The sequence below is a fragment of the Eleutherodactylus coqui genome, chromosome 7, assembly GCF_035609145.1.
Source record: "Eleutherodactylus coqui strain aEleCoq1 chromosome 7, aEleCoq1.hap1, whole genome shotgun sequence".
NCBI classification, from domain to species: domain Eukaryota; kingdom Metazoa; phylum Chordata; class Amphibia; order Anura; family Eleutherodactylidae; genus Eleutherodactylus; species Eleutherodactylus coqui.
Genome location: NC_089843.1, coordinates 88,771,991 through 89,060,348, shown reverse-complemented (window position 1 = coordinate 89,060,348; position 288,358 = coordinate 88,771,991).

Below are 288,358 nucleotides of genomic sequence, written 5' to 3'. Positions count from 1 at the left end.
CCGGCTTTTATTGTAGTCAATGTCTCTTGGGTTTCCTGGTGATGGACCCCAACAATATGGCCATAAGTGTCCAGCATCAATGTTGGAGTTTCAGTAAACCCCTTTAAGTCAAGATTATTTTCAAAAAACGTGTTGGTGTACAGTATATATTTATACCTTTTAGTGATTTAATATTGTTGTTACAATAGCACTCCAGTTACTGTAATACTGCCCCCTATGCAGAAAAAAGAGTGGGATACTTTGTTTTAGATGTGTTATTAAATTAGAGTTTTTTCAAGATAAAGGAGCCAGACAGGGACAAGCTTATGAATGTGTTAAAAACATTCAGGTAGGAAATGTCCTCAATTATTTTTATTATTACAAGACGCCTACACCACCAGCTTGGAGCGATTCTCGTTTTATTTTTTGTTCAGTTCACTGCTGAATACACGGTAGAACATTTCTAAAACAAATTAATTACTTCATTAAAGTTTTTTGCTAAAAACAAAGCAACCTAGACTTTTCTACATCTGTCCAGACACCAGAGGTCCAGATGGCAGACATCTGTGTGTAGAGTTACACTGGTTTGGATTGCTTGAATATGATGATGGATGAAGAGAGCGTTGGAGTAATTTTGGGCATGGATTCCTTTCTTGTAATTTGCCAGTATGAAGCATGGCCAATGTTGTCCGTCATGAGCTTACCTTGCTCATTTTTTAAAATTGCTCCATTATTTCATGTTACTAAAGGGATTGCCGTGTGAGAGCAACTTCAGTCCATACACCCTATTATGGCATACAAGGAATTTCACATAGCATTTTTTGAGGGTAACCGAAAATGCAGCAATTTGTTTATAACCAAAACCAGAAAAGGCTTCAAGAAAAATGGGAAATATGAAGGAAGGACTTCTACGGTACTTCTGCTGGATCCACTTCTGGATTTGGTATAAAAAAAACCTCAGTGGTAGCTCTCTAAAAATGCTGTTTGTAAAATCACCCTCATGGTTAAGTCAGACAAGTGTTTTTTTCACACATCCATAGGTGAAAATATATATGAGACTTGGAGGAGGGAGAGTGAACAGACCCCCCTGAGGATCTAGGGACAGGGTGGGAGGATCTGTCAGAGTCACTGTTCTGCTTGCCCCCTGTCCAGCTGGTTCTGGATTACTGCAGATCCGGTCTCTGGTTGGTGACGTAGCTGTCCACAGTGTTGGGGTCACAGTCCAGAACGCGCTGGAAGATGTTGGCCATACCAATCTCCAGTAACTGCTACTTCAACATCATATCTCCCAGGTCCGAAGACTGGGTAATGGATTGTCCCTTGGTCCACTTCCAGATCAGAGCTGCTTCGATGGCCTCGTAGTCACCATCCTGTTCTCGGGGCACTTTTGTAAGCACCTCCAGGGCTTTGCCAGAAGCCCCGGGTGAAGTACCTGGCCCATTGCTCGATGGGCAGCTGATACTGGTGGCAGACCCTTTCAGACTCTCTCAGGAAAATTTCCAGGTCTTCGTCTTCCTCTAGAACAGGGAAGTATTCTCGTTGGGGTTGCACGTTCTTCGTGCCGTTAGACTCACGTATCCGTGCTCTTGAAATCTGCATGTCGAGCTCTGCCATCCGCAGCTGGTGCTCATGCTCTGCGGCCTCAAGCTGCTGAAGAATGACCTGCACGTACCGCTCAGGGTCCGTTTCGCACAACTGGTATAAGGCATCATACTTCACCAACAACTGGATCATTTGTTCTTTCGTCTTTCCATTCAATTTTAGACATCTCTTGGAACAGTGGGCAATCAGCACTTCCTTGCTCTGCTTCTGATAAGCAGCGTCCATCTCCACAGTTGCTTTGCCAAATAAAAGTTAGAATAGAAAAGAAGAAGGAGAAGGGGACTGTCTGGAGATATCATAAGTCTCTTAAACAAAAAGTGAGTGATATCTCATAGGAAGGGCACAAATCTTCGCAAAGACTGCACGCTTCTTTTCATATGAGGATTTATGGGTTCTGGCAAGAACGTGTTAACGATATCCCACCGCTTGCCACCAATTTTTGAAGTGGCAGGGTGAGGGATAGGAGGAAAGGCCTTAGATTGTGGAGTGACTGGTACCCAATCAGAGACACCGGACAAGCGAACATCACCTACAGCCACAACTACACAGCAATCTGCCTGGCCCTGCACTGTAAACCAACTTGTTCAGCACTCAACAAGAGGAGAGAGGGTAAGGGTGATACCTATTGATCCCACCTCTATCCTCAATCACTCTGCAGTATTGCAGGCTGGACGTTTCCTCTCATGATTTTACGTAGGTTTTGAGCACACACCTGAGCAGCTTTGGGTGTATCCTGTCCGAGATACGCGATTCTTGATTTCTGAGCATCCCCCAAAGATGGGAATCCCAGCAACTTATTCATGGTGATGCGAAATTTCACAAAATACTCTTGTCAGCGGGCTGCGACGTACAGATTTTTCATAATTTCTAAATCCCTTTTTTTCTTTGTATCGAGTGAACATCCTTTGTTAACTTTGGCTCCAAAAAGTTATCTGGTCTGGCTATGGTCTTCAGGAAATGGGTGAAGAAGCTCATTGAGACAAAAATCCTGCTCCTGCCCTTATCTGCTAATATAAACATTTGCTAGCTCTGGCTTCAGAGGGGCTGTAGGACATCAGAGACCCCCTTGGGTAGAGTGTAACAGCCTTTGCTGAATGTGATTGTTCCCAGCAAGAGAAACCACGTAATCTTGTAGATATGATACCTTTTAATGGCTAACAAAAATACATGATGTTATAGGGAGCTTGCGAACCCCTCGGGCTCTTCGTCAGGCTGAAAATGGACTAGATATGAAGAGGCATGAATATTTATACACATTTATAACATACATACTTATGACAAGGCACAGATATGGATGTGATTGTTTCGCAACTTAAAAGGAATTCTGCAACAGAAAACAAACTTTTTGTCTAGGCACTGATAGCGAAGTGAAAGTTTTATGGTCCCTGAATTACTGTCGGGGGAGGGGGGGTCATCAAGCCAGGAATGCTACAAGAGGTACACAAACATTTTTAACTAGACACTGATAAGGAATTATAAGTTTATGGTCCCTGAATTACTGTTGATGGGGGTCTTATCTGTGCAATAAATGTCTCACACTTCCCATTCACCCATTAATCCTCGTGAATAATTTAACCCAGTATTCAGCGTGTCAAAAGTTGTTATCAATTTATATTCCCAAATTCTTCTGTGGTTTTGTGACTTGAAACCACCCTTCAATATCAAAACTGTCGTATCTCCTATGTCATGTACATGGTTAAAAAAATTGCTCAGCCACAGGTAATTCTTTCTGTGTTTAATTGTGTGGTGATGAGATCTTATCCTCGCTTTCAGGGCAAAGAATGTTTGTGTACCTCTTGTAGCATTGCTGGCCTGACGACCCCCCCCCCCCCCTCCTCAGTAATTCAGGCACCATAAGGCTGGGTTCTCACAGGGCGGATTCTCGGCGGAAATCTTGCGGTTTGGCCACAGCGAAAAACAGCGAGATTTCCGCCGGGAGAACCGCCGCTGCAAAACTCGCGACAGCTTTGAAGCGGCCCGGCCGCTCGCTCTTTTGCTGCGGCCGGCGGTCCCATAGAGGAGAGTGCGGCTGCAGCGGGAAAAAAAAATGGACATGCTGCGGTCGGCAAATCCGTGCCGCAGCAGCGGCTTCTGCTGGCTTAGCCGCAGCGGATTTGCCGTCCCGTGAGGACGAGATTTCTGAGAAATCTCGTCCACATGGCTGGCTAATCCCGGGATTAGTGGCCACATGCGGATTCACCACGGCAAAATTCCGCACGGAATTTCCATGGCAAATCCGCCCCGTGTGAACCCAGCCTAAAACTTTCACTCCGTTATCGGTGCCTAGACAAAAAAGTTTGTTTGCTGTTGCAGAATTCCTTTTAAGTGCAAACCAATCACATCCATATCTGTGCCTTGTTATAAGTATGTGTGTTATAAGTGTGTATAAATATCCATGCCTCTTCAGATCCAATCCATTTAAGCCTGAAGAAGAACCCTGAGTTAGTTCGAAAGCTCGCTGTAACATCATGTATTTTTGTTAGCCATTAAAAGGTATCATATCTACAAGATTATGTGGTTTCTCTTGCTGAGAACAATCACATTTTGCTCTTCTGGCTAACACGATACCAAACCTTTGTTTTCATTAAGCCTTTGCTGAAGCCTACTTCAAAGGTATTTCAGCACTCAGCTTTCCTGGATGCTGAAAAGCATTTAACTACCACCTACAAAACCTAACCATGTGGGACTAAGGTAGCGGCATCATCCTGCATGGGCTAACATAACAATGGACACTGAGACACACAGAATGTCTGACAGGCTATAGCCTCTACATCACAATATCTATCAATCTCATATATGTATATATCTATGGACCCTCTGGTATCTATCTACCTGTCTAATATCTACCGGTATCTATCATCTTATCTAGCACGGGCAAATTCAAGGAAGAAGGATGTCAGCTTTCCTAAGGTCCTGAACGTCAGCTGATTGATACTGGACAGCTGAATGACTAACATGTAGCTCTACATTTCCCCTACAATGGCTAGTGCAAAGCGAATTTCTGGCTGACTGCGTTTTACCGCTAGAAAATGACTACTAGCGATTAAATAGAGCCAGCTCTCTTCTTTGGATGCAGGATTAATCCCCTCCCTTTTTTTCAGCTGGCATAAAAGTCTATGGGAACTTACAGCGTATCTCGGCAAAAGATAGGCAAGACCTATTTTTTGACGTAGCATATAGAGCTCCCCTTCTACCCTCACCACCCAATTCTTCCCACTATCGGTACAGCCTTTCATCCAGTACCTGGCAGCTTCTAGTGAGCGCAGTGCGGCTGCTCAGGTGATGCGGAAGTGGTATCACCTAACCAACGGAGCGCTCTCACTACAGGTCCCCAGGTACTGGGAGAAAGGCTGCGATGACAGGGCGAAGAATTGAGAGGTGTGCTGTATGTGCTGAACTCAGCGGCAGATGTGCAGTAGATTTCAAGTCAAAATCTGCAGTGATGGTGTAGATTTTGACTTTGTTTTCGATGCAGAAATTTGCAGCGGAATTTGACGTTCTGCAAAGAATTTGCGCCCCATGTACACATTCCCTAAAGGGGTTGTCACACAGATATCTCTAGCAGAAGGACCTCCTATCAGCAGCTACCGGTATTTATGCTCTATCCAAGCAAACTGAAGGGTACTTTATATTTGAAGCAGGTGATAGGTATGGATTATGGCCCAGTAAATAAAAAGGCATTTCATAGGCTTATCAAGTAAAAAATTCTTTACTGAAAAATGGATAATGAAATTACTTTATGGATAACTGGTATTTAAGCAGCTGTAAACCAGTTAAATGATGTTCTATTACAGACAACCGGTATTGGAACTAGTAGGTTTACATTCTATAGTAATCACAAGCAGTTGCATGGTCCACCCACAGCCTTCAGGTCGTGAGCCAGAGCTTAGGACTGCATACTGCTGCCTTAACACTCTGCGCCACATGAGCCCTATTCCTAGGCATTATACAGAATGACAGGTACTAGTTTTAGGCAAAGTATGAAAAAAAGAGTAATGGAAAGGCCCTTATTTAAAAAAAAATGTGAAAATACAACAGGCGCAGTGCCTATATCTCCGAGTCCTTCGGTGCCACGCAGCAGTGAGTGAGCCATCCTCCACCACTTTCTCTTTTTCTGACTAAGGGTGCCTTTCCACTAGCCGTTTTTTTTCACACGATTGTCAATGGGACTTTCTAATGTTAAAAACGCAACGCAATGCAATTGCGTTTTTGGTGCATTGCGTTGTGTTTTTAACATTAGAAATTCCCATTGACAATCGCGTACAAAAAAACGCAGCGATAAAAAACGGCTAGTGGAAAAGAGCCCTTAGTCAGATTTTTGAAGCAGCTGTGGTGAGGTGAGTAGCTGGATGGGTCCTGATTAGAGATGAGCGAACCTACTCGGCCACCCCCATTTTTCGCCCGAGCACCGCGATTTTCGAGAACTTCCGTAGTCGGGCGAAAAGATTCGGGGGGCGCCGTGGGTGAGTGGGGGGTTGCAGCGGGGAGTGGGGGGGAGAGGGAGAGAGAGAGGGCTCCCCCCTGTTCCCCCCCCCCGCTCCGCCACACCTCCCCCCGCCGCCCCCCGAATCTTTTCACCCGAGTACTGAAGTACTCGAAAATCGCGGTGCTCGATCGAGTAATTACTCGAAACGAGTAGATTCGCTCATCTCTAGTCCTGATTCTTGTGCTAAAGAGCCCTGGAAGAGCCACAGGTAGGCCACTGAGGGGAGCCAAAGAGCACCTACTTCCCAACACTATATGGCAGCAGCGTCACACTGACAGATGGAGAGCCAGACCCGTCTAGCCTTCTATGCAGCCTGCAGGCGTGTGTCTTCTGGAGGCAGGACTGTATGTCCGCATAAGTGCGGTAGAGGAGCAGGACAGCAGGGGTGCTGGGCTGGCTCTGTTAATAGTGACTGACTTTGGGATTTTAGTAGTGCACCTTGGAGGATGATGAAGGTTAGATTGTGGGGTTTTGGAAGAAGATTGATGGGGGTTCGATTGTGGGAAGGTGTAAAGGGTAAAATAATATCCAGTCCACTGCTGGTGGGAGCATTTATACTATGTTCGCATTTTCATATTGCATAGAATGCCTAGGAAATGTGTGAAATATTAATCATTTCATACTTTGATGTCCTGTTTTGGGGCATTCTATACAATGACTCATTTCCTACATTGTCTGTACTATATATATATATATATATATATATATATATATATATATATATATATATAATATATATATCCCACTTCTCCATTCACCCACCATTTATCTCATCAGGCGGTATGGGATTAGGGGACTCCCATTCTGAAGATAGGTCAGGGTTCCAGTGGATATGCCATAAATATCCATGATAGTAATAACCCTGTGATAACAAAAAAGACATAAATTGATTCAAGGAAGTAATCAGACTACTTATGGGATCAAAAAGTAACACAATTGGCTGCAGTATAGTTATATATTTCCAAAAATTCCATAGAACACAGAACATGCAGACAGTTAAAAAATGGGTCATTTAGGCTCTTGAAGATACAAGACTGGAGCCAACCTGGCAAGAGTCTGTATGTAAATAGTCGGTTTTATATAGTACAGTAGTAGTCTCCCATATAATGCACTCGTAATGTTTTATCATACATTTGAATATATTGTGCAGGTATTATGGAAGTCCATGGTGACAATTCTGATGCTTGTAGAGAGCGGCACCGTCTAGTAAAGCAAGTTCTGATCAGCATAAAGTCTAATCATGCTATATAGATATTGGGATATTGGATGCTAAGGCACATCTGGATGCCTCAGCTCCTCCACACAAGCCAGGTGCAATCAGTCAAAAGTGTATGTAAATGTTTCTGTGGTTATTATTGGAATAGATAGATCATTATCATCTGAACACACGGCGCTTATTCCGCAGAATAAAAAAATACAACCTTTATATGTGAAGGACGAAATTGTGAAATGTGCTGATTGCTTATTATGCTGTATGCTACTGATATCACCTAAGAGGGAATTGCTGTAGAAAATGGAATGGAAATTGTGGAAAGTTAACAGTGTTGTACAAGATTAGAAAAAGAAGGCTGCTTTTTTACAGAAACAGCGCCATTTCTATTCATGAAGAGTTGATGCCCAAATAGTGCTACAAAAATATGAGAGACAGGAATATGGCACCCTAAGAGACCTTAAAGTAACATCTCCAAAACTAGTTGGACTTGGTAGAACGTTTTATGGATCGTGATACAGAATATGTATATGGCTTCAATGGGATCAGATTCTATGTGGTCATATACTCCAGGCAATCCATACAGTATAAGTTATGTTATGCTTAGTGTACACCTGAGGGGGCAAAGCAAGTCCGGAGGAAGGTGGAGGTTAATATTTCTCCTTGTGGAGAGCATCACAGAAGACAAGGATGCAGGGAGTCTTATATAGGCCATGCATTGCTCCTTGGGAAAATGTTATGCAAATCAGTGCTGGAATAACTTCTCAACTGCATCACCAAGAACCTTGAAATGGCTGTATTCACATAAGTATTCTGGTTTGGTCATATTACAAGGCCTGTTAAAGGGGTTGTACCAAAATCTAACATGCTCATACTTGGAAATTTCTGCCACTGCCACTGAAATAAATATAATGCACATGAGTGTCCTCTGCTCCATTCATACAGGAACTGTTGGGATAGGGAATTACTTTAGATTTTGGTACAACCAGAGGCGTAACTTGAAGCTCCCGGGCCCCAATGCAAAACTTGTAACAGGGCCCCTAACTATAATGCTTTACTCATAGTACTGGGTTCCCTATATGGAGAAGAGAGGTCTTATGGGCCCCCTAAGGCTCCTGGGCCCGGGTGCAATCGCATCCCCTGCATCCTCTATAGTTACACCCCTGGATACAACCCCTTTAACACCTTCCCAACATGCTCTGTATACGTATGGTGCAGCATCACACAGTACATGTACAGTGAGACCCTCATAACCAGAGCAGCATCGTGGCTGTGACTGACAGCTGGAGTTCTGCTGCAGCCACTTGGATCAAATCTCGCTTCAAATCAAGTGGTTTAGCCCTGTAGATACCGCTGTCAATGTAGACAGCAGCATCTAGGAGGTTGGGAGAGGGAGTGGCTCCCTCCTTCGCCCTTTCGAAACTCTCACAATTGGATCGCAAGGTGCCAATGATTGCCATGGTAGCCAAAAGCAGAATCATGGCCTCCATATCTCTCATTTGAGTGTCAATTCTTCACTGACAGTAATAGGCATTATCATCAATTTGTTATAATGTACAGAACTACATAAGTAATGCAGTGTATTATCTGAGCAAAAAAATGATGGAATCTATAAGTTCCCATGTGGAATGAACAAATGTACTAAAAAAGTCAATAAAAATGTTTTTACGTAAAAATAAAAATCACATATTAAAAATTGCCATTTTAGCAAAAAAATACAATTTAGGGTGGACACCCACTGGCGATATATTCTCTCTTGCGCTGCGAGAGACCGAGAAAACTCTCGCCTCGCAGTGCAAGAAAGACGCCGGTATAGGACCGGCATATCGCTAGTGTTTTCAATGGGGCCAGCGGCAGCAGCGCTAGCCCCATTGAAAACATAGGGAGAATGCCGTGGACTTCTGCCACAGCTGTGACAGCTGTGGCAGGAGTTTCCTTCATCCCTGCGGGGACCGCGGGGATGAAGAAATCCTCTGCCACAACTGTCACAGCTGTCACAGCTGTGGCAGAAGTCTGCGGCTTTCTAGCCCATTGCTTTCAATGGGATCGGCATGAATGAATAGCTAAGGGCAGTGTGTGATTGGCTGAGTGATCAGCCAATAGCTAAGCAGTAGCTGCTATTGGCTGAGCTCTCAGCCAATTTGCACAGCCCTTTCAGGAGGCGGGGATTTTTAAATCCCCGACTGCTGAAAGAGCTTAATAGCAGTGTCGGGGAGCCACCAGGAGGACGCGGCTGAGCGCCGGAGAGGTGAGTATAATTTAAAAAAAAAAATTTTTACACACTTTTAGCATATTATCGGGGTGGGGCTTATATTTCAAGCCCTTCCCCGATAATCATTCTGCGGGGCTTGGCAGAAAGCAGTGCTTTCAATGGGATTGGCAGCAGTGCCGATCCCGTTGAAAACAATGGGATAGAATTCCGGGGACGTCTGCCACAGCTGTCACAGCTTTGACAGCTGTGGCAGAGGATTCCTTCATCCCCGCGGTCCCCGCAGGGATGAAGGAAACTCCTGCCACAGCTGTCACAGCTGTGGCAGAATTCCCCGGCATTCTGCTTCTCTTTTCAATGGGGCTAGCGCTGCTGCCGCTGGCCCCATTGAAAAGACTGGAGATATGCCGGCATCATGCCGATATCCCAGCGTGATGCTGGCTTTTTTCTCGCACTGCGATGCGAGTCTTTAACTTTAGTCTCGCATCGCCGTGAAGAAAAAAAACGCCAGTGGGTGTCCACCCTTACTATGAGAAAAATTGGAAAAAAAACCTACAAAATTGTTATTTGCACATACATAACAGCATGTACTATAAACTGATTGTTACCTATCACAAAATCATGCGATAGTCCATGTTTCCCTATGGACCCTTCCTTTCTGTTGCATCGCACGAAAACGCGGTTTTCCTGCGGTGCGATTCAACTTTTACAGTAGGAAATCCTATTGTAAAAAACTTCAAATAAGCCATAGCTGCTAAAAAACCCCACATACATCACCTAAGAGGCACTGTCCGGCTCCGATGCACGTCTCCCGAAGCTCCCCAGCACTTGCTTGAAGTAGCCGGCAGAGCTTCCTGGTGAAGATTTTAAAAAATCCCACTTCCAGGAAGCTCTGCCTCTGATTGGCTGAGTAATGCTTCTTCTTCAATATTGCTGGGGACACGCTGTACATATATATGTAACATAGTGGAGTGGGGTGGGGGGGGTTAGGGGTTAAGGAACACATAGTGGGAGGGAGATACAGAGGGAACAGAAAAGGAAACCGGATAAAAGCAAAAAGGGAAAAAACATTACAGCAATAAAATACATTTAGGGTGAATGTGGCAATAACAGCCATGGACGAGTAACAAATGTTAAAAATGGTCATGGCGATCCAGGTAGTAATAATAAATAGCAACAACATAAATAAGGTATATAATACTAATAAAAGCACAATAAAAAGGCATAGTTAGAAGAGGCACAAAAAAAGAGGCATAGTAAAAACAATACAGATAATGAGCAATAACAATAATGACCGTAATAGTACATTGATGGTATAGGCGTCAACATACAGTAAACATGATGCATAAGACTTGGAAATATATGTTGAGATGCAAGTGGTGAATCATAACAATTACACTGATTGGGAGGGGTGAATAAAGTCTATGAATAAAAATGGATTCCATTGGTCATAATAACTTATGCGCATGAGCAGAACAATATGTAGTGAGTATAGATGAAATGTAACGTGCTATGAATAGATACTAGTAAGGGAAAAAAACATATAGATAAAAATAGAGAAATAAGAATAAATAAAATATTAATAAAAAGATAAATAAATTAAAATAGGAAAAAATGTATGCATACATATCTTACCCACACACAAGTAAATATATACATGCAAACAAATACACATACACTCCTTGAAACATATACACATTGATGTTAGGATAAAATGATACCATGATATAATGTATTGTATAATCAATGTTGTTAATTTTGAAAATATGGCAAAAATACTGCGAGGGTCCAATAGCTGTCCGCTACTGCACATGTGGGAGCAGGGACTGCAAATATCGGGAATTGCGAACAGTGGGGGAAGGGGTATCAGAGGGGTTAATAAGGATGAACTGTAGTAGGGAGTTAATGGTTTGAGGGAATTTAAACATAACGTAAATGAGGATAGTAAATGGCTGAAGAATGTTAATGATGGGGGAAGGGGAATGGGGTGAGGAATGTCGAGAGGGTGTGACAATGTGGCAATTTTAGGAGTATAAACTGGATAGGTTAAGGATTAAACAGAGTAAGAGGGGTAAAATTGATTGGCTGTGATGCGAAGTTAATAATTTGCATGAATGTGAAGTAAGGGGAGCTATAAAATTTCTAGGGAATATCTCCGAGGGTGAAGGGGTGGGGAGGGGATAGTTTGAGGAGTGTGATTTTGTGGCTGAGAGAAATGAATGTATAAACATAACTGTAATGTTATGGGATTGAGCCAGGGTGAGGAGGAGTATTATGTGGGGCAAAAGGGGAGAAAATGTAAAGAGGGGCGTATGTAAGCTGAGCAGAGTACATCAAAGCTTAATACATTTTGGGGGTGAGCAATGGAATGGGAAAAATGTTAATTTTGTCATTGTTGTATTGGTTCAGTGTTTATTGTATTCACTGCATGGTGTAAATGACATGTTAGCTTTATTCTGCGTGTCAATATGATTTCGTTGATGCAGAATTTATATAGGTTTATTTTTTGCTTGCTCTTTTTGCTCAACAATTCATAACCATATTCAGAGAACTAGAAGTAACTTTGATATTTTTTCCTCTATGGAACTATGTCAGGGCTTGCTGTTTGCAGGATGTGTTGACGTTTTTATTTCTATCATTCTGGTTTCCATACGACTTTTTGATCTCTGTTTATTCTATTTTGTATGAGGTGGGATGATCAAAATCTGCAATTTTCATATAGTTTTGCTTATATATTCTTTTTTCAATGTGATCTGTATGGGATAGCTAACATAATCTTTTTATAGTACTTGCCATTATGTATGTGGAAACATCAATTTTGTATGTTTTTTACCCTGTTTTTTCCCATGGTAAATTGTATTTTATTGCAAAAATGGTAATTTTTATTACATGATTTTTGTTTATAGGTAAAAACATTTTTATTGACTTTTTTACCACATTTATTTCATCCCACTGGGAAACCTGAATATTCCATCATTTGTTCTCTCAGATAATACACTGCATTACTTACATAGTTCTGTACATTATCACATTTTCTTTACTAGTGGTAAGGCCTATCACTGTCAGTGAAGAATTGACCCTTACACGACAGACCTGGAAGCCATGATTTGGCTTTTGGTTGCCATGACAACCATCGGCGTAAAGCAATCCAAATGTGGTGGTGTTGTTGGGGTGAAGGAGGGAGCCCGCTTCCTCTCCCAACCCCCTAAATGCTGCTGTCTGCAATGGCAGCGGCATCTACAGGGCTAAATTGCTTGGATCAAAGTGAGGCTTGATCCCAGTGGCTGCAGCAGAACTCCAGCTGTCACTCAGAACTGTGATCCTGCTTTGGTTATGAGGGGCTCAGCTCCTAAGCCCCTTGGTAACCAGCACCATACATCTACTGCGTGATGCATGAACTACTGGCCTGTTGGACTATACATGTACAGTGTGCATGGAGAAAAGGTTCTTGGTGATGCAGTTGAAGAATTATTATGGCGTTGGCATGGCCATTTTGTTTTTCTGCTACACCCCACACCATGTCTTGCCAGGGTGTTGCCACACAATGTCTGCCTCTTCCTCCACCCCCTGCGAGCTGCTTTGATAACTCTTCTTGCCTGTCCATGTTGGGTCAAGTACCTCTTTATCTTCTACCTCCTCTTCCTCTTCATCATCCGTCTCCTCCTGAGTGGACTTTATGTTACAGTGAGCACTGGAAGCTGGTACCTCCATTTCTGCATCCCCACATCCTGTGGAGGGCTAACCCCATGCACAGACCCAACCTCATCTTCCTTTTTGGAGGAAAAAAATGGTTGAGCATCAATGCATTCAAAGTCTTGGTCTTCTCCCTCTGGTTGTTTGGACTGCTCCATTGACATTCATGATACTAAATGATCAAACAGCTCCTCAAATTGATCCATGTGGACTGCTTTGATGTGTGTGGGAGATTTGGTATGGGGTAAAGTAGAGGCTGGCTGCTCATAGTCAAGTGGTACAGGCTGAGTGCTGTGTGCCTGCAACTGGAAGGAAGAGGAGGTGGCGGTAGTTGAAGCATGCTGTGTCATTCACACTACGACCTGTTCTCCGTGCTGTGGATATAATGCATGTGCCAAATCCTTTCTAAGCAATGACAGTGGGCTTGCCTCACCTCTTGCAGAATGTGGATTTGTTGCTTCAATGGGAACAGCTTGAAGTGCCATCCGGGCCTGTCCTCTACAATCTCAACCACCGCCACAAGCTACCCCTTGCTTTCTTCATATATTTTTTTTACTTTTTTAGTTTTAAGTTTAGTTTTACTTAACTTTTCAGCAAACTTTGTAGTTTGCAGAAAACCACTGGCAGCTGCGTCACATATGATAATAATTTGTATTGGCTATTCTCGCAACTGTGAAAAACGTCAGAGACCACAAACATAAACAATGATTTTTGATGTTTCCCTGTTTTTTTTGTTTTTTTTTACAACAAAACACTGGTACCTACTGGGTCACAATCCCAGTGCAGCGTCTGAGGAGCGGGCCCACAGCCGAGGAGATGGTCAGGGTAGATAAGGGCCTTGTCACGGTGACACTACCATCTCCTCCCCTGGGGGTAGCTTGGGACCCGTCCAAGTTACTGCTTGAGGAGATCACAAGAAAAATGTAACTGGAGGTTACCTGCAATAACTTAGTCCACAAACCGTGAACGGTCAGTAATGTCCATTTATTGTAACCTCTGCAAGTTTCAACGTATAACAGTAGTTTGACACAAATTACACTTCTAGAAGGTGTTCTGACAGGGAAGACTTCTTGGCATAATCCGGACAATCCACGGTCCCAGTTATCTATGGGATCCCTCTCCTAGTGACTCTCTCTCTCCAACATTCTACCGGTCAACACTCACGCTTCTGCTGTCCTTCTGAGTTCTTAGTAGTAGCACCAGCATATCCTGGGTAGAGTAGGCCCAGGCCAAGCAGAAAGAAATCGCTCAGCTTCTTCCATTCTCCACACACAGAATGATCAATGTCTGTGAAGTTCTCTCGCTTGCAGACCCTGACATGTTAACTGACTCCCACTCTTTGCAAGAGGACCACAACGACCACTCTTGCACTGCACCTTGCACACACATATATATGACACAGTCACATGACACACAACAAGATACATTTTCCAGACATAACCCAGACAATAACCCATTCAGTGCTGCAGAGGTGCAATACACATACCAAATGCACACTACAATTAAGACACTGACAAAACAATTGCACGAGACAGACACATAACGTTATAGAGGGGCCCCACTGGTTCTAAGCCATTACGCCAGGGTGACAGGATACATGAGAACACAGGGCCAAAAGTACATATTGTATATTCAGAACTTTCCCTTTTTTATGCAGCTTCAGGTACTTCCCCTCACCCCACAGGTAGTTGTGCAACATCTGCAAATAATTTATATTGGCCAGACTCGCGACTTTGAACAATGTCTGAGGCTACAAACAGAGAACTACATTATTCACCACAGAATTGCATAGTTTGTCTGTCTACTGCTATATACAGCGCCAGCAGCAGAAATATACGCTCTGCAGACTATCTCTCCCTAACTACAGGGCACGTTTTGTATAGGCATTTAACATTCATGCAGCCTCTCTGTTCTTTTCAATATAACCCAGTTTATCTTCACTGCTGATACGCAATTGTTCACGCCAGCAGCAATATATGCTTCACAGAATATCTCTACCTACCGTGTTTCCCCGATAGTAAGACACCCCCGATTGTAAGACGTATCAGGGGTTTCAGGGGGGTCGGCCAATGTAAGCCGTACCCCGAAAGTAAGACATATGTCTTACTTTCGGGGAAACACGGGGGGTATTGCCGCCTCCCTCTCATCTAGCTGCGCGCCGCCTCCTGCCCACGTCCGCACCGTCCCCCTCTCCATACGTCGCCGCGTCTGCCACCTCCCTCTGATCTTAACCCCTTCCTGCTCCAGGACGTACCGTTACGTCCTGGGAGCCTGGTACTTCCCGCAACAGGACGTACCGGTACGTCCTGGAGATAGCGCGGGATCACATAAGATCCCGTGCTATCCCGCAGCGGGAGCCGGCTGTCACTCACAGCCGGCGTCCCGCTGCAACAGCGAGGGGGTATCAGAGATGCGCCGCCCCGCTGTTAACCCCTTCCCTGCCGCGATCTAAGTAGATCGCGGCAGGGAAAGAGTTCACAGAGGAATCGCGATCCTTCTGTGTCTCCGGCCGGCTTTCGCGATGTCATCGCGAGAGCCCGGCCTGTCACCATGGCAACAGGACGCCAGACACTGGCGTCCTGTATTGCCTGTGCCTATAATCGCTGTATAGGCGATAAGGCATGGGAGAGCAGTAGCTCTGCCATGCCTTATCACAGCAATCATAGGCATACTGCTGCAAGTCCCTCAGAGGGACTCAAATAGTGTAAAAAAAAAAAAAGAAAAATGTAAAAAAAAGAAAAATGTAAAAAAAAAATGTAAAAAACCCCCTTTTTTTATGCTTTTTCTAATATTAGCATAAAAAAAGGGGAAAAAAATGAAAACCCCACATATTTGGTATTGACGCGTCCGTAATGACGTGTACAAAAAGTTGAACACACTTTTCATTTTGTACGACAAAAAGCGTAAAAAAAAAAGCTAAAAAACAGAGGCAAAATGCTAATTTTTAACATTTTGCATCCCAAAAAGTGCAATAAAAGTGATCAAAAAAGCCGTACATTCACCAAAATGGTACCAATAAAAACTACAGCTCGCCTCGCAAAAAATAAGCCCTCATAGAGCTCCGTACATAAAAAAAAAAAAAAGTTACAGGACTTTGAATGCAGCTATAGAGAAAAAAAAAAGATTTCCAAAAAAAAGGGGGTTTTATAGGAACCTAAGAGTGTGGATGTTTATGATGATATTCCTGAGGATGATGACATGGTTGTCATGGAATAAATCTGTTTTATCTTCCAGTATTCCACTGTTCGTTCTTACCATTTTTCATTGTTTTACATGTTATGCAATGTTGTAACAAGACATTCTTGGCACTTCCTTTTATAAAAATGTTTTGTGGTGAATACAATACTGTTCAGGTTGTTAATAAATGTTAATTTTATGGTTAAAACAAAAAATTCGACATTTTTTTTCCAATATAAGACATACCCCGAAAGTAAGACATAGTGGGGCTTTTGGGGATAAAAAGAAAGTAAGACACTGTCTTACTTTCGGGGAAACACGGTATGTACAGAATATGTTTGCTATAGGTACATAACGTTCATGCAGCTTCTAGGTTCCCCCTAATATGTTGCAGTTCTCTGTCCTGTCCTTAGTAGTAAAATAGCCATTGGCAATACAGTGCCTATGTGATATATGACTGGCTTATGTTATGCAGGTGTCCAATGAAAGTACGGCTAATATGCAAGAAGGAAGACGCATTTGGTGACATCATAAAGGTGCTATGGCTGCTGACCTCTGTACTAAGCAGTTGGAGAAGTTCAATTTTCTCTTAATTTTTGCCAAAAATCGAGTCATATTTACCGCATCTGATTTAGCAAAAATCGGGTTGGTTTGATTTCTGACGATCACAAGCAACCCTAGTCCTAATGCCTCATAGTTCGATTGCTGTAGCTTCACATTGGAATATTTTAGTATGCCTAGCCATAGCATTCTGTAAGGAGGCTACTGTTGTGTCTGTTTGAGTTGCACTCGGCTGGTGGTTTGGTTTTTCTGTGCATTGGTGTCTGTCTGAGGTGATCAAGACCTGAGAAGGTTGAAACGCGTCCTCAGGACGGTTGTCTTTTTCTTGTTATTATGGGCACATACTGAATAAATAGAAGAAAGCTTTTATTTCTATGTATTCAAGCTCCTATCATTTAAATGCACAGGTGTCTGTCTGAGGCTACATTCCCACGAAGTATATCGGCTCGGTTTTCATGCCGAGACGATATACGTCATCCTCATTTCCTCCTCAGCTGTGGTTCTGTGCTAGTCAATTGTTATTGCAGTCTTTGAGAGTGTAGGAGACAATAGCTGGGTTCAGTGGCTCATCCAGAGTTTGGATTCTGTGTCCTTTCCAGCAGCCTTAAGGGCTTCTACCCACCAGCGTTTTTTAACACTGCGATATCACTGCGTTTTTTTTTAATGCAAATGTCAATAGGACTTTCTAATGTTAAAATTGCATCACACAAAAATCGCAAGTTTTTGCTTCTGTGATATTTGTGCGATGCGATTTTAACATTAGAAAGTCCCATTGACATCTGCATTAAAAAAACGCAAGAAAAAAAACGCTAGTTGGGAGAAGCCCTTGAAGATAAGTTTAGTGTTTAATTTATAGTAGAGTGTGTACACTGGTTTTTGTGATTTATTTATCTCCAGGTCAGGGATAGTGAGAGCCCCAGGTTTCAGTGTGAAGGCGTCCTTATCAGGGCGATCCATCCACTGTTTAGGTAGGCAGTATCACTTGCTAGAGTTCCATAGGGATAGTTCTCTCTTTCTTTGTTTTCTTTTTACCACTTACTGTTTGCTTTAGGGATTCTATGATGTGAACAGTTCCCGAGCGTTTATTTTAGGAATACGGTTACGGCACATTCGTAGCGGACGTGACAGATACTCTGATGATTGAACTCTCTATACAGTGTAAATTAAGAAAATTGTTTTTGGGACATCTATTCAGATTTCTAAGCTTTTCAAGTAGCAAGCTGAGATGAAGGAGATGAGAGCATTGCTAGACTTGCCAAATTTTGATAGTGATAAAAACAGTTTTGATTAAAGGCAGAGAATATCAATAGGTCTGATTAGCTACGGAAATGTGAATCATATGGTACACAAAAATATCTCTCTGCATTGGAGCCTATGGGTCTCTGTATATTTTGTGTCTGGATATTATATGTATATTGTATATATTTGTATTTGTGCATGTATATGTGTTTGTATGTTCATGTTTAAATGTATTTACTCATTGTGTATGTACAGATGTGTCCTTGCTTACCTCTTTGTCTATTTCAAAATATGTTGTGATAACAGGGTGAGTTAAACAGCAATTTCTCTTGGGATTTCTGGCAATGGGCAAAAAATTGAGGAAGGACATATCTACTGTATATATTTGTGCACTTATATGTCTCTGTATGTGTGTGTTTATGCGTGTGTGGCAATGGCAAAATATAATATTAGCAGTTTAGGCAGCGTTTGGGGCCCAAGGCTCCCAGGAACTCCATGACCACCCAAAATGTCTCATTTAACAAGGACTGTATCATTAACCATTGCACCATTGTTTCTTGCTTATTTTAAGACTGGGATTGGTGAGGCATTTCTAGTTTTTTTTATGTACAGTATGTGTATGTTTTTGTCTGCTGACACATTCTTTTAAAGATACTAGATTGACCTTATATTTGCTACACGAACATAGAATGTTTGGAAAAGTGGCTGTTGTGAACTACTAAATCTGCTTGGTTAGGTGATTATTCAGAGTGTCACATTGTATTTGGAGCAGATATCTAAAAAAACGCCTACAGGGCTGTCTCTCTCTCTGTCTGCCTCTCTGTGTCTCTCTCTCTCTCTCTGTCTCTGTCTGCCCCTCTCTATGTCTGTCTCTTTCTGTTTCCCTCTGTCTGTCTCTGTTAGTTTCTTTCTCTGTGTCTGTCTCTCTCTGCCTCTATCTCTCTTTATATCCCTGTCTGTCTCTGTGTCCGTCCCTCCCTCTCTGTGTTTGTCTCTGTTGGTTTTTCTCACTACCTCTCTTTTTATCTCCCTGTCTATCTCTGTCTGTGTCTGACTCTCTATGTCTGTTTATTTCCATGTCTGTCTGTTTCTTTTTGTGTCTGTCTCTCACTCTCTGTGTTTGTCTCTCGCTCTCTCTGTCTCTTTTAGTTTTCCTCTCTCTGTCTGTCTGTCTCTTCCTTTGTGTGTGTCTGTCTCTGTCTCTGTCTCTCTCTGTGTTTCTCGCTGTCTATCTCTCTCTTCTTTCTCCATTTGTCTCTGTCTGTTTGTGTGTCTCTCTCTGCAGCGATTTTAGGTACTGAGTTGAAGCCTCCAGCCATAGGTCTGGAGAGAGTAGTCAGGGATGAGCCAGGAGTCAGCAACGGGTGGTCTTGTTTGTAGTACAAATGGAGGAGGCAGGTCGTGTTGTCACTCGAGAGATTCCTAAAATGCAACCTTTATTTCAATCTTAAAAACCTGGCTCCAAAAAAAACATACAAACATGAAACGGATGTATATGAATATCCCCACCACCTTATGTCTAGTGTTTGTGGCTGGGTAGTACCACAGAACCAGGCACATGCACCTAAATGTATGTGTATTCTAAACTAAAGTGTATCCCATATTAACCCCTTCCCGCTCCAGGGTGTAAGTTTACGTCCTGACAGCAGGGTACTTCTCGCAACAGGGCGTAAACTTATGTGCGCTCCCTCTGTAACATTATCGAGCTCTCGCGATATAATCACAGAGAGCCCGGCTGGTTGCCATGGATAGAAGTCCTGCAATGCCTTATCATAGCGATCATCATGGGTATGGTGTAAGTCCACCACAGGGACACAAATGGTGTTAAAAAAGATAATAAAATGTACAAAAAAGAACAATGGTAAAAAAATGGTAAAAAAACCCCTTTTTTGTGCTTTTTCTCATATTAACATAAATTAGAAACAAATTAAAATCCCACATATTTGGTATTGTCGTGTCCGTAATGACACGTACAATAGGTTGCACAGCGTTTTATCCTACATGGCAAAAAACGTAAAAAAAACACTAAAAAACTGAGGCAAAATGCAAATATCTACCCTTTTGCCTCCCAAAAAACGCTATAAAAGTTATCAAAAAAGACATATGTACCCCAAAATGGTACCAATAAAAACTACAGCTTGTCTCTCAAAAAATAAGCCCTCACAGAGCTCAGTCCATGAAAAAATAAAAACGTTATAGGTAGAGATGAGCGAACGTGTTCGTCCGAGCTTGATATTCGTGCGAATATTAGGGTGTTCGGGATGTTCGTTATTCGTAACGAACACCATGCGGTGTTCGGGTTACTTTCACTTCCTTCCCTGAGACGTTAGCGCGCTTTTCTGGCCAATTGAAAGACAGGGAAGGCATTACAACTTCCCCCTGCGTCGTTCAAGCCCTATACCACCCCCTGCTGTGAGTGGCTGGCGAGATCAGGTGTCCGCCGAATATAAAAGTCGGCCCCTCCCGCGGCTCGCCTCAGATGCCGTGTGAGTTAGATGAGGGACAGTGCTGTTTGTACCGGAGCTGCTGTAGGGAAAGAATTGGTAGTTAGTGTAGGCTTCAAGACCCCCAAAGGTCCTTATTAGGGCCACTGATAGCTGTGTGTTGGCTGCTGTTAGCAGTGGCAATTTTTTTTCTTCTCAAAATCGCCTCTGCAGAGCGTTGCACCCGGCATTAGGGACAGAAGTGCTGCATAGGCAGGGAGAGTGTTAGGAGTGAGTGTAGCCTTCAAGAACCTCAACGGTCCTTTCTAAGGCCATATTTAACCGTGTGCAGTACTGTGCTGGCTGCTGTTAGCTGTGCTGCATTTTTTTTTTCTTCTCAAAATCGCCTCTGCAGAGCATTGCACCCTCCATTTATACTGCAGGGAAAGAATTGTGTAGGCAGGGCCACAACACAGTTATTATTCATTGAATATACGCAGTGCTGCCTTTTGGTGGAAAAAAACTGAAAATAATTGTATTTGTCCTGCTTCTGTCCGTCCTAAGGGCGGTGGACACGTGTCGGCTGCGTGTGCAACGTTTAAAAATCAGACGCACCCAGCTACGTTTTACTCCTGGCTTCGCCATTTGCTTTCCTTAATTGGGAAAAAAATACCTGCTCTGCCAGAGTTAATAACTCTGCTACCCTCACGTTCTGTGCCACATTAGCAGGGACACAGCACAGTTATTAAACTTCTCATGTTCATTGAATATACGCAGTGCTGCCTTTTGGTGGAAAAAAACTGAAAATAATTCTATTTGTCCAGCCTCTGTCCGTCCTAAGGGCGGTGGACACGTGTCGGCTGCGTGTGCAACGTTTAAAAATCAGACGCACCCAGCTACGTTTTACTCCTGGCTTCGCCATTTGCTTTCCTTAATTGGGAAAAAAAATACCTGCTCTGCCAGAGTTAATAACTCTGCTACCCTCACGTTCTGTGCCACATTCATCGCCCAATTAATGGGTCCATGCGGGAGACGGTTATTAGAAAATGAGCAGTGTGAGCAGGTCCTGTCCTGGATGGCAGAAAGTGCTTCGAGCAACCTATCGTCAACACGCAGTTCTGCGCCGTCCACTGCTGCAAATCCGAATCCTCTGCCTGCTGCTCCTCCTTCCTCCCAGCCTCCTCACTCCACTACAATGACACCGGCTCAGGAGCGGGAACACTCCCAGGAACTGTTCTCGGGCCCCTGCTTAGATTGGGCAGCAGCGGTTCCTCTCCCACCAGAGGAGTTTATCGTCACTGATGCCCAACCATTCGAAAGTTCCCGGGGTCCGGGGGAAGAGGCTGGGGACTTCCGCCAACTGTCTCAACAACTTTCTGTGGGTGAGGAGGACGATGACGATCAGACACAGTTGTCTTGCAGTGAGGTAGTAGTAAGGGCAGTAAGTCCGAGGGAGCAGCGCACAGAGGATTCGGAGGAAGAGCAGCAGGACGATGAGGTGACTGACCCCACCTGGTGTGCAACGCTTACTCAGGAGGACAGGTCTTCAGAGGGGGAGTCAAGGGCATCAGCAGGGCAGGTTGCAAGAGGCAGTGCGGTGGCCAGGGGTAGAGGCAGGGCCAGACCGAATAATCCACCAACTGTTTCCCAAAGCGCCCCCTCGCGCCATGCCACCCTGCAGAGGCCGAGGTGCTCAAAGGTCTGGCAGTTTTTCACAGAGACGCCTGACGACCGACAAACAGTGGTGTGCAACCTTTGTCGCGCAAAGCTCAGCCGGGGAGCCAACACCAACAGCCTCACCACCACCACCATGCGCAGACATATGATGGCCAAGCACCCCACAAGGTGGGACGAAGGCCGTTCAGCGCCTCCGGTTTGCACCCCTGCCTCTCCCCCTGTGCCCCAACCTGCCACTGAGATGCAACCCCCCTCTCAGGACACAGGCACTACCGCCTCATGGCCTGCACCCACACCCTCATCTCCGCTGTCCTCGGCCCCATCCAGCAGTGTAGTTCAGCGCACCGTCCAGCCGTCGCTTGCGCAACTGTTCGAGCGCAAGCGCAAGTACGCCGCCACGCACCCGCACGCTCAAACGTTAACCGTCCGCATAGCAAAATTCATCAGCCTTGAGATGCTGCCGTATAGGGTTGTGGAAACGGAGTCCTTCAAAAGTATCATGGAGGCGGCGGCCCCGCGCTACTCAGTTCCCAGTCGCCACTACTTTTCCCGATGTGCCGTCCCAGCCCTGCACGACCACGTCTCCCGCAACATTGTACGCGCCCTCACCAACGCGGTTACTGCCACGGTCCACTTAACTACGGACACGTGGACAAGCACAGGCGGGCAGGGCCACTACATCTCCCTGACGGCACATTGGGTGAATTTAGTGGAGGCTGGGACAGAGTCAGAGCCTGGGACCGCTCATGTCCTACCCACCCCCAGAATTGCGGGCCCCAGCTCGGTGGTGGTATCTGCGGAGGTGTATGCTTCCTCCACTAAAGCACCCTCCTCCTCCTCCTCCTCCTCTGTCTCGCAATCAAGATGTGTTAGCAGCAGCATGTCGCCAGCAGTCGGTGTCGCGCGGTGTGGCAGCACAGCGGTGGGCAAGCGTCAGCAGGCCGTGCTGAAACTACTCAACTTAGGCGATAAGAGGCACACGGCCCACGAACTGCTGCAGGGTCTGACACAGCAGACCGACCGCTGGCTTGCGCCGCTGAGCCTCCAACCGGGCATGGTCGTGTGTGACAACGGCCGTAACCTGGTGGCGGCTCTGCAGCTCGGCAGCCTCACGCACGTGCCATGCCTGGCCCACCTCTTTAATTTGGTGGTTCAGCGCTTTCTGAAAAGCTACCCACGCTTGTCAGACCTGCTCGTAAATGCGCGCCGGCTCTGCGCACATTTCCGCAAGTCCCACACGGACGCTGCCACCCTGCGCACCCTGCAACATCACTTTAAGCTGCCAGTGCACCGACTGCTGTGCGACGTGCCCACACGGTGGAACTCTACGCTCCACATGTTGGCCAGGCTCTATGAACAACGTAGAGCTATAGTCGAATACCAACTCCAACATGGGCGGCGCAGTGGGAGTCAGCCTCCTCAATTCCTTTCAGAAGAGTGGGCCTGGTTGGCAGACATCTGCCATGTCCTTGGTAATTTTGAGGAGTCTACCCAGGTGGTGAGCGGCGATGCTACAATCATTAGCGTCACCATTCCTCTGCTATGCATCTTGAGAAATTCCCTGCAAACCATAAAGGCAGCTGCTTTGCGCTCGGAAACGGGGGCGGGGGAAGACAGTATGCCGCTGGATAGTCAGGGCACCCTCCTGTCTATTTCTCAGCGCGTACAGGAGGAGGAGGAGCATGAGGAGGATGAGGAGGAGGGGGAAGAGACAGCTTGGCCCGCTGCTGACGGTACACCGGCTGATTGCCTGTCATCCTTTCAGCGTGTATGGCCTGAGGAGGAGGAGGAGGAGGAGGAGGAGGAGGAGGATCCTGAAAGTGATCTTCCTAGTGAAGACAGCCATGTGTTGCGTACTGGTACCCTGGCACACATGGCTGACTTCATGTTAGGATGCCTTTCTCGTGACCCTCGCGTTGCACGCATTCTGGCCAACGGATTACTGGGTGTACACACTGCTCGACCCACGCTATAAGGAGAACCTGCCCACTCTCATTCCCGAAGAGGAAAGGGGTTCGAGAGTGTTGCTATACCACAGGACCCTTGCGGACAAGCTGATGGTAAAATTCCCAGCCTACAGCGCTAGTGGCAGAAGGCGCAGTACCGAGGGCAAGGTAGCAGGGGAGGTGCGGAGATCGAGCAGCATGTACATCCCAGGCAGTACAACAGTCTTTAAGGGCCTGGCCAGCTTTATGGCTCCCCACCAAGACTGTGTCACCGCTCCCCAGTCAAGGCTGAGTCGGCGGGAGCACTGTAAAAGGATGGTGAGGGAGTACGTAGCCGATCGCACGACCATCCTCGGTGACGCCTCTGCCCCCTACAACTACTGGGTGTCGAAGCTGGACACGTGGCCTGAACTAGCGCTGTATGCCCTGGAGGTGCTTGCTTGTCCTGCGGCTAGCGTCTTGTCGGAGAGGGTGTTTAGTGCGGCTGGGGGAATCATCACAGATAAGCGTACCCGCTTGTCAACCGACAGTGCCGACAGGCTAACACTCATCAAGATGAACAAAGGCTGGATTTCCCCAGACTTCTGTTCTCCACCAGCGGACAGCAGCGATACGTAAGCAATACGTAGGCTGCACCCGCGGATGGAAGCTACGTTCTCTCTCACCATCCAAAACGGGGACATTTCTGCTTCATCAATCTGTGTCTAATATTCCTCCTCCTCCTCCTGCTCCTCCTCCTGAAACCTCACGTAATCACGCTGAACGGGCAATTTTTCTTAGGGCCGCAAGGCTCACTCAAATAATTTTTCTGAACAATTTTTATAAGTTTCAATGCGCTTAAAAGCGTTGGAACTGTAACTTGAACCAATTTTTTGTTACACTGGGCTGCCTCCAGGCCTAGTTACCACTTAAGCCACATTAACCAAAGCGATTAATGGGTTTCACCTGCCCTCTTGGCTGGCCATGGCCAATTTTTGGGATGTACATTAGTACTGTTGATACAGCAATTTTTGTGGGCCCTCGCCTACAGTGTAATCAAATTAATTTTTAGCCCACCTGCATTCCAGCTGACGTTACCTCAGCTGTGTTGGGCAATGCAATGGGATATTTCTATGTACCGCCGGTGGCTTCCTGGCACCCACCCAGGCTGTAGGTGCACACGGAGTTTTTACTACATCTGTACACTTGAAAAGAACCCCAGTCTGACTGGGGCATGCAGTGTGGGCCGAAGCCCACCTGCATTAAGCACGACATTACTACCTCAGCTGTGTTGGGCAATGCAATGGGATATTTTTGTGTACCGCCGGTGGGTTCCAGGGAGCCACCCATGCTGTAGGTGCACACGGAGTGTAACCTACATGTGTCCACTTCTAAAGAACCCCAGTCAGACTGGGGCATGCAGTGTGGGCCGAAGCCCACCTGTATTACGCACGACATTACTACCTCAGCTGTGTTGGGCAATGCAATGGGATATTTTTGTGTACCGCCGGTGGGTTCCAGGGAGCCACCCATGCTGTCGGTCGACAGGGACTTCACAATAGGGAGTTGTACCTGCCTGTGTCTATGAATTAAAAAGCCCGGTCTAACTGGGGCATGCAGACACCTTGACAGAATGAATAGTGTGTGGCACATAGGTTCCCCATTGCTATGCCCACGTGTGCAGCTCCTGATGGCGGTGGCACAGGATTCTATTTCTCATTGCTTCTGTACAGCATTGTGGGCTATCGCCCCTTTTAAAGAGGGTCGCTGCCTAGCCGTGCCAACCCTGTGCAGTGTGTGCCTGCGGTCCCTCGTCATGGCAGACGCACTTCTAAATAGACATGAGGGTGGTGTGGCATGAGGGCAGCTGAAGGCTGCGCAGGGACAATTTGGTGTGCGCTGTGGGGGGGAGGGTGGGCGGTTGGGCAGCATGTAACCCAGTAGAAGTGGCAGTGGAGTGTCAAGCAGGCGGTGATTGTGCTTTGTTGGAGGTAGTGTGGTGCTTAGCAAAGGTATGCCATGCTAATGATGGCTTTTCAGAAGTAAAAGTTGTTGGGAGGGGGGCCCACTCTTGCCGGTATTGTGGCTTAATAGTGGGACCTGTGAACTTGAGATGCAGCCCAACATGTAGCCCCTCGCCTGCCCTATCCGTTGCTGTGTCGTTCCCATCACTTTCTTGAATTGCCCAGATTTTCACACATGAAAACCTTAGCGAGCATCGGCGAAATACAAAAATGTTCTGGTCGCCCATTGACTTCAATGGGGTTCGTTATTCGAAACGAACCCTCGAACATCGCGGGAAGTTCGTTTCGAATAACGAACACCCGAACATTTTGGTCTTCGCTCATCTCTAGTTATAGGCCTTTGAATGCAGCGATTTAGAAAAAAAAATTCCAAAAAAAGGGTTTTTATTGCAGAAAAGTGGAAAAACCTAAAAACATACATAAGAATTTTGGTATCATTGTAATCATACCGAACCACAGAAAGAATGTATTGTGTCATTTATGCTACATGATTAACGCTGTAAAAAACGCAAAAAAATATGTGGCATAATTTATGTGTTTTCTCTCCCTGTTATAATAAAAATTCTAATAAAAGTTTTACAATACAGTCTATGTACCCAAAGATGGCACCAATAAAAACTACAGTTTGCCACGCAAAAAACAAGCCCTTATATGGCCGTGTCGACAGAAAAATAAAAAAGTTAGAGCTTTTGAAAAATTGAGATGAAAATCCACAAAAAATCGTTGCGTCCTTAACCCCAAAATAGGACATGTCCTTAAGGGGTTATTATTAAAAAAATTGTTAATTAAATGTTCTCTCTGATCTATAGAAGGTATAGATATAAGGTTCCTACTAGATACAGTTAGAGGGTATCTGGGTATTTAATGCAAATTCATACCCCAACCATATAATAGAGCTCTCTAATAATTGTAACTCTTCTGGGAACCCAGTAGAGCCATTAGTGATGTGCAGGTGGTACTGGTCCATTAAATCCCCCTCTGGGGTAATCGCTCAGTCTGTGTTAGGTGCACTGTTCATACACAATCTGCTTCTGTGTCTGGCAGTTGAGGGCGTCGTCCTGCTCTCCCTGTTCACTGAACTTACATTTTTTCTTTTCCAACACTCCTAGGGTTAATTGCTTCCGGGCCTTCTGCTCAGCATATGCACCTTTTCTAATCATCGCCCTATATAGCTGCTCTGGGCCTTTCAGTCACTGCTATATTGTTGTTGTGTAATTCGTCTCCATAACTCCATGCTTAGCTGCTGCTCCGGCAGTTTCCTTGCTGCCTTGCTTTCTGCTCGTGTTTTGTGTCCTCTGTTCGTGTATCCTGCTGTCTGTTATCCTCGTGAGTCTGCTTCTCTGTTTATCCTTGTCAGCCTGTTCCTCCTTTGTTCCTGTATGCCTTGGTATTGTTTTGTTGTTTGTTTTATAGGTGTTCTGTCCTGTCAGGGTCAGTCAGCACCTAGAAGAAGACCGTGGGGTCGTCCTTATTGGGACGAGCACTCTGCTTATAGGCAGGGCTTTAGAGTCTGGTTTGTTCTTTCAGTCACACCTTTAGACTGAGGATAAAAGGCAGAGAAGAAATTCACGGTAATTTCCAGGGCTGTGCAGAAGTGTTTCCAGAACTTTGACGTGAACTGTACCCCTCTGTCAGAGACCACATCATCAGGAAAACCATGTTTCCAGAACTTTGACGTGAACTGTACCCCTCTGTAAGAGACCATATCATCAGGAAAACCATGTAGGCAGAAAACTTCTCAGATCATCAACTCTGCGGTGTACTTGGCAGTGGGAATTACTTTGATGGGGATGAATGCAACAGCAAAATGAAACAAAAGTTACCAGCGCTCCAGTGCTGAAATGGTGAGAAAGGGATGATAAAAAGGATATTTGCAAGATGAAATAAAGATGACCTCTTACTTCACAGGGGTGCCTTGTAATCGGCACCCCTGGATCCCAGAGGGCAGGAAAAGTCGTTAGATGCAATCGTTAGGTAACCTCTTGGCAGTACAGAGAAATTCTATGTTTTTATTGTCAGTAAGAACTTTTACTGGATGGATTATGAATAGAAAACCAGGGAATCCCGAGAATCACTGGAAATTTAGGGGACGAGTTGACCTGGAAGCTGCTTGTTTCATGGTGACCAGGTTTTATGTGGCGCTCCAGTTAGATTGTATCCTGTGTGACTTGTCCCGAGGTCAAGGGTAACCTATCCACAGTTTACATATCAATAGTTATGGGCTTAGGTCTGGTTGCAATGTTTTAGTCAAGAGTGAATGTTAAGTCCATAAAATTCCCCCCCTCACTCCTGAATCCAACATCGCTGAGTACTGCGTACTCTAATTGCCCATTAAGATCTCTATTGGTAGGACAAAATGGTGGAATGTACGAAGGGTTTTCACACTGTCTTGAACTACGGATGTAAAGGTGTGTTTGGTGGCATCCCCTTGTTTCGTGACGGCTGGATTGGACGTGGTCTTGAAGTTGGCTATGGTAATAGTCCTTTGGAACTTATTTGAACAGTTTAAGGCATAATGTTCCGTGCATCCACAGTAAAAGCACAGATTTTCAGTAAGGCACCTTTCTTTTTCAGTGGTGGAGAGGGGTTTGCAGATGACGTCAACCTGCAGCGGTTCTGGTGCAGCTTCAGTCCTCGGCTGGGTACCCAATGTGGATTGACTGAAGGAGTAAAGGGTGTTGGAGCCCAAACCCCAGCAATCTCTCTTTTTGCCACTCGGGAAGTCTCTGGTCAATTTGGATGCACAGCAAGAGGAAATCTTCTAGGTTATCATGGGTCTCTACTCTTGCAAGTTCATTCTTTACCCACTCAATAATTGCTATATGATACGCTTTTTGGGGTCCATAGTCTTATTTAGAGGTAAGCTGAGCTCAGGAGATTAAAGGGGTTGTCCCGCGCCGAAACGTTTTTTTTTTTTTTCAACAGCCCCCCCGTTTGGCGCGAGACAAACCCGATGCAGGGACCTAAAAAAAAATCCGCACAGCGCTTACCTGAATCCCCGCGCTCCGGTGACTTCTTACTTACCGGCTGAAGATGGCCGCCGGGATCTTCTCCCTCGGTGGACCGCAGGGCTTCTGTGCGGTCCATTGCCGATTCCAGCCTCCTGATTGTCTGGAATCGGCACGTGACGGGGCGGAGCTACACGGAGCCGCTCTCCGGCACGAGCGGCCCCATTGAGAAAAGAAGAAGACCGGACTGCGCAAGCGCGTCTAATCCGGCGATTAGATGCTGAAAATTAGACGGCACCATGGAGACGAGGACGCTAGCAACGGAACAGGTAAGTGAATAATTTCTGATAACTTCTGTATGGCTCATAATTAATGCACAATGTACATTACAAAGTGCATTAATATGGCCATACAGAAGTGTATAGACCCACTTGCTTTCGCGGGACAACCCCTTTAACTCTCACCACAACAAGACTTAGTGTGATCAAAGTAAACTGTTTATTGATCAACAGATGGCACTTTTTATAGAGGCACATGATCAAATTACAATAATTAAAATCTTTTATAATTCATCCATTTATTACCATTGGTCAAAGAAATATAAACATGCAAGATAAGGAATTTAACATTAAATTATAAACACTAATTGTTTAGAGAGACAGGACAACAGGGCACAATGACTCGAGACATTCAATCTAGGGCCTTGGAATGTTCTAATCATCGAGGTCCCTTCTTATTCTTCAATACATTTTAGCAAGTCTTTTTAAAGGAAAAGTAGAAAATAATTGACACAGAAGATGGCTACTTGCTCACAAATGGCTACGCATACGATAGAGCATGGAGTCATATTCATTTCACGAACAGTGTGGTTACAATATCTCCAATCAGCCCTTGATAAAATGTCAGTGAAAGTACAATGGCCTTAGGCTGATGAACAAGTGTCTTCATCCTGTGTTATAGCTGAACTGAAACACTGTAAAAATAGCTTGCTGTGCATGTTTAAGGGTGAATTATGTCAATTTCTTTTCTTATGGATTTTATTTATTATGATACTGACTTCTATTAAAAACAGCAGTATGGTGCCACTGGTCTTAGCAGTATGTCTGACTAAGTTATTGTTGACATTGTAACATTGTAATTACTCCTGTAGTAATGCCGCAGTTATGTGAGAGATATATTCATTTTTATATCTGAAAAGAGAAAAGCTGCAGAGATACTCATCCCTGTGTCCATTATGGTCCATGTCTTGGTCCACTGCTGAGCTCCTACCTCGCAGACTCAAGACATCTTACAGGGAAGGATGCCCCCTAGACTAACACCCTTGTGCATATGAGTTATTGACATTGCTATCTTGTGTTAAAGGGACTATATCACCAGGATGCTTTAGTATTACTTAAAACCAGATAGTGAAATATTTTCTTAATCTTTTTTTATTTTCTGACTGTAGAATTTTTTTTCCTGTTTTTTTTGTGCTATGGGGGCTGAGCTACATTTAACAGCATTTAGAAGATATGCTTTGCGGAAACCTCATGGGCCATACGTACAATGGGCAGGAGGGGGCCCATTGACTTGTATGGGAGACTGTTCTAGGCATGATCTGTAACCTGTACAGGGGTCATTTTGCAGGAAAGGGGAGTAGATAGTCGCAGCTGATCACCTATCATGAATGGTAAATCTGGTTTACCTATATAGAGGTGTATACCTTTCATTGCAATTATACCCGTGATGTTCATGAAATGACTGCCTGAAAGCTTTCTCTACAGAATGGGAAGCATTAGTCAATTATTAGGCTCTGTAGTCAGTGTGAAAAATGCAAAATTTTAGGATTTACAAAAAAAAAAAAAGATACATATAGACTGACCAAAAATAAAAAAACACCAAAATTTAAAAAATATATCTTTAAAGCAAAAAATGTGATTTATACAATAGGTCATTTTCTGATGACACCTGCTCTTTAACCCCTTCACGACCAAGGACATACCGGTACGACCTGTGGCCGCGGGGTATGTATGAAAAAAGGTTGCGATGCAACCTCTCTTCATACAGTGCGGGCGTCAGCTGTTTATAGCAGCTGACACCCGTGGGCAATAGCCGCGAGCGGCCGCGCGACTGATCGCGGCTATTAGCCATTTAAATGCCGCTGTCAATTCTGACAGCGGCATTTAAATCCCCCGAACGATGTTCGGGGGTCCCGCACGCCACCCCCCCCCCCGCGGTGAGATCGGGGGAGATGTGCATGTGTCATGGCAGCCGGGGGCTTAATGAAAGGCCCCAGGGCTGCCTTAACAGACTGCCTATCAAGCCATCCACACAGGGTGGTTTGATAGACTGCCTGTCAAAAAGCAGTATGACGTAATGCTATAGCATTACGTCATACTGCAAGAGCGATCAAAGCATCGCATCTTAAAGTCCCCCAGGGGGACATCAAAGTAATGTAAAAAAAAAATCAATAAAGTTTTTTTTAATTGAAAAAAAAAAAAAGTTGTAAAAGTTTAAATCACCCCCCTTTTGCCATATCTATTATTAAAAAATCTAAATAATAAAATAAAAATATGTATTTGCTATCGCCACGTCCGTAAAAGTCCGAAATAACAAAGTAGCGCATTATTTTTCCCGCACGGTGAACGTCGTCCGAAAAAAAAAAAAAGAACGCCAGAAATGCACTTTTTTAGTTACCCTGTCTCCCAGAAAAAACGCAATAAAAAGCGATCAAAAAGTCATATGTATTCCAAAATGGTACTATCAGAAACTACAGAATATCCCGCAAAAAATGAGCCCTTGCTGAACTATGTCGACGGAAAAATAAAAAAGTTATCGCGCGCACAAAATGACGACAGAAAATTGAAAAGAATTTAATGTCTTTGAAAAAAAAAAAAGAGAAGTATAGTAAAAAAAAACTATACAAGTTTGGTATCGTAGTAATCGTACCGACCCATAGAATAAAGTTGTCATGTCGTTTTTGTTGCTGTTTGTGCGCTGTAGAAGCAAGACGCACTAAAAGATGGCGAAATGTCGTTTTTTTTTCTTCATTTTACTCCACTTAGAATTTTTAAAAAGTTTTTCAGTACATTATATGGTACATTAAATAGCACCATGAAAAAATACAACTCGTCCCGCAAAAAACAAGCCTTCATACAGCGACGTCGATGGATAAATAAAGGAGTTACAATTTTTTTTAAAGGGGGGAGGAAAAAACGAAAATGGAAAAAGAAAAATGGCCGCGTCATTAAGGGGTTAAGGCACTAGGCCTTGTTAGTTAGGATTCAAGATCCTGTATTAGTTAGAGGCTAGCCGCCCAGGTATTGTTTCGTTGGCGTGTACAGTGTGATGACTGAAACAATAGTGTGAATATTACCACTGAACTACCAAAAGCAAAGGCTGGTATATTCATCTCTTACTAACGCTATGGCCCTGATGTGCCACTCATTTCATGGAGGAAAAATGGTAGTCCTGTAAGCTAATAACACCCACGTGTGTGCAGGTATATATGTATGTGTGTGTATATATATATATATATATATATATATATGTACTGTATTGGGATACCTAGATAGATATAATATAATATACAGGGTGTTCCAATATACACATCAACTGTGGTTACTTATGCCCTTTTTTAAATCAATTATGACAGCCATATATAGTATTATCTCTAAGCTTGTCAGTAGCTGTAGATGTACGAGATCCTTTGTCTATATAAATCTAGTAATAAAGATTTTCTGCAGATGCCATTCATGTTCAGATCCTGTACAGATTAGGCAAGTATGGAAAAAATGCTGCAAAGTAAGAATGCTTTCAAAAATAGAAATGCTAATAGCTTTTTTGTTGTCAGTTAATAAAATGCAAAATGAATGAACAAAATAGAAACATAAATCACAGCAATATTTGGTGTGAGCACCCTTAGTTTTCAAAACAGCATCAATTCTTCTAGGTACACTTGCACACAGTTTTCAAAGGAGCTTGGGAGGGAGATTTTTCCAGACATCTTGAAGAACTAAACACAGATTTTCTCTGGATGGAAGCTAGCTCAAATCCTTCTGTCTCTTCATGTAATCCCAACAGACTTGATTAAGACATCAGGGATCTGTGGGGGCCATATCATCACTTCCAGGACTCCTTGTTCTTTCTTATGCTGAATATAGTGCTAAATGACATTGACTTAGTGTTTAGGGTTGTCCTGTTGCGGGGAAAAAAATTGGAGCCAACCAGATGCCTTGTATGTTTGAAATAAAATCTTACTTTGCAGCACTTTACCTGCCTAAAAAACGTTGCACAGCACTGTATATTACACTATTTCTGGCCATTACACACTGCATTTATCACCAGTTTCCCCTCTGCAGGCTGTGTGTTTTTAGTTCTCTCTGAGCTGGTGGGAGATGATTGCTGTGTTCTATACACTTCACATAAAGGGAAAAAAACTTTCAATAGCACACATACAAACACACAGAAGAATAACATCAGCATAGAGGATACTAGAGAAGTACTGAGCAGTGTAGAAGTTATGCCAGTAGCTGTAAATTACTTGGCAGTTAGCTGCTGCAGAATTTGTTTGCTTCTTCTCCATGGACTTCTATGGGCAGCCTGATTTATTGCTTTCCTCTTCTTCCTGTTCTCTATCTTGTTACCTTTTAAATTAGAAGGAAGGCAGGCCCCTTGTCGTCAGCACTATATATTTATTTTTGAGCACAAAAAAATAATTTCAGGTAACTTAAATGATTGAAAAACATGATTTGTACTTTTTCTAGTTCTCACTCTAGCTACTATATATGCACAAGTTGTCTGAAAGTGCAGCAGCCACTTAAGACTCAGTATGCTTGACAGTTTGGGACATTTTTCTTCTTTTGCTTCTTTTTCCTTATACATAATAACTGAACATCATTTCAATATTCTGGACAGGTTTCTTGGATTTTCTTTTAGTATTTCAGTGTTCACATTCTGCAAGACCTGTTGCCTCAGTTATTTCCTGTCAAGTTACATCTTCTTTTTACTAGACAACCATTTGATCTGCAAACTTGCAAACAACCTACTCAGCTAGAATCTCTTTATTTTGCGAAGTCTTAAAGTGGCAAGCTGAAAATGGAATGTCTGTACTTGTATTTGTAGCCTTTCCTAACTTTAGTCTTAAAGGGGTTGTCTCGCGAAAGCAAGTGGGGTTATGCACTTCTGTATGGCCATATTAATGCACTTTGTAATATACATCGTGCATTAAATATGAGCCATACAGAAGTTATTCACATACCTTCCATGCGCTGGCGTCCCCGTCTCCATGGCTCCGTCTAATTTCAGCGTCTAATCTCCCGATTAGACGCGCTTGCGCAGAAGGGTCTTTTCCCTTCGGCTCGGTCCAGCAACAGCAGCGTTCTGGCTCCACCCCCTTCTACGCATCATCGCGTAGCTCCGCCCCATCACGTGTGCCGATTCCAGCCAATCAGGAGGCTGGAATCGGCACACGTGACGGGGCGGAGCTACGCGATGCCGCGTAGAAGGGGGCGGAGCCAGAATGCCGCTGCTGCTGGACTGAGCCGAAGGGAAAAGACCCTTCTGCGCAAGCGCGTCTAATCGGGAGATTAGACGCTGAAATTAGATGGAGCCATGGAGACGGGGACGCCAGCACAGGGAAGGTAAGTGAATAACTTCTGTATGGCTCATATTTAATGCACGATGTATATTACAAAGTGCATTAATATGGCCATACAGAAGTGCATAACCCCACTTGCTTTCGCGAGACAACCCCTTTAAGACCGACCTTAGACATGACTTATGACAATATACTTATGTTTCCATTATCACTTTTGACCAATGGATAGGCCTGTATACAGACACATAGGCCTGTATAGAACCTGTAGACATAACATTATCTATAAGAGTATTGGTTGCTTTATTTCGGATTGCAGCGGCTGCAACACCAGCTGCTTCTGCTTGTGGAAATAGTGGCCAGCATGACATCTGTAGTATTACATGGTGGTCTTATACAGTGACTCTCAGTTCAAGAACATGAAAGGAGTTCCAAGATCATATGTCTTTATGAGACAACACTTTCAATGCACTTTATTAAGAAAAACTATTTAAGGTACTTTCACTTTTCCTAATGGGCCGACTTGGACACAAATTTCCCCAGCATGTTTACCAGTATGCTCATTGCGGTGACATGCCTTTACATTGCCTTATATAGACCTCACCAAAGTCCTATAGGATCATGAGACCTTAGCATGTCAGGCCTCACATGGAATACTGCGTACAATTCTGGACACCGGTGCTCAGGAAAGATGTCACAGTGCTTGAAGGGGTTCAAAGAAGGGCAACTAAACTAATACATGGAATGACGGGACTGGAATATCCCGAGAGGCTATCCAAATTGGGACTATTTACTCTAGAAAAAAGAAGGTTAAGAGGCGACCAAATAACCATGTATAAGTACATGAGGGGACAACACATGGATCTCTCCCGTGATCTGTTTACACCCAGGACCACAAAGGTAACAAGAGGACATCCGCTACGATTAGAGGAAAGTAGGTTTCATCACCAACATAGAAAGGGGTTCTTTACTGTAAGAGCAGTTAGACTGTGGAACTCTCTACCGGAGGAAGTGGTGATGGCAAAATCGATAGAGGAGTTTAAAAGGGGACTTGATGTCTTTCTGGAGAAGAAGTATATTACAGGATATAAATATTAGGTTAAGTGTCAATCCTGGTATACAGGCAGGTAGGAACTATTAGGGGTTGATCCAGGGAACAGTCTGATTGCCATTAGGGAGTCGGGAAGGAATTTTTCCCCCAAAAGGGCTAATTGGCTTCTGGCCTTGGGGTTTTTTGCCTTCCTCTGGATCAACACAGTAGGATAGACAGGCTGGACTAGATGGACAATGTCTTCATTCGGCCTTACATACTATGTTACTATAACTGTTTTATGCTGGGTTTTATGGCAAGAATAAATGGATTCATATACATACACACAGGCTAAGTATTAATCAAGTTTACTTAAAATGATAAAAGTAGATATACATGCAAGTTATCCAAAGACATTCACGATATCAAGAAAGATAATCAAAAGATACTAATAAGATATAGAGATAGTGTATCAGCAAAATATGAAAAAGCAACATAATATTATGCTTAGCATCCATCAGTGGGTTTGTGGCACAATCAATCTGGAGGAGGGTCAGTCATCAAGACCGAGAGACTTCAAGTACCCTTCCATTCTAAACTACCATCTACCCTTGTCTGCAGTTACTTATAAGCATGGATGACTCTACATTATATTTCTACTTAATTATCCAATGAGACATTTGATAGGCCTACTGTCAAGTGTTCTGAAGCAAAGTTTGACTTAGTATAAACAGATGTGTGTATGTAATAAGCAAGTCTATTACTTGATAAATTAGGTAGGTTTGTGTAAGCCTGTGCCTTTCTAAGCTATGGGTATATGTTGTATAACTAGCTTCTATTCTGAATTTAAAGGGGTTGTCCCGCGAAAGCAAGTGGGGGTATACACTTCTGTATGGCCATATTAATGCACTTTGTAATGTACATTGTGCATTAATTATGAGCCATACAGAAGTTATCAGAAGTTATTCACTTACCTGTTCCGTTGCTAGCGTCCTCGTCTCCATGGTGCCGTCTAATTTTCAGTGTCTAATCGCCGGATTAGACGCGCTTGCGCAGTCCGGTCTTCTTCTTTTCTGAATGGGGCCGCTCGTGCCGGAGAGCGGCTCCTTGTAGCTCCGCCCCGTCACATGCCGATTCCAGCCAATCAGGAGGCTGGAATCGGCAATGGACCGCACAGAAGACCTGCGGTCCACCGAGGGTGAAGATCCCGGCGGCCATCTTCGCAAGGTAAGTAAGAAGTCACCGGAGCGCGGGGATTCAGGTAAGCACTCTCCGGTTTTCTTTTTTAACCCCTGCATCGGGATTGTCTCGCGCCGAACGGGGGGCTATTGGAAAAAAAAAAAAACCGTTTCGGCGCGGGACAACCCCTTTAAAGGCATAAGAATCAAAAATTCTCCTTCCATAAACATGTAACAACATCTTATGAAATTTTGGTAATGTTTCTATGAGGCAATGTGAAAGCACATCAAGAGCGCGAAGGATACTGGAAACATAATGGAGTAATATGACATTGTTATTTAATTCTTAATAAAGCATATTTCAGATAATCCCCCCTCCCCTTTTTAATAATAGTGCTTTCGTTGTTTTGGGTAAGGTCCTCCCAGTTCTGTTCTCCTCCCAGTAATCCTTTTCAGCTGGATGCCAGGCACAGTATGCAACTTTCCAACTGCTAGTTCTGGTAACTATTTTTAAATCTTTTTTGTTGTTTCTGTATGAGTTCAGGGCGTCCGATAATTGACTTTTTTTGTATATTTTGAGATTAAAGTTGGACAAACGCAAGACATTAATCTTGTCTGAACCCACTGATTTTCACGGGATCAGTCCACCATGTAATGTATACTACAGTGTCCTGACTCTTCCTGATGGTAGATGTTGGAGGAGATTAGAATGGGCAGTTAGATTTCCACTTGCCTGATCCTTATCCATTAGTTCAAGGGGAGCCCGGAGAGGAGTCTGAACAGGTTTGCCAACCATCCAGAAATTCCTGGACCGACTTTTTTCCACTGTCTGTTAAAAAATAGACATGTCCGTAATTTTTTTTAAGCTAAGGCTACTTGAGCAGGTCCTTGTGATTGTAATGATCATTATTTTGCAACTCACAGTAAATGCTGATAATGAATTTACATCAATACTTCACCCATAAAGATGTATCACTTATATTCCTTATTACTTATTTTGGTTTTCCAAGTTGCACATAAACAATTATGGTTTTCTGTGATTTTTGGATAAGTTGTCCAGTAAAAAAAAAACTTCAGGTTGGCAACCCTGAGACTGGTAGTGGCTTACTTCTGTTTTAACAGTCAGAATACATGCACTATTGGCCAAACTGAGCATGAATGTTTATGGAGTGTTCAGGAGAGATACATGTAGCTATAGAATAAAGAAGTGTTCTGCTACCAGCTAAAATGTATGGCCAGCTTAGAGAAATAGAGGTTGCCCAAGCTTTGTCCCACTCTCTGACATTGCATAAACACTAGAGATGAGCGAGCACCAAAATGCTCGGGTGCTCGTTACTCGGGTCGAAATTTTCGCGATGCTCGAGGGTTCGTTTCGAGTAATGGGCGACCCGAGCATTTTTGTATATCGCCGATGCTCGCTAAGGTTTCCACTTGTGAAAATCTGGGCAATTCAAGAAAGTGATGGGAACGACACAGCAACGGATAGGGCAGGCGAGGGGCTACATGTTGGGCTGCATCTCACGTTCCCAGGTCCCACTATTAAGCCACAATAGCAGCAAGAGTGGGCCCCCCCCAACAACTTTTACTTCTGAAAAGCCCTCATTAGCAATGCATACCTTAGCTAAGCACCACACTACCTCCAACAAAGCACAATCACTGCCTGCATGACACTCCGCTGCCACTTCTCCCGGGTTACATGCTGCCCAACCCCCCCCCCCTGCACGACCCAGTGTCCACAGCGCACACCAAATTGTCCCTGCGCAGCCTTCAGCTGCCCTCATGCCACACCACCCTCATGTCTATTTATAAGTGCGTCTGCCATGAGGAGGAACCGCAGGCACACACTGCAGAGGGTTCGCACGGCTAGGCAGCAACCCTCTTTAAAAGGGGCGGGGCGATAGCTCACAATGCTGTACAGAAGCAATGAGAAATATAATCCTGTGCCACGGCCATCAGGAGCTGCACACATGGGCATAGCAATGGGGAACCTATGTGCCACACACTATTCATTCTGTCAAGGTGTCTGCATGCCCCAGTCAGACCGCGGTTTTTTAAAAATAGTCACAGGCAGGTACAACTCCGCAATGGGAATTCCGTGTGCACCCACAGCATGGGTGGCTCCCTGGAACCCACCGGCTGTACATAAATGTATCCCACTGCAGTGCCCATCACAGCTGAGGTAACGTCCGATTAAATGCAGGTGGGCTTCGGCCCACACTGCATGCCCCAGTCAGACTGGGGTTCTTTAGAAGTGGACACATGCAGTTACAACTCCCTGTGGACCCACAGCATGGGTGGGTGCCAGGAAGCCACCGGCGGTACATAAATATAACCCATTGCATTGCCCATCATAGCTGAGGTAATACCATGTTTAATGCAGGTGGGCTTCGGCCCACACTGCATGCCCCAGTCAGACTGGGGTTCTTTAGAAGTGGACACATGCAGTTACAACTCCGTGTGGACCGACAGCATGGGTGGCTCCCTGGAACCCACCGGCTGTACATAAATGTATCCCATTGCAGTGCCCATCACAGCTGATGTAACGTCAGCTTTAATGCAGGTGGGCAAAAAATTAAATGGATTACACTGTAGGCGAGGGCCCCAAAAAATTGGTGTACCAACAGTACTAATGTACCTCAGAAAAATTGCCCATGCCCAACCAAGAGGGCAGGTGAAGCCCATTAATCGCTTTGGTTAATGTGGCTTAATTTGTAACTAGGCCTGGAGGCAGCCCAGTTAAAATAAAAATTGGTTCAGGTGCAAGTTTCAACGCTTTAATGAGCATTGAAACGTATAAAAATTGTTTACAAAAATTATATGACTGAGCCTTGTGGGCCTAAGAAAAATTGCCCGTTCGGCGTGATTACGTCAGGTTTCAGGAGGAGGAGCAGGAGGAGGAGGATGAATATTATACACAGATTGATGAAGCTAAAAGGTCCCCGATTTTAATGGTGATAGAGAACAATGCTTCTATCCGCAGGTGCAGCCTCCTCATCCTCCTCATGCTCCTCCTCCTCCTCCTGAACGCGCTGAGATATAGACAGGAGGGTGCTCTGACTGTCCAGCGACATACTGTCTTCCCCCGCCTCTGTTTCCGAGCGCAAAGCATCTGCCTTTATGCTTTGCAGGGAACTTCTCAAGAGGCATAGCAGAGGAATGGTGACGCTAATGATTGCAGCATCGCCGCTCACCATCTGGCTAGACTCCTCAAAGTTTCCAAGGACCTGGCAGATGTCTGCCAACCAGGCCCACTCTTCTGTAAAGAATTGAGGAGGCTGACTCCCACTGCGCCGCCCATGTTGGAGTTGGTAATCCACTATAGCTCTACGCTGCTCATAGAGCCTGGCCAACATGTGGAGCGTAGAGTTCCACCGTGTGGGCACGTCGCACAGCAGTCGGTGCACTGGCAGATGAAACCGATGTTGCAGGGTGCGCAGGGTGGCAGCGTCCGTGTGGGACTTGCGGAAATGTGCGCAGAGCCGGCGCACCTTTCCGAGCAGGTCTGACAAGCGTGGGTAGCTTTTCAGAAAGGGCTGAACCATCAAATTAAAGATGTGGGCCAGGCATGGCACGTGCGTGAGGCTGCCGAGCTGCAGAGCCGCCACCAGGTTACGGCCGTTGTCACACACGACCATGCCCGGTTGGAGGCTCAGCGGCGCAAGCCAGCGGTCGGTCTGCTCTGTCAGACCCTGCAGCAGTTCGTGGGCCATGTGCCTCTTCTCTCCTAAGCTGAGTAGTTTCAGCACGGCCTGCTGACGCTTGCCCACCGCTGTGCTGCCACGACGCGCGACACCGACTGCTGGCGATGTGCTGCTGCTGACACATCTTGATTGCGAGACAGAGGTTGCGTAGGAGGAGGAGGAGGAGGGTGGTTTAGTGGAGGAAGCATACACCGCCACAGATACCACCACCGAGCTGGGGCCCGCAATTCTGGGGGTGGGTAGGACGTGAGCGGTCCCAGGCTCTGACTCTGTCCCAGCCTCCACTAAATTCACCCAATGTGCTGTCAGGGAGATATAGTGGCCCTGCCCGCCTGTGCTTGTCCACGTGTCCGTTGTTAAGTGGACCTTGCCAGTAACTGCGTTGGTGAGGGCGCGTACAATGTTGCGGGAGACGTGGTCGTGCAGGGCTGGGACGGCACATCGGGAAAAGTAGTGGCGACTGGGAACTGAGTAGCGCGGGGCCGCCGCCGCCATCATACCTTTGAAAACCTTCGTTTCCACAACCCTATACGGCAGCATCTCCAGGCTGAAAAATTTGGCTATGTGCACGTTTAACGCTTGAGCGTGCGGGTGCGTGGCGGCGTACTTGCGCTTGCGCTCCAACACTTGCGCTAGTGACGGCTGGACGGTGCGCTGAGAGACATTGGTGGATGGGGCCGAGCACAACGGAGGTGAGGGTGTGGGTGCATGCCAGGAGACGGTAGTGCCTGTGTCCTGAGAGGGTGGTTGGATCTCAGTGGCAGGTTGGGGCACAGGGGGAGAGGCAGCGGTGCAAACCGGAGGCGGTGAACGGCCTTTGTCCCACCATGTGGGGTGCTTGGCCATCATATGTCTGCGCATGCTGGTGGTGGTGAGGCTGGTGGTGGTGGCTCCCCGGCTGATTTTGGCGCGACAAAAGTTGCACACCACTGTTCGTCAGTCGTCTGCACTCTCAGTGAAAAACTGCCAGACCTTTGAGCACCTCGGACTCTGCAGGGTGGCATGGCGCGAGGGAGCGCTTTGGGAAACAGTTGGTGGATTGTTCGGTCTGGCCTTGCCTCTACCCCTGGCCACCGCACTGCCTCTTCCAACCTGCCCTGCTGCTGCACTTGCCTCCCCCTCTGAAGACCTGTCCTCAGTAGGCGTAGCAAACCAGGTGGGGTCAGTCACCTCATCGTCCTGCTGCTCTTCCTCCGAATCCTCTGTGCGCTCCACGGCCGATATACAAAAAAAAAAAAAAAAGTGCAACACTGCAAAAAGCAGCCTCAACAGTACTGCACACGGTCAGATGTGGCCCTAAGAAGGACTGTTGGGGTTCTTGAAGCCTAAAATCACTCCTAACGCTCTCCCTATAGCAGCTCCGGCATCAGCAGCACTTTCCCTGATCTCTGTCAGAATGCATCTGTGGCGAGCCGCGGGAGGGGTCGATTTATATACTCGGGTGACACCTGATCTCGCCAGCCACTCACTGCAGGGGGGTGGTATAGGGTTTGAACGTCGCAGGGGGAAGTTGTAATGCCTTCCCTGTCTTTCTATTGGACAGAAAAGCGCGCTAACGTCTCAGAGATGAAAGTGAAAGTAACTCGAACATCATGTGGTACTCGTCTCGAGTAACGAGCATCTCGAACACGCTAATACTCGAACGAGTATCAAGCTCGGACGAGTACGTTCGCTCATCTCTAATAAACACTTATCTCTTATAATTAAAACACTGAAGATCTTGCCCAAACGCATTTGTTGTAATTCCCAGAGGTAAGTGCCTGCATCCCAGAGAACAGCATAGAACGATTTGCTCTTGATAGTCATGTATTGTGGTTACATATCGGTGATTATGGTAAATACCTAATGCTTTGTTACTTGCATCTCTTGTAATATGAGTTTCCATAGAGACCACCCAGGCTTTTGCTCCTCGCATTGTTCATTCTGGGTAGCAGATCCATGAATTAATTCGCATTGTTTTAATGTAATATTGTTGAGCGCATTGCCGCATAAAAAGATTAATTAAAATTGTATTTGAAAATAATATTACAGATCGTTGCCGTCCAAGCATATCCAATAATCTAAAGACTAATGAATAGTGGCGCTCACGTGCACGACTCTATCGAGCAAGGCCCATAAAACAAGGTAATGCTCAATAGAAATGTTTAATTGGAATATTTAGCTGGCAGTTGTACGGAAATAGCATTTTCTTTGTCTAAAGAGCAGCATAAAATTAATGTATTACTTGTTTTCCTCAGCTTTAAGATTGGGTTTGCATACTGAACTAGTGGTTATGTTGTGTCATGAACCCATGCATTAATATATTTAATATTTAAAGTAAAAAATAATGCTTTATTGTGCATTGTACTGTACATAGCCCATACCTTATCAGCGCTCCACTATATACTACTAGGCAAGAACTGAGAATAGCTGCAGACTGCACTCAATAGGTGCTTTTTAGAGATGAGCGAACGTGTTCTTCCGAGCTTGATATTCGTGCGAATATTAGGGTGTTCGGTATGTTCGTTATCCGTAACGAACACCATGCGGTGTCCGGGTTACTTAAACTTTCTTCCCTGAGACGTTAGCGCTTTTTTTTGGCCAATATAAAGACAGGGAAGGCATTACAACTTCCCCCTGCAACGTTTAAGCCCTATACCACCCCCCTGCAGTGAGTGGCTGGGGAGATAAGGTGTCCGCCTGATATGAAAGTCTGCCCCTCCCGCGGTTCGCTATGGATGCATTCTATATGCGCTCAATGGGGCCAGCGGCAGCAGCGCTGACCCCATTGAGAACATATAGAAGACAAATCCTTCTTCTCTGGCACAGCTGTAACAGCTGTAGCAGAGAAGAACGATGTTTGCCCATTGAATTCAATGGAGCCGGCAATACAGCATGTTCCACTGAATGCAATGGGCTGCCGGCGATCGCAGGATGAATGGTCGGAAAGGGGTTAAATATATAACCCCTTTCCTGCAATTCATCCAGAAATGTGTTACACTAAAAATATATACCGGCGTATAAGACGACCCCCCAACTGTCACCTTATACGCCGGTAATACAGTGGAGCAAAGAATAAAAATCATTACTTACATTTTTAGATGATCTGCGGCGCTCCTGCAGGCTGTCACTCCCTCCTAATCCACGGCAGAGTATTGTTTTCTCCACGAAAGACTTTAAATCCCTGCCTCCAGAAGCACACGTGCCTTCAGCCAATCACAGCCAATGACAATGATGTCATTGAATGGCTGTGATTGGCTGTGTTTCTGGAGGCGGGGATTTCAAGGCTTGAAATCCCCGCCTCCAGAAACACAGCCAATCACAGCCATTCAATGACATCATTGTCATTGGCTGTGATTGGCTGAAGGCACGTGTCTTTCTGGAGGCAGGGATTTAAAGCCTTTCATAGAGAAAGCTTGTCTGCCGTGGATTAGGAGGGAGTGACAGCCTGCAGGAGCGCCGCAGATCATCTAAAAACGTAAGTGATGCTTTTTATTCTTTGCTCCACTGTATTGCCGGCGTATAAGGTGACAGTTGGGGGGTCGTCTTATACGCCCGGTCGCCTTATACGCCGGTATATATTTTTAGTGTAACACATTTCTGGATGAATTGCAGGAAAGGGGTTATATATTTAACCCCTTTCCGACCATTCATCCTGCGATCGCGGGCAGCCCATTGCATTCAGTGGAACATGCTGTATTGCCGCTCCATTGAATTCAATGGGCAAACATCGTTCTTCTCTGCTACAGCTGTTACAGCTATGCCAGAGGAGAACGATCTTTATGCTGACAGTGGGGGGGGGGGGGGGCACTCTTGCCGCTATTGTGGCTTAATAGTGGGACCTGTGAACTTGAGATGCAGCCCACCATGTAGCCCCTCGCCTGCCCTATCCGTCACTGTGTCATTCCCATCACTTTCTTGAATTGCCCAGATTTTCACACATGAAAACCATAGCGAGCATCGGCGAAATACAAAAATGCTCTGGTCGCCCATTGACTTCAATGGGGTTCGTTGTTCGAAACGAACCCTCGAGCATCGCGGGAAGTTCGTTCCGAATAACGAACACCCGAACATTTTGGTGTTCGCTCATCTCTAGTGCTTTTATAGATAGTGTTATTATAGATAGTGTTGCTAGTTGTGATTGAAAGAACATTGTTTTACTAACAAAAATGCGTGTATGTGTGTGTCAGCACTGTTGCCTTTCACTGCTGCGGTCCTAGGTTCAAATCTCATTAAGGGTAACATCTGCATGGACTTTGAAAAACTTCTTCTCGGATTTGACCCACAACTCAAGTAGCACAACGTAGCAGTGCTACAACACTTGTCTATCCCAGTGTTCACCAACTCTAGTCCAAAGGGACCACCAACAGATCATGTTTTCAGGATTTCCTCAGTATTGCACAGGTGATGTAATTATTGTCGGCGCTTCAGATATTGCCACAGGGGTTCTTACTATAGGATATCCTGAAAACAGGATCTGTTGGTGGTCCCTGAGGACTGGAGTTGGGGACCTCTGGTCTATCCTATGCCAGAGGAGGAGGAGGTCAGAAAGGATAAACACAGAGAACAAAAAATCCCATAAATGTTGCCTTTCGCGAGATTGAAACCTTCAGCAGAGCAAAGCAAGAGTGGTAACAACTTAGCCACCACACAGGAAGAATAAATACAAAGAGAACATAAAAAAAGCATCCAAATGTTGCCCTCTTACAGATGTGAACATAGAACTCCAGTACTGCAAGGCAGCAATGCTAACAACTGAGCCATTGCACCTTCTTCTCTTGAGGAGAAAAGAGAGAAAAGGAAGAATAAGCATAAAGAGTGCTGGACTTGTAGGTTCAAATCTGGCCAAGGACCCCAGCATTAAAAGGCAAGAGTACTAACAACTGAATGGAAGAAACACAAACATACGTATGTTACTCAAGACAGTTTTTATTCCCATTGAAATTAATGGGAGCTGGAATTGTTTGTTCCAGTTCACAAGTATTTTTTCAAAATTAGGTCAGGTACACCCTATCCGAATATTTCAATAATCCCTTTACACTAATTGTAGACTTATCATTGCCTGGGGTAGTCTACATGCTAGCATTATTGATTTACTGGTCCTCGGTTTTTTTTACATATTCTTGAGCAAGTTTTTTTAATCTCATTTGTTAACAACTCTGCCCTTCTGGTCTAACTTCCCTGTCCCTCACGTACTCAGCTCTTGTTTAAAATTGAGTACCCACCTGCTTTTAATTGGGGCTGTGGCTCATATCTCTCCCAATCTCCTATTTTCTTTTTTTTCTTTTATTACTCTCCTCTGTGTTCTCATGAGGCACCCAGCAGATTTGTTGGGTTTTTGGAATCATTCACTCTTCTCAGCTGTAATAAAGATGTTTCCCACTACCATTCCTTAATTTTGTAATTTTCTGGGGTGGAAGGTTGTTGTCATATGTATTGCTCTTGGTTGCCCCTAGCCCACATGGGCCCACTTCATGGATTTCCATGTTCCCACTCTCCAGTTTAGAAGTCTCTTACAGACTTGTTTGTATCCAGCTTTCGCCTCTCCTTTCTCCTTCTGTTGATCTCCTTCACTTTTTCTTCTTCTTCTTCTTCTTCTTACTTTCTTCTTCTCTCCCACACCCTTCCTCCTCCTCCCTTTTCTTTCTTTTTTCTTCTCTTTTTAATCCTACAGAGAATGCAATTTACTCCTGGACCACACTCAAACCAATCTTTTTTGGGGATCTCTTAGGCTGGGTTCACACAGGGCGTATTCCCGCCAGAAATCCCGCGGTTTGGCTGCAGCAAAAACCTCAATATTTCTGCTGGGAGAAGCGCCGCAGAAAAACCCACGGCGGCTTTGAAGCGGCCCGGCCGCTCGCTTTTCCGTTGCGGCCGGTGCTCCCATAGAGGAGAGCGCGGCCGCGACGGAAGTAAACAATAAATAGACATGCTGCATCTTTTGAAACCACGGCTGTGGCGGCCGCAGCCGCGGCTTCAGCCGGACTTACCGCAGCGGATTGGCCGTCCCGTGTGGACGAGATTTCGGAGAAATCTCGTCCACATGGCTGACTAATCCCGAGATTAGCGGCCACGGCGAAATTCCGCGCGGCAAAACCGCGGCTAATCCGCCCTGTGTGAACCCAGGTTTAATGTCAAAGGCTTCTATAGCTTCAAAAAGCACTCAATTTTACTAACTCTCTTGAAGAGGTGTATTCAGGTTATGTTCCTACAGGAGGCTCATTACTGTTCCTCTAAGATGTATAAATTGTCCAATGCTTGGTTTCCCTTCTCACTGTTCAGTCCCTCTCCTAACTCTACGTCACGTGGGGTAAGCATTCTAATCTCCGTGCAATCCCTTCGGACCTGTGGAGTCTCATGTTGATGATGCCGTCTGCAACTGGTCAAGTGACTTTCACCTGTGCTAATCTTTACCTGCCCAATATTGGCCAATGACATTCACTTTCTAAGTACCTTAACTCTCTTGCTGATTTTGCAGAAGGTATAACTCTTTTGAACAGGGATTTTTGTGTTCCAAGAACCTTTCCTAAATAACTCCAGAGGTTGATCACCACATTTAACATACCCCCCATGACCATCAGTTCATTGACTCCTGGTGCTTAATGCACCCTTTCAATAGACTACACCTATTATTCTCCTGTTCACAACACTTATTCCAGGGTTCACTACATATTTGTCAAACAACGTGACCTGGTGAATGGTGTCCTATCCGAGGACATATTAATGGCTCATGGTTCATGCTGACTTTCAAGGGAGACATCACTGGATCGGGGAGCTAGATAAGTATAAGAAATAGCTTCCCAGACTCCAAGGAGCTTAGTTTATGGTTCTCGCACTCGGTGACAGTGATGTAATATTGTCTGTAATGGTATGGATAAAGTCCTTTATGTTGCTTACATCTTAAAGACTTTTCATTGCCAATGTATTCTGTACTTTGTCCATCTTCTATGGGAAAGTGTATAAGTTTAGGTATTGCAGAATATTGTACCCTGGCAACATGATTCTATCTATCTATCTATCTATCTATCTATCTATCTATCTATCTATCTATCTATCTATCTATCTATCTATCTATCTATCTATCTAATATTTATCTATTTCAGATCTATTTATGTAATATTTATCTATGTATTTCAGATATATCTATCTATCTATGGCATATCTATAATCTAGCATTGTGTTTTTGTAGGAAATTGTTTATTTTAGGTACCATTTTCTTTAACAACTCATTCCTCCTGTAGGCAGGACTGTTATCTTTTCCACAAGACTTTTGTATAACATGTAATTTGCTTTTTAGATAAAAATCAGACGCATCCTGAACCGAAATAGACCACATTACAGCTGCTATATTTACCATGTAATGCTAGCATACAGTTTAAGTAAATTGGTTTAGGAAATAGCACTTCATTAAGTGATCACGCTTTGTTTAATGGCTGCAAATAACATGAGTTAGAGTCAATGGATAAGAGGAGTTCGATTCATCCTGGCACAGTATGGGTATTTTCATTTTATCTTAAGTGTATATTGTGATCTATGACAGCATTAAAATTGGGAGCCATTTATGAAGTACTACAACAGAACTAAAAAAAAGACAGGACCTTCTAGAGAAACCTTTTTCACATACACTCATTGCTAAAAAAATGTCAAGAACTTAGAAGTTGTTGAAATCAAATGAAACTTTGTGTGATTGTAACGTTGTTATAAGTAAGTGATTACATTATCAAAGCAAAGGGATAATTTATTCCGCATGGTATCCTGCAGCATGTAGGTCTGCATTTGCTGTAACAGTCTCTAGATTGTGCAAACTCATAGGCTGTCAAAGTTGTTCTTCCAGATGGTCCCATACATGTTCTATTGGTGATAAATTTGGCAACCGGGCAGTCCACGGAAGTGTACCAATGGTGTGTAGACATTCCTATGACACCCTTGCTATATGCAGCCAAGGATTATCCTGCTGAAAAATGCCTTTTTAAAGCCCTCCCATGAGAGGCCACACATGTGGCTGCAGGATGTCCTGAACATATTGCTGACAGGCCATTGTCCCTCAAACCCCTACTAGGGGTGACCAACTGTCGTATGTGATTGCCCCCCCCCCCCAGACAATCACACCAACAGTGGGCAGGATTGAGGCGCTCACCCCTAGGACTCCAGACATGAACATGGCCAATGCCAGTGCTAATGTAGTGGCCCAGTGGGTCCTCCAGGGTAGCCACACAATCATCAGTCCTGTAACACCTACAGTAGCTATGTGCTCATAGGAGTCATAGAGGGTGCCTTACATCAGAAAGACCCCATCTTTCTACTTTCTTCGCAAACTTAAGCTAAGTACTTGGCAACTGCTGGCTGCTGATTGGCTGCTTTTATTCTGTCCCTGATTGGTAGCGGGGGAAGGGTTAGATCCAAGAGTGGGAAAGTGAGCAGGGCAAGGCAGGAGTTTGGGAGGAGTATGGAGAGAGTGTGGGAGAGAAGACAGGAAGTGAAGGAGGAGTTAGAAGGAGTAGTGAGAAGGTTGCTGTCGGAGTAGGATGTGAGAGTGAGAAGGTACAGGTCCATAAAATGGAAGAATCTGTCTCAAAATGGCCGCTAGATACAAAATGGAGCATTATAAGATGTAAATAAGCTTGTGTGTAGTGAAACAATAATTAAAGCAGAAATAACTTGCAGAGCATGGCATTCGGTGCAATGTCTAATGATTTGTTTTTTTTCTATTCATCCGAGAACATTTGCCTGGTACAGCCGCTATCAGAAAAGACTCCCCCACGTCCTGAGCTTTGGGAAAAGAGCAAATCGTGCTGATAAGACGCTGCGATCATCCAAACTCACAAGGAAGAATGATCATTTGAAGGACATTTCACATATTTATTCTCACTGCGCTGATTGTTCAACAAAGCACAATTCTTGATGTTTTTCTAACCCAATGAGATTAAAGCCGTGACTAATGACGTATTCCTTTCCTCTATTGAGAAACGCTATGAAAAGTTAATAAAGATTCAGAGTACGTACGCCTTAAGCAGAGTGAGCTATATACTTGCCGTGGCTCTCTCTCCGTATCTGAGGAGAACTAAAAACCGACTCTTTGTGTGGTTCTTGGCCTCCGTGGTGCACCGGATACAAATTGATTTGGAACCCAAGGCTTGAAAGGTTAATGTGACCTAGCGGTCCTTAACAAGAGGAGGTGCACAGCAGTGTGGAAAGGATAACATTGCCCTTTGGAAGCAGGAATTTACAAGCTTCTGGACCAATCACAGTGTGGAGGAGAGAGATTGGAACCCATCTAAACAACTGTGAGTGTTACAAGCCCCTGTTAAAAGTAAAACCAGGGAAGTGAAAGAGGCCAAATTCTAAAAATAACTTCATTAGCTGTACAGTAATTGTCAAAGAATCAACCCTTAGATAACTAGGACTGTGGGAATTCTTACTGAGTAAGCCTTAAATGCAATGAGAGAGAGAAAGCATTGAAGTTTAAGTTGTAATGTACTAAGCTGGAACTTGGACCAATGTTATTGTCTAATACAAAGTAATACCTCTGACATTACTGAAGAACTGTGCCTGTTTTCTCAAATGTTACAAAAGTTGAAGTAAACTGAGTACTGCCAGTTTGCAAATCAAAGCTACAAGGACTCGTGTCAATTATTTATCTGTTAACTCTTTGAGTCTCTTATGGAAGAGGTACTGATATCACATGACAAACCACCGTTGATAATTGCTAACTGTAGTAACCCTTTTGCCACTATGCGTGACCAAGCCAAGCGTCCGCTGCCATTGCAGGGAGAGATCGCAGAGCCACCCGTGACATCCATCTTGTTTACCTGTGGTCTCACCCACATTGGCGCACCCTGCTCAGATGCTGCACTAAACTAAACCTTGATTCATTGCAGAAGACAACCCTGTATCACTCTGCAGCAGTCCAGTTTCGTCATTCACAACACCACTGCAAACGGAGGCGATGGTGGATGGATGTCAAAGGTAGAACACATAATGGGTGCTGTGAGACCAAATGTCATTCAGCCAAGCTCCTGGAAATAGTTCTGACAGACACAGGGGCCTGTAACGATGGTGACACTTGCCTTTGGATGGTGGAAAACAAAGCAGTTGAAGTTGCTTGTGCTTTTCAGACAATCAGATGATCCTCTCTACTGGGGATCTGTCAAGGGCACCCTGAGCCCAGTCGCCTTGTTTGCATGCTCTCATTCACCCACTTGTCCCAACATCTCCTAACACTCTGGTCAAAACAGCCCAGGTGGTGGGCAGTTTATCGATACTTCCAGCTTCTTGCATTCCACTAATGCCCCTCCTCTCAAACTCTGTTAACTGGATGAAATCTCTTCTCTGCGTTGTAGAGACGTCTAGAGTTTAACAAGCTCTACACAAGCGGATGAAGAGGTCACTACACACAAGGAGCCTCTAAGAGCTTTCTTATAGGCCAAGGGTGGAACAAGTTTTAAGGGCTCAAGTTACCAGACCGTTCATCTAATCACCCCACAACTCTAATCATTTGCATATCTGCCTGAGATGTAACTGTATGCCGATTTTGCAGCAAAACAGCTATTTCTTCCAGGGGCTTGATTTCTTTTTTTACAAAGAGTGTAGTAACATACCGTAGTTTGTAAGGCAGAAAAAATACATATGTGCATCTAGTTCAGCCCTATTATTCTGCAATGTTTATCGAGAGGAAGGTAAAAACCTTCATGAGGTAGAAGCCAATTTTCCTAATTTTAGGGGAAAAAATCTGCCGTCCCTGTTTTGGGCAGCAACATACTTGAACCCCCCCTTTAAACCAACTAGTAACTAATGCACGCTACAGTTATTATTCTGTTAGATGCATTAACACCAAGAAAGATGTTAATATTAATTTCCTCTGTGATTTCAAGCTATGAGATTTTCAAAGATTCGCACGTCTTTTGTATTATACAACAATGCACAACATCAAATCTAATCTACAACAGACCTAAACAGGAAAACAATGAACGCTTGCTTATTTATTGCTGTGTATTAAGAAAATGAATGAAGTTCTCTATTCTGGATAAATTATGCTCATATATTAAACCAGATAAAAATGAATGAACAACTTCTACTCTGGAATAGGTTATATTATTTCTCAGCATTTTGAATTAGCAGCTCTCTGTGGAGCAATCATTTGCGACATGAACAATAAAAGCAGAATGTCAAGTTGTAAAATCCCACTGTGAAAATCTGTACTTCATGTTGCGGAACAAGATGCCACAAATCAGTTTGATACAATGTTCTCTGTGCCATCAATGGTGGTTAACGTATTTCTAAGGCCCAATGCACACGGTTGTATTTGCACTGAGGGATCTGGAGATTCCGATCCCGCAGCAAATACAGCCCATAGGACATGCATTGAAAAATGCATTTCCAGCCCACGTCATCGCCGACCTAACGGCTCTGCACTGTGCATATGTGGCTGTGCGCCAGCAGAGCAGAGAGAAGGCACTGTACAGGTAAGCCGAGGGTCACCGCTGGGGCACAGGGTTGCATCCCGCTGCGAGGATCTTGCATTCGGAATTTGACCCGGCTGTCTGCATTCGGCCAAAGGTTGTATAGGATTAGAAAATCGTGTCCTCTTTCTTCCAAGAATAGTAGCACACGTGTCGACAGGATGTGTAACATTACAGCTTAGTCCTATTCGCTGAGCTGGGATACCAGATACAACCCATGGGAATATGTGCCTATAAGAAAGCAGCCATGATTTCTAATCCCGTTCAAGCCCTTTCAAGGGATATCCAAGCCTACTAGATTGGTGGAGTCTGAACCTGGTCCCCTATTCCCCATAGCCGCAAGGCTGCACCAAGATGGAATTTGAATGGAGTGGTAGTTGAATATCCGCCCTGTCACTTTACTGAGCCATTTGGTCAGTGCAATAAACTTTGAATGGCTGAATGGAGCTGCATGGTGCATGCTTGGCTGCTGCTTCAATCCAGTTCTGGTTATCTGTGGTCTTGTGGTTGGGGGAATATAAGAGGCTCCTGTTCTGGAGATTCATGTTGATCTCTCTGTGGTTGAACTCCCACTGATCTACCATTTATCACCTATCCATGCTCTTTAGCAATGCAGTACATATGTGAATGGGATATCGAACAAGGGCACTTTTACAACATGTTTCCAGGTGCTGGAAAGTCCTCAGGACTAGGATATGCAGTTGAAGATATACAAGTGAGCCGCAGTACGAATACTACGATACCAAACTTATGTAGTTTTTTTTTGTTGCACTACTTTATTTTTTTTCAAAGATATTATATTTCTTTTTAATTATTTTCTGGCGCCATCTTCTGACCGCAATAACTTTTTATTTTTACGTCGACATAGTTGTGCGAGGGCTCATTTTGTGTGGGACGTCCTGTAGTTTCCGTTGGTATTTTTAAATACATATGACTTTTTGATCGCTTTTCATTACATTTTTTCTTGGAGACGAGGTGATCAAAAAAGCCTAATTCTGGCACTCTTTATTTTGTTACTTTATTTAATAATGCGTTACTTTGATAGATCGGACTTTTATAGACACAGCGATACCAAATATGTATTTGTTTTATTACTTAGATTATTTTATTATTAATATGGAAAGTTTTTTTTTTTACTTTTATTTTTATATTTTTAAATATTTATTAAAACTTTTTAAACTTATTTTTACTAGCTTTTTTTTAGTCCCCAGAAGGAGACAACCACTAGCGATGCCTTGATCGCATCTGCTATATTCCCACGCGATCTCCCTCTATACATATCCTGCAGCTGCAGGACGTAACTGTACATTCTGCAGTGTTAAGGGGCTAACAAGTTTAGGAAAATTCAATATTAGGAAGGAGGTCTACTGAAAACTAAAAAATTGGAAAGTGGTCTCTGGAGCAAAAAAGTTTGGGAACCTCTGGTATAGCAGGAGGTAAGAGTACATGGATCCTACTATACAGAATGTTAATTTTGCATGATGATACAAGGTTTTGAGATTCCAAGAAGAGGTGTGGTTATCATCATCAAAAATCTTTTCAACAGATTGCTACTATTAACATAGGCCATACTTCCAAACAATGCTAACCACTGTGCTTCAATCACAAATACTGCATATATCCTACAGCACACCCTGCAATTAATAAAGACCCCAAGCCGATTCCCCAGAATAGAGACCCCCAAATAAGTACAGTCTCCTGAATAAATACAGACCACAGAACAACCGCAGCATGCACCCCAAAATACAGACTCGGGCCAGATCCTGAAATAAATGCAGCACTCAGACCCCACCACAGATTAAATACAGACTTCAAAGCCCATAAGTAAATATAGACGTAGTGCAAAAACCAAAATAAATACAGGCGCTAAATCATACCCCAGAATAAATACAGTCATCACACTAGATTGCAGAGTAAATACTGAACTCAGAAAAATTACAGACCAAAACGTCCTTAACTGCAGACTCAGACCAGACCCCCTGAAATAATACAGAACGCAGAATAAATACATACCTCAGGCTTCAGAATACAAACGCCTCAATAACAACCGACCCTATAATAAAAAATGACCCCAGAATAAATGAAGACTCCAAAAATAACTACAAACCCCAGACTAGATCTCCTGAATAAATACATACCTTTGACTACATGTCAGAATATAGCTCCATTAATAAATGTATATTCTGGCTAGAATAACTACATTCCCCATATCAAACCCCAAAATAATCAGACCCTTAAAATAATTAAAAACTCCTTACTTCCTTAATAAAAATAGACCCCAGACCAGATCCCCTAAATAAATACAGATCCCAGATACTTACACAGAACAGCTCACACTTACTCTTCTGTTTAGAGCTTTGCTCACTTTTTTTGGGACCTGCACAGATATGTTCATGTGACCATAAGGGCTTATTTAGATGACCGTATATCGGCTCGGTTTTCATGCCCGCCCGATATACGGTGTCCTTGTCTGCTTGGGGGGGAGGATGGAAGAGCCAGGAGCAGGAACTGAGCTCCCGCCCCTTCCCCGCCCCTTGCCACTATTTGCAATGGGAGGGTGGGGCGAGGGCGGAGCTAAGCGCTGGTACTTAGCTCCACCCCTGTCTTGCCCCCTCCTATTGCAAATAGTGGCAAGGGGAGGAGAGGGGGCGGGAGCTCAGTTCCTGCTCCTGGCTCTTCCATCCTCCTCCCCCTGCAGACAAGGACACTGTATATCGGCTCGGCATGAAAACCCAGCCGATATACGGTCATCTAAATAAGCCCTAACCATGCAGGCCCTTACACAGTAACAGGTCCTATACACATTTGGGATTATTGCACATCAGAGTTTCAGGGTGGTGTTTGCTGTCAATAGTAGCAAAAAAGCATTGAAAGTGCCATTTTCATTAAATCTCTATCTGCATCTCTTATTCTATGTTACCAAGTGGTGCCATAGGAGGTGGTTGCCTTCCTTTCCCTACCCCTGATCCTGGTTTTGATAAATAAGGTCTATACTTTGACTAAAGGCATTGGAGAAATATACACTATTTTAGTGTGTTCTGAAATAAAGAATTTCAGAAACTCATCCTTTAAAAATCCTCTATTTATCCTTACAGACTGTCCAAAAAAATTTACTTCTGCTCACAAGATTGCCAGGAAGCTCAGGGTAATATTTATTGCTATTGCTCATCTACTATATTATCACATCTGACATATTGGCTCAGGTTATCCAGATGATATTAGTGAATAGCAATTTAAGTAATCTTACAATAAAATTTTATAGGTTCCTCAAATGTGCCCTAAATTTCATAGTGCCATTAATGGGGCTGTCTGGCAGCTCAGCTTTAGTAGCTTATATCTAATTCCTCAGCTTTATTTAACTGAATAAAGTACTGAAATGGGAAAAATTTCAGAATGGTTCTGACTGAAAGTTACTATATTTATATCACTACTGAAATTGTGTGCAAGAATGAAGCTGCTTTCACATCTGCACCCAGGGGTTCTGTTTTCATGCTCCATTTGCACCAAATGGACCCCATTGACTATAATGGGGTCTGTTTGACTTCCACTCAGATGTCTGGCAACTTAATGGACAGTAAAGAACTGCATGCAGCACTTTTAGGCCTCATGTCCACGGGGAAAATCAGGCCCGCTACGGATTCTCCATGGAGAATCCGTAGCGGGTCTCTCCTGCCCCGTGGACATGAGGCATTAAAATAAGAATAAATTCACCTGCTGCGGACGGTGCGGGTCTTCCCTTCTTCGTGGCCGGATCTTCTTTCTTCGGCCGCGAAGAAGGAAGATCAGGCGGCAAAGAAGTTAAGACCCATACCGTCCGAAGCAGGTGAGTTTAATTCAGCCGCGGGTCTCCCGCGGATCCGGACGGCTTCCATAGGCTTCAATAGAAGCCTGCGGGAGCCGTCCCCGTGGGAGACCCGCACTAAAATGGAGCATGTCTGGATTTTTTCCTGCCCGCGGGACCCGCGCCTGCAGGGAAAAATGACATCCGCAGGTATTTAACTACCTGCGGGTGTCTAATGCATCCCTATGGGGGCGCGGATCCGCGTGCGGGAAAAACGCTCCGGATTTGAATTCTTAATTTCCCCATGGACATGAGGCCTTACTTCTGGTATTATGTGCCGGATCTGCAACAGAACCTCCAAAAGGTGGTTCCAGTGCAGATATGAAAGCAGCCTAATACATAACGCAGGTTATTTTTGTTGCTGTTATGTTAAGCTTCCATAAACCAGCATTTTTTGCTCTTTTTTTTATCATTATTATTTATAATATTTTATGTACATGAGCATCCATCTATCTGGGTGTGGGTAGTTAATGGTTGTCAAAGGGATGAGTGTGCACTAGAGATGAGCGAACGTGTTCTTAACGAACACTTACGCACCCAGACACCGGCTTATCCGAGGACTTCAGTGTCCGCGCGTAAGTATTCGGCCGGCGCCGGGCGGCGGGGGGAGGTGCGGCGGCGCGGGCGGCAGCAGCGGGGAACAGGGGGGAGCCCTCTCTCTCTCCCTCTCCCCCCCACTCCCCGCCGCACCCCCCCGCGCTGCCACGGCGACCCCCGAACTTTTTTCGCCCGAGCACGGAATTGCTCGCAAAGTTCGGTGCTCGGGTGAAAAGGGGCGGAGCCGAACACGTTCGCTCATCTCTAGTGTGCACATAATGTTTCATATTGAGCTTTACAGATCTAACATCAAAATTATGATTATTATTACAACCATTCTTCCCATAATATTTGTTTCATTAAGTAAATTGAAGTAGGAACAAAAATGTCTAATCAGTTCTATTATATTATGGAGATATAATGGCTGTCACCAATACAAATGAACTCTATATTTTATAACTTCCTTCTCCTGAGTGAGAATAACACAATTACTGTTCCACTTGTAAATACTCCTAATTGATATGTGATTATAATTCCCTACTGCTAAAGATTAACCAGAATTCCTTAAATTAGTCATAATGGAAAATTATGTTTTTTTTCTGGAAACATTCAAATGAAAATGAAGATTTAACCATATCTACTTAACTAGATCATTGTACCTAATAATTAATATTTCGATACTATTTAACTAGTACATTTTTGTGGGTTGTTACATTTCGAGATAAAGGCTATGTCTACCTTCACAATTTTTTTCTTTACTTCCAATGCATTTAAACTAAAAAATCAAATACCTTGGCAAACAGTCTTTATTAGAATATTCTATTGTTTTAAATCTACGTTTCCTACACAGACCTATGAATCTTTTTGAAAACAGAATACAATGTGTAATCTAATCCTGCAGCCATATGCCCTTCTATATATTGCTCACCTCTTTCTATTATGCATTTGGAGGATTAGCAAAATGTAGAGGACAGATGCAAGAGGGTATATCTGCAGAATCAGACTACACAGGATTTGTTTGTAGTCTGTTACCATGGAGATGCATAGGTCTGCATACAAGCTGTGCAACAAAAAACAAAAGTTCCAACAAATACATGCGCAGGTGCATGTAAGGCATGGTTGCAAGAAATACAGTAACAGAAACACGTCATGTATATGGGTGCTGAAGCATGTATCATGCCATTTTTTTTGAGATATTAAATGTGTATGAGTGCTGAGGTGCTTGTTTCTGTTACCATAGTTGTTGTAGCTGTGGCTTACTTGCACCTTCACATTTAATCTCTTTATTAGAAGTGTTAACTTTGCTATTTAGTGTTTTTAGTTGCATTTGTATTTCTGGAGTAATAGCTAATTCCACTCTTTCCATGCACTCCAACCAACCATCAGTCCGAAGCTTTTTAATTGGACTATATAGCCAGGTATCCTACTTTCCTTGAATCGATTTGGAGGCTCAGGGCTTAAACAGATGACCGTGGTTAAGTCACGTAATGCTGCCGTTAAACTCACGCCCATAAAACGTGACAAAGCGAACCCATTGAAATCAATGGGTTTATTCTCATGAGTGTATATATTGCTCGGAAATCCTGCATGCAAGCAAAGATAGGCCCTGTGAACATAAAACAGGAGGAAATTCTAATAATTATAGTAAATGATAAAATAGCAGGATCTAATACATAAAAATAAAGACGCAGTGGTGTTATTTATTGAGGAAGTTCTTCCTTTGGTTGTCATCCATGGTGTTTTTTTTAGATTTTAAAGGGGTTTTCCATCTTGTGTTTTGGGGCCCCTTGACCTACACAGCACTGACATTACACTGTGGTGAAATAGCTCAAATATCAGAACGCAAAATGAAAACACACTTGTGTGGGCCCAAACCTTCTTAAAACTCTATTCTTTTGTTTCTTATTAAGCTACTAAACCTTTTCTCTCTTTCATATCAGTAGCAGATGCTGTGTAAGTATTACGAAGGGACAGGTTCCAGCAATATGTAAAGAGATTTCATCTCTATTTTAACAATATTTTTTTCAAAGCATACACTTCTACTAGCAGTCTGAAAATGTAGCATATTCGTAAATTCCTTGCCTTGGCTCCTGAGATTGCTTGTATTTTGGGAATTGGAATTATTCGTTTTGGCCAGGGGCGTAGCTATAGGGAGTGCAGAGGTAGCAGTTGCACCCAGGCTCAACTGCCTAAGGGACCCAAAGACACTGCTTTCTCTTAGCTTTGCACTCTGGAAGTTATACAGTTAAAACCTCTGAACTCTGCGGTCAGGCTAGGCTGTTGCTGGGTTTGCCGATCTTTAGAATGTTTTTTAACACTTTTATGTTTCAGAGGCAACAGTGCTTAATGTTCCTTGGTCCCCATAAGAAGACCCTGGTATTATAAATTGCATATACTAGATGGAGGCCCTGTTACAGATTTTGCATTGTGGTCTAGAAGCTTCAAGTTACACTATTGGTTCCCTTAATGACATAGGACATACACTTATATCCCATGCATTTGGTGTTTGTATGGAGGGAGATCAGGAGATGATCCTGCTCTATACTGGCTGTTTATCACAGCTGATACCCGCTGGCAACAGGCGTGAACCCATCCAGCCCCCTAAGATCGAACCCCGATACTAGAATACTCCTATTTGTGCTTGGTTTTATATCCTATTTAATAGTCATTTCATTTTTCTCCATACCCCTTATTAGTATTTGATTGTAATTACAAGTGTCTGTTTGAAGAGAGTCTGTCACCATCTTTTTGCACCCCACTCCGAGGACAGCACAAGGTAGTGACAGTCACACTGATTACAGTGCTATGTCTGCTGTATGTATCTGCTTTGGAGAAACTTACCTTTTATCAGTAGCAGCAAAGGCATAAATGACTACTTAAAGTAGTCCTGGATATTCATGAGCTACAGGCTAGCCACACCCACCCTGCCTTCAGCCAATGATTGGCAGCTCTCTGGCAGTTTTCTTTATATGCAGAGTAATAAGCAATCATTGGATGTAGGGCAGGATGGGTGTAGTTAGCCTGCAGCTCATGAATATGCAGGACTAGTTCTGTGTCTGGCTGCTATTAATAAAATGCAAGTTTCTCCAAAACTACAGCCCATATCTACACAACTGACATATTGCTTGTGATATAAGTATTGATGCAGTATCAACCAGTTGCCGTTCAGGACACTAGGAAAGTTGAACTGATATCCTCCCTCCTTGTCTCCCCCTACCTCACAATGCCAGGTCTTTAATAACTATGTGGGCTTAGGAAGTGCTTGGTTTGGATGGCCATAAAGTTAAGGCAGTGCCAGGGGGACGTTAATTAGCCCCCTGTCAGGGAGGTGTGACACCTCAGATGGTACCCACAGACTCCCTGGCTCGAAAGATTTTTATTAAGGGACAATCTTTTAATAAGATTCATTAGTTGTGTAAAGGTCTTAGCCCAATATATATTATATTTTCAGAATCAGGCAAGCCAGCCAATTAAAACACATTTATGCAGATTGAGGTATGGGCCACGTATCACCCCCAACGGCGTATCCGCATACATGGTTATAATTTACGTGTCATGCTTGATATTGCTGAATAGATAAAATCATGAGCAGAAATATGCCAGGCAGATATTCCCAATTGGAGTACCTTCTGCTGAGATATTGCCAAATTAGGCGAATTATGATTTTTTCAGGTAATTATGTCTCAGAGAATGACCTCAGAGAGGACAGGGGGAGATGTGTTTTGCGGAAACCTTTAAGAACCAGGAGTTCACACAGACCCAGTTGTCAGACTTCAGAGATATGCTACTGCGTAAGACTTTCCCATTTGCTTCAGTGACTCTGCACAAACAGAACTTTGGGCGAATATCCCAAAAGTAGCTCTCCTTATTTTCTCCTTACTTTGTTTTAAAATACTGTCAGTTGTGTATGCATGTAAACCTTATCTCTATTGTAACATCCTTTTCTTTATATTTTGTATTCATATAGATATTTAGCATAGCTAGTCTTTTTTAGAATAAATCTGCAATTTATTAGTTAAGCCTTGTCTGTTTTAAAACAAACCATAATTTCGAAAATTTTGTTTACAATTCATAGTCTGGGTCCCAGCTGCCTCTAATATAAAAGCTGTTGGTCGTAGCATGTGTGTGTCGGTATTGTAGAGTATTTGAGAGGTTGGACCAACCAGGGCGTGATTTGAGCTTTCGTTCTGCATGTGTGCAGCAGCCTGGATACAAATCCACCTTTATTCTAATGACTCTGCACTTGAAACCCGCTAGAGTGATCAATCGAGGCTCTGCCATGACAAGCGCTCAGAGTGGCAACAACAACACTTGGAGTAGTCGATCCATGACAAATTGGTGACAGAGGCGGGATTGGTCAAGGTCCCCCCTCTCTCTCCATGATATTGCTGTAACAGTGTGACTGGCACTATCTTATGGTGCTTTCAGTGAAGGCTATAAAAAGAATCCCAACCAATAAAATCATATTAATGAAAGATGCAGTCTAGTGCTCCACTGTACAAAGCTTGCCAGCAAATATGATTTATCTCTGGCTATAACAGGTTACTTGCCTTGTTTTCTATTTTAGTGTATTTGATATGTAGTAAGTACTAGAGGAAATAATAAGATAGATCAATCAGGGATGTCAGTGGGAAAAGATTTCTGATATTTTAGGCTTGAAGGAAGAAAGAATAAAACAATTCCTGGATATTCAACGCAGTATTGTTAATCTACTTGGATGTCTCACTTTTTAGAATTTTCAATAATTTATGAAACCTTTTCCAAGCAACTATTCAGATTTTCAGGAGCTGTTTGATAAATGAACACTTCTCACAATGTTCAGAGAATTTTTTTTTTGTTGAAGTGCTGATTAGAGATGAGCGAACCTACTCGGCCATGCCCCTTATTCGCCCGAGCGCCGCGATTTTCGAGTACTTCCATACTCGGGGGCGCCATGGGTGAGTGGGGGGTTGCAGCGGGGAGTGGGAGGGAGAGGGAGAGAGAGAGGGCTCCCCCCTGTTCCCCGCTGCTACCCCGCGCTCCGCCACGCCTCCCGGCGCCCCCCGAATCTTTTCACCCAAGTATGGAAGTACTCGTAAATTGCGGTGCTCGATCGAGTAATTACTCGAAAAGAGTACGTTCGCTCATCTCTAGTGCTGATGTTCAACGGATAAATTGTTTAATACTTATGAGCCTCAATGGAAAATCTGTATCAAGAGCCACATACCTAACATTTAAGACATTTTCTGTTAGATCAAATGTAGGTCCCAGGAACTTTTGCATTGGCCCAGCCTGTTCTTTATTATATGGATGCCCATTCACCTAATTGTCAGATTGGCTTTAAACAGAAAATACGGTAGGTTGTCATGGTGGGAAACCATTTAATTTTGATCATATTATTAGTTCTGGCTGTAACTTTCCTGGCAAAACACAATTACATTGCACATTTCAAGAAACTTGTCAGTAGAAAAGCCATTGTAAATCCGCTGCCATAGGTCTATGCAGCATGACATATACAAATAACACATACTTTTGCACTAGAGTTTTTTAGTTTCAACCAAAATTCTTACTGTTAACGTTGCCCTGTATGCGATTGTACGGCCGCGAGTCAAAGATCCCATCGAATCGTCCCATCATCATAGAAATCCAGCCTTCTCCTGCTCACCACCTCCATGTCTTGACATCAGCGTTGGTATTGCTCTAATCTTTTACACATTACGTAGGCGCTCTCCTGCAATGCTTTGTGGTGCATGCGCAGTGCACTGGGAAAGTCAACCTGTACATGCATCTTGCTTAACCGTGCATGCACCAGAAGGCATGTATTTGAGGGATTTCAGCACTACTAATGCTGATGTCGAGGTAGGTGGCGAGCAGGAGAAGAAGGCTGAGTTTCTGTGATTATGCGCTGACTTTTCAGGATGGTGGCACCACCTCTTTGTTCTAAGATGTTGCATTTGCACAAAGGGCATACAACATTAACCCCTTAGGGCCGCGACCCTTTTTTTCCATTTTTGGTTTTTCCTCCCCCCTTTTAAAAAATCATAACTCTTATATTTAACCATTGACATGGTTGTTTGAGGGCTTGTTTTTTGTGGGATGAGTTGTATTTTTCAATGGTACTATATAATGTACTGAAAAAACTTTTAAAGAATTCTAAGTAGAGTGAAATGGAAAAAAAATAATTTTGCCATCTTTGGATGCGTCTTGCTTCTACGGCGTACACACTGCAACAAAAATGACATAAAAACTTTATTCCGTGGGTCAGTACGATTACTATGATACCAAATTTATATCGTTTTTTTTGCTGTACTACTTTGATTTGTGTCCCAAAGATATTTAATTTTTTAAGATTATTTTTTATTTTTCAGTCAACATAGTTGTGCAAGGGCTAGTTCTTGTGGAACATCCTGTAGTTTCTATGGGTACATAGGACTTTTTGATTGCTTTTTATTACATTTTTCTTGGGGACAGAGTGGCCACAAAAGTGCAATTCTGGCATTGTTCACCAAACATGGTAAATAATGCATTACTTTGATAGATCAGACTTCTACACACGCAGCGATACCAAATATGTTTTTTTGTTTTATTATTTAGATTCTTTTAATTATAAATAATAATTTTTAAAAAGTGTTTTTAAACTCTTTTTTACTTTTTCTTTTAGTTCCCCTAGGGAACAAGAACTTGCGATGCTTTGATCTCTCCTGCAGTATGATGTAATCCCATAGCATTGCATTATACCCTGATCTAACAGGCAATCTGTAATGGCAGCCCTGAGGCCTTTCAGAAGGTCACCGGCTGCCATAGCAACCTACAATCTCATCACAGGGGGCAGTGTGGGACCCCCGAACATTGATCGGGTATTTAAAGGTTTAACAGCTCCAATCAGGGGCTTTGCTTATCGGAGCTGTTGGGGGAGGATGTTGGCTGTAAGAAGCCGCGATCCCCGTCCATACATACTCCGAATCTGCAGGATGTAATTGTATGTCCCATAAAAATTTCGGGTGAAGATAAAGGGCTCCTTTTGTAGAAAACCATGTGTTACTACAATATAACATGCTGCATAGCACTATGGCAGTGGATTTGTAATAAATTTTCTGCTGACAGGTTCCTTTTAAAGAAGATTTACTAGCCCTGGCTTACAACTCATTCATACTAGCATTTAGCTTCCATTCAAGCTTTCCATCTCAATTTCATTTTTGAAGAATTGATTTCAATAGTTTTTTTTTTTTTTTAAAACTTGGAAAGCAAGCAGAAAGCTTCCTATTTGCTTGCATTCCATTAAGTTTCCAATTTTTTAAATGGAACAAATTGCACATCAGACTGGGGTCTCGCTTGGAACCCCCTTCCATGAGCCGGATCTAAGAGTTGTCTACATGAGCAGTTCTCGTTCTCCTGCACTCGAGCTGCCCTTGTATTACAAGGGCGGCTATTGATCAGGACGAATGCCATGTAATACTGCTGCAAGAGAAATGCCTATCCGGCCATGGAAAATAGAAAGCTGGAATATAAAGGATTAATACAAGATGAGAAAGCTGAAGCTTTTTTATCTTATCACGTACAATCTCATTAAAAAGAAGGCATTTCTCCATATAGCAGAATAAGGATGTATTTAATTGGCAATCATTAGATATATTATACTGTCCTATTTGCTCAGTTATTGTACTATTATTCTCCAGTTTTCCTACAAGCAGTGTGCCATAAAACCTATACAATGTATATAACTTACTGTGCCCTTTAAAGAGCACTAACAATTTAACTGGCAAATTAACAGCTCTGAAAAAACATTTTTATATTCAATGTATTCAGTGGTTAGTACTTCCAAGTGAATGACATTATTAATCAAACATGGGAACAAATCAGAGGGCTTGATATAAACTTCTGGTTTAAGATCTGAGAGCCTTAAAATATTTTTTTTCCCCTAAAAGCCAGTTATGCGGTTAGTACAAGTATTCTCAATAGAGTGATGCCGTCCTCTTAAATTCTCCAAAATGTTATTCCATTTTATATATTTTTTTCTCTTTAACTTTTTTTGCACTTTTACTTTGTTTATTATATATTTTGTAATCTAGAAGTGTTCTCAGTGTATCTAAGTTGTAGACTCGCTACCGGAATCCTTTTTACCAGCCCATCTGTAAAATGAACAGGTACCTACTGCAGCGTTCGAGGAGCAGGTCCACAGCTGAGGAGACAGTGAGGTAAAGAAAAGGCCTTGTCACGGGGCTCTACCATCTGCTCCGCTGGGGTTAGCTCAGGATCCGACCCCGATACCACTGGAGGGAGATCACAGGATAGTAACTGGGGGTTACCATAAGTCCAGTTGTCACTCGTGATGCTACCGTTCCCTCTCCAGGGCTGGATCTTGTAAATGAATAAAGTAGTCCAACACCCGAAGAGTATATTTTGGAACAAAACCGGGAATGGTCAATCTTGTCCATTTACTTAAACGTTTGCATAAAGTCACTAGCAATTGCAGAACAGTTGCTGAACAGTTGTAAAAATCACAGTTTACAAATCTGACATCTTGGCCGAGCTCATGGGGTATTTGTACAATCCACAGTCCAAATTATCTGTGGGTTCCATTACTCCCGGTACTCACTTTTTTATCCCTCCACCAGGAACTACTCACACTTTCTTTGCTTTTTGCTATAAAGTGTCCTCTTTCTCTCAGCACTCAGCAGAAGTACCAAGGATTACTGGTTTGAACAGGCCAAGGCTGAGCACAAGAAAGTCGCTCGGCCTCCTCCATGCTCCATACACAGACCGATCTGTCCGGTGTCCATGTGACTCGCTCACTATCTGCCAGACTTCTTCACTCCCTTTGCATTCTTGCAAACACATATACATAACACTATCACGTGACCAGAAATGATACATAACGTTACATTTTCCAGACATGACCCAGACATTAACTCTTTCATACCTGCAAACATCCAATACACATCTTGATGCACTCTACAAACAAGACATTGACACAACACAGATATGGAACATTATGGAGGGGCCCCACTAACTCTGGGCCACTACACATAACTTGATTTTTTTCATAAGCTACAGACATCCATAAGAGGCAGACATGAGCCCCTGTAAGTGTAAACTACTGTGTTCAGCTTGCAGGGCCTTGCCTTCTACAGTGCCTTGCACCCCTGATCAGGGTGGACTTAAAGGGGTTGTCTCGCGAAATCAAGTGGGGTTATACACTTCTGTATGGCCATATAAATGCACTTTGTAATACACATCGTGCATTAAATATGAGCCATACAGAAGTTATTCACTTACCTGCTCCGTTGCTGGCGTCCCCGTCGCCATGGTGCCGTCTAACTTCGGTGTCTTCTTGCTTTTTTAGACGCGCTTGTGCAGATGGATCTTCTCCCTTCGGCTGGTCTCGGAAGCATTGGTGTTTTGGCTCCGCCCCCTTGTACGCGTCATCGCGTAGCTCCGCCCCCGTCACGTGCCGATTCCAGCCAATCAGGAGGCTGGAACCGGCCACGTCATGGGGCAGAGCTACGCGATGACGCGTACAAGGGGGCGGAGCCAAAACACCAATGCTTCCGAGACCAGCCGAAGGGAGAAGATCCATCTGCGCAAGCGCGTCTAAAAAAGCAAGAAGACACCGAAGTTAGACGGCACCATGGCGACGGGGACGCCAGCAACGGAGCAGGTAAGTGAATAACTTCTGTATGGCTCATATTTAATGCACGATGTATATTACAAAGTGCATTAATATGGCCATACAGAAGTGTATAACCCCACTTGATTTCGCGAGACAACCCCTTTAATACTGACTGTTATCAGTCAGTATTAAAGGGGTTTCGCGAGACAACCCCTTTAATACTGATTTCGCGAGACAACCCCTTTAATACTGACTGTTATCACTTGAGGTTGTGCACCTATTCTTGCAAGTTCTTGTTCTTAAAGGAACTGTAGTGGCTCAGAATGTATATTCCTGGCCTCTCCATAAAAGTCATACATGTTATGTCTTTTGTGTAGATGCGCTGTGCAAAATGTCTAGTCTCCTGTTATGTGTATTGCATAGCTGCAGCAAGTGAGATCTTAAAGAGGTTGTCCCGCGGCAGCAAGTGGGTCTATACACTTCTGTATGGCCATAATAATGCACTTTGTAATGTACATTGTGCATTAATTATGAGCCATACAGAAGTTATAAAAAGTTTTTCACTTACCTGCTCCGCTGCTGGCGTCCTCGTCTCCATGGTTGCCGTCTAATTTTCGCCGTCTAAAATGGCCTAATGGCCAAATTAGACGCGCTTGCGCAGTCCAGGTCTTCTCCTGTTCTCTATGGGGCTCCGTGTAGCTCCGTGTAGCTCCGCCCCGTCACGTGCCGATTCCAGCCAATCAGAAGGCTGGAATCGGCAATGGACCGCACAGAAGAGCTGCGGTCCACGGAGGTAGAGGATCCCGGCGGCCATCTTCACCGGTAAGTATAGAAGTCACCGGAGCGCGGGGATTCAGGTAAGCGCTGTGCTGTTCTTTTTTTCAGTCCCTGCATCGGGGTTGTCTCGCGCCGAACGGGGGGGGGGGGGGGGGTTGAAAAAAAAAAAACCAGTTTCGGCGCGGGACAACCCCTTTAATGTCTGCATGAGACTGCAAATGTATCAATTTATGTCCTGTCACGTGGCATGCTAGAGATTATAAATATGACTGATTTGAGTCTGGAGTCAGTCTTGAGTCCACCACAGAGTCTTCAGCAGAGAGTCACATGGAGGTACCTTCAACCCTCATGTGGTGAAGTTATGGAAGAAGAGGAGAGGTATCCTGAGCTATCCTCAATGCCAGGAGCCAATAGAGAGTGAGGAGAAATAGAGTCTGAGAGAGAGCGTCAGAAAAGAAGGCCAAGACCAATGTGCAGAGGTACTGTGTTGCAAGAGTGTCTGTGGAGTGACCCTACCCCTATCCTCTTCTGGAGAGTTCCCCTTCCAGGAGTGGTACCTGACAGATAACGCAGGCTTGCAGGATCGGCGTAATACTGAGTTTCCTCCCTGACCTCCAACTGTTTGTCCTTACCTGCACTATTGTATTTCTGCTTTGTGTGACATTGAAGTTTCCAAGTAACGTTTTGCCAGGCCCTGACCATTCCCAGGGACTGAGGTAATTCATCCTTACATTATGTGTGAATTCTCTTTATTACTGCTGAGGGTCATACTGTGGGTAATAGGAATGGTGGCATCATGCGTGACAAAGATGTATTCCTGTTCCATCTATATTGGCCATCCCTCTCCTAGGGGTGTCCAGAAGAGGCGGAGGCTCCGTGTGTCCCTCCGGGAGGGAATCTGGTAAGTGCCAACGTGACAAGTGACCACTCTACGCTCTCAGCTCCTCAGCTTATGCCCTCTGTCCTGAGTTACCCTACAGAATGCTGCAGGACTGTTCTAAAAGGGACTGTTTGATATATCTTTATTGTAGAAGTGCAATAAACAGAGATAGCTTGCAGGGGGCTTGAGAACAGGCATCTGGAGGTGCTAATGAGCAGGTACAGCTGTATGGGAGTGTCTGGAGGAGGTAAAACCTCCAGACACATTGAGTTTGGTGGATGAAAGCCAGAGCAAGCCTGTTGCTGAAGCTACTCCCTGTGAAAGAAGCTGGGGGGAGGCTAAAAGCCTGAGGTCTCATGGTAGATGAGGCTGTGGTTCAGCCACAAGTCTGACAGGGAAGGATGCCCCTAGATCACATGTGTCAAACACAAGGCCCAGGGGCCGAATGCAGCCTGCTGCCCCATTTTATGTGGCCCGCGGCATGCCGACTGCCGCTCACCACTGAAGCGATTACCAGCTGGAGTGCCGCAGCTACCCGCTGGTAATCACTCTTAGCACTGATCCCGGCGCACACTCTGACGTCAGTGTGCAGCCGGGATCCTCCTCCCCTGAGTCCCCTGCTCCTCAGTTCCACAGGAGAGGACTCAGGGAGGAAGCATGCCGGGCGCATATTAACTTTTTTCACAACACTTCTGCCCTATTCAGCAATACGAGCAACCTGTTTGGTTTTTTAGGTTGGCTGATTCACCAAACAACCAATCAGGTTGCTGGAATTGCTGAATAGGGCAGAAGTGTTGTGGAAAAAGGTAATATGCATGATGTCAGTGTGCACCCAGGAATCAGAGCAAGCAGAGGGGGAGCGGCACTGACAGCAAGGAGGAGGTAAGTATATGGATTGGGGGGAACTATTATTACTGAAGGGGGTTACTATTACTGGGGGGGGTTAATATGACTGTGGGGGGTTAATATTACTGAGGGGATTAATATTGCTGAGGGCGATACTATTATTGCGGAGGGGGGTAATTTTACTGTGGGGTTATTATTACTGAGATGGTTAATATTATTACTGTGGGGGTTGCTATTACTACTGGGGCCACTGTGGGGGTTGTTATTGCTACTGGGGCCACTGTGGGGGTCGTTACTACTACTGGGGCTACTGTGGGGCTCATTATTACTTCTAAGGCCACTGTGGGGGTCGGTATTACTACTGGGGCCACTATGGGGCTCGATATTACTAGTAAGGCCATTGTGGGGGTCGGTATTACTACTGGGGCCACTGTGGGGGTCGCTATTACTACTGGAGCCACTGTGGGGGTCACTATTACTACTGGAGCCACTGTGGGGGTCGCTATTACTACTGGGGCCACTGTGAGGGTCGGTATTACTACTGGGGCTACTGTGGGGTTCGCTATTACTACTGGGGATACTGTGGGTGGCGCTATTACTAATTTGGCCACTGTCGGGGTTGCTATTACTAATTTGGCCACTGTGGGGGTCAATATTATTACTCGGGCCACTATAGGAGTCACTATTACTACTTCGACCACTATAGGGGTCACTATTAGGGCTCGTTCAGACGGGTGTAATCGTATTTCGGTTGCACAAATACGCTGCGTATTTGCGCAATTGAAAATCGCTTATGTCTGCATATGTGGGCACGCGAAAAAGAACGCAGATGGACCCACTGAAATGGTGTGCAAATATGCAGTGAATACACGGGTTTCCTGCTCATTCACCAGGTATTTGCACGGCCCATTCACTTCAATGGCCTATTGGGGTGCATAGTACGCATCAAAATACGGTAGGTCATGCTGTGGGAAAATATACATCATGTGAATGAACTCATTGAAATCAATGGCTTCTATTCCCTGCTGTCAGGAGGGGACTTGCGGTAACTGATGGTGGTGTGCGGAGCGGGCGTGGCGGTGTGCCTGGCATCATTGGTGGCTGTGGTGGTGTCACCCGGGGGTTGCCTGAAGTGCTGAAGTGGTTGGCGTTTGGGCCGGTGTCGGTTGTGGGGTCCGCGGCGCTGCTGGGCGGGGCCTCGGAGTTCCACTGTTTGGGGAAAAGGGCCAGATTTCATGCATTAACGGCCAGCGCGTCACCAGGCTCCGCCCTGACCTAGGCAGGGTTTTGGGTATTTAGCGCTGCAGACACTGTCAGTCCCTGCCGGTGGCTGCTAATTGTTCTCCAGCTAACACCCACTCAGGTTGCTCGCTCCAGTCATCTGACCCGGTTTGCTCTGACCTCTTTGTCTTCCTCTGGATTCCTTGATAGTTCTTTGGTGATTATTTGACTCTCTTAGTGCTGACTTGGATTTTTGTTATTTTCTGTCTTCTGGTTACTTGGTCCCTTCTCTCCCTGTCCCCGGTGTTCCTTCAGTGCAGGGTAGGGACTGCCGCCCAGTTGTCCCCCTGGGGTTTAGCCCAGGGGGCAAGTAGATAGGGACAGGGGAGAGGGTTGGTTGTAGGGACTTCGTCATTCGTTCCTAACCAGCCCTGACAACTGCATATTATGTACGCAAATACGCTTCTGTGAACAAGCCCTTACTGTACTGACTTACAATCGGCCCTTTGAAGGTCACCATAAGCCTGATGCGGCCATCGGTAAAAATGAGTTTGACGCCCTTGCCCTAGATGGACACCCTGGTTGGGTACACTATTGGACATTGCTGTGATGCGTAGTGGAGCTAAGCTACTGTGGAAGATAGGAGAGAACCCTACGTGAGTTGGTATTGTGTTTGGCATCACTTAAATGGGCCTGAGTTGCAGTACCACAAACAGCCAACAGGCAAGTGTGGCACCGTTTTTCTTTAAACATTTTACCTCTGATATTATATGTGTATAACTAAACTAAATAACCATAATCTGATTTTATTACCACCATTTTTAATATGGATCAAAATATTATCTTTGAACATAAAAGATTTTGCTATCTGGAAGTCTAATTATTGGGGTTAATTGAGGTTAAATATCTATGAATGAAGAGGCAATGTGCTTATAAAATCACCATTAGAGATGAAACTGCTAGATTATCTTTGATCTAGTTTTCCCGATACTGTTTGCACACATGACCATGCACGCAAGGGCATTCATCACCACGTCTTAGAAGAATAATCCTGACAACTTGTTAATGGATATGCTTCTTGTATTACAATTAGCACTTCAAAAATAATCACTTGTCTCATAATATGCCACATTTACATGTAATACACATCATTTGTCAATGAACAGTTATATCTTAGCACTCACTGTTGAGTCTCCCCATAATACTAGATATTATGCGATTGCATGCTTCTCGGGTGCCTTTAATTATGCAAGACCGTCTCACTGCCTGATCACATGATGCTTCTCTCCAGGCCGAGGCTGTTTGTAGACTATGGGCACAATGAATTATTAGGGGGCACTGTGAATGGTATTGAGAAATTGGAGCACCGTGGTTGAAATGGGGCACCATGCTTAACACTGTGGTTGAAAAGCTTATGGGAGCTATGTGAGACCTAAAATTTTCGGCAGAAAGTCATCCACGTCACATCTAGATGCCTCATTTTGGCCAGGGTAATCAACCACTGGTGAAGCCAAGATGTCTCTATGGCTTGGCTTATGAGGGTCTGGAAGAAAGTTTGAGAAGCTATGATACACTATATTCAATTCTCTTACAGAAAATCAATGTATTTGAAATGAACATATGGATTTAGGATGTCTAGCTTGATGATATTGGACTACAGCTGACAGCAACATGTGTTGCCAAAAATCCCACTACGGTACTAGTGGAATAGGACAGACGCCTTCTTCATTTATAGATTAAAAAGGTGTTATTAATTATGTAACTAAAGCTTAAAGGGGTATCCCAGGCTCTCATATCTGATGTTGTATCCTCTGGGTCCTGCCACTCGAGATCCCCACTGATCAGCTGATGGTCCGACCCGCTTTCAGTGCAGTGGGGCCCAACTTTTTCATAAGGGGTCAGGGGAGGAAGTGTACTAGCCGGCTTCACTCCCTTTGAAATTAATGGGAGCACCGTGCTTCTATTAAACTTCCTGCTTCTCATTATGGACAGGACCAGATGTCCATTTCTGACCCAAATGAGTAGCAGAAAGTGTAATAGGAGCACAGTGATCCCATTGATTTAAATGGAAGTGAAGCTGCCATGACACATCTGGCCCTGAGCAGCGATGGCCTCTCTGTCCCTGTTGCACTAACAGTGGGCCAGGCAATCAGCTGATCTGTTGGGATCCAGAGTGGCAGAACCCGGTTGATCAACTATTGATGACCTATTCAGAGGATAGGTCACCAGTTATAAAATCTCGGAATACCATTTAAATCCCTGAATACATGAAAATTTCTACAACTTTCTAGCTAGGCAGATTTACTATTGAAAATGTTATTTTTTATTGTAAATTGCACCAGAACACTTTCTTACATGCTTTGGACCACATTTATGATTAGTTTTAGACGCTTTTTTTGCCAAGTTCATAAAATAAGCATGGCTTCACAGAAAAGGGCTTGGTTTTGTGGAGAGGGGGGCATGACCTAAATCTGACTTCTTCTGCCAAAATGCGCCAAATGCTTTAAGCAAAATCTGTTGGTAACAAAGCCAACTAGTAGGTGGTATAAAGTTAGAATAGACACTCTAAAGATGCAATAACTTTATCATCCAATAGGTTCACTGTGATAAATCTGGCACAATTTAAGACTGTCTGTCTAAAGCCGGCTTCACACGGGTGTAAGCGTATTTACGCATGTATTTGCACTATGGGCGTCTCTGTCTGCACGTTTGCGTATTTTACTGTTATGTTTGCTCCGTAAAATATACAAAAGATGATGAAATACTGATGACATACGGTTGTAATGTCATCTGTAACATGTCTGTAATAAGCATCCGTATTATGGATGTCTTACAATACGCTCATCTGAAACTGGCATAAGTAAATTTGCCCCATTGTGTTTAAATTCCCCACTAATTAAAAAAAAAAAATCTTGGTATTTGTATAGCGCCAACGTATTCCGCAGCGCTTTCAGGTAACTAATATTACTTATTACCCCCCACCAAGTTGGGTTCTCATTTTAATGACCTCGGAAGGATGGAAGGCTAAGTCAACCTTGAGCCGGCTACCTAAATCAATTGGGGATTGAACTTACAACCTTCAGGTAGTAGGCGAGAGCTTACACTCTGTGCCACATGAGATTTTTTTTGCTGTTAGTGAGCATTGTTGTCTACATGCACATGCTGCAAACCTGTATATAGTTAAGAAATGGATACAACAGTATTCCGTCTAGACCAGTATTTCCCAACTATGGTCGTCTTTTCAAAATATCCTAAAAAAAAGAATACCTGAAAATTTCTGATACACTGATAACCATAACATCACCTGTGCAATACTATGAAATCCTGAAAACATGACTTATTAGAGCGGTTGGAAAACCAAAGTTGGGAAACACTGCTTCAGACAATACTCTGTGAGCTAAATATCATGGAGTCGAGGCTGATACATTGTAGCAAACTAGTTTTATATAGCTGCTGCCTCTGCATTTAGCTCCTAGAGCGTTATCCTTTGGGTAGATCCATAGATGATAGGAGTGTGGAAAGAGAAACAAACACCAGGTCCCTATTGGGGTCCCATACTATGGAGTCCACTCTATTCTATGTACTCCAATGACCAAGACACGACTATATATTCGCTGTAGCTAACTGAATACACTGAGACACTGCATGGAGTGTGATATTAGTTTATTTTTGTCTTTTTGGCAGTACCTGTTTCTGAATAACATCCAGTACAAATATTGGACAGAGAAACAGAAGAACAATTAAAATCTAAAGACTCTGTTGAAAGCTGGACGCAGTCACTCTCAAGAGCTTTGCCTAAACTAAAGTTTCTGGCAAGATGCGAAAGATCTCTCCAAGCCATAAAAATGCTGAGAAATATTTATTTCAGTAAACTTTTTGGAGGATTTGACGGTGTAACTTATAAAGTATGATGTATGAGCTTGTATATTATTAGATACAGAAAAATCCTAGTAGTACCTGAAAAACGCGCACATTTTATAGGAGTATATCAAATTTCGCAACTGATTAAATTGGGCCTTTTGCTGATCTGCAGTTTTGCTGGAACGTGAACAGTGCCGATTAACCATCTACAAGCTGTTCCGATACATAGTATCCCGAGAGAGAGCAGATGCAGAGCTATTAATGGGGCTTTCCAGGTATAAAATTATCCAAGAGAATTCTAACAGTGCCAGTGAGGAAATGGCAAGAAATTCTAAATGCAAGTATATTGAGGAGATTAATAAAACATCTTGAGCAATTTTATTTACCTTTCATTTTAAATGGGCTGAATGGAGTATAATAATAATAATAAGGGCAAATATATAGCAAAGTTAAAAAATGAAAAAATAAAAACCTTTTTAAATAAACTTTTACGTTAATAATCCTACTTTAATGTTATATCACCCCTCTCTATCGATCCCCGGTCAGCTCTGTTTATGGTAGATGTAATCACGGGAAATCCCGATATTTAGTGAGCCTTTGAAAAATTGTTTTCTAGCAATGTTTAAGCTACCAGTGAATTTCTTATCACAAAGACTTATTTCTCGCACATAAGACAATGCAAAATATTAATATAGATTCCTCTTTTAGCCTATATAGAAAAAATGCCTCCATAATAGGAAATTCGCTGGTAGGCAAAATGCTTGCAAAGCAGGTTTTCGCTGACTTGCTTATCTCTACTTTTAGATTTTATAGCTGCAGTATACTTTCATATTGAAGTACTATTTGCTAAAACATAGTGGAGTAGATTTACTTAAACTGCTGTTTCATATGCCAGAATACATTGGAGGAAGGATGCATCAAATTTATCAAGAGGTGCACGCCTATTAATAAATGTGGTACCTCTTTGGCTGTCTCTGCAGCAGAAGCTGAAATCTATGCCTGATATGTAAAGGTTTAGATTTGTGCTATAATCTATGACCATTTCTGTAAAGTATAGTAGATCTGTTGCTATGCAATAGGCCCTTCCCCCTTTCACTAAGCCTCACCCATAGAGATGAGCGAGCGTACTCGCTAAGGGAAACTGGGAGTAGTGCCTTATGCGAGTACCTGCCTGCTCGTCTCAAAAGATTCAGGTGCCGGCGGGGGACAGCGGTGATTTGCGGGAGTGAGCGGGGGGGAGAGAGTGAGAGAGAGATCTCCCCCCGTTCCTCCCCGCTCTCCCCCCACCGCTCCCCGCCGGCACCCGAATCATTTGAGATGAGCGGGCAGGTACTCGCATAAGGCACTACTCGCTTCAGTAGTTTGCCTTAGCGAGTTCCCTTGCTCATCTCTACTCACCCACTTTTCTAAAAGAGAAAAAAAACGTGTCATAATTTGAGACTTTTCAATAATGCACAAAAATCTTTAAAAAAAGGTTAATTTAAATGTACTTGTAATTTAAATAAGACTTTGCTCACACTATTGTTAATGTTTTCCATTTTTTGACTTTGTCATAAGAGCTGAGCAACAAAAAACTGAACTGCCAGATTCATAGTAACATAGTTTGTAAGGCTGAATGAAGACAATGTCCATCTAGTCCAGCCTGTCTAGCCTCCTGTTTTGTTGATCCAGAGGAAGGCAAAACACCCCAAGAGCAGAAGCCAATTAGCCCTTTTGGGGAAAAAAATTCCTTTCCGACTCCCTAATGGCAATCAGACTGTTCCCTGGATCAACCCCTAAGGCTGGGTTCACACAGGGCGTATTCCCGTCGGAAATCTCGCAGTTTGGCGGCAGCAAAAACCGCAAGATTTCCGCCGGGAGAACCGCGGCGGAAAAAGCTCGCTTTTACATTGCGGTCGGCGCTCCCATAGAGGAGAGTGCAGCCGCGACGAAAGTAAACAATAAACAGACATGCTGCATCTTTTGAAACCGCGGCTGCGGCCGCCGCAGCCGCGGTTTCAGCCGGACTTACCGCAGCGGATTGGCCGTCCCGTGTGGACGAGATTTCTGAGAAATCTCGTCCACATGGCTGGCTAATCCTGAGATTAGCGGCCGCGGGCAGATTTGCCGTGGCAAATCCGCCCTGTGTGAACCCAGCCTAATAGTTCCTACCTGCCTGTATACCCAGATTAACAAATAACCTTAGATTTATCGCCTATAATATCCTTCCTCTCCAGAAAGACATCAAGTCCCCTTTTAAACTCCTTTAAGGATTTTACCATCACTACGTCCTCAGGCAGAGAGTTCCACAGTCTAACTGCTCTAACAGTAAAGAACCCTTTCCTATGTTGGTGATGAAACCTGCATTCTTCTAAGCGTAGCGGATGCCCTCTTGTTACCGTCGTAGTCCTGGGTAGTCCTGGGAGAGATCCTTGTATTGTCCCCTCATGTACTTATACATGGTAATTTGGTTGCCTCTTAACCTTCTTTTTTCTAGAGTAAATAGTCCCAATTTGGATAGCCTCTCTGGGTATTCCAGTCCCTTCATTCCATGTACTAGCTTAGTCGCTCTTCTTTGAACCCCCTCCAATACCGTAACATCTTTCCTCAGCATCGGTGACCAGAACTGTACACAGTATTCCATGTGGGGCCTGACAAGTGCCTTATATAATGGAAGGATAATGTTCTCGTCCTTCGCCCCTATACCTCTTTTAATGCATCCCAAAACTTTATTTGCCTTTGCAGCAGCTGATTGGCATTGGTTACTCCCGTTTAGTCTGCAATCCACTAGTACCCCCAGGTCTTTTTCCATATCACTTTTCCCTAGCGGTACCCCATTAAGTGTATATTGGTAACATCCATTTTTGCTGCCCATGTGCATAACCTTACATTTATCAACATTGAACTTCATTTGTCATTTTTCTGCCCAAGCCCCCAGCTTATCTAGGTCAGTTTGTAGCCGCACATTGTCCTCCATTGCATTAATTATATTGTATAATTTTGTGTCATCTGCAAATATTGATATTTTACTGTGCAGCCCCTCTATCAGGTCGTTGATAAATATATTGAACAGAATGGGGCCTAATACTGAACCCTGTGGCCCCCACTAGTGACTGTGGCCCAATCAGAGTATGAGCCATTTATTGCCACCCTCTGCTTTCTATCATTGAGCCAATTTTTTTACCCAATTACACACATTTTCACCCAATCCGAGCTGTCTCATTTTGTATATTAGCCTATTATGTGGCACGGTGTCAAGCGCTTTAGAGAAGTCCAGATATACGAGATCAATAGACTCTCTCAGGTCCAGCTTAGAGCTTACTTCATCGTAGAAACTGATGAGATTTGTCTGACATGAGCGACCCTTCATGAATCCATGCTGGTGAGGAGTTATTCCCTTGTTCTCCTTGAGGTGCTCATCGATGGCGTCTCTCAGAATCCCCTCGAAAATTTTTCCCGTTACTGAAGTGAGACTTACCGGCCTGTAGTTGCCAGGCTCACTTTTGGTCCCCTTTTTGTAAATTGGAACCACGTTGGCAATGCGCCAATCCAATGGTACAACACTGGTCTTGATAGTGTCTAGAAATATTAGGTATAGCGGCCTAGCTAACTCATCACTTAGTTCCCTTAATATCCTTGGGTGTATTCCATCTGGGCCTGGCGATTTATCGATTTTAATCTTCTTTAACCTGTTCCGCACTTCCTCCTGCGTTAGGTATGACATATTTTGCGAGGGGTTTATTTTATTCCCATGTATCTTGTGTGGCATTTCCTTTTCTTTTGTGAATACGTTTGAAAAGAAACTATTTAATAGATTTGCCTTCCCTCCATCATCTTCAATGATTTCCCCTGCATTATTTGTTAAAGGGCCAGTGCTCTCCCTGCAAATCCTTTTGCTGTTAATATAGTTGAAAAATAGTTTTGGATTGTTTTTGCTCTCTTTGGCGATCAGTCTTTCAGCCTCCTCCTTGGCAATTTTGATCCTATCTTTGCATATTTTGTTTTTTTCCCTGTATGATTTTAGCGCTTCTTCGTTGCCTTGTTGCTTTAGTAGTTTAAACGCTTTCTTTTTTTCGTTTATTGCCCCTCTTACTGTCTTGTTTAGCCACATTGGTTTCCTTTTAGTTGAGATTCTTTTATTTTTAAAGGGAATGAACTGCTCACATGAGGTGATTAGGATCCTTTTGAACTTTTCCCATTTGTCCTCCGTACTGGCATTTTTGAGGATGTTGTCCCATTTAATGTTACCGATAGTAGTTCTAAGCTCATCAAATTTTGCTTAACTAAAGTTTAGTTTATTTGTCGCTCCCTGATAAGGCTTCCTATTGAATGACAGCTGGAAGTTGATTATATTGTGGTCACTGTTCCCCAAGTGCCCCTCAACCTGTACCCCCTTTATTCGGTCTGGTTTGTTAGTTAGTACTAAGTCCAGAGTGGCCCTCCCTCTTGTTGGAACCTGCACCAGTTGGTTCAGATAATTATCTTTAATTGCTCTCAAGAACTTATCACCCCTGTGAGATTTGCAGGTCTCATTTTCCCATATTATATCTGGATAATTAAAGTCCCCCATTATAATTACTTCGTTGCGCTTTGACACCTCTTCTATCTGCCTTAATAGTAAATTTTCAGTTTTTTCTATTGCTTTCGGTGGTCTATAGAAGACCCCTATCAGGATTTTGTTATTTTTTTTTCCCTGTATTTCTACCCACAGAGATTCCACCTGTTCGTCTCCTACACCTATATCCTCCCGTAGTCTCGGATTTAAGTTCGATTTGACGTACAGGCATACCCCTCCCCCTTTCTGGTTCCTTCGGTCTCTTCTGAAGAGATTGTACCCCTGTAAATTCGCCGCCCAATCGCACTTATCATCAAGCCATGTTTCCGTTATTCCAACTATATCATAACTCTCATCAGTCATTCTTGCCTCAAGCTCACCCACTTTACCAATTAGACTTCGTGCATTTGTGGTCATACAATTGATATCGTTATTTTTGTTTTTTAAATTAGTTTTGTTGCTATATGTGCTAATGGCTGACCTCACATTTCTAACTGTACTAACCTCTCCCCCCCCCCCCCCCCGCTCGACCCCCATTCCCATTTCTTTGACCCAGGTCGCTAGCTACACTGGCTATCCCACTATTTCTCATTTTGCCCTCCCCCCAGTCCCTAGTTTAAACACTCCTCCAGCCTTCTAGCCATCTTCTCCCGCAGCACAGCTGCACCCTCCCCATTAAGATGCAGCCCGTCCCTACGATAGAGCCTGTAGCCGACAGCAAAGTCAGCCCAGTTCTCCAGGAACCCAAATCCCTCCTTCTTACACCAACTCTGGAGCCACTTGTTTACCTCCCTAAGATCCACACGATGGTATGAATGACGCCAGACAGACCTAATTAACTCTAATGTGTCTGTTGGATTTCTGTTATGTTCTCTGGAAACTTACTGGACAAAATAGTGCAGCATGCTGTGTTATTTCATCTGGTGCTTTGTGTCAGATTTGCACCAGAGGCTCCAAATGGAGTTCCTGATGCAGATATGAGCATAGCCTAATTTAACTCAGAGGGAAGTTTACAAGTACACACTTTGTCAAAAAAACAAGTCAGGCTTCTAGAAGAAGTTGTCATTTTGCTGAAAAACAGATATACAATTGATTAGAGTTGTGGTGTGGTTAGATGAACGGTCTTGTCACCTGAAGCCCTAAAAGTGGTTCCACCCTTGGCCTATAAAAAGACTCTCAGAGGTTCCTTGTGTGTAGTGACCTCTTCTTCCACTTCTGTAGAGCTTGTTGACCACTAGATGCCTCTATGGCACAACTGAAAAGATTTTGCCCAGTTAGAGTTTGAGAGGGGCAATTATTTGAATGCGAAAATCTGGATGGTTGCATCAACAAACTGCCTTCCACCTCGGCCATTTTGACCAGACTGTTAGGAGGTGTTGGGCAGTGGGTCCCTGCATTTTACGCACTGTAGATATTCAGACATTCTCCTCGGTTTTAGTTATTGACCATACTGATAATGAGAATCCTGTCTAGTATATATAACTTTATATTTGAGTGTCTGTATTGCTTTCAGTATGTGCATTTATGTGATTACAGGTACAGAACAGCACATAGCTCTCCTCCTTCACTCGTCAATCATGTATTCAAGAATGCCAAGTTTCTTTGAAAAGAAAAGCACCATGTTCCTAAACCCTGCAGCGAAACATGGTATTGAATAAGTGAATAGGATTTTCATATGAGATAAGCAAATGCCTCAGCTGTCAAAATGATGCACACTGTGTATTAACAAAAAAGACCCTCTGGTGCATGGTGAAGAAATATTTATATCTATACTAGACTAGTATCACTACTTGAATTGAGACAATGTTTGAACAACTGGTCTGCATTTCTAATTTCTTACAATATATTATGGGAAATGTGTATTCCAGCTATTGGCTACTTCCACATATACAGTGTGGTGCAGAGTGTTAAGGCAGCAGAAATACAGTCCTAAGCTCTCGCTCACAACCTGAAGGTTGCGAGTGAAATCCACATATGGTTCAAGTAGCTGGCTCAAGGTTGACTCAGCCTTCCATCCTTCTGAGGTCAGTAAAATGAGTACCCAGCTTGGTGGGGGGTAATAAATAAATTACCTGAAAGCACTGCAGAATAAGTTGTCGCTATACAATTAACAAGATTTATGTAATTTTTATATATATTGTATTTACAATCCATGAAAAACATTACACCAAACATATGTGTACAGTTTTACTGCCTTGAAATTCCTCCTCACCCAGGCAGATATAGCGTTTTCACAGTATAATGTATAATTCTGGTAAGGGAGGGGTGATGGTGATGCAAGTGTTTTGGAACTTGTGCCCTACTTTTTTAAAACCCTAGCATTAATGGGCCACTTAAGAGACCAGGGATGGAGTGGAACGTTTTTGGGCAAACCACAAATGGCAGTCATGAAGACCAGTAGAGAAAGTGCTCAAACTGATGCTCTTGCACCCAGGTCCATGGATCTTCAGCTATGCCCTAGTAAATAAATATGGCTTTTTCTGTGATTTTAAGTTCTGTAAATTTGATTTCATTTTCTGTGTTTAGTTTATAAGGTTAAGGCCCCTTTACACACAACAATTATCGCTCAAAATTTGTTCAAACAGCCGAAAGTGAGCGATAATTGTTACGTGTAAATGCGGGCAGTCATGCACTATTCATTCAGTTGTCGTTAGCTGCAGGTTTTTAGCCAGCATAAAAGCCATCGTTTGGCCGCTCACAAGACGTTCCATTTAAATGGAATTCGTCCAGTCTTTTGAAAAGGCTGCAGGATGGTTTTTGTTTGCCTTGCATACACAATAAGTAGATTTCTAACTCATGCCAGGAGAAGACAACGAAGTCTGCTGGCCTGATAATCCCTCGCATAAACACACGCCCCATCTGAGCAAATAGCAGCTACTGAGTTTATTTCAGCTAATGAGGGAAATGGAGAGGATTAAAAGCCATTATCTGTACATGTAATTTTGTGCAAAAATGTCATCAGTTTGTTCAGTTGTGCAGCCGTTTTAGCGATAATCGTTGCGTGTAAAAGGTTCCTTCAATTTAGAGACTGACAAGATAATGTGGATCCTGACAAAAGTTGCAAGCTTGTAAATCCTCGCTAAGCACTGACCCTTTCTGAGATATGAGCTGAAAGCTCAAGGACATAGCAGTTCTGTTGGTGTCTCTTCATTCTAGCTCACAAACTATTGAGGACTACTAATTATGTCAAAAGGTTTTCAGAAATCTGCCCTAATATCTCACATTATGTAAAAAGATTTTGAGATTGTGAATTATACTACTAATTGTAACAATAACATCCCAACGGTCCACACTTTCCTCCACTGTTTTTGACTGATGTGGTCTACAGCGTTCTTCTTGCAGGATTCCCGAATGTAACCTGTTTAATCCAATTACAAATCAATTGTATTTGTTGGTTTCCATTTCTAAATGATCTGTCATACTAGTCACGAACCCATTAACAATGGAAGACATGACAGTGGAGTGAAGAGTCTTATCTGACAGCTCTATTAATGCTTGGTAAAATATAGAATGTTAACACAAAATCCAGTATCTGTTTCAATGTGACTTTGTTCTGTGCACAATGACAGTGTCAATTATTTCCTTCTCCATTGTCTTGTATGTTTTATTCAATTGAAAACCTGTAGATATTCAAGTAAACCTGTCATTAACGTCTTTGACTTCACAGCACAAGTTTCACGCTCAAAACCCTTAGCAATTTTTCTCTCTTCAGAATGTTGTTGTACAGCAGTCACACTACCTAGACCCTATGCTGTGTCCTACCGTGAGCGTTTGACTTTTGAAGAATTTGAACATTTCCCAGTCTCTTTTCAAGGAAACAAAGAGGAAAAGAAATCAAGGACATTATTTCAATTTAGAGAATTTGTTTTATGTTTGAGCAGAATTTTTTGTAAATCTTTAGACAATGGATATATGTCCTATTCTGCAGCTTATGTGTACTGATAACACAACATTAAATTGTGGTAAAACGCTGTTAATCTCTTCTTTTTAATGGTTCATAACAGTTATGTAAAAAAGCAAATAAGAGAATAAGAGAAAATTTCCTTATGCATGTACCACCATGTTTCCCAGAAAATAAGACACTGTCTTATATTCTTTCCCTCCAAAGAGTCAGTGTCTTATTTTAGGGGGGGGGGTCTTAATACTTAAATAGCAGGTGCCCTTGGGTCCCTCCCGCTGAGCTGCGGTGCTCCAGCAGTCTACCATGTAGTCCTCAGCACTGAGCAAGCATTCTCTTTCGGGTAACAGGGCTTGAATACCCTGCTTCCAGCAAGAGATTGGTTCAAGAACACCACCTCAGCCAATCAGAGCCGGCACTTGATGAACCAATCACAGTCATTCATTGACATCATTGAATGGCTGTGATTGGTTCATCCAGCTCTGGCTATGATTGGCTCAGGCGTTGTTCCTGAAACCAATCTCTTGCTGGCAGTGGGGTATTGAAGCCCCGTTACCAGGAAGAGAATGCTCGCTCATTGCTGAAGACTACATGGAAGACTGCCAGAGTGACACAGCCCAGCGAGAGGGACCTAAACAGCAACTGCTAGGTCTGTATTTTTTTTTTCATGTAGTGTAGCTAGGGCTTATTTTAAGGGTGAGGGCTTATCTTTCAAGCCCCCCCCCCCAAAAATTTTTTTTTTTTTAGGTAGGGCTTATTGGGGAAGGGCTTATTTTTTGGGTAAGTACGGTATGTGCATAGAATGTTTTTTGGCATCTACCATATATTACAGCCACTGGTATAACTATAGGGGTTGCAATTGCACCCAGGCCCAGGAACCTTAAGAGGGCCCGTAAGGCCTCTTTTCTCCACATAGGGAGCCCAGTACTATGAATAAAGCATTATAGTTGGGGGCCCTGTTACAGGTTTTGCTTTGAGGTCCAGGATCTTCAAGTTACACCTCTGATTACAGCTAGAGATGCACATTGCTGCTTTCCCTAATTCTATCTTTCTGGCTGTCATCTACAATATATATCCATCTATCTACTCATTTTGCAGTTTATCCAGACTCGGATAAGTTATTAAAAATGTAAAGTGTAAATTGCTGGGAGGTATGAGAAGGTAAAGGTGGAATTAGTCATCAACTACGAGGGTGTTTAGTATTCACAGGTGGGTGACTGACTGGGATTTTAAGATAGAATCATAGAGAGACATGACAGCATCCAAGGTACAAATATAAAAAGTCTTTATTCCTCCAAAACATAATAGCAACTTTTCCACCACAAGGTCTTTGACCAAGAACATCCCCAAGTGCACATTAGTAATGAAATGGTCAGCTGCTGCTGGTTAGGGGCTGCCATCAGCAAACACTGGCATGCAAGTGTGACTGTGGAAAGTTTTTTTTTTTTTTTTTGGCCATGTGCATTTCAAGAGAAGGTCGTCTTATTTTGGATTATGAGCTTTATAGCACAGGGGTTTTATAATTCCGCCAGTAATTAAATTGTTGCATTATGGTGCATTCCATTGGAGGTGTCATAACTGAATACAAGTCAGTTTGTAGTTAATGGTGCCATTTCTCCATAGATTTTGGCAGCTTTCACATCTGCAACAGGGATTTTGTTTTCCTGCTTCATTCGGGGAGCAGGAAAGAGGAATTCCTTGACCAAATGGGTCCATCATATGTTGGAACCGTATAGCATGGAACTGTATATTGTGCTGGATCTGCGACAGAACCTTTGAATGGAGGTTCTAATGTAGATGTGAGAACAGCCTTCCCTAGGCTATGTTCACATGAGATGGATTTGCCATAGGTTTTTCATCTGAACTCTTCACATGGAAAACGAGCTGTATTTACATTAGCAGCAATGTGGATGAAATTTTCAAAGTCTTGTCCACATGTTGCAAAAACAATCCACCGTAGAAATGCACCAGCGGTGTAAAATTTCAACTCACATTTCAATTTTAGCAGCAGAATTGTGGTGTAGATTCTACCTCTTCAAATAAGGGGTTAACTTTGAACTAAATTTTATTTCAAAACCTGTGTCAAAATCTGCACCAAATTATACAGATTTGGACACAGATTTTGCTCTGCGGTTCTGCTGCTGAGCAATTTTACGAGGGCAGTATCAGTCCAGTATTTAACATTCAAGGAGCTTGACTGCGTGGACCTTCAAATTAGTAGTATTAAAATATAACTTTTATTAACTATAAATAAAAGGAGGAGTGGAAGACAAAACACACATGTATAGAATCAAATGTAGGGGGATAAGTTTAAAAAAGAAAGAAGTGCCACTAGTATAGGTATTAATAGACCAAGGTTAACTGAGTCAGCGGTTCAGACTCGGTAGATGTATGTTATAGGTCTATTTAGGCGTAACCAAAGATCTGTTGGACGTGTGTCATACAGATATGAAAAGTGATGCACGTTATGCACCAACAAATAAAGCGTAACCCTTGGGTAAGGGAGTTAGGCTTACTTGATACGTATCATTGGTCTATTTTAGCGTGGCCAGTAGTTCAAATCCGTTAAACGTGTGTCATTCGAATACGGAGAAAGGCGCACGCTCAACAAATAATGATGAAATGTGACCCGTCTAGTTGTGTTGGACGTGTGTCGCCCAGATATGAGAAACGACGCTCGCTAGACAGTAACGCATAAATCGTGACTCTTGAGTAGAGTGGTGAGACTTAATTGATACGTATCGTTGGTCTTGTTTAAATGTGACCACTCGTCCAGATCTGTTAGACGTGTGTCATTCGAATATAAAAGAACGACACACGCTCAACAAATAAGCAACAAACGTAACCCAACATGCTGTCAGTCCACCACTAGGACTGACATGCCGCCGTTTTTTTCATTTACTTTGATTTCAGTTTTGTTCCTATGGCTCTAATGCAGGGTCCAACCTATTTAGCATTGAGAATAGGTAGCTTTTATTGAAAAGATACCCGCATAACCATTTAGGATGCCAGGAAATCTTAGTTTACGGCAATAATTATCCTTGACCAGGGTACACTATTCTGGTCATTTCTCTATTCAGAGGATAGATTTTGCTCTTATTTCATATCCGTGCCTAATTTCTTTCACGGAACCAGATTCATCGGGGAATATCTCCTTTTCCATATAATCTACCCGTTTTGGATCTGGTTGCTATTTCCCTCACTAAGAGATCTAGCAGTGACCCTTAAGTGTCCAGTGGCTAGCTATTGCGGCCAATTGTGGACAACGCTGTGGTCAAACCGTGAATTAGTTTTTCAGCCATTATCCAGTACATCACTGGTACTAACGGCGAAAAATATTTTCTCAGCCACTACCCAGTACAACTACTGGAAATAACGTATTGGAACCCCTGAAGAACCCACTACGTGGGGGAAATGCGTTGGGTTACGTTTGTTGCTTATTTGTTGAGCGTGTGTCGTTCTTTTATATTCGAATGACACACGTCTAACAGATCTGGACGAGTGGTCACATTTAAACAAGACCAACGATACGTATCAATTAAAGGGGTTGTCCCGCGCCGAAACGGTTTTTTTTTTTTTCAAACCCCCCCCCCCCCCCCCCGTTCGGCGCGAGACAACCCCGATGCAGGGGTTAAAAAAGAACACCGGACAGCGCTTACCTGAATCCCCGCGCTCCGGTGACTTCTTACTTACCCGGTGAAGATGGCCGCCGGCATCTTCTCCCCCGGTGGACCGCAGGGCTTCTGTGCGGTCCATTGCCGATTCCAGCCTCCTGATTGGCTGGAATCGGCACGTGACGGGGCGGAGCTACACAGAGCCCCATTGAGAAAAGCAGAAGACCCGGACTGCGCAAGCGCGTCTAATTTGGCCATTAGACGGCGAAAATTAGACGGCAACCATGGAGACGAGGACGCCAGCAACGGAACAGGTAAGTGAATAACTTTTGATAACTTCTGTATGGCTCATAATTAATGCACAATGTACATTACAAAGTGCATTAATATGGCCATACAGAAGTGTATAGACCCACTTGCTGCCACGGGACAACCCCTTTAAGTCTCACCACTCTACTCAAGAGTCACGATTTATGCGTTACTGTCTAGCGAGCGTCGTTTCTCATATCTGGGCGACACACCTCCAACATATCTAGACGGGTCACATTTCATCATTATTTGTTGAGCGTGCGCCTTTCTCCGTTTTCGAATGACACACATTTAACGGATTTGAACTACTGGCCACGCTAAAATAGACCAATGATACGTATCAAGTAAGCCTAACTCCCTTACCCAAGGGTTACGCTTTATTTGTTGGTGCATAACGTGCATCACTTTTCATATCTGTATGACACACGTCCAACAGATCTTTGGTTACGCCTAAATAGACCTATAACATACATCTACCGAGTCTGAACCTCTGACTCAGTTAACCTTGGTCTATTAATACCTATACTAGTGGCACTTCTTTCTTTTTTAAACTTATCCCCCTACATTTGATTCTATACATGTGTGTTTTGTCTTCCACTCCTCCTTTTATTTATAGTTAATAAAAGTTATATTTTAATACTACTAATTTGGCGGTTCTGCTGCTGACACTCTGCAACAAATTCCACCCCATATGAACATAGTCTTATAGTGAACTTGGGTTGTGGTCATTTCAATGCTACGTGAGAGACATCACATTGAGATAAATGTAGTTATGGACCTTACAGGTGATGACTTCTATATATTTTTCCATTGATTTAAATCAGTCGTATATATGTTGGACAGAGGGATTCTCTCACTAGCAAACGGAAACGTTCCTCAATAGCCATGAGCGATTATTAACCCTTTGCAATCCAAATTTGGATTCATGGTTTCCTAGGGGTTTTTCTCTTTCTGCCATTATACAATGGCACCATCTGCTGGCTAGAGCTAGTACTGTGGTATGGGGCATGCTGGAGAGGCCCCTGACAACAGAGCAACCAGTAATATACAGTAAGAATACCCTGCCGGACGTCTTCCGACATCAGAGCCGTACAGCCTTCAATCAGAATGTCTTTAGCTGTCAGACAGTGGATTGGAAAGGGTTAAAATATTCGGAGTACTCGACCTAATATTCAAAAAATAATTGTGAATTGGAGCTGCTGATTTCGACACCCATTGATTTCGATGAGAATAAAAATCAGCTTGGCTAACGGACGTATGTGTGTGTTTTATTAATCTGCCTCCGTTATCAGCACTGTTGCCTTTCACTACTGTGGTCCTAGGTTCAAATCCCATCAAGGGTAACATCTGCATCAAGGTAATTTCCGGTCTGGTGATATTGGCAGCCACAGATTTTTTTTTCTCTAAACTAATCAGTTACCAAAATAACTTTAAATTTCCTCCATGTTTGCATTAGACATGCGGCCGATTGATCCATCTTGTTGACATTAACCTTGCATTAATTTGTCCCAATTTGTGAATACAGGATTTTGTTGGTACATTTCCTTTACTATATTTATTCTAAAATAATGTTTGACATTGTTTAAATGAACCCATTTACCAATATTCACAAACAGTAAAAACATACTATTCAACTGAGTACTTGTTTGTGGCCTTTTTGAAGGTCAAACCCACATTACCGGTATGGTTCACTTCGTTGAGAGGTGTGCTGCCACGGTAGCCATAGGGGGAGATCTATGAAACTAACTAATTCAAAAATTTTCTTTCTCGCCTATAGCAACCTATTACAGCTCAACTTTAATTCCTCACAGAGCTCTTGAAAAATGAAAACTGCTCTGTAATTGGTTGCTACAGACAACAAATTTATTCTTATAGACCGTTTTCATCAATCTGTTCCAGAATCTTTGCCCATGTAAATTTTCATAGGGAACCATACAAAATTGGATAGTTATTGAGGAACATTTGTTTCCTAGTGTGAACATCACCCTGTATAATCTCGTAGCCTCTATACTGCGGTTACATATTGTACACGCACCCAAGCTGTGTGTTTTTCTACGTAAGAGAATGATAGGGTAGGACCTATCTTTCTTAGTGGCATAACTATAAAGGATGCAGGGGATGTGGTTGCACCCGGGCCCAGGAGCCTTAGGGGGCCCATAATGCCTCTCTTCTCCATATAGGGAGCCCAGTACTATGAGTAAAGCATTATAGTTGGGGGCCCTGTTACAAGTTTTGCATCGGAGCCTGGAAGCTTCAAGTTACGCCTCTGATCTTCCTGCTTTTTTTTGCAAACATGCACAGAGTTTGAATAATCAAAAAGAAAACCTCGGTTCATACGCTAGTACGCTCTATAGCGGTGAGCGTATTAGTGCATGCGCCCATCTGTTGAAGCCCCAAAGAGCAAATCTTGGCTTGCCCAAATCATGAATGATTACCTGAGTCCTTTTAGCTACCATGACTTTAGTCAGGTGACACAGGTATGCCTTTCCTATGAATGGACATTGGGGCATAAACACATGAGTGTGTTTTTCTAGCATTATACAGCCATGATAATCATGGCCGTATAAGGGGACAAACAAAACCACTGATCTCAATGGCAGTTCAGTGGTTTCATTTTCACTGCGGGGATTTCTCAGCCGTGAATACCATAACTGAGAAAATATAGGACCTGCCCTATCTTCCCCGCACGTAGTGAACACATGGTGCGGGGACGATCAGGCAGCCGCCTCTTTTTTTCAGCTGAAAACTGCCGTTGGGGGAGAGAAAATCCCCCTTGTTCAGACGCAACTACACCCAGTACTGCCAAGTGTAGTTGCGCCTACGCCTTAGGGTTTTCAGCCTTAGGGTGGAGGCACTGGCAGTGCAGGAAGGCACAACCACATGCACATTTTGTAATCGATCGTCTGTCTCAATGGAGATGATGATGTCTGCATAATATGCATGTATTATCCTGATATGCAGGTTTACTCTTAAATACAGGTGGATTCACTTGTGGAATGTTCTTTGATTAGATAATCTATCTATTGCTTCGATTATATATATATATATATATATATATATATATATATATATATATATATATATATATATATATATATACCCTGCACTTATTGCACTTATTTAAGGGATTGTGTTATCAGGTTCATGCGAAATGCCGCTTCCCAGCTTGGATGTACAATTATGTCCCAGGGCGGGAAGGGGTTAAAGGGCAACTAAACCAAACACAAAGTGCCCTTAGCTGAACTAAAAACTATCACAGGTGATTACATATAATATCCCACATCTGGACAAAACATAAAGACACTCCAACATATATTAGTGCACAAAGTAAGCCAAGATTATCAAAAATTTGGATTTGCCATGACAAAGTTTTTTAGAGGAAGTTGATGCATCTGTCATATTTCTGCAGTAATTTAGTTCTGATGGTGAGAACGTGTTTTTCCTGCATAATTATTTCGTTCAGCTGGGCAGCTTTCCAGAACGTCCACATGCTAAGTTGTGATAATTATATTTTATGGAAGTATTAAATAATTTGCTAGGCTTATCTATTATGGTAATACATTGGCAGAAATGAAGTTACATTGTGATGAAGTGTAAATGTGGATGGACAGTAAAGTTGGCCATGGACTTTACAAGAAAATCTGCTGACATACAGATAGCCTATTGATCTTCAGTCTGTTCCTTCCTCTAATGTTAGCCTATGGTGTTTGGCATAATTGAGTTCAACCAGAAAAAGAGTGCCTGTGTCATCCTTAGGCTGCATTCCCACGAACGTATATCGGCTCGGTTTTCACGCCGAGCCGATATACGTTGTCCTCATGTGCAGGGGGGAGGAGGATGGAAGAGCCAGGAGCAGGAACTGAGCTCCCGCCCTCTCTCTGCCTCCTCTCCACCCCTCTGCACTATTTGCAATGGAAGGGGGCGGGGCTAAGTTGTGCAAATTATCCCCGCCCCTGTCCCACCTCTCCCCATTGCAAATAGTGCAGAGGGGCGGAGAGGAGGCAGATAGGGGGCGGGAGCTCAGTTCCTGCTCCTGGCTCTTCCATCCTCTCCCTCCCTGCAGATGAGGACGACGTATATCGGCTCGGCGTGAAAACCGAGCCGATATATGTTCGTGGGAATGCAGCCTTACACAGGGTCAAATATACCAAATTTACCATGTTAGTCCACATTAGGACTAACATGTTAATTAGCTGCCTGGGAGAATGAGATGAGGACATCAAGGGGTCCAAGGAGAAAACTGCAAAGGGCACTTTAATGCCAGACATGACTTAAAGTGTTGCCCTTTTTTTTCAAATGTCAGTCAAGTCTAGAAGAAACTAAGGACACCGCCATAGTTCAGGACCAAAAATCCCTATGTCACATAAGAAGACACCGGTATTATAAATGGTATGTGGAAAGTGTATAGATTTTGTAATTTGGGTGCAGGAGCTTCAAGTTACACTTCTGCTAATAGGAGAACACAGTAATACATGGGTTTCATACTAAATAACATACACAGTGCCCATCTAATAAAACCATAGTGATAGTTTTGGTGATCTGGAAGAATATTATCATGAAGGATGAAGATCAACCATTCCCTTTTCACCCATGTAGATTTTGTTGGTCCCTGCGAGTAGATGGAAAGAGCATAATATGATCTCTATGCACCTTCCAAGAACTGTGCAATACGTTTGTTGGATCCGGGTGACGTAGATAAGACTATGGCACAAAAATTATACTGCATGGATTCCACATAATAACTAGCACTTAGCGGGAGACAGATGACAAAAAAGTGTGGGTCTTTTGTCAAACTTTTTGCCTAAGCCTCCAATGACAAAAACAACACCTGTAACTGCTTTGATGATTGGCTATGACTGGATGAAGTAGGGATGAATCACTACGGGAAATTCTTTTTCTTTTTTTGAATAATGCAGAAAAGATGGTTGTAAAACTATGGGGAATACGTAATAACTGATGTATGCCAGTATTCTGGTGTGAAACAGTCACAAAGTTTTGTACTAGTCCTAATTGTGAAAAAAATTTGAGACTTTAACCCTTTCCAATCCATTGTCTGACCTGTGAAGACATTATGATTTAAGGCTGTACAGCTCTGATGTTGGAAGACATCCGTCGGGGTTCTTTTACTGTATATTGCCAGCCTCTCTGCTGTCGGAGCCTATCTAACGTGTCACCTCATGCAGTACTGGCTTTAGCCAGCATTTAGCGCCGTTGTATAACAGCAGAAAAAGAGTAAGCCCCCTAGGAAAACCAGGATACAAATTGGATTGGAGAGGGTTAAGCTTTTTTTCACCCTGCCTGCCATTTTTCTAAAAGTGGCTGGGGTTTAGGAAAAGCACTAGGCCTTGCAAACCTATTGGTTTTACTATAATTAATGCCAGAAACTGGCATAGATCATAGCTGGAATATATGCCAGTTCATAACTGATGCAGATTTCAGCCTGGTGCTAGGACTAGTGAGGCATGCACCACATTTGTTAAAAGTCATATGCCCCTTAATAACTTGGTGCAGTTCACTGCAGAGCAGTCATAACTCAGACCAACATGTAAAACGATGGTCTAAGTAAATTCTTCCCTCAATATCTAAAGCTGGACTGCGAAAAAATTACTTTCACATAGAGAAATAAGTTCTATTTGAACAAACAAGATGGCAGACTAGTAGAATTTATAAACTTTTCGCCAGGGGAAATACTCCAGGCGAAATCTTCTGCGAAGAATAGGGTCTTGCATGACACAGAGGTTGAAAGAAAACAAAGAAAATCCCTGTGTCATACACCGAACCCTCCGGCCTCGCGCTAGACATAGCATGGTGTATTGGTTTTGCCTGGAGTCTTACTTTAATATTCAATGGTCTTGGTTTTGTTTAGCTGATGTGATGCTTCAAATGAAAAATCCAATCAAGTAGTATTATTGAGGGGATGTAACAATACAGACAACTTGTATAATGCACCAATAAAGCATTCACATTAAAAGGAAACATAATCTCACATGAAAAAGCATGGATCCACTTTAAAAGCTTAGTTAATGAAAATGTTCTATCGCGACCATAAGAGTTGTTTAGTGCTGGCGTCTTATGACTGTGGAAATGATTGCGCTTTCTGTGTAATACACCCCTGACTGAATGCTTAGATTACAGGGTTATTTTTATTTTTCGGATTTTAATTTTGTTTTATTATGAAGCATGTCCGCAGGGCTCTGAAACCGAATTGCTTTTTTATTTTGTTTTGCAGGTAATCTTGGTTGTTGGATTTCTACTTTTGTTGTCAACAGTAAAGAATTTTCCACGCATACTATATCTTGTCCGTATTGAGATATGGCTCAATCCTGTCCACATCCTGCAGGGTATCCAAAAAATGTGTACACACTTCAACATGAAAAATATCAAAGTCTGACATCTACAACTACTGCCATCTTTATAGAGCAGAAAATACTACATATTGAGGCCATAATTCAATTCAGATTTTTAACAGGGCATAGAGAACTACTAGAGATGAGCGAGCATTGCCCTTAGTGAGTACCTGCCCGCTCGAGACAAAAGGTTTGGGTGCCGGCATGGGGGAGCGGTGAGTAGCGGCAGTCAGCAGGAGGGAGCGGGGGGGGGAGAGAGGGAGAGAGAGATATCACCTACGTTCCTCCCCGCTTTCCTCCGCAGCTCCCTGCCAGCCGCCGGCACCCAAATCTTTTGTTTAGAGCGAGCAGGTACTCGTTAAGGGCAATGCTCGCTTGAGCAATTGCCCTTAGCGAGTATACTCGCTCATCACTAATAACTACTATTAAATGTGTACACCTTTTTGGGGGGACACCCTGTATACTGCAAATAGTTAGAGTTGAGCGAACATACTCTGCCGAGCTTGATGCTCGTTCGAGTATTAGCATACTCGATGGTGCTCGTTACTTGAACAAGCATCAAGGCGTGTTTGACCCTGCCCCAGTTTTTGGCTCCTCCCTGCTGTGATGTGCCTGTTTTGGCCCCTCCCCACCGCGACGCAGCGCATGCCACTGGAAATTTTTTTGGGGAGAGAGAGAGATAGAGAGAGAGAGAGAAAGAGAGAACACACACACGAACCACGAAAAAAAAAAAAAGCTCGGGACCCGGCATCCCACATACAAAAATGCTTGAGTCTCCCATTGTAGTCAATGGGGTTCATTACTCGAGTAGAGCTCTCGAATTTTACGCAAAGCTCGACTCAAATAACACAGACTCGAGCATTTGGGTGCTCGCTCATCTCTAGTTATTAACCTGTTAAAGATGCAGCCAGTTTTGACCTTCAAAAATTATCCTGCGAAAGCCAGTTATCTGCTGTACACAGAGTGGGGGATAACTTGTTGATAAATTAGGGTCAGACCTGTGGGATCCCCATAAACTGGACTCCATTGTGTCCTTAAAGGAGATGTCCCGCGCCGAAACGGGTTTTTTTTTTTTTAAACCCCCCCCCCGTTCGGCGCGAGACAACCCCGATGCAGGGGTTAAAAAAACCACCCGCACAGCGCTTACCTGAATCCCGGCGGTCCGGCGTCTTCATACTCACCTGCTGAAGATGGCCGCCGGGATCCTCTATCTTCATGGACCGCAGGGCTTCTGTGCGGTCCATTGCCGATTCCAGCCTCCTGATTGGCTGGAATCGGCACGTGACGGGGCGGAGCTACACGGAGCTACACGGAGCCCCATAGAGAAGAGGAGAAGACCCGGACTGCGCAAGCGCGGCTAATTTGGCCATCGGAGGGCGAAAATTAGTCGGCACCATGGAGACGAGGACGCCAGCAACGGAGCAGGTAAGTATAAAACTTTTTATAACTTCTGTATGGCTCATAATTAATGCACAATGTACATTACAAAGTGCATTATTATGGCCATACAGAAGTGTATAGACCCACTTGCTGCCTCGGGACATCTCCTTTAAGTGGGGGCAGTGACGGTCACACATACCACCGCTGCTCCAATAATTTCAATAGTCCCACCAGAGTTAGCACAGTGCTTGAACTCTGCTATCTCTGGTGGTTCCATTAAGGGGAATAGGATATGGGATAACTTGTTTTCATGGAATAAGTCCTTTTAGGACAAAGTGTTGTTTTTCATCTTTGCATTCCAAAAGCCACAACTTTTTTATTTTCTTGTCAATGGTGCCATAGAGAGGGATGGAGTTTTGCAGAATGAGTTCTATTTTTAATAGTACCATTTTGGGCTACATACAGCTAATTGATTAACTTTTATTAACCTGATAAGAACCAAGCACTCACTTGTTCAAATAATGAATCGGCTAAATTAAAGGGCCCTTCGCAATCAATTATAATCTCTAGGTAAACCAGGCAACAAGTGTTGAATTTTCCAGCAGCTCCACCACAGGGTAAATGAAGCATTACATGGTATTCATTGAAATTAACTGTCCATCCTCGTAAGGCCAGAAAATCCAGAGGAGGAAATTCTTCTAAATGAAGGCTAAAAACATATTTGAAAATGGTTTTAACTTACTTAATGGGCTTGTGCTATTAGCTTCAGGTACTAAAATGATGTTGATGTAATTAATGCAGATGGATGTTGCAATGGCTTTCAGACTATTACTTCTTTTTAGTGACAAATGGTAAGTGGTAGTGGCTTTCAGCACCGTCTAGAGGATGGAACAGGTGGGCACAGCCAGGGATTTCAATCATCAGCATCCATCTGCCTATTCCATTTTGAAGCAGCAAATTGAAAAAAGAGGCATAGGAGAAGGGAGAGTGTTCCATTTTTATGTTCAACCCACCCAAATGGGGACCCAAAATGACTACCCAGTCACGGAACTATGAATGTGGTGAAGACCGTTAACATGCTACAAAGATACAGGCCCCAGATGCTCCTTTATAGTATCCTGCTTGGTAATAGAGTGGGATGTGAACAAGATGTTCTACTGCATAATTTAGTTATAATGTGAATGTTCTCAGCAAGAAAAAACAAGTAATCTTGTAGATATGAAACCTTAAAACAGAAGAAATTGGGAGTACAAGTTTATAACCATCTTTGATACTCTCAAGAATGGAATGAATCTCAGAGAGGGTTTTTGCATCGTGGGGGAATATGAGAAATCTGGAGCAGAGATAAAACGCTGGCCTGGTGACCTCCTACCACCAATTTAGAAGCCATAAAACGTTCACATCCCTTATCAGTGGACTAATTAAGTATTCACTCCTCTGCTTATCCTGTTTTATTGGTATCCTTGGTATTGTTTTAAGTACAAATTAATCACCCAATGTCTGTGCCTTTTCATATGTATGTGTATATGTATACGCGTATGCCTCTTTGGATCTATTCTATAAGCCTGGGGAAAAACCCTAAATAGGTTCAAAAGCTCATTATAACATGTGTGTTTGTTAGCCAAAAGTATCAAGATTACTTGGCTTCTCTTGCTGAGAACAATTACATTTTGCTCTACTGGCTAACATGGTAACAAACTTTTTAAAAGTTAGTTCTAGAATAGCTGAAGTTTACTGCTCAGTATTTTATGTGCATGGTTCTCCTTTAAGAAGGGTTACAAGCCACCAGCTAGCTGTATTCTGTATGCTAGATTTGTTTCACTTGGTCTTAGATCATGATCATACTGTCACCATCAATTCAAAAGATATTTCAGGCCACACAAAGTAGAGCCTGATGCCTATAAAAAAGTATTAAATCATCACATTTCACTGCGTTGAGTGGGAACAAAAGACAAGGCTGAATAATGATCCAATGTTCTCCAGAAAAATCTGTTTATTGAATCAAGTTTATAAATCTTCAAACATTTAAAGAGAAAGAATTCTGTTTCTTGTTGGGGAAAAATGGGCAGATGAACTAATTCTGTCTAATCCAGCATAAACATAGACCAGGCGGCGGCTCGTGCTGCATTATTAATCTTGCTAGACATATAAACACTTTTGCCTAATTTTGCACCTCCTCATTGTTCACTTGCTTTATGCCAATATTTGTACAATTTGTCACAATTTATGGCTGGTTTCACATCTCCACTGGAACCTCCAGGTTTTGTCACAAATGCGGCACCAAAAGCTGGAAGAAAAAGTGCTGCATTCATGGCTTTTTCTTCTGGCAAAAAGCTGGGCAGCTGAGCAGAATGCAAATGGACACCATTATAGTCAATAGGGTCCGTTCCGTGCTGTTCAATTCACAAACAGAGCAGGAGTCCGGAACCTTCGACGCAGATGTGAAACCACCCTAAGTCGCACCCCACTAGTAAACCCCTCGGCCCACGGAATTTTGGACTGCGGCGTATATACATTGCAGCCCGGCCATGTGAATAGGGGAGAAATCGGAAGATTTAGCCCTGACTTGGTTGCTGCCTTTTCCTATTTATGCGATTTTTCAGCTGCAACGCCCTTGTGAAAGAGGCCTTAAACATATCATAAATGTGGTGCAAAGCATGTACACCTGCCTTTGGGTGTGAATTGACCTATTGATCTAATCTAATCTGTCTGTTAAAATAATGAATGGCTCTGAATTGGATAATTTCTGGATATTAAACGAGTGCCAAATTTCTTATGCCACACAAATCTAGAATTGTATAGATGACTGGGACTAATTCAGTTGCATGTAATGAGATCCCCTTCTTAGATTCTGTTTCATAGTCGCAATTAAAGGCCCAATCACAGGTCTAATGACTAGAATTTACAGCATGATGGGCATACATACAAATTTAGCTGATAGGACCTGTGATTGGGCTAATAATGGTGCCTGTAATACAACCTCTAAAATGTGGTTGTCTGGCTTAGCACTGAGGGCTCCTTCACAAGGGTGCTGTGATTTTCAGCCACACACATTGCAGCTGCATCAGGACGAAAATCGCATGAAAGAGAGGCATCCGCAACCAAGTCGTGGCTGAATCTCTGATTTTCTTGCCCAGTCAGACGTCCGGGTGCAGTGTGTATATGCCACAACCCAGAATACCATTGGGCGGCAGGAGAGTTTAGCTCTGCTAAACTCCCTCCCCCTCTCCGCCCCTTGCCGGGAGCTGGCAAGGGAAGAGGGTGGGATGGGGCGGGGGCTTAGCAGAGCTAGTGCGCTAATCTCCTGCCAAGTGCATCCCCCTCTCTTTGCCAGCAAGGGGCAGAGAGGGGGAGGGAGTTTAGAAGAGCTGCTGCTAAACTCCCTCCCACCTCCCTTTTACAGCAGCTCTCATAGGCTGCCATAGGATAGGTCCAAACCAGGTGAGCATAAAAATGGCCAGCCGGAATGTGTACCATGTGCGCTATCTTTTCCGGACCACCAATTTTTACACATCAAAAAAATTGCCCATCTTAACAAGTGCATTGGAATCCAATGCTTCAGATCGTTGAGATTTTCAGCCAGCATTTTATCACAGCAAAATAACCTCAGGCTGCCTTCACGCGGCCATCAAAATTGCGCACAAATCTCACACAAATTTGAATCAGTTTCTTTTGAATGGGGTCATGCACATGAGCGATGTTGGGAAACAAATAGCAGCATGTTCTATCTTTCTGTGTGCTTTTGCATCGCAGACGCATTGTTTTCAATGGGACCAGCGGCATCATCGCGAGGTCTCCCATTGAAAACAATGTTTGAAACTCCACGATCCTTCACCATGGCTGACACAGCATTGCTTCTTCCAGAGGTGATATGAAAATGCCTCGCATCCTCGGGGAATTCACATTGTGGGGAGCACAATCCTAGGGCGGGATTCACGGCCCCATATCGCCCTCACTAGTGTGAAGTAAACCTACGTTTAACTTTTTCCATAAGAAACTAACCTCCTCATTAGGGCAGACTCACACAAGCATGTCCGCTCATGTATTTTTGTGAGCAATTCACAGAGAATACATAGTATGTAAGGCCGAATGAAGACAATGTCCATCTAGTTCAGCCTGTTTATTCTCCTATGTTGTTGATCCAGAGGAAGGCAAAAAACCCAGAGAGGCAGGAGCCAATTTGCCATTAGGGAGTCGGGAAGGAATATTCCCCCAAAAGGGCTATCAGACTAATCCCTGGATCAACCTCTAATAGTTCCTACCTGCCTGTATAGCCAGATTAACAATTATTCGTTCTGACACGAATAATGTTTTTATGCTTTAACAGCCATTGTTCCCTGGTCTGCCTAATGGACACAGGGAACCCACGATTTTTGGCTGTTAAAGCATAAAAACATAATACTTACCTTGTCTTCTGTTGTTGTCATCGGGGGGGGGGGGGGGGTCATCTCCCAGCAGGCTCTCTTCTTCCTCCGACGAGCCGCCCCGCTCCGGGATTGCGCGCATGCGCAGTGGAGTGGTACCCTCTGACAGGAATAAGGACGGGCCACGTCTCCACTGCGCACGAGCAGAATCTTGGAGTTTAGCCAGGACAGACGGGACGCAAATAGTAAGCACTGCTTGTGACGTGCTTGCTGTGGGCAGCCCGTCTGTTTACCTCGGGAGTGGCTGACGGACGGAGCAGAGCAGGAAGAGGTTATTTTAACCGCTCCTCCTCTGCTTCTACAAGCCACAGATGAAGAAGCCGGATGAAGAGGACATGCCTGGCGTTCGGTCCTGGCCAGGCAAGGTGAGTAATTTTTTTTTTTCATTTCAGAACCCCTTTAACCTAAGATTTATATTCTGTAATATCCTTCCCCTCTAGAAAGACACCAAGTCCCCTTTTAAAATCCTCTATGGATTTTGCCATCACCACATCCTCTGGCAGAGAGTTCCACAGTCTCACTGCTCTTACAGTAAAAAACCCTTTTCTGTGTTGGCAATGAAACCTGCTTTCTTCTAGACGTAGCGGATGCCCTCTCATTACCGTCACAGTCCTGGGTATAAACCGATCATGGGAGAGGTCCTTGTATTGTCCCCTCATGTATTTATACAGTTATTTGATCACCCCTTAGCCTTCTTTTTTCTAGAGTAAATAATCCCAGTTTGGATAGTCTCTCTGGGTATTCCAGTCCCGTCATTCCATGTATTAGTTTAGTTGCTCTACTTTGCACCCCCTCCAGTACTGTAACATCTTTCCTGAGCACCGGTGTCCAGAACTGTACACAGTATTCCATGTGAGGCCTGACAAGTGCCTTATATAGTGGGAGAATAATGTTCTCATCCCTCACCCCTTGTTCAGACAGCATGCTGTGTTCTCCACGGGAGCTAGAGATAACATTGTATTCATCCAGCAGCCCATGCGAGAAAACTGGGAAGCCAGAGCAAGTAAAAACTCTGCAGTGTATATAAAGCAGATAGCTACAGTTTATCTTCTAAGATATCATTTACATATGGATGTAGGATGGCTGTATAAGGAGCCTTCCTTTGTGCTGTGGGAGATTATGGAAATGTTCTTCATTTTGTTGCTCAACTGTGTAATTATAAGATGAAGGAGTGAGAAAGAAACTGTATTTCTCATGTAGTTGGCTTATGATTTAGTCCTTTGAACCTACTTGGGGCAGCACCCATCCTTCATATACAAAGAGAATGTTAATTTCTCTTCTTCTCTAGTGACCTGTTAAGCCCCATTTACCTACGGCTTCCACTATTTTCAGTACTAGCTGTTTAATTCCATTTACTGTAAAGTCAGCTCCCCAAGTGGTGGCAGTAAGCAGCCATTCTTCTATCATGGAACTCTATGGCTGTATAAATAAAATGAGTTGCTGTAAACTCACATCCAAGAATAGCTAAATTAGTAGTCATTAGTATTTATAGGAGGTAGCACACTATGCTCCAAGGAGACGTAGATGGAGGTGATGTACAGCATTCAGTCCGGCTGTTTTGATGGGCTCTGGTGCCTATGGTACACTGGGGTCATAAAATTATAGAATGGTAGAGTTGGAAGGGATCTCCAGCATCATTGGATCCAACCACCTGCTCAATGCAGGATTCACCAAATAATCCCATACAGATATTTGTTCAGCCTTTGTTTGAAGGAGAACTCACCACCTTCCATGGTAACCTGTTCCACTCATTGATCTCTCTCACTACAGTCGCGATGGTGGTGTGGACATAGTGTGCAGTACTGTAGTGGATATGGACTGTTATGAGAGAGATTCAAGTGCCTTGCTCTTCTGAAAACGATAAACATTGTAGGTGTGACTTCCAGTTAAAGCTATTATGTTACTTTGAAGTACCGTGACCTCCTATGGTGCGAAAATATTCTTCATACGGTTGGTGTTTAGTAAAATTTATTTTTATTTAAAAAATCTGGCCTCCATCTCCAACTGTCAGCTGTGGTGCTATCCCTCCATTATAGACCCAACATAGTTTCTCAGCACTGACCCTTGATGCAGGATTCACACTTAGCACCTCCTTGTAAACACTAGGTGCCCCTGACACCTCTTAAAAGTAACTTAGATTTCCCTCCCTAGTCTATCTAGCTCTCCATTTCTTACAGAGCCACCCAGCAAACCTTGATACCTTAACAGCATGTGGTCAGAAAACTGACCACATGCTGTTATCTCCAGGAAAACTAGATATTACATTGTAATCTTTCAACAGCCCATGGAAAAGCAATGGAGCTGATTGCAGAGCTCAGACCACCTGCTGTGCTCCGCAAACAGCACCTGGGGACTCATTTACTAGCAAATGAAGCTAGTAAAGTTTTAATGGACAGCATTAACATTAACACTTTATGCAAAGCGATCATTAAAACTCAGTCATTTGAAGGATAGTCTTTGCAGGTAAACGGGGCTTAAGACATCACTAGAGAAGAAAAGAAATTAACATTCTCTTTGTATATGAAGGATGGGTGCTGCCCCAAGTAGGTTCAAAGGACTAAATCGCAAGCCAACTACATGAGAAATACAGTTTCTTTCTCACTCCTTCATCTTATAATTACACAGTTGAGCAACAAAATGGAGAACATTTCCATCATCTCCCACAGCACAAAGAAAGGCTCCTTATACAGCCATCCTACATCCATATGTAAATGATATCTTAGCAGATAAACTGTAGCTATCTGCTTTATATACACTGCAGAGTTTTTACTTGCTCTGGCTTCCCAGTAAAAAATACCAGCCAGGACGGTAATTTACCCAACAGATAACAACCATTCTTGCACAAAAGCTTGCAGCATTTTGTCCTTCTTCCCCTTGCCTCACCACTTTTTTAAAAAATGGGTCAGGCTTAGAGAAAGGGGGCAGCCCAATAAATAAGAAGAGCATTTTTTTTTGGCAGTTTGAGCACCTATCGGAGTGACTGCTGCCAATCATGTCGCCATTGAGGAAGCCACGAGCATCTTTGCTCTCTTAAACCTGCAAGATTCTTGTTTTGCAATGCCCAGAATAGTCCACTCTAGGCAGACAGGGAGCTGCGGGGGTGGGTATTCATAGTTAAAAGCTCTGGGTAGGCAATAGGCAGGCAGAGTCACGTACAATATCCAGGATCAGTGACATTATGTTCAATTTATTTTATATTTTCCTTAAACTCTCTTTTATCTCAATTTAAAGAATTTATTTTAAAAAATGTTACATAGAAGAAAATACAGTCACTATAGCAACTGATCATTGACTTTACACCTTTTCCAATTTATGCTAAAAATATAATCCAGTTCTTTGGACTGCACAGCCATCACCTCTAAAATAAAATTAAATGCCCTTTAGTCTTCTGTTATATTGTTGAAAACTAGTTGTTTCTTATTTAATTCTATTTCTGGAAACGTTGGGTAACATTATATGATTAAGATTATTCATGTTGTTCTTCAGTAGCATATCTACCCTAAAGACACACTGTGCGAGTGCTATGGACCTGTGGAGAGAGGGGGCTGGCACTGGACTATTTCCCATTGTAAAACTTAGCTTTTTGCCTAAGCCTAACAATAGGAGGAGCTCGATGCTTACAGATTGATATGGCTATGGCTTCCACTATGTTCAGTACTAGCTGCTTAAATCCATTTACTGTAAAGTCAGCTCCCCAAGTGGTGGCAGTAAGCAGCCATTCTCCTATCATGGAACTCTATGGCTGTATAAATAAAATGAGTTGCTGTAGACTCACATCCAAGAATAGCTAAATTAGTAGTCATTAGTATTTATAGGAGGTAGCGCACTATGCTCCAAGGAGAAGTAGATGGAGGTGATGTACAGCATTCAGTCCGGCTGTTTTGATGGACTCATGTGCCTGTGGTACACTGGGGTCATAGAATTATAGAATGGTAGAGTTGGAAGGGACCTCCAGCGTCATTGGATCCAACCACCTGCTCAATGCAGGATTCACCAAATAATCCCATACAGATATTTGTTCAGCCTTTGTTTGAAGGAGAACTCATCACCTTCCATGGTAACCTGTTCCACTCATTAATCTCTCTCACTACAGTCGCAATGGTGGTGTGGACATAGTGTGCAGTACTGTAGTGGATATGGACTGTTATGAGAGAGATTTAAGTGCCTTGCTCTTCTGAAAACGATAAACATTGTAGGTGTGACTTCCGGTTAAAGCTATTATGTAACTTTGAAGTATCGTGCCCTCCTATGGTGCGAAAATATTCTTCATCCAGTTGCTGTTGTGCTATCCCTCCATTATAGACCCAACATAATTTCTCAGCACTGACTCTTGATGCTGGATTCACACTTAGCACCTCCCTGTAAACACTAGATGCCCCTGACACCTCTTAAAAGTAACTTAGATTTCCCTCCCTAGTCTATGCAGCTCTCCATTCCTTACATCTCCACCGAGCAAACCTTGATACCTTATAGTATACCGAGTCTCTAAAAATTGCCTCTACCCATGTGATTTCCTTGATACATTCTCAAATCTTGCAATCCATTGGTGACATCAAACCAATTATTCCAGCCAGTTGGGAACAGGAGTTCAACTGCTCTTGCCAATCCTCTGATTGGATGCAAGCATTTGTCCAATGCAATAAAACCTTAATTTCATATAAAGCCCAAGAGACAAACTACAAAGTACTAACCAGATGGTATAAAGTTCCAATATTGCTCCATCTACTATACCCAGCAGTATGGAGTCTGTGCTGGCGGTATGACCAGGCTCAGGGATCTATGACTTTCATATGTTGGGAATGTTCACCTATTCATGCATGCAAGTGTTGAACTCCCCAATGAACCCTCAGCACGCTTAGGCCGCTCTCACACAGTATGCTTTTTACCACGATTAGCGCAGCGCTCCGAACGGCACTCTAACCACTGTACAACGCTGCCATTGATTTCAATGGGGCCTCACAGACCAGAGCACACTTTTCGATTGCTGTCAGCTCTATTTTCGCACATTTTAGTGCTTTTTAATGCACCTCATCACCCATCACGGTGATGGGGTGCGTTAAAAAACCCTGTTAAATGCTATAACATGCATTAACCCCTTAGTGACCAAGCCTGTTTGCGCCTTAATGACCAGGCCAAATTTTGCAAATCTGACATGTGTCACTTTAACATGGAAAAACACCAGAAAGGTTTTGCATATCCAAGCGATTCTGACATTGTTTTTCGCCACATGTTGTGCTTCATTTAGGCGGAAAAAATAGACCGATAGAAATTGTGTTTATTTATTAAAAGCGCCAAAATTGGGAAAATTTTGAAAAAATCGTCATTTTTTCACATTTCCAACTGCAATATCTTAAATATGTGCAAACATAATATAGAAATTTTTGCTAAGATTTATATTTCCACCCGTTTACTTTATTTTGGGCGCACATTGGAAAAACCTTCGTTTTTTTTTAACTATTTAGGAGACGTACAAATTTAACATTACTTTTTAGCATTTTGAGGAACACTTTGTTTTCCTATACCAAGCCGAGATTGGAAAGGCTCATGAGTGTCAGAATAATAGATACCCCCCCCCAAATGACCTCATTTTAAAAACTACACCCCTTAATGTATTCACTGAGGGGTGTCATGAGTATTTTGACCCCACAGTTTTTTTCAGGAATTAATTCAATTTAGAGGAGAAAAAGTAAAATTTCATATTTTTGCAAATCTGTCATTTTAAAGACATATTTTTTTCCTATAGTTTACATGAAAATCAGGATTTACACCCCAAAATGGATACCCCTATTTCTCCCGTGTTCAGAAATATACCCATTGTGGCCCTATTGTTATATCTGAGTCCACAACGGGGCCCAAAATGAAAGGAGTAGTCAGTGTCTTTCAAAACAGAAATTTTGCTTGAAGTCCTTTTAGGCCCCATAGCACACATGTAGAGTTCTTGAGCGCCCAAAACCATAGAAAACCCCCACAAATGACCCCATTTTGAAAACTAGACCCCTTAAGGAATTTATCTAGGGGTGTACTGCATATTTTGACCCCACAGTTTTTGAATGAATTCAAACCAAGCAAAAGGAAAAAATTGTGATTTTCGTTTTTTCGGCAATTCTGTCATTTTAAAAACAGCTTTTTTTGTACAGCACACATATGAAGGAAGACTTGCACCCAAAAATGGATACCCCTGTTTGTCCCGTGTTCAGAGACATACCCATTGTGGCCCTAATCTTATGTCTGGATACACAACGGAGCCCAAAATGAAAGGAGCGACCGGTGGCTTTCGGAACACAAATTTTGCTTGAAGTCCTTTTAGGCCCCATTGCCCACTTGTAGAGTTCTTGAGCGCCCAAAACCATAGAGAACCCCCACAAATGACCCCATTTTGAAAACTAGACTCCTTAACGAATTTATCTAGGGGTGTACTGCGCATTTTGACCCCACAGTTTTTGAATAAATTCAAGCAAAGCAAAAGGAAAAAATTTGGATTTTTGTTTTTTTGGCAATTCTGTCATTTTAAAAACAGCTTTTTTTGTACAGCACACATATGAAGGAAGACTTACACCCCAAAATGGATACCCCTGTTTGTGCTGTTTTCAGAAATATACCCATTGTGGCCCTAATCTTATGTCCGCATGCACAACGGGGCCCAAAATAAAAGGAGTAATCGGTGGCTTTCAGAACATAGATTTTGCTTGAAGTCCTTTTAGGCCCCATTGCCCACTTGTAGAGTTCTTCAGCGCCCAAAACCATATAGAACCCCCACAAATGACCCCATTTTGAAAACTAGACCCCTTAACGAATTTATCTAGGGATGTACTGCATATTTTGACCCCACAGTTTTTGAATAAATTCAAGCAAAGCAAAAGGAAAAAAATAGGATTTTCATTTTTTGGGCTATTGTGTCAATTTAAAAACAGTTTTTTTTGTACAGCACACATATAAATGAAGGCTTTCACCCCAAAATGGATACCCCTGTTTGTCCCGTGTTCAGAAACATACCCATTGTGGCCCTAATAGACTTACAGGACCCATGGCTAGGCCTACAATGAAAGGAATACCCGTTGGATTTCAGGGTACCACTGAATAAATTTCAGGCCCCATTGCCCACTTATAGAGCCATTGAGCGGCCAAAACTATAAAGAACCCCCTCAAATGACCCCATTTTGAAAACTAGACCCCTTAACGAATTCATCTAGGGGTGTACTGCGTATTTTGACCCCACAGTATTTGAATGAATCTAAGCAAAGCAGAAGGAAAAAGTTACGATTTTCAATTTTTTTGGCAATTTTTTCAATTTAAAAACAGTTTTTTTGTACAGTGCACATAGGAATGAAGACGTTCACCCCAAAATGGATACCCCCGTTTGTCCCGAGTTCAGAAACATACCCATTGTGGCCCTAATCTACTTACAAGACGCATGGCAAGGCCTATAAAGGACGGAACACCTGTTGGATTTTAGGGCACAACTGAATAAATTCCAGGCCCCATTGCTTATTTGTACAGAATAAAGATTGACTCCCTAAAAATTCCCCCCCTCCCCCTCCACGCCCTTTTTGGCGTTCGCAAATCTTAGATAAAAGTAAAAATGTGAACTGTGTAGTATTTCCGAAGACAGGGGTAATTACGGAGGCTGGTTGGAATGGGCCCATGGGGCAATAAAACCGGGTATCCCCCCCCTCCTCTCATGCTTTTTGGGGGTATTTCATGACCTCAGTGGCGGGTATGGGGTGTAAAAAGTGGCGTTCCGTGAGTCTCCGTAAGCTTGATGAGGTGCGGCGGTCTCACACAGAAGGCGCTCAACAAGGTGCTCCTGGAACTGCAGGAAAGCGAGCGTTCCCGGGGCTTCTTGTAAAATACGTATCACAGGTAGCGGTCTGAATAACGCCGGGCTCACGCGGGTGCAGGCGGAATCCGCTTGCGGAGGCCCACAGCGGATCCCATCTGTGAGCCCGGCTGTGACCCTGCGTACGGCTGCGTAATGTACTGCGCATAACTGCCTACTCACACAGGCGGTCATGCACAGTACACCTTTGTTTGTATTTCCCGCACCGTCGCTTAGCGATGACGCGGGTACCCGCAGCCCGTATACAATGTAGTTGCGTATGGACTGCGGGTATATCCGCGACCATGGAGCACAATGGGCTCTATGTTGCTGATATCCGCAGTAAAATAGAACCTGCTGCGTTCTCTTTTCTACGAGTGGATTACGCAATTCTGACCCGCTAATGTGAGCGGAATTGTGTAATCCAATGCGATTGATCTGCGTATTACCACGGATCAGACGCATGCGGAATCCGTCATTCCTATCCGGTCATGTGAGACCGGCCTAAGGTAGATCGCTACCTTTTTATCACGTGACCGGGGACCGCTCAACGAGGCCCCTGGTCACTGCTCCAGGCTCTCTTTGACCGTTGGTCGCTGGGAGCAAGGAGATTTTAAGTTTCCTGGGCTCCCTGACTCCTGCGCATGTGTCCGGCTTTTTGCCGGCAATCGCATGTGCAGAATCCTGGAAGGTCCACGGAGGAAGATCGCGTCGGGATTCAAATACGCAGGCCTCCGGTAAAAAGATTCATCTCCTCTCACCGATCGCATCAGTGAGGGGAGATGAAACTTCAAATTTTTTTTTTAACTTTTACGTGATCGCCATTATTGGATAATGGCGAACACGTGACCAGGAACCGCTCACCGCGGACCCCCATTAAATCTCCATGCTCTTGGCTACGTTTTGTAGCCAGGAGCAGGGAGAATTTAAATTATCCTGGCAATCCACAGCTTTTGCGCATGCGCCCGCCATTTTGGCGACGGGCGCGTGTGTAGAAGCTGTGGTAAGGTCCGCGGATAAATCTGGGGGCCTTAGGTACGTACTTTCATCCTCCCTCACGGATATGATCCATGAGGGGAGATGAAACGTACGCTTTTTAAACTTTTAAAAACTTTTTTTTACTTTTTTTTTTTTAACTTTTTTACACTTTTTTTTCACTTTACATGATCACTGTCATCCATTGGATGACAGTGATCATGTCCCCGGTATAATCTCTCTGCTCCTAGCTACACATTCCCCGGGGCTCGAGCCCGTCTGTGCACGCGCCCGATGTCAATCATCGGGCGCGCATGCGCAGACGGGGATTCGGGTCCCGGGACATCGGGACACCGCTGAGGACTGGGGGTGAGTATTTTCACCTCCCCTCATGGATCCGATCCATGAGGGGAGGTGAAACTGACTTTTTTAAAACTTTTTTTTAACTTTTTCGCGATCGCCGCTAACCATTGGATAACGGCGATCGCGGTACCGGGGACCGCTCACCGCAGTCCCCGCTGACATCTCCTGCCTCCCGGCTACCTACAGGAGCCGGGAGCCAGGAGATTTTAAATCTCCCGCGCCGCCGGGCCTTCTGCGCATGCGGCTGACGTAATGCCGCCTGGCGCGCATGCGCAGAAGACCGGCTTCGGGCCCCGGAGCGGCAGGAGAGCGGGGAGCAGCGTGCCAGACCTCGGTGAGTAATTTCAGCTGCTCCGATGGATCCGATCCATCAGAGCAGCTGAATCTTTAACTTTTATGTACTTAAATTTACTTTTTTTGCGATCGGCGCTATCCATTGCATAGCGCCGATCGCAATGCCGGGGGGGGCTCCGAACAGCCCGGGATGACAGCTCCATGCTGTCAGCTACCTGCGGACACCGACAGCATGGAGCTGTCACGTCCACAGCCCGAGGGGCACTATTCTCTGCAGGAAGCATGTTTTTACGTCCTCAGAGAATAGAGCCCACTTCGGGAGGACGTAAAAACACTATGGGCTGGTCGTTAAGGGGTTAAAAAACGCTGTATGAAATCACGGTAAAATGCAGCGGTTTTGCACAGTGTTTTCTGGACTTATTTGTGAGAGCATCCTTAGTTTCTATGAAACCAGGTTCTTTCTATACTTACAAAAAAGCGTGATGCCGGATATTCCATCGCCTGCAGCTTCTCGGCTTTCTCTAGACATTTTATTATGACACATGCACATTGATTTCTTTTTCCGTTATGGGATTAAAGAAGTTATATAGGAGAGACAGAGTGGGCGACCGCGCAAAAAAAGTACAGAATCATGAAGCACAATGGATGTTCACATTAGATAGTAGACAACCTAGGGGGCTTAAAGAGAATCCTGTCAGCTTGGACAGGCTGTCCAAACCAGAAGCAGCATGCTATAGAGCAGGAGGAGCTGAGCAGGTTGATATATAGTTTTATGGGGAAGGATTCAGTATAACTTGAATTTTATTCATTTACATCTCAGTACAATCTGAGCTGAACAGTCCACTGATTGACAGCTGTGTATGACTGTACATATAAAAAATAGCTGTCACTGATAGGACTGCCAACTGGACCATTAAGATCAGAATGAGGAGAGATGTAAATGAATAAAATACAAGTAATGCTGAAGTTTCGATTGGGGCATTTAAATGCCACCATCAGAATCAACGGCGGCATTTAAAGGGTTAACAGCTCCAATCAGCGGCACTGCTTATTGGAGTCCCGCGATCCACCTACATACATATCCTTAACCTGCAGGACGTAACTGTATATCCTGTAGCATTAAGGGGTTAAAGGGATTGTCTTTGCAAAAAAGGTAGTGTCATTCCCACCAAAGCCATAAAAATTATGCCTATGGATGGGGAGAATTTTGATTCCATACTTGCCACAGTATATTGAAGAAAATACCTAAAATAAATTGTGGGAGAGTAGATAGCAAACTGATTTTATTAAAAAAAGTAATTCAAATCACAAGTATAGTTGCTACAAACCTCCAAAAACAACTCCAGTTTAACCAAATAACAGGAAATCGGCTGTTATCCACATATAACATTGAGAGAAGCAATGTCTGCAACTATTGGACGACAGGGAAGAGGGAACACAGGTTTGCGGATTTTAGGTAGTGAATGGAAAATTGACACAATAGCATGTTGTAGTTTGATGCCATCTACCTATTTGGGGGTGAGAACATCCAGACTACAACCGTCATCTGCCAAAGAAAGAAGGACTTTTTGAAATTGGAAAGTTGGGTCAGACTGCGGTTCATGATAACGGAACGTGTCAGATAACATATCCAGATTTTGATGTTTGTAGAGACCATAATCAAGAATAATGACAGAACCCACTGGCCTAACTATAGGGGATTAGGGGAAGCTGTTGCATCTGGCCCCAGGAGCCTTAGGTGGCCCATAAGGTCTATCTTCTCCACATAGGAAGCTCAGTTCTATGAAGAAAACATTGTAGTTGGGGCCCTGTTACAGGTTTTGCATTGGGCCCAGATGCTTCAAGGTACACTTCTGACAGAACCCCCTTTGTCAGTCTCATGGATCACAATATCAGGGAGAGTTTAAAACTGTTTGATTGCCATACATTACTTTTGGGTCAAATTATTGCCAGAATTCCTGGAGAATAGACATAATTTAAATCATGTTCAACTAACTCTGGAAATTGATCAGGTGGAGCTGAACGTGATTGGATGGGGTAAAAAGTACAGCACTACCACAGGAGAAATAAAGCATTACATGGTGGTTGTTCAGATCAATAGTCTGTCTCTGTAATACCAGACAGGTCAGACATAGTGAGAAACATTCTTTATAAACACTCTTCCCTAAGAGATGAGGATTCTGAACAAAGGACTCCACTCTATTAACTAAAAATGCTCTAACAGCTTATACAATGCTCTAATTAGGTATATGAAAATAGATTTTCAAAACTCAACAAGTCTTTTAACGCTGATAAAAAGTAACATATATGCGGAATATATAGTGTAGTGTCTTTAGAACATTACTGTGATGGTGGTAAGTCTATTACGGCCATGAAGTAGTTAAAAGTTCTGTTGGATTGTAAATGAATGTATCACCAAAAGGAAGACAGTTACATGTCTTTTTAATTTGATGCGTTTAATAAAGTTGTTAGTGAGTCATTAGTGGTTAAACGTGATTTCATCACGAATAGTAATGCTAGAAAGGATCTTTCCTTTTACAAACGACATTAGGATATAAAGTGCTTGCACACTATAATTACTACTGCACTTTGATGACCTATTTTTATTTGGAGAACTAAATTGCTGTCCCTTCAGTTAGTAAGCATATTTTCCAGTTCAGAAAAAGGGAGCCTTTAGTAATTTAAACACTCTGAAATCCATTAACAGCCAAATCTTTAAAGAGAAATTCTACCTTTTTGTTACTACACTCATTCTAAAAGAAAAAAAATCAAGCTGTCGGACTTGGAAAGACTATACAAGTAAATGATTACAGTATCAGAGCAAAAGGGTAATTTATTGTGGAAAACTGAACACTTGAAGGGAGGCTCTACTACCCTGTTGTACCGCCTCTAGCTTGGATAGAAGATGTGATACGGGTGGGCATGGAGGCTCTAGTACCCTGTTGTACCGCCTCTAGCTTGGATACAAGATGTGATACGGGTGGGCATGGAGGCTCTAGTACCCTGTTGTACTGCCTCTAGCTTGGATAGAAGATGTGATACAAGTGAACATGGAGGCTCTACTAACCTGTTGTACTGCCTCTAGCTTGGATACAATTGTGATACGAGCAGGCATGGAGGCTCTACTAACCTATTGTACTGCCTCTAGCTTGAATACAAGATGTGATACGGGCAGGCATGGAGGCTGTAGTACCCTGTTATACTGCCTCTAGCTTGGATAGAAGATGTGATATGGGTCAGCATAGAGGCTATACTACCCTGTTGTACTGCCTCTAGCTTGGATACAAGGTGTGATACTGGCAGGCATGGAGGCTCTAGTACCCTGTTGTACCACTTCCAGCTTGGATACAAGATGTGATATGGGCAGAGATGGAGGCTCTAGTACCCTGTTGTACTGCCTCTAGCTTGGATACAAGATGTGATACAGACAGGCATGGAGGCTCTGGTACCCAGTTGTACCATCTTGTACTGTTGGATATAAGATGTGACACAGGTGAGCATGGAGACTCTAGTACCCTCCTGTACCACCTTTAGCTTGGATGTAAGATATGATACAGGTGGGCATGGGAGCTCTAGTACTTTGTTGTACTGCCTCTAGCTTGGATGTAAGATATGATACGGACAGGCATGGAGGCTCTAGTACCATGTTGGGCTGCCTCTAACTTGGATACAAGATGTGATATGGACAGGCATGGAGGCTCTAGTGCCTTGTTGTATCACCTCTAGTTTGGATGTAACATGTGATACAGACAGGCAAGGAGGCTCTAATACCCTGTTGGGCTGCCTCTAGCTTGGATGCAAGATGTAATACAGGCGGGCATGAAGGCATACAGGTTCGGTATGAGATACTGCAGCATATAGGTCTACATTTGCTGTAACTGAGCCTCTAAATAATGCAAACTTGTAAGGCTGTCAAAATCGGTGTCTCAGATGGCTCTATACATGTTCTATTGGCGGTAAATCTAGCACCTGGGCAGGCCACGGAAGTGTGACAATGTTCTGGAAGCATTCCTGTGACACCCTTGTTGTGTGCGACTGAGCATTACCCTGCTGCAAAATGTATCTTAGAAGCCCTACCATGAGAGGCAACATGTGGCTGCAGGATGTCCTAAACATATCGCTGAACTTTCATTGTCCCTTGTACCACTGTGGTACGGGGACTTAAAAGCAATTGTTTCTCTGTTACCAGGCCGAAGGCTGAAGCATATTAAATATATATTGTTCTGTTACACATAAGTATAAACGTAATTGTAAGTATCTAACAAATTAAATATAGCTACTGTATACTAATTTCACCTTTTCTTTAAGTTTCCTAACTATAAACATCTGTATGCAATCTCCTTTCTCAAGAATGTAAACGTTTGCTGTGTGATGTAAGTGGTCATCAAGGAAACGGGCAGCTGTTGTACCAGGACCTTATTGTACCAGGAGGTTATTGCATCTGCTCTTGTCTGCAGGTAAGGACGGAGGGGCTATGGAGACCAGACCATGGGGCCCCGCCCAGCAACTTTCTCTGGGTAAAATGGAACACTCTCCTAGCCTGCTGTGTCTATACTTTCAGACCATATACCAAAGAGAAAGAAGGTATCAGCAGCACTGTGTAAGTCCAATAAGGTTGAACAAATATCCTGCACGCCCACTAAGGTTGGGATCCAGACCAAACCATTCCAAGCATAAGTTTTTTGAAGAAACGATGTGGACAGCAGTTTGCGGTGCAAAGCAATGAAGATTTCTTTATTCTTCCCAAGACAAATAAACACGACGTTTCGACTCCATGAGTCTTTGTCAAGTATGGACAACAAGTGAATGACATACAAATATATAGTGTGTCTGATATCACATTAACCAATCAGAACTAAACACATAATAAAATTCACCTGCATTAGCTGATGTCATCATGGTACACACCTATGTGTTATTAGAAGGCGAAGCCAACCGTTATATGAATAACCTCTTACTTCCTCTAACGCTGGCTGCGTTGCCGTGGTAACAAAATTTAAATGGCTTTTATTGGTCCTTATAGGTCATCTGATGCCCACACCTCTATTAGTCATCGTGACGTCATGGCGTCACGTCGGCAGAGCGTGGTCACGTGTAATAAACGTGCCACGTCATCTGGAGCATCATAGCTAGGCATAGTTAGCATCGTCACGGCAACAGACAAACATCTACAATGGACGTACCGCACATTTTTCTGATGTAAATGTATTGTCAAATGTTGATGTACCTGCTGTATCATCTGTAGATAAAGCAGCATTCACATTACAGGATACGGGCCTACGAAATAAAAGCACCTTCCAGCCACCTAGTAATATACATGCTATTGAGACGTATATCGACCTCGTAAATCGTGATATACAAAAACTGAGGTCATCATGCATAAGGATGCAATATAACAACAATTTAAATCATGCTGAACGTCAGGCTTTATCTGGACTCTCTTGTGACAGATCCATCACTATAAAACCGGCCGACAAGGGTGGTGCGGTTGTAGTGATGGATTCTGTCAAATATGAGTATGAGATACGTAGACAGTTAAATGACACCACTGTATATGAACTGTTGACACATAATCCAACGGATAGCTATCAGGCTGACTTAAGAGGCATCTTGAATGAGGCACTCTGTGAAGGCAATATTGACCCAGCTCTATCTAAATACTTATATGTACAACATCCTAGTATACCCACCATATATGTATTACCTAAAATTCATAAACATCTCACTGAGCCCCCTGGACCTCCAATTGTGTCGGGGCGGAACTCTATGTTCAATCACATCTCCATTTTTCTGGACCGCATCTTACGGGAGTACTCCACAAATAATAGGTCTTATGTCAAGGATACTAGTGACTTCTTAATCAAATTGAAGTCCATTCCTTGTCATGAAAATACAATATTGGCATCATTTGATGTAATAGCCCTATACACATCAATTTCCCATGAACTAGGTTTGGAGGCAGTTAGACAAAAAATATCATCAGCATTAGTACCCGTTGAATGTGAACATATAATTCTGACTCTTTTGGAATTTGTACTTACCAGAAGCTATTTTTCCTTTTGTGGGAGATTCTATAGACAGCGCCAGGGGACCGCCATGGGGGCCAATATGGCCCCAAGTTACGCTAATATATATATGGGCGTCTTTGAAGACCTGTTTGTATATACATCGGCATATTGGCCCCTGGAGGTCTCCTGGTTGCGTTACATCGATGACATATTTGTCATCTGGTCTGGTACTGTAGAGGAATTATCCTTGTTTCATCATGAACTCAATAGTATTAGACCAGAACTGCAATTTACTTTAAAATATTCTAGCAGTAGCTTAGAATTTTTGGATGTAGCGATTACTAAAATTAGCACCAGTTTTTCAACCGATCTATATATCAAACCAACTGATCGGAATAACCTCCTTGAGTACACGAGTTTCCATGCTCAAACTACAATTTATTCACTCCCATGGAGTCAGTTTTTAAGGGTAAGGCGGATTACCAACGATGAACAAGTGGGGGCACGGTTAACTCAGATGTGTAGAAAATTTCTCAGTCGGGGTTACCCTACAAGATTAATATCAGAAAAAATGGAACAAGCAAAAAAATTGACACAAGATGCACTACTAACACATCCAAATAGTGTTGAAAAGAAGGAACGTATTCCCTTCGTATCTACATACACTACTGTGAGTAGACAGGTATCATCTATCTTACGTAGACATTGGTCATTATTGCAGTTAGCTCCACAAGCCATTGAATTTGATGAACAACCAATTATGTCGTACAGATGTTGCGTGAGTTTGCGCGACAAATTGGTACGATCTACAGTACCTATGAAAAAATTCCTCCTATGATGACTAAAAATTTTTTACCCACTAGAATGGGCAGTTACCCATGTTTGGGCTGTTCCAGCTGTTCAAACATGGTTAAAGGTAACCAATTTTTCCATTCACAAACGGAAATGTTTTCAAATCAAGGGCCATTACACGTGTTCTTCGTCATATGTTATCTACTTACTCACCTGCCCGTGTAGCCTACAATATGTAGGTCAAACTACACAGGAGGTGAGAAGTAGAATTTCTAGTCACAAGAGTGCGATTCGCACTAAAAAATTGGACCTTCCAGTACCGCGTCACTTTTATGATAACGGACATTCAGTTAGCCAATTAAAATTCCGGATTATTGACTCCGTACCAGAAACATCTAGGGGAGGGGATAGAATGCGAGCACTACTAAAAAAAGAGTTACGCTGGATTTTTACGTTGGATACAATGACCCCAAAAGGTTTAAACCATGAATATGATGCCCATATGTCCTTGTAATTATTCTGACTATTTCTGCATTGGTTACGCCATTTTAACTATGGATTTTAATTCACTATATGTTTTATGTTTTCACAGTGCATTATGATGTCATCATGGTACCAAAGATATATGCGATACAATTGGACTTATATACATATAATTGTTTATTTGATGTGAATTGATATAGTAATTGGTATAAAGATAACATAATAGTCTTGGGATATCTTGTTCCATATATGATGCAATATGAGATATGGATTGGAGTTGTGATCACTATATGATGAATGGAAATGTTGGCACATGTATAGTATGAATAGATCTATGTACATAATGTATGCTAGTATAATATTAAATACATAAGATGCCACAGATGAATCTCTCATTGGATAGCACATATCACTATGTTATGCCCGCATATATGTTATCTTCATGTCCAGCATCCGTACTCAAGATGCAGTATAGTAACACTCTTAGGGGAGGATTTAAACGGAGTAGACATACTCCGCCAGCCAATCAGCCCTTCTTGAGTAGGACGACGTGGCACATGTCCGTGCGCAGTATCACTCTGCATGATGCGGTACGTCCATTGTTGACGTTTGTCTGTTGCCGTGACGATGCTAATTACGGCCGGGATGCCTAGCTATGATGCTCCAGATGATGCAGCACGTTTATTACACGTGACCACGCTCTGCCGACGTGACGCCATGACGTCACGATGACTAATAGAGGTGTGGGCATCAGATGACCTATTAAGGACCAATAAAAGCCATTTAAATTTTGTTACCACGGCAACGCAGCCAGCGTTAGAGGAAGTAAGAGGTTATTCATATAACGGTTGGCTTCGCGTTCTAATAACACATAGGTGTGTACCATGATGACATCAGCTAATGCAGGTGAATTTTATTATGTGTTTAGTTCTGATTGGTTAATGTGATATCAGACACACTATATATTTGTATGTCATTCACTTGTTGTCCATACTTGACAAAGACTCATGGAGTCGAAACGTCGTGTTTATTTGTCTTGGGAAGAATAAAGAAATCTTCATTGCTTTGCACCGCAAACTGCTGTCCACATCGTTTCTTCAAAAACCTATAGTTTCAGACCAAGCAGTTGGAACCCTGAAGGGATTATGGAACTGAATGGTATACGGGGAAGTTTTGAAATCAGGTAAAAAGGTAAGACCCGGGTTCTGAGATATATTCTGAAGTTGTGAAGTAATATGTTTTGTGATTGTGAGATGATATGCCCTGTTGAGTAGTAAATCGCCTATCCCGTAGGGATGGATGAGGACACTGATGACATTCTGGACAAGCCTTATTATCCTTCATCAGATTTTGGGAGGGAAGACGCTTTGTCGTTAAAAGTTCCGTGGTTATAAACAGTCCAGCGTTTAAAAAAAACTGTAAAACTAGGCAATTGTTTTCAGTGTATAGGAAAAACAGTACAAACCAAGTATGGGCAGAGCAATCCCACAATCACCGCATGAATGCATGCTAAAAAAACTTCAGTAAACTGTCTTGTAAAGTTAGTAATGTGAAATTAGACAACAAAAGGTTCAAATATTTGTGTGAAATAGAATGGCCAAAGCTATTATCAACTTGGCCACAAGAAGGCAGCCTTGATTTAGAATTGCTTGGAAAAGTCAGTATATGCTTCAGTACATTGAATTGATGGATTCAGACTGTAAAATGAAAGCATTATGTATTAATATATGCAAAGGCATGTTGCATAAAGATGATTAAGAAAAGTGAAAAAGCTACACCCAAAATATGGTGTCCCCTTCTTTTGGTAGTCTCTATGGCCAGAGGTAGAACAAAGAAGGGGGGAGTGGTTAGATTGTGGGCTGTGACTATGATTGTGGGTATATACATGCCTCTAACAAAAGGCAGCTTGTAACCTGACACCCTGGTATGTGGTACCAAGCCATGCTCTGAGGAGTGAGTATCCAGTCTCTGGGTCAGCTGTCAGTTTCATGAGTGGTTTCCCTGCCCAGAAGGACAGCACAGTGGTTCTACACTCGAATATGTAAGAAGAATATACCTCCAGTAACAGTACAGCTGGAGCTAGGGGCAGAACCGGTGTCCATCAAGCAACACCGCCTATCATCTGCCGCCTGCCAGCGTATCATACTGCATCTGGAAAAGTTTCTGAAGTACGGTATCCTGAGGCGATGCCAATATCCTGGAACACCCCTCTCCAGCATGTAAAGAAACCTGGAATAACAGAGTATCGCCCAGTCCTGGATCTCAGAACAGTGAATCAAGCTGTGGTTATTTTGCATCAGACAGTGCCCAACCTGTACACTTTGCTTGGACTAATACCTGGGGAAGCAACTCGCTTTACTGTGCTGAATTTGAAAGATGCTTTCTGCACCATCAGACTGATAGAGGACAGTCAGCTTATCTTTGCCTTCCAATGGAAAGACCCAATAACTGGAGAAATACGCTTCTTGCCCCGAGGGCTCAAGAACTCACTCGCACTCCTCAGAGAAGCTCTTGCTACTGACCTAAGGAAACTCTCTCTCCCTTCCCAGCCAGGCACTGTATTGCTATAGTATATGGATGACCTCATCAAAACCGGATCTACCTCTGAACAAAGTCTGTAGAACACTAAGACAGTGCTTCGTCATCTCTATGAAGCTGGATACAAAGTCTCAAGAAAAGAAGCCACAGATCTGCCAAGCAACTGTCAAATACCTGGGATTTCATATCTCACAAGAAAAAGGTACAACTGGAAGTTGAAAGAAAGTAGGTCATTTGCAATATCCTTGTACCAACAACCAGGAGAAAAAGTCAGAGAATTCCTTGGAGCTGCCGCATTCTGCAGAATATGGATACCTGGTTTTGCTAAAATGGCCAAATTCCTCTATGAAGTCACAAAGGGAGGTGAAGATGCCCCCTACTGCTGGAAGCAGGAACATACAAGGGCCTATGACAACATCAGGCAAGCTCTTCTAAAAGCACCCGCACTGGCCTTGCTTAATCTGGAGAAACCACTTATTCTGTATGCTCACGAGAAGAAGGCACTGGCAATTGGCCTTCTCACCCAGGTGATGGGATCATGGCAACAACCCATTGCCTATCTCTCCAAGCAACTTGATAATGCAGCCATGGGATGGCCTCTCTGCCTGAGAAGACTGGTAGCAACAGTGGCCTTGGTTACGGAGGCTGACAAGCTAACCCTGGGTCAAGATCTTACAGTACAAGTGCTGCCTTCTGTCCTAACTCTGATGAACGCCAAGGTCACCAGACAAAGGCTAGCTGACAAAGGCTCGCATGATCAATTATCAAGGCCTCCTATGTGAAAACCCAAGACTGACGTTGGAAGTGTGTACTATTCTAAATCCAGCAACTTTGTTGCCGACCAGAACTGAAACCCCTGACTATAACTGCTGTGAGGTGATAGATAAAGTCTTTAGCAGCTATACTGATCTACGAGAAACACCTCTTGAAGCTCCTGATGTTGAATAGTACACAGATGGTAGCAGCCTCATGGATGAAGGCACACGCTGTGCTGAATATGCAGTGGTCACCCTACAGACTACTACAAAACAGAACTACTGCCCAAAGAAACTTCAGCTGAAAAGGCAGAACGTATTGCACTTATCAGAGCTCTACAGCTGGCAGCTGGGGTGAAAGTCAATATCGTCACTGACTCAATGTATGCCTTCCTCACACTCTATGTTCATGGGGCCCTGAGAAAAGAGTCTGATCCCTTCAGCGGGTCAAGAAGTGATGCACACTCCTCTCATTCTGGAACTGTCAGAATAGGCGTGGGTCATTCACTGTAAAGGAAGACAGAAGGAATACTCACTCATTGCATAGGGAAACAGAAAGGCATATGCTGATGCCAAGCGAGCTGTCAATCTCCTGAAACGCCGAAAGTTCTGTCAAACTACAAGCTTTTTTCCTGTTTCCCCCTCAGCAACTGGAACCCCTGCTACGATCAAAGTGAACAGGAATGGCTGAAGACAGAAGATGGGAAATACACACCTGAAGGCTGGTTCATCCTCTCAGATGGAAGAAGTGTGGTCTCAACAGCACTAGCAACAGAGATCTGCAAGAAAGTGCATGAGGACACGCTATGGATCCACCACTATGGAAGAGCTAATCCAAGATGTGCTGTACACCCTAAGACTTACCAGGCGAGCACCAGAAAATGTGTAATTTACACTAAAAATAATCCCAGATAAGGACCTCTGAAGACTCCACGGATACAATCTTATGGAGCTGCTCTCTTTCAAGATGTGCTAGTGGACTTTACTTGAATGCCTGCAGCTGATGGATTGAAGTTTATCCTGGTCGTTGTCTGCACTTGCACGGAGTGGGGTAGAGGCCTACCCTACTAGGACTGAGAAAATCAACTTAAGTGGCCAGAACACTACTAAGAGACATAATTCAAAGACACTGCCTACCAGTATGGATTGGGTCAGACAATGGAGCAGCGTTTGCTGCGGAGAACAAACAAGAGTTAGCCAACTGCTTCAAGATCTGATGGAAACTGCACATTGCCTACAGACCTCAGAGCTCAGGGAAGGCTGAGTGCATGAACTGGACTTTAAAACTTGCCTAAGAGACTCACCTAAAATGGCCATGAGTCCTACCCATTGCTCTGCTCAGAAACAGATCTGCCCCCACCAAAATAACTGGTTGTTCCCCTCTTAAGATGATGTAGGGGAGGCCTGGCCAAGTAGTGTTGGGGATTAGAGCAGACAACAAACTAGTGGGAGAGATGATAAATTGCCAGCAGATGCTTGCCATGGGTAAGACCATGGCAACCATCGCCATAAGAGCAGGAGAAAGGTTACCTACTTGTTCGAATATTGCTGAGCAAAGTTACCTATATGTCTGGGTACTGCTGTGTACTTCTTTTCTCTCTTCCAGGGGAAAAAGTCTGGGTGAAATATTGGCACCAGTGGCCTCGCAAACGAAGGTAGAAGGGTCCATACACCGTTATCCAGTCTACCCCAACTGTTGTTAAAGTTGCTAAGATGGGACCTTGAATCCACCAGACCAGAGTCAAAGTGGCCTACACTGATCGTGTCTGCATACCACACCCGACAGATCCCCTAAAGCTCACCTTAAAAACCTCCAGAAGTGCCTTAGACCAGACAAGGACCTTGCCCCCTCCTGGAAGCCCAGAAGGCACCAGAGACAGTGTTTTCATTATAGAGACAGTGTTTTCTTTACAGGGACACTGCTTTCTTTACAGAGACAGTGCTTTCTTCATGGAGACAGTTTTTCCTTCATAGAGACAGTGTTTCCTTCACAGAGACATTGTTTTTCCCTCAAACACCTAGGAGAGGGGATAACTACATCTGCAAGACAACAAGAAGACTTGATCTGCATATCTGCCTGAGATGTAACTGCAGGCATTTTGCAGCAAAATGAAACCTCCTTCCAGGTGCTTGTTTTTTTTTCTACAGAGAGTGTAGATTATCCATTACTGCGGGTAATGGCTCGATTTGGTGATACAACAGTAAAGGTGTTTTGACATCCAAAGTCGTTATCACTTTCCTTCACACACAGAAGAAGCCCAGAGGTGTAACTTGAAGGTCCTGCGTTCTCTTTGTAATGTCTAATAGGTCACCATATACAAACATTTATATAGACGCCTATATATACGAAATGTAATAACTGCAAATTATTTGTTATTCTGAAGTCCTCAGTGATCCAGTAAGACTGTGCATAGTCTCTGATGGTCTAGGTGTGCTGTGTATCCTCTTTGGAAAACAAGAATAAATTTGCCCTTTGTAAATTTGTGATCACCTAGTGGTGCTACACAGTATACACTATCCTACCAAAAGTAATTGTACACCTCAGCAAAAATCAGAAATATTTATTCACATATGTTACTATTTCGTGGGGCCTCCCTTGGATACTTTCTGTGGCATACTTTCTACTAATGATTGGAACGGCCTGTACAGGGTCCTCACCTGAACACTACTGTAAGAAAGTGGAACATTAGATCAGGAAATATGAACAGTATCTATCTTGTTTGAGAGAACTTGTCAGATGTTTGCAGGATGAATGGAGGGAAATACCAGCTGAAGTGTATCAGACATTAGTATAAAGTATGCCATGGGGAGTATTTGATGTCATTAGGGCGAAATAAGGCCCAAGTGCATATTAACATATATAAATAAATACTACTTTTGATTCTTGCTCAGGTGTCCAATTACTTTTGATAAGACAGTGTTTAACCCTGTGTAACCCAGCTGTAGTGTGCAAAGTCCCTGTTAACAGAGTGGCATTTTCATTTCTGATGATCCAGCACTGCTATTCGTACATATTGCCTATTGACCAGTGATACATCATGTCTTTGGGCAATAGAGAACTCTTCCTTGGGCTTGTTTGTCAGCTGATCAGTTCATTTATGCAAATGAACAATAGTTGTCCGCAGAGTCACACCCTTCCTTTTGCTTTTTTAACCTACTATAGACTTCTATGGCAGCTTTCTGCGTAACACGCAGAAAGATAAGGCAAGTCCTATCTGGTTCGCAGAATTTGCACATGAGAAACACGCTCATGAGAATGAACCCATTGAATTCAATGGATTTGCTTTGTCACATTTTGCGGGCTTGAGTTTCAGACGCGCGTGCGCAAACACATTCGTCTGTTTAAGCTCTTCAGCAGATCATGTGACAATGTAAAAAAAATAAATGAACTCTAAACAGCATGCCCATTGTATGCACTCATTGTATGAGCAGAAGATGTGTAAAAGGACAAAAAGGGCTCCTTTAGACGAGCGTCAGCTCAGAAACGTTGAGCTATTGCACACTTATCAGGGTTTTTTTTACTGTACTTTCTGCGCTGCGAAGGACCCTTCACATCGGCACGGCACACACCCGCACCGTGATCTAAAAGGTTGTGCAGTCTACAGTATTTTTCCATCTATAAGACGCCCCCCTACTGTCCCACCCAAAATTAAGAAAAAAAGATTTCAAACATAAAACAGTACTTCGTACTGTTCTATGTTTAAATCCCACTATAGGTCCCTGTTATACTCACCGGACCATCTTCTCCGTGCTGCCTAACAGGTCTCTGTAGCTCTTCACAGCATCCTTGCGGTCTCGCGAGAGGTTGCTGTTTACAGGTTGCTATCGGGATCAAGTGCAGGAGACAGAAGACCGGCCAGGCAGCGCTGAGAGGAGACAGATGGTGAGTAGACTGTGTTGTATGTATGTACTGTATATGTGCTGTGTGTGTAATGTATATATGTGTGTGTGTGTTTGTAATATGTACTGTATGTGTGAAGGTGCAGGCATACTCACCTAGCTGCACTGCTGCCCTGCTTCTCCGCATTGCTGCCCTGCTTCTCCACGCCGCTGCTCTGCCTCCCCGCTCCAGTAGTGTGACGGAGCCCTAAGGGCTCCCGCACACCCCTGAGCGGTTTCTTGCAGCCAACATTCATGTAAGTTTTCGTTAGATCGTTTCCAACGAAAATTTACATCCCGTGTATAAGATGCGGTGCGATTTTCGAGCAAAATATTTGTCAAAAAACGTGTCTTATACACAGAAAAATACGATAATTTGTTCCCGGTGTTATCAATTTCCCTGCAAAATTGTGCAGTTCATTACACCATTTTGTGGGGATCGGGTGCGCATTTGACAAATGTTTTTATACATTTGTCAAACTAAAATAGACAGATGCAGTTATTTTGTTCCGAGCATACTGAGTCCACCGATAATCCCCCTTGACATAGCTAATGGTATTGAACATGTTCACAAAAGCTGAAAAGACAATTTTGCCTTTGAATTTGTATTTTACTATGAAGGCATCTGTCTGCATGTACTCTTAAGATTCTTGACTGACTGCCAAAGTGACTTACATTCATATATGTATCCCGCGAGCATTTGTACCGTCCATATGGTGCGTTGTTTAGAGTTTGATGAATCTTTTTGATTCAGTATTTTATAGGACTTTATGGAAAAATACAACAATTAACTGCTATAGCTGTAATACATAAAACAGAACTTCCACGACTAATTCAGATCTGATTGCTATTACTGCTAACGATATAATGAATACCTTTAGAACTGCATATTATATTAATAATTATATAGATTAATAAAGAGTAAAAACTGTAATGTTTTTTATATCTCACTTTCAATAAGTGAGATTTTTAATTTTTTAGGAAGTTCTTTCAGCTGCAGACACTAAAATAGCATACATATATAGTACACGAATAGTATACATATATAGTACACGAATAGTATACATATATAGTACACGAATAGTATACATATATAGTACACGAATAGTATACATACAGTATATAGTACACGAATAGTATACATATATAGTAAACGAATAGTATACATATATAGTACACAAATAGTATACATATATAGTACACGAATAGTATACATACAGTATATAGTACACGAATAGTATACATATATAGTACACGAATAGTATACATACAGTACACAAATAGTATACATACAGTACACGAATGGTATACATATATAGTACACGAATAGTATACATATATAGTACACGAATGGTATACATATATAGTACACGAATAGTATACATATATAGTAAACGAATAGTATACATATATAGTACACGAATAGTATACATATATAGTACACGAATAGTATACATACAGTACACAAATAGTATACATACAGTACACGAATGGTATACATATATAGTACACGAATAGTATACATATATAGTACACGAATAGTATACATACAGTACACAAATAGTATACATACAGTACACGAATGGTATACATATATAGTACACGAATAGTATACATATATAGTACACGAATGGTATACATATATAGTACACGAATAGTATACATATATAGTACACGAATAGTATACATATATAGTACACGAATAGTATACATATATAGTACACGAATGGTATACATATATAGTACACAAATAGTATACATATATAGTACACGAATAAGATACATATATAGTACACTAATATAGTTACTGGACCTGCTAAACCAAAGACTTTATTGTTGGTAATTTGGTATGGCAGATGTTTATACAAAAATCTGAGTTGGTCTATGAAAGGGTTATTTTTTATCATTGAGCATGCATATTCTAATTAGTGGTGGTGAAGTATAATCACTGAGTGAGTGGAACATACTGGCTATTTATTCTTACAGTAATTCATAATCCCTTTGATAATGGATGAAGACACTCAAGACAGCTCATTTATATGACAGAACTAATTGAATGGTTAGTCACGTACAGAGAGACTGTTTAAGACTTTGTATCACTTGTATCAGGAATAGTTCTTCAAGTAAAGAGTATGTCCATCTTTTCAAGCAATTTGAATTGTTCCAATTACTAGAAGTATTTTAGTAACATTGATTAAAAATCTCCTAATGGCTCTTTTACATGGGACAATTATCGTTGAAGCTCCCGCAGGAATCTGAACGGTAATCATCCTATGTAAATGCATGCACGACTGAATGAGAATTGTTTGCCCGACATCCCCTCCCGTCTAAAAGGCCATTATACAGATACAGCCAATTTTAACTTGATTGTGATAACTTTTTGCAAAAAGTTATCTTAAGCCATTAAAAATTATTGTTTTCTTATCATAATACAACAAAACCCCTTGTAAAGCGATTAAAAGTGTAAATAAACAGTGACACAGCAAGATATCATAAGGTGCTAAGAGTCAAGTTAAACTCTCATATATCTGTATTTTGAGTCCTCCTATGCAGATCCATGTGTCTCCATGGTTACAGACTACAAACAACCCATTGTAGTCTGTAACCATGCAGTCATACTCCCTTCTATATGTATCTAAATACTTGCTAATCTATTAATTCTACTGTATATTAGCAACAATTACAGATGATGAAACATGGAAAAGAGCATAATTGCAGGATCAGAATGCAGGGCATTGTAATCTGTAACCATAGAGATGCATAAGTCTGCAGAAGAGCTGCAGTGCAATGCAGCAGGAGAATTTTAATCATGACTGTTTGCAAAGTTTGTACTTTTATTTTAGACACATTAAATCCATTAATAACTATTGCATAAAATGTGCAGATCCTATAGGATTTACTATTCATTCAAAGTGCCTCTGATTAGCTGAGTGCTGTGACTGGTCACAGGTAGCACTCAGCTGTCATTCAATGAATGGCTGAGCGCTGCCTGTGATTGGCTGAATGCTAAGCCAATCAGACCCAGCACTTTCTGGAGGCGGGGATTTTTAAATTGCCGACCAGCAGAAAGTGCTTCAGAGCAGTGCTTGGGACCAATCCAGAAGATGCGCCGGAGCCCCGACAGCAGCGGAAGGTGATGTGTGTGTGTGTATATATATATATATATATATATATATATATATATATATATATATATATATATATATATATATATATATATATATATACATATACACACACACACACATATATATATATATATATATATATATATATATATAAAATATACACATACATACACATATATATATATATATATATATATATATATATATATATATATATTTATTTATTTATTATAAGTTTTTTACAGCAGCTAGGGATTATTTTTAGGGAAGGGCTTATATTTCAAGCTTTCCACCAAAAATCGCTGCAGTAGCACCGGCCCCATTAAAACCAAGCTCCAGTGACGCGCATTTTTAACATGTGTGGAGCAAGTTTTTTTGTGCACATAGGTGCGCAAAAAAAAAGTGCTCATCTGACTGAGCCATAAAGATGCGTCAAATATATCAAATGGCATGCAGCACTGTGAAAGATTTGGTGCATCTTTGGACAGCCTCATTGTCTCTGCGCTATGTATTAAGTTTCTTTTGTATGCACCGTTTATCGCTCAAAATTCGTTCAAACAGTCAAAAGTGAGCGATAATCATTATGTGTGAAAGTGAAACTATTGCTCAATTGTCGTTAGCGGTCATTTAAGCTGACGTTTCTGTCAGCTTAAACAACCTGGTTAGCACTCGTTGGCTTCTCGTGTTGTTGTCTATAAGCTCCCTGCACTGAGCTTTCCCATAGGAGGCACTGAGCGAGAAGTCACTGAGCGGGGAGCATACAACAAGCATACAACAAGCCAGCAATTTGAAAGCCCTGCATAAGCACTAACGACCTAAGCGGTGAAGTCGGCGCTCGTGCCTATTACTTTTGTGGAGTACAAAAAAAAAAATACTAGTGTCTCGGTGTAATGCTCCAAGAATAATTGAATGATCAGAACAATTAGGTGTAAATTTCTCCTTTTAATTGGTTAAGTAGTAAACCAGCATTGGAAAATGCGTTTTGGGGCAAAACAGGTTAATTTGTGAACCCTAGGAGCTCACCATCATACACAACCATATGTAAGTTTCATATCAGAGGATTTCAACTGTGGCTCTTTGATTATATTACTATCAACCATTAAAGTATTGACTACACTGTTAGCTGTCCTAACCTGTGATCTACATGCATCCTAATTAGTATCCCACTATCCTTCTATTAAACATAGACTTTTGGGATTTGCTTTTCATCATACCCACACTTGTCACATATTTCTAAAATTGTTAAAATCAAATCTAACATAATCTCTTCATAGTTTTTTTTGTTGCTGGATACGAAATCCTAAATTCTAAGGGAGCACAACCCTTTATTTGATCAATTATATGACATTGGGCACACTTGTGCCATTAATTAAAGATCTTATATAGTCAAACTTGTGATTCAAGGCAATGTTACAGACTGTATAAATAGAAATGAGAGAGAAATATTTAACCCAGATAATCCACTTTGTAGTACATTCCTTTAAAACTATAGGATTTTTGTAGATAATTTCTTTCAGAACGCTCCCACTCCCGGCACCCTTAATTTGGCCAGAGAAAGCCATATTCAGCCAGGCATTTCCACTAAATAGGCCACTGCAGAGCAAATGTAATATTACACGGTGGACCATCTAACGACCACCCATGTAATACAAGGAAAGCTTGAGTCCTCCAGTACAGTATTTTCTCAGCATATCATTCTGACTGCTAGAGGAAGGCCGAGAGTGAAGGACCACCTCTATGACAGTCATGTGTCCAAGGATTCATGATACAACCATTTTAAGGAGGTTGGTTTTCTTACATTACATTTCCTTGGCTTGCATGGTGTTCCAAGTAAAACTCTTCCTGGGTGTCCTACTATGCCCAAAAACATGGGATGAGGAGTTCCTGGACGAGATGTGATCTTCTCTAGGGTGAGGCCATGCAGGGATGACAAACACAGCAGGGTATTCTGTAGAAGAAAACTTTATTCCAAACAAGATACTTGACAATGGAGACTTAAATTGAGACAACAACAACATGGGATTGGGACTTGGAACAGGCAAGGTGGCCTGGGTCAGGAACAGGACACAGCAGAGATAAGGACATAGGCGCATAGATCTTGACATTAACATCTGTGATCAGCAGAGCTGTTGATCGGAGCTGTTGCAGGTGAGTGTCGGCTGTGAGAAACAGCTAGCATCTGCATTGTATGAAGTGGGATCGAACCCCTGATCCCTCTTCATACAACCTTCAAAACTCCAGGATGTAAATGTACATCCTGGAGTGTTAAGGGGCTAAAGAGGTTTTCTGAAGCCAAAATATTTATCAATGGTTCTCAAGCTAGGCCATCAGTATCAGATTGGTGTTAGTCTACCTCCTGACTTCCCGCTAGTCACCTGTTTGAGGAGTCTTTGGCATTTAGGTAAGCCACTTCACTGTATACCAGGTACAGTGGCAGTGCCTGGTATTGCAGCTCAATCCTATTCACTTGAATGAGACTGTTCTGCCCATAGACCATGAGTCTGATGATGTGACATCACAGACCTGATCTAAGGCCCCAGCACTCATCTTAGTGCCATGGCATCTTCAAACAGCTTTGCAAATTAAATAGTTTATTATTAGGATCCTAGTGATCTGCGCATCCGGACCATGTGTCGGCAGTCATGTGGCTGGACCATTGCAGCCCTTTTATTGTAGACCAATGTGGATCCTTGATGGCGCTCACGCCTTAGGCAGGCCTGCGCATCATCTGGTGGGAAATTTGAATTAGTTTTGGTGTATTTTTTTTGTTACAACCCCTCCCTTTCATGTTTTCTCTATTTATCAAAACACTATTTATAATGCCCCTATTTGTTTAGTACTCTATGCTTGATAAAGAAGCATAGGGAAGAGGCCCAGAACTGCCCTGGCAGAGACTACGTGCCTCCCTCTGGGAAGGAGCGTGGTAAGTGCAGCTGTGAAAGGGAACCATCTTACCCTCCCAGCTCCGCAACTCACGCCTTGTGTCCGGGGTCACCCTATGGGACGCTGCAATTGGTCATCAATATTTGACTCCCAGAAAACTCCTTTTGAGGTTCACTGTTTTTGCCAAGAGTGCAAAGTACTTTAGAAAACTACTAACTGAACCAAAGACTGGGACAGTTAAACATTGAATGCACTGATTGGTGCACTAATTCACCAGGCACCAAGAACTCAGATACTACACCAATTAATACAAGTGATTGGGTAACTAAACCTGTAGTTAGTAGGGTTACAGGTGAACTTTAGGGAAGCTATACATCTGGATAGAAAAGACTGGGTCACTAAACCACATAGAATACAGTACGTTGGCCTACTGAATAACTAGACCAGGGATTGTGGCTCTAAACCACTGGTCGCCAAAGCCTAGCAGCAGGGCACTAAACCTTTGAACAGCTATAAGTGAGGCACCAATCGAACAGACATATGCAATAAATCATTGCCGTTTTAGTGGCTCCTTTCCCTGTGTACAAACACCAATGACTGAGACAGTAAACTGACAAAAACCAAAAGGTAAGGCTACAATCCATTAGACATTAGTGGTTTGGAGTCAAAACCCCTTAACACCAGGGCATGGTTCAATGAACCATAAGGGAATTAGGACTTGGCCAGTGGACTTATGGTGAAGATTAGTGATTGTAGGTAAAAATGGTAGCAGTGCAGAGGTGAACAAGAAGGAATCAATATGTATGTTTAGTTTTCATACAATGATTTAGTTGTAGCTATCATGAGGCTTTTAACAATAATCACCTTTATTTATATAGCGCATATGCAGTACTTTACATCAATTGATATTATGGATTCTCTTCCCATTGAAGCTCACATTTTTTAAATTCACTTATTAGAATGCTTTTGGAGTGTAGGAGCAAACCACACAAACACAGGAGGAACCCAGACAGATGTTGTCCTTAGTCAGATTTGAACCTTGGATCCCAGTGCGGCATGGCAACACTGCCATGGGTCAACTTTTCATATCTATCAAGTCATACTGAATTGTTGAAAATCACATTCATTATATACTTACTTTATACTACTTGAAAACTTGTATTATATACATTTCTTATTATATTATATATTTCTGTTTGTCCGCATTACCTTTGAAATACCATAGTTGAATAAACTGCCCTTCACTGTATGCCCCTGTGTCCATCTTTTACGCAGTGTTCCTATTTTACCATCTGTCCATGAAACAGTGTACATGAATATTTATAGATAACAATGTAGACCATTTTTCCATGACTCTGTCTTCAATGCATGACAGACCTGTAGAATGAAAAGTTAACACAAAAATATGCAAAAAATGGGCTGAATAAAATGACAGTAAGAAATAAAAGTCTAATAATACTTCAATAAAATATGTACATAACAGGACCATAGAGTATGTAAATAATAAAGCCATGCAGAACCTAAATAACAACCAGTAACCATTAACCCTCCTCCACCAAATTTTACAGTAGAAAAAAGGATAAAATAGGTCAGCACTTCCCAACAAAAATCCATAGATGCACTTTAAACCATGGCTGCAACATACAATAGAAGCAGGAACCAAAAAGTGGCAACAGCACTCAAAATACTGTTACTATCAGAAGTATACATACCTATAATCAATACTCTAACCACATCAAATAATGCAAGGTTCTTGGTATATTATTTGATCAAATCATATTGGTCCATCTACCAACATCCATCTAACTTCTGTCTATCCTATTATATAAATGGCATCCTTACGACTTTGGTTTCTGCTTCTACATTTTACAGTAGACACTGTACTTTTTGGTAGGTAGCCATTCTCTGGGCATCTCCCAAACCAACATTCATCCATACAGGGAACATGTTTCCACTACTTCAGAGTCCAGTGAGGGTGTGCTTTACACATCTGTAAAGGGGTTCAAAGATGTAAATTATAGTGAGTACCATCAGATTAAAAATAAATCCTTTGTAAACACACTGAGGTCTTGCATTTAGAGAAAAAAAATCACTATTGTCAAGAACACGCCTGAGTCCATCCTCCTGAAACGAAATCGGAAAACTTTAAATAAAAAAAAATTGATCTTTTTCTATTAAAATTATTGCTACAAGGAGTAGAAAAAAAACTGGAATATCAGTAAAGAGGCTGGCTCTAGATTTGCCTTCTGCAATGGCTGTTGCTCTATTCAACATTCACGGCTTATAGTCACATGAACTAAGTATCATTCACATTCTCTACAGTGGAAAAAAAACACTAAATAGTATGGTCTGAACAAGAACGTTTAGTTCTAGTGTATTCCCCATTGGAATGGATTTAATGATGTGCAGAAGATGATTAGATGATGCATGTAGAATGGAATTGATAGAGGTTTTCTAAAAATTGAAAAAATGTGATTAGAATACAAATCTCAATAAAGTGATAGGTAAGAAAAAAAAAATCACCGGCTAATGGTGTAACTGGCCTACAAATGTAAGATTATATATATATCAAGCACCAGATTTCATTCCCTGGAGACGGTTTGTTATATAGTGGTGTTTAAGTCGGTGTTTTAGTCTCAGATTTATTTTAATGTCTGTTTAGTAATATACTGTACTAGCTGATATACCCAGCTTCACCCGAGTTAATTTAGTACAGTCGTTACTTCAGAGGAACTGAGGAATATGTATACACATAGAGGAGCGTTAGATTCTTCTCAGACTGCCTGTACTGATGTCCCTCTGCAGAATGTGCCACTCCTTTCAAGGTGAAGTAGATTCTCCTCAGTATATACACATAGAGCAGCATTACATTCTCCTCAGTATATACACATAGAGGTCAGTTATATTGTCCTCAGTATATACAGACAGAGGTGAGGTAGATTCTCCTAAGTATATACACATGGAGGTGAGGTAGATTCTCCACAGAAGGTCGAAACATCGCTGTTTTGTTGTTTGGGAAATCAAAGATGCATCATTTTTTATATGAAGTTTTGCACTACTTATGCTGCCCATTATCTTTTTTGTATTGAACTTGTTATGATGTTACCGCCATGTTATCAGTCACCAGCTCTTAACTCTGCCCCCTGATCACATGACTGAGACGTCATTACATATCCTAAGTCAACAGAGGCTGATGAACAATGTATGTTGCAGAGCCGTGTTCGGTGTCACACGAATGTAGCAGAGCTGTATGTGCTGTGTGTCATGCTCATGTAGCAGAGGTATGTGTCAAATGCATGTAGGAGAGCTGTGTGTGCTGTGTGTCATGCTCATGTAGCAAAGCTGTGTGTACCCGTCCGCTGTACAGCGCATGTGCCGGACGGTGCTCCGGCACATTCACAGCAGAGGAAAAGATGGCAAAACATCCTGTATGGGCGCCCGAACACATCTGCACAGGAGCAATGTAAACATATTGATACATAGACCAATATTACTGTCATGGCAACAGATGTGGATCTCCTGAGCCTGAAAACCAATTACACTTGGGGCTAGATCTATGGGAAGCAACTGGGATTCCTTCATTTTTACCCTTTAGCTCCACCGACTAGAATCTGCTCATCTCTGTGGGGAACCCCAGACTGTTAGCTTAGAAATAGTCTTGGTTGGGAGGCAGCTGTTGCAACCAAGTCAGAACTAACCGGAGGGTGTATTCAGAGCTGTGGTAGAGGAACAGAGCCAAAGTCAGGACAGATGGCATTCTTGCACAGAGATGTCTGTAATGCAGTACAGGAGGTAGTAGACAAAGATGTGGTCACTAGTCGGGCACGAGGTCGAACTCCGCTGTGGGAATCCCACTTGCAGGGTTCGACCTGCCCGTGTACAGGTGGCCTAAAGGCCCATTTACACCAGCAGATGATCGCTCAAAAATCGCTCAAAGGACAGTTTGAGTGACCGCTTTGAGCGACTATTTTGCATAAAGTATTAAGTAGCTACTCAGCTACTTAAATACCAATTAAGTGTGCAAATGAAGCTTTCACTGAATGCAGTTAATAGCCCAAGGGCTATTATCTGTTTTTCAGATCCTTTGTTCTCCACAGGGAAACAATGCTATCAGCACTCCCAGTGGAGAACTTCTGATAAGAGTGAAGGACGATTTTTGGGTTAGCTTGAATTTAAAGGGGTTGTCCCGCGCCGAAACGGGTTTTTTTTTTTCAACCCCCCGTTCGGCGCGAGACAACCCCGATGCAGGGACCTAAAGAAAAATCCGCACAGCACTTACCTGAATCCCCGCGCTCCGGTGACTTCTTACTTACCGGCTGAAGATGGCCGCCGGCATCTTCTCCCTCCGTGGACCGCAGGGCTTCTGTGCGGTCCATTGCCGATTCCAGCCTCCTGATTGGCTGGAATCGGCACGTGACGGGGCGGAGCTACACGGAGCTACACGGAGCCCCATTGAGAACAGAAGAAGACCCGGACTGCGCAAGCGCGGCTAATTTGGCCATTAGACGGCGAAAATTAGTCCGCTCCAGGGGAACGAGGACGCTAGCAACGGAGCAGGTAAGTAAAAAACTTTTTATAACTTCTGTATGGCTCATAATTAATGCACAATGTACATTACAAAGTGCATTAATATGGCCATACAGAAGTGTATAGACCCACTTGCTGCCGCGGGACAACCCCTTTAACGATCAGCTAATAGTACCCCGAAAAGCGGACGATGGGTGCACATTAACACGCACCGATTATCGCTAAAACGATCACCGATTTTTTTTTTTAGAGATCATTGGCTAGTGTAAATGGGCCTTAAAGGGGTTTGTCTCGCGAAAGCAAGTGGGGTTATACACTTCTGTATGGCCATATTAATGTACTTTGTAATATACATCGTGCATTAAATATGAGCCATACAGAAGTTATTCACTTACCTGCTCCGTTGCTAGCGTCCCCGTCTCCATGGCTCCGTCTAATTTCGCTGGCTTCTTGCTTTTTTAGACGCGCTTGCGCTGTGCGGTCTTCTGCCTGGTGAATGGGGCCGCTCGTGCCGGAGAGCTGCTCACCGCGTCGTCATCGTAGCTCCGCCCCGTCACGTGTGGCGATTCCAGTCAATCAGGAGGCTGGAATCGGCAATGGAACGCAAGGAAGGAGAAGAAAATCCACGGTGCACCATGGGAGAAGACCCGCGGTCCACCGTGGGAGAAGACCAGTGGCGCCATCTTTAAAAGAAGAATAGAAGAAGCTGCAGAACGCTGATGCAGGTAAGTGCAATGTGCTTTTTAAAAACTAACCTATGCTTTCTTTTTAACAGGGCAGAATGCGGGGGTAAGTGAAAAAAATTTTTTTCCGCTTTCACCGCGAGACAACCCCTTTAAGGGTGTATTTTCATGTAGTCCAGGAAATGAGTCATGTTTGGAAAGCTTTTACCAAACGTCTGGATCCTGTATGTAAATGCTTTTTGCAGCTGTATGCAGCATGGTTTAGGTATGGGTACAGGTACAGGTGTGGGAATGGAGTGTATAGGGCCTGCGAACTGAACTTTTGCACCAAGGTCTCTGAGCTTTCAGCTACACCCCTGATCACCAGTCTTTCCCATATAGTTGGTTACTAGGTAACCACCATTTACTCCACCCTGGGGACTTAAAAAGAACCTCATGGTGACAAGTTCAGGATATAAGGCGGGCACCGGACATGTAATAAAAATCTATTTGTTCATAACTAATAATGGCAAGGCAATATGTCTAAGAAAGGATAGTAAATGGTTAATAAATGTTGCGTGACTAACGTTTCATCCTACAGTCTTGATGAAAGCTAACTAACTATCACAGGACTTCAGATACACTTTTAACAATTTGCGGTTAATGAACACAATTACAATAACGTTCTCCGTACAATGAGCTCTATTATGTTTCTATGAAAAGGACTAAATCAAAGGTGAATCACCCGAGGACTTTGTCCGCAGAAGGCTAACCAATATGCATTTGGAACAAAGTTCCAGCATTGTTCTGTCTTATCTTCGGCAACATACAATTGGTAACAAATGTGCTCATGTCGGACTGTATAGAGGGATATGTCCCTGTCTCTTTCTAACAGGCCTGCTAAGTGTCTGTCGCCATTTACTTATGTGTGCACACTTGGCTCCATCCTCACTTAGTATCCTGGCATCCCCGGTACTTTATTGGTAGTGGCTGGTCTCCTATGATGATCTATTGCCCAGGTGTGTTGCTCTGTCATCTTGCTCTGTGCTACGGTCCCTGAAGCAGTGACCTTTATTGTAAGCTCTGTGCTTCTCCAGCATGTTTTCCTGCAGCTTTGCACTTCTAGGAGTCCTCACTGAGCACAGTGAAAAGCAGCACACTAAAGGCCCCTTTACACGCAGGGATTATCACTCAAAATTCGAAAATGAGCAATAATTGTTACATGTAAAACGCGGGCATTGTGCAGTTTTCGTTTGAACGATGGATTTCAGTTCACTTAAAAATCATCATTCACACCTCTGAAAGACTGAGCAAATACACTCCATTTGAATGTATTTTACTCCTCTTTCAATAGACTGCAGGATGTTCTCCTCACAGCATGTTTACACTAGCCAGGAGAAGAGCAATGCAATCCATTGGCAGCTTCACGGAGAACAATGGAAAGTTCTGGCAGCTGTTTTCACAGCTGGGTGTATAAAAACATAAGCTTGGCTCTGCAAACAACTCATAGAAGTCCTTTTACATGCAAATGATAATAATAAAGTGTTAATGGCCATTAACACTTTATGCACATGATTGCTAAATCTTTCAATCTTTCAGTGATTTGAAAGATTATCTTTGTGTGCAAAAGGGCCTTTAGTCTCTCAGCGCCCTCTTCTCTCAAACAGTTGCACCCAAATCTATGCTGCTTTCTTCACAGCGGACCTCACACAGAACTCAGAATAACTCTGCACTTCCTGTTTCCTCTCCAGCCACACATAACCTGCCTTGCCAAGAATGATATTATAGCTATAGTTTTTGCCTCCCTCAAAACAATGCCACACAAATAACTCACTTGAAAACAATATTTCTAGATAGACAGTGCCCCCAAAATAGTGCCAATTAGATAGCGCCCATGCAATAATAGTGGCACTTAGAAAGTTCCCAAGAACAAAATAAAACTTATACTCAGCTAATTCTGATGCCATAATACATGGAGTGTCTGGAGCATCCTCTGGCCAAGTATACAGTTACATCATTCCACATTGGTGCCAAGATGCTGTTGTCCTGTGGTTAATCCTGTCATCTTGTAGGCCATAGACCTAAGGCAACTTGTGGTCTACAAGACGGAGAATGACATAGCGATGCCCTCCTCTACCATAGGTTTCATCCATAAACGTTTTTTCTCCTAGACTAGATATTAGAAAAAACTTTCTGACAGTGAGGGTGATCAATGAGTGGAACAGGTTGCCACGGGAGCTGGTGAGATCTCCTTCAATGGAAGTGTTCAAACAAAGGCTGGACAAATATCTGTCTGGGATGATTTAGTGAATCCTGCACTGAGCAGAAGGCTGGACCTGATGAACCTGGAGGTCCCTTCCAACTCTACCATTCTATATATGTGTCTTAAGCAGGGGCGTAACTATAGGGGATGCAGGGGATGTGGTTGCACCCAGGCCCAGGAGCCTTAGGGGGCCCATAAGGCCTCTCTTCTCCATATAGGTAGCCCAGTACTATGAATACAGCATTATAGTTGCGGGCCCTGTTACAGGTTTTGCATTGGGGCCCAGAAGCTTCAAGTTACATCTCTGGTCTTGAGGACCAGTGTACAACTAAAAGTGACACTCACTGGCGATCTGGGACATCTGGTCAGAAGTTCAGGACATGAGTATTATAAATGGCATATGATAGGTGGGGGTTCTGTTACAGATTTTGCATAGAGCCCCAGTAGCTTACAGTTCCATCTCTGCCTATATGCACTTCCAAATGTGCAAAGGGGCTAAAAGCTGTGTCTGATTATGAAGCCCAAATTTTTATCATTACGCCTGTATATAAGTTACCGAAACAGCTGCAATTTTTTTTTTTTAGAGTGTTAGGGCATTACAAGAGGAGAGATTACTGAATGTGTATACATATAAATCTTTGAATATCTCTCCTTATTTACAACCTGTAATTACTTTTCATCACAGTGTGTAAAACTCATTGGGTAAATTTAATATGAGTCAAATATATATGCAGTGCGCTATTGATTCACCATCTGTCTGGCTCCTTATGGTGAATTTATGTGTCTCATGAAACATTCTCACATGTTAAACTGTATTAGTCAATCGTTCTTATTTTCTCTCTTCCCATCTGTACTGACAAGTATAAACATAGCGGCGACTCTATTGTCTCATAAGCGAAGAACGGTAATGCTGTCTAGCATCTTCAATTTTCACTTAAAAGAAACCTCAAGAATAATTTTATCTTTGATGCAATCTGCTGAATTTACAGGATGCAGTATTATGTGACATGTAATGGATGTTTATCAGATTTTAGATATAGTATTTTATGTGGTTTTTTTTAGAAGGATGTCTTAAATACTGGTGCAATATAGCACCAAATTATGTGATACCAACCAGGGTCACTGCACTGTGATCAGCACGATCTGCTTCCTGTACTGGAAGATCAACTGATCATCAGGAATCCAGAGCGGCCACCCCATCAATCATCTGTTGATGACCAGTCCAAAAAGCCTCTAACAACCCTTATAAAGAGACTCTTTACAAGGATTACCAGCAGCACTCTGTTTCACCCAGCAAGGGTGGGACTTTGAAATGATGCAAAACGCCACAGGGAAAGGAACCCAAACCTTTTTTTTTTACCTCAACAGAACCATATATATATGAAAAAAGGTCTGTGGCAGTAGAAAAGTGGTGCAAAACAAATATCCGAAGATTTTATTCCTACATATGCTACGTTTCGACCAGAAATCGGTCTTTATCAAGCTCAATGATAAAGACTGTACCATTGATTCAGCTGCTAAAGACTATTATTTATCACAATGAGTGCTTCATCTCTTATCTAACCCTGCAGGTGGCGCACTCTCATATGCCTAGGGAAGGAGGTCATGTTTCTCACTTGACTAGTGGAGCTGGTTAGGTACTAGTTAGAGATGAGCGAGCATACTCGTCCGAGCTTGATGCTCGTTCGAGTATTAGGGTGCTCGAGATGCTCGTTACTCGAGACGAGCACCACGCTGTACTCGTCTCGATTAAACGAGCACTGACCATTGAATTCAATGGAGCCGGCAATACAGCCGGCTCTATTGAAAGCAATGGGCTGCCGGCGTACTCGGGATGAATTGTCGGGAAGAGCTTAAATATATAAGCCCTTCCCTGCAATTCATCCAGAAATGTGTAAAAATAAAAAATATATATATACTTAACTCCGTCTGCCGGGACCAGGTAAGTATATATATATTTTTTATTTTTACACATTTCTGGATGAATTGCAGGGAAGGGCTTATATATTTAACCCCTTCCCGACAATTCATCCCGTGATCGCCGGCAGCCCATTGCTTTCAATGGAGTCGGCTGTATTGCCGGCTCCATTGAATTCAATGGGCTAACATCGTTCTGCCGGGACCAGGTAAGTATATATATATTTTTTATTTTTACACATTTCTGGATGAATTGTAGGGAAGAGCTTATATATTTAAGCCCTTCCCGACAATTCATCCCGCGTACGCCGGCAACCCCTTTGCTTTCAATAGAGCCGGCTGTATTGCCGGCTCCATTGAATTCAATGGGCTAACATCGTTCTTCTCTGCCACAGCTGTTACAGCTGTGGCAGAGGAGAACGATCTTTACGCTGACAGTGGGGGGGGGGGGGAGTCTCACTCTTGCCGCTATTGTGGCTTAATAGTGGGACCTGGGAACTTGAGATGCAGCCCAAAATGTAGCTCCTCGCCTGCCCTATTCGTTTCTGTGTCGTTTCCATCACTTTCTTGTGTTTTGCAGATTTTCACAAATGAAAACCTTAGCGAGCATCGGCGATATACAAAAATGCTCGAGTCACCCATTAACTGCAATGGGGTTCGCTACTCGAAACGAACTCTCGAGCATCACTGAAAGTTCGACTCGAGTAACGAGCACCCGAGCATTTTGGTGCTCGCTCATCTCTAGTGCTAGTTAATCCTGATGTGCTGAGCCTAAAGCCAAATTTACACGCAAAGATGATCGCTCAAAATTCGTTCAAAAGATAGGATGATTGACCGTTTGAGCGATCATTTTGCATAAGCTGCTAATGGTCACTAATGCCCCTTAGTAGCTTATTAGCTTCATTTGCATGTAAATGAGCTGCTGTGTGCTGTATGCAGAGAACAGCAGGTGGTCTGTTCTCTGCATATAGGTCTTTTGTTCTGCAGCGGGATTTCAGCTGAATACAATGTTATCAGCGCTCTCATGGAGAAACACAGTGTGCGGTCCCTACTATCAGCTCTCTGGACGAACAATGGATTTTAATCTCAATTAAAAATCAAAAGTAAATGATGGTAGCATCTACACACAACGATTATCACTCAAAAGACATCGTTTGAGCGAATTTTGAGCGATAATCGTTGCATGTAAATGGGGCTTTAAAAATCTGCCTCTTCTTAACAGAATCATGTATTTTCTTTCCAGTTTAGACTCCAAGACCACAGACTCCAAAGTAGTCAATGACTGGTGGCCAGGGGCATAACTATAGAGGGTGCAGGGCATGCAGTTGCACCTGGGCCCAGGAGCCTTAGGGGGTCCATAAGGCCTCTCTTCTCCATATAGGGAGCCCAGTACTATGAATAAAGCATTATAGTTGGGGGCCCTTTTACAGGTTTTTGCATTGGGGCCAAAAGCTTCAAGTTATGTCTCTGTGCAGCATGGTTTAGGTCTGGGTACGGGTACAGATACAGATAGAGGAAAGGGCCCAGCTCACCTTTTGCATCAGGGGCCCTGAGCCTTTACTTACGCCCCTGCTGGTGGCAGGTATGCTGCTAGGAACATCTAGTGCAAGAGCAGATGTAAAGTCAAGAATAAAGTCAGGGATCAATGGGAGAGAGGACACGAGGCAACAAACTAAGGATTCAACCAGAAAATGAACCAGGTGTCAAAACCAAGAGATTGAACTGCAGGTGCCTTGTAAAAAAAACCTGAAGAAGCAAGACAAAGGCACTGTATGGAAGCAAAATCACTATAAAATAGTAGCAAACTGGCTCAGAAGAATAATTCCTTATTCATAGAAAAGTGCATCCATGCACATCTTCACGTTGAACGCTTTTGACAAGAGAGCAGACCGGTCATCACAGAAACATGGCATCAGCACTCAGAACTGGTGGCCGTAGCCAAGTGAGTAATAAAGAACTGTGCCAAAAAAGTATTGCGGACTAGAATACACTGTACTATAATAAGTGAAATATACATTCTGGAAACATACTGAAATCCTAGATTTGGCCATATGTCATTGGTTGCACATCTTCAGTATTTCTACGTATTCAACATCCTGACTATTTTTAACGCCATGATCCACATTTCTATTTCAATTATGCAAATATGTGAGTCAAATGCTAGAAAGAAGGTAAACGGCATAATATGGCATTGCAGCAGATTGTTCCTTTATTTACAGACAAAACAAAGGATGAAGAAAAGCTCTAGAGGCCTCCCCTGTTTGACTGAGAAAAGTTTTAAGTGATGTTTTTGTGACAGGATAATGTAACTTCAGATAAATGTGTGTTTCAGTTTAGCTTGCTAACAACTTTAATAGAGCAATCAACATTTCAGCTTGTTGAGAGAGACGTCTTCATTCCTGGTCACAGGAAGATAATGTGTCTTTTAGTGCTTAGAAGCTTCTTTATGCCTCCTCCTACACCTTCCATCGAGGCATCCCACTCTTGTTTCTCTAATGGCAAAGTCAAAGTTACTTTTATTCATGATCCTGTTTGTTTAGAGTTCCATAGAATTCCTTTGGCTATTCTTAGTTTCACCTGTAAAGGTGCTGCCTGAAAGGATGATTATTAACTTGAAGGCTTATTATTAGCTAAAATTGCCCAATTGGAACGGACGAAGGTAGAGAATAACACAATGAAAGAATAATAATCTACTTTTAAAGAGCCATTCTGGTGAAAAAAATGTTTTCATAATGTAACTAGTCCCCAAATATATGTGTGTATATTAGAGATGAGCCAGTATACTCCCTAAGGCACTACTCGCTCGAGTAATGTGCCTTAGCCGAGTATCTCCCCGCTCGTCCCTAAAGATTCAGGGGCCGGCAGGGGGTGGGGAGCTGCGGGGGAGAGCGGGCAGGAACGGAGGGGAGATACTCTCTCACCCCCCCCGCCCCCCCCGCTCTCCCCTGCTCCCCGACGCAACTCACCTGTCAGCCGCGGCGGCCCCTGAATCTTTAGGGACGAGCGGGGAGATACTCGGCTAAGGCACATTACTCGAGAGAGTAGTGCCTTAGCGAGTATACTCGCTCATCTCTAATATATATATATATATATATATATATATATATATATATATATATGTATATATATGTGTGTGTGTGTTGGCTAGTAATACCTTATCTAGTTATTCCTTTCTCTCTGAAACTGCCTTTTTCTCAGGTGGGTCATGTGATTCTGATCACCTGATATTTCAACTTGGTTTATGTGTTTTTAAAAAGCCAGTTTTTCAATCCGCATTATCTCCTGTGTGATGGATCCTACCACACAAGCTGTTTAAAAACAATACAAAGAAAATACTGGTAGATAGTAACAATTGGACAGCAGTAAAAAAATTAGAATATAGAAAAAAAAAGGATGACTTAACTGGCATGGACATCTGAAACCCCAACAAGTGGGGCCGGACCTCCATACCTGTAGTCCTGACTCGACAAATGACCAGTCTTCCTATGCCCTCAAAGGCATCCACATCAAGAGAGACGCAGCCTGGTAGATAGGCACAAATCTCCAGAAAAGATAGTGGGATGGCAGGAGAAGTGGTAGTGATCTTCCACTTCTCTTGCTATACCAGCTCCATCATTGGTACCACCAGCACTTTTGGATTCCATATCCCTTAGTCCCAGAAGTGATGTCCCACCCAACGTGACTGAAGAAGGGGTTCTCCCAGAAAAGTGTATCTTATGCTGGCTTTTAACATACTTAATAAAAGAGAAGCAGGATAATACATCCTTCTGTCCCACCATCTTTTCTGGAGAGTTGCGCTTATCCACAAGTCTTTTCTTTCTATAGCTCTTCACACATCTACTGTGCCCACCTTTGGTGAGTTCTACTGGTTAGCAGCACCTCTACAGTTCATTCATTTTCACAGCCCTTTCTAAGGTTTTTTTGGTCTCTAGACATTAATCTGTGACCAAAACCTCCGATACCATCAGGTTTGCTCCACCCCCCCCCCCTTTTTCCCTACACAAGTTGTTTAGAGAGGGACATAGAAACTCTTATCACAACTACTTAAGATGATTAAAGGCTCCTACCACACAGTCCTAATGAAGGAGACAGTTCAACCTTCTGACTGTATACTCATAGTCTGTAGCTTATTTTGGTGAATAGAGAGGATAATAATAATTACAGTGTCCTCTCAGCAGGCAGATAGGGTACAGGCTCTAGCTGTCCATGTGATGTTGTCCTGATGCATCATGACAGCGAAGAATAATGAAAGAGAAAGTAGAGAGAAATCTCAACATCAAGATGATGTCCGATAAGCATCAGACAGGAGGCAGCACTGTGTGGAAATGACTGCAGCATACATAAGTTATATCCAGAGTGTGGCCCTTTAAGCATCAAATCAATCAGCATTTTCCTTTCATTACATTAAGCGGTTAATATTTTTATAAAGATCGAGTGACACAACAAATGAAGTAACCAGCACCAGGCCATTTACAAGTTGCAGTAGATCAACCACAAAACCGCCCTTAAACTCGAAGAAGAAATCAATAATGACATCGTAGCAACTACCAATTGCACATTATTCTTCATTTCCATGGCGGTGAAGAGAGGAAAATGACAGAAGAATAGAAGTCTGTGTCAAGGAGTGCAAACCAAAATTCTAAATTACAACATTATTTATTTTGGACGACTGGTCATAAAAATGATTAGAAATGGATTTACCAATAAAGGACATATTCCTCAGCTTACACACAAACGTCTGTGTTAGAGGGAGCAGGGTGTAAATCATGTCCACTATTGATTTCTAAGACCGGAGTATAATTCAGCAAAAGTTATTAGTTATCTTCCCTATCAGTTAAAATAAATTATTGACGACTTGACGTAGAAGGTGTAAATGTTCTCCACAACTCATTACATATTTGTCACAGCCAAGATAATTTATTACGCCACCTTGGAAAATACTAGATTACAGCAAGTGACGGATCTTCACTGTGGCTCATTGCATATTTATATGCATTTCAAATGGGGGAAGAAATCACTCAATTGGTTGCAGCCCTCTAACCCTTTTAATCTTGTAGATTTGAGCTGATTTACATTCTAAAATATGCCAAAATTACATTTCTAAATTGAGGATTTTTTTTTTCATCTGAAGCATTTTTTAAGTACTTCGCTTCAAAATCTTGACTACAGATGTAGTAAAGTTTATCTTCACTGGGATAACTTTCTGTGACAAGTCATCTTAAGCCATTAAAAAACTATTGTTATCTCATCTTAAGGCCTCATTTACATGGGCGATGAGTTTTTACGTTGGCCGCATTGCATCCGAAAATTGCATCAGTGAATGTAGCCACAATTGAGTCCCGAGATTAATTAGCGTTTTATCATCCATTCATGCTGGCTGAGGCCTTAGTCACACGGGCGTTTTTTCACGCGATTTGCGGATCGCATGACGGATGCGCATCCGCAAATCGCGTGACCGCTGCGCGCAAATCGCCCGAAAATCTGCTCCTAGCCGCGTTTCATTAGAAACGGGCCGGAGCTGTCCAGCGCATTGCATTCAATGGAGATGGCAATAGAGCCGGCTCCATTTAAAGCAATGCGCTGCGGGCGAGCCCGGGATGAATTGTCGGGAAGGGCTTAAATATATAAGCCCTTCCCTGCAATTCATCCTAAAATGTGTAAAAATAAAAAATATATATATACTCACCTTCTCCCGGCAGCCGGAGCTCCGCGCGGCCGTCCTGCAGTGGGTGTGAAGGGGGTGTGAGTCAGACCTGCCCCCTGATTGGCTCAGCGCTGAGCCAATCAGAGGCATGTCTCACTCACACCCATTCATGAATTCATGAATGGATGTGAGTCAGACCTGCCCCTGATTGGCTCAGCGCTGAGAGGCAGCAGTCACTCACCCATTCATGAATTCATGAATGGGTGTGTGAGTGAAACCTGCCTCTGATTGGTCAGGGCTGTGACCAATCAGAGGCAGATCATTCAGCAGGCGGGGATTTTAAAGCCCCGCCAGCTGAATAGTGCCGTGAAGCAGTTCAGGAGAACTGACAGCGGCCGCGGCTGGACTCCGGCTGCAGCGGAAAGGTGAGTATCCAATTTTTTTTTTATTTTAACACATTTTAGGAGGAATTGCAGGGAAGGGCTTATATATTTAAGCTCTTCCCGACAATTCACCCCGCGCACGCCGGCAGCCCATTGCTTTCAATGGAGCGGCTGTATTGCCGGCTCCATTGAATTCAATGGGCAAACATCGTTCTTCTCTGTCACAGCTGTTACAGCTGTGGCAGAGAAGAAGGATTTGTCTTCTATATGTTCTCAATGGGGTCGGCGCTGCTGCCGCCGGCCCCATTGAGCGCATATACAGAAGAGAACAGGAATCTCAGATCGCAGATAGGTGCGATCTGCGATTTCTGTTCTATAATTTATCGGACGAGCACATAAAAAGCGCTCATGTGTCCGATACCATTGCAAAGCAATGGTTTTATAAAATCGCCGGACGCATGCGCAAATCGCGGCTAAAAACGCCCGTCTGACTAAGGCCTCATAGCGTGAAAAATACGCTGCAGCATGGAATTCTGTTGGTTGGCAGAAATCCTCGTAATGACTTCTAATGCTTAAATAGAGCCAACTGTTTTATTTTCCGAGCACTGGACGCAGGTAGTCTCCCCCCCCCCCCCTCCCTTTTTTTCAGCTCCCATAGAAGTCTGTGGGAGCCTCCAGCAATGTAGGTATTGCTGAACACAGAAGAACTAATGCCATGAAATTTGGGATGCGTCCACCAAGTTTTCCCTGCTTGAAACAAAGAAAACTGTCATGAATGTGACATATTTGTGAAAAAAATGTAATTTTACTTATTTTTCACCTGCTTTATTTTTGCAAAAAAACTGTGGGGTCACAATACTCGGTACACACCTAAATGAATGGGCTATGGGGTCTAGATTCCAAAATGGGTTACTTGTGGTGGTGTTTTATTGTACTAGCAGCTTGATGGCTCTACCAGTGTGCAACGGGGCCTGGAATTTATTCAGTTGTGCCCTGAAAGCCAAAGGGTGTTCCCTCCATTGCCTAGCCATGTGCCCAGTAGGCAGATTGGGGCTACAATGGGCATGTTCTGAACATGGGACAAACAGGGGTATCCATTTTGGGGTGTACGTCTTCATTTATGTGTGAGCTGTACAAAAAAATGGTTTAAAAAAAAAAAATCACACAATTGCCAAAAAAATGAAAATCACAATTTTTTCCTCCTGCTTTGCTTAGATTCACTCAAAAACTGTGGGGTCAAAATACGCAGTACACCCCTAGAGGAATTTGTTTAGGGGTCTAGTTTTCAAAATAGGGTCATTTGTGGGGGTTCTCTATCATTTTGGCCGCTCAAGGGCTCTAAAAGGGACAATGAAGCCTGGAACACCTTCAAGCAAAATTTCTGTTCTTAAAGCCACCGGCTGCTCCTTTCGGTTTGGGCCCTGTTGTGCGGAGACATAAGATTAGGGCCACAATGGGTATGTTTCTGAACATAGGACAAACAGGGGTATCTATTCTGGGTTGCAAATCCTCATTTTCATGTGCACTATAGAATAAAAAACTGTCTTTAAAATGACATATTTGCAAAATATGTGGGACAAAAATTCTCATGACCCCCCTCAGTAAATACATTGAGATGTGAGTTTTTTAAAATGTGGTCATTTGTGTGGGTATCTATCATTCTGACACATAGGAGTCGTTGTAATCTTGGCTTGGTGTAGGAAAACAAAATGTTCCTCATAATTTTAATAATCAATGCTAAATTTGTACGTGTCCTAAATGGTTAAAAAAAACACAAGTTTTTCAAATGTGCTTTGAGAATAAAGTAAATAGATGGAAATATATATCTCATCAAAAATGTGTACGGTATGTTTGCACATATTTGACATATTGCAGTTGAAATAGTGGAAAATGCTAATTTTTCTCAACATTTTCCCAATTTTGGCGCTTTTAATAAATATACACAAACTATGTGGTGAAAAAAAACAATGTTAGAATCACTTGGATATGCAAAAGCTTTACGGGATTATTTTATGTTAAAGTGACACATGTCAGATTTCCAAAATTTGGCTTTGTCATTAAGGTGCAAACAGGCTTGGTCACTAAGGGAATAAACAGAAGTGGATACAGTGAATTTTTGTCTGTTTTCTTTGAGTATTCAGCTATTTCAGGTAAGGACTTCTATGGAGCCTGGTAATTAGAGATGAGCGAGCGTACTCGCTAGGGCAAACTACTCGAGCGAGTAGTGCCTTATGCGAGTACCAGGGGCGTAACTAAAGGCTCAGGGGCCCTGATGCAAAAGGAGAGCTGCCCCCCCCCCCCCTCTATCTGTATCTGTACCCGTACCCATACCTAAACCATGCTGCACAGAGGCATAACTTGAAGCTTCTGGGCCCCAATGCAAAACCTGTAACAGGGCCCCCAACTATAATGCTTTGTTCATAGTACTGGGCTCCCTATATGGAGAAGAGAGGCCTTATGGGCCCCCTAAGGCTCCTGGGCCCGGGTGCAACCGCATCCCCTGCACCCTCTATAGTTACGCCCCTGGCGAGTACCTGCCCGCTCGTCTCAAAAGATTCGGGTGCCGGCAGGGGAGAGCAGTGAGTTGCGGGAGTGAGCGGGGGGAGGGGGGGGGGGAGTGAGAGAGAGAACCCCCGTTCCTCCCCTCTCTCCCCCGCCGCTCCCCGCCCCCTGCCTGAATCTTTTGAAACGAGCGGGCAGTTACTCGCATAAGGCACTACTCGCTCAAGTAGTTTGGCTTAGCGAGTACACTCGCTCATCTCTACTGGTAATACATGGCGCCCCACTTCAAGTTTTTTTTTTCTCTTATTTTCCCTATGAAAAAGCCCAGAGCTCTCTGTCTCAACACTAGCAAATACCGGAATGGTCAACTGACCCAAGTGCTATAGTACTCTTCTTCAGCAGAAAGTGATGGAAAGGGGGCAAACAATTGCTGGACCATTTTTTCCATCACTAAGGTGTCTGATGGTATGAACCAATACCATAATGGGGCACCATTTAGATTTTTGCAGTGAAAGATGATATAGAGATCAGTAATATATGGCAGCCCAGGTTTTCTCCCCCTTGCGTATGATAATGAACAGGCCTCCCTCACAGCAGGCTTGCTAGCAGTAAAGTGGTGAACTGACCCATATGGTACATCACTCCTCTTTCTAATGGGGCAATCAAGTGCCGTGCCTTTCTGTACATCAGTGAGTGTTCTGGTGAAATTCCTACCATCATAAAGGGGCATCAATTTTATTTTTGCAACAACGCCTCATCTTTTCTATTTATACCCTTAAATTGCACTCTAGTTCTCTACCCATCACATTGTTCTAGTCTAGATCTGAGCTGCAGGTACACTAAACACTGCATGGGTTGATTACCGAATTACAGGAGAATTACATATAAATGGTAATTTGACACAGCTAGAGATGCTTTCCAACTTCCATACATCACAGTGGATGACTACAGCCTCCTAGTAACTTTAGGAAATATCATTTCTCTCTCACATAGCGCAAGATAATTCATTTTAGTGCAATTTTACCGAGAAATGACAAACTTAAATGTAAGGAGTCAATCATGAGGTTAACATTCCATAGTAAACCAACAGATACCTTCAGGGGAATATTACAGTAACCCAGTATGATACATTAGCGTGACCACCAAGGGCTCTACAATGATTTCTGATGGAGGCCCGCAGCAGTGGTGCATTGTAGCTGTTTAAATGTACTCTGTTCATCGGCAGCTAATGCCACATAGCAAAGGCTTGTATCGTGTGGGGACTACTGCGGTGCCCAAAAGTTGCTGATCTTGATGACACTGTTAAATGGCTTTTACAGATTCCCCATGGTAAATCGTAGCGGATGACTCAACCCCACTATATAAGATCAGTGCAGCACTCTTCCTACTTGCGAGTTGTGCTTTGCTACTTTTTTTTTGGTCTGGCATGTAGATTTTCATCTAGCCAATGTGCAGAAGGCACAAGAATCAACTATCCCAGATTCCCACAAGCCATAAACCATCGCCTGCTCCCCTAAAATATACAGCAGTCTAGTTTTTTTTCCATTTGAAACACAACTACAGTGCTGCGAGTCAATTAAAAAGTCAATTTAATATTAGTGCTCTGTACGGAAACCATTCCATTATTTGCATCCGTGACATGATAACGTGTGCACCAGTAGCCTCTGATTTCCATTTTGAATGGATTCTTTTTTTTTTAATGAAAAGATAGCAAAATGGAATTCAAACAGAGACAAATAGAAACTAGAGTTTCAGTTTTATAATGGATCCACTAGACAGGCCTATTAAAAGAAACTGCTTCTATTAGTTTGCTTCCAAATACATCTGTTTTTATGGATCCATTTAGTATTGTTTCCTCTTTCTAATCTTCTGCACATGTTTAAAGACATTGGCTTAAATACATGGGCGTGTTTTAGTCCCGTTAACGGGATGTAACAAAATTAATGAGTTAAATTCTTCCATTTCTGAATCAGAATTTCAATGGTTCTGTTTCCAATCTGAATTCTCGCATGTTAACCCTTTCCAATCCAATTATTATTTCTCATCCATTCTCCCCAGCTCCAAATAAATTGGAGCTGGTGAGAATGGATGAGAAAAAATACATATTCCTGCACCCTCCTGAACTGACAGAGTTCAGGAGGGTGCAGGTGCTCACTGCACTGTGGGGGGGGCTGCTTACCTGTCCAGCGTCTTCCGCATTCTCCCTTCTGCCTCCCGGCTCGGCGATCATGTGACCGCTGGGGTCAGGTGGCACCCAGCGGTCACATGATCGCTGAGCTGGGAGACAGAAGAGAGAATGCGGAAGACGCCGGACAGTTAAGCAGGCCCCCCCATGATGCAGGCTCCTGGCTCGGAGTTCATGTGACCGCTGGGGGTCAGGTGACACCGGCGGTCACATGATCGCCGTCCGGAATCTCCGTGCATTACATAGCGCTAATTGAGCGCTATCTAATGTGTAAAGGAGAAGGCAGAAAGGGTTGAAAACCCTTTCTGCCTTCTCCTCGGGGGTCCTCGATGAGGACCAGTGCAGGAGTGTATCTGCACCCGATGTGTCTGATGATCGGGTGCAGAAGCACTCCTGCACTGCAGTGTCGGACCTGTCCCGACATCAGAGCTGTGGAGGGAAATTATGATGTCGGGGCAGGCCCGACATTGGATGGGAAAGGGTTAATAGTACGTGCAAGAAAACATAGGACTTACCCTATCTTTCTCATACGTAGTTTTCGTGCAAAAAAGATAGGGCAGGACTCATATTCCCACTTTGATGTAAATGGTTTCATTTTCACTAGCAGGATTCTCACGCGATATTACTACAAGCGAGAAAAGATAGGCCTTGCTGTATCTCCCTGCTTTTTTTGTTTACCGGTAAAGATTTAGACAGGAAAAAAAATTGACTTGTTCATGCGCAAATATGTTCACATGTTTTTCAGCCGTGAAGCAACTAGCAGGAAAACGCAATGTTCGTGTGAAAGAGGCCATGAGGCCTAAAAATAAGATTTACTTACCTGTCCGGACGCTGCTGATCTTCCCTCCGTCGCGGCCGAATCTTCTTTCTTCTGCCCAGCGGATGTGCTCGGCACGCCAGCAGCATGCCGCACGCATGCGCCAGGCACTCCATTTTTTTAAACTCCTGCTCTCCCGCACTCTCGCGCCGGAGAGCAGAAATTCAGGTGCGGGTGTGCCGCGGATCCGGACGGCTTCCATAGGCTTCAATAGAAGCCTGAAGGAACTGTCCCCACGGGAGACCCGCACTAAAATGGAGCATGCTGTGGGTGTTTTCCCGCACGCGGATCCGCGCCTCAAGGGAAAATGACATCCGCAGGTATTTAATTACCTGCGGGTGTCCAATGCATTCCTATGGGGCGCAGATCACGCGTGCGGAACACCCGCTGCGGATCTGTCCCCGTGGACATGAGGCCTTAATCTGATCTATCACACAGACATCAAAAACAGAACCAAACGGAAACCTTTCTGTTCAGTTCTGTCACCCATTCAGTATACCGTAATAAAAAAAAAAGAAGTGTCCTTTCCGTTAAATACTTTTTTTTCTTGGAAACAAAAGTGCAGCATTATGTGCTATTAGTTCTATTTAAAAACGGAAAGCAAATGGAGTCGAGGCAAACCGAGCTGAACTGAAGGACTTCGGTTCCCATTGAAATGAATGGGAACTTGAATGGAATCATTGTTTCCCATTTGTTCCTCAGATAGAGTGGCTAAATGGAGGACAGAAGTGTAGATGTGAACGAGCCCTTTTGGACAAGTATAACTTACTGGCTTGTCAGGAATTGGGAGGACCACATAGCACCACATCCTTGTTTGCAGGAGGCTGCTGGACTCTAATACAATTAAGCCTTTATTCACACAGGCGCTGCGATTTTTGTCCGCCCGCATCACGCCCCGGAAATTGCACAAACAAGAGAAAGCCGTGACCGAATCACAGCTTTCTTGCCCATTCACATAGCAGGGTGCGACATATATACGCCACAGCCCGGAATTCCGTCATTCAGGGGAAGAGAGTTTAGCAATGCTAAACTCCCTCCCCCTCCCTTTGCCAGCTGATTGTGGCAATAGAAGTTCCCATAGGAGTCTATAGAATATGCCGCCAAAGGGAGGGGAAGGGAATTTAGCAGTTCTTGTCATGCTAAACTCCCTCCCTCTGCTGGAAGCTCCCATAGGCTTCTATGGGAGTTTCCGGCTGATCGCTACCAAAAGATAGGGCAAGACCTATCTTTTCCAGTCTTGTGTAAAAGCGGCCAGCCAGAATCTGCAGCGTATGTGCTATTTTTTCAGGACGGATGATTTTATGCGCCGGAAAATTGCCCATCTGAACGAATGCGTTGGAATCCAATGCTTCATTTGGCCGCGATTTCCTGCAAAATAGCGGCTTTAAAATGTTTGTGTGAATAAAAGGTATCCAGTTCTTAAAGGGAATGTGTCATCAGAAAATGATCTATTATATAAATAGAATGATCTATTATATTGTCTTAATTTTTTTTTTCTGTATAAAAAAAAAATCCTAAAATTCTGCATCTTTCCCACTGACCACAGACCCCAATATTAGGCTGATACTTCCTATTCTGTAGAGAAAACTTATCAGGAGTCATCTCACTAACATCACAGGCAGGATTACACTGAGAGGTAACACCTATATGTAGATAACACAGGACCCACCATTCACACTAGTTGATTAGCTGTGACCATCTACTCCCCTAGACCAGCACAATGACCACAGAACATTTCTAAAACAGTCTCTCATACAAGTCAATGGGTCCCCTCCTGTCCATTATGTGAATGCCCATGAAGCTGCTGCAAAACATCTCTAAATGCTGCTAAATTCAACTACAGACAATAGAATAAAAATCCTACAATCAGAAAATAAAATCTGGAAAAGGGTTTTATTTAATAAGAAAGGATTGGTGACACAGTCACTTTAAAATTGGAGCTTGAGGGCTTAGTCACACGGGTGCATCGGTGCCCGTGTTACTGCAGGAAGGAGACAGACACACTTCAGGATGGACGTCTCTCTGCAGCGGCGGAGGAAAGAACATGTGACCGGCTTCATTGCCGGTCATGTGTTTTTTTTTTGCGCTGCGGGGAGTCGTCTGTCCTGAAGTACAGCCATCTTCTTCCTGCAGTAAGAGCACAGTCACACGGGAGCATCGGTGCCCGTGTACGGGTGCCGATGCGCCCATGTGACTAAGCCCTGACAACGACCCTCACTGGGTCGAAACGTTGCGCATTTTGTTGCAGAGGAAGAAAAATTTGGGATATTATATTGTACCTACTGACTGCTGTCCTCATCTGCTGGGATTGTCGGCTCACCGTCCCTTGGGCTTTCCATGACTGTATCACTAATTACAGTTGAAAAGGTTTCTGCTGCTGATTACTTGCTTTTGGATATTTTAAAATTGGATTGGTTGGAGGTTAAAGAAAATTTGTCATGTCTTATAAATTCTATAAATTAAGGTGATGGGCTCTTAGGACAGGGGGATGTAAGTCTGGGGATGTGATGTTTTTACTCACCTGTCCACCTGCATAGTCTATTGAAGGGACTGCTTATCTTCATTGCATGTGTGCTCACACGCTGTCCATTATAAGAGGATGGCCATATAGAGAAAAGTGGTACTACATGCCAACTATACACATGAAGGGATTAACTACTAAGACAGGGTTGGGATAGATCAACCACAGAAAGACATGCATTTTACTAGTAGCTCTCCTCATTGGCAAAAAGAGGGCCGTTCTAGGTGGAGACTTCCCCCTCTATAACTGAAATTTTTTTTTGTCAATTCACAACTCCTTTAACCCTTTCCAATCCACTGTCTGACGTCTGAAGACATTCTGATTGAAGGTAGAAGACGTCCGGCAGGGTATTCTTACTGTATATTACTGGCCGCTCTGTTATCGGGGGCCCTTCCAGCATGTCACATACCGCAGTACTGTCTCTAGCCAGCAGATGGCGCCATTGTATAATGTCAGAAAGAGAGAGCCCCCTAGGAAACCCTAAATCAAAAATTGGATTTCAAAGGGTTAAGGTTCTAGATTAATAAAAAGGAAACAAACAACCTCGAAAATCTATATGCTTTATTTTATTTGTTAATTTTTTTCACTGCCAATTGCAAGATCGGATTTGCATAAAAGTGTATAGAGCAGAATGAAAGGTTTGTTCCTCTGTAGTTATAAATACCTAGCAGTGAAGAATTAGCATATAATGCACCCGTAAATTATACACCCAAAAGCAAATGGGGAATCACATTATTAAAAATATTGTATTTTCCATTTTAAAAACTCCAATGTTTATACAGTTGTGTCACAGCTATCAAAGTCACAAGTCAGCAAATATTATTCATCGTGCCCACCAGACATCACGTTTGTAAACAGCTTCAACAAATTAGCGGTTGTCATGGCAACTTGACAGCTTTGACTAAAAATACAAATCGTAAAGTCTGCAGCGACATTAAGCAGATGTGCCAAGTTTATAACACAAGTCCAGCAGCAGCTTTAGCAGAAAACTGCAAACTCAACAACTAAGGAAAAAAAGTAATTTTCAAACTCCAGAGTAAAAGTCTGCAGAGGGGAAACGTATAATTACCTGAAATATTCTAACACGGATTGGTTATGGCTGCTGATAAGAGCACCGAATTTTTCAATTTAACTAATCCCTTACTCTATAATTACTGTATAGAATTTGCAAATGATTTCAATTTGTTGCCCTCTGATATCATAAAGCATAGAGGCAAAGCAAAGTTTAGTTTGTCCTTGAAGTCTTTGGGATTGCATTGTTGATTCATTGTGTTAAGCCCTTAAAGGGGTCGTGTCATGAAAACAACTTTTTCAAATGTCTTATTAACGTATATGGACGTCATCGTCACGGGGGTATTTTGGAGGCCTTCTTATTTGACTGAGTGACGGACAGCTAACGGCTCTGATTCTGGCTGACACAACTGGCCTTCTGTCCACAGGCGATATTTCACTGCATTACCCGTGGCGAAAATCTGCACGTGGGTTACGCAGTGAATGCTTTCATAGGATAACTATGTATTTGTAGCGGTTCTCTGCCATGAACCTATCACTAAAGATAGGTTCACTATCCGCAGTGGTATATCGCACTGTCCGTGGACAGGCGGCCTAACCCAGTTGTTGTTGCTTGGGGTATCCGCCTCTGCAGCATCAAATGTAGCATTACTGTAGTATTAATTTCTATATTGAAAAAGTCCTTGTTTGCATCTATAGGCAGGTTAGTTAAAGAATTCCCCCTCCCCTCACTTATCTCAGTTCACGGCACCCCACACAAGTTAAAGGTTTAACAATGGACTGTTAAATAATATCAAGACCAAAAAAAACAAAAAACGACTGATGGATGAACAAAGAAGTCACTAAGCAGGTAAGTTAAAATAATTAGTTTTTGATTTATTCAATACAGTTATATGTTACAAGTAGAGATGAGCGAGCATACTCGCTAAGGGCAATTACTCGATCGAGCATTGCCCTTAGTGAGTATCTGCCCGCTCGGGAGCAAAGACTCGGCTGCCGGCGGCGGGCCGGGAGCTGCGGGCGAGAGCGGGGAGGAACGGAGGGGAGATCTCTCTCTCTCCCTCTCCCCCCGCCCCCCCCCCCCGCTGACTGCCACAATTCACCTGTCACCCGCGCCAGCAGCCGAACCTTTTCTCCCAAGCAGGGAGATACTCGCTAAGGACAATGCTCGATCGAGCAATTGTCCTTAGCGAGTATGCTCGCTCATCTCTAGTTACAAGTATACATTTTTGTTAGTTAAACAATAAATATCACAAATTTGGTTTGTTTTTCTCGAAGTGACACACCACCCGAGTTATGCTCGGTTTTTCGGCGAATTTTGACACACCAAGCCAAAAAGGTTGCCCATCACTGATCTAAAGCAATACTAGATGAGTTTAGAAGAAAATAGTTGCAATAAATAAATAAGTTATTCGCCTATCCAGGGATGTAGCTAGACTTTCATTCTGCCAGCCCAAAGATTTGCTTTATTGCTAGCTATGTATCAAAATACCCTGGCAAAGGCAGAGTGGCTTGTTGGTGTTCCTCATCGACCAGCATCCTGGTCACATGTCTTACCAGCTCCCTCCTGGCAACACTCCTGATCTATCCAATCTCCTGCTATACTAGTTAAACTAACGCTCTGGTTTCGGTACAAAAGCTCTGGGACAGCAGGGAGTATATTATCTGCAGTTGTTCTTCTCTGCCGCCACTCTGACCCGCTGCTTTTGAGCCCTGATTTCAGCTGTCCAACATGGCAGCATTTTCTAATGACCTCTTTCTGATCAGATGAGCAGCTGGACAATCAGTGAGCAGGTACAGTGTAGTAGTAGTCTAACACTACCAATGCATTGTGGGGATTAGGTAGTCTGAAAACTGTGTTGGCCATTTAGGATGGCTGGAACAGGAGCCAGAAGTGGCAGACTGGATGGCAGAGAAGAACAACTGTAGGTAACATACTCCCTGCCTGTTCTGGTTTCTGGACAGAATTGTGTCCCAAAACACTTTAACATACAGTTATTCAGTTGGCCCCAGGATGTAGATGTTATTTGTAAATACATTGGTCACCAGGTCAGGAAAGTCAAACAGGCAGGGTAACAGCATCAAGAGGCGAGTCTATGACAGCAATGTCACTAGGCTTTTCTAGTAACTCCAATAGACTATAGTGTTTTCCTGAAAATAAGCCCTAGTTACATTACATAAAAAATAGAAATACATTACCTAGCATGCTTGGTCCAGGTCCCTCCCTTCGCTCTCCAGAGCTCTGGCGCGGTTTCCGCGGTCTTTGGACGCCCACACAAGATCCCTTCCTGGTTACGGTACTTATAAATCCCGCCTCCACGAAGCGATGGCTGTGATTGGTTATTTGAACCCTGCCTTGATTGGTTGAGCTGGGGCGCTCAAAGAGTCAATCACAGCCATCACCTCGTGGAGGCGGAATTTATGAATTGTCTGAGCCGCGGCTTAGCCAATTCATAAATCCCGCCTTCACGAAGCGATAGCTGTGATTGGTTCATCAAGCGCTGCATTGGTTGGCTAAGTAGCGCTCGAAGAACCAATTACAGCCATCGCATTAGTTAATCAAGCGTTGCATTGATAAGATACGTAGCACTAGAAGAATCAATCACAGCCATCACTTTGTGGAGGTGGGATTTATGAATCCCGTAACCAGGAAGTAATCCTGTATGGATGGTTGAGGACTGCAGGAACCTTCCGGGTGCTCTAGAGAGCAGCGGGAGGGAGATGGACCGAGCCTACTAGGTAAGTAAAATAACATATTCCCTGAAAATAAGACCTATCACCTCTTTTGGGGAAAAAATTATATTAGACAGTCTTATTTTGGGGGAAACGTGGTAGTATTAAACAGTAGCATGTATGCTCGAGCTCTACTCTATACAAATTCCTTCTCTTCATGGTTTTCATGGTGATAAATGCTATCTGCTGGAATGCCTCTTTAAAATGATGGATTCAAATTACATTCCTGTATAACTATGACTACATTAAAAATGGCACATGCGATGCAAATATTTTTCAATGCATTAGACAAGCCGCAGCCTCACATCACCACACACAACTGCTGTAGCATTATAACTTTGAAGTAAAGTACAGCTTTATTCACGGCTTCTTGGAAGTCCCATTGCAGCAAGCTTATAAATTAATCAGGTCCCAATTTTACATTTCTTTTGAAAAGACAGCCTCATCTTGTTGCCTTATCTAACTGTAAAACTTGATTCATACCCATCATTCGCTGTCTTCTTACATTCCCTTCTTCAGTTTTGCAATGCAATGAACATATAAATCACTGCCGCCTGTGACTAGTAGGTCCCAGGATTCATGAACTTATCTAAATGCATTGGTTTTATAGATATGTTATGACTGATCAGGGGCAGCTTAATAATGTTGGGAACAAGTAGTTAAAATATGCATGTTCTAGTTATGTGCTTGTTTTTCTAAATGTCACTCAGACATTTCAATCCCCTACTATTAATGCTACATGGTAGACTGACTGTATTGCATAATACCATCTCCTACCCCCTAGGTTGCAGTTGCAAAGTAGTCCCCAAAACCTCAAATTCTTTATACTCTGTTCAATAGCTCATTTCTATGTATGAACAACAGTAGTAGTGAAAATGAAAACATATGCTATTAAATGCATTCTGTGAAGATTTATGCTCATTCATGACAATGTTAGGGTGACTTCTAGAGATGAGCGAACGTACTCGTCCGAGCTTGATACTCGTTCGAGTATTAGCATGTTCGAGATGCTCGTTACTCGTAACGAGTACCACGCGATGTTCGGGTTACTTTCACTTTCATCTCTGAGACGTTAGCGCGCTTTTCTGGCCAATTGAAAGACAGGGAAGGCATTACAACTTCCCCCTGCGACGTTCAAGCCCCATACCACCCCCCTGCAGTGAGTGGCTGGCGAGATCAGGTGTCACCCGAGTATAAAAATCGGCCCCTCCCGCGGCTCGCCACAGATGCGTTCTGACATAGCTGAGGGAAAGTGCTATCGTGTTGGAGCTGCTGTAGGGAGAGTGTTAGGAGTTAGTGTAGGCTTCAAGAACCCCAACGGTCCTTCTTAGGGCCACATCTAACCGTGTGCAGTAGTGTGGAGGCTGCTTTTTGCAGTGTTGCACATTTTTTTTTTTTGGTATATCGGCCGTGCAGAGCATTGCGCCCTGCAGTAATACTCCAGGGACAGAAGTGTGGAGGCAGGGAGAGCGTTAGGAGTTATTGTAGGCTTCAAGAACCCCAACGGTCCTTCTTAGGGCCACATCTAACCGTGTGCAGTAGTGTGGAGGCTGCTTTTTGCAGTGTTGCACATTTTTTTTTTTGTATATCGGCCGTGCAGAGCATTGCGCCCTGCAGTAATACTCCAGGGACAGAAGTGTGGAGGCAGGGACAGAAGACATATATTATTGATTGAATATACGCAGTGGGCCTTTTCTAAAAAATATTGGGCAAAAAATCTATTTGGCCTGCCTGTGACTGTGCTCAGTGTTCTGGGTCCGTGTGTGCTGGGTGTAGTAGTTCTACAAAATCATACGCAGCCAGCTAAGTGTTACAGCAGGCTTGCGCCAAATTATTTCCTGGCTCTGAAATCACCGCTCTGTTGCAGTTAATAACAGTGCAACACTCTGCAGTTCTGTGACACACTCCAGGGACAGAAGACATATATTATTGATTGAATATAGGCAGTGGGCCTTTTCTAAAAAATATTGGAAAAAAATTTATTTGGCCTGCCTGTCACTGTGCTCAGTGTTCTGTGTCCGTGTGTGCTGGGTGTAGTAGTTCTACAAAATCATACGCAGCCAGCTAAGTGTTACAGCAGGCTTGCGCCAAATTATTTCCTGGCGTTCCGTAAACGAAGTCAGCCTCCAACCACAGGCCAATAAGCGGCACATTTAATTACAGCGTTCTGTTTCTGCACTACTGGTAATACACCATGCTGAGGAGTAGGGGTAGGCCTATAGGACGTGGACGCGGGCGAGGACGCGGAGGCCCAAGTCAGGGTGTGGGCACAGGCCGAGCCAGTGCGGTGGCCAGGGGTAGAGGCAGGGCCAGACCGAATAATCCACCAACTGGTTCCCAAAGCGCCCCCTCGCGCCATGCCACCCTGCAGAGGTCAAGGTGCTCAACGGTGTGGCAGTTTTTCACAGAGACGCCTGACGACCGACGAACAGTGGTGTGCAACCTTTGTCGCGCCAAGATCAGCTGGGGAGGCACCACCACCAGCATGCGCAGGCATATGATGGCCAAGCACCCCACAAGGTGGGACGATGCCCATTCACCGCCTCCGGTTTGCACCACTGCCTCTCCCCCTGTGCCCCAACCTGCCACTGAGATCCAACCCCCCTCTGAGGACACAGGCAGTACCGTCTCCTGGCCTGCACCCACACCCTCACCTCCGCTGTCCTCGGCCCCATCCAGCAATGTCTCTCAGCGTAGCGTCCAGACGTCGCTAGCGCCACTGTTTGAGCGCAAGCGCAAGTACGACGCCATGCACCCGCACGCTCAAGCGTTAAACGTGCACATTGCAAAATTGATCAGCCTAGAGATGCTGCCGTATAGGCTTGTGGAAACGGAGGCTTTCAAAAGCATGATGGCGGCAGCGGCCCCGCGCTACTCGGTTCCCAGTCGCCACTACTTTTCCCGATGTGCCGTCCCAGGCCTGCATGACCACGTCTCCCACAACATTGTACGCGCCCTCACCAACGCGGTTACTGCCAAGGTCCACTTAACAACAGACACGTGGACAAGCACAGGCGGGCAGGGCCACTATATCTCCCTGACGGCACATTGGGTGAATTTAGTGGAGGCTGGGACAGAGTCAGAGCCTGGTACCGCTCACGTCCTACCCACCCCCAGAATTGCGTGCCCCAGCTCGGTGGTGGTATCTGCGGGGGTGTATGCTTCCTCCACTAAACCACCCTCCTCCTCCTCCTACGCAACCTCTGTCTCGCAATCAAGATGTGTCAGCAACAGCAGCACGTCACCAGCAGTCGGTGTCACGCGGCGTGGCAGCACAGCGGTGGGCAAGCGTCAGCAGGCCGTGCTGAAACTACTCAGCTTAGGAGAGAGGAGGCACACAGCCCACGAACTGCTGCAGGGTCTGACAGAGCAGACCGACCGCTGGCTTGCGCCGCTGAGCCTCCAACCGGGCATGGTCGTGTGTGACAACGGCCGTAACCTGGTGGCGGCTCTGCAGCTCGGCAGCCTCACGCACGTGCCATGCCTGGCCCATGTCTTTAATTTGGTGGTTCAGCGCTTTCTGAAAAGCTACCCCCACTTGTCATACCTGCTCGGAAAGGTGCGCCAGCTCTGCGCACATTTCCGCAAATCCCACACGCACGCTGCCACACACGCACCCTGCGGACACTGCAACATCGGTTTAATCTGCCAGTGCACCGACTGCTGTGCGACGTGCCCACACAGTGGAACTCTACGCTCCACATGTTGGCCAGACTCTATGAGCAGTGTAGAGCTATAGTGGAATACCAACTCCAACATGGGCGGCGCAGTGGGAATCAGCCTCCTCAATTATTTACAGAAGAGTGGGCCTGGTTGGCAGCCATCTGCCAGGTCCTTGGAAACTTTGAGGAGTCTACCCAGATGGTGAGCGGGGATGCTGCAATCATTAGCGTCACCATTCCTCTGCTATGCCTCTTGAGAAGTTCCCTGCAAAGCATAAAAGCAGACGCTTTGGAATCAGAACCGGAGGCGGGGGAAGACAGTATGTCGCTGGATAGTCAGAGCAACCTCATGACTATATCTCAGCGCGTTGAGGAGGAGGGGGAGGAGCATGAGGAGGAGGGGGAAGAGACAGCTTGGCCCACTGCTGAGGGGACAGATGCTGCTTGCCTGTCATCCTTTCAGCGTGTATGGCCAGAGGAGGAGGAGGAGGAGGGGGAGGAGCATGGGGAGGAGGGGGAAGAGACAGCTTGGCCCTCTTCTGAGGGTACAGATGCAGCTTGCCTGTCATCCTTTCAGCGTGTATGGCCAGAGGAGGAGGAGGATCCTGAAAGTGATCTTCCTAGTGAGGACAGCCATGTGTTGCATACAGGTACCCCGGCACACATGGCTGACTTCATGTTAGGATGCCTTTCTCGTGACCCTCGCGTTACACGCATTCTGGCCACTACGGATTACTGGGTGCACACACTGCTCGACCCACGGTATAAGGAGAGCCTTTCCACTCTCATTCCCGAAGAGGAAAGGGGTTCAAGAATGATGCTATACCACAGGGCGCTGGTGGACAAACTGATGGTAAACTTCCCATCCGACAGCGCTAGTGGCCGAAGGCGCATTTCAGCGGCCCAGGTAGCAGGGGAGGCGCAGAGATCAGGCAGCATGTACAGCGCAGTCAGGGGAACACTCTCTAAGGCCTTTGACAGCTTTATGGCTCCCCAGCAAGACTGTGTCACCGGTCCCCCGTCAAGGCTGAGTTGGTGGGAGCACTGTAAAAGGATGGTGAGGGAGTACGTAGCCGATCGCACGACCGTCCTCGGTGACGCCTCTGCCCCCTACAACTACTGGGTGTTGAAGCTGGACACGTGGCCTGAACTCGCGCTGTATGCCCTGGAGGTGCTTGCTTGTCCTGCGGCTAGCGTCTTGTCAGAGAGTGTGTTTAGTGTGGCTGGGGGAATCATCACGGATAAGCATACCCACCTGTCAACCGACAGTGCCGACAGGCTTACACTCATCAAGATGAACAAAGCCTGGATTTCCCCAGACTTCTCTTCTCCACCAGCGGACAGCAGTGATACATAAACAATACGTAGGCTGCACCCGCGGATGGAAGCATCGTTCTCTATCACCATCCAAAACGGGGACCTTTTTGCTTCATCAATCTGTGTATAATATTCATCCTCCTCCTCCTGCTCCTCCTCCTGAAACCTGACGTAATCACGCTGAACGTGCAATTTTTCTTAGGCCCACAAGGCTCAGTCATATAATTTTTCTAAACAATTTTTATACGTTTCAATGCTCATTAAAGCGTTGAAACTTTCACCTGAACCAATTTTTATTTTAACTGGGCTGCCTCCAGGCCTAGTTACCAATTAAGCCACATTAACCAAAGCGATTAATGGGTTTCACCTGCCCTCTCGGTTGGGCATGGGCAATTTTTCTCAGGTACATTAGTACTGTTGGTACACCAATTTTTGTGGGCCCTCGCCTACAGTGTAATCCAATTAATTTTTTGCCCACCTGCATTACAGCTGACGTAACATCAGCTGTGATGGGCAATGCAATGGGATATTTTTATGTACCGCCGGTGGGTTCCAGGGGGCCACCCATGCTGTGGGTCTACAGGGAGTTGTAAATGCATCTGTGTCCACTTCTAAAGAACCCCAGTCTGACTGGGGCATGCAGTGTGGGCCGAAGCCCACCTGCATTAAACATGACATTATTACCTCAGCTGTGATGGGCAATGCAATGGGATATATTTATGTACCGCCGGTGGCTTCCTGGCACCCACCCATGCTGTGGGTCCACAGGGAGTTGTAAATGCATCTGTGTCCACTTCTAAAGAACCCCAGTCTGACTGGGGCATGCAGTGTGGGCCGAAGCCCACCTGCATTAAACATGACATTATTACCTCAGCTATGATGGGCAATGCAATGGGATATATATATATATATATACCGCCGGTGGCTTCCTGGCACCCACCCGTGCTGTGGGTCCACAGGGAGTTGTAAATGCATCTGTGTCCACTTCTAAAGAACCCCAGTCTGACTAGGGCATGCAGTGTGGACCGAAGCCCACCTGCATTAAACATGACATTATTACCTCAGCTGTGATGGGCAATGCAATGGGATATTTTTATGTACCGCCGGTGGGTTCCAGGGAGCCACCCATGCTGTGGGTCCACAGGGAGTTGTAAATGCATCTGTGTCCACTTCTAAAGAACCCCAGTCTGACTGGGGCATGCAGTGTGGGCCGAAGCCCACCTGCATTTCATCTGACGTTAGCTCTGCTGTCCAGGGCACTGCAATGTGATACATTTATGTACAGCCAGTGGGTTCCAGGGAGCCACCCATGCTGTGGGTGCACACGGAATTCCCATTGCGGAGTTGTACCTGCCTGTGACTATTTATAAAAAAACGCGGTCTGACTGGGGCATGCAGACACCTTGACAGAATGAATAGTTTGTGGCACATAGGTTACCCATTGCTATGCCCACGTGTCCAGCTCCAGATGGAGGTGGCACAGGATTGGATTTCTCATTGCTTCTGTACAGCATTGTGGACTATCGCCCCGCCCCTTTTAAAGAGGGTCGCTGCCTAGCCATGCCAACCCTTTGCAGTGTGTGCCTGCTTTTCCTCTGGCAGACGCACTTATAAATAGACATGAGGGTGGCTTGGCATGAGGGCAGCTGAAGGCTGCGCAGGGACAGTTTGGTGTGTGCTGTAGACACTGGGTCGTGCGGGGGGGGGGGGGGTGTTGGGTAGCATGTAACCCAGGAGAAGTGGCAGCGGAGTGTCATGCAGGCAGTGATTGTGCTTTGTTGGAGGTAGTGTGGTGCTTAGCTAAGGTATCCATTGCTAATGAGGGCTTTTCAGAAGTAAAAGTTGTTGGGGGGGCACTCTTGCCGCTATTGTGGCTTAATAGTGGGACCTGGGAACTTGAGATGCAGCCCAACATGTAGCCCCTCGCCTGCCCTATCTGTTGCTGTGTCGTTGCCATCACTTTCTTGAATTGCCCAGATTTTCACAAATGAAACCTTAGCGAGCATCGGCGATATACAAAAATACTTGGGTAGCCCATTGACTTCAATGGGGTTCGTTATTCGAAACGAACCCTCGAGCATCGCGAAAAGTTTGTCTCGAGTAACGAGCACCCGAGCATTTTGGTGTTCGCTCATCTCTAGTGACTTCACATCTGCCACTGGGGTTCCTGCTCTGTTCGGGGAGCAGGAAAGGGGAATCTTCGTGGCCGAATGGCTCAGTCACTGAACAGAATGGGATGAACCCCATTGACTATAATGGGGCCCGCCCGCTTTCCAACCCAGTTGCCTGGTTTTTGGACAGAAGAAAAAGTGCTGTATGCAGTGCTTTTTCTTCTGGAGTTTTGAGCCTGTTTCCTGACAGAACCAGATGTGAAACCTGCTTTATAATATTGCCAATTTCATGATAGTCAGATATTGTGAATATAGAAACACATGTGCTGTGTAGGTAAGGATTGTTAGCCTGGAGTCCATAACATGGTTTCTCAAGCTTTCTCTGCAGCCAAAACAAGCTAACACTCAGCCTCATGGATTTATTGCAATCCAGAGCTGCATTCACAATTCTGTTGATTGCCAATAAAAGCGTAAAAGGGGGTTTGTCATTAAAAAAATAAATTCTATATTCACCTATTTCTTCCCCGTCAGTCTCCTTAACCCACTTCTCCTGGCTGAGCTTATGCAGTGCCCTGGGGTCAGCTCACTGCACGCTGGCCAGCTTGTCATTAATCTGGCATTCCTCACATTCCTTCCAGCCGGGTCAGTGAAGGTCAGGTCCCTGTGCTGTAGTGTTCACTGGCTAGGAAGGAATTCTAATCTATTTCAGAGACAGCTCGCATGAGCAGTCTTTGAAGTAGATCGGCATTCCCCCTGCTGGCCTGTAAGCTATGACTTAACGTACATTGGCTGCCAGGAATAAGACTGTCAGCCAATATACATAACCTCACAGGAAGGAGAGGAATCAGCCAGCTGGAGGTGAGGTGAACCCCCCCCCCCCCCACCACCACCACCACCACCACCACCCTCCCCTCCCAGACTGCAGGAGACAGCAGAAGATAGGTGAGGTGAAGATCTGGTAAGTAGACTGATCTTAATGTTATGTATTTCCCCAAAAGTATGTTTTGCAAATTTTCCCTATAGGCATTTGGGCCTTCTGAGGCAACAGGGCCCAGGTGTGGCTGCTAGATCTGCGCATGCTATACTTATGTAATGTTTGCAACTTGCACTACAAATAGCACATCCAAAAGTGACTTTTTAAGGAACACTCATAGCAAGTAAAGATCTTGGTATTTTAAATGTACCCAATGGGACAGTTTAATCAATTGTTAATTTTTTGCCAGTATTTGAAAAGCTTGAATGCAGACAGAGTTTGGAATGTTATGAATCTTAAACGCCATCTAAGGCCTCTATCACACGAGTGTTTTCGTGCAGCTAAGTTACAAGTGCAGAAAAAAAATTGTGACTTTTAGAACCAATGGATTCCTATGGAAATGTCCAGAGGAAAGAATTTTAAGGGCTCTTCCACACTGGTGATAGGTTTTCCTGCGATGCGAGAGTGAGTGACAAGGCATGATTTTGAAACCAATGATTTTCATTGGCTTCATTCTCATTTGCAATGTTTTCACTCACTTCAACTTGCTATAAAAAAAATCTGTGATATCGCTCATTGTCTTCAATAGGGACCCAATGTTGTGGGTAATAAAGAGTCCACACACAGGGATTTAATTTTCTGAGCAAAACCGGGAACGGTCAGTGAAGCTCATTTACTTGAAAATAACTTGGTTACAATCCATCAATACACACCAGTAGTAGAACAGTGCAAAAACTCAAGACGGTGTGACAAGGAGGATTCACGGGAGGTCAGGAGAAACCACAGTCCTGTTATCTGTAGGTCCTGATCCCGGCGATACTCATCTCTTCTCTAACACTCTACCAGTCAACACTCACATTTAGGAAAAGGTACGCTGCCTGGCGACTTGTTACTGGCTCTCTCTCTCACTCTTAGTATTGAAAGAACACACTGGCATCTCTTGGGTACAGCAGGCCCAGGGTAGGCTGTAGATTCCTTTCATCCTCCTCCATTATGGGCCACACAGGACTAAAGGTGCCTGTGTGGCTCTCTTGCAGAACTCAGAAACGACTCCTCTCTCCTGCAGGTCCAGAACAGAACTCTTTTGCGGTATTATTATATCTTGTCACCACCCAGAAGCTAGAGGTTTGACAGGGCTTGGATGGAGGAATGCCTCAGTCATGTCCCTAGCTCCCGATTGCTAAAATGCAGTAAGGCAGTAAGGTCCTAGCTGCAGCATGTACATTAATTTTGTGCCTGGGCTGGAGGGTTAGGGTAAGAGGTTAGTTTTCCTGTTAGGCTTACTTTATTAGCTTTAAAAGCAGGCATACATTTTTACCTATAAAGGCTTCTAATAGGAAAACTAACTCCTTACCCTAACCCTCCAGCACGAGCACAAAAAAAAATCAATGTACACACTGCAGCTGTCCCTGTGCTCCCTCAGTGGTCTGTCCACCACTCTTTTACAGACGCTGTGCGGCTGTCAGCTCTGTCCCGGACGCCAATTGCTCCGTTCACTCACTAATAAGATCTGCTGTCCCTCTGCCTCCCCCGCCGCCGATGCTGCTCCTGGTTTTTGTTCAGTCCTCCTGCCGGGTTCGCACAGCACTTGGGGGATTCTACAGCACACCGCTCCCAGCCTTGCTGGTCTCCTCTGGCGCCTGTGCTTCTGCTGCCGCTGTGGGTGCTGTCTTCCTGGCATCTGAGAATGGCAGTGGCCGGTGTCCTCCAGCGCCTGTAGCTGTGCCCTTGCCACTGCTCCCTGCCTGGCCGCTGGTCTCCTGGAGAAATTACACATGCCCCCAGCCAATCAGAAGTTGGGGGCGTTACTACATTCTTGGACAGCTCGTACCTTGTCACCACCCCTAACTTCCGGTGGTGACAGAGTACAACAATACCCTCTTGCACACACCTTGCAAACACATATATCAAGCATGGTCACATGACAAACAAAAGATACATTTCCAGACAGACATCTCACATACCAGACAGTTAACTCTTTCAGTTCTGCAGCTATGCAATACACATCAATCATGCAACACAGAAGACACTGACAATACCATAGACAAATGCATGCATACTGTTATGGAGGGGCCTTATCGTTCTGAGCCACTACACTACTATTACAGCTGAGCCACATTCAGGTTCAATTGCTGATTTCTATGAATATCACCTTTTGCTTTCTCCTTATCCTTTTGAATCTTCCTTTTTTAATGCAATCATCTTGATCATTCTTTTGAAGATCAGATATCTGGAAACTGATTTAGAAGGCTGCTGCAACTGATTAAAAGTCTGCTATGTATTTTATGCTTTAAACGTGAATCCGCATAAAGACGATCAAAGTGAGAATTCCTTAGAGTTTAGAATATTGCTGTCACCGTTCCGTCTGCCGCTTCTACTAGTATAAAGTATGAGTGTGAATTCCTGATGCATGTAACACCGTGTACATGAATATTGTTCTGTTTAAATACGGTAGCAAAGCTCATGAAAAATGAAATGAAAAACCTGTGGTTCTTGATTTAATTGGATCATCTATTATGACAGTCATGAAAAAGTAGTCACAAAGGCTTTCTCTTCTTGTCAACTAATCTTTTAGCTGGAGTAGAGGTGCTACAAAGAGTTCTGGAGCACCCATGTCTGTGCAATACATGAACTATCGTTGGATTTCAATGAGAACTGTGCAACATCTCTTTCTGTATGGGCCTTTCCTTTGCTACTAGTACTCTGCTTAGAATGTGCAGAAGTGACATTCACAGCTGCCAATCATCGCATGGCACTGTGATGTTGTGTCAATTAGGCTGTCCCAGATTGGTCACTGGTGTGGCAGTTTATGGTAAAGTTTACTTTATAGCCAATAATTGGATATACGACGCACGGAACAATATATGCACCTTAAAGACTCACCTCTTCATAGAAGCATACCAAACCTCCTGATCTAATCACCCACCCTGACAATATGCCCCCTGCCCCTCCTTATAGCTTTCTACTTTTACCAATCATGTACACTTCCAGCCCTGCACCTCCTGCACTACCCCCACCCTGTTTCTGTCCTAAAAAATTGTATATTGCATGTTATCATTGCATTGCCATGTTCCCCCTTGCTCCGCTGCCTGCCGCTGTACCTTCTGTACCACCCTCTTCCCCTTTGTTTCCAAATAATTAAATACCACATGTACCTTTTGTAATTTCTGTAATTTCTTACTGTTTGAGTTCCCCACAAGCCTTGAAAGCGCTGTGCAATAAGTTGTCGCTAAGCAAATACAGATTATTATTGTATACAATAAATTTCTGATTGATGAGGGTTTAACCATTGGAATCATAATTGATCCTGAGTATAAAGTGTTTGTGTATGCATAGGCACCTCTATGCTGGGATCAGACAATCTCCAGCAACCATCCGCATGGAGTTTATATGTTCTCCCTGTGTTTGCTTGAGTCTCCTTCCCCCACTCCAAAAACTTCATACAGATAGGTGAACATAGATTGTGAGCCCAAATTGGGACACAACCCGATGTAAAGTGCTATATAAATAAAAGGTGATTATAATAGCAAATGGAAGAGAGCAAAACGCCTACATGCGTTTCTTTATATTTTTTTCCAGTAATATACGAGATTCAGTTTAACCCCTTAGTGACCAAGCCTGTTTGTGCCTTAATGACCAGTCCAAATTTTGGAGATCTGACATGTGTCACTTTAACATAGAATAACTCCGTAAAGGTTTTGCATATCCAAGTGATTCTGACATCGTTTTTTCGCAACATATTGTACTTCATTTAGGTGGTATAGATAGACTGATATGTTTTATATAATTGTGCCAAAATTGGGAAAATTTTTAAACAAATTGTCCTGTTTTTTTTACATTTTCAACTACAAAAGCAATAATGTATAAACGATGCGCTAAACTTTATGAATGTGCCTATATTAGTACACCCAAAAAAAGAGACATATAAACTGCAGCAGGACAAAAAGGCAATATAGCAATATTAAAAAAATACAAGAAAAAAGTGACAGTAAAGATAAAAATCAACAATATATCAAAGTAAAAAACACTCACCCAGCAGCAGCAAGTGGAGAACAGGAGCAAAAGGCAAATATTACTAGTAAAGAAAAAGCGCAGAGCAGAAGTGTGAGTTGCAGTCACTCCGGGCGATAGCGGCTGCATACACAGATACTGCAGGCTGGCGGTGATGTCACCTAGTTTTACTATGGAAGTTGAAAAAAGCCCAAAAAACTCCAACGCGTATCGAGGTCTAAGGAGTCCTGAGGAAGAGACTAGGTCTCGATACAGGTTGGAGTTTTTTGGGCTTTCTTTAGCTCCCGTAGTAAGGCTAGGTGACGTAAATCCAGAGCAATTTGGCAATTAGTGCCAGATAAAGATACAACATTGACGAGAAGGGAGCCAAGGTATGGACTTGTCCCTCCAAAATCTCCTTATAAGGGCTCTTACGCACTTGCGTTTTTTTAACGCTGTGATATTGCTGCGTTTTTTTAGGTTCAAATACATTTTATTGAATACAACTTTGTCATGTTAATTTGCTTATATCTTGCTTAGCAAACAGAAAAAAGGGCAACTTTAGCAATGAAATTCTGATAACTTCTACTTAGACAGTTGTACATATGGGGAATAGAAAGGAGATGGAGAGGGGAAAGACTGAGCATGTGTGATGCTGAATCATGAAGATTGTTCGGGGGCTGCCTGGTGACCCCCCTCTTGATGGTTCATTCCCGGTCGGGCTCTCCCCTTGATGGTGTCTAGGATTCGGGCTTAGTTAGTCAGCCCGGGCCTAGGCTAGATACTCGATAGACCTGTTCTTCCAATTATATCAACTTAACTTAACTTTTCTTATTCTAAGACGTACACGGGAGAGGGGGAGGGGGGGTGAGGGTAAAAAGGGGGGGGGGGAGAGGAGGAGGGATGGAGACGCTGTGCTTATAGGCGGGCGAGGCTGTAACAATTGTTGTCTCAGTGCTCGTCAGGGTAACGGCCGATCAACCATCTATTGATCCTTGTTCTATCCAGTGTTTAAGGGTGTCTGATCCCCTAAAAGCGACCCACGACTGCCATGTCTTTTAGTATGTTTCCCACTGTTTTGGCTCGTCTGCTCCCAGCTCATCAAATCTCATGAGAGTGTGGAGCACCTCCACCCACATACCTCTTGTCAGGGTAGTTGTAGAGCGCCAGAGTCTTGGAATGAGTCTTCTCACTGCGATTATAAAGTGTTTCAGTAAGTTTGACTTAGCAATTCTCGTAGCACCTGGGAACAGGGAGAGCAGGGCAAGTTTAGGGTTCATAGTCACATCTGAGCGACTGATATGATTATACAAGGTTGTCACTTCCTTCCAGAGGACGGCCACTGGGTGACACTCCCACCAGATGTGTATCATTGTTCCCCTGCTCGTACTGCATCACCAGCATGCCTGGGAGGACTGGGGAAAAATTCTCTGTAATTGGTCTGGGGTCCTGTACCACCTTGAGACTATCTTGTAATCAAGGTCCTGTACTTTGCCTGCTGTGGAGATCTTGTGTGTAAGGGCCCAAATTTTGCTCCAGTCCTCCTCGGTGAGATTTTCACCCAGTTCCCTTTCCCATGCCTCTTTGTATTTCGGGGTCTCGTCCTCCGTCTCCCGACTCAGCAACATTTTGTAGATCCTAGATATCATGTGTCTCTGGTTTTGTTCTGACATGCAGAGTTGCTCGAACTCCGTGAGAGGTGCCGTCAGATTCGCCTTCGACGTCAGCGAGCCCACAAAGCCCCTCAGCTGAAGGTATTGAAGCCAGGATCCTGGCCGCGGGGTGTTCTGGCCCACAATCTCGGTCATGGGTTTCAGCCCCATCTGTGTTACTACATCTCTCAGCCTTGGGGTTGGGTCAGTAGGAAGGGATAGTAGTCCCTTTTGTCTTGTGGCTATTTCGAATAGCGGGTTTGCTAAGAGTGGTGTTAGAGGGCCAGGTACCGTGACTAATCCTAGTCTGGACGCAAAGCTCGCCCATGTGGTGAATAATTGGAGACTGAAGGGGGGGATATTGGGGATAGACTTGACCTATTTAGGAGGAATCCAGGGGGCTCTGAATATCCTATCCACTTCACCTGAATGCTCTATATCTACCCAGAGCCTGGAACCCCATCCTTTGATGAGGTCTAGGGCACAATTTGCTATGTTGGCCTTATGATATAGAGAAAAGTCAGGCAGTCCCAGGCTTCCCTTTGCTTTGTCCCTAGTCAAAAGTGAGTGTCGCAATCGTGGTTTTTGGCCCCTCCAAACGAAGTTTGTGATAAGTGATCTGATTTTTAGGAAAAAGGATCTCGGTAGTCCTATTGGGATGGTTTGGCAAAGATATAGGAATTTGGGCAATATGTCCATTTTGATCGCGTTGATTCGTCCATTCCATGATATGTATAAGGGATTCCATTTACCTAGGGCTCTTTCCAGGTTCTCGACAAAGGGAATGAAGTTTAGTTTATAGGCCTGAGAGGGGTCTGCTGAAATGTTGGTTCCTAAGTATTTTATATGTGAGTTGGCCCAGCGGAAGGGGAGTACTGACTCCAGGTGGGAGACCTCGGCCTGCGGGAGTGAGACGTTCAGGGCTTCAGATTTTTGAGCGTTGATTTTGTAATTGTTTATTCTCCCGAATTTTTTGAATTCTTTAAGGAGCACAGGCATGCCTACTCGGGGATTGGATAAATAAAGCAGCAGGTCATCTGCGAATAGTGCCATTTTGTGCTCTGCGGAGTTTATCTTGAAACCTTTTATCGAGTCGTTGCTTCTAATCGCATTAGCTTATGCCTCCATAGTTAAAATGTATAGGAAGGGGGAGAGGGGGCACCCCTGTCTTGTTCCATTGCTCACTTCCATTCACTCTAATTCTAGCTGTGGGGTCTTGATACAACGCCATGACCCACTGGAGCATTCCAGGGGCCATTCCTATTTTTTTAAGTGTGGCAGAGAGGAAGGTCCAACTCACCCTGTCGAATGCCTTCTCGGCGTCAATTGCCAGAAGGCACAGCGGAGTATTGGTGGATTTGGCTCTGGCTATCAAGGACATTGTCTTAATAGTGTTATCCCTTGCCTCTCTGCCTGGTACGAATCCCACTTGCTCCAGATGAATCAGCCTGGGTATTAGATTCTGTAGTCTGTTTGCTATCAGTTTTGCAAACATCTTGACGTCTACATTTATTAATGAAATTGGTCTGTAACTCCCGCAGGCCGAGGGGTCCTTCCCCGGTTTAAGAATGATTGAGATGTGTGCCTGTAGTGCCTGTTTGGGGAACGGGTGTCCTCTATTTACTGTGTTGAAAGCGTCTAAAGCTATTGGGGCTAGTTCTTCCATGAACAGTTTATAGAACCTGGCCGTGTACCAGGTCCTGGGCTTTTGTTAGTCTTTAAATTTTGGATTATGTCGGTCAATTCTTGTGGAGTAAAGTCTTGTTCTAATTCCTCCACCTCTGTTGGCGTCAAACTCTTTGGGGCATGTGCTAGTAGATATGCCTCCATCTCTTCGTCCCAGGGAGATGAGGGTGAAGGGGACTCTGTTGAGATGTTGTATAGTTTGTTGTAGTAAGATTTGAATTCTTCTAATATGTCTTTGGTGCTGTGGGCTATGTGTCCTTTAGATGATTGAATTTGGGAGATATAAGTAAGTGGCGACCTGGGGTGAAGGGTTCTCGCTAAGTAGCTTCCGCATTTATCTCCATATTCAAAGGACCCCTTCCTGAGCTTGTCCCTGAAGGTCAGAGAGCGCTGGTCTAGAATTTCTAGTATTTGTTGACGAATTGACGAAATCTCTGATCTCAGGATTTCGCTTTGCCGTCTTTTATTTGCGCTTTCCCTGTCCCTCAGCGAGGCCAGTAGTCCCGTCAAAGTTGCTGATCTCTCTTTTTTAATTCTTGTCCCATGTGAAATTAATACCCCTCTCAGAATGCATTTGAGTGTTTCCCATTTTATTGGAGCCGGGGTCTGATCGGCTTGATGGACCTCTTTGAATGTTTCTATTGCATTTCTGATTGCAGCGGTGCATAGTGGGTCTCTTAGGAGATTGTCATTAAGTCTCCAGGACTGGATTCTTGGAGTGGTTCCCCATCCCGCTATGCCTCCCAGAACTGAAGCGTGGTCTGACCACAGTATGTCTCCGTGTGAACATGAAGGGTAGCTGTCTAAAAGGCTGTGTGAAATCAGTAAGTAGTCTATCCTACTATAGGAATTGTGGGCTACTGAGTGGAAGGTGAAATCTCGGTCCTCCGGGTGCAATATTCTCCAGAGATCCACTAGTTGTAATGTGTCTAATTTTTTCTTTAGTGTCCTGATTGCTGTTCGGGAGATGGAGGACTTACCCGATGAGGTGTCCATGGTGGGATCCATGACCAGGTTGAGGTCGCCTCCCAGTATAATTTTCGATCCATCCGCGAATTTGGCGAGGATGTTTAAGACTTTCAGTGCTTGGGATACCTGGTTCTGGTTAGGAAGATAAATGTTTGCAAATGTGATTACCTTACCCAGAATTTCAACCTTGAGAAAAATATATCTACCTTCTTCATCTGTCAGTGAGTCAATTTGCTGGTTCTGAAGAGTTATGTGCAAAGTTATGGAGACCCCTCCCGCCTTTCTCAGGGGGTCAGGGCTATGTAGCCATGTGGTATAGAACGAGGAGGAGCAGGCCAGCACACAGCCCACCTTGAAGTGGGTTTCTTGTAATAGGGCCACCATCACCTTTTTTTTGTGGAGATGGTAAAGGAGCTGCCTTCTCTTCTGTGGGCTGTTTAAGCCTTTAGTGTTGAATGAACAAAATGTTAGATTCGCCATTTGGAGTCAATTGCAAGGATAGGTGTGTGCCTTTGTCTCCTCTCAGTCAGGTTGTTGGGGGAGAGGGGGGACACATAAGGGAAGGAGGTGGATGGGAAACACATATGGGGGTAACACTTAACTGGGGTACAAACAATATCTGTTGGGGTGACCCTACTGGTCCCCTTCAACTAAGAGCCTGCCTAGTTCAGGCAGAAATCGGCAGCTTTAATCAGCTGTCAGCCCTACGTGGGAGAGTGGAAGCCAAGGAGGGGCAAGCTCCTCCCACTTCCCAACCCCTTGTATTTGTAGTTTCCAGGCCTTTTTTCCAAAAAACCTGGACTGGTGATAATAGAAGTAGATGTTCCCAGACCCGGCCGGGTCAAACTTTGCCCCCCATCTGGTTGGGTTTGGTGTCACCTTTCCCTAGCTGGATGGTGATTATGGAAGAGAGAAGGGGGGGGGGGGGGGGGCTAACGGGTGAGTTAGACGTTTAGGTTGTGGTAAAGTCACAGGGTGAGTTAAGATAGATATAGGGTCCATCGAATCATTCCGGGGGTTCGCTTCTGGCGTCGCTCCTTTCTCCCTGTCGTGGTTCTTTGCGACGGCGGCTGGATTTTGCGGGTGCTGGTTGCCATGTATTCCTTGGGGGCATCACCGGTAGGACGCACGGGGTGGGCCAGTCCGGTAACCGGACCGGGGGAAGCTCTAGGGTGCCCAGGAAGTTTGGTAGGTCACCCAGTCCTCTGAATGTTGTGGATTTACCATTCTTGGATGCATGTAATTGGAAGGGAAACCCCCAATGGTAGGGTATTCCCCTGTCCTGTAGTAGCTTTGCGCAGCTGGAGGGTCCTGCGAGAGAGGTCTGGGAGAATATAAATTGGTGTTCCCTTAAATGTCAGTTCTTTAATGGCGCAGATTTTTTGTAATATTAAATCTTTGTCTTTGTAAAAATGGATTCGACAGACCACGTCCCTTGGTCTGCCAGGATCGGTGGGTTTCGGGCATAGTGATCTGTGAATTCTATCAATTTCCAGAATGATAGATTCAGGTCTTTTCAGGATATTGTTGAAGAAAGACTGTGCCCAGGCGTCGAGTTGGGATGGTTCTATTTCCTCTGTGAAGCCTCTTATGCGCAGGTTATTTCTTCGGTGACGATTCTCCAAATCGTCTATGTGGGTATAGAGGTCTAGGATCTGCTGGGAGTGTAGGTGGAGTGCTTGATTATGGGACTCAAGGGTCTCTGTAGTCTTCTCTTGGGCCTCCTCCACCGCTTCTACTCTTTGGCCAATCTGTCGAATCTCAAATTGGAGGAACTCCATGTCTTTCTTGCGGGCGGTTTCCAGTTGCTGGAATTGGGCATCGATATGGTTCTGTGTCAGTAAAGCTCTGAGGTGCTTTATCCAGCCCCAGCTATCTTCCGGTGTCCGCGTAAGGAAATCATTGGGATCCCTCGGGGTGGGGCGTCTGGTCTCGGTTGTAAGCCTTTCTCTGTCGCAGGAATGTTTATGGCTATTCTGCCTCAAGGTCAACTCCTGAGTCAGAGGTGTATGGTTTGCAGGTGCAGTTGTGCCCTGAGTGTCGGGCTGTCTGTGTCTCCTTTGACGCGGGGTTCTTTGAGGCTGTGGATAGTCCCAGATTGACTGGGTTTCTGTGGCCCCCTTCACATCTGGGTGTGGGCCTCTTGAGGAGCCCTTAGAGGCACGTCTGGCGCTGTGCTGCGTTTCGGAGAAGCTTTGTGGCTCTGGGGAGCTGCATGATTGGGGGGAGCCGCAATTCGGCGGTGGTGTTGGGCCGCTCTGGGGGGGTGAGCATTGGGAGAGTTCACCCCCTAGATCTGGGGATTGCAGGGGGCCTGAGCTGGTGTGGTCTCTTATGATGTTATTGGTGGGGACTGAGCCTGTTGCCCCTTGTGGCTTAGGGGTCCCCTTATGCATGGGGTCCTGAGTTTGGGCGTAGTCCTGGAGCGTGCTCTCTCCTGGCTCCTGTGTCCCTATGGGGGTCGAGGGGGGAGACTGTGGGGGGGCCGCTGGGGCTCTGATGATTTCAGCCCCTGTAGGTGATGTGGCGCCCCCCTCTCCTGTGGCTGTCATGCCTTCCCCACTCACCGCTCCCGCCGCCGCGGGTGTTGCTGAGCCGCTGTCTCCGCTCAAGGTCCGTCCTCCCCCTCCTGGGTTGTTGATGGCCGCGGGTTCCAAGGCTCCGCCCCCCTCCAGCTTCCTCCCGCTGGCTCCCCTGCCTCTTCTGCCTTCGGAGCTGTGTGCCAACACGCTCCCTCCGTCCGCGCTGGCCCCGCTCCGTGTGCTCGGGCCGGACGGCCCCTCTGAGCTCTTCTGCCGCGCAGGAAGTGCTGCGTCCGCCATCTTGGGTGCTGCCGCGCGGGACTCTCCTCCGGCGTTCTTCTCATGTATGCCGCAATTCCTCTCTCTGCGTCTTCCGATGGTGTCCTGGGGGTTCCTCTCCTCTTCCCCTTCGTCATTGCCGTGAGTAGCCGGGTCTGGGTCATCCGTCTGTGGCGTTTGCTGGGGTCGGTCGCGGGAGCTGTGCTGGCGTGCGACTTACTCCTCCATTGGCTGGCCACGCCCCTACTGTCTTGCTGCGTTTTTTAACGTGATTGCCAATGGAACTTTCTAATGTTAAAAACGCATCGCAAGTTTGTGCTTTACGATTTTCGTGTTATGTTTTTTAACATTAGAAAGTGCCATTGACAATCGTGTTAAAAAAACGCAGCGATATCACAGCTTTAAAAAAGCGCAAGTGGGTAGGAGCCAAAACAGGGATTCTTACCACCAAAAATGATTCTACACTTAGGAAAGGCCCCTTCAGTAAAAACAGTCACCAGAAATGTCGCATATGGGGTACCATCTAGAGATGAGCGAACGTGTTCTTAACGAACACTTACGCACCCAGACACCGGCTTATCCGAGGACTTCAGTGTCCGCGCGTAAGTATTCGGCCGGCGCCGGGCGGCGGGGGGAGGTGCGGCGGCGCGGGCGGCAGCAGCGGGGAACAGGGGGGAGCCCTCTCTCTCTCCCTCTCCCCCCCACTCCCCGCCGCACCCCCCCGCGCTGCCACGGCGACCCCCGAACTTTTTTCGCCCGAGCACGGAATTGCTCGCAAAGTTCGGTGCTCGGGTGAAAAGGGGCGGAGCCGAACACGTTCGCTCATCTCTAGTACCATCCCAAATGAAAACAAATTAAGATGAAAAGGTACAAGAGAATCTATTATGACCAAAGAGACATCAGATATTGTGTCTCCCGAAGGCCACTTTACTAGATTCCTCTAGATTCTTGGTGGATACCAATAGTGGGTAATCCAGCTGCTAGTCATACTCAGTAATGACATAACATGACCCACCTCGCAAAGTATTACAATATATCTATGGACCCTCTATCCTCTGTGGAGACCCTATGATGGGTAATCTGATTACTAGCCAGATTTAGTACTGACATAGCATAGCCCACCTTAAAAAAAAGTTAAAACTTAATTTTCCCTCATGGATTCAGTAAGGGGAAATGAAACTACTCACTTCTTACCTCCATCATGTCCTGCAATGATCTCTTCCTGCAAGGACCTGTCGACAACTTCTGCATATGTGCGCCACCGGCAAAATGACGCTTTAACTTTTTAAAAACTTTTATGTGATTGTCGTTATCCATTGGATAATGGTGATTGCATGACCGTGGACTGCACACTGCAGCCCCCCATGACAGCTCCAGGCTCTCAGCTACCTCTGGTAGCCGATAGCCGGGAGCTGTCACACTCCCCGACCCCGGGGCTTCATTCTACAGGGCCAGCATGTTTTTTTGGCACTGTAGAATTTGTGTTAATGTGATAACTAGCAACAATGCTAATCACTTTAAAAATAAGTTGGCGCTATACAAATAAAGATTATTATTATTGTTTACCTAAAATGATGATTTTGTGTTGAAAAATCTGTCTAAAAGAGCTGGGCACTAAGGGTTTCCCTTCCTTTGCTGTCTTCTGACCGTTATTATGTAAAGTCAGGCTCTAATACCAGAGATGACAAGACTTAACACCGGAAGTGGAGAAGGCTGATGACTCATGCTGCCAATAGAAGTCTATGAGGAGGTGAGGAGAGGAGAAGGAAGGGGAGGAACTCACAGAGACACTGCAACAGGAAATTGCTTACTGTCACTGACAACTACTGAAATCACATATACACTGCTCAGTACTGTTGTATAGTTCCGTCCATGATACTTTTTTATTATGAGGGTGTGCTACTCTGGTCTTCTCTGTTCACAGCATCTGGAGACAATCAGTCGCCAGATGTTTGCCCAAATATTTGTGTAAAAGAACATTCAAGTGAACATTCATGCCCAATAATAGTTTGGTTGATCTTCTTTTACCCTTTGCATCTAAATCCTTTATTATGAACTGGGCACCAAGAAGTGAACAATTTAAGACTAGATGAATCTAGGCTAATGCTTTGTAGATTATTATAATGTTCCTGTCTCACAAATCCATGCCTCTTTTAATACATGACAGAATTCTGCTGGCTTTACAAGCAGCCGTTTGACATTGCATGCTGCTATTCAGTGAATTATCTATAAAGTACACCCAGAAACTTCTCTGCAAGTGACTGTCTTAGCATTACTCCTCCTATGATATATTGTGCATGCAGATTATTACCCAGAGGCATACATTAGCTTTACATTCATGCACACTAAATCTAATTTGCCAACACTTTTCTTTTGAAGGTCAGCTTGTATGAATTGTCCACATACTATATTAAAATATCTTGCTGTCACCTCTCCATTGTCCTAATTGAAATCTCATTAATCTATGAGCAGGCAGGTCAGGTAATACAAGTATAATAGGCACATGATGCCATGCACTCCAAAATGTTTCTTTATGCACTATAATTATATGCCATTTTCTTGGAGACTGTAATTTAAAAAAAATGCTGAAAAACTGTGGTATGTTCTATTTACTCAAGACCGCCACTGTGTTGCACCATAAGAATCATAAATTAGATTGCTAAACCATAAAGAAGAGTACTGCAGTCAAGTGGCAGGACGTCTGATTTTTCTATTATGCTAGCTGGTAGATTTCTGTAACTTCTGTGTCAACTAAAAATTCAAAGAGTCTTCGGAGAAAAAAATTTACTTGGGTAGAAAATAAATAAGGAGAGGTAATACATAACTAATATGCAATTCACAAATATTCCGCGGCAAAGTTCGTCACGGCGCCCACCAGAGACCCCATACTTACCAGCGGATCCGGCATCCTCGCTCCCGCATGACGCTTCCCCGCCCACTGCCGCCGCGTCATGTGACATGCCGGCCGCGTCACATGACACGCCCACCGCGTCACATGACGCGGCGGCGGTAGGCGGGGAAGCGGCTTCACGCTATCTTCCGCTGTGCCACAGCGGAAGATAGCGTGAACGGACGGCTTCCATTGACTGCAATGGAAGCCGTCCGCGCATACACCGCGGGTGAGGACGGGAGATTTCACGGTGCAGAATTCCGCGGTGGAATTCCACACCGTGATCATTGTGCTATTAGGTTCAATAGGACCTAATAGCAGCGGGCAACGCAGCAGATTTCTGCTGCGAATTACGCGGCGGAAATCCGTTCGTGGGAAGGAGGCCAAAGGGCTTATTCACATGAGCGTATATCGGCCGCCGTTTTAACAAATTCCGATGCGTGAGATCACACAGGCGCATTCCTGCGACGTAAAAGCTCCCGGCTGGCAAATATAGCGCCGGGTACTTTTACGCTGGGCAGCAAAGATAGTCCTGGAATACGTCGGTCGCTGCATGGGCTCCTATGGGAGCCAATGACAGCGTCCGGAGAAGGGAGGTGAGAGGGAGTTTAGCAGCATGACTGCTACACTCCCTCCCCCTTCTCTCCTCCTCTCTCCTCCCTTCCGGCTGTTTGCAATGGGAGGGGGCAGGGCTAAGTTCCCCCCTCCCCCCCATTGCTGGCTTTGAACATGGGGCAGGGAGGAGTGAGTGCTTAGCTCTGCCCCCATTCCACCCACTCCCATGGCAAACAGCCGAAGAGAAGGATAGAGGAGGTGAGTCAGCGAAGGGAAGGGTAGGGGAGGCAAGGGCATTGCAGCCTCCGCATATATGCGCCGGGCCCGGGCAGTCTGAGCGGGTGCACAAATGTTAGATTTGTACGCCCGTTGACGCGTTTTTACGAGCCGGTGGGCGCACATAAATCTGCCTGTGCTCGTGGGAAAGAGCCCTCGTGGGAATACAGTAGTATATATCAATCAGCTATATCATTAAAACCACTAGCAGGTGAAGTGAATAACACTGATTCTCAAGTAACAATCAGCAAATGAACAGTCAGTTCTTGAAGTTGATTACTCGGAAGCAGGAAAAATGGGCAAGTTTAAGAATCTGAGCGACTTTGAAAGGAGACAAATTGTGATACCTACACAACTGGGTAAGAACATCTCCAAAATAGCAAGTCCTGAGTTCCTGGTATGCAGTTGTTAGTACCTACCAAAAGTGGTCCAAGAAATGACAACCAGTGAGCCAACAGCAGGGTCATAAGTACCCATGGCTTATTGATGGATGTTGGCAGCAAAGGCGAGTCCAAAGAGCTACTGTAGAACAGATTGCTGTAAAGGTTTCTGATGGCCCTGATAGAAAGATCTCAGAACACGCAGAGCATTGCAGCTTGTTGTGGCTGCATTAAGCTGAACTGGATGGACATATGTCTTTTCTTGGCCTTACATACTATGTTACTATATATCCAGTTAGTGTGCCCATGCTGACCCCTGTCGATCGCTGGAAGCACCTACAGAGGGCATGTGAGCATCAGAAGTGGACAATGCCTAAAATGGTGTCTCATGCAGTAGGGGGAATTGCAATAGGGTTTCTTGGCGAGAGTACTTAGGGTGGTTTCACACGGGTGAGAAAATCGCGCGATTTTTGCCTGCTGCGATAGTCAAGAAAAAAGCAGAATATGAAACCAATGATTTACAATGGTTTCCTTCCCATCTGCGATGTTTTCACTGATGTGATGCTGAGAGGATAAAAAGTTGTGGCTTGCTCTATCTTTCTGCGATGTGCGATTTTTAATCTCCCAAGTATTCCTATGGAGGCTTCTTTTTATCGCATTGCAATGCAACAAACGCACGTTGCGATGCAATGTGATGCAATTTTAACTTGTAAAGTCCCATTGACTTCTGCAATAAAAATCGTGTGATTTAATCGTGGGCGGCAGCAATGCCATGCAAGATCATTCTAAAAAAAAAAAGCATCACTGACGCTCACAAATCGCAGGGAATAAAGATACGATTTTGCTGCGATTTTCTTGCTACAAAATCGTGATCACCCGTGTGGAATTAGCCTTAGTGATTGTTGTAAATTCGATATGACGCCAGTGCCTTTGAACGAGGCTGTATTCGTGACAACAAAATAAAGAGACAAGTCCATGTAAGCATCAGTAAAACCGAAGGCACACAGTTTACTGGAACTCGCTGATTAAATACAACATTCACAATCTTCCAATCACAGGCAATAAATTCTCTATCAACTTCTTGTGTAGAATAAATATCATACATTCCTTTCTAAATTCTTCCCAGAAGATTGAGGTAGTCAGACTAAGTTAAGTGGGCGCTATACTGGAAGGTTATTTGTGGAGGAATGGAGGGATGAATGCAGGCTCTCCTGTGACACACTGACTTCTGATGGTACAGGGACAAGTTAAACTCACAATTGCGGTGCCTGACGTCTTTCCAGCTCCCATGGGGTCTTCCCTGTCTCAGATTCCTTCTGGCAAGGTTAAAATAGACACCTCTCTGGCCTCCTGTACTCCCCTCTTGCTGACTCCACAACTAGGCTTCCTCCATGACTGGGCTCCTCTTCTCCAGACCTGGCTTGGACGGTACTAGACTAGCCTGGCTAGGCTAGCCTAAACTAGACTCTTCCTCTTCCATCATACACTCTCCCTCTCTACCTCCATAACCCCACCCTGTCTTTTATATTCTTCCCACTAACCAATCCTGAGTTAAGTTGAATATTTCTACCCAATCCTATTTCTAGCTAGGGGTGATTGACAAGTAACAGAGTGGGTTAAGATGAATTCTGCGTAGTCATGCAGAGTTAGAGAAGACAGCAGATATTAAAGGGGTTGTCTCGCAAAAGCAAGTGGGGTTATACACTTCTGTATGGCCATATTAATGCACTTTGTAATATACATCGTGCATTAAATATGAGCCATACAGAAGTTATTCACTTACCTGCTCCGTTGCTGGCGTCCCCGTCGCCATGGCTCCGTCTAATTTCGGTGTCTTCTTGCTTTTTTTAGACGCGCTTGCGCAGATGGGTCTTCTCCCTTCGGCTCGGAAGCAGCGGCGTTTTGGCTCCGCCCCTTGTATGTGTCATCGCGTAGCTCCGCCCTGTCACATGTGCCGAATCCAGCCAATCAGGAGCTATGCGATGACGCGTACAAGGGGGTGGAGCCAAAACACCGCTGCTTCCGAGCCGAGCCGAAGGGAGAAGACCCATCTGCGCAAGCGCGTCTAAAAAAGCAAGAAGACACCGAAATTAGACGGAGCCATGGCGACGGGGACGCCAGCAACGGAGCAGGTAAGTGAATAACTTCTGTATGGCTCATATTTAATGCACAATGTATATTACAAAGTGCATTAATATGGCCATACAGAAGTACTTAACCCCACTTGCTTTTGCGAGACAACCCCTTTAACCCTTAGTGACCCTTCAAGGCCAATACAAATAACGGTAAGTGCCGCCATGACAAGCCATCACTTTCTATCCCTATGGCATGCTGCAATAGTTTTAAAAGAAGGAGCTTTTTAAATAACTGTATCAACATGATTTTTATTGTAGGCTGTTTCTACTAACCTAACATTTATTTTAGCCTTAATAGCCCTTTATTACAAGAACCCTGCACAATTTAATCTGATAAATGTAATGTCAATGTTTTGTTGTTTTGTAGTAACTTCAATACTTCTGCCTCCTTCATGATAATTATTTCTGATTGCTTTACTTCTTTCAATCAGAATAAGCTGATGTGAAGTACTTTACCATAGTAATCTATGTATTCTCCTCCTACAAGTACTTAATTAAGAAATAGCTTCCCGTAATAAGAACCAAGGCACACTTGATCTTAGCCTCTTTCAAGCTCATAGCTTTTGGAAGGAGAATTAGTCATCAAGGCTCAGGAATCCAAGACGGGGTCTAATACAAAGAAAAAAAAACTAGCGGCTGCTATCAGCACCTAGGTCACAAAAGCCGAAGGTCATTTTCATTATTGTGTTTCACATAGAAGGGTATATTTCCATGTTGTGGATGTTAGCATGAAAACGCACTAAAATCCGCACTATTTGTTGTGGATTTTGCTGTGGTTTTGCCGCGGTCTGCAACAGATTTCACCCTTTCAATTGAAAGAGTGTATTCTGCTGCATGTGCACACCACAATACATGTGAAATCCAAAACAATGGTGCAGATTTTGACGCAGTTTTTGACGCAGATTTTGACATGGTTTTCAGAGGTGGAATTTTCATTCCCTGTGAAAATGCCCTAGGGGTGCATCCATATGTCACTGATTTTGTCCTGTATTTTGGTGCAGATCTACAGCACATTTTACGCCTACCATTTGATTTCAATTGACAGGGTGAAATCTGCTGCAGATTTGCCACAAAATCCACTGTGACATGTGAGTGCAGCCTTCTCACATGGTGGAATTGCTGCGGGCATTCCGCAGTGGAATACTCAGAGCAATTCTGCAAGAATTCCGCAGTGGCCAAATTTGCACCTATATAGTGTGGATTCGGCTTTGTTTTTATTTGCAGAACAGCTGCGGAATTTAATTCTTGTATTGCAAGGGATGAATTCCGCAGTGGAATTCTGCAGCATTAACAGACATGCTGCAGAATTAGAATTAGCAGAGTTTTTCAAAAACGGAAAATATCCACAATATGGGAAGGAGATTTTTTAAATCCCCTCCACATGGCTTGTACTGTAAATGCGGTAATTCTAATAGCAGAAATTCTGCAGCATCTCCACCATGTGAGAAGGCGGCCTTAGGCTGAGCTCACACGACCAGATTTGAATTACGGATTCGGCGATCCGCATCCGCACTGACTTACCCGGTAAAACAAGGGCATTGAAAGGCATGAATTTTCAAAATTTTCTTCACATTTGCGCATACAAATTGTGTATTTCGCAAGCAGAAGAAAAATGGCAGCATGCTCTACTGTATCACGGACTCCACGCGTACAGCCTCTATAGATGTTAATTTAGGCGTCCAACCCACAGCTCGTATGCAATTCACATTGTGTATCGGCTGCGGGTACCTGCGGTCATCCGCAATACAGTTAAGGGAGGTATGCACGGTAACCGCCATGGTTCATAGCCGGAATCCGCTGCAGGCTCCCACATGCGGAATCCGACCCGCTCGTGTGAGCCCGGCCTTAGGTCGCTTTCACAAATGCAAAATAATTCTGCAAGACGCACCTGAAGATGCAGAAAATTCTGTACCACACACATGAATACATGTGGTTTATTGAGCAGAAATTCGCAGCAGCAGATTAAGCTGTATTTAGGTGCCTCTAGTGTAAATATTTTGCACGAGTGAAAAATAAAGATGGAAAAATTTTTACATGCGTGTATAGGTGCGTGGAAAAAAAAATCACACTTCGCGCGTAAAAAAAAAACACATGACTGCGTCCAGTGCCACCCATATGTTCTATCTTTTGCATGTGTGAATTTTAGGCTCATGTAAAAATCGCACATGTGACCGCTTCCATTGGAAAGCATTGGTTCTATATAGATGCATTTCTAAGGTCAATTTAAAAGACCTCTCATCAGGAGCCAAGTCAAAGTGATAGAAATTAGTATTTCATGAATCAAACTATCATGATCATGGCAGAGGATTGACAAATCGTCATGTTGTCTGGCGGCATGTCAACGTGCTACCAGACAACATGGCGATTTGACAATTCTCTCTGCGTTAGGATTACCTGAATATCAACTTTTATCATTTTGTTTTCATGGTGATTCGATAATCTTTCCTGGAAATTAGAGGAATTATTTTTGGATCCTATTTTGTGAGTAAGTTGTTAACCAGATTTACATGCCATTAATTAAGTTTAATTCCCACTCGAGAGGAAGGTTACAAGGGATTGCCTACAGTTATGAATGCCTGAGTTGGGAGATGAGTGATCATTCACTCTTAGGCTATGTCCACACGGCACAGTCTTTCTGTGTGGGCCCTCCGCATTTACAGAAGCAGCAAAGTGGATGAAATTTTTTAAAATCTCGTCCACATGATGCAGAAAAAATCCACAAACAACCTGCGTGAAAATCGACATGCGGTATGGATTTTAAATTCGCAGCATGTCAAGTATAGCACCACTGAATTCTACCTCTTCTAAAGAGGGGGTACCCAATCCACGCTAAATTCCACATCAAAATCCATACCAAATGTGAGGCTTTTGATGCAAATTTTCTGCTGTGGATCTGCTACAGAATGTCCGCTATGGATAGCCTAAAGGTTTGTGGCCTTAGGTGGGATTCACATGTGGTGGATTTGCGACTGGATTTCTGTGCGGACCCTCTGCACAGAAATTCCACGGCATTTACAGTAGCAGCAAAGTGGATGAGATTTTGAAAATCTCTTCCACAAGCTGCGGAAATAACCGGCAAAATACCTGTGCGAAAAATTGACTTGCAGTGCAGAATTCAATTCCACAGCATGTCAATTTTATCGCAGTCTCTGCTGCGGACATTCCGCTGGAAATCAGCCCTATATAGACCCAGCCTTAAAATAGTCAGTTTCTATATACTATGTTCAACTCTCTTACATCTCATCAAATGTTTCTGATTTCAGTTCTGGCGTCTTGGAATGTAACACAAGCCAGCTGCAGACATTATGATGGCATGAAGAAAATTCTCATCCACATCTGTCAACCAAGGTTATCTCCGATGGAGGTGATTTGGAATATCAAAATGTAGAAGATGTGAATATATAATTATTATGGCTATTTGGTTGACAGCTGTGTACACAGAAGCTATGGAAATGTAATCTAAACATCTGGAGATATATGTTGAAGGGATCAGTAATTCATTTCTGTAAATATCTGCATTCCTGTTGTGTAATATTGTGGAACATTGAAATGACAGATTACAGTAATAGATATTGTTTTGTATAACAATACTATATTGACCATCAGGCATTAATATCAACATAAGGAAATTAGAGAAGTTTAGAGGAGCTAAAGTTTTTTTTGTATAACAATAGCCTAATTAACAAAGCTAATGCAAGTCCATTACTCTGTCAGAGCTTGGGTTCACTGAAAGGTCTTCCCATACTTTGTCAGTCCAAACCCTTAAAGGGGTTTTCCAGTGAAATACTATTGATGACCTATCATCAGGATAGGTCATCAATAGTTGATCGGCCAGGGTCCTCTGCTCTGACCTCCCTATAGAGACCGGCGCTTGTAACTGCAGATACGGCTCCCATTGATTTTAATGAGAGCTGTGCCTGCAGGTACAAGTGCTGGCCACTACATGGGAGGCAGGCGCAGAGACTTCCACTCTGACCTCTGTGTTATTGCGGCACTCACAGCATGCACCCGCTCAGCTGATCGGTCGGGGTCCTGAACGGCTGACCCCAGCTGATCAACTATTGGTGACCTGCCTAGGTGAAATACCAACCTTTTTTTTTTAAAGCAGCACATTATAGGTATTACAGCATTTATAATGACCCAGGCAGACAATTAAAATGTTTTGTTATTTATCTCACTAGGTGAACACCATAAAAATGATTTTTTTTTAAGTAATGCCAGAATTGCTATTTTTCTTTTTGTTTGCCATCCAAAAAAACATAATTAAAAGAAATCCAAAAGTCACATGTACCTCAAATTGGTACCCTCTTGTGGGCACCATTGGCAAAAAATGGACAGCTCTTTATGATAATAGAGAAGTTGAAAATGTGACTATATAGCTACAGCCTTATAACATTTCATTATTGAAGCCACCACTTGACAGCATAAATTATGTACAATCACATACTATAATAAATATCATATACCATATTGAGAAACAAGCTTCTAAATACAAGAAGAACTGCGTTATATTTACATTGAGTGGAAGCATTGCAAGGCTAATGAAGACTGCTGCTGCTGACTCCCCCCCCCTGATTGGCTGCTACCTTCGGAGAACCACTTGCTGAATGCTTATTTAACCTGCAGCAAGACTGTTCATACAGTATCATTAACAAAATTGCGATTAGAGTCGTAACTCTGGATCCAAGCAAAAAATCTGTAAAATCCTCCCCATTTCCCATTTATGATAGTGGTGTTCTCTAAGAGGTCCCTCTGAGCTCCCTGAAGCTCCAGAGCTCCGGTGTGACTGCTACCCCTTCCCTTACTATAGAAAGCCCTGACTGTTATTCCCCAAAGTGAGATGTACCTTACAACAGCTCTCTACCCTGATTGCTTTGCTTGTGCTGTATGTCGCTGTCGTGGCATACGTGGACCCGCACATTTTATTTCACTTATAAGAGGAGCTTGCTCAATTGGTTTTTTATTGCATTTGCATTTATGGAGGAGTGGCTGCCTCCATATCTATCATTCACCCTATTCGCCCATCTGTCCAAAGCACTTTAATTAGAATATATAGCTGGATCCCACTTTCCCCGAATGCATTTACATGAGGTCACCTTGCCGCTGCAGATGAACTCACACATTTTGATCAAAATGTATGATAAGATACCCACATTTGTATGTGTACAATAAATATAACAGTGATGTAATTCAAACGCCGATATTTAATGTTTGCAATGTGCTGTTGCCATTTGTGTTTTCTTCTATCCTGACTAATAGAGCAAAGACAGACAGTTGGAGTCCTGATTGGAGGGCTCCCTCTACATCCTGAAAATACCCTACTAAGACATATGGAAGGGTTGGCTGTTACTAGACAACCACTGCAATGTTTGTTCTGCACCATCTAAATAGGATAACGGGTTCATTCAATGAGGTGGAAATTGGTTGAGATTTAGCAGTCTAAAGCTTCATTTAGACGGGCCGAATGTCGGGCAAACGATGCCCGACACTCGTCCCTGTGTGTCCTTGCTTCTGTGCTTCTGCACAGGCGCTAGTATCGCTGGCTCACTCACAGAGCAGCTAGCAGGGAGGTGGGGTGGCTGCAGGAGATTTCTCTCCTCTCGCTCCCCCCGCCCCTCTCCTTTGACTTAACACAGCAGCTGTTCAGTACTGAACGGCCGCTATTTACACTGAACGATGAGCTCATAAGCTCATCATTAGAGATGAGCGAGTATGCTTGGTAAAGGCAATTGCTCGAGCGAGCATTGCCCTTAGCGAGTACCTGCCCGCTCGAGATGAAAGGTTCGGGTGCCGGTGCAGGGGAGCGGTGAGTAGCGGCTGTCAGCAGGAGGGAGCGGGGGGGGGGAGAGGGAGAAAAAGATCTCCGTTTCACTCCGCTCTCCCCCGCAGCTCCCTGCCCGCTGCCAGCACCCGAACCTTTCATCTCGAGCAGGCAGGTACTCGCTAAAGGCAATGCTCGCTCGAGCAATTGCCTTTAGCGAGTATACTCGCTCATCTCTACTCATCATCCATCGTTTGTGCTGCATAAACGATGGGTGATAAGTATAGATGAGCGAGCATACTCGTCCGAGCTTGATGCTCGTTCGAGTATTAGGGTGCTCGAGATGCTCGCTACTCGAGATGAGCACCACTCGGTGCTCGTCTCGATTAAACGAGCACTGACCATTGAATTCAATGGAGCCGGCAATACAGCCGGCTCCATTGAAAGCAATGGGCTGCCGGCTAGCGCGGGATGAATTTTCGGGAAGGGCTTAAAAATATAAGCCCTTACCTGAAAATCATCCTAAAATGTGTAAAAAGTAAAAAAAAAAAATATACTCACCTTGTCCCGGCAGAACGATGTTAGCCCATTGAATTCAATGGAGCCGGCAATACAGCCGGCTCCATTGAAAGCAATGGGCTGCCAGCAATCGCACAATGAATTTTCGGGAAGGGCTTAAATATATAAGCCCTTCCCTGCAATTCATCCAGAAATGTGTAAAAATAAAAAAAATATATATACTCACCTGCTCCCGGCAGACGGAGTTCAGCTGCGGCCAGCTGGCAGTTCTCCTGAACTGCTCTCTGTAGTATTCAGCAGCCGGGGATTTAAAATCCCCGCCTGCTGAATGAGCTGCCTCTGATTGGTCACAGCCTGACCAATCAGAGGCAGATCTCACTCACACCCATTCATGAATTCATGAATGGGTGAGTGAATGCTGCCTCTGATTGGCTCAGCGCAGCTCTCAGCTGAATGACAGCAGTTCAGCACCACAGTGCAGGGGACAGCAGGAGAAGACGCGGCTGTGCCCCGGCAGCTGAAGGGAGGTGAGTATCTATTTTTTTTTTTAAATCACTTTTAATTCATTTCCAGGGAATGGCTTATATGTAAAGCCCTTCCCTGAAAAATAATTCAGGTGTGCCAGTGGACCATTGTCTTCAATGGAGTCGCCGGCAGCAGCAGCGGCTCCATTGAAGAGAATGCCTGCATTTTTATTCTTTTTTGCACTAAAATCTTATATTTTTAAGCCCTTCCCGAAAATTCATCCCGCGCTCGCCGGCAGCCCATTGCTTTCATTGGAGCCGGCTGTATTGCCGGCTCCATTGAATTCAATGGGCTAACATCGTTCTTCTCTGCCACAGCTGTTACAGCTGTGGCAGAGGAGAACGATCGTTATGCTGACAGTGGGGGGGGGGGGGGTCTCACTCTTGCCACTATTGTGGCCTAATAGTGAGACCTCGGAGCCCGAAATGCAGCCCTGCATGTTGCCCCTCGCCTGCCCTATCCATTTCTGTGTTTTTTACATGACTTTGGTGATTTGCTAAGATTTTCACAAATGAAAACCTTAGCGGAGCACCAGTCATATACAAAAATGCTTGAGTCACCCATTGACTTCAATTGGGGTTCGTTACTCGAAACGAACTCTCGAGCATCACTGAAAGTTCAACTCTAGTAATGAGCACTCGAGCATTTTGGTGCTCGCTCATCTCTAGTGATAAGCTGATCGTTCAGTGTAAACTCAATAGAAAGGGGCGGGGGAGCGAGAGGATAGAAATCTCCTGCAGCCTCCCTGCTGTGAGCCAGCGATACTAGGTCCCATGCAGCAGCACGAGAGCTAGTATATGTGGAGACGAGTGTCAGGCATGGTTTGCCTGACACTCGTCCCATCTAAATGGGCCTTAACGAGGAATTTATCACCTCTGATATCCAATCAATAGACTGGGTTCTGACGTAATAGGGGATATGTTAAATGCTAGATATTGGAAATATTGTTTGTCAAGAAAATTGTCTATTTCTGGTTTTGTTAAACCAAAAGTTTTTTAAAAAAAAGCATAAATAAGATAACTGGAATTAATACAACATTTCTGCCTCCATATCCAATAGTCCTCAACCAGGAGGGAGCAATTATATGTTTAAACAAAGTTTTAAGAAAAATAAGGAAAAACAGATTCACTTTCAACTTTTTCATTGCAAGTCGCAAGTTAATTAACACCTAAGCAGCTTAAATGATGAACTAGATAGATCAAATGCAGACAAATTAACAAATCCTGTTTTTTATTCTCATTTTGACAATTTAAAACTCTCATGCGACCCATTAAACTTATTTAAAGAAAAACCAAGCAAGCTACACCTCCTCTATGACTTCCATATGAACGAATAGAGTACATAGATAGGAATTGTCTTGTTGAGGCAGCCTCTTTAAAGTTGCTATAGGGAACATGTGCAGTAGCATTACATTCTGGCCATTCAAATGAATGGACGTCCAAGTATTACATGGCTATACCAGATCTGCAAGAGTGTTAGCTTTACATATGGATGAGGGTTATTTTGGTGACACAATCCCTTTCAGTTGGATTATGCAATTCATCTAGAGTACCCATGACTTTGGTTAAAGTCTTGGTACTGTGTTGGCCCTTGAAGTTAGCTGCAGTTGGTGGTTTGACAACTGAAAATCTTAGAAGTAATTAAGGTACAGAAATAGTATGTTAAAAGATTGTCTCACTTCTAAGATCGATGACCTATTCTCAGGATAAGTTGTCAACAGCTGATTGGTGGAGGCCTACGGCCCGGGAACCCCGCTGATCACCAAGGTCAGTGGTCTAATGTATGGAGCTACATTATTGCCAAAAGTAGATTGCTCCTTACATTGAGCAGTGTCCCAGCATGATACTGTAGGTTGAGTCCCATTGAAGTGAAGGCTGCAGTACGAGGCCAGGCCAATGCACAATGTACAGAGCTGCCTAAGTAAATGAGCCTCAATCTGCAGTACTATACTAAGCCATTGCACAATGTATGGAGCTGTCTGATTCCAGCAACAAAGTAGCTCCATCCATTAAAACACAGATCCTAGCGGACAGACCCCTAACGATCAGGTATTGATGACCTATCCTGAGGATAGGTCATTAATCTTAGAAGGAGAACCACAATTTGCCAGATCAAGATGAAAGAAAAAGCTGCAGTGCCACAAGCTAAGGCAAATGCACACTCAAAAACTAGCATGGGTGTGAATGGAGGCAGACATAAGCCGAAATACAGTAGATAGTGATGTAAAAAAAATATCACGTTCAAAACCTGTAGAAGCTAGTAGCAGAATAAAACAATCCATGTGAGGTACAGAAGGGTCATACACATTATCTGAGCTATATAATAGCTCTGTAGTAAACACTGCAACCTTGTGATGTAACAACGACCTTGTACTCCATAGAGTAATATCAACTAAAAGTTGGAATGTTTTTTTCTGTAAATGTTAGGTTTCATTCCAATACTGCAGTTAACTCTTATATCCCATAAATATGTTTAGGGGCTGTCTAATCTGGGCAGCCTCTTCTTTGAAGCAAGTCCCTCTGATTGTTGAAACCTCCTGATCTTGCAGGGCATGCTCCAATCAGCTATACATTTTCCCTGCAGTGGCCACTTTTTGTACACAAATCACTTATTTTTTAAATTTGCTTTTGTGTGGCTCCAGAGCATTTTTATTCTTCCATCAATGGAGCTCTATATGGGCTTGTTTTTTGTGGGATGAACTCTAGTCTTCATTTATCCAACTTTTGGGAACATATAACATTTTGATTTTATTCTAGTATCAAGATTAACAAAATCTGCAATTCTGGCATGTTTTAACTTTTTTTTACGTTCGCTGTGCTTTATAAAACAATCCATGTGAGGTACAGAAAGGTCATAAACATTATCGGAGCTATATAATAGCTCTGTAGTAAACACCGCGACCTTGTGATGTAACAACGACCTTGTACTCCACTAGAGTAATATCAACTAAAAGTTGGAATGTTTTTTTCTGTAAGTGTTAGGTTTTCTTTCCAATACTGCAGTTAACTCTTATATTCCATAAAAATGTTTAGGGTCACAGGGCTATCTAATCTTGACAGCTTCTCCTGTGAAGCAAATCATTCTGTTTGTTGAAACCTCCTGATCTTGCCAGGGCTTCAATCAGCTATACATCTTCCCTGCTGTCGCCATTACAGGGAGAACACCGTGATACGCGGTGGAAATTCGCCCATGGGAATTAGCCCTTATTTAAAGCAGCCTTTCAGGCCTGGAAGAACAAAGATAGCCAAATCACTTCTCTGACTACCCGATGCACACTGTGCCTAGTATGGATTAGTAGTCTAAGACACTACATTCTGCTCTGACTGGTCAGTGCTGCTCACATGGGAAGTATTAGTCAATCAAAGCAGGTGTAGTGTCCTAGACTAATGATGCATACTAATGCACAGTGTGCACCAGGCAGTCAGAGAAGTTGGTGTGGCCATCTTTCTTTATCCAATACATGATCACAATGGGTCTAACACTACTACAGCGGTAGTCATTTTTTGCAGAAGCTCTCTGCTAGGCCCAAAGTAAGAGGCCTCAAGTGGGGGCCCACTTATATGATGTCCATATGCCCTAATTAAGTATATAGACAAGGGTAGCTCAGTTGTAAAACGCCCTTCTTTAGCTTCTCATGAAATTGGTCTGACTGTGTGAATGAGTGTTTGTGATAAGCAAGATTGCATTGTCAGCTATGTAGCGCCAGATTTCTCTTTCAATATTTTTGGGGGTTTTTTAAAGTAAGCAAAGAATAAAATAAAGTTGACATTTGTTGTTTTAGGATACAATTTCTATCCAGTGACATAGATATTTTAATCATACAATACATTAAGGAATAGTAATGAGACTTATGTTTCTTCTTGCAAAAGCAAATAGTTGCCAGGTTTATGTAGTGCGTCACTTGAGTACTAGCTATCAACTACGAACCAGATACTAGAAACCTGTTAGTACCACTTGAAGGCTTTTCAGTTGCATTCCCCAAATGATGACTTCCATTATGGTCTTCTATTAACCCTTTCCAATCCACTGTCTGACCTCTGAAGACATTATGATTTAAGGCTGTATAGCTCCGATGTTGGAAGACGTCCGTCAGAGTTCTCTTACTGTATATTGTCAGCCTCTCTGCTGTCGGAGCCTATCCAACGTGTCACCTCCTGCAGTACTGGCTTTAGCCAGCATATAGCGCCGTTGTATAACAGCAGAAAAAGAGTAACCCCCCTAAAACCAAGATACAAATTGGATTGGAAAGGGTTAAGAAGAGTACGATGTCACCTGTCAAACTTAACCTTTGTATTTTATGCCTTTGTACATGATGTAATAATTGCAGACAATTAGCTGTAGACAGATACGTAAGTGTTGACATTTGTTGAGGTGTTGAGTTGTAATCTGTTAATTTTTTTCAACCTGCACTGAAGAATTTTTGAGTTGGACGTTATTGTGCTGCTCTTGGCATTTCAATGTGTTTTTCAGAACACTGCACACAGGGCACATTGTCCTTCCTGCGTAGTATTCATGTGGTGCATTAAATAAAATGTTTCTCGGCCAGAGATTTCTCTCTCAGGGACGTAGAATGTTTGCTGAATCGCTTATTTGATGGTTGGCAATTTTAATGTTTCATGTCTTTAGAGAGACTTATATCATGATATCAAAGTTGAGGCTTTCATATTTAACAGAGAGATTGATTACATTAATGCCTTTTATAACAAGCAATTAAGGATGGATTATAAGGACTATAATAGTATTTGTAGCATTTATTAAAAAAAAAACTAAAAGAGCTTGTGGAAGCGATAGTAAAATATCAAATAATTTATGCTCCCTGATGCACTTCTTATCAGAGAGCCTTGGAAACCGTGAGTAGACCGAGTTGCACATAGGCTATTTATTACTCAGAGCATAGGTTCACTTTGCTACCATAGCTCAGCATTTAAATACCCTAGACAACACAGAGTTCCTTGTTGGCTCACTCAGTGGTAAATAGTACCTGGAATAAGTGCCCTCCTAGCTGTTTGACCAAGATAGTAGGCTTTGCATCATATGTCATAGCTCTGGTGGAGATGAGAAAAATATCTCTGGGTTCCAGCCTGGCTTCTGCACATAGGCATCTGAGTGTTCCCTGTTGGATTATGGTTATCCTGGCATTTTATGGGCTGATGTGAAAAGAAAAAGATTACAAGGTGTGTACAGAGTCTTTTTGCTTAAAGTGTCTCTAGAGTTCATTGATGGTCTTCAGAACAACTTTCCTTAGTTGCAGAAAAGAGCAGTAGGATTTAGGCAACTTTTTTCTAAACTTTCTTTAGCAGTAGCATGGTGAACCAGTAGAATTGTAGACACCACAAAACAGTAATGATTGGGGCAAAAAAGGGTCCAAGGTCACAGTCTCATGTCAACTCACTTTCAAAATAAATTGGAGATCTCATTCTCTCTTTTAGCTGTTTATGTGGCTCCCTTTCAACACTTGTCTGTTCTGCTCCAGAGCTGGAAAAGAAAAACAATTAACATAAAAACACCATCTAGATGTTGCCCTTGGATAGATTTGAACCCAGAATTGTAGCACTGCAAGGAAGCAGTGCTAACAACTTGTCCTTTCTGTTGTAGTGGCTCAGTTGATAGTTTTGCTGCTGTTGTAGTTGTAAATGTGACCAAGGAGCAGCATGTAAACTACGCTGTTGACATGCAGGAATTCTGTGGTGAACGAGCTGCTCCGTGCTCCACGGAGCAGCCCGTTCACATGTCCATGCTGCGGGCAGATTGCTGCCGCAGCTCCCATAGGAGCCAATGGTCAGCACCATTGACAGCGCAGCAGCACAGAGCTGACAGGTGAGTCGGCACTCACTATCCTATCTTTTTTTTACCAGAGAAGATTCTGCACTGGTAAAAAAGCTCTGATTGAGCGCTTACATAGCAACCTATTGGTTATTCTAGAAGCGTGGGTTACACATTGCTGTTAAACCATGCTCGTCTGAATGCACCCTTAGTGACAAAGCCTGTTTGTGCCGTAATGACCAAATAATTTTTCAATTTTTTCATTGTCAGATTCTTAGAGCCATAACTTTTTTCATTTTTCCATTGACATAGCCATATGAGGGCTTGTTTTTTTTTGCAGGACAAGATGTATTTTTTGATGCAATCATTTTGGGGTACATATAATGTATTGTATAATTTTCATTTTTTTTAGGTGGATTGGGGAAAAAAAGGAATTCTGCCATATGTTTTTGGATTTTATTTTGCTATTTTTGTACACAAATCACTTTTTTTTTAAAGACTTGCTTTTGTGTTGCCGCAAGAGCCAAAGTATTTTATTTTTCCAAGCTCTATACGGGGTTCTTTTTTGTGGGATGAACTCTAGTCTTCATTTATCCAACTTTTGGAAACATAACTTTTTGATTTTATTCTAGTATCAAGATTAACAAAATCTGCAATTCTGGCATGTGCTTTTTTTTGTCTTTTTTAACAATGTTCACTGTGCTTTATAAATAATATGTTAAATTAATTTTGCAGACCAGTACAATTATGTCAATACAAAAATTACAGAGGTTTTGTGTTTTATTTACAACTCTTTCATGCTTGTTTCCTTAAATTAATTTTTTTGTTTATCACTACATTCAAAGACCCCTAACATTTTTCTTTTTTTTTTCTGTCAATGGTGCTGTGCAATGGGTTTTTCTTGTGGGATTAGTTGTACTTTTTAATGGTACCATTTGTCAAGCCATGCAACATTTTGGTCCCTGCAAGAGAGAGCTCCCCCCCCTGTGATAGTGGCATGTAAAGGGTTAAACAGCAGGGATCCATAGTTTCTAAGTACAATGTTCTCTTGCAGTTTCTGCAGATTTGTTTAAAGTTAAACATATTTCTTACCTGTGAATTTTATTTTCAGAATTTTTTTCCACTTCCAAGCAATCGTTTGTTGCAACCAGGGGTGTAACTATAAAGGATGCAGGGGATGTGGTTGCTCCCGGGCCCAGGAGCCTTAGGGGGCCCATAAGGCCTCTCTTCTCCATATAGGAAGCCCAGTACTATGTATAAAGCATTATAGTTGGGGGCCCCATTCCAGGTTTTGCATTGAGGCCCAGGAGCTTCAAGTTACGCCTCTGGTTGCAACAACCATAATTTTACAGATTGTCACTTTTTTATGCACTTTGCTAGATATTACGAACAACTAAAACTAATCGCACCTCCTCATGTACATATTTAACTTAAAAAAATGTATTAAAATCCAAACAGACTTTCCAAGTGTCTGTAATAGTTACTTTTTTCATAAAACGGGCCCCCTGAGATCTGCATTCCAGCACTGTGGAAACATATCAGAATACTTCACAAACTATCCATCATTCATGAGGGAAGGTTGAAGAGATTAATTTTTCAGTGCTGTGAGGTTGCAGTATACTGACGTGGGTTCCATAAGATGTATACCTGCAGCGTTCATCTCATGTGTTTAATTACGATGTTGCCTTACCACAACCAGTATGTGAAAACTGTAGGGTCAGCCTATGGCAGTCAGATCTTTAGAACCAAAATGTAAAATTCGCTTACTTACAACAGAATTGGAGGAGCTGGATCTGATAAACATATCACAACAAAGTTCACAAGGGACTTTCTATGAGAAGAGGATGCTAAATTATGCATATAAAGCAGCTTGCAAAAAAAGAAATAATCTAAGACGGATAACTATTAGCAGGCAAAGTATTTCTTAGGCCGTATTTATATGGCTGAGAGTGGGTGGCATCCAAAAGTCATCTCGCATTGCACAGCGCATGGACACCCCATCCATGTGCGGACAAACTGCGAGACACTGCACATTGCAAGTACAATTCTCAAAAATAGGACCTGCTTCTGTTTTTCCGTCTCTCACTATCAGGGCGGGAGGAAAAATGCCCCTGTAAATGAATCCCTTGAAAACAATGGGTTAGTATAAGGCACAAGTTCTATACGTCTTGCAATCACACAGAACTCGTGTGTTTTTCTCAGGCGTGTAAATACAGCCTAATACAAGTCTATATGTGAGAGCCAATAATACTTCTGCGCTCTTTGACTTTGGCTCTTTTCACTGGACTTTGTTATTGCTCCCTGCCTGCCCTGACGTTTTGCCTGGACCATGTTGTTGCTACTGTTCCACGAGCCTCAACTAGATGAGCACCTATTCACATCACCATGTACTGCTTCTCAGTGCTGCTCTCTCAATGCAGCGCTCGCTGAACCAACGTGACAGCTGTGATTGACTGAGAGCAGTAATCGCTAACCAATCAGAGCCATCGCTTCCTGGAGGCAGGATTTATGAATGCTGCAACCAGGAAGTGATGTTCTGTCGGCGGTTCGAAGAGTGCTGGAAGCCTGGCGGAGCTCTGGAATTTCGTGGACCAGCAGGAGGGATCCGGACCTCTGCTGCTAGGAATTGTATTCAGTTTTTTTATGTAGTCTAGCTAGAGCCTAATTTTGGGGTAGGGCTTATATTGGACTTTCTGGAAAACGCACAGTCTGCACAGGATGATATTTAAGCCACCACCCAAACTGCTGCACAAGTGGTTGAACAGCTCACTAATCATGTTTCTACTCAGTTAGCTACTCAGACTTCATCTCTGCTTCTGCTCCTATTACGGAACCACGGCCACCATTACATATCTTATAGGATATAGACATTAGGTGACCAGCGGGGTTGTTGATCCGGGTCTTGGAGTTAGGTAGGAACTCAAACGTTGATCCAGGATTATTCTCACTGCTGTATGGAGTCGGGAAGGAATTTTCTTTTCCTCCAAACTAGTTAAATTGGCTCATTGTTGTTTTTTTGCCTTCCTCTGGATCAACAAGGAGGTTGAAACAGGCTGAACTAGATGGACATTGTCTTCATTCAGCCTAACATACTATGTTACTATGTATTACCATCACACCTTAATGGAGACCCCAAGAACTGATGACAAACACAATTAAAACAAACACAATGTTCCAAAGGCATGGTGTAACTAAAGACTAAATTCTCCAAACTGGAGACGCTGCTGAATTTGCCGCTGGGGAATTTCACATGGGCTAACTGCAGGTTTCGATGCTGAACCTGATATATTGGTATGCTGTATACTTGCTATATACTCTGTTACTGAACTATGTAATCAGCCAGTACAGGCAGGAGAGATGATAAGTGCCTTTAACTGTAATTGATGGAAAATTTCCTTTATGTGGAATTAGAAGTTCCTCCACAATCACAGTTTAAATCCGTAGCAATGATGAAAGCTTGCCAGTGTTAATAAGCCCTTAATATGCAGTAACTGTACACGGTCTTACTTTTGTAAGCTTGTGCCGGCGGTGAAGCAATATTGCCTTTCAGGTGAAGAGACTACATGGTTTCTAAGCTTGTTTCATGTTAATACGGTAGGAGCTGTGAACCTAATATCCCTGAGTGATGCCTGTAGCGTCATGGAGAGCAGTCTGTGAGCCGATGGGGAAAATTTACTGCCTGAAGCTACTCTCACACAGGCGTTTTAGTTTTAGTGGGTGTTTAAAACATCCGCTAAAAACGCTGTACTGAGCTTCCATTTATTTTAACCCCCTTCTTTGTTGATGGAGAAACCCTCTTTCCCCTAGACTATTGTTACTGCATTATATATTTATTTATCTATTTTTGGATTTATTGGTGTTATACATGGTGGGTTATCTGTTCCAGGAACTTAGTTCCAATATTACGGCCGACTGTCCATGCCCGCAATGGAAAAGAGGGGGGAGCACTAAAAGGTCTCCGCGATGGGCCTATATTAATGGTAGGCTTACCGCGGAGAATCGCGGCAAATCGGGGCATGCCGCAATTTTAATCAAGCGAGCGGAAAATCACCATGACTCATGTGCAGTAGGCTGCGCTTTCCATAGTTATCCTATGGAAAGCATGTCATGTGAGCTCCACATGCGATTTATCGCCGTGGATCTCACAATGACACCTCGCCCGTAGACAGCCAGCCTTAGGCCGCCTGCAGATGAACGGGTTGGATCCGGCGGCAAGAATTCTCGCCGCGGGACCCGACCCGAGCGCCTGCAGGGACGAGCGCGTACTCACCCGTGCCCGGCGGCCCCGCCTCTTTCATGTGCCGGCTGCTGGGCAGCCGGCGCATGCGCAGACCGGAGCCGGCGGCTGCGTGAGTGACGTTTCTGTGCGAGGCTCTGCAAGCCCCGCACAAAAATAGGACATGCCGCGGTTTGTTTGCCGCGCGACATTTCGCACGGCCAAACCGCGGCCATCTGCATAGGAGTGCGTATTGTAATGCACTCCTATGCAGGCTTTGAGCAGCGGAAATCCCGTGTGCAGGCGGCCTTACTTGTATTATGATCACTGTGTCCACATTTATTGTTGCAAAACGAATTTTTTTTTTATACATACTACACGAATTGTATTTTTCTTCAAGCTCTGCTAGAATTATCATTGCCATTTAGTAGCTATGCACTTATTTTCTCCATATCAAATAAATTTTAAATTTAGTGCATACTACCCTTTTATTATCCCCCATTATAATTTTTTTGAAACTATATTTACATTTATATTTATTTTCTTCACTTTATATTTTATTCAAGACTAGAGATGAGCGAACACGTTCGGCTCCGCCCCTTTTTCGCCCGAACACCGAACTTTGCGAACACTTCAGTGTTCGGGCGAAAAAGTTCGGGGGCCGCCGTGGCAGCGCGGGGGGGTGCGGCGGGGAGTGGGGGGGAGAGGGAGAGAGAGAGGGCTCCCCCCTGTTCCCCGCTACTGCCGCCCGCGCCGCCGCGCATCTCCCCGCCCCCCGGCGGCACCCGGACACTTACGCGCGAACACTGCAGTGTTCGGCAAAGCCGGTGTCCGGGTGCGGATGTGTCCGTAACGGACACGTTCGCTCATCCCTATTCAAGACCCATGAAAACGTAGTCATTTTTTATCACAGCCCATGTGTAATCATTATACATTTTTTGGCTATATAATTGAGCACCCGCATTCTATTTTTTTCCTCTTTGTGTATTATATACACCCATGCTTAATTTTATCATATTATATAGTGCACACCTGGGTCCCAATTATATCTCATATGATGATTATCCATTCAGTCGTATCCGACCTTCGGTCACTCTATGGATCAATGTTCTTCACACGTTTCTGTCTTTCACGGCTTCTTTCAGTTCCGCAATTAACATGTTCGTGATCTAGCCATCTTGTTCTTTGTCGTCCTGTTCTTCTCTTCAGACTGACTTTGCCAAGCATCAGTACTGTTTCCAGTGAATTAGCGCACATCACAGAGCGGCTATTTGATGACTTTGCCCTCTAGTGATATTTTCGGTTTGACACGATCTACCACCACCTTGTTCATTGTCATGGCAGTCCAAGGTATCCGCGGCATTCTCCTCCGGCACTATAGTTCAAACGCATTAATTTTCCTTCTGGCTGTATTCCTGAACGTCCAACTTTTGCAACCATACGTCGTTATGGTAAAGATGATTGCATTGACCAGTCTGGTTTTTATTGCAATGCTAATATCCTTGCTTTTCCAGATCTTTTCCATTCCTTGCATTGCAATCCTACCAAGTGTAATTCATCTTTTGATCTCAGGTCCAGATTGCCCGTTGCAATCGATTTTGCATCCAAGGAAGAGGAAATCTTGGATCGACTTGACTTCTTCATTGTTAATTTTTTACGCTCACTGCACCATTGCCTACTGTGGTCATGACGTTTGTTTTCTAGCTGTTGAAATACAGTCCCATGTGTTCGCTTTCCTTTTGCCCTTGTTGGATAAGGTATTCCAGGTCTGCAAGCAGGGTGGTGTCGTCTGCGTATCAAAGGTTGTTGACATTTCTGCCACCGATTTTGACTTCTCTTTCTGATTCGTCCAAATTGCATCGTCTCATGATCATTTCTGCATACAGATTGAAAAGGACTGGTGATAGAATGCAGATTTGCCGTACGCCTCTCTCGATTCCAAACCAATCCGTGTTTCGATGAGCTGTCCTGACTGTTGCTTCTTGGTTGTTGTAAAGCAACCTTATAAGCTGTTCAATATGTTCTGGGACGCCCATTTGCTTCAGACACTTCCAAAGCTTGTCATGTTCACCACAATCAAATGCCTTGCTGTAGTTAATAAAAAACATGCACACGTCCTTTTTATACTCCCATGTCTTCTCCATTATCCAGCATAGGTTTGTGATTTGGTCTCTGGTGCCACGACCTTTGTGGAAGCCAGCATGAACGTCCGGCAGTTCCCATTCAACAATTGTTGAGATGCGTTTTTGTATGATCTTTAACCCCTTAATTACATGGCCTATTTTGGCGTTGAGGACCAAATGATTTTTGGTATTTTTTTCATCTCCATTTTTCAAAAGCGATAACGTTTTTATTTTTCCGTCGATGCGGCTGTATAAGGGCTTGTTTTTTGCGTGGTGAATTGTAGTTTTTATTGGTACCATTTTTGGTTACATAGACTACATTGTAAAACTTTTATTATTTTTTTATGATCGTAGGGAAAGAAAACGCATCAATTCTGCCATAGATTTATTGGTTTTTTTTTAAAGCATTAATTATGCAGCATAAACGACAGACTACATTTTTTTCTGCAGGACAGTACGGTTACAGTGATACCAAAATTCTTATATTTTTTTTAGGTTTTTCCACAATAAAAACCCTTTTTTGGGAAATTATTATTTTTTTCTAAACTCACTGCATTCAAAGTGCTATAAGTTTTTTTATTTTTCCATGGACGGAGCTTTCTGAGGGCTTATTTTTTGCGAGACAAGCTGTAGTTTTTAATGGTTCCATTTTGGGGTACACATTTTTTTTTATCACTTTTATTACGTTTTTTGGGAGGCAAAATGCTAAAAATTAGCATTTGACCTCAGTTTTTTAGCATTTTTTTTAACGCTTTTTGCCGTGCAGGATAAAAAGCATGTTCAATTTATTGTACATGTCGTTACGGACGTGTCAATACCAAATATGTGGGATTTTTAATTTTGTAAAAAAAATTTTATGCTAATTTTATGCTAAAATCATGAAATGGTTTTTTAACATTTTTTTAACATTTTTTTGTACTTTATTTTTCTCTTCTTTTTACACAATCTGTGTCCTTCTGAGGGACTTACACAGCAGGACTGCAGATCGCTACGATAAGGCATGGCAGGACTTCTCTCCTGCCATGCCTTATCGCTTACTATAGCGATCACAGGCTATGGCAATACAGGACGCTGGTATCTGGCATTCTGTTGCCATAGCAACCAGCTGGGCTCTCGCGATGTTATCACGAGAGCCGGCTGGAGTCACAGAGGGAGCGAGCTCCCTCTGTGAACTCTTTCCCTGCTGCGATCAATGCCCGTTACTTTCCTGTTTGGTAGTTGTTTCAGGGCCCATGTGACCTCTTCCTCCAGAATGCCCGGTTCTTGTTCTACTTGATATACGTGATCCAATGGGTGATCTGATCGCCTGCTGTATATTCTCGCCACCTACGCTTGATTTAATCTTTTTCTTGTGATAATTTGCCATCCCAGTCCTTAATAGTTGCTGCCTTCCTGGTGCAAACGGTGCCCAGTTCTGCTTTACATATGGGCGAAGAGAGCTCAGGTGTGGCCTTGCTTGTTTCCTTTTTCCAGTTTTGCGCATTGGTCGTTCCAGTAGCGCTTCTTTTCTCGTCTGACTTTTCTTTGAAATTCTGCATTTAGCTGTCTGAATTCAATGATGGTGCCCGCTGCTTTAGCTACTCATTGGCAATTCTGATGGATTCATGCAATAACCATTGCGGTTGTTTCGCTGATTTTTTGAAAGGGATGATTTGTTCAGTTGTATTCCATGTTATGGATTTGAATTCCTCCCATAATTCATCAGGGTCTTTTCCTATGGTGCCGAGCGCTGCAAATCGGTTATTCACTTCGACTGCGTACCATGAAGGGATGCTGTCTTCATCGAAACAGCATATTGCTGGTGACTGTAGTAGGCTATCTGAGCCTAATTTTTTGGACTAGGAGCTCATATACCTCATATAAACCTCTGTAAATCTTGTTTACACCATCTGTATTCATATAACTATGCATTCTTATTTTATTTTACGTGTTGAGTAGAGATGAGCGAACGTACTCAGTAAGGCCGATTCCGCAATCGAGCACCGCGATTTTCGAGTACTTCACTACTCGGGTGAAAAGTACTCAGGGTCGCCGGGGGGCGGGGCGTGGCGTGGTGGAGCAGGGGGTAGCAGCGGGGAACAGGGGGGAGCCCACTCTCTCTCCCTCTCCCCCCCTCTCCCCTCTGCAACCCCCCGCTCACCCACAGCGCCTCCTGAGTACTTTTCACCCGAGTAGTGAAGTACTCGAAAATTGCGGTGCTCGATTGCAAAATCGGCCTTACCGAGTACGTTCGCTCATCTCTAGTGCTGAGCTAAATTGATGGCCATGTTCACTAATTCTTGTTATGCAGCCATGTTCTCATTTCTTTTCCTCCTCTTCCTGACTATACTTTTAACACATACAGAAAGTCTGCAACAGATGAAGAGGCTCTTTTGTTTTGAAACTCGTTTTATTACTGGCTTTATCCAAATAAAAACCAACTTCACTTATCTGCTATAAGAATGTTTCTTTGGAGGTTTCGCCGTGTACCGGACTTCTCTCTGGTGTTCTACTTTGCATGACTTTGGTACTACAAGGGCACCATTTTCGCCTTTTTGGATAGATAAAGTGATGTAATACATCTAAGGATCTTTGACCAGAAGTGATCTGAGTCATGGTTGGAAACATGTGGAGGATAGAGATAACAAAATGTTTGTTCATATTCCCAGTAATCCTTTCAGTTTTATGAGTCATGTCAACATTTTCACTTTGACTTTTATTTTTAAGGTTGATTAGTCTCATCGCTGCCAAAAATCTGTCTAGGTCTGGTATCCAAAGTGGCTAGGCCAAACTTCCTATTACCATGTTGTGTTGCCTGCATGTAGAATTGCCTCCTAATTAGAGATGAGCGAACGCGTTCGTCCGAGCTTGATATTCGTGCGAATATTAGGGTGTTCGGGATGTTCGTTATTCGTGACGAACACCATGCGGTGTTCTGGTTACTTTCACTTCCTTCCCTGAGACGTTAGCGCGCTTTTCTGGCCAATTGAAAGACAGGGAAGGCATTACAACTTCCCCCTGCAACGTTTAAGCCCTATACCACCCCCCTGCTGTGAGTGGCTGGCGAGATCAGGTGTTCGCCTAATATAAAAGTCGGCCCCTCCCGCGGCTCGCCTCAGATGCGGTGTGAGTTAGATGAGGGACAGTGCTGTTTATACCGGAGCTGCTGTAGGGAAAGAATTGGTAGTTAGTGTAGGCTTCAAGACCCCCCAAAGGTCCTTATTAGGGCCACTGATAGCTGTGTGTTGGCTGCTGTTAGCAGTGGGATTTTTTTTTTTTTCTCAAAATCGCCTCTGCAGACCGTTGCACCTGGCATTAGGGACAGAAGTGCTGCATAGGCAGGGAGAGTGTTAGGAGTGAGTGTAGCCTTCAAGAACCTCAACGGTCCTTTCTAGGGCCATATTTATCCGTGTGCAGTACTGTCCAGGCTGCTGTTGGCTGTGCTGCATTTTTTTTGGGCTTCTCAAAATCGCCTCTGCAGAGCATTGCACCCTCCATTGATACTGCAGGGAAAGAATTGTATAGGCAGGGCCACAACACAGTTATTATTCATAGAATATACGCAGTGCTGCCTGTTGGTGGGAAAAAACTGAAAACAAATCTATTTGTCCAGCCTGTGTCCGTCCTTACGCCTGTGTAGACGTGTGAGCTGCGTGAAAAACATTGCTAAATCATACGCAGCCAGCTACGCTTTACTGCTGGGTTCGCCATTTGCTTTCCTTAATTGGGAAAAAAAAATACCTGCTCTCCAAGAGTTATAATAACTCTGCTACCCTCACGTTCTGTGACACATAAGCAGGGACACAGCGCAGTTATTAAACTTCGCAGGTTCATTGAATATACGCAGTGCTGCCTGTTGGTGGGAAAAAACTGAAAACAAATCTATTTGTCCAGCCTGTGTCCGTCCTTACGCCTGTGTAGACGTGTGAGCTGCGTGAAAAACATTGCTAAATCATACGCAGCCAGCTACGCTTTACTGCTGGGTTCGCCATTTGCTTTCCTTAATTGGGAAAAAAAATACCTGCTCTCCAAGAGTTATAATAACTCTGCTACCCTCACGTTCTGTGACACATAAGCAGGGACACAGCGCAGTTATTAAACTTCGCAGGTTCATTGAATATACGCAGTGCTGCCTGTTGGTGGGAAAAAACTGAAAACAAATCTATTTGTCCAGCCTGTGTCCGTCCTTACGCCTGTGTAGACGTGTGAGCTGCGTGAAAAACATTGCTAAATCATACGCAGCCAGCTACGCTTTACTGCTGGGTTCGCCATTTGCTTTCCTTAATTGGGAAAAAAAAATACCTGCTCTCCAAGAGTTATAATAACTCTGCTACCCTCACGTTCTGTGACACATAAGCAGGGACACAGCGCAGTTATTAAACTTCGCAGGTTCATTGAATATACGCAGTGCTGCCTGTTGGTGGGAAAAAACTGAAAACAAATCTATTTGTCCAGCCTGTGTCCGTCCTTACGCCTGTGTAGACGTGTGAGCTGCGTGAAAAACATTGCTAAATCATACGCACCCAGCTACGCTTTACTGCTGGGTTCGCCATTTGCTTTCCTTAATTGGGAAAAAAAATACCTGCTCTCCAAGAGTTATAATAACTCTGCTACCCTCACGTTCTGTGACACATAAGCAGGGACACAGCACAGTTATTAAACTTAGATAATTCATTCACTAGAGGCAGTGGGGCCTTTCGTTTTCCAAAAAGGGCAAAAATTATATTTGGCCTGCAGTCTTGCGCCAATTTATTTCCTGCCTGGGAAATCTAATCACTGGTAATACAGCATGCTGAGGGGTAGGGGTAAGCCTAGAGGACGTGGACGTGGACGTGGCCGAGGACGCGGAGGGCCAAGTGAGGGTGTGGGCACAGGCCAAGCTCCTGATCCAGGTGTGTCGCAGCTGTCTGCTGCGCGATTAGGAGAGAGGCACGTTTCTGGCGTCCCCACATTCATCGCCCAATTAATGGGTCCACGCGGGAGACGGTTATTAGAAAATGAGCAGTGTGAGCAGGTCCTGTCCTGGATGGCAGAAAGTGCTTCGAGCAACCTATCGTCTACCCGCAGTTCTGCGCCGTCCACTGCTGCCAATCCGAATCCTCTGTCTGCTGCTCCTCCTTCCTCCCAGCCTCCTCAGTCCACTACAATGACACCTGCTCAGGAGCGGGAACACTCCCAGGAACTGTTCTCGGGCCCCTGCTTAGATTGGGCAGCAGCGGTTCCTCTCCCACCAGAGGAGTTTATCGTCACTGATGCCCAACCATTCGAAAGTTCCCGGGGTCCGGGGGAAGAGGCTGGGGACTTCCGCCAACTGTCTCAACAACTTTCTGTGGGTGAGGAGGACGATGACGATCAGACACAGTTGTCTTGCAGTGAGGTAGTAGTAAGGGCAGTAAGTCCCAGGGAGCAGCGCACAGAGGATTCGGAGGAAGAGCAGCAGGACGATGAGGTGACTGACCCCACCTGGTGTGCAACGCTTACTCAGGAGGACAGGTCTTCAGAGGGGGAGTCAAGGGCATCAGCAGGGCAGGTTGCAAGAGGCAGTGCGGTGGCCAGGGGTAGAGGCAGGGCCAGACCGAATAATCCACCAAGTGTTTCCCAAAGCGCCCCCTCGCGCCATGCCACCCTGCGTAGGCCGAGGTGCTCTAAGGTCTGGCAGTTTTTCACAGAGACGCCTGACGACCGACGAACAGTGGTGTGCAACCTTTGTCGCGCAAAGCTCAGCCGGGGAGCCAACACCAACAGCCTCACCACCACCACCATGCGCAGACATATGATGGCCAAGCACCCCGCAAGGTGGGACAAAGGCCGTTCACCGTCTCCGGTTTGCACCCCTGCCTCTCCCCCTGTGCCCCAACCTGCCACTGAGATGCAACCCCCCTCTCAGGACACAGGCACTACCGCCTCATGGCCTGCACCCACACCCTCATCTCCGCTGTCCTCGGCCCCATCCAGCAGTGTAGTTCAGCGCACCGTTCAGCCGTCGCTTGCGCAAGTGTTCGAGCGCAAGCGCAAGTACGCCGCCACGCACCCGCACGCTCAAACGTTAACCGTCCGCATCGCAAAATTCATCAGCCTTGAGATGCTGCCGTATAGGGTTGTGGAAACGGAGTCCTTCAAAAGTATCATGGAGGCGGCGGCCCCGCGCTACTCAGTTCCCAGTCGCCACTACTTTTCCCGATGTGCCGTCCCAGCCCTGCACGACCACGTCTCCCGCAACATTGTGCGCGCCCTCACCAACGCGGTTACTGCCACGGTCCACTTAACTACGGACACGTGGACAAGCACAGGCGGGCAGGGCCACTACATCTCCCTGACGGCACATTGGGTGAATTTAGTGGAGGCTGGGACAGAGTCAGAGCCTGGGACCGCTCACGTCCTACCCACCCCCAGAATTGCGGGCCCCAGCTCGGTGCTGGTATCTGCGGAGGTGTATGCTTCCTCCACTAAAGCACCCTCCTCCTCCTCCTCCTCCTCTGTCTCACAATCAAGATGTGTTAGCAGCAGCATGTCGCCAGCAGTCGGTGTCGCGCGGTGTGGCAGCACAGCGGTGGGCAAGCGTCAGCAGGCCGTGCTGAAACTACTCAGCTTAGGCGATAAGAGGCACACGGCCCACGAACTGCTGCAGGGTCTGACACAGCAGACCGACCGCTGGCTTGCGCCGCTGAGCCTCCAACCGGGCATGGTCGTGTGTGACAACGGCCGTAACCTGGTGGCGGCTCTGCAGCTTGGCAGCCTCACGCACGTGCCATGCCTGGCCCACGTCTTTAATTTGGTGGTTCAGCGGTTTCTGAAAAGCTACCCACGCTTGTCAGACCTGCTCGTAAAGGCGCGCCGGCTCTGCGCACATTTCCGCAAGTCCCACACGGACGCTGCCACCCTGCGCACCCTGCAACATCACTTTAAGCTGCCAGTGCACCGACTGCTGTGCGACGTGCCCACACGGTGGAACTCTACGCTCCACATGTTGGCCAGGCTCTATGAACAACGGAGAGCTATAGTCGAATACCAACTCCAACATGGGCGGCGCAGTGGGAGTCAGCCTCCTCAATTCCTTTCAGAAGAGTGGGCCTGGTTGGCAGACATCTGCCATGTCCTTGGTAATTTTGAGGAGTCTACCCAGGTGGTGAGCGGCGATGCTACAATCATTAGCGTCACCATTCCTCTGCTATGCATCTTGAGAAATTCCCTGCAAACCATAAAGGCAGCTGCTTTGCGCTCGGAAACGGGGGCGGGGGAAGACAGTATGCCGCTGGATAGTCAGGGCACCCTCCTGTCTATTTCTCAGCGCGTACAGGAGGAGGAGGAGGAGCATGAGGAGGATGAGGAGGAGGGGGAAGAGACAGCTTGGCCCGCTGCTGACGGTACACCGGCTGATTGCCTGTCATCCTTTCAGCGTGTATGGCCTGAGGAGGAGGAGGAGGAGGAGGAGGATCCTGAAAGTGATCTTCCTAGTGAAGACAGCCATGTGTTGCGTACAGGTACCCTGGCACACATGGCTGACTTCATGTTAGGATGCCTTTCTCGTGACCCTCGCGTTGCACGCATTCTGGCCACGACGGATTACTGGGTGTACACACTGCTCGATCCACGGTATAAGGAGAACCTGCCCACTCTGATTCCCGAAGAGGAAAGGGGTTCGAGAGTGTTGCTATACCACAGGACCCTTGCGGACAAGCTGATGGTAAAATTCCCAGCCGACAGCGCTAGTGGCAGAAGGCGCAGTTCCGAGGGCCATGTTGCAGGGGATGTGCGTAGATCGAGCAGCATGTACATCCCAGGCAGTGCAACAGTCTTTAAGGGCCTGGCCAGCTTTATGGCTCCCCACCAAGACTGTGTCACCGCTCCCCAGTCACGGCTGAGTCGGCGGGAGCACTGCAAAAGGATGGTGAGGGAGTACGTAGCGGATCGCACGACCATCCTTGGTGACGCCTCTGCCCCCTACAACTACTGGGTGTCGAAGCTGGACACGTGGCCTGAACTAGCCCTGTATGCCCTTGAGGTGCTTGCTTGTCCTGCGGCTAGCGTGTTGTCGGAGAGGGTGTTTAGTGCGGCTGGGGGAATCATCACAGATAAGCGTAGCCGCTTGTCAACCGACAGTGCCGACAGGCTAACACTCATCAAGATGAACAAAGGCTGGATTTCCCCAGACTTCTGTTCTCCACCAGCGGACAGCAGCGATACGTAAGCAATACGTAGGCTGCACCCGCGGATGGAAGCTACGTTCTCTCTCACCATCCAAAACGGGGACATTTCTGCTTCATCAATCTGTGTCTAATATTCCTCCTCCTCCTCCTCCTGCTCCACCTCCTGAAACCTCACGTAATCACGCTGAACGGGCAATTTTTCTTAGGGCCACAAGGCTCACTCAAATAATTTTTCAGAACAATTTTTATAAGTTTCAATGCGCTTAAAAGCATTGGAACTTTAACTTGAACCAATTTTTCGTTACACTGGGCTGCCTCCAGGCCTAGTTACCACTTAAGCCACATTAACCAAAGCGATTAATGGGTTTCACCTGCCCTCTTGGCTGGCCATGGCCAATTTTTGGGATGTACATTAGTACTGTTGATACAGCAATTTGTGTGGGCCCTCGCCTACAGTGTAATCAAATTAATTTTTAGCCCACCTGCATTACAGCTGACGTTACCTCAGCTGTGTTGGGCAATGCAATGGGATATTTTTGTGTACCGCCGGTGGGTTCCAGGGAGCCACCCATGCTGTAGGTGCACACTGAGTTTTTAATACATCTGTACACTTCTAAAGAACCCGTCTGACCGGGGCATGCAGTGTGGGCCGAAGCCCACCTGTATTACGCACGACATTACTACCTCAGCTGTGTTGGGCAATGCAATGGGATATTTCTATGTACCGCCGGTGGCTTCCTGGCACCCACCCAGGCAGTGGGTCCACAGGGAGTTAAACCTACATGTGTCCACTTGTAAAGAATCCCAGTCTGACTGGGGCATGCAGTGTGGGCCGAAGCACACCTGTATTACGCACGACATTACTACCTCAGCTGTGTTGGGCAATGCAATGGGATATTTCTATGTACCGCCGGTGGCTTCCTGGCACCCACCCAGGCAGTGGGTCCACAGGGAGTTAAACCTACATGTGTCCACTTGTAAAGAATCCCAGTCTGACTGGGGCATGCAGTGTGGGCCGAAGCCCACCTGTATTACGCACGACATTACTACCTCAGCTGTGTTGGGCAATGCAATGGGATATTTTTGTGTACCGCCGGTGGGTTCCAGGGAGCCACCCATGCTGTGGGTCGACAGGGACTTCACAATAGGGAGTTGTACCTGCCTGTGTCTATGAATTAAAAAGCCCGGTCTGACTGGGGCATGCAGACACCTTGACAGAATGAATAGTGTGTGGCACATAGGTTCCCCATTGCTATGCCCACGTGTGCAGCTCCAGATGGCGGTGGCACAGGATTCTATTTCTCATTGCTTCTGTACAGCATTGTGGGCTATCGCTCCGCCACTTTTAAAGAGGGTCGCTGCCTAGCCGTGCCAACCTCTGCAGTGTATGCCTGCGGTCCCTCGTCATGGCAGACGCAATTCTAAATAGACATGAGCGTGGTGTGGCATGAGGGCAGCTGAAGGCTGCGCAGGGACACTTTGGTGTGCGCTGTGGGGGGGAGGGGGTGCGGTTGGGCAGCATGTAACTCAGGAGAAGTGGCAGTGGAGTGTCATGCAGGCAGTGATTGTGCTTTGTTGGAGGTAGTGTGGTGCTTAGCAAAGGTATGCCATGCTAATGAGCGCTTTTCAGAAGTAAAAGTTGTTGGGAGGGGGGGGGGGCCCACTCTTGCCGCTATTGTGGCTTAATAGTGGGACCTGTGAACTTAGGATGCAGCCCAACATGTAGCCCCTCGCCTGCCCTATCCGTCACTGTGTCATTCCCATCACTTTCCTGAATTGCCCAGATTTTCACACATGAAAACCTTAGCGAGCATCGGCAAAATACAAAAATGTTCTGGTCGCCCATTGACTTCAATGGGGTTCGTTGTTCGAAACGAACCCTCGAGCATCACGGGAAGTTCGTTACGAATAACGAACACCCGAACATTTTGGTGTTCGCTCATCTCTACTCCTAATCACTGAGCTTAGTAATTGCTGTTGCTGTTTTCCAGGTACAGTATGTGCCAGTTATATTCATGTCAGTAGTACATCGTAAAGGTCTGATATTTTTAGAAACTTTTCGAAGTTATACGGTTTTCAAACTAAAATGTCTTGTTCTTTCCAGAGATACTGATAATAAGATGCACAGCTGGTCTTTTGCATTGCTTCTTTACAGAACCGCCATTCTAGGCTTCTTTCTTTTTAGTCTATAACCTGATTGCCATCTGAGAGTATAGTCTGTAATCTATACTTTCCTGATAGGTTAACGTTAACATTGCTGTGGCTAATTTATTGATTTGAATAGCAATTACTCCATATGATGTTAAATTAGATGTTTTATAAAGACAACTTTTGACCATGTGCCTTTAGGACATATGGAGCCCAGAGAGGGAGAGCATCACTAGGACTGCTTATTCACCTGGCACCTCTGGGACCTTTACTTATTGGGAGAATAGGGGTCCCCTGACCTTGATATTGCAATCCTTCCTGTCTATTCCTATAAGTAATGTGGGCACGGAAAGTACTGTCTGCCGATATATCCTTGTAAAGTACAGCTAGAACTGCTTTCCAATTTCTCCCTATACCTGATGTAGACACACATAGTACTACCTCCCTCTCTCCTTGTACATAATGTAAGTTCAGCTAGTACTGCCTCCTTATTTCTCATTATACAGGATGTAGACACAGATAGTACTTCCTCCCTGGCTTTCTTGTAAATAATGGGGGCACAGATAGTATTGCCTCTCTTTCTCTCCCTGTAATGAATGAAGCTCAAAACATACTGTCTCCCTGTCTCTCTGTAAATGACTGAGGCATAGACAGCTCCAACTACACAAGGTGCACTATGTTATAACTTGTGTCCAGTTTAGGCATAAAATCCAGATAGCTGAAGACAATGAAAAACAAGAATGCTTAGTTAAGAAACTTCAAGATAAATATTTAAGACACCAAGTGGCCTTAAAATAAATGTGTTCTCAGAAAATTACCTATTATAAAAAAGGCCCTTTAACACACAACGATTATCGCTCAAAAGCCATTTGGGATGTCTGGTCACCATTCTAGTGATTACCAGCTGGGGTGCTGCAGGAGAGGAGAAGGGAGAAGGTGCTGCTGCGGGCACATACTTCCGCCCGCTGGCAGCGGTGCTGAGAGGAGTGTCGGCACTGTGAAGACCAGGAAGAAGTATAAAGGGCATAGGGAGTGTGCTAATGCTAATACTGTGGGGGTCACTATTATTGCTGGGGATACTGCAGGGGTCACTATTATTGCTGGGGATACTGTGGGGGTCACTAGTATTGCTGGGGATACTGCAGAGGTCACTATTATTGCTGTGGATACTGTGGGGGGTTAATATTACAGCTGGGGATACTGTGGGGGGTTAATATTATGGCTGGGGATACTGTGGGGAGGGGGTCCACTATTATTGCTGAGGATTCTGTGGGGGGGTCACTATTATTGCAGGAGCTTCTGTGGGGGTCACTATTACTGCTCAGGCTTCTGTATGGGCGGGTCACTATTATTGCTGAGGATACTGTGGGGTGTCACTATTATTGCTGGTGCTGGTATAGGGGAGCGCTAATACTACTGGGGTACTATGGGGTCACTATTAACGCTGGGGCTGGTATAGAAGAGCGCTAATACTGTTGAGGTACTTTGGCGGTCACTAGTATGGCTCGGGCTGGTATAGGGGAGCGCTAATACTACTGGTGCCACTGTAGGGGTCACTATTATTGCTGGGGCTGGCATAGGGGGTTGCTAATTCTACTGGGGCTGCTATGGGGGTCACTATTATTGCTGGGGCTTGTATAGGGGACACTATTATTACTGAGGCCACTCTGCATGTGGCAGCGTACCTCAAGCTGACTTAGGGTGTGTTTACACATGGCGCAAATGCTATGAAATGTCCGCAGTGTAAATTTCTGCAGCTAAAAAAACTGTCAAAATCTGTACCATTGGTACAGATTTTGACTAAAAATCAGCACTCCCCAGCTTCCTGTTTCCAGCGGCCTAGTCAGGTGCGATGCCGCTGGTCAGGTAATGCCGCCACAGGCCGCTGGAATCCAGAAGCCAGGGAATGCTAACAGCAGGAAGCCTTATGTTGGTGTAGTATGTCTCCGCCAATCGGAAGCTTTTGGCAGCTTTGGGAGTGACCTGGGCGATACCTGTAAGGGAGTCCATCCAACCCTTTCTTCCGGTGGAGACATACTACAGTAATACTGTCAATGGGTCTCCTCTTGTCCATTGAGTGAATAGCCCATTATGCTGCCATAAAGCATATCTTGTAAATGCTGTTAAATATAGCTCTAAAAATATGGCCACCCCCCATAGTCATATACAGACAATAGCAGGCAAAAATCAGAAAATAAAAACATTAGAAAATAGAAAAATTTTCACTATCTGGTTTTAATTAATACAAACATTTTTAGTGATATAGTCTAGGGGTGTAGCTAAAGGCCCATGGGCCCAGGTGCAAGAGGTTCAGCTTGGGCTCCCCTCCCTACTGCCTGTCATTGCTGCTGGCTATGATCCGCCTGAAACATTCTGGCGCATCACTGGGTTTCCTAAGTGGCCAATGATAAAACGCTTACAGCAGGGACGTTGCTACAGTTTTAAAAGCACAAGCTCAAAAAACACATGCCACACTCCCCACCAAAAAAGAAGAAAAATAAAGCATACATGACATATATGTTAGAAAACTGATCACAGTTGAAGCCTTCTTTGATCCGCGTCATCCATTTTTTGCTTTACTTCTTTCTGACCATTATGACATCTTACAGCCACCACTTATCTCTGCATGCGCTCCCTATCCCGCTGCTACCAACTGCTCTAATAGTGCATCCCTCTGTTGTCTCCACAATTACAATTCCATTTGCACCCCATACAATTAATAGTGCTTTCTTCTGCCAACCCCACAATTACAATGTTGCACTACCCCCATGACTCCCTGAAAAAGTTAGTGTGCCCCCAGGGCATAGCTAAAGGCCCATGAGCCCCGACGTAAAAATTGGAAAGCAAACAGAGAGCCTATAGTTTGCTTCCATTCTGTTAGCGTTTCTGGAATTTCTAAAGAGACAAATAGAGTAGTCTGCAGTGTTATCCATTCTGTTAAAAAAGCTGAAACAAATTGGAAGAAAAGCAAACTGAAAGTTTTCATTTGCCTTCCATTTTCTTAAAAAAAACAAACATTGAAATCAATAGGGAAACAGAAGCATTTCATTCTATTACAATTCTTTTTCTCTGCTCCAGAACTGAAACAGAGAGATTGAAAGCCCTAACGCAGATGTAAACAAACCCTTACAGGTACATTGTATGCGCTCTGGACAGCATGAAGAATGTGGGTCTACATCAATCTGACTTTTTAAGAATCTGATTTTTAAAAACAAATATGGTACCAGAAATAAGTTTACTACATAGGGTACCAGAACTGAACTTACTACATAGATATGGTATGGATATTATAGATATGGATATTATACATATTGTGAGAGATTAGCGTTTAGGATCGGTAGCAACCTGGGCATAAGCAGTCAGAGACAGTGACACATGGAATAAAGTCTTTAGTCCAGGCTTTGCCTGGGTTTATTTCCAAGCAAACAAAGCAAAATACAGGCCTTAACTTCAGGCCAACATAAAGTAAATCCTGCTCGTCTGAGCACTTACTATACATGGAGCGTCCCTGTCTACACACTGGTAACCAAATGGCTCCTGCACACAGCCAGCCAGGACTCTCAGACCTGCAAAGGTCTCAGCTCTCCTCTCAGGCCCTGTAGGCCCAGGTTTTTTTAAGACCTGGTACCAGCCTCACCTGGTACGTGGGAGTGGCCATCCCACCCTTCGCTTTGACCACTCCAGGAAAAGCCGGCCCGGATTATGTGGCTTGGAGCCACTTACACACTACAACGTGTCAGTAACTTAAAGGGGTTGTCTCGCGGCAGCAAGTGGGATTATACACTTCTGTATGGCCATATTAATGCACTTTGTAATGTACATCGTGCATTAAATAATGGCCATACAGAAGTTATTCACTTACCTGCTCCGTTGCTAGCGTCCCCGTCGCCATGGATGTCTAATTCTGATGTCTTCTTGCTTTTTTAGACGCGCTTGCGCTGTGCGGTCTTCTGCCTGGTGAATGGGGCCGCTCGTGCCGGAGAGCTGGTCCTTGTAGCTCTGCCCCGTCACGTGTGCCGATTCCAGCCAATCAGGAGGCTGGAATCGGCAATGGACCGCACAGAGCCCACGGTGCACCATGGGAGAAGACCCGCGGTGCATCGTGGGTGAAGATCCCGGCGGCCATCTTGGTGAAGGAAGAAGAAGGAAGAAGGAAGATGTCGCAGAGCGGGGATTCGGGTAAGTAATAACATTTTTTTTTTTTTTAACACATCCTTTGGGGTTGTCCTGCGTCGAACGGGGGGCCTATAGAAAAAAAAAAAAACGTTTCGGCGCGAGACAACCCCTTTAATGTTACTGACACCATACTGCCGGCTTCCTCCACCGAGCCCAGGCTGCTCGGTGGCACGTATCTGCCCAAGTGCTCCCCAAAGCAGCATAGGAGAGCATCCTAGGCGAAACATACCTGCCCTCCAGCACCTTGCCGGTCACCGTCTCACATACCCTCCCCCTCTGTTCGAGCCTGTGGGGTCGGACACCTTTTGCCTTGATAAGGTATCGGCATTGCCCCTTAGCTTTCCGGCCCTGTGCTCTACCGAAAAACTAAAATTTTGAAGGGTCAGGAACCACCTGGTGACTCTGGCATTTCTTTCTTTTGCCTGTGACATCCAGGTTAACGGAGAGTGGTCTTTGATCAGCCTGAAGTGCCGACCTAGAAGGTAGTATTTTAGGGATTCCAGGGCCCACTTGATGGCTAGGCACTCCCACTCAACGATACTGTAATTTTTTTCCGGTGGCGTGAGCTTCCTGCTCAGATAAATTACAGGATGTTCCTCTCCCTCTACTTCTTGGGACAGAACTGCTCCCAGTCCCACATCAGACGCGTCTGTTTGGACAATAAATTCCCTTTTAAAATTGGGTGTGACCAACACTGGACATCTACAGAGGGCCCGTTTTAACTCTTGGAACGCCTTTTCTGCGTCCGGGTTCCACTTGACCATGACTGACTTACTGTTCTTGGTCAAGTCTGTTAGGGGCGCTGCTATGCTAGCAAAGTTTTGCACGAACCGCCTATAGTACCCTACAATGCCTAAAAAAGCTCCCACCTGCTTTTTAGTTGTGGGTTGTGGCCAGTCTTGAACAGCTTCAACTTTATTGACCTGGGGTTTTATAATACCCCTACCTATTATATACCCCAGGTATCGCGCTTCTTCAAGACCCAGGGCACACTTCTTTGGGTTTGCTGTGAGCCCTGCTTTTCTAAGGGAGTTCAGTACTGCCTGTACTTTGGGTAGATGGCTGTCCCAGTCTTCGCTAAAGATGATGATATCATCTAAATATGCTGACGCATATTGACGATGGGGTTTGAGTATGATATCCATCAATCTTTGAAAGGTTGCTGGAGCTCCATGCAAACCAAAGGGTAGGCAGATGTACTGAAACAACCCTTCTGGTGTGGCAAACGCAGTCTTTTCTTTCGCACTCTCTGTAAGGGGAACCTGCCAGTAGCCTTTAGTAAGGTCGAGAGTGGAAAAGTATCTGGCATGACTCAGTCTCTCAATTAACTCGTCCACTCTCGGCATTGGGTATGCGTCAAATTTTGACACGTCATTTAGCTTCCGGAAGTCGTTACAGAAGCGCAGAGAGCCATCAGGTTTTGGTATCAGCACGATAGGGCTGGACCATTCGCTTTTCGACTCCTCAATTACTCCGAGGTCTAGCATTTTCTTGACCTCCTCTGAGATGGCTCGTCTGCGGGCTTCTGGAACCCTGTACGGTTTCAACTGAACCTTTACCCCTGGTTCAGTTATAATGTCGTGTTTTATGACACCAGTACGCCCTGGTATATCGGAGAACACATCTGAATTACGTTGTATAAATTCCCTCGACTCTTGTTGTTGGGATTTGGACAGGGACCCTGATACACACACCCCTGGGACCTCACCATGTGGGGTGCTCACTGCAGTCAGGGCTTCTCTGTCCTTCCATGGCTTAATTAGGTTTACATGGAACAACTGTTCTGGTTTCCGCCTACCTGGCTGGTATACCTTATAGCTTACCTCTCCGACTTTCTCGATTATTTCATAGGGCCCTTGCCATTTTGCTAGGAATTTACTTTCTAGGGTGGGCACCAACACTAGTACCCGATCCCCAGGGTTGAAGGTTCTCACCTTGGCGGACCTGTTATATACCCGGCTTTGGGCTTCTTGAGCCTGCTGTAAATGTTCTCTAACAATGGGCATGACCGCCGCAATTCGATCTTGCATGAGGGAGATGTGTTCAATAACACTCCTGTAGGGGGTGGACTCGTGCTCCCAGGTCTCCTTGGCTACATCAAGGAGCCCCCGGGGATGTCTACCATAAACTAATTCAAAGGGAGAGAACCCAGTGGAGGATTGTGGGACTTCACGGATTGAGAACATTAAATATGGCAGTAGACAGTCCCAGTCCTTCCCATCCTTATTAACTACCTTTTTAAGCATGCTTTTTAGGGTCTTATTAAATCTCTCAACCAGACCATCCGTCTGTGGGTGGTACACAGATGTCCGTAAGTGCTTAATATTCAGCAGCTTACACAATTCCTTCATGACCTTTGACATAAAGGGGGTTCCTTGGTCCGTCAGGATCTCTTTTGGTATGCCCGTGCGGGAGAACATGTGAAGTAGTTCCTTTGCAATACCCTTGGATGACGTATTGCGTAAAGGAACGGCTTCGGGGTAACGGGTGGCGTAGTCTACAACCACTAATGTATGTTGGTGACCCCGGGCAGACTTTACCAAGGACCCAACTAGGTCCATAGCGATCCGCTCAAACGGCACCTCTATGATGGGCAAGGGCACTAAGGGGCTCCGGTAATGGGGCATAGGAGCTGTTATTTGACACTCCGAGCATGATTCACAGTAACGTTTTACATCACCATGTACCCCAGGCCAGAAAAAACGCTGAAGGACGCGTTCCCTAGTCTTTTCGCTCCCGCGATGACCTCCCAGCACATGCCTGTGCACCAGGTCTAAGACCATCCTACGATAGGACTGAGGTACCACCAGCTGTTCCACAACCTCCCCACGGACCTTGTCAACCTGATACAACAATTCTTGGTTGACTGAAAGGTGTGGAAACACAGTATCAGCCCCTGGGAATTGAGGCTCCCCATTTAGTACTTTAATATTTTCCCTGGCCTTTACTAAGGTGGGGTCTCGGAGCTGCTCAGTTCCGAAATTGGCACGTGAGACCTCTAAGTCAGGCATAGCAACCACTTCGTCCTGTACCTCCGTCTCACCCGCCAGTACTGTTAAGGGAAATTTATCCCCATTCTCTTGGGTCACCCCTACTGCTGGAACCGTACCCTCAGGGTCAAACGGTTCTGGACACACATCATACACATTTGCATTATCATGAACCTTATTTGCAGACGACCCTCGGTGTCGCCACAAGTCCCAAAATAGGGGAAAGTCTCTCCCGAGGATCATGGTGTGCATTAAGGATTTTATGACGCCCACCTCATGGGTGGCAAGTCCACACGGAGTCTCAAGTCTTACAAGGGCAATAGGATACTCCTTGGTGTCCCCATGCACACAAACAACCCCCATGCAACGACCGGTGACAGTTGTGGGATCGACCAAGCTGGAATGCACCAGCGTAACCAAGCTCCCTGAGTCCAGTAGAGCTGTCACCGCAAAGTCATTCACCTTTATGTGACATAATGGTCGATCAGTCTCTGATGAAGTCTCTGCAGAACATACTGGCCGTGCGAACATCGACCTCCGCCGGGCAGAGTCACAGTCCATTGGTTCCACAGTAAGTGGACAGTTGGAGGCAATATGCCCGGGCTCACGACAGCGCCAACACAGTATGGGGCCCCGGTCCACTTGGGGTTCTACCCGGGACCGGACTGTCCAGTTGGGACTCCTCTTCTGTCCCAAACGATCCCCCTCTGAGCCGCCTCCCTTTGGGACACTTTTGACACCCCTTACATATGGAACAGTCTCTTACCAGGTGCTCCAGCCGACTTGCTGTTCCCGGGGTTGGAACCTCCAGGAGGCACGGCTTGCAATAAGTCCTCCGTGGCTTTATACCTCTCGATGAGGCTCACGAGTTTGTCCACGTCCTGGGGACCCCCTTGTCCCACCCAGCGCTAAATCGCGGATGAACTTGTCCAGAACAACTTTTTTTATGATCTCCGCCGGGGACGACTCCTCCGGTTGCAGCCACTTTCTCACCAGGTGGAACAGGTCGTATATCTGGGAATGAGCTGGCAGGTCGTCAGTGAAAGTCCAGGCGTGTACTCGTCGGGCCCGCACATGGGTGTCCACGCCCAAGTGTGCCAGGATGTCACCTTTGAGCGTATTATAGTCCTTGGCATCCTGCTCACCGAGGTCAAAATAGGCCTTTTGGGGTTCTCCCGTCTGGAAAGGCGCTACTACCTCAGCCCACTGAGGCGCCGGTAATTTCTCCCTCTCGGCCACTCTCTCAAAGACCGCGAGATAGGCCTCGATGTCATCGGTGGGTGTCATCTTTTGTAAGGCCGCCTGCACCGCGGTACGGGTAGTGGGGAGCGAACCAGACGTCCCCTGCACACTTTGCGCCACCGCCAGGATTTGCTCTTGCAGCTGCTGGTTAACCCGCTGTTGCTCCTGCAAGGCTAACCGATTGGCTTCCGCCAGGAGAACATTAGTCTCGGCCTGAGCTCACATGGCCTCCTCATGGACCTTTTGCTGGGTCGCCGTCACTTGTTGCTGCTGAGCAAACGCTTGCTGTTGCTGAGCAAACGCTTGTTGTTGTTGCACGGTAACTTGCACCAGCTGCTTTATCAGTTCTTCCATCTTGGCAGTGTCTGGTTGCTGCGCCATTGCAACTTTCACCCAGGACATGGTGGTTACAGCACTCTCCCATCAATCTCTGTTGGGCGGTTGCCCTTAGCAACGGTTCTCCAGCTGCTGCAGTAAAATGTCCATTAATTGGTGTATGTCTCTTTAAGACCGCTGCCCGCATCCAAACACCATATGTGAGGGATTAGCGTTTAGGATCGGTAACAACCTGAGCATAAGCAGTCAGAGACAGTGACACATGTAATAAAGTCTTTAGTCCAGGCTTTGCCTGGGTTTATTTCCAAGCAAACAAAGCAAAATACAGGCCTTAACTTCAGGCCAACATAAAGTAAATCCTGCTCGTCTGAGCACTTACTATTCATGGAGCGTCCCTGTCTACACACTGGTAACCAAATGGCTCCTGCACACAGCCAGCCAGGACTCTCAGACCTGCAAAGGTCTCAGCTCTCCTCTCAGGCCCTGTAGGCCCAGGTTTTTTAAGACCTGGTACCAGCCTCACCTGGTACGTGGGATTAGCCATCCCACCCTTCGCTTTGACCACTCCAGGAAAACCCGGCCCGCATTATGTGGCTTGGAGCCACTTACACACTACAACATGTCAGTAACTTAATGTTACTGACACCATACTGCCGGCTTCCTCCACCGAGCCCAGGCTGCTCGGTGGCATGTATCTGCCCAAGTGCTCCCCAAAGCAGCATAGGAGAGCATCCTAGGCGAAACATACCTGCCCTCCAGCACCTTGCTGGTCACCGTCTCAGAATATACAATACCAAAACCAAGTTTACTATATAGATGCAATGCCATAACTAAGCTTACTCTATAGAAGATATGTCTCTAGAACCACCCCTCTCCCGACACTCCCGAACCTCCATCCACCAGAACTCAGTGTCACTTCTTCACAAAGTCTATGTCAAGCTGTGTGTCTGTCGGCTATGTGCTTATATGCTCAGCAAAGCTCGGCTCCTTTCTTTTCTTACTCATCTACTTGAATCAGCGTGGGCAAGACAAGAGATGGACTATGCTGAGCAGAAAGTCACATATCCGACAGACACACAGCTGTACATAGACTTAGTGAAGGAGTGACACTGAGTTAAAGTGGACAGAGATGTGGGAGTGCTGGGGAAGGGTGGATGAGACACTCTGCTGCATCTTCAGTTAGTGGAACCTTTGGGCCCCCCCTAGCTTAGGGGCCAGATCGTAATTACAACCCCTATAGCTATGCCACGGATATAGTGCCTTTTAACTATGGAACCTTGACCATCCAGGTACAGATCTGTTTTTCTTTAGCTTAACTTAATGAGATGTGATATCACGATGTGCCATGCTATCAGGGTAGTTTATTTACACCTACTTTACAATGGGTTTGTTATGTTAAGAGAAGAGAACAGTAGCTTTTCAATGGGTTAAAATAGCTTTCTGTGTTGTGCTATCACAGTCAAGGTAAAATTTGTTGCATCTGTACCAGTAAATATCAGTCCGTTATCTGCAAAGCTTCCAAACCAAATTCTCTGCAGCTTTTATTACTTCAACTTCTAAAGTGAATGTTTCCCATAATTAAATTATATGAAGGAATTGCTTTTCCAGCTGTCTTTAGAGGGTTATTAAAGCCAATAACTTGTATCACCTTTCCACTGGATAGCTGATAAATGAGCATTTCGAGTGGTCTGACTACAGGGACCACAACTGACCTCTAGAATGAAGACTCTAGTCCACTGTATACCAATCACACAAGTGCAGCCAGAAGAAACTTGTGGTTGGTTGTTGGACTTTGAGTGGGGTACCATAGAGCATGCTTGACCATTGCTCCATGCAAACTCCTCCTAGTCAAAGTTCTAGTAACTGGTGGATGTTCTAATGGTTAGACCTCGCCAATCTAGCACTTCTCCATTGACAGGAATATCCCATTTGCCCTACCTTGACTTCAAAGAGGAACATGAATTTAACATGAAAATGGTTGTCAGGATTTTAAAAAATTGGTGTGCATTTTTTTTTTCAAAAAGAGTGCCACTATTGTCCACAGGCAGTGTCTGGTATTGCAACTCAGCTCTATTTACTTGGGCAAGAGTTACAATACCAGACACAGCCTACAGGCAAGAGTGGCAGTGTTTCTGGGGAAAAAAAACCAAATCAGACATTTTTTTCTACTCTTGGATAAGAAGTTCTTAAAATGGAAAAAATCTGAATTTGCATTGCAATATTGTGATTCTAACAGTTATTGTCATTTCTCTGTCATTAGCAAACATTGTAAGAATGTAGAAAGAACCGGTATCTGTGAGTCTCTAATAAAGGATCTTAATAGCAGTAAATGAAGATATATATTTTTTAACTTTAGTACAATGAAATTACATTATAAAAATGGTCTCATTTGGCAGAATGAGGAGAATGGTAATTTTCAGCAAGCGAGAATATTCCCAGTGGCTGATCAGATAATTCATTGGGAACTAGCGGAGTTGTCTCATCTGCAATGTGTCTGCAATCTTTGAGATGTAATAAGAATTCAAACAGCTGCATTTTAATTAAACTGGAATCCAATGAACTAGAATCCAGGCAATCTGACCAGTCGGGAATTAAGGCTGTGTTTCAAAGATATACAAAGCATTAATCCAACTTTCGGCAGCCAGGCACTTACCATGCTCGGTAACACGGCAAGATTCTTGGGTGGAATAATTACTTATTATGCTTCTGTAGAAAATGTTATCTGAGAAACAATTACTACTCCATGGGGAAGCGACTGCATATGTTGTTGATCAAGCACTGTGAAACGAGACCGTACAGTGTAAAACATTACAGTAATTTATCCACCAAATAAAGTGGGAAATACAGCTAGATAAACACAACACTTTACAAATTGGCATAAAAGCTTTTATTAATGTCTAGAGATGAGCGAGCACCAAAATGCTCGGGTGCTCGTTACTCGGGACAAAATTTTCGCGATGCTCGAGGGTTCGTTTCGAGTAACGAACCCCATTGAAGTCAATGGGCGACCCGAGCATTTTTGTATATCGCCGATGCTCGCTAAGGTTTCCATTTGTGAAAATCTGGGCAATTCAAGAAAGTGATGGGAACGACACAGAAACGGATAGGGCAGGCGAGGGGCTACATGTTGGGCTGCATCTCAAGTTCACAGGTCCCACTATTAAGCCACAATAGCGGCAAGAGTGGGCCCCCCCTCCCAACAATTTTTACTTCTAAAAATCCCTCATTAGCAATGCATACCTTAGCTAAGCACCACACTACCTCCAACAAAGCACAATCACTGCCTGCATCACACTCCGCTGCCACTTCTCCTGGGTTGCATGCTGCCCCCCCCCTCCCCCCGCACGACCCAGTGTCCACAGCGCACACCAAAGTGTCCCTGCGCAGCCTTCAGCTGCCCTCATGCCACACCACCCTCATGTCTATTTATAAGTGCATCTGCCATGAGGAGGAACCGCAGGCACACACTGCAGAGGGTTGGCACGGCTAGGCAGCGACCCTCTTTAAAAGGGGCGGGGCGATAGCCCACAATGCTGTACAGAAGCAATGAGAAATATAATCCTGTGCCACCGCCATCAGGAGCTGCACACGTGGGCATAGCAATGGGGAACCTATGTGCCACACACTATTCATTCTGTCAAGGTGTCTGCATGCCCCAGTCAGACCGCGTTTCTTTATAAATAGTCACAGGCAGGTACAACTCCGCAATGGGAATTCCGTGTGCACCCACAGCATGGGTGGCTCCCTGGAACCCACCGGCTATACAAAAATGTATCCCATTGCAGTGCCCTGGACAGCAGAGCTAACGTCAGATTAAATGCAGGTGGGCTTCGGCCCACACTGCATGCCCCAACCTGACCAGGCTTTTTAATTCATAGACACAGGTAGGTACAACTCCCTATTGCAAAGTCCCTGTGGACCGACAGCATGGGTGGGTGCCAGGAAGCCACCGGCGGTACATAAATATATCCCATTGCATTGCCCATCACAGCTGAGGTAATGTCATGTTTAATGCAGGTGGGCTTCGGCCCACACTGCATGTCCCAGTCAGACTAGGGTTCTTTAGAAGTGGACACATGCAGTTGCAACTCTGTGTGGACCGACAGCATGGGTGGCTCCCTGGAACCCACCGGCTGTACATAAATGTATCCCATTGCAGTGCCCTGGACAGCAGAGCTAACGTCAGATTAAATGCAGGTGGGCTTCGGCTCACACTGCATTCCCCAGTCAGACTGGGGTTCTTTATAAGTAGACACACCCAGGTACAACTCCCTATTGTGAAGTCCGTGTGGACCTACAGCATGGGAGGGTCCCAGGAAGCCACCGGCAGTACATAAATAAATCCCATTGCATTGCCCAGCACAGCTGAGGTAATGTCATGTTTAATGCAGGTGGGCTTCGGCCCACACTGCATGCCCCAGTCAGACTAGGGTTCTTTAGAAGTGGACACATGCAGTTACAACTCCGTGTGGACCGACAGCATGGGTGGCTCCCTGGAACCCACCGGCGGTACATAAATATATCCCATTGCATTGCCCATGACAGCTGAGGTAATGTCATATTTAATGCAGGTGGGCTTCGGCACACACTGCATGCCCCAGTCAGACTGGAGTTCTTTAGAAGTGGACACATGCAGTTACAACTCCGTGTGGACCGACAGCATGGGTGGCTCCCTGGAACCCACCGGCGGTACATAAATATATCCCATTGCATTGCCCATGACAGCTGAGGTAATGTCATGTTTAATGCAGGTGGGCTTCGGCCCACACTGCATGCCCCAGTCAGACTGGGGTTCCTTAGAAGTGGACACATGCAGTTACAACTCCGTGTGGACCGACAGCATGGGTGGGTGCCAGGAAGCCACCGGCGGTACATAAATATATCCCATTGCAGTGCCCAGCACAGCTGATGTAACGTCAGCTTTAATGCAGGTGGGCAAAAAATTAATTGGATTACACTGTAGGCGAGGGCCCCAAAAAATCGGTGTACCAACAGTACTAATGTACCTCAGAAAAATTGCCCATGCCCAACCAAGAGGGCAGGTGAAACCCATTAATCGCTTTGGTTAATGTGGCTTAATTTGTAACTAGGCCTGGAGGCAGCCCAGTTAAAATAAAAATTGGTTCAGGTGCAAGTTTCAACGCTTTAATGAGCATTGAAACGTATAAAAATTGTTTACAAAAATTATATGACTGAGCCTTGTGGGCCTAAGAAAAATTGCCCGTTCGGCGTGATTATGTGAGGTTTCAGGAGGAGGAGCAGGAGGAGGAGGAGGAATTTTATACACAGATTGATGAAGCAAAAATGTCCCCGTTTTTGATGGTGATAGAGAACGATGCTTCCATCCGCGGGTGCAGCCTACGTATTGCTTAGGTATCGCTGCTGTCTGCTGGTGAAGAAGAGAAGTCTGGGGAAATCCAGGCTTTGTTCATCTAGATGAGTGTAAGCCTGTCGGCACTGTCGGTTGACAGGCGGGTACGCTTATCTGTGATGATTCCCCCAGCCGCACTAAACACCCTCTCTGACAAGACGCTAGCCGCAGGACAAGCAAGCACCTCCAGGGCATACAGCGCGAGTTCAGGCCACGTGTCCAGCTTCAACACCCAGTAGTTGTAGGGGGCAGAGGCGTCACGGAGGACGGTCGTGCGATCGGCTACGTACTCCCTCACCAACCTTTTACAGTGCTCCCGCCGACTCAGCCTTGACTTCGGAGCGGTGACACAGTCTTGCTGGGGAGCCAGAAAGCTGTCAAAGGCCTTAGAGAGTGTTCCCCTGCCTGTGCTGTACATGCTGCCTGATCTCCGCGCCTCCCCTGCTACCTGGCCCTCGGAACTACGCCTTCTGCCACTAGCGCTGTCGGATGGGAATTTTACCATCAGCTTGTCTGCCAGGGTCCTGTGGTATAGCATCACTCTCGAACCCCTTTCCTCTTCGGGTATGAGAGTGGAAAGGTTCTCCTTATACCGTGGGTCGAGCAGTGTGTACACCCAGTAATCCGTAGTGGCCAGAATGCGTGTAACGCGAGGGTCATGAGAAAGGCATCCTAACATGAAGTCAGCCATGTGTGCCAGGGTACCTGTACGCAACACATGGCTGTCCTCACTAGGAAGATCACTTTCAGGATCCTCCTCCTCCTCAGGCCATACACGCTGAAAGGATGACAGGCAAGCAGCATGGGTACCCTCAGCAGTGGGCCAAGCTGTCTCTTCCCCCTCCTCCTCATCCTCCTCACGCTCCTCCTCCTCAACGTGCTGAGATATAGACAGGAGGGTGCTCTGACTATCCAGCGACATACTGTCTTCCCCCGCCTCTGTTTCCGAGCGCAAAGCGTCTGCCTTTATGCTTTGCAGGGAACTTCTCAAGAGGCATAGCAGAGGAATGGTGACGCTAATGATTGCAGCATCCCCGCTCACCACCTGAGTAGACTCCTCAAACTTTCCAAGGACCTGGCAGATGTCTGCCAACCAGGCCCACTCTTCTGAAAATAATTGAGGAGGCTGACTCCCACTGCGCCGCCCATGTTGGAGTTGGTATTCCACTATAGCTCTACGCTGCTCATAGAGCCTGGCCAACATGTGGAGCGTAGAGTTCCACCGTGTGGGCACGTCGCACAGCAGTCGGTGCACTGGCAGATTAAACCGATGTTGCAGGGTGCGCAGGGTGGCAGCGTCCATGTGGGACTTGCGGAAATGTGCGCAGAGCCGGCGCACCTTTCCGAGCAGGTCTGACAAGCGTGGGTAGCTTTTCAGAAAGCGCTGAACCACCAAATTATAGACGTCGGCCAGGCATGGCTCGTGCGTGAGGCTGCCGAGCTGCAGAGCCGCCACCAGGTTACGGCCATTGTCACACACGACCATGCCCGGTTGGAGGCTCAGCGGCGCAAGCCAGCGGTCGGTCTGCTCTGTCAGACCCTGCAGCAGTTCGTGGGCCGTGTGCCTCTTCTCTCCAAAGCTGAGTAGTTTCTGCACGGCCTGCTGACGCTTGCCCACCGCTGTGCTGCCGTGCCGCGCGACACCGACTGCTGGCGACGTGCTGCTGCTGACACATCTTGATTGCGAGACAGAGGTTGCGTAGGAGGAGGAGGAGGAGGAGGAGGGTGGTTTAGTGGAGGAAGCATACACCGCCACAGATACCACCACCGAGCTGAGGCCCGCAATTCTGGGGGTGGGTAGGACGTGAGCGGTCCCAGGCTCTGACTCTGTCCCAGCCTCCACTAATTTCACCCAATGTGCCGTCAGGGAGATATAGTGGCCCTGCCCGCCAGTGCTTGTCCACGTGTCCGTTGTTAAGTGGACCTTGGCAGTAACCGTGTTGGTGAGGGCGCGTACAATATTGCGGGAGACGTGGTCGTTCAGGGCAGGGATGGCACATCGGTAAAAGTAGTGGCGACTGGGAACTGAGTAGCGCGGGGGCTGCCGCCGCCATCATACCTTTGAAAGCCTCCATTTCCACAACCCTATACGGCAGCATCTCCAGGCTGATAAATTTGGCTATCTGCACGTTTAATGCTTGAGCGTGCGGGTGCGTGGCGGCGTACTTGCGCTTGCGCTCCAACACTTGCGCTAGCGACGGCTGGATGGTGCGCTGAGAGACATGGCTGGATGGGGCCGAGAACAGTGGAGGTGAGGGAGTGGGTGCAGGCCAGGAGACGGTAGTGCCTGTGTCCTGAGAGGGGGGTTGGATCTCAGTGACAGGTTGGGGCACAGGGGGAGAGGCAGCGGTGCAAACCGGAGGCGGTGAACGGCCTTCGTCCCACCTTGTGGGGTGCTTGGCCATCATATGTCTGCGCATGCTGGTGGTGGTGAGGCTGGTGGTGGTGGCTCCCCGGCTGATCTTGGCGCGACAAAGGTTGCACACCACTGTTCGTGGGTCGTCTGCACTCTCAGTGAAAAACTGCCAGACCTTTAAGCACCTCGGCCTCTGCAGGGTGGCATGGCGCGAGGGAGCGCTTTGGGAAACAGTTGGTGGATTATTTGGTCTCGCCCTGCCTCTACCCCTAGCTACCGCACTGTCTCTTCCAACCTGCCCTGCTGCTGCACTTGCCTCCCCCTCTGAAGACCTGTCCTCAGTAGGTGTAGCAAACCAGGTGGGGTCAGTCACCTCACCGTCCTGCTGCTCTCCTCCGAATCCTCTGTGCGCTCCTCCCTCGGACTTACTCCAATTACTACTACCTGAGTGATAGACAACTGTCTCATCGTCATCGTCCTCCTCACCCACTGAAAGCTCTTGAGACAGTTGCCGGAAGTCCCCAGCCTCATCCCCCGGACCCTGGAAACTTTCCAAAGGTTGGGCATCGGTCACGACAAACTCCTCCAGTGGGAGAGGATTCGGAACCATTGCTGCCCATTCTGGGCAGGGGCCCGAGAACAGTTCCTGGGAGTCTGCCTGCTCCTCAGAATGTGTCATTGTAATGGAGTGAGGAGGCTGGGAGGAAGGAGCAGCAGCAGCCAGAGGATTCAGAGTTGCAGCAGTGGACGGCGCAGAACTCTGGGTGATCGATAGATTGCTGGATGCACTTTCTGCCATCCACGACAGGACCTGCTCACACTGCTCATTTTCTAATAAAGGTCTACCGCGTGGACCCATTAATTGTGAGATGAATGTGGGGACGCCAGAAACGTGCCTCTCTCCTAATCCCGCAGCAGTCGGCTGCGATACACCTGGATCAGGAGCTCGGCCTGTGCTCACACCCTGACTTGGGCCTCCGCGTCTTCGCCCGCGTCCAAGTCCTCTAGGCCTACCCCTACCCCTCAGCATGCTGTATTACCAGTAGTGCAGAAACAGAACGCTGTAATTAAATGTGTTGTTTATTGGCCTGTGGTTGGAGGCTGACTTCGCTTAGGGAACGCACAGCAGAGGCAGGAAAGAATTTTGCGCAAGCCTGCTGTAACACTTAGCTGGCTGCGTATGAATTAGGACAACTACCCCCAGCAGAGACGCAGGACACTGAGGACGGTCACAGGCAGCCCAAATAGATTTTTTTTCCCAAATTTTTTTAGAAAAGCCCTCTGCCTATATAGACTGTATATGTCTTTCACTGTCCCTGCCTCACCACCACTACTGGCCCTGGACTATGTAAAATTACTGCAGACTGTTTCACTCTGGACAGGATGACAGCGGTGATGTAAGAGGCAACGCAGAGCCAGGAAAGAATTTTGCGCAAGCCTGCTGTAACACTTAGCTGGCTGTGTATGAATTAGGACAACTACCCCCAGCAGGGATGCAGTACAGTCAGGACGGTCACAGGCAGCCCAAATAGATTTTTTTTCCCAGATTTTTTTGGAAAACCCACTGCCTATATAGACTGTATATGTCTTTCACTGTCCCTGCCTCACCACCACTACTGGCCCTGGACTATGTAAAATGACTGCAGACTGTTTCACTCTGGACAGGATGACAGCGGTGATGTAAGAGGCAATGCAAAGCCAGGAAAGAATTTTGCGCAAGCCTGCTGTAACACTTAGCTGGCTGTGTATGAATTAGGACAACTACCCCCAGCAGGGATGCAGTACAGTCAGGACGGTCACAGGCAGCCCAAATAGATTTTTTTTCGGGGGGCGGAGCCTGACCGCTGAGCTGTATGGCCGACTGAGAGCAGAGCTCCGTCGGCAAGGCACCTAAAGAGGCTCACAGCAGCAAGCTGCAGCGCTGAAATGAGAAGAGCGGGGAAGGAGAGAGGACCGGAACACATAGGGACTCCGCGGGCGAGCAGAGGACAAGCCGACATGCAGCGGTATTTAAAAGAAAAAAGCTCCCGCTCACCGCTACTCCCTGCCAAGATGGCGCCGGCTCAGACTTCTGCAGCAGCTCACAGTAAGGAGGGGGAGGAGGGGGCTGCCTCGGACAGTGAAGAAGGAGAAGCTGTATCAAAAGGCTTCATGAGAGACCTTATTATGAAGGCTCTACAGCCCATAATGTCGGAACTGGGGGAAATCAAGGAGGACATTAGGCATCTGGGCAGGCGGGTGGAGGAGCTGGAGACCTCCACCTCCTCTTTAACCACCCATGCCTCCGAAATGTCACAGATCCTGCAGGAACACCAGAAGCATATAAATAGAGCCCTATTGATGCAGGAAGATGCAGAAAATAGAAGCAGAAGGTGCAATGTTCGCATCAAAGGGCTACCGGAGTCTTGGGCAGCGGACTGCCTACAGAAAGTAGCAAAAGAAATCTTTACATCTCTACTTGGCACAGAAAGGGCCTCCAGCATTACGATTGAGCGTATACACAGGGCCCTCAGACCCCTCCCGGCGAACGCAGAGTCGCCTCGAGACGTGATTTGCAAAGTTTTATCCTTCCAGGATGCGTTCGCTATTCTGAGGGCCGCAAGAAGCTATAGAGACTTGAAATACTCTGAGGCACCGCTGCAGATCTTTCAGGATTTGGCGCCTACCACCCTGGCCAAACGCCGCTTACTTCGGCCACTTCTGGAAGTACTTAAAGATAAAGGCATCAAATACGCCTGGCTTTTTCCTTTTGGCCTGGGCATTTCTCTTAATGGCCGCAGATTTAATATAAGAGAGCCAGGTGATCTGCCGGCATGTTGGCAGTTCCTGGACATAGACCCGGTGGACTTACCGTCCTGGCTTCCGTTGCCGGAGTTGATTAAACTACCGGTGCTATCCCCCCCGGCGGCATGGAATACAGTTGGCTCCTCTAAGTCGCCGAGGAGCAAGAAGAAGAAAAGCCGCGATACTACTCCAGCTGGAGACTGAACTTCTTCGCCTAAACAACCTTGTTTACCACGTTCCGGTTGAGATCCCAGTGGGGAGCGGAAGGCTTCAGCGTTACTCATCTTGGATCGTTACGTTTGGCGCGGAAGTTTGACTTGCTCTGCATCGCGTATTTTGTACGATGCACACCCGGTGGTGAAGCAGGGTGTCCGCCGGCGGATCGGATGGACTCATGGACTGTCTTTCCTCCTCCCAGCGACATGCCGAAAGTTTCTCATTCCTCTCTCCTAACCTATTTTTACTCCACTTTTTAGGTTTATTATTCTATCTCTTGCTAGATCCTCTGTGGTGTCGGTCAGGGCAGGCGTTGTGCTTCTCGGTATCTCTGCCTGGTATCGTTTTCATACCAGTAATCCCATACGTGGTGGGTTATACCGCTTTGCACATCTCCCCCACTGACTGTCCCAAGACAAACTAGTCTTTTTTATAAATAATTTTGTGTCTTAATTGCTAATTATCCCCTCTCCCTTGTGTGTTTCCCTTCTTCCCAGGGAGCGACTCCTCTCCCCCGCTACCACACCCCCTACCCCGTCCAGATATCCGGTAAAGCACTTAGAGTCGTACGATTGTTACATTCTTTTTATTCTGTAGATGGCTTTGGATTGTGCCGTGCCTCCGGCCCCCAGACCAGCCGCGGACGATAATCTCCGCCTCACCTCCTTTAATGTGAGAGGACTCAATTCGCCCTTCAAGCGGCATAACACTGCCCAACTACTCCGGAAATATGGCTCAAAAATCGTGTTCCTCCAAGAAACACACTTCAAGAGGGGTAGGTGCTTAGCCTTACCGGGCAAATTGTTTTCGCAGGGCTTCCACAACACCCACCCAACATCAGCATCAAAGGGGGTCTCCATCTTATTCCACAAGTCCATTCCCTTTGTATGCGAGGCACAACATATGGATGGAGAGGGAAGGGTCATTTATCTAAGGGGTCACATAAACAATGTCAGGATCACCCTCGCCAACCTCTACGCTCCAAACACTAATCAGGTTCCGTGGCTGGTTGGGCAACTGGAAACTCTTAAGGAGTTTGCGGTGGGCCCTATTATAATGGGCGGAGACCTTAATCTCACAATGAACCCTATACTGGACTCGTCTGTGGGGCGCTCGCAGATTTCGCAAGTCAAACTGCGACGGCTGCACCGCTCTCTCACGGAAATGGGCCTAATTGACGCGTGGCGTCAGTGCTCCCCCTCGGCCAGAGACTATACGTATTTCTCTCAGGTCCATGCTTCTTTTCAGAGGCTTGATTACATCCACATAGATTCAAAGCTTCTACCTCTCCTATCGGACTCGTCCATAGCCACGACTACCATTTCCGACCATGCCCCTCTACACGTGGATTTGGACCCCCTTCACAATTCTCCCAGAGAGTGGAGGTGGCGACTAAATCCCTCCTTGATAGACCTAGACGAGGATAAAAAGACCCTCTCGAAACTACTAGACGAGTTTTTTGAGCTGAATGCAGGGGGAGACCAATCACCTGCTATAGTATGGGAAACGCACAAAGCGTTCATTAGAGGTCTCCTAATAGCACTGGGCGCCAGGAAGAAAAAAGGCCAACAGAAAGAAATAGATAACTTGTTAATGCAGATTGCAAAATTAGAATACTCCACCAAACTTTCACTATGTAAAAAAAACTTAGCTAAACTGACTAGTCTCAGAAATGATCTAAAGCTCTGCCTGAGAGCAAGATTCAATAAAAAATGCCTTCATCTCAAACATTTAGTCTTCGCTCAGGGCAACAGAGGAAGTAAATATATGTCTGCCATGATAAAAAAAGCCCAAACCAAAAATCAGATCAATGCAATTAAAACCCCCGCAGGATCGAAAGTCACGTCCTCCCCCGATATTGCGGCTGAATTTCAGACGCAGATGACACCGCAAAAGCCGCTGGTATGATTACTGAGTTCCTGAAAAAGCTCCAACTCCCCCATATCGAGACAAAATCTGCGGATGATCTCTTAATCCCGGTAACGGAGGCGGAAGTAGCCGACGCCATTAACTCTTCCCCCCCAGGGAAGAGCCCAGGCCCAGATGGTCTCCCCCTGCAATATTATAAGGCATTCGGTTCCACCTTAATTCCACGTCTAACGGAAACATTTAATTACCTACTGAAAGGGGGTCCTCTTCCCAAACAGGCCCAAGAGGCACATATTACTCTGATACACAAGGAGGGCAAGGACCCGGAGATGTGCGGAAGTTACAGGCCCATCTCCTTGATTAACTTGGACGTTAAGTTATGGGCAAAGTTACTCGCCAAGCGGATGGAGAAGCATATCCCACACCTAGTTGAGAGGGAGCAGGCAGGCTTCGTGAAGGGTAGGGAGGGAAGGGATAATTGCATGCGTATTCTACACGCAATACATTATGCAAAAAGCAAAGGATCCCCACTCGCTCTGGTCAGCACTGACGCCGAAAAGGCTTTTGACAGAGTCGACTGGGTATATATGAGATCTGTCTTGCTGCATTTTAACTTCCCTCCTCCCTTTGTCGAGGCCATATTTTCCCTATACGCGGAGCCTTACGCGAGGTTAAAAATAAATAATATATTGTCTCCCGCCTTTGAGATAAAAAATGGCACGCGTCAGGGTTGCCCGTTATCCCCCACCTTATTTATATTGGCTCTGGAGCCCCTGTTACAAAGTGTTAGGCTGGACCGGGAGATCCGGGGACTGAAGGTGGGAGACTACAAGCTATCTACGGCGGCTTTCGCGGACGATGTGATTTTTCTAATCACTAATCCGGAGAGAGGCCTTTCTAAATTGGTTAAGTGTTTAGAGCATTTTGGGACTCTCTCAAACTTCAAGATCAATTTTAATAAATCTACAGTCTTGAATGTCTCCGTACGGGAAACCATATGTGAGAACCTGAAAAGGGACTCTCCGTTCTCCTGGTCCAGCACGACATTAGACTTTCTAGGCATAAAATTGACAAGAAAGATCGGTGACCTCTACACCGCAAATTTCCCACCACTTTTAGCCAAAATTAAAACCCTACTTCAAAACTACGACATCCCCTACATTTCCTGGTTCGGGAGGAAAAATCTAATAAAGTCATACATCTTCCCTATAATATTATACCACATTAGATCCCTCCCGATCCATCTGCCAGCCAGTTTCTTCCGTACTCTGCGCTCTATGTTTATCAGATTCATATGGAGACAGAAGAGCCCTAGGCTGGCTTATAGTTTGATGCTGAAAAGAAGGGAGGAGGGCGGAATAGGAATGCCCAATATTCAGGAATTTTACATAGCCGCCCACATTAGCTATTGGTCGAGACTCACTTCAGCAACAGTCGACCCCCTACTTTACCACCTGACTTTAGAAACGTATGGAACCTCAGCAATGGGAAACCTGTGGTTCCCTAAGAAAGCTATCTATAGAAGTGGGAACTTCAACCCCCTGTTGAGAGGACCTTGTGAGGCGTGGGATCTACGGGGAGGGTTGTTGGCTCCAACTCCCTCACCGATTGTCCCCCTGAGTTCTCTTCCTGCCCTCATGGGTTTGCCGCTGGACCCCTGTACTGGTAAGCTCTGGCTGAGGTTCGGGGGTAGGCTCCTTGGTGAGCTTATGTCCTTGAAACACGAGACTCCTAAGGAAATAGTAGAGGCCCTGTTGCCCGGCCAGCCACTGACCTTCCTCCAACAGGCACAGGCGGAGGGTGTGATTAGAGACTTCAACAGGAAGTTTGGTTCCACGAGACCCCTCACAACCTTTGAGAGAGCTGTGAAGGAGAACAAAACACAAAGCAGAAAGATTGCTTTTATTCGCAAACATTGCTTTCCACCTATTTCAGAAGCTAAACCAGCGTTTCTCTTCTCTTGGGAAAAAGAGTTACATATAGCTCTGACGTCCCAGGAGACACAGCTAATCCTAAGACTTGCGTATGGGCTCTCTTCGTGCATCATCACACAGGAAGCCCACTATAAGCTCCTTGCCAGATGGTATAGGACCCCACAGTGGCTTGCCGATCACAAACTTTCGTCTGACAACAAGTGTTGGAGATGCGAGAGCGATTTAGGCACCTTTTTACATATTTGGTGGAGTTGCCCAATCCTGAGCAAATTTTGGCAAGAAATTTCGGAGCACCTCCGGAAAATAGCCCCAAGCTTCAAACTCACCCCGGAAGTGGTGTTCTTGTGGAGGCCCTCGAGTAACTTTAACCCCCTGAAACAGAAATTGCTAGCTCACGCGATTGATGCTGCTAAGGCACTTATTCCTCTTTCGTGGTTACAAAAGACCCCCCCTCTGGTGGGTCAATGGAGGGATAGAATGGACCTGACCTATAATCTGGAGGAACTTTCTGGCTGGTCCAGAGGATCTCATGCAAAATTTCGCGAGATATGGGGTCCATGGAAGGCCATACGCACTTCAATTGGATCTCAAGCTCTTTGAGCTAAGTGTCGGAGGTGTGTCCGCGGCAGCTGGGGGTCGGTGGGAGAGTCACCGGAAGAGACCTGGTCCGCCATGAAGCTGCCCTCTAAGGGACTCTATTTCCCCACCGCCCAACTTGCAATGGATCTGGATATCCTTACTACCCCCCCCCACTCCCCCCCCCATCCAACCTACCCCTTCTGTCTGTCACTGTTTGTTTTCATTTCTCTTGTTTTGGACGTGCCATGCCATGCCAGTATTGCCTATTTTGTTCGGGTACCCGTTCTTTTTCTTGAATAGACCCAGGCATGGATATTTAAGAGCCGTTACATGAACATGACACGATGTTTTCTTTTTGTATGATTACATGTTTAAAATTGAATAAAAATTTGGATTTGAAAAAAAAAAATAGATTTTTTTTCCCAGATTTTTTTGGAAAACCCACTGCCTATATAGACTGTATATGTCTTTCACTGTCCCTGCCTCACCACCACTACTGGCCCTGGACTATGTAAAATTACTGCAGACTGTTTCACTCTGGACAGGATGACAGCGGTGATGTAAGAGGCAACGCAGAGCCAGGAAAGAATTTTGCGCAAGCCTGCTGTAACACTTAGCTGGCTGCGTATGAATTAGGACAACTACCCCCAGCAGAGACGCAGTACAGTCAGGACGGTCACAGGCAGCCCAAATAGATTTTTTTTCCAAAATTTTTTTGGAAAAGCCCACTGCCTATATAGACTGTATATGTCTTTCACTGTCCCTGCCTCACCACCACTACTGGCCCTGGACTATGTAAAATAACTGCAGACTGTTTCACTCTGGACAGGATGACAGCGGTGATGTAAGAGGCAACGCAGAGCCAGGAAAGAATTTTGCACAAGCCTGCTGTAACACTTAGCTGGCTGTGTATGAATTAGGACAACTACCCCCAGCAGAGATGCAGTACAGTCAGGACGGTCACAGGCAGCCCAAATAGATTTTTTTTCCCAAATGTTTTTGGAAAAGCCCACTGCCTATATAGACTGTATTTGTCTTTCACTGTCCCTGCCTCACCACCACTACTGGCCCTGGACTATGTAAAATTACTGTAGACTGTTTCACTCTGGACAGGATGACAGCGGTGATGTAAGAGGCAACACAGAGCCAGGAAAGAATTTTGCGCAAGCCTGCTGTAACACTTAGCTGGCTGCGTATGAATTAGGACAACTACCCCCAGCAGAGACGCAGTACAGTCAGGATGGTCACAGGCAGCCCAAATAGATTTTTTTTCCCAAATGTTTTTGGAAAAGCCCACTGCCTATATAGACTGTATATGTCTTTCACTGTCCCTGCCTCACCACCAGTACTGGCCCTGGACTATGTAAAATTACTGCAGGACACAATGCTCTGGACGCAATGCTCTGCACGGCCGATATAGAAAAAAAAAAAAAAATGAGCAACACTGCAAAAAGCAGCCTCAACAGTACTGCACACGGTCAGATGTGGCCCTAAGAAGGACCGTTGGCGTTCTTGAAGCCTAAAATCAATCCTAACACTCTCCATATAGCAGCTCCGGCATCAGCAGCACTTTCCCTGATCTCTGTCAGAATGCATCTGTGGCTAGCCGCGGGAAGGGCCGATTTATATACTCGGGTGACACCTGATCTCGCCAGCCACTCACTGCAGGGGGGTGGTATAGGGCTTGAACGTCGCAGGGGGAAGTTGTAATGCCTTCCCTGTCTTTCTATTGGCCAGAAAAGCGCGCTAACGTCTCAGAGATGAAAGTGAAAGTAACTCGAACATCGCGTGGTACTCGCCTCTAGTAACGAGCATCTCGAACACGCTAATACTCGAACGAGTATCAAGCTCGGACGAGTACGTTCGCTCATCTCTATTAATGTCCCCCACTGTCTTTTACATCATGTGTATGGCTGGGTGCATATGCGTCACTTACCTGGGAAAGATCTGCATTCACTATGGAAAGGAGATAATCTGGAGAGACATTGTTAAAGGAGATGTCCCGAGGCAGCAAGTGGGGTTATACACTTCTGTATGGCCATAATAATGCACTTTGTAATATACATTGTGCATTAATTATGAGCCATACAGAAGTTATAAAAAGTTTTTTACTTACCTGCTCCGTTGCTAGCGTCCTGGTCTCCATGGTGCCGACTAATTTTTGGCCTCCGATGGCCAAATTAGCCGCGCTTGCGCAGTCCGGGTCTTCTGCTGTTCTCTATGGGGCTCCGTGTAGCTCCGTGTAGCTCCGCCCCGTCACGTGCCGATTCCAGCCAATCAGGAGGCTGGAATCGGCAGTGGACCGCACAGAAGAGCTGCGGTCCACGAAGATAGAGGATCCCGGCGGCCATCTTCAGCGGTAAGTATTGAAGTCACCGGACCGCCGGGATTCAGGTAAGCGCTGTGCGGGTGGTTTTTTTAACCCCTGCATCGGGGTTGTCTCGCGCCGAACGGGGGGGGGGGTTTAAAAAAAAAAAAACCCGTTTCGGCGCGGGACATCTCCTTTAAGCTCTGGACAATGTCTGTTGGGAAGCCTTGGGTCCTGACATTCATGTGGATGCAACTTTATAAACAATGTACAGATCAAGTATACCCCTTCATGGCAGTAGTATTGCCTACTGGCTGTGACCTATTTCGGCACACACACACACACACACACACACACACACACACACACACACACATGCACTGTAAAAACAGGTGAGAAATTGTTTGAAGAACAAGACAGAGTTCAAGGTCATGACTTGGCCTTGAAAATCCCCAAATCTCAATCCTATCAGGCATCTGAGGATGTACTGGAAAAATGAGTCTAATTTATGGCCCCACCTTGCAATTTACTGGATTAAAATATCTGCTACTAATATTATGGTACCAGAGGACATCTTCAAAGTTCTTATGAAGTTCTTGCATCAACCAGTCAGAGCTGCTTTGTTGACAGAAGTGGACTAGCACAATATTAGTAAGGTGGCTTAAACGGGTTTTCCAGTGAAAAACTATTGATGACCTATCCTGAAGATAGGCCATCATCAATAGTTGATACACAGAGGTCGGAGCAGAAGCCTCTGAGTGGACCTCTGTAGAGTGGCCGGCGCTTGTAATTGCAGGCACGGCTTCCATTGAAATCAATTAGAGCTGTGGCGGCCACTACACAGAAGTCAGCACAGAGGCATCCGCTCTGACCTCTGTGTATTTGCAGCGCTGAGTAGATCGGTCGGGGTCCTCAGTAGCAGACCCCGGCCGATCAACTATTGATGACCTATCCTGATAATAGGTCATCAATAGTATTTCCCTGGAAAACACCTTTAATCCCCTAATGACGCGGACCCTTTTTTTTTCCATTTTGTTTTTTTGCTCCCCCTTTTAAAAAAATCATAACTCCTTTATTTATCCATCGACGTCACTGTATGAAAGCTTGTTTTTTATGGGACGAGTTGTAATTTTCAATAGTACTATTTTAAGTACCATATGATGTACTGAAAAACTTTAGAAAAAATTCTAAGTGGAGTAAAATGAAAAAAAAAAAACATTTTGCCATCTTTCAGTGTGTCTTGTTTCTATGGCGCACAAACTGCAACAAAAGCGACATGATAACTTTATTCTATGGGTCAGTACTAGAGAGAGCAAGCACGCTCAGTAAGGTCAGTTACTCAAGCGAGCTTCGGTCATCTCGAGTGACTACCTTCTCCTCAGGGGGGGGCAGCAGGGGGCGATGGGGAAGAGCGAAGGGGAGCGGGGGGGGGGGGGGGGAGTGAGAGAGATCTCTCTCTCTACCCCTGCTGCCTGCTACTTACACCCGCCCCCCCCCCCGAGGAGGAGATGAAGGTTATTTGAGATGAGCCAGGCTCGCTTGAGTAACTGACCTTACTGAGCGTGCTCACTCATCTCTAGTCAGTACGATTGCTACGATACCAAACTTCTATAGTTTCTTTTTTGCTATACTATTCTTTTTTTTTCAAAGACATTTAATTTTTTTCAATTATTTCCTGCGGTTATCTTGTGCACGCAATAACTTTTTTATTTTTCCGTCAACATAGTTGAGCGAGGGCTCATTTTTTCGGAATACATGCAACTTTTTGATCGCTTTTTATTGCGCTTTTTCTGGGAGACAGGGTGACTGAAAAAGTGCATTTCTGGCGTTCTTTATTTTTTTTTTCAGATGGAATTCACCGTGCAGAGCAAATAATGTGCTACTTTGATAGATCAGGCTTTTACGGACGCGGCGATACCAAATATGTATTTTTATTTTATGATTTAGATTTTTTTAATTACAGATATGGCGAAAAGGAGTTATTTAAACTTTTATTACTTTTTTTTTTTTTTACAATTAAAAAAACTTTATTGATCTTTTTTTTAAAACTTTTCTTTTAAAAGGGTTGTCCCGCGGCAGCAAGTGGGGTTATACACTTTTGTAATGCCATATTAATGCACTTTGTAATATACATCGTGCATTAAATATGAGCCATACAGAAGTTATACACTTACCCCCTCCGGTGCTGGCGTCCTCGTCTCCATGGCGCCGACTAACGCTGTCTTCTCCTTCCATTAGACGCGCTTGCGCTGTGCGGTCTTCTGCTCTGTTCAATGGGGCCGCTCCGGCGTGCTCGCGCCGCCGAGGTCTTCTGCGCATGTGCAGACCAGCTCTCCGGCGCGAGCACGTAATTTTGCGCTGACAAATCGCGGCCATCTGCATAGGATTGTGTTTTCTAACACAATCCTATGGCAGCTTCCACGGGCAGAAATTCTGCGGGAAATCCTGCCGCGGAATTTCCGCCCGTGTGCAGGGGGCCTTAATATTAACTTAATGACACTCATGGAATATTGACTTTTATTATTCTACTGATGTCAGCTTTGCTATTAAATTTTTAATCAAATGTATTCCAATACACAGAGATTTCAATAGCTGTATATCAAGTTTCCAATTGCGTTATATCTCATTTCAGCTTCCTGACCTAAGGTTGAAATATAGGTCAGACATATTTTCCTGCGTGCAGCATTTTGGTTAGTTTGATGCTCAAAATACTGTAAGTAACACATCTGTATGGCAGTCACGATGGTGCTAAACAACAAGATTATTATAAACCAGCAGCTTGCATGGCATGCCTGCATGTTGTGCATTTCTTAAATACACTGGGGGAAAATAGTATTTTTTAGACATTTACTCGTGATAAATACATATATTTTTTATGGATGCAGTTCTCTGCATTACTCAAAAGGGTTACCTGCCAATCACGGAAAACCCAATTAAGCAAACATGTCTGTAATGTATTTCACAATAATGCTAGAGAAATAGTTATGGTAAAATCACATATGAAATATTTATTATTTAACTTTTTCTAAAACTTTTTAAAGACTGTTTTGGAAAGAAATCTGCTCTTTAACCCCTTAAAGGGGTTGTCCCGCGCCGAAGCGGTTTTTTTTTTTTTTTGCATAGGCCCCCCGTTCAGCGCAGGACAAACCCAAGGGATGTGTTGAAATTCAAAAAAAAAATTTACTTACCCGAATCCCCTCTCTGCAACTTCTTCCTTCTTTTCCTCCAAGATGGCCTCCGGGATCTTCACCCACGATGCACCGCAGGTCTTCTCCCATGGTGCACCGTGGGCTCTGTGCGGTCCATTGCCGATTCCAGCCTCCTGATTGGCTGGAGTCGGCACACGTGATGGGGCAGAGCTACGCGATGACGCGTAGAAGGGGGCAGAACCAGAACGCCGCTCGTGCCCGGACTGACCAGAAGGGAGAAGACCCTTCTGCGCAAGCGCGTCTAATCGGGCGATTAGACGCTGAAATTAGACGGCACCATGGAGATGGGGACGCCAGCGCAGTATAGTGAGTATATAACTTCTGTATGGCTCATATTTAATGCACGATGTATATTACAAAGTGCATTAATATGGCCATACAGAAGTGTATAACCCCACTTGCTGCCGCGGGACAACCCTTTTAAGAACATGGCATATTTTGGCCATGAGGATGCAACGCTTTTTGGGGGATTTTCATTTCCACTTTTTAGAATTCATAACCTTTTATTTTCCAATCAAAATCGCTGTACGAGGGCTTGTTTTTTGCATGACGAATTGTAGTTTTTATCGGTACCATTTCCGGGTGTATATAATATATTGTAAAGCTTTTAATTATTATTTTTTGAGAGCAGGGAAAGAAAACACATCAATTCTGCAATTGTTTTTTTTTTACAGCATTAGGGCTTATTCACATGGATGTAGAAACTGGGCCAATATATGCTCCCCCTCTCTGCAAGGGGAGGAATCGGGATGGGGTGGGAGCTAGTGTGCTGAGCTCCCTCCCCCTGCCACTGTTTGCAATAGGAGGGGTGGCACGGGGTGGAGCTGAGCTCCACCCCGCCTCGCCTCTCCCATTACAAACAGTGGTGATAGGCGAGATGGGTGGGAGCTCAGTGCACTAGCTCCCGCCCTATCCCACTTCCTCCCCTTGCAGAGAGGGGCAGTGTATATCGACTGGGCGTAAAAACCCGGCTGATATACGTCCATGTGAATAAGCCATTAGGCCTCATTTAGATGAGTGTGTTTATGTGCGTACAATCGTGGGCACAAAATTGCGTGTCTACTTAAAACTTTTGGTTTTCTATGATGTATTCACATGCACACCTGCAAAAGAAAGGACGCGAGTGCACTGCATAGGTCCGTGGTGCGTGTTAATATTCCCCGCGGGGAGTCCCCTCATCACTGAACACTGTGACAGCACTGTCACAGTGTTCAGTAATGATGGCACTCCCCGCGGGGAGTAAAGAATCCCCTGCCGCAGCTATGACAGCCGTGGCAAAGGATTGCAATGTTCTATTATTAATTTCAAAGGGGCCGCCGTTACTGCCTGGCCCAATTGAAAGTAATGGGATGCAGGCAACCACTGCAATGTTTTTCAGGGAAGGGCTTTAAATATAAGCCCTTCCCTGAAAATCATCCGTAGCACTTGTAAAAATTTAAAAAATATATACTCACCTCTCCGCCACTGTCGGGGCTCAGGTGCGTCTTCTCTGCTTGGTCCCCAGCACTGTACTGAATCTCTTTCAGCAGGTGGGGGTTTAAAATCCCACCTGCTGAAAGGGCTGTATTTGATTGGCTGAGTGCTCAGCCAATCACAGGCAACGCTGGGACATTTATTAGGGAATGGCATGGGTTCAGTGTCATCAGAGGGGGATGAACAGAGGAATTGCACCTTCTGCTTCTGAGGCATCTTGACTTTCTCTGAGTGGCTTGTCACTCTTCTTCTGGAAGATACTGTGCATAGGACTGTGAGTGCTACACCGCAGCATAAACTGGGAGAGATTTTCATCCCCCTCCATTTAGAGCTTACCGTAGTTATTCTCTGCGCAGTCTGAAAGCTGTATCTCTTTCTCCCAGAGAGAACATCCTTAGGACTGTATCTGCAACACTGCTGTACACAAGGAGATACACCTGCTTCAACCTCTGCTCTGCACCAATTACCTCTCTCAACTACTTCCTATCTCTTCTTCCTGCTTAGCTTTGTTCTTCCACTCCTACTACTGCTTAAAAAGGGCAATACCATTACCAAGAAAACAACATCATACTATCAATAAACAGTGATAAACCATACATGCTTACAACCTTGTTTTCAATACCGCGAATTGTCTTGGCATTGCTTTACTTGTAGCACTGCACTGTACCTCAAAGAGGCAATACTAGATAGTCAATAAGTTAGCTCTACTTGCCCCACATGTGCTATGCTTAGGGTCCTTTTACATGGTCCAATTTATGGCACATGACGAGCGGTGATCAACAATATAACAAGTTAATTGATAGTCATTTAAAGGGCCTTTTTGAAGGCTAATGCAAACTGTATGGGGAATGAACGATAATTAACATGATTGCTCTTAACTTATATACTTTAATTATTGATTCTGGAAAAGCTAGTTGACACCACCTATGGGATTTGATGATTATATCGGTTATTATCGAGCTTTCCCAAAATATCTAAGAGAGAATGATTTGATCATCAAACATGCTTTTTCTCTTGGTAAATTCAGGATTATGAGAAAGTTGGGTGATAATCAATCAATATGATAACCAGATGTCACCACTAGAGATGAGCGAATATACTCGCTTCGAGTAATTACTTGATTGAGCACCGCGATTTTCGAGTACTTCCGTACTCGGGTGAAAAGATTCGGGGGGCGCCGGGGGGCAGGGGGAGGTGGGGCGGAGCGGGGGGTAGCAGCGGGGGAACAGGGGGAAGCCCTCTCTCTCCCCCTCTCACTCGCACTCCCCGCTGCAACCCCCCACTCACCCACGGCGCCCCCCGAATCTTTTTGCCCGAGTACGGAAGTACTCCAAAATCACGGCGCTCGGGGCGAAAAAGGGGCGTGGCCGAGTAGGTTCGCTCATCTCTAGTCACCACCCATATTACAGCAGCACATCACCAGGATTCATAACACAGAGAGGTTTTTGGTGACAGGAGGAGGCAGAGCCTTCATTCTGGCCTGGTCCCACGAATTCTTTGCAACCTGCATATGTTGTAGGCACATCACAGTGGATGACTATCTAATGTCTATCAGGGTGTCCCAACTCTCCCACAATGACAGAAGTAGGGAAAAGTCTTGGGCATTTGAAGTGAAACATGCCCAATCTTTTGTTCTCATGAGAGACAAGTTGCTGCCAGAGGGCATATGCTCAGTGATGGCAACTATACTGCTTGTAAAGAGGATCACATTGGATGATAGAAATGCAAAAACGCAGGTACAAAATGGTGCATGAGCAAAAAGAGCTGATAGGAATGTTGCTTCAAATCTGCTTTTACTAAAACACTCTTGCAAGTTCCATGCAACTTCCTCACTTGAGGCAATTATCTTGGGTAGTATGAAAAAATTGGTGTTGTTTACCAAACAGTTAGACTTGGCATCTATCACTTAACAGGCCCTTTGGATTCACCCTCCTGACAGATGCTGTCTTTTCTGGCATTAGAAGATACTCACCCTCATGGATCTCCTTCAACTCTGCTTTCCATGTGTAGTGAGTAGAGATGAGCGAGTACCAAAATGCTCGGGTGCTCGTTACTCGAGTCAAACTTTTCGTAATGCTCGAGAGCTTGTTTCGAGTAATGAATCCCATTGAAGTCAATGGGGGGCTCGAGCATTTTTCAAGCTGACTAATGCTCTGCATGGGGGAGGTTGTGTGAAACACCTGAAAACATCAAAAAGTCATGGAAACACCACAGAAATGGATAGGTAATGGCAGGGGCAGCATGCATGGGTGCATCTGAGGCTCCCAAGTCCCACTATTAGGCCAAATATTGGGCAAGAGCCTGGCAGTCACCTCCCTAACAATTTACTTGGGACAGACCATAAGCAGCAAGGCTCACGCGCTGGCACATCTTAGCTTAGCACCACACTAGCTGCAACCAAGGCCAATCACCACCTGAGGGTGACACCACTGCCTCTTCTCCTGTGTTACACGCTGGCATTGCTATCCAACCCCCGCATGAACCTGAGTCCACAGTGCACACAAAATTTTCCCTGCGCAGCATTTAGCTGCCCTAATGCCACACGATGGCTTGATAGCCATATCACCCTCATGTCTATTTATAAGTGCGTATTGGATGAGGAGGAACCGGAGACACACACTGCAGAGGGTTGGCAGGGCCTGGCAGCGACCCACTTTGAAATTGGGGGCGATAGCCCACAATGCTCATGAGAATTGCTGATAAATTAACTTACATGATCATAATTCCAATCCTGTGCCACCTCCGTCACAAAATTGTCAGGAGCTGCAAACATGGGCATAAAGGGGACTCAGGTGCCAGTACTTCTACACATCTCCACAATGCAGCAGCGCATACTAACACCAAGGATTGGTTTGAAGTAGGAGGTGTCGCAAAAATAGCCACCCCAGGTATACATTGACCCTGTGAAAGTCTCATTAAATCAGTTATGCTTCCTGTGAATGCTTCAATCCAGTATCCCAGATAACTATGGTAATTCATAACATGAGAGATAATACATGCCAACCAGCGCTGTTCCCCAAACCCCAAGGAGGAGGAGGAGGTGGCAAAATATGCCCCAGAAACCGTGACCGAGGTAGGACCCACAATACTCTGTGTGGGAAGCATGTGAGCGGCCCAGGGTCAGACTCGCTCCCAGCATCCACCTGGTTGACCCAATGTGCCGTCAGTTACGGTTCCTTTTATTGCTCAAAAGACTGGATGAACCACGAAGAAGTTCCAGAGGCCAAACCTGGTGCAGTTGCACCCCCCCTCCCCCCAGGACCTTGGCTTCTGCCCACACCCTCAGCAATCATGGGTATAAAGCGGACTCTGATGCTAGTACTGATGTGAACATCTCATTAAATCAGTTATGGTTGCTTTCATCGCTCTAAAGACTCGATGAACCACAAAGAAGTTGCAGAGGCCAAACCCGGCACAGTTGCATCCCCCCCCAGGACCTCAGCCTCTGCCCACACCCTCAGCAATCATGGGCATAAAGTGGACTCTGATGCTAGTACTGCTGTGAACGTCTTATTAAATCAGTTACGGTTGCTTTCATCACTCCAAAGACTCAATGAACCACAAAGCAGTTCCACAGGCCAAACGTGGCACAGTTGCACCCCCCCAGGACCTCGGCCTCTGCCCACACCCTCAACAATGCTGGGCATAAAGCGGACTCAGATGTTAGTACTGCTGTGAACGTCTCATTAATTCAGTTATGCTTCTTTTGATTGGTCCAAACCAGTGTCTCAGATAACTGTGGTAACACGAGAGCAAATACATGTCAACCAGCGCTGATCCCCAGACTCCAAGCAGGAGGGGGAGGTGGTATAATAAGCCAGAGAAACTCTACCCGAGGTAGGACCCGCAATCCTCTATGTGGGAAGCACAGGAGCGAGCCCAGGGTCAGGCTCGGTCCCAGCCTCCACCTTGTGTGACCCAATGGGCCATGAGTTACATAGCTTTGGGAAACCCATGTGTACCCACACAATTCATTCAGTGTATTTGTGTGAGATAGCTGAGCACCGCGCTGGGAAACCTTTGTGCACCCACAGCATAGGCAAGCCCATGAAACCCAAGGACAGTATTAAACCTGAAGAAATGAGAGTGCCCAAGCATGGCAGAGTTTCACCCCGCCCAGGACCTCGGCCTCTGCCCACACTTCTGCCCAATTCACTCTGTGTATGTGTCAGATAGCTCAACACCACAATGGGAAAGCCTTCTGCGCCTTACCCAAGTGATTCAGGGTTTTATTGCCAGATAGCTAAAACACGGCAATGGGAAATCTTTGTGCACCCACAGCATAGGTGAGCGCCTGCAACATAAGGACAGTATTAAATATGAAAAAATCAGAGTGCCCAAACATGGCAGAGTTTCACCCCGCCCAGGACCTCTGCCCACACTTCTGCCCAATTCATTCTTTGTATGCGTCAGATAGCTGAACACCGCAATGGGAAAACCTTCTGCACCCTACCCAAGTCATTCAGTGTTTTATTGTCAGATAGCTAAAACACTGCAATTGGAAATCTTTGTGCACCCACAGCATAGGCGAGCCCCTGCAACCCAGCTACAGTATTAAATATGAAAAAATCAGAGTGCCCAAACATGACAGAGTTTCACCCAGCCCAGGACCTCAGCCTCTGCCCACACTTCTGCCCAATTCATTCTTTGTATGCATCAGATAGCTGAACACCGCAATGGGAAAGCCTTCTGCGCCCTACCCAAGTCAGTCAGATAGAGGTTGTTGTTGCTTAATTTGTAACAGAGCCTGGAGGCAGCCCTCTGAAAAAATTGATTTTAATAGAGCCATTTGGCCAGCAGAAAAATTGGCAGTTCAGCATGATGACATGCTCTTTTAGGAGTAGGAGTAAGATCCGAAAGGGATAGACCAAGCTACTTCTCCCCTTTTTGGGGGTTAGAGAGAGGATGCATATTTCTCCTGTTGCAGCTAAAAGAATCTTTAGGATTCGCTGCTTTCCACCGGTGAAGAAAAGAAGTCTGGGGAAATCCAGCCTTTGTTTATCTTAATCAGTGTAAGCATGTCGGCGCTGTCAGTTGACGATCCCCCCAGCAGCACTAAACACTCTCTGATAAGACGCTAGCGGCATGGCAGGACAGCACCTCCAGGGCCTACAGCGCAAGTTCGTGCCACAAGTCCAGCTTTGACACCCAATAGTTGTATGGAGCAGAGGCATCACGGAGGATGGTGGTAAGGTCATCTATGTACTCCCTCACTATCTTTTTACAGTGCTTCCTCTAACTCAGCCTTGACTGGGGAGTGGTGACACAGTTAGGCTGGGGAGCTGTAAAACTGGCAAAGGCCTTGGAGAGTGTTCCCCTGCCTGCGCTGGACATGCTTCCTGATCCCTGCGCCTCCCCTGCTACTTGGCCCTCTAAAGTATGTCTTCTACCGCTAGCGCTGTCAGATGGGAACTTTTGCATTAGTTTTTCCACCAGGGCCCTGTGGTATTGCATCACTCTTGTACCCCTTTCCTCCTCGGGAATGAGGGTGAAAAGGTTCTCCTTATACCATGGGTCTAGAAGGGTGTACACCAAGTAATCCGTGTTGGCCAGATTGCGTCTAACGCAAGGGTCACGGGAAAGGCAGCCTAACATGAAGTCAGCCATATGTGCCAGAGTCCCAGTACGCAACACATCGCTGTCCTCACTAGGAGGATGACTTTCATGATACTCCTCCTCCTCCTCTTCAGCCCATACACGCTGAATAGATGAGAGGGAAGCAGCATGGGTACCCTCTGCAGTGTGGGCACCTGTCTCTTCCCCCTCCTCCCTGTCCCCCTCTTCCAAAACACGCTGAGATACAGACTTGAGGGTGGTATGGCTATCAAGCGACATACTATCATCCCCCGTCTCCTATTCTATCCGCAAAACGTCGGCCTTTATGCTTAGCAGCGAACTTCTCAGCAGGCAAAGCAGCTGGATGGTAATGCTAATAATGGCCGCATTGCCGCTCATTATTTGGGTAGACTCCTCAAAGTTTCCGAGGACCTGACAGATGTCTGCCATCCATGCCCACTCCTCTGTGAAGAACTGGGGAGGCTGACTACCACTCCAACGGCCATGTTGCATCTGGTATTCTACAATTGCTCTACGCTGCTCATAAAGCCTGGCCAACATGTGCAGCATAGAATTCCAGCGTGTGGGCACGTCGCACAGCAGTCGGTGCTGTGTCCTGAGGGTGGCAGCATTCATGGTGGACTTGCTGAAATGTTCGCACACACGGCGCACCTTGCCGAGTAGGTCAGACAAGTGCGGGTAGATTTTCAGAAACCGCTGAACCACCAGATTGAAGACGTGGGCCAGGCATGGCACGTGTGTGAGGCTGCCGAGCTGCAGAGCCGCCACCAGGTTACGGCCGTTGTCCACGTGTCCGTCGTTAAGTGGACCTTCCTAGTAACTACGTTGGTGAGCGCACGGTTTATGTTGCGGGAGACGTGCTGGTGTAGGGCGGGGACGGTGCATCGGGAAAAATAGTGGCGACTGGGGAGTGAGTAGCGAGGGATCGCCGCCGCCATCATGTTTTTGAAAGCCTCTGTTTCGACTAGCCTGTATGGCAGCATCTCCAGGCTGAGTAATTTGGCAATGTGCACATTTAAAGATTGTGCGTGGGTGGCGGTGTATTTCCGCTTTCGCTCTAAGCTGGGGCGCGTAGAGACTTGGCGCTCTCCTAATCTCTCAGCAGCCGGCTGTGATTCACCCCGCCCAGGACCTCGGCCTGTGCCCACACCCTCACTTGGACGCCTGTGTCCATTTCCTTGACCCTTACACCTACTCCTCATTATGTTGGATTAAGGATAGAGCAGGGCCCAAATAAATTACCCCACTGTATAGTGCTGAGAACTGGGGCTAATTCACCACAGACAGAGATTTGTAGATACCGGAGGCTCTATGCTCTGACCAGAGCTAGGGGTCATTTACCGCTCACAGAGACTTGTAGATAAGAGAGGCTGTATGGAGTGGCAGAAAACTATTAACCCAGTGGATAGTGCTGATAACTGCAGCTACTTCACCGTACCCAAGGAAAGGGTAATGTGAGACGCTCTGCACAGGGGAAGAAAACTATAAAGCCAGTGGATAGTGCTTATAACTGCGGCTACTTCTCCCAACACAGAGAATGGTATCTGTGAAATGCTCTGCAGGGGCCCAGGAAATATTAGCGTACTGTTTAGCAATTAGAACTCTGCCGAATGCACTGCACACAGAGAATGGTATAGCTGAAATGCTCTTCAGTAGCCCAGGAAATATTAGCGTACCGTTTATCAATGAGAATTCTGCCAAATGCACTGCACACAGACAATGGTATAGCTGAAATGCTCTGCAGGGGCCCAGGGAATATTAGCGTACTGTTTAGCGATGCGAACTCTGCCGAATGCATTGCACCCAGGGAATGGTAGCTGTGAAATGCTCTGCAGCAGGCCAGGAAATATTAGCGTACTGTTTAGTGATGAGAACTCTGTCCATGGGCGGGTCGGATTGCGCATACGGGAACCCGCAGCGGAATCTAATCCTGCCCTCAGTTGGCAACCCTGCATACCTGTGTCTGCAGACGGCGTCCACGTAGATCTCTATTCTTCCCGTACATCTGTACTGCGGATAGTCCGTGCGGCTCATCGCGGGACAGGCCGCAGATCAGATGGCTTCCATTGACTTCAGTCGCATGCTGCGATTTGTTTTTCGCATCAAAAGATCCTCAAGAAAAATCCCCATGCTCCAATACAGGTGTGGATGCCAATGCTTCTCTGTGGGCGGCTTGAATTGCGCATTCCCCAAATCAAATCCGCCTATGGACATTAGGCCTTATTTTTATTTTTCGAGCCTAAAAGACTTCAGTTTGTTTTTCAGTGGAATTGTACAGATAACGGGTCACATTGAAGGTGGAAAAAAACCTGAAATGATTCATCTTCGTCAGATCTAAAAACATGACAAAAACAGCATTTTAACAGGGGTCGTAGACTATTTATATCCACTCTACCTGCAGGGTGAACCAACGAAGGCACAAGAATAATGAGCAAAAACCACATAAAATGCGTTCTGGAGAAACAAATCAGAAGAAGGAAGCAACACTGATGTTTTCATGCAATCCAAATGGTCTAATGGTATTCTGTATGTGTATCACTGAGTTTCACGTTGTGCCGACAATTTTTTCCAATCTCTTTCTTGTATATCAAACAACACACAGCCTCTGATACGAAGAAAAGAAGCGGCACAGTTGTGGTAGGCTTTGAAACGTTTCAGAATAGTACAATAGTAAGGTTGCATTTACACAGGCGATTTTCATGTGCAATTTGTGTTTCTGTTGAAATCAATGGTTTCGTTTCGTCCCATTATGCAGCCGTGATTTTCACGATGCAGAACAGGACAAAATCACGCCCATCTGTTTAAACCCTAAATGCAGTTTCATGTAAGTGCTATGAGATTTTTCTATTTTATCTATTGAAACAACATGCGATTTTCAATCACACAAAAAAATCACTGGTTTGCAAGCTTTGTAGACCTAAGGATGGCATCACACGGCCTATTCACGTGAGTAATACTCAGAGAACAGTACCTGTTGATTTCAATGGGTTCATTCACTTGCGTGTATTTTTCCTGTGCATGTCAGTCATGCATAAATAAAAACAGCACGCTCGATTTTCCTGTGCATTTGAGCATCAAAGGTCCCCATAAAAGTCTATGGGGGTAGTACAAATGCGTGCGCCATATGCAAGGAGATGCGTGAAACACATTTGGAACTCATTAGGATTCATCAGCCATTTAAACTGGTGCGTCTTTGTTTGCTGCGTACAAATGAAGATGGCTTGCCAGAAGCACAAAGTACAGTGAAATACGCCAAATCATGCGCAAAATATATATTGATTTCATAAAAATTGTACGCAAAAGGACACGCAGTAAATCCACCTAGTTTAACCAATTATCCTCCATGACCCTGGAAATTGCTCTGGAAATAATAGCTTTGACATGTTGAATAACTCTACTAGGTCAATTTTACTGATTACGGAAATTAAGGTGAAAAGGAGGTGGATTTACTGTAGACTGCCATTAACTAACGTAGCTAATAGAGTTGAGCGAACGTACTCTGCCGAGCTTGATGCTCGTTCGAGTATTAGCGTACTCGATGGTGCTCGTTACTCGAACGAGCATCACGCCCTGTTCGACCATGCCCCAGTTTTTGGCTCCTCCTCGCTGTGACGTGCCTGTTTTGGCCCCTCCCTACCACAGCGCACGTCAATGGTAAATTTTTTGTCTGGCAGGCAGAGGAGAGAGAGAGGGGGAGGGGGGGGATGGAGGAAGGGAGAGAGAGGAACCTAGAAAAAAAACAAAAGCTCGGCACCCGGCGTCCCACATACAAAAATGCTTGAGTCTCCCATTGTAGTCAATGGGGTTCGTTACTCGAGTAGAGCTCTCGAATTTTACGAAAAGCTCGACTCGAATAACGCGGACCTGAGCATTTGGGTGCGCGCTCATCTCTAGTAGCTAACCTACAGTTATTAATCATAACTTAGACTTAATTGAGCAGCTAAGCAGCCAGAATAAAATATGGCCATGTTTCAAATTCATGGACTTAATATTGGATCAGCTTTGCTAACCACAGCTGGAACTTTCCGGAGACAAAAGATAATGCAAATATTTTGGTATTCCTTGTCAGGTTCTAATCACATGATATTTTTAATCAAATCTCTTTTCATTCAAATCGTTTTTTGTAAACAGATGCGAGACAGTACAATGAACAGTTAAATACTCGCAATAATAGCTAAATAGCCTCGTACAAAGGTGCCCATGCACGTTAGACTAAAGTTGATGAAAATGGATGATTTCAACCAAATTGACGTTTTTGTTGGTTGGACAGTGAACAATCGTTTTAGCCAACTGATAGACAAAAGAGTTTTCTTCTCATGAAGGATTGTACATTCGTGATTTTTTTTTTTTTTAAAGAATATTCCTACAAAAATCTGTCGCCCGTTGCCCGCTGTCATTGAGGATGTAAGGTTAGTTTGAACAACTGTGACTACCAATATGGCCTAAAATATGTATGGCTGCATTTGTTCATCAGACGATTGCTTGTTCAACGGGTCTTCAATCATCTGCCTACTTCTGTCTAATGTGTATAGTAACCTTTACACAGGCCGATAGTCGCCTAAACAAATAATTGCTCAAATGAGCTATTATGAGCAACTGTTGGCCTGTGAATACATGGCCTCTGAGAGGGCACTGAGTGAGAAGCTGCTCAGTAGTCGATTACAGAGCGGCTTCTCACTCAGTGTAAACAAGAGACCCTCAATCTTTGAGCAACTGGCTGGAGGAGCAAAAGCCACTAGAAGCCGTTATCAGGCGTGTATACAATTACCTGACATTGTGCACTTGTTATTAATATAGTTTTTTGATAGATATTGATATTTATATAGAATTTGTCAATGCCCACAAAATCAAGGATTTCCAAATATCGCTAAATTTCTTATGAGAATTTGAGTCTAAACTATACAATTATTTCAGCTGGAAAACGTCTTAAAATTTTTTCAATACATATAGGGATGTCTGGAGGTTCTATATAAGGCCATTGGAGAGGAATCAGTAACTTTGCAGCCCTAACCAGGGGTCTAGGTAAATTATCCTTAGAGTGGGAACAGTCTTTTGCAGGGATGTTCAAAACAACTAGTTGGGGTGTCATTCAAGATAAATTTATAGAACACATAGTGTTAATGTGTGCTTCTACTGCTTCCCAGAACAGATACATTGCAATCCAATTACATGTACTGTAGACTGGGGAGCCTAGGCGCTCACCACAGTGCCTACACACATTAGGCAGACCTGGGATATATTTGGCAATCATGCCAAGTAACTGATACCATCTAGTTATTATCTTATATGAGTTTTCTTGAGTCCTCCTTATGCAACCAGAGAAATTGTATGAATGTTTTAAGATCCACTTGACCTCAGAGGGATAAACTGTGGTGCATACCATAGATCTTGCTCTCATTGCAATGGGAAGGTTTGTTGGATAGATTGTAAGATAATTTATCATAAATATTAGAAATCAGCTGAGTAAGATGGTTCACGAAACACATGAGCATTTCAAACTATGTGAGATCTTGGTGTACAGTGTAGATGCTCACGAAAACTTCACGAGTTCTCACAAAATGAGTATAGTGCAGTGTGTTAAAGCCAATACCTAAGTATTTCATTCATGATGAAGATAAAGAAAGGACTGTTTGATGAATTTTGGAGAGGTAAGGAAACAATTTGACTGGTATAGTCACCACAAATTCGAAAGTTTGGATATACAGTTTGTAAAAATCAATGCATATATATTTTTTCATCCCTAGAAACCCTTCATTAGGATATTTTCACAGTTCTATTGGTGGATCCTTGTATGACTTCACTTTCATCTATTGACTATGTCTCTGATCATTCCTGGTACTTCTGACCCTCTTTATGTTGCTGACCCTTTGTAATTCTAACTTTCTTATCTGCATTCACCATTCTGTCTTTGTCTTACACCCCCTGTAAAGCCGCATTTACACACACAGAAACTGACAGTTTTGAGTGATCATTTTGCATTAGCTACTATGGGCTAATCAGTAGCTAACTAGCTTTATTTACATGTATTTAAAGAACAGCAGGCAGTCTGTTCTCTAAACACATCACTATGAACGCAGTGATGGCCGAAAAGTGCATGGTAAGTGCATGATGGGCACACATTTACAAGCTTTTGAGCGAATTTTGAGTGATAACCATTGTGTGTAAAAGGCCCTTTACTTGGGAATCCAGATGGAAAAGTCCATACCTCTTTAAGGTGGTTAAGGTCAAAGAATAGGGTCACTTAAGCCCCATTTACAGGCAAAGATGATCGCTTAAAATTCATTGAATGACAGTTTCAGCAATCATTTTGCATAAACTACTAATGGGTATTAATGCCTATTAGTAGCTTATTAGCTTCATTTGCATGTAAATGAGGCTCCCTTCGCTGTATGCAGATAACAGCAGGTGGTCTGTTATCTGCATACAACTCCATTGTTCTCCCATGGGACAGCAGGTGAAAACAATGTTATTAGTGCTCCCATGGAGAATCACAGCGTACAGTCCCTGCTATCAGCTGGCAGGCCGAACGATGGTTTTTATGTTGAACTAAAAATCGTTGTTCGTCAGGAAAGCTAATGATGGTAGCATTTACACACAACGATTATCATCCAAAATACATCATTTGAACGAATTTTGAATGATAATTGTTGCATGTAAATGGGGCTTTAGTCAATGTGATCATATTCAAATCAGGCGTGGCACAAGAGGTTCCATTATCTTGGTATGTTTTTTTAACAGCATAAGCTTACGTATATTAGTTTTATACTTTTGGATGATGAACTATACCTTTTTTCCTGATCCTAGTGGAGTTCCAGAAATTTGCAAACCCGTCCCTCAAAAATGACTCAGCAGACATTCATTAATGGTATATGACTTCATGCTGGTATGAGTTCCCATAATTTTATATACTTTGTGTTAAAATGTTATTCAATATTAAAGGGATTTTTAGAGATTGAAAGAAAAAATTCTGTGGGCAGGAACTGAATTAAAACACAAAATAAGCAACACTCACCTCCTTAGATGGCCATTTTTATTCCTTATCAGGAGTCTTGGTCCCTGCTGCTCCAATTCTGTAAGAAGTTGCAGTAGTCACATGTCACATGTGCCTGCTCATCCAATCACAGGCTTCAGTGGTCATGTGCCACTCATGGCATTATTACCACTGGAGCCTGTGATTGGCTGAGTGGTTACATGCACAATGAATGACACACTGCAACTTCTTCCGAATTGGATAGCTGGGACTGGGGCTCCCCTGCTGGATCAGGGAAAGGAGAGGAATATTTAAGGAGATGAGTAAGGCTTATTTTTTACTTTACACAATTCTCTGCTCATATATATTTTTGATCTCAGAAAACCCCTTTAACATTTTATTTAATATTTATTCAATATTTGTCTTCTAATTTTCTGAAAATCCATTTTAACATCTAGTCATCTGCTAAATAAATCTCTTATTTGCATCCATTATAAAAAATGAAATGTTCAGTAAAAGTAATACTTTACCTTTTTAGCCTTTTTAAATACACATTAAACAGATTTGCTGCTTGCATGTTGCTTCTCGCTCAGCTGTGCAGTCATAATCACTATAAGAACCTGAAGAGTGTGTGGGAAGTATGAAAATGTTTACTTACGTCTTCCTTTCCAGCTCGGCAGGAACACATTTAAGTTTCTTTCAATTTTCAAATAAGCTGATGTGGGATTTTATAAAGTGCATTTCTTCTACTTGACACCACGTTAGCGTTAATATTTTATTCTCTAATTGGATTTTTGTGTGTTCCAATATGTGAATTTTTTTTTTTACTTTTTCATTTTAGGTTTTTATTTACTAAATGTAGACAAAATGGCATATAATAGTTTCTGAATGTCTTTGAGTTCAGGCGAAAGTATTTAAAATTGCAAGCAAGTAGCTTCTGAGAAGGTTGAGTTCTCAGTATACACGTATGTCAGTCTTCTGCTATGATTTTATAAGGGTTTTCATCTATATACAGATTTGAATTAACATTATATTAAAAGACTGATGAACGTTAATCTGTCAATAAACTCGGCATTGTATAGCTCTTGCCCAATTTTTGGTCAAATTAGTGAAAGAATGTGAGGGTGCAGTTATATCATATCAGTCAATCAGCACCCTTCAGTGGACACAAGCTGCTGATGATTTGCAGAAATAAAGGAGCTTACTCCCACTGTCCATCTAATTGACCAAAAATGAGCAAGAGCTAGACATTTTCAAGTCCTATGACAGATTCAAACACGTTGGATCAATAATTTTACATTGCACTATGCAAATGTATCACTCACAGATAAGGAAGCCAAAAATGCATTACCTGATACATTGCAGGGCAGGCCCAATCGCCATATCCCCTAGTAGCATTCAGAAAGCCAGATTGCAACATGGGGGAGCTAAATGTTCATGTGTCGAATAATAGGCAGCCACTCAACTCAACCCAAGATTGGGGGAGGAGTGACTGCAGACAACATAGTCCGCACATATGAACTGATGTCAAGGATGCCAGCCATTGATACGTGTGCCACACCATACAGGAATACAACCCCTACTGATAAAGCAGTGGATTGCCCTGTATCATCACAGTGCGCCACACTGGCAGGGCATCCTGGGCTCCCCCAGTATCTATAGCACACTGCATGCAAAAAAGCACTGATAAATGTGGGGTGTTAGTTTGCATTTTGGCCAAAACATGTAAGCTAACGCGCCACAGTATGGCCGCCACACGTATGTCAGAACCTATGCTATCTCATAGGTGAGAGAAAAAATATACAAAGACATAACTCACAGAAAAAGCAGCCAAATATGCCTTACCTGATACACTGCAAGATAGGCTCAATCACCATATTCCCTAGTAGCATGCAGAAAGCCAGATTGCAATATGAGGGAGCTAAATATAAAATGTTCATGGCATTTTTTTTTCTGTGAGTTGTGCCTTTGTACATTTTTTCTCCCACCTCTGTGATTTTATTTTGTACTATGCAAATTTAGAGTGAACCCTTTAAAAAATTCTACCTATTGTAGAAGCAATAACAATGTATTATAAAAATTGTCATATGTAACTCGATTAGACCATTGCTGGCTTGAGATGAGACCTTGAACCTGTAATTCGCAGTTTCCTGCTTCTATGCAATTCAACTCAGCTATCCGGTAGTTACAGGAACCCAGCTTGCATGCTTGTTTGTCTTGTTGTGTTCTAAATGTTTTAGCGTTTGTGTGATTGTTCCCATCTGTTGGGAATTTCAAGCGGTCTCCTTCTTGCCTACGGTATAGGAGTTTACTGGGACTTTCTGTATATTTTTCTTATCCATGTGTCTATATCCAACTTGCTCCGGGTCCTTTTGTTGGATACATGTTGCACTGACTACATACTCATTAGACCTACTATTAATGCCTGGATCTCCTGACTATACTGTCTACTAGCCTACTTCATTTTAGACCCTTCACCTAAAGGTAACTATCCAAGAGGCTACAATCTGTAAACCTTATGCAGCAAATTCTATATAGAACATCCAATAAAATCTTCACTGTGTAGCCAGAGCCAATCCTATACAGGCCACAGAAATTCAGTTTAATATTGATGTTTCAACCCCTTTAAACCAGTGGGTACTATTTTTACAAAAACTATGTTAACCCTTTAGTGACCAGCCATTGTCTTTTTACGTCCTAGCTTGCTGGGCCTTAATACGTCATAGCTTGCTGGGCCTTAATCCCCGCAGGAAGCATGTTTCTACATACGTCCTCAGGGATTAAGGCCCTGCAAGCTGAAGACGTGACAGCTCCATGCTGCCAGCTCCCAGAGGTAGCCGGCAACCTGGAGCTGTCAACCCGGGCCGCGGGACCCACACCCGGTCACATGATCGCCGGTATTTACCGAATGCCGGTGGTCATATAAAAGTCAATAAAAAGTCGGATCCATGGGGCGTGGCCAAGCAGCTGAACAGACCGGCCGCATGTAAGGAGAGCTCCCGCTCAAGACGGCAAACCCGACATCCTGCAAATATCCTGAGGGCCCCTGGACCCACTAGCACACCAGCCTAGGTGAGGGGAGAGGGGACCGAGCCACCAGCAACGGCCTCGCAACATCCGCGGCAAGGGAGACACCCGCGGTGGACCTGCGACGCCGCGACTGCTGCCGCCGCCATCTTGAAGACAACGCCGGCCGCGAGGCGGAAGCGAAGAGGGGGGAGACCGGGCTGCCTGCAGCAACCTCGCAGTATCCGAGGCGGTGGAGACGCCGACGGCAGACCCGCGACGTCGCGACTGCTACCTCTACCATACTAAAGGTAACGTCGGCTGCGAGGAGAAAGAGATAGCCGAGGAAAACACAGGGAGGTCCCCCCCAGGTGGAGAAAACGGTGCCCCGAAGCAGCGCTGAGTGCATGGAGGAATAGAGGGGAGAGTGACTGAATAGAGAGCCATATACAGCCCTGAGAGAGGGAGCTGCATACTTTCCCACCATAACCCGCGGGGGGGGGGGGGTGCCAAGGGGGAAGCTGCAGAGCGAAGACAGAGAAGGGAAGCACAGCATATACCCCTGAGAAAGACACTCACCAACACCATCACACCGCTGCAACCCCCCCCCAAGGGTATACAGCCACTAACCCTCATATACAGGGAACACAGCACAACCAGCAGCCAGCCAGAGGGAAAGAAACAGAACTGCACCCTTACTGGAGTGAGCTTGTGTCGTGACAGCCATTAAAGTCCTAAAGAAACCATATAACATAGCAGAGGAATTTATAGGCTCCCTGTAGGGAACTCAATACGCCACAGAACCTCTCTCCAACACAAAATACTAAACTACCGTATTTTTCACCTTATAAGACGCACCGGTCTATAAGATGCACCCCCGTTTTAGAGCGGGAAAATAGGGGGAAAAAATCAGTACTCACCTCCCCCGGCGTTTTGTGGCGCTGCTGCAGGCTGTCGCTCCCTCCTGGTCCCCAGCAGAGCATTGCTTTCTGGACGCAGGGCTTGAAATCCCCACCTCCAGAAAGCTAATACTGTGATTGGCTGAAGGCACACGTGTGTTAGCCAATCGCTGACGGCGTGTGCTAGTGAATCACAGTATTAGCTTTCTGGAGGAGGGGATTTCAAGCGCTGCGTCCAGAAAGCAATGCTCTGCCGGGGACCAGGAGGGAGCGACAGCTTGCAGCAGCGCCACAGAACGCCGGGGGAGGTGAGTACTGATTTTTTTTTTGACAGGAGGAGAGAAATCGTCTAACTGATCGCACATTTGTTCACGCGATCGCGAATTTAACGTGCAATCGCACCAAATAAATCGCGTCCGCGTGTTAAATTCGCGATCGCGCTAAAAATGGCGATCAGAACGAATTTTCGCCACATTCGCTTTATAAGACGCAGGAACTTTTCCCCCCGCTTTGGAGGCGGAAAAAGTGCGTCTTATAAAGCGAAAAATACGGTACCTCATCATGGGCCCCACTAGACAGAGCTGATCTGTCGACAAACTTAAAGCGTTTGCCAGGGGGGAGACCCGTAAAGATTCTGGCCCTGAACCCACTACGCCCGCCACAGCAGGAACATCAATGGCAAAGAGCGGCAGCCCAGGCCCACCAGAGGGCACGGTCCAAACTTTGCAACAACTATCTGAACAACTTCTATCCGCAATACAAACGTCCACGGCCACTCTCACTGGCAAAATTGCCGAAGTAAAAATGGACGTGAGCCTATTGAGACAAGATCTTCAAAACCTAAGAGAACGGGTTACTAATACGGAAGACAGAATCTCTACACTAGATGACTCTGTTTCTCCAATGTCAGCCGCAATACGAGACCTCACACAGAAAGCCGAGTACTGGAGACAAAAAGCAGACGATCTCGAAAACCGCTCACGACGGAATAACTTGCGCGTGGTGGGTCTACCAGAAGGAGTTGAAAGGCAGAGACCCGAAGAATTCATGGAACGATGGCTCCGTGAAACCCTTCCCAATGCCGGACTATCACAAGTCTTTGTGATTGAGTGAGCTCATCGGGTGCCCTCGTGATAGAGATATAATTTTACAAGCTGCCAGAAAAGGAGGTCCTCTGCGCTATGACAACGCCACAGTCTCCATCTTCCCAGATTTCTCAGCGGACCTCCAAAAACAGTGAGCATCATTCTTCGGAATCAAAAGGCAACTTCGAGACCTGCAGCTCCCGTACTCCATGATGTACCCGGCACGACTACGAGTGACAGACGGAGACCGTACCCGCTTCTTCTCTACTTCATCCGAATCAGAAGAGTGGCTGGCTACCAGACGTCGTCCAGAAGGGCCGTAATGTATACATAACCACATTTCTTTCTTCCTCCAGGTGCCGGGACTTCCGTATAAATACGCGAACATACTCTTTAAAAGCCACGTGATTGCACATCAGAAACTGTACCCCAGACATACCGTGAACATATCTGAGACTGAGACACAGGACTGAGACTCCTGCAAACTATTGTGGCTGCTCGACTTGATCCCCCCCCGAAGATGGCGGCGAGCCGTCCTCCCCATTGGTACCATTGGTCCCCACCCTCCCCCTCCTTCTGACCCATCATATACCTCCTCTCCCCCTCCCCCCCCCCTCCTGTCCCATGCCCCGGACATGGCGAAATTTATCACTTATATAGAGAAAGGTAACATGGAAGTGCCCGAAGAGGGGGAATTTCCCTCCCCCCCCGTAAGGGGGCCCACCTAGATAATGCCCACCAGGCTAATGCCGACCTCTATTATTGATCTATATAACAGTACCTCACTTATAGCCAATATTAAAGCTATGCTAAGTAGGTTCCCCCTAATAGCAGTTCGCCACGAATATTATCTCAACAGAGAAAGCATTTAAAGTTTGTTCCAAAATAAGCTGTTTAAGTATTAAGTTCGTAATATACTACCGCAATGTTAACAAGTTGTACGCATCAAGAGCTCCATGATGATCTTAAAAACGTACTGAAATACTGTTGCATGATGTATAATAAGAATGTAACCGAGTGTCAGGGTGGGACTCCTGACGGTCAGAACAATATAAGGAAATTCATCCGGACCCGATTGACTCTCCCCAACCTATGGCGGGGATAGTCTTTGTGTCCTGGAATGTCAGGGGCATGGAATCAGACAGAAAGCGATCAGCAATAAATTCTTTAGTACGCTCCTGGCGACCACATGTGCTGTGCCTGCAGGAGACCCACCTAACACCTGAAACTACAAAAGTCCTATCGAAACCGTGGATAGAGTGGTCTGCCGATTCATGTCACACATCCTACCTCAGAGGGGTGTCGCTACTAATAGGAAGGTCGCTCAGATGGGAGGTGGAACAACTTAGGAGAGACCCGGAGGGTAGATACGTCTTTGTGAGAGCCAGAATCAATAACGACCCATACGTCCTTTGGTGCTGCTATAACCCACCACCGGCGACCATCTTAGCAGACGGCATCCAATTCGCGTCATTCTCACCAGACGCAACAATCGTTTGTATGGGAGATATGAACATGGTAATGAATTCCACTATGGATAGATTCGGAAGTGGTGCTCGGAGGGAGGGAGACACAAACATGACCCGCCTAGCTTCTATTATATCAGTGACGGAATGGCTAGATCTGTGGCACATATTCCACCCACAACAAAAAGAGTTTACTTGCCACGCAGTCCACAACCATGCGCTTAGTCGAATAGACTATATATTTGGGTCCCCCTCACTATTTCCCAAAATTGAATCCATAGAGTTCCTCCCTCGAGGGATCCCAGACCACTCACCAATCCATATGGCCCTTAAAAACCCAGGCCCGGCCACAATTAAGAGACCAAAAGTGCACCCATTCTGGCTCTCGCTATTCGGCCCCAATGACCGCATACCGGACCAGATCCAAATATATTATGAGGCACATGAGGCGCACACAGATATAATGCTAGTGTGGGAGGCATTTAAACCGTACCTCAGAGGTTGCTTTAGATCCTCAATCTCCTTTATTAAAAAAGCCACCGCAAGGGAAGGAGAATTCCTAGCAGAGCAATGTCAACAACTAGAAAAGGAATTTGTCTCCGACCCTACAGATACCAACAGAGATAGATGGCTACAGACAGGTAGAGATTACTTAATATATCTAAAAGAAAAAGCCCAGAGAAACCTTTTCTTTACCCGACAATCCTTTTTCAAATTAGGAAACCAGTCCAGTAAATTACTAGCCTACATGGCAAGACAGGAGACTGCCCCACTGGCCGTTCTAAGAATTAAATCAGCTGAAGGAATAACGCTTACAGACCCAAAAGACATTTTAGATAGGTTTCAGCAATTCTATGATGACCTCTACCAATCGCGAACCGACTGTTCACCTGCAGAACTAGAGTCTTATCTAGCTGACATAATATTTCCAGTATTGCAAGACACTCATAAGTCCTCATTAGATTCTCCCATTACAGAGGAAGAAATACAGGAGGCAGTAAATGATATGGCAAAAAACAAGACTCCAGGCCCAGATGGACTGCCAGTGGAAGTCTATCTGCACTATAAAAAGGAAGTAATTCCACACCTGCTCTCTCTATATAAATACATATTCGATAAAAACCATCTTCCAGAATCAATGTTAGAAGCCAATATAGTCCTTATTCTAAAACCAGATAAAAACCCGGAAGATTGCGGTTTGTATAGACCAATTTCCTTATTAAATACAGACTACAAAATCCTCACTAAAATATTGGCCTCCCGTTTAAACCAAGCCATTAAGGAAATTATACACCCCGATCAATCTGGCTTTATCCCAGGAATGTCTACATCAGACAACATCAGAAGGATACAGGTGATTACACAGGTGGGGTGGAGATGGAGATCAGATTGGGCCTTGGCCTCACTAGATGCAGCTAAAGCATTCGATTCAGTTGAATGGCCATATTTGATGGAGGTCTTACGGAGGTTTGGATTTGGAGACTCATTTATCAAGTGGATCTCTATTATATATAAATCTCCGACAGCCAGAGTGGTAGTAAACAGTCTGACCTCCACCTCCTTCCCACTCCACAGAGGAACCCGACAGGGCTGCCCACTTTCCCCCCTCCTGTTTGCAATTGCAATAGAACCGCTGGCTTTAAGGATCCAACAGCACAGATTATATAGGGGTATCCAGATAGGACCCAGAGAAGATAGAATAGGATTATATGCAGATGACCTAATACTATACATGTCAGACCCCAAGAATACCCTGCCGCTGGCCATCACACTAATAGATGAATTCGGGAACTTCTCAGGCCTATGCATCAATTGGCAAAAATCCGCTTTTATGCCCCTAAGACCAGAGGGATGGCAAATGGGGGACGTATTTTGTAAACTACAAGTCACTCCCAAATTCAAATACCTAGGGATACACATCACTAGAGATCACACTCAGAGCCTTGATCTAAACATCATCCCCTTATTGGCAACCCTACAACTAAAATTAAAAAAATTGAGCTCCTTACCACTATCTGTAGCGGGCAGAATAAACCTCATAAAAATGATAATACTCCCCAAGTACTTATACTGCCTAGAGCACGCAGAAGTAGCTATACCACAAAAGTTCTTCAAAAAAACTAACTCCCTAATAACATCATTCATTTGGGGGGAACTCCAGAGCGAAACTCCGTATGGACACCCTACAGCGACCCAAGGAGATGGCAGGAATGGCGCTACCAGACCTCAAACTCTACTACTTAGCGAGCAGGTCAGATACATCCGCCACTGGTTATCGGGCTCTCCTCTCCCAAACTCCAAGCACCACTTGATGTTCTTTCTCTCGGAGGCATCACTCTGGGTCCTCCTGGAAAAACCAGGACTACTGGCCAAGCAGATGCTACCAATCCATAGACTTGCAGTCAACGTACGGCAGACATGCAAAGCACTGACTAAGCAAAACGACACCCCTCTGGAGACCCCCTTGTGGGGTAATAGAGCATTGCCGCATCTGATGAATCTACCGGATAAACAGTTCTGGATAAACCTAGGAATTACCACACTGGAACATCTATACATTGACCAAGTATTGGCCTCCTTCGAACAACTACAACAATTATATCAAATCCCAAGAGAGGGCTTCTTTAGATACCTGCAACTTAGGCACGCTTTAACAACACAATTTCCAGAACCCAGAAAATCCTTCTCACAATATCCATTAATAGGCATACTTCGCACCCAAGGACCCAAAGGCCTGATATCGGTGTTGTACACACACCTACTACAATCTAAGATCCCTGACACTCCGATGGTGGTGATGGAGAAATGGAGAGAGCTTATTCCCACTCTCACTAGGGAGGACTGGGAGTCTGCAATGTCCACATATACTACGGTATCACCAGCCACAAATAATAAACTAACACAATTATACATCCTACACCAATGCTATCTAACACCGACCAGACTATATAAAATGAATAGGATACCCACTAACCAATGCCATCGGTGCAGAGCACCCAACGCAAATTTTAATCACCTAATATGGAGCTGCCCAGATATCTATACGTACTGGGGAGAGATCACAGAATTTCTAACCCAATTGCTGGGTATACCAGTACCACACAATCCAGCATTGTGCCTATTAGGACTTCTAGATGAAGAACAAGGGCAATACCATGACAGGATATTCCTTACCAAAGTACTATTCTATGCCCGCAAAGCAATAGCCCTACGATGGATGGACAGACGTCCTCCGACACTTTCGAAATGGCAGAATATTATTAACGCCATTTTGCCATATGAAAAAATAGTCTACAAAAATAGAAAATGCCCTGAAAAATTCAATAAGGTTTGGGAAAGATGGTGCGGATTAACGTACACAGTATTCACGCAAGACCGATTACAAAACCTGCTGAGAGCCACTATATCTAGGAATACTCGGTAGAATGAGCGAATGTTGCCGCCCTCCACTGATACCACGAGAAAATGTACTGATGCACTGTATTCAATAATTGCTTATGTCAATGTAACGTACTCAAGTTCTGATTTTCATGATCACAAAGAGCCTATGATGTATTCAAAGTTATTTATTCATGTATTGTACAAAATACATACTGTTCAATAAAACGAGTTTAAAAAAAAAAAGTCGGATCCATCAGAGCAGCTGAAAGTACTCACCTGCCTCCTCCGCGATGTCCCGCAGTGTCCTGACCTCCCGGGTCCTGAGGGCGCCTTCTGTGCATGCTCGCCAGAAGTCATACATCGGGCGCGTGCACAGACACAGAAGGGCGCAAAGCCGGGGAAATTTAAAAATCTCTCTGGCTCCCAACTCTGTGTAGCCAAGAGCAGAGAGATGTTGCCAGGGACTGCTCTATGTAGTTCCCAGTCACATGATCGCTGCTATCCAATGGATAACAGCAATCATGTAAAGTAAAAAAAAGAAAAAAATCTTTAAATTTCATCTCCCCTCACGGATCATGTCTGTGAGGGGAGATAAAATTAAGCACCTAAGGCCCCTGAATTTATCAGTGGACCTCACCATGGCTCCTACGCACGCGCCCACTGCCAAAATGGCAGATGCATGTGCAAAAGCCGCAAATTGCCAGGGTAATTTAAAATCTCCTTGCATCTGGCTACCAAACATAGCCAAGAACTTGGAGATTTCATGGGGGCCCGCAGTACGTGGTCCCTGGTCACGTGAGCACCGGTTTCCAATAGAAAAAAGGTAAAGTTTAACCTCCAATCATGAATCAGATCCATGAAGGGAGGTGAAATTACTTATCTAAGGCCTCCGATGATGTTCCCCAACGGGATGTTTATCCGCAGACCTTTCCCAAACTTCGGTGCATGTGCCCATTAGCAAAATGACAGAGGCAAGCGCAGAAGCTGGGGAGGGCAGGGGAAATTCAAAGTTTCCTTGCTTCTGGCTACTAAAGGTAGCCAAGAGCCTGGAGCAGTGAATGAGGGCTGCTGTGAGCAGTCCCCGGTCACGTGATCACCATTATCCAATGGATAATGGCGATTACGTAAAAGTTAAAACACAGTTGAAGTTTGATGCACCTTTTTGTTTGAGCCCCATTTTACATATGGACATAATATTAGGGCCACAAGGGGTATGTTTCTGAACATGGGACAAACGGGGGGATCCATTTTGGGGTGAAAGTCTTCATTCATATAGGTGTTGTACAAAACAAATTGATTTTAAAATGACACAATTGCCAAAAAAAATAAAATCTTAATTTTTTCCTTCTGCTTGGTCAGATTTATTCAAAAATTGTGGTGTAAAAATGCGCAGTACACCCCTAGATGAATGCACTAAGGGGTCTAGTTTTCAAAATGGGGACATTTGTAGGAGTTCTCTGTCAGTTTGGCTGCTCAAGGGCTCTACAAGTGGGCAATGGGGTCTGAATCACCTTCAAGCAAAATGTCTGTTTTAAAAGCCACCGGCTGCTCCTTTTGGTTTGGGCCCCGTTGTGCATATGGACATAATATTAAAGGGGTTGTCCCGCGCCGAAACGGGTTTTTTTTTTTCAACCCCCCCCCCCCGTTCGGCGCGAGACAACCCCGATGCAGGGGTTAAAAAAGAACACCGCACAGCGCTTACCTGAATCCCCGCGCTCCGGTGACTTCTTACTTACCGGTTGAAGATGGCCGCCGGGATCTTCTACCTCCGTGGACCGCAGCTCTTCTGTGCGGTCCATTGACGATTCCAGCCTCCTGATTGGCTGGAATCGGCACGTGACGGGGCGGAGCTACACGGAGCTACACGGAGCCCCATTGAGAAGAGAAGAAGACCCGGACTGCGCAAGCGCGTCTAATTCGGCCATTAGACGGCGAAAATTAGACGGCAACCATGGAGACGAGGACGCTAGCAACGGAACAGGTAAGTGAATAACTTTTGATAACTTCTGTATGGCTCATAATTAATGCACAATGTACATTACAAAGTGCATTAATATGGCCATACAGAAGTGTATAGACCCACTTGCTTTCGCGGGACAACCCCTTTAAGGCCACAATGGGTATGGTTCTGAACACAGGACAAACGGGGGGATCCATTTTGGGGTGCAGGTGTGAAATGATTGAGCTGGCTGGGTGTGGTGTTCTCCTTCTAGCCAATCACCATCGGCCTGTTTGCAGATAATATTTGCCCTCTGCAAAAGGAAGCTGGAATCCCTTCATTTTATGGTTCGGTTTCTCTGGTGAGCAGTCATGTTTCCTTTGCAGCTTGCTATCTTATCTGTGCCCTGTCTGCCTTTCTGTCTTGGGTCTGTTTTCTGACCTCCTGTTTGTATGAGACTTCCTGCAAATCTGCATCTGCTCTTACGTATATTTTCTGTCTGTTTCATGTCAGTTTGCCCTCACTCTGTCCTGCAGTTGCTGTGCAGCTTGCTGTGTATTTGTCTGGTTTCCTTGTCCATGCAGCTTGCTGTGTGATTTGTGTCCTGTGTGCCAGTCTGTCTGGTTCCTTGTGTTAACCCCTCATGGATAGTCAGGACCGAGGTTCCAGCGCGGGGCCCCCTTTATCGAGGCGATCTCCCAGCTTATAGGTAGGGTCCTGCCATTCTTCCTGCAGCTTGGGGTCAGTTGTCTTGTGTGTCCCTTGAACGTCCACCCACCAACTGACCCCAAGCTGCAGGGAAAATGGCAGACCCCTACCTATAACCTACGGATTCCAGTCAGCATAACCCTTACAGTACCTCTCCCTTAAAGATGGGCCTCTGGGGATACAGGTGCCTAACATAAGGATAGTTATGGATATAAATATCTATAAAACTTCCCAAAAGATATCCTATAGTGATAAAAAAAGGCAAACAAAATTACATGCAGGACAGGAAGATAGAGACAAATATGTATTTTAAATATGAAAATGGAAAAATTTGTCATGTAGACTACATAAAAGAAAGAGACAAGGGGACCCCAATATAATTACTTATAAAATCATTATCATCGAATCTAAAAAAATAATACATATAGGTTAAAAAAATGAAGTGTATAAAAGGAAATCATTTAGCTATACAATAATTATGTAAAAAAGTGTATTAATAAAAAGTAGAGTAAATTATTAAATCAATATAAAAAACGACATCCAATAGATGGGGATAAACTGAGGAAAGTATATACCTAAAAAAAACAGGAACAAAAAGTATATGTCATAGTTGAAAGTTAAAATAAGACATTTTTCTTACATATTAAAAATTCTCAAGGACCTCATTTAACTCCTTTGTATCCAAGTGAAAGATCCAATACATCTCTTTTTGTGTAATTTATTAAACTCACCATCTGGAATCTTCTGAAGTGGAGTGAAATGCATTAGGGATGCATCTTTGTTGTGGTAAACAGAGAAGTGTCGAGAAACACTATATTTAAGCCATTTTGAATATTTGACCTATGTTTATTACTTATAATGATAGTGCGTCCCACAAGCTTGAGGCCACAAGGGCATTCCAGTAAGTATATCATATATTTGGACCCACAGTTGAGTAGATTTTTTATCAATCTTCCCCATCTAAAGGTATTTACAGACTACACCAGACTGTTCAATAAAATCAGCATCTTGAGCAATTCCTCTGTTCCAACAAAACGTTGTAGTGTGGCAACTAATAAAGTCTAAATAACTATAAGATTCAACTGTTTTGAAATGTATTTTAGTGTGAATATATTCTGCAAAGATAAAACGCTCCAAATCTAAAAAGACTATACGGTTATTATTACTGTTATTTATAAAATCCAGACCCCATTCATTACCGTTAAGACCAAAAATAAAATTACGGAGATCAATTTCTGGGCCATCCCATATTAGAAGTATGTCATCGATAAAATGTTTATAAAAAGTGATACGTAAATCGCTCATGTAGGTCTCTTCAAACATTGCATAACTTGGTGCGCATTCAGTGCCCATAGTAGTACCCTGGATATGATGATAAAAATTGTTGTATGTAAATTAATCGTTAGTTAAAATGAATCCAAAAGCATCAAGGATAAAAAAAATTTGGATGATGGGACATGAGGGGATCATAAGTAAGAAAATGGTGGATGGCCTGGATTCCTTTCTCGTAGGGGATGTTTGTATAGAGACTTTACATCCAGGGATGCTCAGAGATACGAGTCTTTCCATCTAAAGTCTTTAGCAAGCTCCAGTAGATGTTTTGTATCTCTTAGATAAACCAGTAAATATATAACAAAACGTTGTAGCCGATGGTTAACGCATTCAGACAGATTTCTGGTAATCAAACCCATATAATTGGGTATCCAGGTGGGTTCGTAAGAGACTTATGGGTCTTCAGTAGGAAATTAAAATCTGGGTTTCTGGATTATTAATGCAATTAAAATCCCTCTTAGCTTTAGTCATGCAGTTCCACATAAATCCATTCTTGATAAAATCAAATAAAGCCTTCTTTATGTCTGTACTAGGGCTTTCAGGAGATTTCTTACAGTATTCTCTCTCTCTCTCCTAATATTTTCCTAGCTTCCTTATCATATGAATACCTATTTATAATAACTACCCCACATTGTTTGTCAGCCTTCTTGATAACTATATCACAATTCTCTGAAAGTTTCTTTAGAAGCAGCTGTGATTTGCTCAAATTATTCATATGTTTACGTCTTTTATTGCTCAGAGCTGTACAATCATTCATTACTTTATTGTAAACCGTTTCAATGAAAGGCCCTTTTGTTCAGACAGATAAAAGGAACTTTGAGGTTTTAAATCAGTGGTTAGAGGTATTTCAAAAAGTAGATGGGTTAAGTTATCTGCCTCGGAAATATCCTGAGATTGGGATCTGGAAGAAAATGTTATAGGTACAGGGTGTCGAATTGCTTAAAGGGGTTGTCCCGCGATGACAAGTTAAGTTAAACACTTCTGTATGGCCATATACATGCACTTTGTAATATACATCGTGCATGAAATATGTGCCATACAGAAGTTATATACTCACCTTCCCTGCGGTGGCGTCCCCGTCTCCATGGTGCCGTCTAATTTCAGCGTCTAATCGCCCAATTAGACGCGCTTGCGCATAAGGGTCTTCTCCCTTCTGGTCGGTCCGGGCACGAGCGGCGTTCTGGCTCCGCCCCTTCTACGCATCATCGCGTAGCTCCGCCCCGTCACGTGTGCCGATTACAGCCAATCAGGAGGCTGGAATCGGCAATGGACTGCACAGAGCCCACGGTGCACCATGGGAGAAGACCCGCGGTGCATCGTGGGTGAAGATCTCGGCGGCCATCTTGGAGGAAAAGAAGGAAGAAGTTGCAGAGAGCGGATTCGGGTAAGTAAAATTTTTTTTTTTAATTTCAACACATCCCTTGGGTTTGTCCTGCGCTGAAGGGGGGGGCCTATGCAAAAAAAAAGTTTCGGCGCGGGACAACCCCTTTAATATTAAAATATCTTTGCAGTGTTCATTTCCTAACAAAATCATGTAAATCCACAAATAGATCAAAAAGGTCTGGACTGCTGGAAGAATTATTAACACAAGTGGCAATGGACAAGTGGCAAAGGGAAGGGGGCGATGGAATTGTAAGTAGCTATAGATCTTGGATAAGCCAATGTAGTCTTGCTAATAAGATTTAGTAACGATGCTTCACTTACACAATGGGTGGGAATAACTTTTATTTTTAGTTAAAGCAGGGTCTACTCTGGAAATTGATATTATGGGGGGTTTAGAGGCCTCACATAGGAGGACTTCACATGCAGACCTGGTCTGATCTCCCTAAACCACATGCTTAATGGGAGAAACCTGAACTGAATGTCTGCTTTCCGTTTGTTATTTAAACCTGTGATATTTACTATTAACGAAAGGGTGGGTCATCCTCTTTTTTCTTATCTGAGGCAACTAGGATTAGGAATCATGTCCCTGTATACAGAAGACTGGTGCTGATACAGTCAAGATTGCCAAGCTGGATTTCTTGTCGCAAGTTGCTTAATAACCAAGATTGTTTTCCACCACTTCTACAAAGCTAAGATAGTATGTCTGCAATACTCTAGTTATGGAAATATTACAAGTTTATAAAATGTCAGACTGAAGCATAAAGGATGAATACAAGATACAAAATGGATACATATTGCTGCCCTAACACCTAATATAGTTGGAGTTATAATCTCCTACATGCCTCTTTAATTCATTAACTTTTTTTAAAGAATCTTACGTTCCAATTTATTAGTGTCTTTCAATACAAATGTAAAATCATCCTCTATGAACACAGTTGCCACAAAATGCAGTTCACCCAGACAATGGTGGCTTAATGCTTGTCACTTATATATTAATTTCTCTAACCTGAGATTGGAAAAATTTGTCCATCATCAGATATCGTTCCCCAGTAAATTGATTGTCAGAGGTAAGGGTGGAGTTAATAGGCACCCTGAGGCCCCTAAAGAACATCCAGTCTAAAGTGTGTCTCCATATATCTTCAATATAGTCTTTCAAGCGATATTTCATGCATTTAGCTTTTTCTGAAACGTCATTCTTCACAGGGCTGTAACTATCCGGGGACACAAGGTATCAGGTAAATCCAACTTAAGGTTTCTAAGGAAAGGATCCTTTAACAGAATTGATAATTCTCCTCAGAAGGGAACACCACTCTCCTCCTAAAGAATCCATTGAACCAAAGAAAAGGATTGCTCAGTCCAAGACCGGACAGCCACCAGGAGCCGGAAAAAAAATGTAAATCAAGAATAAAAGCAGGAGAACAGTGCCCCAGTGAACTAGTATAAACAAAATACCAAGTATGCACTCACCAAGGTGTTGGTGAAGGACCTGGATCCCAAGTACAACCTCAACACCGTATAACCAGGAAGACTCTTCAATAGCAATTTATGTCATCAGGATCCCCATTTACAGATAGATGACAGATATCTGGACCCTGGAGAGTGTGTCTAGCCCACAGGCCAAACAGTCTCAGTAGCAATCATAAGGAACAAATATAAACTTAGCGCTCAGGGGATCGTGATGTATATATTCAAGAATATAACATGTGCTCCTAGGAAAACAGTTGCTTACTCTTGTGAGGGGGTATGACCAATCTCCTCACCAAATCCGACAATAGTGTGTCATCAATCAGTGGAAAGTCAGTCACAGAATGAGGAATTGTATGTGATGTATGGACAATCAACAGTGGTTACCATACACGGAGCAGTCATATACAACATAAATGCCTCGCGTTTTGGTGTGTACCTTCACCCCTTTCTCAAGCATAATGGCCAGAGAAACAAACAAGCCATTTAAATGTAGACTTACATACACTATTTATGCTGGCTATGATTTAGAACAGCCCCTCGCGCCATCTGGTGTTGATAGTGCGTATGGCAATTTTTTTTTCTCAATTGAATAAAGCCTGTAATGCGTTGTGATTGGTCTGCTCAAAGCTCTACATAGTGATACCCTGTTGGGTTAATGCGTTATGCCACTCATATTGACGTGGGTCACATCTGTATTTACAGTAGGTGTTAAAATGGGATTACTGACAGAAGCCCGAACAAGGAGCAAGGTTTAAGTAAAAACATCATTACATTTTTCTATTTTTAATGCTAAATTATCTAATTCTTGGTGCAGTCATTAAATAACATTCCTTGCATCATGTCTGTTAGAGTCTCTGCATCTGTTGAGCAGAAGGCAGTATGGGACGAAGCCTGTGGCAAATTACTTTATATACATTTATTAGCAGCAAATGTTGCCAAAATTTAGAATAGAATATACGGCAGATGAAATCTGCTTTATAGCTTATTCTGGAGTTCTAAAATGGAATTAGTTTAATTGCATTAATTGGAAGCTATTTAGCCATTTTTCATCTCCCACTGCACATGAGGAATTAACCTGAGCTCCAAAATCTGAAAAAATATTTCTAAAAAATATTAAACTAAAAAGTAGGCCAAGTTGTGTGTATGGAGCTTGTACAACAGCACACCTTCCATCTTACTGAGCCATAGGGATTCTGTGTGCTGCCATATGGTCACTCCATATGGGACCATATTCTCCACTACAAGCAAGGCTTCTAGTGTTAAAGGGAATGTACCATTTTTGATTATTTATGTTTCATTTTTGTTTAATGTTCCTATGTACTGTATGTTAAAAATAATTCTAATATTCTGCAGTTTTCACGCAGGCCAGAAAGCCTAATAGTAGCGTGACAGCTCCTGTTCTGTAGAGAAAACTTTTCAGTAGTCATCTCATTAGCATCACAGGCAGGATTACAATGACAGGTAACACCTACAGTGCTTTTTGAAAGTATTCACCTCCTTGGTGTTTTTCCTGTTTGTTGCATTACAACCTGGAATTTACATGAATTTTAATTTAGACTTTATGTAATGGACCTGACAAAATAGTGCCAATAATTAGGGCGTTATCACAAGGCATCATTTATCCCCTAAAAAAACACAGCCAGATTTTGACCGACACCTGGACATTGTGGCTCAGTTGTTAGCACTGCTGCATTGCAGTGTTGGGGTTCCAGGTTCAAATCTGACCAAGGGCAACATCTGTATTGAGTTTTTATGTTCTTTGTGTTTATTCTATAAGCATGTATGGGATAATATCTATCTATCTCTCTATCTAATATTATGAAGTTGGACTAGATGGACCTTATGGTCTTTTTCTGCCGTTAGTTTTCTATGTTTCTAGCCGAATTCAGATTAGTAAAATTGTCATATATCCAAGACTGCAAGACCAAGAGGAAAATATAGTATAATAGACATAGTATTAAACAAAGTGTTGACAACCACTTTTCTATCAAGTGGTTGTGAAAACGGCCTGCCGATATGCGCTTGTGTGAAAGAAGCCTCAGATTGTGGCACAGGATTGTGATGACATAATAGTAAATGATATGGGTGCATAAAGAGACACTCCTTTAAAAACACAAACAAGGGCATGTGTCTAAAAGGTCGCGCCAACATATCAGTGTTTTTCCCAGACCCACCTTTTAAATATGAGAATTGAGTATCAGATGGCAAATGACGATAGTTTGTCAGGTGTAGTTTAGCCATACACATGCTTGTGTTTATTCTTCTGCTTGAACCTTTGATTTTCCAGTAGGATCTGTTGTCAGAATATATATGGTTGTACAGGTTCTTCTAATCAAATATTTATGGTTAACAATTATCCTGGGGCCAACAGAATCCATAATAAAAAATGTAGAATTAGTAGTCATAATGAAATGCATAATTGCTCCATTTTAATATGGAATACTATTAACGGAATACTCTGGGTATTATATAGTGTTATACATAGTGTGGAGTCTAAGGAGGCACCTGAACATCACAAGCAATGTCTACTCCGTTAATACCTAGATTCAGTTATTTATCTGATGTTTGATGACTTGATATTGGTCTCATTTATCCTTTCAGGTGATGGTACCGTTTAGGGGGTATATGACTTTCAGTCTAGCATTCTTTTGTGCACACTCAGTATGAATTGGGATATGCAACATGAGGCTTGATGTGCAACCCAGTATTTCTTGAAGGGGCATAATTTTTATACAAAAAAGTCCTCTCAAAGTGGTGGTATGGCCAATGGTTATAACCAGCCATGTCCTCTACCTCCTCCAGCCGCCGGTTGTGGTCAGAGCCATGCAACATCATGTTGTTTATGACAGACGCTGCATCGGCTGTCCCTGGTCTCCATTGGGTGTATGCACGGCTGATCAAGAGCCGCACGCACACCCAGCTTTTCCATCCCTGGCCAATCCAGGTAGGCCTCTGGCTATTTAAGGCACCCTCCGCTCTCAAGCAGGTGTCTGAGCAATCAGACTCTATACTGTGTGAAGGTGTAAGGGCTTAAAAACACGAACGCAATTGCACACCTATATGTGCAAGCAAAATTTGTGTGTACAATACACAGAAAATAGAACACATTTATTTCAGTGGGTTCATTCACATGCATTCATTTTGCTTACGTATTTCAGTCACACAAAAATATGCAGCATGCACTATTTTTTTGTGCATTTTAGTGGAGAAACAGAACATATTGAACTCATTACACTTATTGGCTATTTTAATGGCTGATAGCATAGTTGCGTGGTTTTTTTTGCATATGCAAATGTGCATGATTTGCGAGTGCAGACAGTACGGTAAAAAATGTACTTGTGTGTGCAAAAACGCAGCAACCAATCCGCAAAAATGCTGCATAAATGTACACATAAATACACATACACTGGTGTGAATCCAGGCTAAAAATGTTTTTGTCTGGTCTCCTGGTTTTTGATCAGTGTCTGAACACCCAACTTTCCTGACTCTTCTTACCCTGACCTTAGCTTGCTATTTGTCTATGGTTTTCCTTTCTTCTGCCTTCCCTGACCTTTGGCCTGATCCACGATATGAAAGTATCCCACCAGCTCTGTTCAATGACTACATCCCTGTCTACACCCGCTGGTATGGCATTAAGACAACCTGACCAAATTCGACTTTTTTTTTTAGGGTAATGGGGGTCCCTGCAGCGAATAGCAGATTCTAACTGGTGGGGTTAAAGGGTAAATACCAGGGGAATTCCAGGTGCAGCCCTTGGATCTATCTCCATTGCCGCGACAACTCAGAATAACACATTGGGTCAGTTTTGTCCAGAGTGTCCCTTTAAATTAATATTTTTCAATCAACATGAGGGAAATGTCTGTACACCACAAATGTCTAAACAAATGTCTGGAATTAAAAGATGAGAAAATTACATATTCCTTGTTTTCTTACACACACAGCGATGCTGCTGCACTTGACATGACGCATCACAAGCTGCATTTAGGAAGGCATATACAGTACTTGCTGGAGGGTTGGCAGATGTACTACTTTAGTTCTTCTATTCATCTACATTTTCCTTCTGCTACTATTTTGCTTCTTTGTGAATTCTGCACTACTCCCCAGCCACTACTTTACGTACACAGCCTTCCCTTTTCACTTATTTACTCATCTATTAGTTCTGTGCGTACTTTTTCCATCCGTACATGCCATCGATTTGTTCTATTAATCCATCTATGTTCTGTTATTCTTCCATTTCATTTTCTATTCCTACGTCTCTAGGGTTGGTGCTTTTAATAAAAGAAAAAAAATAGTGGCCAGATAATCAGGAGTATGATCTTAGTGGCATGGCTTATGTGAACCTTTAATTTAATCTACCTTTAAACCATACTAAAGGTCCTGACAGCTGCATATACATAGTTCAACTATAATACTTACATTTTATATTTAACCCTTTACATTGACATCCCAGGTGATCTACTGCAGAGAACGGTTACTGTTAGCATCCCTAGTGCTGTAGAGCAATAACGACCTAATGTTAGGATTCCTGGTCAGCATTAGGGCCATAAGAGATTAATGCCAGGTTTAGTGCGGTGGAAAGGTTAACCATACCAACTGTAGTGTCTAGTGGGTTACTAAACTCCCTCTTACAAGAAGCATCATTTGCTGTACTGATTAACATCATCACACTACTAACCTGGTACTTCCATCCCATTTTTCATGACCCTAGTGAATGTTCTACTAACTGTTTTGCAAACATTGCAGAACCTGTAGAGATCACTTCCCTGTGCACATTCTTACCACCCATTAAAATGGGGATGACACCAACCTGGAATAGGTCTCCTACCTCTAGAACCCAATAGAAGAATATGCTGACTCTAAAAAAAAAAAAAAAAGGGTAAACAGGAAGTACAACAGTAGTATGACTGGTGGGTCAATTTTCATGACACAGCAAGCAAATAAGAGTATGTCAGAGAATATGATTGCAACTAGAGATGAGCGAGCGTACTCGCTAAGGCAAATTACTCGAGGGAGTATTGCCATTTTCGAGTACATGCCCGCTCGTGCCAAAAGATTCGAGGGCCGGCAGGGGGAAAGTGGTGAGTTGCGGGAGTGAGTATGGGGGAGAGAGAAAGATATTCCCCCCCCCCCCCTTCCTTCCCACTCTCCCCCACCGCCTCCCGCCCCCGGCCATCCCCCGAATCTTTTGGGTCGAGCGGGCATGTACTAGGAAAATGGCAATACTTTCTCGAGTAATTTGCCTTAGCGAGTATGCTTGCTCATCTCTAATTGCAACTCAATGAGTTGAGAGATACTATACTTCTGGACAAAAGAGAAAAACCTCATAGATTCGTTATCTATACTAGAAGCATAACCAAAACATAAATGATAAATTAAGCATTTACAAAAATTGAAACAACTTTTATTTGCAGATCCCAAAAATAATTGGAGGTTGACATATCTGCAGCAGTAGAAGTTAGTGAGAGTTTTCAGTTGGAGTAGAAATGTGTGAGCATGTTAGATTTAAAAGCAATACTGTACGTTCGTTCAAATTCAATTACAGAGCATAATTCAGACAATAGTAAATGAGCTCAAAGTCTTCAGCATCGGAGTATCATTAATCTTACAGCAAGATTAACGTGGCTAAGAAATAGTCAGCAAAACATTGGAAACATTGATTGTTGTAAGGAAATACAAGATAATAACTGCAAGCATAACAAAAATGTTCAACAAGAGAGTAAGGCCAGGTTCACATCTGCGTTGGAACCTCCGCTTCTGTCTCAGATCGAGCTGAAAATACCGGAAGATTATATTTCATGCACGCAATTACAGTCCTCTGAGGGCTTCTTTAATACACACAGAATAGAACCGATTGATGCCAGTGGGTTTGCTCTCATGAACGTGTTTCATACACACGCACAAAAAAATAAGACCTGCTCTATCTTTCTGCATATTGCACAGGAAAGACCCCCTCAGAAGACTTTGGCAGGTACGCAAATGTGCACTTGGACCTCATTAGGTGTTACGTGTGCTGCTGAGACATGTTGTACTATTGTGTTTCCAGCAGCACAGCACTCCCAGGGTTAATGATTGAGCTGGCTGGGTGTGGTACTTTCTGCTAGCCAATCCCCTGGATCTGTGCTCACATATAAACCCAGCTCCTGGTCAGTCTGTATGGCCACTAAGGTGAGCAGTCATGAATGCTTGTCTGGTGAAGTCTGCAGTGTGACTTGGTTCATGTCCGTTTGTACGTTTAAATTCTGTCAGTTTTGTGTTAGCTTGCTGTGTGTCCTGCAATCTGTGTTGTGTCCTGTTGCAGCGTGTGGTGTGAACGGTGTCTGGTTCTGCTGGACTCCTGGTTAGTGTAGGGACTAGCAGTATAACAAGGAGCCGTGAAGTGGCCTGCTAGCTTTCAACATCTTGTACAAAATGTCAACCAATACCTGGTATTTATATTCAGCTTCCAATCTGTTACTCGTGGTTGCATGTTGTATGCAGTGTATTCTGGGTCTGTCATGTGGCATGTGAATGCATCCTGTTCTGGTGCGTGGCTCCTAGGATCAGCTAGGGCCCAGATCCGAAGACCGCTGGGCTGCCCTTATTGGGCAATGTCCCCGCTCAGGTAGGGCCACTCTCATTCCTCTTTGTAGCACAGGGTCAGTTGCCTGAAACCGGTGTGAGTCCCGTGTGACCCTGGTGATACCCGTGTGCGTCCCCTTTGGTCACGATCGTGTGGGTCCCGTGCTTTGCCTGCCCACACGATCGTAACATTAGGCTAAATAGCCTTTTAAATCAGGGCAGGGGGTGTTTTGCGGGCACATGTGAATAGGCTGTACATGCACAAAAAGTACAGAACTATGTGCCAAAACGTGTACAGATCTATCTAGTTCACAGCACAAATGCGCCACGCTGAAGTATGCGCATTTGTGTATATGGTCGTCTGAAGAAGCACTAACTCTGCTATCCTCCTTGAAAAAACATATTGATGGGTTAACTGGCTTCCTATGAAATGTACCCTAGCATGTGTGGATAAGGGAAATTAGATTGCAAGCCTCACTAGGGGTAGGTCACACTCTTTTTACAGCACGATGGAATATATTGATACTATATGAGCAACACTACAAGAAATACATATACAGAATGATTTCCGCATTCATGCAGCAGCCCCAGTCACTTGCTATGTCTTTTAAATAATGTCTATAAAATTGTGACTGTTGTGAAGAGACAGAGAACAGTTATCCTCCCGTTACACCAGGGATTCAAAGGGATATATTATGCCTGGATTTTGATGAAATTTATTCACAGTCTCAACATCTTCTTTCCTAAAGAAAGCCCGACAAGATTCAGATTACAATTTACAACTTACATATGTACTTTTGTGTCAGCATTTGAGAAGTCACGCTATTATCTCCATAGACATTGTTTTTCTCTTCTGCTCCTAGAATAGTGGAGTCTATACTAGATGTAGCTCCTGGTTAAGAATGATGTTATTAGTGGCTTTAACAACCCTTTCATAATTAATGCATTTTTATTTCCAACTTTACTGATTGATTTACCATGGGGAAGATTAAATAAGACCTCATCATACGAACGTGATCAATTATTTATAAGCTGCTACTGGCCTCTAGGGAATGTGGAGAGCGGGTAGGACTGTAAGCTAAAAACCGGGAAGTAAGGGTCACGTCAAGGTTGGTGGAGCGGCCTCCGAACAAAAACATTGGTGGGGGCCCCCTTCCCAGTTACGGTGTCATATAATGCATGCTGCACACAAACATTAGATAATTGGATGTCAGCAGGATCTGAGGACCTATGTGTATGAAGGCAGCCAGACTGTCTCCCGATGTTGGATTCTAAAACACCCAATTCTTCGCTCTGTGTGTGAGAAGCAAACTTCGAGGTATCTTGCTTCTATCTCTTGTTCTCTCCCCATTGTAATACAAGCTATACTTGTTCACTGGATTTCTTTTTGTTAGGAATGCAGACAGGTGGAACCTTGAAGCTCCATACGAGAATAAACTTCAGGCTCTAAGTATTAAAAGCTTCATTATACTTTATACAGCACAAACTACATATTTAAAGGGGTTGGCCACTTTATTAGTTATCCTTAGTTAAGTGTGAAAAGTGTGTATACCGTATGTAGCACTTACTAATATATCTTTTATTCAAGATGTGTCCTTTTCATTCAAGCCATGCTAGCTCCGCATGGCCAGCCTTCTGTCCCTTCTGGATGACCTTCCCTTTCATAAGACAGCTGCAGATGGAGAGACATGGGACCAGCACGTGTGTATGCATGTATGCTACGCGAGTGGCTGCTTCGCGAATATAAGCTGAATAAAGTGTGGCTGGAATCAAGTGTGATGCAGTTTGACCATGGCAGTTCGACGGTAGGAAACAGATAGGCCACAAACTCTGCGTAAATGCCTTTCACTTCAAAGCTATCACTAATGATGTCACCTCTGTTCTCATCCTTGCTCTCAGTTTTAGAACCTCCTTCAAATGCCCACCTCTGGGGCACTCTATTCACCCCTCTCTCCTGTCCTCCCCTTTGCACAGCTCGCATGCACTCTTTACTTTCTTACTCAGCCTCAAACCCCCTAATGCCACTAACAAACATAACAGTTGCCCTCATAAATCTCCTAACCATCTGCTAACCCTTGCTATCTTGCTGCTAATGGCAGCTGGGGATATCTCTCCCAATCTTGGCCCACCCTCCACTGCTCCCAACTACTACCCCCTACCTGACTCACTAAGACAACCCTCAAGCCCAACTGCTAGCCCATGCAAACCCTCCCCTGACCCCTTTAAATGTGCCCTCTGGAACTGCCAGTCAGCATGTAATAAACAACCCACCATCCATGACTTTTTTACTGCTAAATCCCTAAATCTGCTAGTTCTCACAGAGACGTGGATACAGCAGTCTGACATGCCCCCCCCCCCGCCCCCTCCCCGCTGCACTGTCTTACAATGGCCTGCAGTTCTCCCATACCCTGAGACCAGATAACAGGTGTGGTGGAGGAGTAGGTGCTCTTCTCTCCCTGAAATGTACCTACCAGGTCATTCCCCTGTACCCTAACTCACTTTTTTATCATTTGAAGTACATACGCTATGGCTTTTCTGCCCACTGTTCATGCGAGTAGCAGTTATCTACAGCCCCCCAGGTGCTCCTCGCCTATTTTTGTCCACTTTGCTGCCTGGCTCCGCCACTTCCTATCATGCAAAATTTCAACCCTCATCTTAGGAGATTTCAACATCCCCACTAATGACCCTATCTCTCCATCTGCCTCTCAGCTTCTATCGCTCACCTCCTCCCTTGGTCTCTCTCAATTCACATCCTTTCCCACTCACAGGGATGGCAACACTCTTGATCTGGTCTTCCTCCGTCTCTGCTCTGCTTACAACTTTACTAACTTCCCTCTTCCGCTCTCGGACCATAACCTCTTGTCTTTCTCTGTCACGCTCCCTAACATCTTTCCAGACCTACCTACCGTACCTACAGGAACCTTAAGGCCGTTCCCACCCAGGACTTTTCTGAGTCCCTACAGTCCTCTCCGTCTCCTATCTCTCTCCTCTCCTGCCCCAACCTGGCTGCTGCTTACTACAAAACCGCTCTCAAACATGCCCTGGATGAAGCGGCGCCCCCCCATGACCCAAGCTATCTGATGTAGAAGGTGGCAATCCTCAAGCACGTTTCATTCGGCGGTGCTTTAGAAGTGCTGAACGGCTGTGGAGGAAGTCACAAATGTCCATGGACTTTCTCCACTACAAATCCATGCTCAGAACCTACAACCTTGCCCTCCACCATGCCAAACAAGTCTACTTCACCTCTCTCATCTCCTCACTATCACACAACCCTAAACGGCTCTTTGATACTTTTCACTCCCTTCTCAGCCCTAAACCGCAGCCCCTGGTGATGGATCTCTGTGCTGAAGAGCTGGCTGCCTACTTCAAAAAGAAAGTTGATGACATCCGTCAGGAAATAATTTCCAAATCCCAGACTAGCCCTGATCCTAGTCTTGTCAGCATGGCATCTGGCTCCTGCTCACTGTCTATACTCAGACCAACGACAGAGGAAAAGTCTCCAAATTGCTTTCCTCTGCTCGCCCCACCACCTGCGCTAGCGACCCTCTCCCCTCACACCTCCTCCGATCCCTCTCCCCAGTAGTCATCTCCCATCACACCACTATATTCAACTTCTCTATGACCTCTGGCATGTTTTCCTCTTCTTTCAAATATGCCATCATATCCCCACTGCTAAAGAAGCCGACTCTTGACGCGACTGATCCAGCCAACTACCGACCTATCTCTAATCTCCCCTTCATCTCCAAACTACTAGATCGCCTAGTTTACTCCCACCTTGTAAGCTATCTATCAGAGAACTCTCCCCTACAGTCTGGCTTCCGACCCCAACACTCGACAGAAACTGCCCTTACAAGGGTATCAAACAACCTCCTGACAGCCAAATCGAGGGGCGATTACTTTCTACTGATCCTCCTAGACCTCTCCACAGCTTTTGACACTGTTGACCACAAACTCCTCCTCAGTATGCTTCGCTCCATCGGCCTAAAGGACACTGCTCTCTCCTGGTTTTCCTCCTACCTATCTGACCGCTCATTCAGCATCTCCTTTTGCTGGCTCCACCTCCCCTCCTCTTCTCCATCTACACAGCCCCTATTGGACAAACCATCAGGAGTTTTGGCATCCAATACCACCTCCACGCTGACGACACCCAGCTATATACCTCTTCCCATGACATCTCTGCACCTTTCCTCCAAAACATCACCGACTGTCTGTCCGCTGTCTCTAACACTATGTCCTCTCTCTACCTAAAACTAAACCTCTCTAAAACTGACCTACTGGTATTTCCACCCTCCACTATCCGACCTCATCCCGAAATCTCCATCTCAGTGCGTGGCGCCATCATAACTCCCAGACAGAAAGCCCGCTGCCTTGGGGTCATATTTGACTCTGATCTCTCCTTTACCCCCTACATCCAATCTCTTGCCTCAACATGTCAGCTGCACCTCAAGAATATCGCAAGAATTCACTCTTGTCTCACTGCAGATATGCTAAAAATGCTTATTGTTGCCCTCATCCACTCTCGGCTCAATTATTGCATCTCATTGCTGATCGGTCTGCACCAGACTCTACCCTCTCCAATCCATCCTGAATGCAGCAGCCAGGCTCATCTTCCTGTCCTGCAGCTACTCGGACGCCTCTGCCCTGTGCCGGTCACTGCACTGGCTGCCCGTTAAATACAGAATACAATTTAAACTCATGAGCTTCATCCACAAAGCCCTCCACAGCGCAGCGCCACCCTATATTGCCTCCCTCATCTCAATCCATCACCCAGTGCGGGCTCTCCGCTCTGCTAATGAAACTAGACTGCATGCCCCTTTAATTCGAACTTCTCATTCCCACCTCCAAGACTTCTCCAGAGCAGCACCAGTCCTCTGGAAGGCACTACCAAGGGATACCCGGGCAATCCATGACTCACAAAACTTCAGGTGTACTCTAAAAACCCACCTCTTCAGGGAGGCATACCGCATTCCCTAAACAAACCCCTCTGTACTCAGCCTGATAACATGCTCCCTGACCTACTGACTGCAATCCTTGCTAGCCACCATTAACTGCCCTTGCAGTCACACCAATTCTGCCATCACACGGCTAAGTGTCTGACCATTCTTTATGTGTATAGCATCCCTCACACTCCATCTCGCCATACGGTGCACATCTCCAGCCCCTTTACCTTCTGTATCACCCCATTACTTTTAGTATGTAAGCTCATTGGAGCAGGACCCTCACCCCTATTGTTTCCATCAACTGATTACTATGTAACCGTGGTTCTATAATTTTTGTACTTTTGTCTTTCTGTATTCCCCCTGTCTATGTAAGCGCTGCGGAATATGTTGGCATTATACAAATCAAGATTATTATTATTATCATGCCCCCTCTATAGATGCACAATTATCTTTCCATATGCGCATGAGCAGGTCCTAGACATCGGGACTGTAGTGCAGTGTGCATCAACTACATAGACAGGGGGAATACAGAAAGACAAAAGTACAAAAATTACAGAACCACGGTTACATAGTAATCAGTTGATGGAAACAATAGGGGTGAGGGTCCTGCTCCAACGAGCTTACATACTACAAGTAATGGGGTGATACAGAAGGTAAAGGGGCTGGAGATGTGCACCGTATGGCGAGATGGCGTGTGAGGGATGCTATACACATAAACAATCTTTTTTTCAACAGAGGAGGCATGATGATGTGTTGGTTATATACCCCTCATATGGGAGTGTCATCGAGATGGGCAGAAGGCTGGCCATGCAGAAAGAGCACAGCTTGAATAATAAAGACATTGGGACACATCTTGAAAATATATTACTAAATGCCACATATACCGATAAAGTGGTTAACACATTTAATATTTTGGAAGGTCCCTATAATTTTTTTTTGCAGGCTCCCATGTCTTGTTACTTGAGATATCTTGAAAGGGCTAAAGAGAACTGGCTGGTATATTCACATACCATGTGCTCTGTATCAGACATAGGCCTTATTCACACGACCGTATACACACAGCTAATTTAACAGCATCAAAAAATCATGACCATCTAAAGTATTGGATTCCAATGTATTCATTCAAATGAGCAATTTTAATGGTGCAGAAAAAAAAGGCGCTGGGAAAAATAGAACATCGATGATCAATTTTATACAGTGCGTGAAAAGATAGGTCTTTGACAAGATATGCTGGAAGCTCCCATAGACCTCTAAGGGAGCTGAAAAAAGGCAGGGGGAGGGAGTTTAGCTGCATTCAATGCTGGGAAAAGAATACAGCTGCCTTTATTTAGGCATTAACCCTTTCCAATCCACTGTCTGACTTCTGAAGACATTCTGATTGAAGGCTGTACAGCTTTGATGTTGGAAGACATCTGGCAGGGTATTCTTACTGTATATTACTGGCCGCTCTGTTGTCAGGGGCCTCTCCAGCATGTCCCATACCGCAGTACTGGCTCTAGCCAGCAGACGGCGCCATTGTATAATGGCAGAAAGAGAGAAAGCCCTCTAGGAAACCCTGAATCCAAAATTGGATTGCAAAGGGTTAATTGTCAATTTGAGGATGTCTGCCGATTGAGGGATTTTCGGGGGGCAGTGTATTTTATCCACAGATATGCCGCTCGTGTGAATGGACGAGAAAACGCTAATTAAGTTCGTGACTTGATCACAGCTATTGTTCTTTCATGTGATTTTCACGCACAATTGACTGAGCATAAAAATGCATACATTTGTGTGAAAGAGGCCATACGTTGGAATCTATTTTCATTCATTCAATTTTTATGTGCAACAAGATCCCTATTATGTTCACATCATATCAATCAGGTGCATTATAATGGTCGCATCAGTGGGTGTACCTAAGATAAGATGGAATTAAAGGGGTTGTGCCGCGGCGAAATCAAAATTTTTTTTCTACCTACCCCCACATTGTGCCCCGTTAAAAACAAATCCTTTGTTATTTTTTTTTTTTTTAAATCGCTTACCTGCATCCCCGTTCGGGCAGTTTCTTCTTTTAAAGATGGCCGCCGGTCCTTTCCCAATGATGCACCGCGGTTTTCTCCCATGGTGCACCGCGGGTCTTCTCCCATGGTGCACCGTGGATGTCTTGCGTTCCACTGCCGATTACAGCCAGCTAATTGGCTGATCGGCACCACGTGACGGAGGCGGAGCTACGATAACGCGGAGAAGACCAGCTCTCCGGCGCGAGCACGCCGGAGCGGCCCCATTCAACAGAGCAGAAGACCGGACAGCGCGAGCGCGTCTAAAGAAGCCAGAAGATGCAGAAATTAGTCGGAGCCATGGAGACGGGGACGCTAGCAACGGAGCGGGTAAGTGTATAACTTCTGTATGGCTCATATTTAATGCACGATGTATATTACAAAGTGCATTAATATGGCCATACAGAAGTGTATAGACCCACTTGATTTTACGGGACAACCCCTTTAAGTCATCATTAAGTTGATTTGATAAAGAGATGGTCGCATCTACACAGAAATTAACCAGTGTTATGGAAACCTATGAGTTCACCCACCTTTAAATGTTTGTCACAGCTAGGCAATGATCATCGATTCAACTGCTGAAACTGCTAGCATCATCATCCACTACAGGGGAAATTAAGTATTAGTTGATCCTACCATCGCAGGTAGGTGATGTTGCAACAAAGATTCAGGATCCAATGCAGCAAAATAAGTTAAAGGGGTGGTCTCGCGAAACCAAGTGGGGTTATACACTTCCGTATGGCCATATTAATGCACTTTGTAATGTACATTGTGCATTAAATATGAGCCATACAGAAGTTATTCCACTTACCTGCTCCGTTGCTAGCGTCCTCGTCTCCATGGTTCCGTCTAAATTCGCTGGCAGCTTGCTTTTTTAGACGCGCTTGCGCAGTCCGGTCTTCTCCATTCAGCACGAGCCGCTTCAGTGTGCTCCCCGCTACAGCTCTTCTGCGCATGCGCAGACGAGCTGTCACTGCTCGGGAGCGCGCTGAAGCGGCCATTCTGCACCATCCTCTGTTAGAGGAAGGTGCAGAAACTGGAGCTGCCCAGCGGAGAAGACCAGCCCAGCCCAGCAGCCCCGAGAAGCCTCCCAGGTAAGTGATGGGTCGGGGGGGGGGCTGCCGCTGCTGCGCCGGGGGGGCTGCCGCTGCGCCGGGGGAGCTGCCGCTGCGCCGGGGGGGCTGCCGCTGCGCCGGGGGAGCTGCCGCTGCGCCGGGGGAGCTAGCGCTAGGCCGGGGGGGCTGTCGCTAGGCCGGGGGGGCTGTCGCTAGGCCGGGGGAGCTAGCGCTAGGCCGGGGGGGCTGTCGCTGCGCCGGGGGAGCTAGCGCTAGGCCGGGGGGGCTGTCGCTGCGATGGGGGGGGGGCTGTCGCTGCGCCGGGGGAGCTAGCGCTAGGCCGGGGGGGCTGTCGCTAGGCCGGGGGGGCTGTCGCTAGGCCGGGGGAGCTGGCGCTAGGCCGGGGGGGCTGTCGCTGCGCCGGGGGAGCTAGCGCTAGGCCGGGGGGGCTGTCGCTGCGATGGGGGGGGCTGTCGCTAGGCCGGGGGGGCTGGCGCTGCGCCGGGGGAGCTAGCGCTAGGCCGGGGGGGCTGTCGCTAGGCCGGGGGGGCTGTCGCTGCGCCGGGGGAGCTAGCGCTAGGCCGGGGGGGCTGTCGCTAGGCCGGGGGGGCTGTCGCTAGGCCGGGGGAGCTGGCGCTAGGCCGGGGGGGCTGTCGCTGCGCCGGGGGAGCTAGCGCTAGGCCGGGGGGGCTGGCGCTAGGCCGGGGGGGCTGTCGCTGCGCCGGGGGAGCTAGCGCTAGGCCGGGGGGGCTGTCGCTGCGATGGGGGGGGCTGTCGCTAGGCCGGGGGGGGGCTGTCGCTGCGATGGGGGGAGCTAGCGCTAGGCCGGGGGGGCTGTCGCTGCGATGGGGGGGGCTGTCGCTGCGCCGGGGGAGCTAGCGCTGGGGAGCCGGGGGCTAGCGCCGGTTACCTGCTGTCTGGTCGGCGGCTGCGGGGCGTCTGGTCGGCGGCTGCGATGCGTCCGGTTGCCATGGAGACACAGCTGGCGGCGTCTCGGGAGCGCGCACGTCGGGCTGCAGCGAGCGACGGGGAAAGAGCCGGCGGCCATCTTGAGGAAACTTTTATAACTTGCTGAAACGCTGGAACGGTAAGTACGAACCAGCTAGAAATGTCATTTACAGGGGGGCTTAGTAATGTGTGTTTAATGGGGGGGACTGGGCAAAAAAAAAAATTAACTGCTTCCTCGAGACATCTCCTTTAAGGCCCATTTAGACACAATGATTATCGCTCAAAAATCACTCAAAGCCATCTTTTGAGCGATAATTGTTGTGTCTAACTGCACTGACATCAGCGTGCTGAAAGCCAAAAATAAGCCTTGGGATTGACAGCGGGATACAGCTGATACTATAGTTTCAGCTGTATTCCGCTCCCTAATGACAGGCTGGGTATGAAGAACCCAGGTCCAGCTCTGTTCTCCATACCCACACGGAGCGCTCGGCTGTATAATAGCCGGGCGCTCCATGCAGAAAACACGTTGGATGCAGAAGACACTCCGCTTGTCTTCTGCATCCTCCGCTCAGAGCGCTCAGCTGTATAACAGTCAGGCCTTCGGAGACGGGAACAGCTGGATGCAGAAGACAACTGGAGACAACCCGCTTGTCTTCTGCATCCTCCGCTCGCAGCGCTAGGTGATCGCTCATTTTGAGCCATCATCTTGCGCTGTAAATGACACAACGATTATCGCTCAAAAGTCGCTTGAGCGACATCTTTTGACCGATAATCATTGTGTCTAAATGGGCCTTTACAAAGATATGCAATACTTACAAACAAAAGAATGAAAATGAATATGGCTGTAATAACAAACAACTGAACAGTTACTGTAGAATCACCCCTCACTACCTGCAGCTAACTAAATCCTAAGATTGTTATTAATGCTCTATGCACAATAAAGAAAAATTATACTTTGTACTTAGTGTGAAATAATATAAACACCAGCAAATAGTATAACAGTAACCATAATTCTGAAACCAGATCAGTCCCGTTAGTTCAAAGATATAAATCACATAACACAATATACAGTTTGTCTAGCAAAGGGAAATGACATCTCTAGGCTTTCTGGCTTGACTCCTATTGGAATTACTTTCTCAGTTCACAGTGGAGTGTTCCAGCCCAGATATTGCAAATGCCATCAGAGTGGCCACTACCGTCTCTGTCTTCGGTCGCAGCAGGTCAGCTGATTAATTTTTTAGTCTCCAGTGGTGTGCACGCCTAGTGGTTTTTACATGTCATTGCAGTTGAGCTGTCAGGTCTTCTCTATCTGTGTCCTGGATGCCATTGGTCAGCTCTCCCCCACTAAGAGGCATGGAATCTTCCTCTAAGGACAGCTCAGTGTGCAGATAAGCTCAAGTTCTCTTCTGCTCTGCTGGCTCACCCTTTGTTAGCAGACTTTCCTCTGTCTGTCACACTTCTCTACTGATGTTTTTTGCAGCCTGTAGCAGCTCTAAGGCTCACCGCAGCTCACTCCTGTAGTTTCTGTGCTCTCTACTGTGGCACAGCAAGAATTCCCTTTGTATAACAGGTGTCTCAGCTTGTCTGAAACACTCTTAGGCCGCCTGCAGATGGGCGGAAATTCCGCAGCGGGATTTCCCGCGGAATTTCAGCCCCTGGAAGCTGCCATAGGATTGCGTTAACAAACGCAATCCTATGCAGACGGCCGTGATTTGGCCGCGTGAAATCTCGCACGGCAAACAAATCACTGCATGCTCTATTTCTGAGCCCCGCACAGAAACGTCACTCACTGGCCGCAGGCTCCGCTCTGCGTATGCGCCGGCTGCCCGGCAGCCGGCACATGAAAGAGCCGGGACCGCGGGAGCAGGTGAGTGTCACGCTGCTCTCTGCAGACGCTCAGGTCAGGTCCCGCTGTGAGAATTCTCGCAGCCGGATCCGACCCGGACGTCTGCAGGTGGCCTTAGGCATGCTCAATTGAATTGTACCAAGATTTGACAACAATTCTGGTGCACATGGTATTTTTTGGCACACCTAGTGACAAATTATCATGGCAGAAATGTAATCCTTTCAGGTAACCCCTTTTAATACTGCAAATAACACATCATCGTCGTGCTGCATCAGCAGGAGTGAGAGCTGCTATCTCCAGTGCTTCTCTTCTTTTGCTAATAAGGAGTAATCTTGGTCAGGGTATCCTCCTGTATGATGACTATGTACCCCAATGTTTAGGTAGAGTAAGCGTTTGCATTTTTGTGACTCCCATTCATTTCAAATTAAAGCTAGTCACAAATACCTGGTCAATTGCTTGAAGGCAACTTCTGGGGGTGGGGGGTAGGGGAGGTTGTTAAAACACAGCTGGTATAGTACTGTATGCTGTGATTGCCTGATTGATTGACATATAATTGCTTACTATATGTCAATCAATTAATTTGATTGACATTTACACTTTGATTGCTGTGAATAGTTTCTAGCACAAAATATACATGTATAATATTTATATTCTTATCCTAATCCTTATTTATTTTCCTGACATATTAGAATGGAATACTTTGCTGTAAAAGTCTTGTTTCACATATTCCCAGTGCAATCTGACCTGGGATTAAGCAACTCAAGGCTCAGATCCTGTTATACCTTTTGTAATTTAAATGAAATAACACTTTCATAGTTGAAATGATATAAAAAGTCTGATCAGAGATCAGTGGGAATAGAGAGAATACATATTTCTTCAATTGTACCATCTGCTTCTTAACATGGTATTAAGAGCTCTGTGCGAAACATTATGAGTCAAGAGAAGATATTCAAATGCAATAATGCAAGGTTTTATTTTTGCATTATGTTCATTTGCAAAAGAAAAAACTTCTGGAGAACTCTAAAAGGTTGCAAGATAGATATATTAACTAATAAATAGGACTCAACACTCTACTTCCAATTTCCAGTAAAGGTTGGGTCATCTGTTCCAGTGGACCAGTTAAATGCTATAT